Source organism: Lycium barbarum, chromosome 12 (genome assembly GCF_019175385.1).
Source record: "Lycium barbarum isolate Lr01 chromosome 12, ASM1917538v2, whole genome shotgun sequence".
Lineage (NCBI taxonomy): Eukaryota > Viridiplantae > Streptophyta > Magnoliopsida > Solanales > Solanaceae > Lycium > Lycium barbarum.
The window spans coordinates 85182191-85414828 of NC_083348.1; the positions used below are offsets into that span (position 1 = coordinate 85182191).

General features: G+C 35.4%; 16 protein-coding genes, 1 non-coding gene and 2 pseudogenes across 32 annotated transcripts; 9 read left to right on the forward strand and 10 right to left on the reverse strand.

Moving 5' to 3' along the window:
• Window positions 1-12586: 12586 nt before the first annotated feature.
• Window positions 12587-24555, forward strand: LOC132624059 (splicing factor U2af large subunit B-like). 4 transcript variants are annotated; one of them, XM_060338895.1, is made up of 18 exons: window positions 12587-12759; window positions 13907-14064; window positions 15134-15250; window positions 15581-15642; window positions 16290-16369; window positions 16484-16537; window positions 16614-16673; window positions 17445-17505; window positions 17589-17705; window positions 18673-18784; window positions 19965-20063; window positions 20150-20225; window positions 21494-21582; window positions 22233-22275; window positions 22849-22947; window positions 23059-23140; window positions 23517-23584; window positions 24161-24555. In XM_060338895.1, exons 1-18 carry the CDS (start codon window positions 12676-12678, stop codon window positions 24296-24298), a joined length of 1599 nt encoding a protein of 532 aa, XP_060194878.1. In that variant the 5' UTR covers window positions 12587-12675; the 3' UTR covers window positions 24299-24555. The 4 variants fall into 4 exon arrangements, with proteins under 4 accessions (XP_060194878.1, XP_060194879.1, XP_060194876.1 ...); XM_060338896.1 differs by having other exon boundaries at window positions 12588-12759; window positions 22236-22275; XM_060338893.1 differs by having other exon boundaries at window positions 12589-12759; window positions 22233-22299.
• Window positions 24556-26716: 2161 nt separating this feature from the next.
• On the forward strand, window positions 26717-28825 carry LOC132622975 (stem-specific protein TSJT1-like). The gene is made up of 4 exons (XM_060337664.1): window positions 26717-27062; window positions 27438-27678; window positions 28119-28239; window positions 28323-28825. The coding sequence occupies exons 1-4, from the start codon at window positions 26851-26853 to the stop codon at window positions 28514-28516; spliced, it is 768 nt and encodes a 255-aa protein (XP_060193647.1). The 5' UTR covers window positions 26717-26850; the 3' UTR covers window positions 28517-28825.
• Window positions 28826-30389: 1564 nt separating this feature from the next.
• On the forward strand, window positions 30390-32044 carry LOC132622974 (F-box protein CPR1-like; annotated as a pseudogene).
• A 12392-nt stretch (window positions 32045-44436) lies between these two features.
• LOC132622539 (F-box protein CPR1-like) lies at window positions 44437-47143 on the forward strand. The gene is made up of 2 exons (XM_060337145.1): window positions 44437-45831; window positions 46916-47143. Exon 1 carries the CDS (start codon window positions 44634-44636, stop codon window positions 45810-45812), a length of 1179 nt encoding a protein of 392 aa, XP_060193128.1. The 5' UTR covers window positions 44437-44633; the 3' UTR covers window positions 45813-45831; window positions 46916-47143.
• A 671-nt stretch (window positions 47144-47814) lies between these two features.
• Window positions 47815-51192, reverse strand: LOC132622232 (acylsugar acyltransferase 3-like). Its single transcript, XM_060336801.1, has 3 exons — window positions 51158-51192; window positions 50768-50862; window positions 47815-49339 (listed from the first exon to the last, which is right to left on the reverse strand). Exon 3 carries the CDS (start codon window positions 49316-49318, stop codon window positions 48209-48211), a length of 1110 nt encoding a protein of 369 aa, XP_060192784.1. The 5' UTR covers window positions 49319-49339; window positions 50768-50862; window positions 51158-51192; the 3' UTR covers window positions 47815-48208.
• Window positions 50998-68302, reverse strand: LOC132622230 (mediator of RNA polymerase II transcription subunit 16). 5 transcript variants are annotated; one of them, XM_060336796.1, is made up of 16 exons: window positions 67731-68293; window positions 64451-64519; window positions 64143-64231; window positions 63190-63302; window positions 62642-62743; window positions 62479-62563; window positions 60969-61565; window positions 60229-60847; window positions 59983-60062; window positions 58786-58868; window positions 57099-57335; window positions 56770-56941; window positions 56185-56657; window positions 53741-53917; window positions 52855-53232; window positions 51205-51773 (listed from the first exon to the last, which is right to left on the reverse strand). In XM_060336796.1, the coding sequence occupies exons 1-16, from the start codon at window positions 68030-68032 to the stop codon at window positions 51627-51629; spliced, it is 3723 nt and encodes a 1240-aa protein (XP_060192779.1). In that variant the 5' UTR covers window positions 68033-68293; the 3' UTR covers window positions 51205-51626. The 5 variants fall into 5 exon arrangements, with proteins under 5 accessions (XP_060192780.1, XP_060192779.1, XP_060192783.1 ...); XM_060336800.1 differs by lacking the exons at window positions 51205-51773; window positions 52855-53232; window positions 53741-53917 and adding an exon at window positions 55415-55688 and having other exon boundaries at window positions 67731-68302; XM_060336799.1 differs by lacking the exons at window positions 51205-51773; window positions 52855-53232; window positions 53741-53917 and adding an exon at window positions 55705-55938 and having other exon boundaries at window positions 67731-68302.
• Window positions 68303-88368: 20066 nt separating this feature from the next.
• Window positions 88369-95641, forward strand: LOC132622315 (cold-responsive protein kinase 1-like). Of its 5 annotated transcripts, none has more exons than XM_060336903.1 (8): window positions 88369-88526; window positions 89358-89521; window positions 90245-90357; window positions 90715-90925; window positions 91006-91240; window positions 92359-92509; window positions 93417-93719; window positions 95189-95641. In XM_060336903.1, exons 2-8 carry the CDS (start codon window positions 89449-89451, stop codon window positions 95189-95191), a joined length of 1089 nt encoding a protein of 362 aa, XP_060192886.1. In that variant the 5' UTR covers window positions 88369-88526; window positions 89358-89448; the 3' UTR covers window positions 95192-95641. The 5 variants fall into 5 exon arrangements, with proteins under 5 accessions (XP_060192886.1, XP_060192882.1, XP_060192883.1 ...); XM_060336900.1 differs by lacking the exon at window positions 95189-95641 and adding an exon at window positions 88727-88986 and having other exon boundaries at window positions 88375-88526; window positions 93417-94278; XM_060336899.1 differs by lacking the exon at window positions 95189-95641 and having other exon boundaries at window positions 93417-94278.
• Window positions 95642-95902: 261 nt separating this feature from the next.
• On the reverse strand, window positions 95903-100215 carry LOC132622317 (clathrin light chain 1-like). Its single transcript, XM_060336904.1, has 3 exons — window positions 99777-100215; window positions 96680-96833; window positions 95903-96547 (listed from the first exon to the last, which is right to left on the reverse strand). The coding sequence occupies exons 1-3, from the start codon at window positions 100157-100159 to the stop codon at window positions 96116-96118; spliced, it is 969 nt and encodes a 322-aa protein (XP_060192887.1). The 5' UTR covers window positions 100160-100215; the 3' UTR covers window positions 95903-96115.
• Window positions 100216-103185: 2970 nt separating this feature from the next.
• LOC132624965 (RNA polymerase II C-terminal domain phosphatase-like 1) lies at window positions 103186-113786 on the reverse strand. The gene is made up of 17 exons (XM_060339724.1): window positions 113034-113786; window positions 111569-112045; window positions 111104-111314; window positions 110863-111020; window positions 110703-110773; window positions 110433-110538; window positions 110198-110281; window positions 109399-109986; window positions 109233-109296; window positions 108091-108221; window positions 107937-107990; window positions 107584-107680; window positions 106184-106419; window positions 106002-106088; window positions 104533-104598; window positions 104368-104441; window positions 103186-104012 (listed from the first exon to the last, which is right to left on the reverse strand). The coding sequence occupies exons 1-17, from the start codon at window positions 113301-113303 to the stop codon at window positions 103901-103903; spliced, it is 2886 nt and encodes a 961-aa protein (XP_060195707.1). The 5' UTR covers window positions 113304-113786; the 3' UTR covers window positions 103186-103900.
• A 9707-nt stretch (window positions 113787-123493) lies between these two features.
• LOC132623079 (wings apart-like protein 2) lies at window positions 123494-134038 on the forward strand. Its single transcript, XM_060337780.1, has 13 exons — window positions 123494-124324; window positions 126290-126389; window positions 127017-127353; window positions 127970-128082; window positions 128597-128725; window positions 128824-128917; window positions 129064-129174; window positions 130043-130647; window positions 130882-131132; window positions 131600-131753; window positions 132818-132915; window positions 133001-133082; window positions 133633-134038. The coding sequence occupies exons 1-13, from the start codon at window positions 123654-123656 to the stop codon at window positions 133714-133716; spliced, it is 2829 nt and encodes a 942-aa protein (XP_060193763.1). The 5' UTR covers window positions 123494-123653; the 3' UTR covers window positions 133717-134038.
• Window positions 134039-134694: 656 nt separating this feature from the next.
• LOC132623080 (uncharacterized) lies at window positions 134695-137432 on the reverse strand. The gene is made up of 4 exons (XM_060337782.1): window positions 137004-137432; window positions 136109-136273; window positions 135774-136009; window positions 134695-135221 (listed from the first exon to the last, which is right to left on the reverse strand). The coding sequence occupies exons 1-4, from the start codon at window positions 137289-137291 to the stop codon at window positions 134969-134971; spliced, it is 942 nt and encodes a 313-aa protein (XP_060193765.1). The 5' UTR covers window positions 137292-137432; the 3' UTR covers window positions 134695-134968.
• An 18251-nt stretch (window positions 137433-155683) lies between these two features.
• On the reverse strand, window positions 155684-160675 carry LOC132623623 (uncharacterized; annotated as a pseudogene).
• Window positions 160676-180741: 20066 nt separating this feature from the next.
• On the reverse strand, window positions 180742-183710 carry LOC132623993 (uncharacterized). The gene is made up of 4 exons (XM_060338807.1): window positions 183247-183710; window positions 182186-182353; window positions 181848-182083; window positions 180742-181193 (listed from the first exon to the last, which is right to left on the reverse strand). The coding sequence occupies exons 1-4, from the start codon at window positions 183532-183534 to the stop codon at window positions 180938-180940; spliced, it is 948 nt and encodes a 315-aa protein (XP_060194790.1). The 5' UTR covers window positions 183535-183710; the 3' UTR covers window positions 180742-180937.
• Window positions 183711-184851: 1141 nt separating this feature from the next.
• On the reverse strand, window positions 184852-187908 carry LOC132623621 (uncharacterized). 2 transcript variants are annotated; one of them, XM_060338400.1, is made up of 4 exons: window positions 187368-187908; window positions 187046-187210; window positions 186224-186462; window positions 184852-185367 (listed from the first exon to the last, which is right to left on the reverse strand). In XM_060338400.1, exons 1-4 carry the CDS (start codon window positions 187653-187655, stop codon window positions 185118-185120), a joined length of 942 nt encoding a protein of 313 aa, XP_060194383.1. In that variant the 5' UTR covers window positions 187656-187908; the 3' UTR covers window positions 184852-185117. The 2 variants fall into 2 exon arrangements, with proteins under 2 accessions (XP_060194383.1, XP_060194384.1); XM_060338401.1 differs by lacking the exon at window positions 187046-187210 and having other exon boundaries at window positions 187368-187904.
• Window positions 187909-189519: 1611 nt separating this feature from the next.
• On the reverse strand, window positions 189520-197827 carry LOC132622395 (uncharacterized). Its single transcript, XM_060337005.1, has 4 exons — window positions 197403-197827; window positions 190836-191003; window positions 190520-190755; window positions 189520-190158 (listed from the first exon to the last, which is right to left on the reverse strand). Exons 1-4 carry the CDS (start codon window positions 197688-197690, stop codon window positions 189909-189911), a joined length of 942 nt encoding a protein of 313 aa, XP_060192988.1. The 5' UTR covers window positions 197691-197827; the 3' UTR covers window positions 189520-189908.
• Window positions 197828-199226: 1399 nt separating this feature from the next.
• Window positions 199227-201773, reverse strand: LOC132621070 (uncharacterized). Its single transcript, XM_060335203.1, has 4 exons — window positions 201681-201773; window positions 200197-200367; window positions 199881-200112; window positions 199227-199477 (listed from the first exon to the last, which is right to left on the reverse strand). The coding sequence occupies exons 1-4, from the start codon at window positions 201771-201773 to the stop codon at window positions 199227-199229; spliced, it is 747 nt and encodes a 248-aa protein (XP_060191186.1).
• Window positions 201774-202146: 373 nt separating this feature from the next.
• Window positions 202147-205093, forward strand: LOC132621416 (protein RTF1 homolog). 4 transcript variants are annotated; one of them, XM_060335674.1, is made up of 2 exons: window positions 202147-202299; window positions 202948-205093. In XM_060335674.1, exon 2 carries the CDS (start codon window positions 202987-202989, stop codon window positions 204943-204945), a length of 1959 nt encoding a protein of 652 aa, XP_060191657.1. In that variant the 5' UTR covers window positions 202147-202299; window positions 202948-202986; the 3' UTR covers window positions 204946-205093. The 4 variants fall into 4 exon arrangements, with proteins under 4 accessions (XP_060191657.1, XP_060191658.1, XP_060191659.1 ...); XM_060335675.1 differs by having other exon boundaries at window positions 202148-202299; window positions 202945-205093; XM_060335676.1 differs by having other exon boundaries at window positions 202194-202345.
• A 2082-nt stretch (window positions 205094-207175) lies between these two features.
• Window positions 207176-209998, forward strand: LOC132624577 (uncharacterized). Its single transcript, XM_060339338.1, has 2 exons — window positions 207176-207184; window positions 207533-209998. Exons 1-2 carry the CDS (start codon window positions 207176-207178, stop codon window positions 209996-209998), a joined length of 2475 nt encoding a protein of 824 aa, XP_060195321.1.
• Window positions 209999-226985: 16987 nt separating this feature from the next.
• On the forward strand, window positions 226986-227056 carry TRNAE-CUC (transfer RNA glutamic acid (anticodon CUC)). The gene has a single exon. It is a non-coding gene; the product is annotated as a tRNA-Glu (tRNA).
• Window positions 227057-232638: the final 5582 nt, after the last annotated feature.

The following is a 232638-nucleotide window of genomic DNA, read 5'->3' on the forward strand; positions in this document are numbered from 1 at the left end:
CGAATCAGAAATTAAGTACAAAATGCTAAAGCATTTATGGGTCAATGGTTATAAGAAATCAAGGCCACTTAAATAGACCTTTTGGCACATGTAGACTTTGTTGAAATATTTCATAATTCTTTAACAGAAGTTCTCACGTTGGAAAGACTGAAGGAGTATCCAAAGTAAAAAGTTACAATGATATCGTAAAAAAAAGTAGATATACGTACATACTTTTATTCTCTAAATGGCGAATATTTAGAATCTTACTTTATTGTCTTAATGGAAAATATCCCTATACTTTGGGATCATAAAAATACAGTTAGATATATAAATACAGCAAAGCGTGCATTAAACACATCATGCACGAGAAAAAAGAGAATAAGAAAGTAATAGACATATGTGGCTATTTTATTATCTGAAGATCTAAAACACGTTAAAAATGTTAAAACGGTGTACTTCAATTAGCATTGATGATCTGAAGATGAAAAATACTATCTGATCTCACTTATCTATTTGAAGGAATATTTAACTTTTAAAGGGTATAAAAGTCGCCCAGTATTTGAAGTATATTCTGGTCCAGCACTATATATATATGTAGGTAGATAGATGACTTATATATTAGATATGCTTAATCGATTAAATGAATAGAGAAAAATAATAATTAGATAAATGTGATAGATTAGCTCAATAAAGCAAAAACAAAGATTGGTAAGAAAATAATTAGGCTCTACTTAGGGATGGCAATGGGATGGTGCCAGTGCGGGGCGGGTTATAGCGTTTGCATGACAGATTTGAGTTTTTGCGGGGGCGGTGCGAGGCGGGTTCAAATATTTAAAAAAAATATATATATATCATGCAGGATAGGGCGGGTTCGCAAATTGGGTCCATTTAAGTAATTAAACTAAAACTGAAGCCTAAAATCTGTACGCTTCTACGCCTAAAATTCCTAAAAGACTCTACAGTTCACGAATGATGACGCTACACAGGAGAAGGAGGATCCCTTAACTAAGGTACAAGATCAGTTTGATTTCTGAGCAAATTCTCCAACATTGAGGTCAATACTCTTTTTTTTTTTGTGATATTAGTTACTCTGATTTTCTTGGATATTATACACTCTGATTTTTCTTTATCGGGTATTAGATACTCTGATTTTCTAGGAAATTTAGTCCTATTGGGTAGTACTTCATTTTCAGTAGACTTTTGATTTTTTATTAGTCTAATATGTGTTTCATATGAATTCTAAGAAAAACATCTTTTTGAGTAATCTTTTGAAGATTTCTGATACAATCTGAATTAATTCTATGCTCAGTTTGTTACCTTTTCTGTTTATATTCTTCATTTGGTACTATTTTGTGTGGTTTCTAGAAAAAATTATACTGCTGGGAAGCGTTTGATTTAAAATAAACAATGTATATTGTAATTTATGTCATTTATCTCTACTTAATGTTTCTTTTCCTAATTTTTACACAAAGGTATGGACTCTTAAGATGAACAAAATACAATGTGTTCATCTTCTAATACTATACATCAACGGCCGTCACAAGCAAATCAAGCTACTAATGAAGTTATTGAACTTGACAAAAGAAAATTTGCTTCTAACGCTTGAAATCATTTTAAGCTGATGAATATTAATGGTGCCCGATATGATTAATATAAGTATTGTGGTGCTCGTATAAAAACAACTAGAAATTGTGGGACATCCTCTTTGTTTGGACATCTTCCTAGATGCCCCAATAAGCCAGGTAAATTCGAAAACGAGGGTAGTTTAGGGGGAGATGATGATAGCCAACAACATTACTTTGATCAAGAAGTTTCACGTAGAGAACTTGCCCATGCCATCATTTTGCATGATTAACCACTATCCATTATTAATCATGTGGGATTTCGGAAGTTTGTTGCTAGTCTCCAACTGTTATTTAAAATGATGTCAAGGAACACAATCAAGAATGATATTTTGAAGATTTTTGACAATTTAAAATTAAAAAAACGTCTAAGTTGTTGGAAAAACTCCCAAGTAGAATTGCAATAACAACTTATATGTGAACTTTAGACTACAATGAAAGAGGGTTTATGACTATTACAACACATTTTGTTGATGACTCGTGGAGGCTTCAGAGTCATTTTTAAGGTTTGTCTATGTCCGACTCCACATGATAAGGATACTTTGCGTAGTGCGTTGCTCAATTGTAGTTAGAGTAGAATCTTAAGAGAAGAATATCAACAATTACAGTTTGTAATTGTATTTCAAACAATGTTATGATGAAAACTTTGTAAAAGGAATTTGTTTGTTGATGGTTGCATGTGCGTCACACCGCACACATCTTGAATGTAATTGTGCAAAAAGGCTTAAATGTAATAACAAATAGTATTAGTAACGTGCGTGACAGTGCTTTATACTAGATAGGTTTATCAAGTAGAATTGAAAGGAACGAAGACGCTGCACGATTACAACATATCTTGCACAAAAAAGTTGGAAGTATGATTGTCCTACTTGTTGGAACTCAACATCTTTAGTTTTTGAAAATAGCGATAGAGTACAAAAGAGTATTTCGGGAAAAACTTTACAATGGGTGCGACATAGTGTGTGAGGGAGTATTTTCTTACAATTATATTATGAGCCCCACCACTTTATGCTCTTTCTACTCTTCTTTTCTTCTTCCACATTTCTTTGTCATTTCTCTCCCCTCTTGCCTATTTTTTCTCATTTTTTTCATCAATTTTAAAATCATTTCTATTATATGCATATCAATTTTTTTAAAGACATTCTTCCGTTTTATTATTCAGATTTTCAATTTTTTCTTAAAAAATCAGTTAAACTTCGTACAAGTTTAAAAGAAAATAATTGGCACTCCAAAAAAAAATTAATGTAAAAACTGATAACCAAAAATGAATGTAGGATAATTTAAAAGTGAAAACACCTTAGGAAATTTATTGGAATTCCATTTTCCTTTTTCTTTTGGTATATATTATGCAAAGTTGTTACATTCTGTACTCGAAAAATTCAAAGTTCTAAGTGTCATCAAAATAGACCCTGAATTTAGTTGTGTGCAAAAATCGGTTTAACCGATAAACTGAACCAAAAAAAAAAGTTATTTGTTTAGCAATCTATTTGGTTAATGATTTTTTAATTTTTATGGACTACCAACTCGATTTCAAATTTTAAGTTCTATTTGGCAACAAACTCTATTTGCATTAATTATAAAAGAAGTTATTAGTTGTAGTTCAAAATATTACCTAATTTAATAATCTACTAATCTACTAATAATAATGATAATAATAATAATCTATATAATAATAATAATAATAATAATAATAATAATAAACTCACGTAATATACTCATGCGATATTATCAACACATAGTAGTAGTATTTGTTAATAATAATAATGAAAATAATAATGAACTCACCTAATATACTCGTACGATATTATCAACACATAGTAGTAGAGTTGTTAATAATCTATATTTATACATATAAAAGGAGAGTTGTCTAGTCTAGCTTAATATTAAGTCAAGTGGCGTAATATAAACAAGCCACTTGGCAACAAACTCTATTTGCATTAATTATAAAAGAAGTTATTAATTGTAGTTCAAAATATTACCTAATTTAATAATCTACTAATAATAATGATAATAATAATTAATAATAATAATAATAATAATAATAATAATGAACTCACGTAATATACTCATACGATATTATCAACACATAGTAGTAGTATTTGTTAATAATAATAATGAAAATAATAATGAACTCACCTAATATACTCATACGATATTATCAACGCACAGTAGTAGAGTTGTTAATAATAATAATATATATATATATATATATATATATATATATATATATATATATATATATATATATATATATATATATATATATATATATATATATATAAAAGGAGAGTAGTCTAGCTTAATATTAAGTCAAGTGGTGTAATATGAACAAGCCACTTGGCAACAAATTCTATTTCCATTAATTATAAAAGAAGTTATTAATTGTAGTTCAAAATATTACGTAATTTAACAATCTACTAATAATAATAATACAACAAATTCTGTTTGCATTAATTATAAAAGAAGTTATAAATTGTAGTTCAAAATATTACCTAATTTAATAATCTACTAATCATCATCATCATCTTCTTCTTCTTCTTCTTCTTCTTCTTCTTCTTCTTCTATATTACTACTACTACTAATAATAATAATAATAACACAAAAAAGATTATTATTATTAGAAACACGAATTTATTAATTTTAGTTTTTATTACTGTGTCAAACTAGAAACTAAAAACACGAAAAAGAATGACTGACTTCAAATCGAGGTTTCATATACTATATTCCATTTATATGTTTAACGCAATAATTTATGAATTTGTTATATTTAAGTCTGTTACAAACTTGAATAAATTGCAGATTGGTTTTTGTTCCTGGTGATAACTCGGAGAGGATAAGCCAAATTTTCACTCAACGTACATTTTCTATTTCAGACGAGTTAACTTCTAGCAATGTAGAGGTTAAGACTGTTGCGGAATTGGTTGAATGTCTTAATGTGAGTACCATTTTTTTTTTTTTTTTTTTTGTGATTTCAAATTATGAGCTCAGCAAAATCTACTACTGTATTATTTTTGTTATCTTCCTTTTTTTTTAAACGTATGAAAGGAACTTCTGGATTGCTGCCACTATCATTCAACTAGAACTTTAAAACCAGTGGTCATGCATGGGTTTCAAGAGGTGCCCTAAAAAGGTCAAGAAATTGGGAATAAGTTTTATTGCAAAAAATCTGATCGATGGTTCTGTTGTTCATAGGTTTGATCATAATCATAAATATTCTAATTGATATATTAAACTGTAAATTCGAAGTTTGTATAGCAAAAAATAATTTCACGTATAAGCTTCAAGTGCAAGTTATGGATGGCACCAGGTTTATTTCTCTGTTGCTTTGGGATCGTGAAGCAACAAAGCTCATAGGGAAGTCTACGACTCAATTAAAAGGACAACTTGACGAGGTATATTATTTGTTTTGATTTAAATCTCCGTCGTATGTTTTACAATATCACTTTTGGTTTTAGACTGTTGATGCCGCTAATTATACCGAGTGCGAGTTATGGATGGCACTGGGTTTATTTCCCTGTTCTATTCAAATCTATGAGTTGACGATTGTGTCAGTAAGAATTCTACCATAGTTTCTGTACGGTCCGATCTCTTTTATCAGGATGACGATGAAAATGAAATAATCTCTACCACTATGCTCCAACAATTCTTTTATGTTGTTGCTATTATTTGTAGGGCCAATGTAGATAAGGAGGCACTTGAAAAGCTGCAATCTCGGAGAGGTGAGTAGATTTGAGGGTTTCGGGCTTTTCTCAGAACATTCAAGATAGATGCATTTCATGAAGGCACATTTTTTTTTTTTTTGAAGAATCAATATAATTCAGTACATAATATTGCATGCCAAGAAAATCACTATACAACTGCTTCTGCTCAAAGCCATTTACGTAGGCCCGAGCCTCCACAACATCATCCTCATAATGCTATGTCACGATTTTACAGATGGGCTCATCTGGTCTTGGAAAGAAGTCCCAACATTTTTCATTTATAAGCCCCCAGCCTGGACCTGTAGCTATTTGTTTGAGTCAATTTTGAATTATTGATGAGAGAACTCATAGTACGCAGATAGATATAGACATATGTTTTTGGTCCGATACTCTATTACTCTTTCTTTTAAGAGGCATATGAGTCCGCACAGTGGCTGGCGGGAGACGCGACTTCCCTGTTTATGTTTCTTCCTTAACTATATTATGCCATTGAATACATGTGACTGAAATCAATGCTGCATCTGACGGCATTATCTTTAGTATTAGAAACACACATTTGTCTTTGGACCATTTGAATGATAGACTTGATGTGTGTTTAACAGCAGGTATTTTGAGTGCATTGATATTTTATCATTTTCAAGGAGTTAGATTTAAAATTGATTAACAACTTGATGGACTTCATGTTATTTTGTCTGAATTAGTTGTCCGCGCATCGCGCGGGTACGTATACTAGTTAATAGTAACATAAATTTCTATAATAGAATTCTTCTATCAAGGGTGTCTACTTGAACAAGAATCCATTCAAATCCAAATGATTTCTTCCTACTTTTTAGCCAAGTTAGCTCCTATAACGCTGAAGATTTTCTTCATCTTCCATATATTATGTCCAATATAACGTCTATATTCTATTGTAAAAATACATCAAGAAAAAAATTGTTTTTTTCTTTATAACTTAAAAGGTTATAATTTGCATATTTAGTGCATAGTTTGGTATCATATTTATATTCTTTTTTATACTAATAAATATACATTGTTTAATAGTATAATAATTATGTTTGTGTGTATATATGCGTTTGTGTTTATTTATGCATTCTATTTGGCACATAATCTCAGTATATTTTTGCAGAATAGGCAAAAAATACATAAGATATAGTATAGCAACACACATTAAATATTTATAAAGTAATTTTGGTATATTAATTTTTTAATCAGAAATATTTTGACTTACTCTATGTATGTGCTACATTGTATACATTCTTATCATTTGTATATAGAAGTGAAGATGTCTTCACAATATGTATATCCGAAAGTTTGTCTATATCCAATTCTCATAATGTATACATGGTGCTTCACAATTCCCATAACGTATACATAGTACTCTTCTCCATTGAATTCCCAGAATGTATACATGGTACTTTATATTATATATCAGAATGTATACATGGTACTTCGCAATATATGTGAGAATGTATACACAATACTTCATAGTATATATCAGTATGTGATGAAATATGAAAGATAGATAAAATTTTTGTTGTGATTTCATTGATCTTTGTACATGTATTTATACAAAAATTAAAGGAATCAAATTGTAACAAACCTATAAAGCTGTACTATTTCTATTTGCTAGTAGACGGTCTATGCCCGTGCTGCGCACGGACCCAACACTTTAGATTATATTGCATCTATGTGTATGTAGTTGTCTTTGAATAGTGATTATATATATATATATATATATATATATATATATTATGTTTAAAACACGATTAATATAACATTGTAGTTTGTGCTTCGTATCTAAAATTTTATTATATTAATGTTTGCTACGAATACAAAATCGGCAAATTTATTAATATTTTTTAAAAGAGAAGACTTGTTTAAAAGGAAACTATTTTCCTCTCTTTGAGATATAACAATAGCAATATTTAAGCATCAGTTGATACTTTCAATTTTAATTCGATTAATTTAAAGGTGTAAAATAATTATTATTTTTTATCAAATTTTAATTTTGATAATTCTAATTCAAATTATTAAATTAATTCTACATGTTTAAAACGAAACAAAGTAGAAATTGATTTTCTATTTAAACGAAGAAATACTATTTTTTAATTTTTGGTAAATATTCTCGGTTTAGCTCATTTTACTTGTCATGTTGTCTTTTGCATGGTGTTTTAAGAAAACGTCGATTAAAATTATAATTTGACTAATTTACCTTATTCATTATTTGATCTCCATTTGATATATTTTTTTTACGACATTAATCTCTTTTCACATTTATTAGAGTAAGAATAAAAATAAAAAAAGTAATTAAATTCTATCTTGTTTTAAAATATAAATATTTTAAGTATATTTATTTTAGTGAACATAACAAATAAATGACATGGAGGAATAGCAAATACAACACTTTAATATCTAGATTAGATCTCAGGCTAATACAAAAAAAGAAAGAAAACTGTATGGTTTGACTACTTAACTTTTTGAAGAAAAACAATTTCATTTGCTCTCACTAACGGATTGATATGCACGTGGCAATGAATCCATCATTATTGACTTAATGAGATACTTTGAAAATTACATGAATATTGTTTGATTTTTTAATATGGAGTGCACTTTTTTTTTTTTTTTTGACATTATTCATTTGCACTATTTTTATGCATATATATATATACACTATATTCAAAACACGATTAATATAACATTGTAGTTTGTACTCCGTATCTAAAACTTTAATATATTAGTGTTTACTACGAATATAAAGTCTGCATTTTTTTTTTAATATGGGGTTCACTTTTTATTTTTATTTTTTTATATTGCTTGATTTTGTTAATATGGAGTCCACTTTTTTTTTACAGTGAGTTTGGAGATGGTGGGTTCCGCTTTTTTTTTTTTTTTTTTTATTGCTCGGTGTTATTTAGTATGGGGCCACCCTTTTTTTTTAAGGGACAACGGACGACGAAGCATGGGTGTAAACCCATGCTTTATATAGTTTTTATTTTTATTTTTATTTTTATATTGCTTGGTGTTGTTTAGTATAGGGCCCACTCTTTTGGACATTATTAGTTTGCACTATTTTTATGCATATAATATATATACATATATACTATGTTCAAAACACGATTGATATAACATTGTAATTTGTGCTCCGTATCTAAAACTTTATTATATTAGTGTTTGCTACGAATACAAAGTCTGCACTTTTTTTTTTGACATTGTTTATTTTTTTAATATGAGATTCATTTTTTTAAAAAAAAATATATTGCTTGATTTTGTCAATATGAGATACTATGTTCAAAACACGATTAATATAATATTGTAGTTTGTGCTCCGTATTTAAAACTTTATTATATTAGTGTTTGCTATGAATACGCACGTGACAATGAATCCATCATTATTGACTTAATGAGATACTTTGGAAATTACATGAATATTGTTTGATTTTTTAATACGGGGTGCACTTTTTTTTTTGACATTATTAATTTGCACTATTTTTATGCATATATATATATATATATATATATATATATATATATATATATATATATATATATATATATATATATATATATATATATTAGAATTATGGGGCCCACAATTTTTTCTTTACTTTTTTTTTTTACATTGTTTATTTTTTTAATACGGGATTCGTTTTTTTTTTTTTTTTAATATATTGCTTGATTTTGTCAATATGGGATACTATGTTCAAAACACGATTAATATAACATTGTAGTTTGTGCTCCGTATTTAAAACTTTATTATATTAGTGTTTGCTACGAATACGCACGTGGCAATGAATCCATCATTATTGACTTAATGAGATACTTTGGAAATTACATGAATATTGTTTGATTTTTTAATATGGGGGACACTTTTTTTTTGACATTATTAATTTGCACTATTTTTTTAATATTAGTTGTTGTTTAATATATATGCGGCCCACAATTTATTTTTGTTCAGAACACGATTGATATACCATGTAATTTGTGCTCCGTATCTAAAACTTTATTATTTTAGTATTTGCTACGAATACAAAGTCTGCACTTTTTTTTTGACATTGTTTATTTTAATATGGGATTCACTTTTTTTTTTTTATATATATTGCTTGATTTTGTCAATATGGGATACTGCGTTCCAAACACGATTAATATAATATTGTAGTTTGTGCTCCGTATTTAAAACTTTATTATATTAGTGTTTGCTATGAATACGCACGTGGCAATGAATCCATCATTATTGACTTAATGAGATACTTTGAAAATTACATGAATATTGTTTGATTTTTAATAAGGGGTGCACTTTTTTTTTAACATTATTAATTTGCACTATTTTTATGCATATATATATATATATATATATATATATATATATATATATATATATATATATATATATATATATATATTAGAATTATGGGGCCCACAAATTTTTTTTTGACATTGTTTGTTTTTTTAATATGGGATTCACTTTTTTTTATTTTTTATATATTGCTTGATTTTGTCAATATGAGATACTATGCTCAAAACACTATTAATATAACATTATAGTTTGTGCTCCGTATTTAAAACTTTATTATATTAGTGTTTGCTACGAATACGCACGTGACAATGCATCTATCATTATTGACTTAATGAGATACTTTGGAAATTACATGAATATTGTTTGATTTTTTAATATGGGGGTACTTTTTTTTTTACATTATTAATTTGCACTATTTTTTTAATATTATTTGTTGTTTAATAAATATGGGGCCCACAATTTAAAAAAAAATTGAAACGGATATATATATATATATATATATATATATATATATATATATTTTTTTTTTTTTTAAAATTATGGGGGCTCATAATTTTTTTAAAAAAATATTAATTATTATTTAATATATATATGGAGCCCATAATGGGGCTCACAATCTTTTTTTAATTAAATTAGGACGGACGGACGAGGAGAAAGTGAGTAACAACTCACTCTTCTTAATAGCAGTAAAGTAAAGTAAAGAAAAAGCTAGGAATGAAAATGACAGGAAACAAAATTATTTACAACTGTGCTTTGGCACGGAATAAAATAAAGGCCCAACACTTGTTCCCAATTAGACGGTGTACAATGCTTCATCAGAAAAATCACGTGATGCCCAAAATGATTCCACGTGTCTTATTTTGTGAATTCAAATTTTGTTTTTCCCTCTACTTCGTGTGTATCAACAAAAGGTGTACCACCGTCTTTTTCACTGTTCCTATGTTTCCTCTTCCATCAGAAAAGGACTTTGTAGAATCCTCCACGGTAGAATCCACCATTATAGAATCCATGCCGACCGTATGTATACATGATACTTCACAATATACGTATCAGAATGTATATATGATAATTCACAATATATACCAGAATGTATATATGGTATTCTTCTTCTCAAAATGTATACACGGTACTTCACAATAATCATGATAGATTTTTTATTTTAATCGAAGAAATTTAAGAAGATGGAAGGAAAGAGAGCGAAAAAATGGATGAGATATACACTAATGGAGAGATGGAAGAAATAAGAGAGAGATTTGAGAGATTTTAGAGGGATGAATAAGACAGTGAAGGAAATTGTGGTAGAGAAAATGGGAAATAAATATGTGGGGGCTGATTTATGTGTCATGCAGTACCATTAGTACAATTAATGGCCATTTTGTGCCAACTTATTAAAGTTTGACTAGTATATGCCAATTAAGTCTTAGACTTAGCACACCATGCCAAATTCCGAATTTATGTCTAATGAGATATAAGTTCTTTCAGGGTGAAAATTATGTGGAGTATAACTTATGAGATGCTATGATGTAAAAATATAAATTTATGCTCCGTGAAGAAGTTATTTGTTATGAGGGGTAAAATTAAGGGAAAGGACATTGTGTGTTCAGTCAGCCAAACTAATCCCACATTTGATTAATATTTGGGCTTAATACCACAGGCTGTCCGGGCAACCCAAATTAATGCCAAAAAATAGCCGGCCGGCCCAACAGATCAGGCGCTTAAAAAAAAGAAGACTTTTTGTGGCAATTAAAAAAGTCGCCACTAAAGGTTAAATATCCCAAAACATGTATAATATGTGTATATTTAGTAAGAAATATCCTAAAATATGTATAATATGTGTATATTTAGTTAGTATATACAAGAATGATGCATTTTTATATACATATATTGGAATTATATATACACTTTATATACAAGAATGATACAGTTTGGTTATATACATATGCTGGAATTAATTGTACACGCTATCTACAAGAATGATGCAGTTTATATACATATGTTGGAATTAGTTATACACTTTATATACAAGAATGATACAATTTATATACATATGCTGGAATTAATCATACATTTATTATACATAAATTATAGGTTAATTATACATTTATTAGACACATATTATATAATAATGATATGATATTTTTTTTTACATATACAATAGTGATACATATTATATACCACAATGATACAGTTTCTATGATATATTTTTTATACGTATGATGTACTTTCTATACAAGACTGATACAGTTTATGTATACATGTTGGAATTATATATACACTTTCTATACAAAAATGATACATATTATATACAAAAACGATACAATTTTCTATTCTATAATACACATTATATACACAATTGATACATATTATATATAAAAATGATATATACCTTAGTGATTCATATTTTATACAATTTCTATACATTACAGATAGGTACTGATACGTATTTTTATACACAAATGATACATATTATATACAAGAATCGCCTCAGAGTTTTTTGGGATATTTCTTACTAAATATACATATATTATACATGTTTTCGGATGTTTAACCTTTGGTGGCGACTTTTTTAACTGTCACTAAAAGCCTGATTTTTCTTTAGTAGCTCAAAAGTCGCCACAAAAAGTCCTTTTTTTTTTTTTTTTTTTAAAGCACCTGGGCTTTTAGTGGCGACTTTTTAGATCGTTTGTGGCGACTTTGCGACTAAAAGTTGCCACAAAAGACTTGCTTCAGATTTTGGCAAACGAATGAAAATAATTTATGGGCTAATTTTTAAGTTTGAGAATAGATGGGCCAGCGTGTGAGATTATTTTATGGCCCGGTGGCCATTTGTGTCCTTTCCCCTAAAATTAAAGACCCACACAAAATAAGGGATAAGTGCCAATGACCCCCATCCTTAACAACAAGAACTGTGAGAGAATTCAGCCCACTAAGCAATCACTTAAATTTGGGCCTAATCTTTCAGCCCACTAAGTGGAGTACTCTGATACCCGAAGTTCAAAATCGAAATTGTCCCCAATTTTCGTTTCCATAAAAAATCAAAGAACTAGGCTAGGGTTTGGTGATCAAAGATTCAAAATATGCCTCGCTATGAAACCAAAAATGACGATCGTAGAAGATCCTCTCCGTATTCTTACAAAGATCGCAAGTTGAATCATCACGAGGTTAATTTTTTTCTTTATTTTATTTGGCCATTGTATTAATTAATTAATTCAAAATGCTCTAATTTTGCTCCACTCGAATAGTCTGATTCAATTATTACAAAAGTTAGAAACTTTACTATCTTATTTGGTTAAAGAAATGGCATCGTGTGTATAAGCTGGTAATCTTGGACGTGGAGCTAAAACAATATAATCTGTGAAACAAAGAATGCTGTTTGTCATTGCAAGCAGCAGTTTAGTTGAATAAAGATTGCTCTAAATTTGCTCGACTCGAATAATCTGATTCTATCATTACAAAATTTGAACTTGTTACCAAATTTGTAGGATGAAAAATAGTTCTGTGCAAATGGGACTTTTATAATTACTTTGCCACTCTGACTGAAATTTCCATCACATGGCTGTGGCAAAATGCTTTTGAAATTCATATTTCTAAGAACTTCAAGAAGGAAAGTTAAAACATATGAGCTTATTAATTTCATTTTCCCCTGTTTCTTGAGAAAGTAGAAAGTAGCACCTAAGGGTGTTTGTTGCATTGAAGTTGTAATGGACCTTGGTCTCGACCATGGGAGACATATGTTGACAAAAAAAGGTAGGCGATTTCTTCCAATCTGTCTAAGCTTTGGTGGAAAGAGCTGTCCGATATATGTGCCTGCAAGAAATAGAAGGTACTCGGTGGATTAGTCGAGGTGCCGCTAAGTTGATCCGGACATCACTATATTAAAAAGGTAAAAAGGATACTAAAAATTGTGGTCCCCATGTATGTAGCAAGTCCATACTTGTTCTCTGGTATGCCAATCTAAAGTTGCTAAACATATTTGGAAGTTGGAACCATGTAGAGTGGTGTTGGATATCACAGGAGTATTATGGAATTTGGAATGGCATAGTTCAGAAGTAACCATGATGTTTAATTACCGAAAAATGCTTGTTATGTTCATACAATTTGGTGGAATTTCAAGTGCTCATACTTACAAAAGGCCATCTCTTTTTTGTTTCCTTACATTGTCAACCCCAACGACGAAACTCTTGATTGGGAATTTTTATCGGAAAAACCAATTTTAGTTTGTATGTGATCCCCTGAACTCATAACCATATATTTCTCTGCTTGCTGCTTTGACCTAATCTCAGAATATTGTCTAATTGAACTTTCCAGAGCCAGTCTAATGGATCTCAGCACTATAGAGCGAGGGATAAATATTCCGGAGATCAAGATCATCACCGTGGGGACTACAAGGATAAAAGCACTAGGAGCTACAGAAGAAATGATGATAATGAGGATTACAGCCGTTCCAGGAGCAATAAATTTGACAGGTCATTTTAGAAAGAGTGTTTGTATGCATAAGCTTTTAGATCTTTCCATTCGTTTAATGGTTCTCTTTTTTGGGGGTGGTGGTGGTGGATAAAGTCTGTTCATTTAAATTGTTTGGTCATACTTCCCTCGTGGTGCATTCTGCTCTGTTCAATTTTTAAATGTTACAAGTACATGCAATGGGAAGAATTTATAATTAGTGAATTAGGTAATTCATAGGATTTGTTGTTTTTGGAAACACACAAATTAATCTAGATAGTGCTTCTGGAATCAGATAAACAGTTGGCTTCAGGAAATCAAGGCAATCCAATTGGCTCTCAGCTGGAAGTCTTTGTACAGTTGTAATTTTACTCAATGCAAGATAATTCTTTGTTTGGTTTCACCAATAAAAAGAATATTTATTTTATTGATTTCCTTAACTTTTATACAATTATTTTTATAAGTAAAGGTTTAAGAGTTCTATCAATGGGCAAATCTAGCACCAAGGCAGTTCCGGACACTAAAATAGGATGTCCCAAGTACAAAATCTGTTCAACTTTGTAACAAGCTAAATGAATCTATTGTAGTGTCCTCTTCATATGCATACGTAAATTCATTGAAAAGCTAAGTAACTAAGCATCGATGTTTGAAGATAAACAGCTGTAGCTCTTCATCTTTGATTCCTTTCTTTCTACACCACCCAACACACAGATGCAGGTGTGCTTCTCCATAATCTGCCGTAACACCCAAGGAGTTCCTTGACATTATTTGGCATCACATATTTCCCCCCAAAACGTGTTCAAAATAAGATTCCACAACTTGGAAGTGGGGAAAGTGCCAATAGAAAGAAAAAAGAAGACGCTTATCGTTTCCTATCTCTCTTTGTACTTCTCATGGCAACAACTACTTGGTTGTTTATTACTGTATTAAAGCATTAAAGAAAACACAAAGCCAAATTATTCCTGTAAACCTTTTGCCTGATGATCGATCATATATATAGCTTACATGATTGTGTTTACAAATAAAAGTAATACATTGGATAAATGATTATCACGGTTATTTGGTCATTTGGTTATTATTGTGATTTTATAGGCGCCAGGGTCATGGAGGTAGAGAGAAGGGTGAGACCCGCAAATCGCGTTCTAGGTCAAAGGACCGGTCTCATGGCAAAGCTAGATCAAGATCAAGTTCTCCTTTACCCCCAAAGAGGTTTTCTTATAATTTTTTGTTAACAATATGAATTTCCAAGTTGATAACTAATATGTTGTACTCATAGGTTTCCTTTTCACAAAATATGGCAAGATTTCTATTAGTCACATTATTATGTGGTTTCTCTTTAAAACGTTTGCAAAGTTTTGCTTATATTAAGATAATTTATGTCTTTCTCAATGCTCTATTTCATTTTTCTGTGAGGGATTCTTTTGTTTTCTTGAATATATTTTACTCAAAATCATAGAGAAAATCCTTGATTCACTCATTTGTATCCTTCGAGGCATCCACTAAATTGATTTGGCATGATCTATGTTTACTTTTCGACAGCAAGCGGACAAGTGGCTTTGATATGGCTCCACCAGTTGCAACATCTTTTTCTAGTGGGGCAGGTTAGCATTTGGAACCTCAACTGCACATATAATTATAGCTCTCTCCTCCCTAAAATGATTTCAGTCCTGTATTTAGAGATTTATGGTTATGTTCAATAGGATAAGCTTTAATTTGATTTCATGATGATAATTTCTACTTGAACTGAGAGATCATTGTTGTGTTGTTTGCTGTTGTGTTGGTTCCTTGTTTGTGATTTTGTTACATATGGCTAAGAAGGCAATATTGGACTTTATGTCCCACCATGCTATTCATGGGCGTGAGGACTGTAGATTTAATTCAAGGAGGAATCAGTGCTTCAGTTAGCTGGAACTTTTCCATCATCAACAACTGTTGTAATTTGGTAGACTCGCAATTGTTATCCGGGAACCTGCAGTGGTGGAATATAATACTTGTTTTATTATCTGAATGGTATATATCTAGGTAAGAAATAGGTGCTTTTCCCTTTTATGCGCTTTCTTCTGGTAAATAACTTCTACCATGATCCCTTTGTCTCTGAGGCTAATTTTTATTAAAAATGTTTTAGGTAATCTGTTGAATTTCAGCATTTAAATCTGTCATTTGTCAGTTGCGACACAAAATTTCTCAGATTTTACATTTTGATTTTCATCAGTGTTGATTCCCTATTGACTTAGTCCTCATTATGTAGAACAAGTTCTGGGTTCTTCCAATGCCTATCCATCAATTCCGGGAATGTTACAAAATGTTTTTCCAACTGATGCAACTCAGGTACGACTATTTTAATTTATATGATTGTTTCTTATATTTATTTGTGCTTCCTCAAATGTAAGTTTTCCCAATGGATCCATTTAATTATTTCTCTGAATAAGGCGTCTTTATCAGGTTAATGTGTTAGGTTCATTCCCTTTCCTGCCAGTCCAAGCCATGAGTCAGCAAGTAACTATATTCTTCTGAAGCTCAATTCTCTTCTGTTTTGGAGCAAGTGATTCACTTTTTTTTTTTTACCTCATAGGCTACAAGGCATGCACGACGAGTCTATGTTGGTGGACTTCCACCTCTGGCTAATGAACAGGTATGGAGATATTGGTATAATGGTCCATTTCCATCATCTTTCATCCATATTGTCCTGACTACTCCCTGAAATGGTTGTCATGACTTAATGGCACATGTTATACGTTACCATCTTGCACATTGTAGAGGCTGAATTATATTACATGGATATTAAGATTGGTAATGGTTCTTCGCGTCATGAGTTTGAACCTTGCAACAGACCAGAAGTCTGGTATTTAGAAGGGTTAGGGTGCATGCCCATTATCCATGGAGATTCGAACTGTGCGTATTATTAGAAAAAAGAACGGTGATGGCTCTTAGGGATCGTTTTATGGTAAAAAGGGCGAGAAAATGGTGAAAGCAGAGGCTCATTTTAGGGTTGGGAGGCAGGTATAGATTTTAACTGGAGGAGGAAATGTTTTGGAAAGAGCTCCCTAGCAATAGGCATATCACTTACGATGTTGATCTTTTTATAAATTAGGGCATAGCCTTGTGCTCCTGCTAATTTGGGATTGAGGGGCATGTCCCTTTGAAAATTCTCCTAGTGCTGGAATTGTCCCATTATAACAAGCTGACATTTAACTCAACTATAAGACTATAATGAGGCCAAATGTGTCCCTTACGTGTACTTGTAAGCGTGAGTCGACACTGAAATGCTCCAAGTCTCAAGTGTGGTATCCTATGTAAGAAAAATGTTCTGTATGGTAGTGTGTTAGAATAGGAATCTTGTCATATCAAATTTTGCTTCTCTTGGGATTTCTTATTTCTTCTGCTTTTGCTGCATCTGAAACAGACCATCTCCGCATTTTTTAGTCATGTTATGATTGCAGTTGGTGGAAATTCTGCTGGCCCAGGTGCGTTCAAATTTTGAAAGTGATACCTTCATACATTTCCACTGTTACACCCCTCATGAGTTTAACCTTTTTCTGAATCTCAGGTGATGCAGTTGTCAATGTGTACATTAATCATGAAAAGAAGTTTGCATTTGTGGAGATGAGAACAGTTGAAGAAGCCAGTAATGCAATGGCATTAGATGGAGTTGTTTTTGAGGCATGTTAAACTACAACCTTTTCTCTTTTATGTATTAGTTTCGGGGTTCATCTAGTATTCTCTGTTTTGGCTCAATGAGAAGTGACTTAAAGTTCTAACACTTATTATTTTTATTTTCTAATTTGAGGGTAAGGGATTCGGTGGTGGTTTGGTAGCGTGAAGAAAGAGCAAAGGAGACCCAAGGGACTTAAGATAATTTTTATATCTATGGCTGGAAAGATATGTCATAACTTATTAATTGAAAAAAACTATTCACTTTTTATTGTTCTTCTTCTTTTTTCTTTTGTTCTGTTTGTGGGGTTTTTCGTTACAATACATGAGATGGAAACACAGTTTTTCGTTATAATACATGAGATGGAAACAAAGTCCCAATTCTTCATGAATAGAACCGTATGTGTAATTCTGTATAATGAGATCCATCTATGCCCTATAGTGCTCAATCATTCGGGGATCTTCATAAATCATCTCATTGAGGTTAATTGGTGATGCTGACTGGTTTTGATAGATGATGCAACTCTCATCATGTTGTGAGTAATAGAAAGCGCTTCAAATACTCTTTATTTTCTTATTCAAATGAAAGCACTTCTAATGCTGAAAATTTCCCGCCTCTTTTTTCTGAACATGTTTAAGGAGAAAGAGTTTGGAAAACAACTTTTGACTTTAAAAGAAATTTCTTTGTTCTGCGTGATATTTCAAGAGGAATAGATTGGAAGACACTTTTTGGCTTAAACTTCACAATTTGCTTATGAGCATTAGTTCTCCATAATAGCAGTACCTGTTCCGTTGAACATATTCTCTGCAGACAAATGAAAAATCTTCAAAATATTCTTCCCCATTGACAATCACATATATAAATGAATGTACTTTGTTGTTTGCAAAACTGTGAGCCTGTGTCTCTAGTTCTTTGTTTCGCCAGGTGCATTTCTTAGTCTAACTATTTGTATTGTCTATGCTTTACTGTAAACAGGGAGTTTCCGTCAGGATTCGAAGGCCTACTGATTACAATCCTTCTTTGGCTGCTGCACTTGGTCCTGGCCATCCAAGCCCTCACCTTGACTTAACTGCTGCTGGACTCACGCCTGGGTAAGTGGAAGTTGTCTATTTTCCTTCATTGCTGTCGCTGCAGAAATTCGTGCCCTGTTTTAAGGTGGCCTAATTTTGCTTGATTGGTATTAGAAAGGTAAGTTCTATAGAACAATTATACAACAACAACATATCCAATGTAATCCCACCTATAGAACAATTATAAGGCCAACAGTATATAGGAGTGAATGTTTGGCCGCTGAAGTCCAATATATCCACAAGATGAGTGTTGCTAAGATGCATGTGCCGTCATACAAGATTGGAAATGATCATATCCGGCAGAAAATTCAAGTAGGATACATCGTGAATAAAATCAGAGAAGGTCACTTGAAATGATTTGGTCATATCGCCCGTCAACCTTCCGATGCACTGGTGTATAGGTGCAAAACCATGGTGAATAAATGTGTAAAAAGAGGACGACGTAGTCCTAAAATCACATGAACAGAAGTTGTCTTGAAAGACCTACAACCTTTTGGAATGAACTCATTTTTTGACCTTCTCACCTCTGAAACTCGATAAAGCTGGCAGCATTTCTTTCAATGCCACGCAGACCTAGAGGAAGAATATAATGGAAGAAAAAGATTTATATACACGATACCTATTTGCCGGGACTATTTTTTTATGTTAATACGTTTACTTTAGTAAGTCTTATGTTTTTTAGGAGTCTTTTAGTCCTATCGTAGATTTATATGCCAGTGGAAAGTATAAAGAACTTTTACTATGACTACTGAATATTATTATTGTTGTTGTTGAGACTGGCTTAATGTGGACATATTGTGAGATGCTCCAACTGTACGGGTTTGTTATATCTCTAAACAATGAGCACAATGTGTAACATTAATTCTTCAAACTTTTCCCTGTTAATTTTTAGTTTCTCTTCTCTCCCCCTTTTTGAGATTTTTTACGGAGGGGAAGTGGATTGGACATGGGAACATAAAGATGCACACCAAACACCTTTACACTGAGAAAATATGTGGATGCTTACATTCTCCTTGGCCTTTGAGTCTATAACAATAACAGTACTTTGTTGTCCTCTTTTTTGGGCGACTATTTTTGTGTATGATGTCTGATCTATGTTCTGACAAATAACCATATCCTTTTTCTCTTTATTTCTTCCATGCCCAGCTGTATCCTTTTTTGTTTTTGTCTTCACGTGCATATTTTTCTCATCATTTGCCAGAGCAACAGGGGGCGCGGAGGAACCTGATCGTATTTTTGTTGGTGGATTGCCATACCTTTTTACTGAAGTGCAGATAAAAGAACTGCTGGAGTCTTTTGGGTACGCAAATCTTTATTAGTTGGCAATTGTCACTAAGTTTCAGAATTTTACTGGAACTCTGATCTACTGAATGTTGTCTAGTGCAGACTTTTGCGTAGATTTGAGGTGGTTAAGGATAGAGAGACAGGAAACTCTAAAGGTTATGGTTTCTGCACATATCAGGTAATTTAGCTGATATCTAAGTTCATTCTTGCCTTAGACTTTCTAGATGTAGAAAATGTTCCAACTCTTTCCATTTCCAGATTGATTTTTCAAGCTGATTAATTAGATGTATTTCTTCTTTTTTGAGAAGGTAACGGTTAGATGTATTTCTTCTTTTTTGAGTAGGTAACAGTTAGATGTATTTCTTCTTTTGATCTTCATTTTTGTAAATATCATTCCACAATTTGACTATTAACTTGTCCTCCTCCAGCTAATCTGATCCCATGCCCTTCAGACTGAAATTTTGCTATTTTTCAAGTCTTGGCTCTATAGTTTATGTGCATCATTTTTTATTCTTGTAAAAGCAAGATCATATGCTCTGTCTCTCAATTACTTGATTGAGTTGATCCTAAGGTGTGTGATTGAGCTTGCTGGTTGATATCTAGGGTCAATAGTTTTGCTTTCAGGTGCAATTTTTTTTATTGCTTCTATTTGTTTTTGTTGATATACTTCAAGTTAATTTTTCATTACTGCATCAAGTATTGTCGATATACAACAAGGGAGTACACGGGACCAGTATCTACCTAATGCGGGATGTCCTACTTTGTCTTAACCTATAAATAACAAAGGACCTTGATTCCTTTGTTTCTCTATATGGTTTTTTACTTATACCTAATTACTCCACTGATCAGTTAATGCTATATTATGGGCTCTCATAGATACCTAGCCTGATCCTCCGTAGATGCCTCCACTTCATTTCCACATTATGGGCTCTCATAGATACCTGGCTGATCCTACAGCGATCCTCAGTTTCTTTACTGCAGCATATCATCCATTTGCTGATAGTTTACTTAATCTCTCTCCATTCTTCCTATTCTGGATTTTCTCATTATTCCTCCCATCATAGTTTACTGAAGATGTCACTGATAAGGAAAAGTTCACTGAAGATGTTGATCTGTTTAGTTACAGATTACAAACAAAGTCCTCCCAATTAGTTTAGATTTCAGAGCATTTATAGTTTCTTGTTCTCCTCGCCAGCACTTCTCTCCGTCCAGTCTCTTTCTATTTTGAAAAGTAGGGATACTGTCTCATCTTCATGCCAGTTGAGTAAAATGCTCAAAAGTTTACCAAATTTGCAGCTGTTTCACCGAGTCCACACTGAATTGTCCTCCTCTGTTTATTCTAGATCTGCTTTTCACCTCCATTAGATGAAATGCTATTGCTTCTTGGTAGTGCTGAAGAAAGTTCTACCTTGTATTGGGTAGCTGACCAACTATTACTTGCTTCAGGATCCATTAGTTACAGACATTGCTTGTGCTGCTTTGAATGGCTTAAAAATGGGTGACAAAACACTGACGGTTCGACGTGCTACCTCTAGGTATGTTTTCATCCAGCTTTAGGAAATCTAATGATTGAAGACTGGCAATATGTAAGGCCATGTAAGATTGCTTTTGGAATTTTCTCTAAATCTTGCATTACCTCTTTGTTTGTGTCTTATGGATGAAGCCATCAAGGCTTCTTTGTCGTACCTCTTTTTCTGTTTAGTATCTGAAGCAATCATTTACAGTAACAGATCAAATTTTCTAAACTGAACTCGTCTTATTGTTTACATTTGGCGTTCATCATCCTGATCTACGCTGTATATTGACAGATTATTATGTTTTCGAGGTTCATGTATAAGAGAGACCTTCCTCTGAAATGATATGTGGAAGTACATTATGAGACCCAAGAAATGTGTGTCTTGCATACCTACTTCGTCTGGCTCTGAAAGTAGAATTTGTAAACTGCCTTGAGCTTAACTATGTTAAAGCAGAAACTAAAAGCTTTTGAATGATGATTAATTTCTTTCCATACACTATGTCTTCCATATGTTATTTTGGTGAAGGGACCCGGGAACTCATGGCATGTCTTTCATGTTTTGTTGCTGGAACCACACTTGTGGTTCGGAAAGGGCTATTCTGTATTTAACCATTGCATGGTAATTTTGTTATGCTTTTTTATATGACTTTTTCCAATCATGTTTGACAGCAGTGGGCAGGTGAAATCTGAACAGGAGTGTATATTAGCCCAGGCAAGGCAGCATATAGCTATGCAGGTTGAATGTTATCTACAGTATTAACTGCCTACGACAGCAGGGGATTTGCCTTCTGGGTCGAGCTCGTCGCACCGGGCTTGCCTAGTGCGGGTTACCTCTCCTGTGTGGTTTGCGAGCTATTGCACAGGAGCTAGGTTTACCCTGTGCGCACCCGAAGGGTAGCGGCTGCGGGTTCCCATGTCATCCAAAAAAAATAAAAAATCTACAGTATTAACTTTTTGATGAAGTTATCTACTACAGTATTAACTTATCATTCTAAATACTCTCTTTTGTCCCAAATGTTTAAACATTTTCACTTTCCTGGGTTTGAGCTAAGTGAACTTTGACCAACATTTTAGAATATGTTCGTGTGCAGTTTGGTATGAGGAAATTGCAATTTATAGTTGTGAAACTTAATTTCTAAATCTTAATTCAATATAATAAATAAAGTTGATCCGATCTAACTCCTAAAATTGGTCAATTTGACCTCAATAAGCCAAAAGTGATTGGGACAGAGTGAGCATTTTTCAGTACTTTTAAATGCTAAAGGATTACATTGCTTTCCTGCAGAAAATGGCTTTTGAAGCTAGCGGTATGACTATTCCTGGTACAGAGATAGGACCTGCTGTGACTGCTGAAATTCCAACCAAGGTGTTATGCTTAACTGAGGTATTTACATGTCTGGGAAACAAGAATATCGGTTATATACTTATATTTAAAGGTAATGGTAAACATATCAAAGTAGTGCTAATGGGTTATCTTCCTCTGAATGTAATGAAGGTGATTACCCCTCAAGAATTATTTGACGACATAGAGTATGGAGAAATTTTGGAAGACATGAAAGAAGAAGGCCAAAAATTTGGTAACTGCAGCTTCTTGTTCATTAATTTATCTTTTGTCTCTTTTTTGTTTTATAATATGTTGTTTATGTTTCAAGCTGTTTCCCATATACGCAAAGAAAATGCTTCTATTCAGAAAAATGATTGAACAGGAGGAACTTTCAGATTGATTAATTATGAGGCAGTTCTAAATAACCCTGTACACAGGGAGCTTCTCTCTGATAACTTGGGAACGACTAAAGATTAAAGGGAAAAATATAACTGGAGTTTTAAGAGTTCTTCGGTTCTATGGGCAAAACATTTTTGAATATATGATAAATGATTCAATTTATTAGAATTTCCTTATTTATTGTGTGGTATTGCTAAGTCATTAACGGATTTCCTTTGGCTGAATTATAGGTGACTTGATTGATGTTGTTATTCCTCGGCCGGAACCTGATCAACAAATGATCGAGGGTCATGGGAAGGTAATACTGTTGTCATTTTTATTTCTGTCCCAGCTTTAGGAATCGACTCAATGTTGTTATCCTGGGTATTCTTGTGTCTTTGCTGTGTGCTTCGCAATACTTTTTATTGTTCAACTGAGCCATAAAACAAGTACAAATTTATTGCCATGGGAAGCCCATGGTCACTTCGTGGTTGACAATTGAGAAACTAAGGTGCTCAGTTACTTGCAGTCATCCCTTAGTCTCTTCTGTATTGTTTGGTTCTAGATTTTGAAAGTCATAGTAAATTTCTACTTGGCAATTTTGAACGAAAACTTGATGCATAAGCAAGTTTTAGGCTTTCTTTCCTCATCTGTCCTACAGATACTGGTATGAGTTTGTGTTTTTGCTGCACGAAGAATTGGAAGGACTCACAAAATATAGCATTACCGTCAGATTGATAATTTTGCCAGTAATGTGTATCTTGAAAGTTCACTAGACATTGGTGTTGCAGCCATAAAATCAAAATCAATCGTTGAGGATAATACACAACAATTATAAAAGACTTTTTTGATCTGGAATCCCCTCTCCGTAGATGGTTTATGTTTCAAATTGCAGGTATTTCTCGAGTACTCAGACACTGTCGGTTGCACTACCGCCAAGGCTGCACTTGGCGGCAGGAGATTTGGAGGGAATACCGCTGTTGCCATTTATTACCCCGAAGACAAATACTATGACAAGGATTATTCCGCTTAGGTTTCTGAAAATCTTCCCATGTTTATAGTCTTGTATAGGTGTAGTGCTTGTAATTGTCATTTAGCTGCAATCGAGGCTTTTCAATAATTTTTTTTTTCCTATCACAATTGCTACTCTAACGCACCAATGGTGGGTGCTGGGTGGTTTGGGCTGTTCGATAATAGTCTGTCTACTAGGAAAGGCTTTTCATGTTTCAAGTTCCTCGTTCAAACTACTGTAATGACCAGATTTTAATATTATTGAAGCTATTTACTGTATTTCCAGAACCTTGCAATGCTGTCTATTAAGTGCCAGTTAGGCAACACTCTAGGACTGAATGAAATAAATCATTTAGAATGGATTGACCTAAAAGATAAGAACAAAGACGAAATTTGCCCATGTGGCGATGGAAAATCCTCGTTATGATAACTGATAACCTTATAATTTCAATATACTTCTCATGGAGTTGCTAAATTTGAAGTTAATAATATACTTACCTTAAGAAATATGTTTACTTCTGAATGTTAAAAATCAGGTATTGTTAAAAGTCGTCAGTTTGACTTGTCCGAAGTGAAAAAGCCTTGGCTCTTCTCTGTAAGGATTTGTTTGCGCCATCTGTTGGTGCTATACTTGTTCGAAAGCCAGGAGCAATTACTGGCTTGAACTGATGGTAAAGAAAGAAGTTAAGAGGCTGCCAGTCAACCTACGAGCTCGGAAGAGTGTGCTACTGCTACCGCTTCCTAGCAAAGGTAAGACTCTTAGCTCGCACAGCGAAGCCTGAGCAAGCCAGAGAAGGAAAGCCAACCTAACGATAGAGAGGCCAAGGAGACCGAGTTATGACGGAGACGAATGGCTTTTCCCAGAAATCTTTATAGGGGAGGCCTTGTGGTTTCACGGAAATGGGAAGCATTTCCAAACTAAGTATGAAGCTACTTTACGTACTCCTGCCTTAAGCAGGTAAGGCTAACTACACAAGCAAGAAGACAGCACCTACGTCTTCCAATACAATAAGGAGAGGCCTCGACCTGTGGAGGATTTCGAAGCAAAATCTACTTTGTTATTTGATGGCAAGGTGAGAGATTGATGCCAACTCATGAAAAAAATCATGTTGAATGGTTCAAATATGAACATGAATTTAATTGGTAGAACACCAGATCTAATATCAGTATTATAGTCAATACTAACATATAAGCCTGAATTCAACTAGTTGATACCACCTTATTGACTCCTTTCTTCCCTTATGTTTGGTTCTTAACTAGTTTCATATTGGTTACAAGAGATTGTATTTTTTTTGGAATTTCTTCAAGTGATTTTAGATCTACCTTATTTTAGCACATTCAATTGTTATACACTCTCATCTATGGATTGGTGCATGTGGATATATATATATATATATATATATATATATTACTTTCTGTTGTCACCTTCTCTGATTTTATTCTCTTTTGTGGTAATTATACCTTATGTCGCATACAATTATTTCTAGTTGTATTTTTCAATTTTGTATGATCACAAATCAATCTAAACATTCACATTTCAATGATAGTTATTTAGTAATTAGTTAGGTTTTAAATGCCCAACATTCACTTCTATACAAGTACTAATACTAATGTTCAGATACGAAGAAGAGCAAGAGTGAAATAAATATCAAATCTCTCTCTCTTTCCATTTAACACAACATAAAACTCCAAAGACAAAAATATAAAATTAAAGGTAGATTCAAGAACGTGAAGGTATGTCAGAAGGGAGACAATAGTACAGTTTTATCCAAATGAGAACCCAAAAAGGAGGATTCGCTGACTAGGATTTGTGTCACTGTCAATTCATGGCCATGTTGTTATAGATAAGCTTTGACCAATTCTCTTATTTCTCCAAAATTAAAATTTAACTCTTTTTCTCAAATAAATCAATTTTAATCCAAGAATTGTTAGGAACTAGAATCTCAAACAGTCCATTTCATAAGATCAACATATTTCCTATGTTATTATCCACCTTAAGTTAAAAGAGAAAAAAGAAAAAGAAAAGATTTATTTAATCCAATAATTCTTATGCACTAAAATCCTTAATAATAATCAATGTTTGATTAATCAAGCGGGTTGAGAATTATAAAGTCTCAAATTTAAATTCCAACAAAGACAAAAATACTAGGTAAATTCTTTTTAAAAAATTACTCAGTAGATGATCCAGACCACGATATAAGAAAAATCAATTATCCACTTGTCCATTTGATTAGATTAACATGACTTTCCATGTCATCCACCTCTAGTAACAAGAGAGAAAAAATGTTTTTTTTTTAAAAAATTCTAGAAATTGTTATGCACTAAAATTCTATGAGACAATCTATGGTCCCACTTGGCCATTTATTAAAATTAACTTAACTTTCTCCCCATCTCAAGATTATTAATGGATAATGTTGACACCTTTGTATCCTCCAACCCCTTAGCTATAAATACTCACAAATCGCTTATCATTTCATATAATTTCTACCAAAGTATATTATCCCACTTTGTGTGCTTTTTCAATACCATTTGTTATTCCATTGATTTAGTTTGAGAAGAAAAAAAGAAAGAAAAATGTTGGCAATTTTCAAGAAAAGTGTTGTTGATCCACCAAAGGAGCTTCAAAGCCCAGCCTCTTTGCAAACATCAAACAAGGCTGCATCCCCTGAAGAGACTATGAAGAATTTCTTAGCTTCAAATTTCAATAATGGGTTTTCTATTGGATTCATGGATAAGGCATTATTGGCCTATTGCAAACCTCCACCTTCATCAAATGCTCAACAAAGGTGAATCTTTTGTTCCAACAAAAAAGTTTTTTTTTTAAAAAATTCAACTGATCTTCTTATTGAGATTTGGTTATATATATATATTTTTTTAGAATCATGGTATCCGGGCCAGCTTACGTATGCCTAAATTAATCTCACGAGATACTTTTTAACTCCCATCAGCACTAATGGGTAACTGTGTCTAGGTGGACAAATAGGAAGAAATCACCTGTGACTTCGTTGCCTTGAGATTTGGCTATATTATTTATAAAATGATCATAAAGATTCAATTTTCGCTAAATGTTGATGATTTATTCTTGAATTCTTCAAATTTTGTTATTTTACAGCTTTTTTTGTGGTAATGAGAAAAATGTATGAACTTTTTTGGTTTTCCAGGTTGTTCTGTGGGTTGAATGACATATACTGCATTTTCATGGGAAGCTTGAACAACTTATGGGCACTAAACAAACAATATGGGCTGTCAAAGGGTACCAATGAGGCCATGCTTGTGAGTGAAGCATATCGCACCCTTCGTGACAGAGGCCCATTCCCTGCTCATGAGGTCCTCAAGGGTCTTGAGGGTAGCTTTGGCTTTGTGATTTATGATCACAAGGCTGGCAATGTCTTTGTTGCCCTTGTAAGTTTTTTTCCTAATTCTAAAGTTTTTTTCCATCAATATACATTTTTTTGTGTAACGATAGTGTCCGAGCCAGCTACCGTGCACCTCTTATTTTATTATGTAGTTGTTGCCTCCAACTGCTTACCAAGGCTTAGGCAGAGGCGAAAAATTAACTTCAGCCATTTTCATCCCACTCCGTTGAATGCTCGGCCTCACCATCCCATCAACATACATTATGCATTTTTTCTTACAGTTACATTCACCAAAAGAGAGTGCATATCTCCCCTATAAATGTATGTAAACAACAGCTTCTTACTCTGATTGGATATGGGATGATGGTGATACCAGTTTTGGAAAGGAAGAAAAACACCAAAGATCAGTTTCTTTTATTCTATTAAAACATAAAGTACTTTTTTCCTTTTCATTCACTCAATATCATGAATGGTGTCTATGTATAGGGTGCCGATGAAACAGCAAAGCTGTTCTGGGGAATAGCATCTGATGGATCTGTCATGATCTCTGATAATGTGGATCATATCAAAGCAAGCTGTCTCAAATCATTTGCTCCCTTCCCAACTGGTATGTAGCTCTTTTTAAATGAGAGAAACAGATGAATTGTCCAAACAAAAATTGATTTTTGATGAGATGGATTGTTTTGGCAGGGTGCATGTACCACAGTGAAAGTGGATTGAAGAGCTTTGAGCATCCAAGTTACAAGATGAAAGCAATGCCAAGAGTGGATAGTGAAGGAGCAATGTGTGGAGCTTGCTTCAAAGTTGATGTCTACTCAAAGGTGAATAGCATGCCAAGAGTTGGAAGTTCTGCCAACTGGGCTACTTGGGGCCAGCAGGCTTAGATTCATTTTAACTAACTACCAATATATAAAGAAGAAAGAACAAAAGTGCCTTTATCTTTGTCTTCATTCCTGTTGTTATTTTCTGATTCCCAATTGTATTTCAATAAGCTTCCTGCATCTTCCATAAGGGCCTCAGCTTTGTAAATTTCACTTTGAGGTTCCAACATGTGAAGATTGCTGAGTTTCCCTTTTTGTTTGTTTGTTCAGTTTTTAAGTCTTGAAAAGTAATGAGCTTCTTTTAAGTTATTTGTAATGACAATCAAGATGCAATGGCCTTATAGTTATTTCCTTCAAAAGATTTATGCTAAACCCCTTCAAGTTTCTCTATATTGAGCCCCTCCCCTCAACCCCAAAAAATTCCCATTTCAACCACTATAAAATTATCAGAGATAGATGGCTAACTCACTAACATGAATGAACAATTTGAATTTGAAGCTTACAAGGGAGGATGCACAGAGAGCTGAACAGGTGATCTCATCTATGTCATCAGATGAGTTGGAAAGAATGGTGAGATGGGCAGCAAGGATTCAAACTGGAATACAAGTTCTCAAGATTACCAAAGATTTTGTCATGGCAAATCCTGGCATGAGCTTGGCTATTTTTGTGCCCATTTTAGCAGTCTTCCTACACCTGCTAGGCTACATCTGAGTTCTTTCCTATTCTTTTTTGAGGATGTTAGCAAAATTCATTCTTTTTGTCAGTAAATAAAATTCTATACAAAACAGCACTAGATAGTGCTGGATATGTATAATATATAGCATTACAAGAGAAACTCATACTCCTCAACTACTCTTGCTAGGACTTGAAGAGATCTATCACTTTCAGCCTCATAAACAATATATATATGCTTTCTGCAACAAGAAGCTACAGAGAAATAGCTCTGAATTTAAGCCTTGAGTTAGACTGTTGTTTGCCTTCAAAACATCTTTGGTTTCTCTCCTTCCAAATCATCTATCATAAACAAGCTGTGATACCTTCTTTTTGCTTGAGGCATCTGGTATCCGAAATTTACTACCTTGACTAATCTCGATTCGTGCTGGTATGCCCACTAAGGGAGTATAGCACTCCCTACCAAGAAGTTCTGCATTCCCAAAATCCGAACTATTACCAAGGTCCTCTCCAGACTGGCTTTCCATTTTAACCTATTTGCCATATAAATCTGCATGGAAGCATTTAAGGCAACCTCCCAATAATCCTCATCCCTATCATTGTTACATCCTTCTTGCTGCTTCTTCTTCATCTTATATACTGAATCTTCCAGAATTACTCTTCCAAACCTTTCCTTTGATTATCTTTATCAATCACACAGACAGAGCATATACAAATAAATGAAGAAAAAGAAAATTGAACCAATCCACCCATCTAAGTTGACTACATGAAATTGCAAACTTCAAGCCATTCTTGTATCTTATAGCCTCTGCAAGATTTTTAATGATTCGTCAATTTTTCCACGTCATTGTGCGTGCAGTTCACACGGCTAGACTTATTTACACATATTGTGTGAGATGTTCAATAGAAATACTTTTATTAGGATTAGAGTCTTCAATGCGTACCGACCTTAATTGAAGTGTCCAAATAAAAGATTGGAGCCAACTTTGAGGGGCACTATATATATGACCTTTCTTTTTGGTACTCTCTCATAACATAGACGTTTTAAAACTTTTCACATGAAAAAACAAATTTTGTAAGGTAAAATATTGATAGAACAGAAGATGAAAAAAGTACCCTTGTTCCATGCCATTCTCTCCGTGATAAAGACTAGAGATTAAGGGGTCCTTTGTTATGCCAGACAAGTACAAATAATCTTGGGTTACTAATTCTGAAATACGTTATATCAGGATTAGAAATAATATCGAGATAAGTTATCCCGGTGGAAAAATAGTACCAGGAATCCATGATTAGTTATCTCTGGATAAAATAATGAAAATGACAAAAATACCTCTGAGAAATTATTGTAAACAAACAGTTTCTTAGAAATTATGCAATGCATGTTATTTTTAATACAACATATCAAACAGTCAAATAATACCAAAATAACTAATCCCAATATAACCAATCTCAACATAATTAGCCCCAACATAACTTGTTTTCAAACCAAACGAACCCTAAAGTTAATATGTTGAAAAAGAAATGACCAATGTTTTAGTATGGAATATTCTTTTTTGTTTTGTTTCAACAATATGATTATTCCCAGGCAAAAAACAATATGGAACATCCTGTCTAGAATAAGCAGACAAATTTAGCCCTTCACCCAAAAACAACATAAGCGTCTTTGTCTCTCTCACTCTCTTACCCATTCTTCCATTTCATACATTCCTAAAACCCTAAACCCTACCCACAATGTCGAACATTCCACCTGAAGTTATCAGTGATATATTTTCTGGACTTCCAGTCAAGTCTTTGCTCAGATTCAGGTGCGTTTCAAAATCAATCAAAACCCTCATAGACAGCCCAACATTCATCCAAGCACACTTAAACCAACACATGCTTAAGCCCAACTCGCTTATTATCACGGCTCACCACAAGGCTAACAACCTTTTCTGTGTTGACAACTTCAGTAGTTCAACCCAACAACAACAACCAAAAGAGCTTGACCACCCACTGAAGCAACACGATGGCCCAACTCAGATGATGGGCTCTTGTCGTGGTTTGTTTGTGATATCTAACTGCATGGGTCATAATGGTGTCTGGAATCCTTCAACTAACATGTTTAGGAAATTGCATGTTTGTCATTTCGATCCTCCAAGCAAAACTCCACATGAAAGTGGTCCAGGGATGGCCCAAATGTGTGGTGGTTTTGGGTATGATAGTTCTGCTGATGATTATAAGGTGGTTGCAATAGCCCAATGGTATCATCCTGATGATCAACCTCCCTTATTTTCCGAGACAAGGATTTATAGTTTGAAGTTTGGTGGGTGGAAGAAGGTTAAGGAGACTTGTCCTCACTGGTTGCTTTTGGAAGATTATGGTGCCTTTTCTGGAGGTGCATTGCATTGGATTGTAACTAAGAAAAATCTGTCAGGTCGAGCCCGTTGATTCGTCTTAATCTTGGAAGTGAGAGGTTTGAGCAGGTGCCATTTCCTGACAATTTGGGTGAGCCAATACAATTGAATATGGCAGCATTGGGAGAATGTCTTTGCTTGCTTGCAGGTCATTTCACTAGTAGGAATGCAAATGTGTTGGATCATCTTGACATATGGATGATGAAGGACGACCAGTCTTGGATTAAGTTGTTAAAATTTGACCAGTTAGAGGGTCGTCAACATTTTACTTGTCTAAGGCCAATAGCATATTCAGTGACTGGAAAGGAAGTTCTTATGGAAATGGATAACAAAAAGTTTCTTTGGTATAGTCTTGAAAAGAAGTCCCTCAAATATGCTAAGATTAGTGGTGGATTGGACTGTTTTGAATCCTTTCTCACTTTTGAAAACCTTGCTCCCTTATATCGAAAGGATAGGAAGAAATGGATTGAGGAACGAGATGACTTGGTCTGAAGTAACTATAGAGGTAATTGAGATGCATGTTTTACCACTTTATTTTTGCTTTTCCTTGGCGATAGACACTAACATGCTATTTATTTGATCAAGTTTTCTACTAGATGAATATGGGGGGACAATAGTGTTATTCTAAATCCTGTTTCTCTTTTCACCAGTGAGGTGGGGGAACACGTTATAAAGTAAAATGTTTGAGGGACTTACAAAAAGGATCTTGCTGATATGTTACACCCTACACGAGTAGTTGAATTTAATTCTGCATTTCTTATAACTTCTAAAAAATTGGAAGTTGAGATTGTCTCATCTTAGCTGACTACTTTTTATGGTTGTCTAATCATGTCCTCCGAATTATAAAACCTTGTCATAATGTGGTCCAAGATAATTCTAAAATCAACCAACTGGTTCAGTTTCGTTGATCTTAGAAGAAAAGTAACTCAGTCTGTGACTGACTTCTTTACAAAATTACAACTTGGGATGTGTAAACTATGGCTCATTGATTGTGTTGCTGTTAGTTCTCTATTACTTCTTAGTGTCACTGACAATTCATCTATCCTATAATCTTGTGTCCGAGTTGACTTTTCATTCAAATATACATCAAATCAAAGATGTTTTTCAATAGTTAAACATTCTGGATCCTCGAAATGATTGCGTCCTTTTATATTGTATTATTTTTCGCTTTTGACATCTTAGATTTTTAAAAATTTGATCCTACAGTTAACTTTGATCGAAGCCTCTTACTTTAGAATGCCTCATATGGAAACAGAGTTTGGATGAATTAGCACTTGGGTATTTATTTAGTACATGTTGTATTGCTGCAAGTCTTACTTCCATTTTGTTGCTTGGTGATAGAAGAATTCAAATTGGAACTTTAAAGCAACACTCCTTATCAAAAAAAAAAAAAAAGAAACAACTTTGGAGAAGTTTAAAACTAGAGTATAGAGGTAAGTGAAATGGATGTTTTATCTTATATGGGGAACATGAGTATAGGTCTAATATCTAATTCTCTTTTCCTAGTGAAATAGGGGAACACATTATAAATTAAAATGTTTTTGGGGACTTGTGATCGAAGAATCTTGCTGATATGTTATATGAGTAGTCGAATTTAATGCATTTCACTGTCTGGCTTCTAAAGGTTTGGCAGTTAAGATTGCCTCGTCTTAGTTGACTACTCTTTCTGGTTGTCTAATCCTGACTTCTCAATTATAAAACCTTGACGTTCTTTTTGTCTACGATAAATATGAAAATCATCTAATTGGTTCGGTTTCTTTGACAGACCAGAAAATTACTCAGTCTATGAAAGGCTGCTTTTCAAAATTACATCTAGGAATGTAAATTTTGTCTCATGGACTGTCTTGATGTCCCTGTAGTTCTCCATTATTTCGTAGTATCACTGATAATCCATCTATCTGTGGTCTTGTTTTCAAGTTGACTTGTCATTCAAATAGACATCTAGTCAAAGACGTTTTTAAAATCATTGAATAGCTTAATAAAATGCTGAATCCTCTACATGATTGTGTAATCCCTGTATCATTTTTTCCTCATCCAACTTGCTTTATACTTTAGCAAGTGTCTTCCAGTTTTGAATTTCACGTTACATTTTAAAGTTGGGCCATTAATGGTTACGGGTGATCATCCCATCGTACATCTGATCAGAAGGCTATGGAGTCCTCCAAAGCTTCCAAAATAAAATGGTTGATTGAGTCATCGGAATATTCATTGTGTTCTAATATGTCTTGCAAAGTCCTTCGAAGTGAATGGGATAACTAATTAAACAAGTAAAAGGAGCCCTTCTTGTGGATGAAGAAGTGCGTGCTTTGGCACACTAGATATTACAGCCTAATACTTTTCATGGAGGTAGGTTTCAGGTACAATTGACGCCCCTTTCCTGCCTGCCACATCCCAACCCTCTTGTGTGGAACATTGAGTTTACTTGTTTGAACTGATTTCTTAACATTGTAATAACAGAGATATTGTTGTTCTTGCAGGGGGAGTAATTTGCAGTTTAAGAAGGGATGAAGAATAGAGAAGCCCTTTCCAATTATCTCTGGCTCTCCTTTATACATATATAGAGTTAGTGCAGTTTTTGACATTTTTCTTTTGTTAGCAAAACAAATTGTTGTTGTGGCTGGAAACTAATCTTTTGGTGTAAGTGCTATTCCGCTATCTGGTATAGACATGTGTAAAAACTACTTGATATTATGTGGTACTATTAGTATTAACTAGTAAGAAATTTGAATCTTCACCTATGTATTTAGTGTAGAAGTCATTTTGGATGCTGGAAACTTCTGGTTAACATATGACCAATATTTTGCCTGCTGGCTCTAGTGTTAATATTTGGTGATTCCTGTGAGGATTTTTTTTCGTGTTTTTGAGTTGGGGCCGTCACATTTGAAGATTTCCATATCAGCCCCAAAAGGGAGTTGGATTGAAAGATGATGCTTATAATTTTGGTGGCAAAATCTATATTTTAAACAGGTACCACTTATCAATGGTAGTTCAAAAAGACCAAACATTTGATCGTCTTTTTGTTTGTTGACCAACATACTGTCCCTCTTAGATTTGCAGGAGAGAATCACTTAGAAAACGAGGAAAAGGGAAAATTCCATGTCAGGTAGTTCTTTGCAACATAGAGATTCCTAGTTGACACGAAGATTTCAACTTTGTGGCTGTGATTATGTTCTCTAAGGCTATTGCCGAGTCATCTTGAGTTGGCTGTGATTATGTTCTCTAAGGATAATGTTTTTCTCTTGCACTCTGTTTTGAACTGTTATTAAATCTTTTAGTATTGCAGTATTGCGAGATCTGTCAATGTATGGAGAATATCATCGTTGTATTTTACTTGTGTTGATTAATTAATTCTTCATTTAGTTCACCTGGTGAGTCCTTGCCTCGGGTTTGGATGGTGAGGGGATCAGTGTTATGGCTAAATTAGTTAAAATAATAAATAGGATTAGCTGTAAGATTTAGAGCTCAAAAAGCAATTACCAAATGGGAGATTCTATTTGCCCAACCATGAAACATGGTACATGACTTCTTTCCCATTTGTTCTAAGTTAGGAGGTCCAATGTTATTGCTTCATTCAAGCAAAAGCAGAACAGTAAGCCATGTAAACGTTGACGTAGATTGTCTTAGATGCTGGCCTTCCACATTTATGAATAATTGCTATGGCAACTTCAAATCGAGTGGGATTCTGCACTTTTGAATTCATAATAACTGTATCCTTGAGTCTGCCCAAACTAGAGGATGAGAAATGGTACATTCTTGACACAGATGGTTGACATTGATCATTTAAAAAAAACCGGTACAACGTCTACCGGAGGATCATCCATTAGTGGGAAGAAAGGATTTGCATCATACTGAGCAGATGGTTTGAAATCCAACTCTCGAGTTATAGCAGCTCAATCATTAAGGAACTTAGAGATACTATATGCATCAACAATCTTATGTGATATATACCCCTTATTTCATGCCACTCTCTCAGTAGTAAAGACTAAAGACTAAAGACTAAGAGGTGGTTTGGTGTGTTGCACAAGCATAAATAGTGGATAAAATTTACCCGTTTGGCCCTAAGAATTTTTCACCTTTTTCCGGAAAATGTTTTCACTTTAATTGGAAATCAATGTTTGGCCGTGGAAATTCCAAATAAAACTTGTGGAATTTGAAAAACACCAAAAAATCTGTTTTCGCTTTTTTGACTTTTAGTAAATTCAAACAACCAAATATTCTTTACAAAAATTATAACCAAATACAACTCCAACTTCAAAATTTCAAATAAAGTGAAAAATATTTGGTTTTCATGGCCAAACGCCTACTTGTATCGTCTTATCACTTGTTTGGTTACTAATTCTGAAGTAAGTTATACCGGGATGTAATGTGGCCTTATTTTGAAATAAAATATTATGCTTGGAGCCAAAGTTTGCTTGTATGGATGAGAAATTTTTGATTATTTTTCATTTTCTTTTTCCACAACTTGGAGGCCAAGTTTGGCCCCTATAAAAGGAAAGCATTTATCTCCATTTGAAGACACACCAAAACAATTCAAGAGCTTCTCATCTCTTAGCTTTGTCTTCTTCTTCCTCCCTTTTTATTTAGAGTATTATTGTAAGAGAGTTATGTGTTGGGAAACACTTGTGTGAACCCTTCTTTGGAGTGATCTTGTGAGGTTATTCTTTTGGGATACTTTTGGGGTAATTAGAGTATTTACTCTTGTCACGACCCAGCCCTGTGGGCCGCGACTGGTGCCCTACTTGGACACCCAAACAGACATACATACCAAATCGTCATATTATAGCTTAACTCAAATTTCGTATTCATCATTTTAAACAGAACTGAAAGTAAATATTATCTTAAGCGGTCGCATGTACAAAAATATCATATCAAAGCCAAAAGGGGCGGCGGGATACACATCGCCGCACATATACACAAATACAAATATACAGGCCATTTGGCCGTATTCAAATCTGATAGGTTGGCGGAATATACGTCGCCAGATACATACACGTATACAAACAAATGGGTCGTTTTGGCCATAATAGTAAACGGGACCGCATTAAGACGCAGATCATAAACAAACGAATACACACGTGACCCATGACCCACATATATGACTACAGGCCTCTACAAATCATAACAGAATCATATGACGGGACAGGGCCCCGCCGTACCCCAAATAGTAAAATGTACAGAAACATATGCATCATAAAAGATATGTACCAACATATGAGCTCCGGATCAAAAGGAACACTCTGTAATAGCAGAATATGTGGCCTACACTGGCAGATCGCGAGCCTCTGTACCTGCGGGCATGAAACGCAGCCCCCGAAGAAAGGGGGTCAGTACGAAAGATGTACTGAGTATGTAAATCATAGAGTACAGAAATCCCAACTGCAACTGAAGTGAAAGGTACAGAGAGAAAATACCGGATCAATATATCAAAACTTGTACTGAAGACATATGTACATAATGCAAACAGAAATCATGCATAAGGCTCAGGAACGTGGTCACCACTCCGACGCTGGTGCCACAACACAGCATACTCCAGAAGGTTTCAAATCTCCGTACAACCCCGAACATAACATATCACATCATCAAATCGTATCATAAGCCATATCACAGCATAACTCCATAAACGGTACCCGGCCCTATGGCGAGGTCTCGGGAACCGTAACACATCATACTGCCGAATTTGTCATAGTGCGCACGATCACAAAACCGGCCCGGGAACCGGCGAACGATATCATAGTAGTAGGCACGAGCAGAGTAGTGCGGAAATCATATGCATATACATAATTAAATTCCAAAACTCGACAAATAGATACATATACATATATTTTGATATCAAAAAGCCCAAAGTAAGTATCGAGTCTGTCGGAATTAGTATACAAAAGATATGAGCCTTTAATTTTATAACACTTTCGAAAATGCCTCATAAACCATTTTCTGAAAGTTTAGTATCATTCACACTAGGGAGCTTTCAAACAACTTACGGAACAAATCAAACGAAGCCTTAGATTCGTAGGCGAAAGTCCCCCTTTATCTTATACAAAAATAGATTAAGTAAGACATACGAAGGAGATCTCGGGACTAGTGGGCCCACCTCGGGTCAAGTCGAGGTGACGTACGAAATTTACAAACACTAGACCTTATGGAGTCATTCATGAAAGCTTAGGGGTGATTCGGTCATATTTATGAAGATCACGAATGTTTGAACATTCTTTCCAACAAAATATCAAAGTTCTAATTCAATTATGCTGAATGGAATAGTGCAAAAAGTAAACTCGGATTTCTATGAGCAGAATATTTACCGAGGTTCAAATCCAAACCTAGTATATCTTGGACATGCCAAAAGAATGAAAGAGATAGCTTTACATACCTTTTCCGCTTCCTACCCGTCTCCAAAATCACGTCTCAAGTTCGCCAAAATCTACAATTTGGTCACGATTACCAAATGTTAATTGTAAGGCTTTAAGATTTCGATCTCAACCAATACTTGTCTACAAAAATTTGGGAAGCATCTCCCCTATACATATAACATCCCCGAGATTAAGCTCGGCCAAAATATCAACAACAACAGCCCAACAATACCAACAACATCAACAATCATCACAAAATACATTATAACATAAATAGTCTTCTTTTCTGCCTAGTTCAACAACTTCCGTTCCAACTTCACACTATCAAACTAATATCAACATTCTCCATATCCATTTACTAATTCAAGATTATTCAAACATATTTCAATAGCATTCCAAACAATATTCATGGATCCAAGTATTCCCGCCAATTCCATATTCCATCCGAAATTTCCACAAATGCGACAAAACTACTAAATCGCATTGTCTTCTTCCAAATTCAATAACAATAACAATGATTCACATTCTAGAATTCTACTTTCATAATTATATAAAAACTATATAAAAATCATATAATTTCCCATAACAACCCACAACCATTTTTAATACTAACTCGAATCGTTAAACCTTTATTTACGTCATAAACGCCACAACGACACAACTAACAAGCTAAACAAAATATAATTCACCATCCCCATACCATTATGGCTCACAGCCACACATACTTCACACCCACACACGCGCCATGCACACACACACCACAATTCCATAATTCTCATCCAATTCCCATCATTATAACATATATACTTATTCCATAACACAAAAGAATAAGTTCTTACCTTTTTCTTCAATTTTTCCACTTGCCACAAACGTCGTCCTCTCGCTTAACTAATTATACCACGTTGTAGAGCGTCTTGAACTTGTTAAGAATTCAAGAAGAACAAGATTTTTGGATCAAAGTTTAAGAACTTGGAATTTTTTTTTTGTTCTTCACTAGCTTCGGCCGAGGGGCCTCTTTGGAGGTGCTCTCAAATTTTTTTCTTCTTGAAACTTCTTAGATAAGAATGAAGACTAAGTCCCTTTTAAGTATATTTATCACATGGTTATAATAACATGGGCTTGGGCCTATTCTACCCTTCCATGGCCGGCCATCCCATAAATTGGGCCTCAATTTTTCTTTTTTTTTTTTTTGAGCTCAATAATTCATGGACCTTATTTTGTAATTCCCGAAACTAATTTCCGAAATTCCAATTTTGCCCTTGGCCTTCCTCCGTGTTTCCGCATCAATATTTTTCATGAATAACACACACTTATGAAATAAAATCAAATATAGCCCTCATTTCCTACAAAGCAAGATTGTTCCAAATTTTCCCAAATGCGCGAAAACGCGGGATATAACAACTCTAATTTTGTACTCTCTATTGTACTCTTGTTGGTATAGTGAAATTGCTCCTATCCGCTTGTGGACGTAGGTCACACTGACCAAACCACGTTAAATTTGTGCCTCATTTATTTTCTATACTTGTTGTTGTTATCAACTAACTATTGTCTTTGTTATTGTCATTATAATATTGTTTGGCTAAATTTCTCATTACCCGGGTTACCGATCCTAACAAATTGGTATCAGAGCCGGATCTAACCAGGTAAATTTCAGTAGCCAAAAATGATTGTAAAAAAAACTTTTGTTGAGAAATTTGACCGAAGTGCAAACTTCGGGATGTGGCAATTGAAGATGGAAGCTATCCTAATTCAGGACGGCTTAGATATGGCACTGGAAGGAAAAGAAAAGAACCCAGAAAGTATAACGGACCCCGAGTTTGGCGTCATAGATAAAAAGGCAAAATCAGGTATCATTTTTAAATCTCTCAAATGAGGTTTTACGTGAAGTATCCGTAGAAACCACAACCAAAAGCATGTGGGAAAAATTAAAAACCCTGTATATGAAGAGGACAGTGGAATATAGACTTTACCTGAAGCAAAAACTTTACACATTTCGTATGGTTGAAGGTACTTCTATACTCTCACATCTTGATGCATTTGATTCCATTCTTATGGATTTGAGCAATATTGATGCTGAAGTTAAAGATGAGGATCAAGTCGTGTTATTGCTTATTTCCCTTCCCCAGTCATTCAAACATATAAGAGATGCTATGCTTTATGGAAAGGATAATATCTCTTATAGAGATATCAAATCTATCTTAAAATCAAAGAACATATAGATAAAGATATTACTGGGGAAACTAGTACACCCCTTGGGGAAGGCTTGTTTGTAAGAGGTAGATCCGATAAGAAAGAATCAAGTAGTGAGAGGTCTAAATCAAGGTCAAAGTCTAAATACAGAAATGTTGTGTGCAAATATTGTCATAAGAAAGGTCATATTATTTCTGAATGCTATAAGTTGAAAAACAAAGAAAAATATAAGGAAAAGAAAAATGAGCACCAAAATACTAACACCGCTGAAGAAAGTGTAGCTGTAGATGAGACCGAGGGAATAATATTTTTAGCTACTAACAATAGCTTTAAATCTAATGATGAGTGGATTTTAGATTCAGGTTGTTCTTATCATATGTGTCCCAATAGGGATTTGTTTACCACATATGAATCTGTTGGAGGTAGAGTTGTCTTGATGGGCAACAACGCTCCATGCAAAGTTATTGGTAAAGGTACAATCCGAATCAGAATGCATGATGGTGTGGTGAGAACTCTCACTGATGTTAGATATGTTCTTGACTTAAAGAAAAATCTCATCTCATTGGGCACTCTAGAATCTCTTGGGTGCAAATACACAGGTGAAGGTGGAGTTTTAAAAATCTCTCTAGGTGCTCTTGTGATCATGAAAGCACGCAGATCTCGTACTTTGTACACTTTATTGGGATCCACTGTTACAGGTGCTGTTGCAGTTTCCACATCAAATTAACCTGATTTTGACATCACCAAATTGTGGCATATGCGATTGGGGCATATGAGTGAGAAAGGTCTTTCCATTCTCAACAAAAGAGGTCTCCTATGTGGACAAAGTACTGGAAACATGGAGTTCTGTGAACACTGTGTGTTCGGGAAGCAGAAAAGAGTCAGCTTCAAATCTCTAGCAATTCATCGAACAAAAGGTACTTTGGATTACATTCATTCAGATCTTTGGGGTCCTTTTCGTACCCCGTCAAAAGGTGGTGCCAGGTACATGCTAACTTTCATTGATGATTATTCAAGGAAAGTTTGGGTTTATTTCCTGAAAAATAAAAGTGATGTTTTCTTAAATTTCAAACAATGGAAAGTTTTGATTGAGAAGCAAACGGGAAAACAGGTCAAGCAGCTTAGAACAGATAATGGCTTGGAATTTTGTAATGATGAGTTCCACGAATTTTGCAAAAATGAAGGAATTGCTCGACATCGCACTGTGAGGATGACCCCTCAGCAAAATGGTGTTGCAGAAAGGATGAACAGAACTCTTTTGGAAAGAGCTCGTTTCTTGATTTCAAATGCTAGGTTGACAAACGCCTTTTGGGCAGAAGCTATCTCTACAGCTTGTTATATTGTCAACCGTGCTCCTTTTGCACCTTTGAACTTTAAGACTTCGGAGGAAATGTGGTCAGGTACTCTTGCTAATTATTCAAATTAAAAAAAATTGGTTGTCCCGCGTACATGCATGTGAATGAAGGAAAATTAGAGCCAAGGGCTAAAAAGTGTATTTTCTTTGGATATGCATCTTGGGTGAAAGGATATAGACTATGGTATCCTGATCCCAAGTCACCAAAATTTGTAATTAGTAGAGATGTAACTTTTGATGAATCTTCTATGTTACATCCCAGAAAAGAGTCTTCTAGCTCTTGTAATAAGAATAAAGAGCAAGGTATACATGAGCAGGTGGAGGTTGAGCTTGGCATTCCTTCTAAGCCAAGCTCATCAACTGTGGAACAAAATACAGTTGAAACTCCTGAAGTTGAGCCTGAAGTTAAACCAAATGAGTATTCCATAGCCACACACAGACCAAGGAGACAAATTCAAAAACCAGGAAGGTATGGAGATTATGTTGCATTTGCTTTTTCAGTTGCACAGGAAACTGAAGAAATTGGAGAACCATCAAAATATTCAGAAGCAGTTTCTGGTAGTGATTCAGCCAAGTGGCTGATTGCAATGAATGAAGAAGTTGAATCTCTCCAAAAGAATGGTACTTGGTCTCTTGTAAAGCCGCCATCAGGAAAGAGAATTTTTGGTTGCAAATAGGTCTTCAAGAAAAAAGATGGCATTTCAGGGGTTGAAGATGCACGGTATAAGGCACAATTAGTTGCAAAGGGCTATAGTCAGGTACAAGGAGTTGATTTTAATGATATTTTCTCACCTGTTGTTAAACATAGCTCCATTCGTGTTTTGCTTGCCTTAGTTGCCATGTATGATTTGGAGTTAGAACAGCTTGATGTTAAGACAGCTTTCGTACATGGCGAACTTGAGGAACAAATATACATGCATCAACCTGAAGGTTTTGAGATTGAAGGAAAAGAAGATCATGTTTGCTTGTTGAAGAAATCCTTATACGGATTAAAGCAGTCTCCAAGACAATGGTACAAAAGGTTTGATTCCTTTATGTTGGGTCATGATTATTCGAGGAGCATGTATGATAGTTGTGTTTACTTCCGGAAGTTAAATGATGGTTCATTTGTTTACTTATTGTTATATGTTGATGACATGCTCATTGCTGCTAAGGATTTGACAAAAATTCACAATTTGAAAAGTCAGCTGAAAAGTGAATTTGAAATGAAAGATTTAGGAGCAGCTAAGAAAATCCTTGGCATGGAGATCAAAAGAGATCGAGGAGCCAATCGGCTATTCCTGACCCAGAAGAAGTACTTGGAGAAAGTCTTGGAGAGGTTTGGCATGAAAGATGCTAAACCAGTGATTACTCCTCTTGCTGCTCATTTTAAGTTATCAGCTGCTCAATCACCGCAGTCAGAGGAAGAAGAGAGGTATATGGCACATGCACCATATTCTAGTGCAGTTGGCAATATTATGTATGCGATGGTGTGTACACGTCCAGATATTTCACAAGCAGTGAGTATGGTAAGCCGATATATGACTTGCCCTGGTAAAGCACATTGGCAGGCTGTGAAATGGATTCTCAGTTACTTAAAAGGTACTTCAAACGCTGTTTGGAGTTTGGGAGAAATACTGACTTTTTGGTTGGTTTTGTAGACTCTGATTATGCAGGTGATCTTGACAAAAGAAGATCACTGACAGGCTACGTGTTTTGCATTGGTGGTTGTGCTATCAGTTGGAAAGCTACATTACAACATGTAGTAGCTTTATCTACTACCGAAGCAGAATATATGGTCGTAATTGAGGCGATCAAAGAAGCCTTAAGGTTGAAGGGTCTATTTGCTGAACTTAGCTTACACCAAGGTGGTATTACCATTTTCTGTGATAGTCAAAGTGCCATTCACTTGACTAAAGATCATATGTATCATGAGAGGACGAAGCATATAGATATCAAGTATCACTTCATTTGGGAAACCATTGCTGAAGGAAAGGTCTCTGTTAAGAAAATCAACACCAGAGACAATCCTGCCGACCTGTTCACAAAAGCTCTTCTAGTTGGCAAGTTTAAGCTCTGCTTGAACTTGATTGACATTCATGAAGAATGATTTAGCCCATATGGGCTTTTGCGGAGAGGGTGGAGCAAAATTACTGTATCACTCAAAATTAGGCCAAGGTGGAGATTTGTAATGTGGCCTTATTTTGAAATAAAATATTATGCTTGGAGCCAAAATTTGCTTGTATGGATGAGAAATTTTTGATTATTTTTCATTTTCTTTTTCCACAACTTGGAGGCCAAGTTTGGCCCCTATAAAAGGAAAGCATTTGTCTCCATTTGAAGACACGCCAAAACAATTCAAGAGCTTCTCATCTCTTAGTTTTGTCTTCTTCTTCCTCCCTTTTTATTTAGAGTATTATTGTGCGAGAGTTATGTGTTGGGAAACACTTGTGTGAACCCTTCTTTGGAGTGATCTTGTGAGGTTATTCTCTTGGGATACTTTTGGGGTAATTAGAGTATTTACTCTAATTTTGTACTCTCTATTGTACTCTTGTTGATATAGTGAAATTGCTCCTCTCCGCTTGTGGACGTAGGTCACACTGACCGAACCACGTTAAATTTGTGCCTCATTTATTTTCTTTACTTGCTGTTGTTATCAACTAACTATTGTCTTTGTTATTGTCATTATAATATTGTTTAGATAAATTTTTCATTACCCGGATTACCGATCCTAACACAGGATTAGAAATAATACCGGGATAAGTTATCCCTGTCGGATGATGGAATAATAGTACCAGAATTAGTTATTCCTGGATAAAACAATGAAAATGACAAAAAATAATCTTGAGGTCCCTCAAACCCTTTTCTACCAAATAAGGTGAAGAGTATTTTTGTAAACAAACAACTTTTCTTAAAAAATATACAATGCATGCTTTTAATACAAAAACCCAAACAGTCAATAAGAAATAATTCCAAGATAACCAAAATAATTCCAAGATAACCAATCCAGCATAAAACAAAAGAACCCCTAAAGTTAATATGTTGAAAAAGAAATGACCAAAGTTTAGTACATGGAATATTCCGTTTTGTTTTGTTTGAACAACATGAATATTCCGAGAAAAAAAAACAATATGGAATCCTGTCTAGAATAAGGAGACAAAGTTAGCCTTTCACCCAAAAACAAAACAAGCGTCTCACTCTCTAGTACCCATTCTTCCATTTCGCTAAAACCCTAAACCCTACCCACAATGTCGGACATTCCACCTGAAGTTATCAGTCACATATTTTCTCGACTTCCAGTCAAGTCTTTGCTCAGATTCAGGTGTGTTTCCAAACCAGTCAAAGCCCTTATAGACAGCACAAACTTCATCCAAGCTCACCTAAAGCAACAAATGCTAAACCCCAACTCTCTTATTCTCAAGGCCAACAACAAAGCTCACAACATTTTCTCGGTTGACAACTTCAGTTCAACCCCGCAACAACAACCAAAAGAGCTTGACCACCCACTAAACCAACCCTTTGGTCCAACTCAGGTATTGGGTTCTTGTCGTGGTTTGCTTTTGATATCTAACAATATGAGTGAAAATGGTGTTTGGAATCCATCAACCAACATGTTTAGGAAGTTGCCTGTGTGTCACTTTAACCCTGAAAGTAAAACTCCAAAGGGACGTGGTCCGGGGTTGGCCCAAATTTGTGGTGGCTTTGGTTGTGATGTTTGTGGTGATGATTATAAGGTGGTTACGATAGGTCAATGGTATCACCCTGATGATAATCCTTCCTTAGTTTCTGCGACAATGGTTTATAGTTTGAAGTTTGGTGGGTGGAAGAAGCTTAAGGAGGATTGTCCATATTGGTTGCTTAAGGAAGATAATGGGACGTTCGCTGGAGGTGCATTGAACTGGATTGTAACTAAGGAACCATTAGTGAGGTCGAGCCCGTTGATTCTTGTTGGTCTTAACCTTGGAAGTGAGAGGTTTGAGGAGATGCCATTTCCTGAGAATTTGGGCAAGCCAATACAATTTAATTTGGCAGCTTTGGGTGAACGCCTTTGCTTGATTTCAGGTCACGTCACGAATGCGAAGGCAAATGTGTTGGATCATGTTGATGTATGGATGATGAAGGACCGGTCTTGGGTTAAGTTGTTTAAAGTTGAGCAGTTAGAGGGTCGTCAACATTTTACTTATCTGAGGCCAATAGCATATTCAGTTACTGGTAAGGAAGTTCTTATGGAAATGGATGGTAGGAAGTTTCTTTGGTATAGTCTTGAAAAGAAATCCCTCAAACATGCTAAGATTAGTGGTGGATTGGACTGTTTTGAAACCTTTGTCAGTTTTGATACCCTTGTCCCTTTATATGAAAAGCATGGGAAGAAAGGGATTGAGGAACGAGATGTCTCGGTGATAGAGGAATGCAAGTTGGAACTCTGAAGCAACATTAAAATTAGAGGTAATTGAAAGGCATGTTTTATCTTATATTACCACTTTATTGTTGCTTCTCCTTGGTAATAGATACTTACATGCTTTTTATTTGATCAAGTTTTCTACTAGATGAATATGGAGGGACAAGAGTGTTATTCTAAATCCTGTTTCTCTTTTCCCAGTGAGATGGGGGACACGTCATAAAGTGAAATGTTTTTAAAAATCATTGAATAGTTAAATATTCTGGATCTTCGACATGATTGCGCCCTTCATTATTGTATTATTTTTTTGCTTTTGTCATCTTGGATTTTTTTTAAATTTGATCCTAAAGTTAACATTGATCAAAGCCACTTACCTTAGAATGTGTGACATGGAAACAGAGTTCTGGAGGGATTAGTGGTTGGGTTTGTTTTAGTACATGTCGTATCGCTGCATAGTTTTACTTCCATTTTATTGCTTGTTGATAGAGGAATTCAAGATGGAACTATAAAGCAACTGTGGAAAAGTTTAAAATTAGTATAGAGATAAGTGAAATGGATGTTTTATCTTGTATGGGGAACAAGAGTATAGGTCTAAAACCTGATTCTCTTTTCCTAGTGAGATAGGGGAACACATTATAGATTAAAATGTTTTGGGGACTTGTGATTAAAGAATCTTGCTGATATGTTGTAGGAGTAGTCGAGTTTAATTCTGCAGTCTGGCTTCTAAAGGTTTGGAAGTTAAGATTGTCTTATCTTAGTTGACTATTTTTTCTGGTTATCTAATCCTGCCTTCTTAATAAAACCTTGTCGTATCTTTGTCCCAGACAATTTTTTTTAAAATTGTAGATTGAGTAATCGGAATATTCATCGTGTTCTAAATATGTCTTGCAAAGTCATTTGAAGTGAATGGGATAACTAATTAAACAAGTAAAAAGAGTCATTGTGGATGAAGAAATGCATGCTTTGACATGCTAGCTATTACAACCTAATGCTTTTCATGGAGGTAGGTTTCATGTACAATTAAGGCCCCTTTCCTACCTGCCACATCCCAACCCTCTTTTTTTGGAACATTTACTTGTTTGTACTGATTTCTTAGCATTGTTCATAATAGAGATATTGTTGTTCTTGCAGGGGGAGTGCGTTTCAGTTTAAGAAGGGATGCAGAATAGAGAAGCCCCTTCCATTTATCTCTGGCTATACATATATATATAGAGAGAGAGAGAGCTAGTGCAATATCTGACACTTATCTTCTGTTAGCAAAACAAATTGTTGTTGTTGCTAACTTTAATCAGTTGATGTAAGTGTTATTCCGCTATCTGGTATAGCCATGTGTAAAAACTACCTGATGATGTGGTACTATTAGTATTAGCTAGTAAGGTATTTGAATCTTCACCTATGTATCTAGTATAGCAGTCTTTTTGGCTGCTGGAAACTTCTGGTTAACATATGACCAATATTTTGCCTGCTGGTTCTAGTGTTAATATTTGGTGATTTCTGTGAGGATTTCTTTTTGTGTTTTTGAGTTGAGCCCATCACATTTAGAGATTTTCATATCAGCCCCAAAAGGGAGTTGGACTGAAAGATGATGCTTATAATTTTGGTTGCAAAACCTATAGTTAAATCAGGTACCACTTATCAATGGTAGGTCAAGAAGACCAAACATTTGATCCTTTATTGTCTTTTTGTTTGTTGACCAACATACTGTCGCTCCTAGATTTGCAGGAGAGAATCACTTAGGAAACGAGGAAAAAAAGAAAAATTCTATGTTAGATAGTAGTTCTTTTCAACGTAGAGATTCCTGGTTGACACGAAGATTCCAACTTTGTGGCTGTGATTATGTTCTCTAAGGATATTTTTTTCCTCCTTTCACTCTGTTTTGAACTAACAATTAAGTCTTTTAGTATTGCAGTATTGCGAGATCTGGCAATGTTATGGAGAATGTCATTGTTGTATTTTACTTGTGTTGTTTAATTAATTGTTCACTTAGTTCGGGTGGTGAGTCCTTACCTCGGGTTTGGAAGGTGACGGGGGTCAGTGTTATGGCTAAAATTGGATAAGTTGCAAGATGTAGAGCGCAAAAATCACTTATCAAATGGAAAATTGTTTTTTACCCAACCATGAAACATGGTACATGACTTCTTTCCCATTTGTTCTAAGTTAGAAGGTACAATTTTATTGCTTCATTCAAGCAAAAGCAAAACAGTAAGCCATATAAACGTTGATATACACATGCAACTGATTAATCGAAAAAAAAAAAAAAAAGAACAATAGTTAGGATAGGAAGATCACACATAATGGCTAGTTTGGCAAGATGGCCTTTAAACAAGAGGAACAGCAAACTCTAGGAGTTCTTTGTTACTCTGAAATATTGACATATCAGCTTCTGTCAAAGTGACTAGTGCATTTATCCCATCTCCATTTGGGTCATCCAAGAAAGTTAAGTTGTTCTTCATTGGATTTTTTGGTGGCACAAGCTAGCACACAGATAGCACACAGATAAAAATCATATTCACGTTCCATTATGTTTGCACCCTCTGGCTCTAATTTGATTTCCATAAGTGAACGTGAGGCTAGCTGATCTCGAAGATGTTGTTTAGCCTTGCGTATCTGAGCAACGAAGTGGGGCACTTGTATCTCATCTTCTGTCACTGCTATTGTGTTAAAGAAATGTACACCATTTCCAATGGTGTTTAGGGGCAATGGTGGGCGTAAATTCATTAGATGGCACGATAAAGATGGTTTAAACAAACCGGAATTATTCGCCTTTGATGCTTCCCTTCCACATTTATGAATAAGAGCTATGGCAACTTCAAATCGAGTTGGATTCTGCACTTCTGAATTCATTGAAACTGTATCTTTGAGTCTGCCTAAACTAGAGGATGAGAAATGGTACATTCTTGACACACATGGTTGATGTTGACCACGTAAAAAATCTGGTACAACGTATATCGGAGGATCATCCATTAGTGGGAAGAAAGAATTTGCATCAAACTGAGGAGATGGTTTGAAATCCGACTCTCCAGTTATAGCAGCCCAATCATTAAGGAACATAGAGATACTATATGCATCAACAATCTTATGTGATATGCATACACTGATTGATATTCCACCACAATCGAAATGACTTAATTGGACCACTAGTAGACTTCTTTCATTGAAGGAACTAAGAGTCCTCCAAGGCAAATCATGGGGGTACACTATATCAGTAGCATGGTTGAGAATTTCAGACATTGGACAACTGACTCGGACGTTTAAAAACTCAGCACCTATGTCATTGCATTCGACATAGGAACATTTATCATCCATGATTAATCTTCCAGCAAGGGGATAATAAAAGACTAATACTTTTGAAAGCGAGTTTTCAAGAATCTGGCTTATATTATTTTCCGATGGTTTGGAGTATAAGACGGCCATTGGAGCATATGCAGGAGTAGCCATGTGATCACTGAAAGAGAGATTGTGACGTCGAAGTGAAGCAGGGGTGGCAGAGGAGGGCTTGATCGTCTTTTTGGAAAGAATCGTCGATAACACCATTTTGTGAGCACAGGTCAGGTCCTTGCAAAATGCAATATTAGTTAGTTTGTCAATGTAAGGTTTAAAATCCTGCAATATAATGTGGAGGAAGAGTGTAATGGTTGACAAACAACAAAATGATTTTATAACATGACTTGCACGTTCCATGCACCCTCTCTTTTGCAGCAATAATTGTTAAACAGGTCAAATAAGTATGTTTGAATTAATAGCATGTGCAAGAAGGTTGACTTCATATATAAACGTTGTTAGATTATATAACTTGGTGAATTTTAATCTCTTTCTTCAAGTACCATCAGGAAATTTTAGATATGATACAACTCCAAGTTGACACTAAAGACTTTTTTGGTCAAGTGATGCAAATATTACAGCGTGGCTTATAATACTGCTTTCTTTTTAGATTCACTGATCTCCATTTTAGATGTTTCTGCACATATTGTGTAGTTGCAGTTTCTCAAAATTATATGATTTCTTAAACATAAGTCAACATCTAAGTTTATAAGAGGTTTTGGTTTTGGGTAGACATGACACTACAAGAAATCAAACTTTTTTGCAATTATACAGGAGATACTCAGGATTTGTGAGGTTCATGTCACTGCCTTCCCAATGCGCTAGATCAGTTTTACCAAGCAGCAAGAATTACAGATTAGGGAAAACCATTTCATTTGTCTCTGATGCTACATTTTGGTTCAAACAATCACTAAATTTTGGCTCTCTATTGCTTGTTACAAATCAGTTGTTTATTTAGGAGGGTTTCCTTCAATTTTAACTACCCCTTCATCCCTATTAATTGGCAAGTATTCCTCTGACGACTTGATTGTGCGTTGCCTTGTTCATGGTTTTTAATTAAGGAAACAGAAGAACCTACATTAGTAGCCAGAGGAAAAGAAAGCAAAGTGATCACCAAAATAGCGGTGAGCGAAGTGGAAACAGCCTAAACTATGAAAATGAGGCTGTGGGAGACAAATACAAGTGTCTGTGCTACTAGGCGAAACCATAAGGGATTCAAATTTCTTGAAGAAAAGCATTTGTTCCTCCTTCTCCAAGATAATTCATAGAACGCTATATGAATCAACTAAGTTCGGGAAAATCAAAATTTGCATAAATTATAGGTTTATCTTAGGAGATGAGATTGGATTCGCATCAGCTATCCTATGGAGAAGAATTGAATAATCAAGGAGGCCGGGAGTGCAAAGCAAAATAAACTTCTTTTTGCGGAGAAACTATCATGTCAAGGTAAGCAAGAAACTACGATTTGAACCATGTTAACTAGTCCAAATTTTTAAATGAACCTTAGCTGCTTCTTTGTTCACGTGACTGAAAATAGTGAAGAATATAATTTTAGTTTCAGTCATCATTCATACCATCTATCTTAGGTTATTCACAATACATTGCATGAACAAAATTCCAATAAAATAGCGGCTAAAGAAAAAGAAAAAAGAAAAAAAAAACCTTCTTCGCCTTTGCCTTGATAAAATTCCACCCCGTGACACTCGGAATTTTTGCCAAATAAATTGATTGAAATGGGTTTTAATCGACCGAAACATCTGAGAAAAGTTGAAAGTACTGCACTCAGAAATCGAGCATAAACAAGAGATATAGGGGCTAAGAAACTAAACCAGAAAATAATGCAATATCAGAGCTAGTCGATACTCGAGACTAACGCACAAGTACAACCCACAGGAAGAAAGTGAATCATTTATATAGGACCCTCAGGCCTCAACGCAAAACCAACCAGAGGGCAACCCCTTCACTTGATAAGCCGGTGTAATAACTATCGCAGCAAACATAGTGGCCAGAAACAACAGGGGAGAGAGAGAGAGAGATTTTAGTTTTACGTACCTAATCTGATTACTTGACGACTACTCGGAGCAAATAGATTGCCCTGATACAAACAACAAATGGGCCATTATTATACACAACTACAACCCCAGAAATGCTCTGGTTTGGGAGAACCTAATACATTCAACTCACTGGCAAAAATTACTTCTTAGTCTACATATGTGAAGATTCTTAGTTCTGACGTATATAGCTAAGGAGTATTCCCATTTCCAGAAAACTGGATTTCGATCATCTCGTCTTCTTTCCTAAGCTTTCCTTGGTATAACAGAGATAGTAAGCTCATACCACATACCAATACCCCACTTCAGGCCCAGCCTCACTATTCACACTGATCTTTAAGATATAGTACATGACCAGAGTGATGAATACACAATAGGCTGGCAGAGTTGAGGTGTTTGTCTCCATGTGCTGAACGATGACTGTTCACAAAAGTTGGGAGAACCATTGTTGGTGAACTACTCCCGATGCTCTATACAACTCGAACCCAAGTCCCACCACACATGGGACAGCCATATGCCCACCGGCTGATCCACCACACTTCCTTCTCATTTTGAGTGGTGGAAGGGTTGCCACCTGGTGAAGCAAAAGCTGAAGTCTGTCTCAGACATCTTATGCACTGCAAGAAACAGTAAACACTGTAAGTTGAGAACTAAACTGAAACTACGATCAAAATTTCTTGTTGAGCTACTCCATATCAGTGAGGTCTCGTCATTGCAGCGACAAAATATTATAGGAATACGACATGTTTACTAACCATTTGGTCTTAAATAGAAAGACACTAAATAAAATGAAATTAAAGCTAAGCGCAATTAAAACTAAATATGGATGAAGAATAGGGTTCGAGTGAAGCTTGCTTGTTTTGCTTTCCCAAAATATATAATTGGGTGGATGTTACACAGTTACTAACTGATGGCTATAGCATATTTCATCATAAAAGCCAACGACTGATCAGCAAGATGCACATGATGTGGCCTACAGACTAACTTCCATTAACTGATAAAAAATAAGTAGATCCAACACCAACATACAAGTTGATCTATGCAGCATTAAATATACACACCTATGAAATCTAAAACAAGATTATATACATATGTGTGAATCGCGCATGGTAGGTAAAAAACTGAAATATAACTACTATCATTTGGTATGCAACACTGGTTAATGAAACATTTAAATCTTTTAATCTAGCATTCTAAAATAACTTACCATAAGAAGATTTAACATTTAAAAATCATAAATAAAACTTTTAGGTAGCAAATAAAACATTTATGACATAAAAATACTTCCCAACTCAAATGCAAAATAAAGAGACAAAATTCCCTAAATATTTTGGGAAAATTAATGAAAGTAATGATATATAGACATATGGTAAACTAAAATACCAGAACACAAGAACATTAAATCAATGAGGGCTTAAGAAGAAGGAATTAAAGCAACATTCCGAATGATAACATCACCTTATAATTCCAACAAGAAAATTATGTCGACTTTGTCCAAAGTTAATCTGTGCATAATAAATGCTAGGGTTGACTTTTAATGTTCACAGGTTTGGGACACTGACCTAGTTATCTCTCTCCAATACACAATCCATTGCTTAATTATAACATTATGCCTTCATGCAAAGAGATGCCATAGAAAATGAATAACAGCAAGAAATCGAATCTAGGATAAATAGGAATCCAAATGTTTAGACAAACCTTAAACCAAACTCCTTCAAGCCCAGTCTTCCAAATAGCTGTCACAACATCTCTTCGAGATCCCATTATACCAAGATATGCACCCAGACCCACTGAAGTGTTCAACCCAAAAGCAGCATCTCGTTCAGACATCCTGCGTTTCCTGGGCCACAAACCATGAGCTCCATAATATACGTCACAATATTCTGATGAGTTGCGCTCTGTCAAATCCCCCGATGGGCTAAGCTTAGAGTTATCATCCACGCCACCCATATCTTCTGAATCAGACCAAGGTCCACCAAACATATTTCTCCTGTGCCATTCCTCAGCAGGTGGATGGAGTTCTAACTCACGCAACAGCAGCCCTGCAGCATCTGCACCTCTAGGGCGAGGCATATTCTGCAAGAAAAGGGAATGAGATGAGAAGTAGTCTTAAGAATTCTGGGGATTTCTGCCCAAGCCTACATGAGTGGTTTTATTTACTTATTTGATGTTCTTTTCCTGTTAAGGAGGCTTTAAGTACCGCAGTGGCCCATTGACTCAACAAATATAAGCGCCCAAACTTAGCCCACCCTTGTTGAGTCCATTGGGCCACTGTGGTACTTCAAACCTCCTTAACGGGAAAAAGAACACCAAACATAACTGGATGTACTCAGCCCACAGTACAAATATTTAAAAACAAATTTATTTACATTATTTTCTTTCACGTCTTATTTTCTAGTAGTACACATAATTAAAAAAGGATGACTGATGAACAGGGTATACGAGTGTCAGGAAGGAAGCTCCAAAATGATATTTAGCATTACAGCTATAAACTCGAGTTAAATGAAAAGATCCCAATAAATATTCACTCTTACATGCATTGCACACATATCTCTACAGATAGAACTAATGACGATAGAACTACCTGCATGTGAGGTCCGAGGGAAGCTTCAACTACTTCCGGCAATACAGTATAGTTCCCATCAATATAATGAAGGCGGACCTGAATGTTGCTGCTGCCAACCTGAGAAACTGGCAACGGATGTACCAAACCAGCAGTCCGGCGACAAAGATCCATTAGAATAAGAAAGAGGACCCTCACCTGCAATGATAGTTTCAAATTAATCAGTATTTCATCCACGGTGAATAAGTTCGCTACTTCAAACAGGGAAAAAAACACAGATAGACTCTTGTTTTCGTGGGGAAGGTGCAGGTGGGTGGGAGTATGTGATGAGAAAGATCTCTAGTTTTGGAAGGAAGTATGCAACTCCGGAAGATCTGCATCATCCAAAAGTACCCATAACTTTAAGCAATAGAGTGATATCTAATCTAGCAACAATTGGCACCAATGAGAAACCGAACAAGCACTAATGGTTAGGAATTAGCAATCGGCATACGAGAAAGGAGGAGACAGTTCAAGGTAAGCAACAAGCTTGGGTCCTCATGTTAAAAAAATGTCCACGCCAAATGAAACGGAGACTTTACCTTCTTGCAGGATATGTTCATCCAACCTTTTAGTATTATGGAAACATGTCACTGTTTTTGTTTTTGAACAATTAATTGCAATTAATTAAAGTAGCACCATGACAGCATAGAAGTCACTCAAAAAGCCAATTTTAAATAAGGGTAAAAATGGTTATCACATTCTTTTATACTAACTTCTTTTTTAAAAAACTGGTAACAGATTTTCTAAACAACAGTACAAAGGCTGTACTGTTGCTAAAAACCAACGCTACCATCTTCCCGGCAACCAAATAGCCATCCAAATCCATGTTTCATGACTTTATTATCTTTTGCAACAATTTTTTTTTGAACTTCCTCACAAGGTTGGGGTTCCTTTCATCAACATGAAACTTTACCTCCACGAATTGTATGGCCTTTGACTAATAAACAGTTTTGATGATAAGTATGCATATTGATGAGCCATTTCATAATTCCTCGATAACAACCAACAATCTAGCGAAAATGTCTAAATATCAATTACTATTAAATAACAGTACAAGACTACAAGGTGGAGCTCAGATATCTGTTGATTCAAAACTTTACAAAGTAAGACACTTACATTAGCCACAAAAAAAAAGGTTAAGTTGTTAGAGTGATCAACCAAACTGATAAAAAGATTCTCATTCACTAAAATAACCATTCAAAAATCAGAGGATGAGATAAAGTAAAGGGACTATAATTTTAAATTCATTTCTTCAGCTCTCGTCGCTTTCTAGCTTGCCCATGGTTGTTGCTTTCATGACTTAAGATAGTTCAAGATTTCTTGTTCAGATTCTTAGCCAGTTCTTTTGGCTTCTTACCTCAATATCCAGAACTAGCTCTTTTCCCCTTGATAAACCGATAGCATCACTAAATATTTCTCAAATATTTTCATTTAGATAATTCCTATCTGCTGCTGATCTATAGTGGTTCTTTATTCCTGTCCATTCATCTCTTCAACAGGACAGTTGAATGATCCATTTAGTGATAACATGGACATCCTGTTTGTTAGAAACTTCCTCATCTGGATAGCCTAGCTATCTCATAACAAAGAATAAGTATCCAACCAGCTTGACAGAACAGTGGAACAATCCATCTAGAGAATATAAAAGTTACCGGTTGACAGAGACCTCCCCATCTGGCTGGCTAGCTCATAACAAGCTTAAGTCAACCACCAGCTATGTCTCTCCAAATTGTCAAATTACACCTTTGACCTTTCCATGACTTCAAGTGTTTCTTTCCCCTGCATGTTCCTTATCTGATTTGAATGAACTTTGCAATCTCATTAGACAGCATATAATGGCGTTTAATGTTTGAATCTGCTCCTTCATTGATTGCAACTCTCTTCTACTCGTTGGTGCAATTCACTGAACAGTGTCCAATTATCTCTCCTGAGTAAGCTCACGTTAATTGGCTAAGCATCTGAGCAGGTCTATGCAGTTTATCGAACTAATTCATGACATAAATAGTTAACATGAGAAAATTAAGTTAATTGGGCCCTGGAGGATTGACTGGGTTCACTGCTAGCTTTTTGTTACGAGATATACGCACTTACTTGAAAAGATTGGGCTAGTAGGATAGATTCTAGTACACTTCAATAACCTGGAAGCCATCAGCATATCTCTATATGTCCTGGATTCCCTGACAATGCTTAATTGTCAACAGTGAGGAATATGTCTTAGTTTCATTTATCTGCTGCGCTCATGCACCAAACTTCGAGACTCAGATACCACTAGAAGTACTGCTATTCAAAAACCACTAATTTGGTGCTACATGGAAATTGAGAATTATTTGAAAATGGAGGAACAAAAGTATAGCAGTCCAACACAAAGAACGGGTCAGAGAAAAACAAGAGCAGCTGGTAAAGTAACAGAATATAAAGTTTACCTCCTCATATGTGTATCCTTGACCAGCATTGCCAGAACCAATCCTAGACCGTTTAGATGGACCTTCTTCAGACACCTTAGCTCCTGTCCCAACCTGACCACCCGGCGTTGGTTTTGCACCATCCTCTGCTTTGCCTGGAAGACTGGGCTGAGGTTTTTGCATTGAAGAGTCAGCATTCCTTTGAGCAGCCCCCATAAAACGCGGTAATTGAGTTCCACGGAAGAAAAAACAGAAATGCAAAAGTTGACATAGCCGATGAAGAAAATGGCAGTCCCCTATAAGTCTAACAGCCGGAGTTCCCGGGAAAGTGCCTGTGTTAATACTTATGGGCATAAATGTAGAAGGACCAGTGATGGGATTTGGGGCTGAACTAGGAACACTGTCGGCCGTACTACTAATTTTTGCTATAGCTCCTTGTACCCAAGCTTGCATCTGAGTGCTCCCAGTGGAACTTGCAGTACCACCCTGAGCACCTGAAAAGCATAGGTCCCTGGTTTAGCTCTGAGAGACGAAGTGGATTCTTGGATCCAGGAAAGAATATCCCTTAACAGAACATAACAGAGAGAAGCAAATTACACAACCCACCCTGAGAAGTCGCAGGAGATGAAGCACTTTGAGTAGGACTAGTCACCATACTCCTACTCCCACCTGTACCTGCAGTAACAGCATGACTAGCCAATGTACGGCAGAAGCTTGCATAGCGCCGTAAACGCGTAATGAAATGGGAGGCCAGATCAAGTATCGCATCAACATATGCCTGAATTAAATCATGCCAATACTTGAGAAACTCAAAACACTGAATGCACAGAAGTCTTTGATGACACATACAGAAAGGTAACGATCACCCAAGACATACTATTCATTTGTGAGACCAGTGATTCCAGAAGGCACATCGGACAAGTGTAAGAAAATACCTGGATACTTGGCACCAGTGCTGGTTCAACAGCCATCGCCTCGGGATCAATGCCAAACAGTGTCTCACTAGAAGCTTGCCATGGCTCTCGAACCAATGCTGATGGGTTTGTCAAAGCTGATTCGATCCCCTTGCCAAGCATATCTAGCAACAATCTTGCTTGCATGTCAAGCACCATAGCCCGGACTTCTTGAGCATTTGTACCTTCTAGAAGCCTGCATTTTATCCTGTCTAGACTCTGCATTATAAGGATGAGATCTATCAAAACTCACCGAAATCAAAAAACAGGAAAACTCATCATACATATGAAATTTGATGAAATAAACAAACAGGTTTAAAATTCAACTTGTATGTGTGCATTCAATGAAAGAGAAACATGACCCCATAATCTGACAGAAATACGCACGCCACATATGACGCACACGCCACACGGCAGACTATTAGACTAGTATTTAATCGAGAGAAATTAAAAAATAATTGCATTTTACATCTATCCTAAGGACCTTACTAGAACTGCATTAGGTTCAAACATCCGCTGTGTCTTCTCCAAAAGATAAACATATATAATGATAGCTAGAAATTGGAAGAAGAAAAGAAAGACTAGTCTTGATGGATCATTTTATTACATAAACTTTTGTAACATTTGAATGCTTCTATGCCTTTCCGCAAGAGCTGTATTAATTTTGATGCAATATGCAATTCCTTTTATTCAAATTCAGCATTATACATTCAAATGTTCGTTTTTCATTTATGTGATCAAAAGCACAGAAAGAATAAGTACTTTCTCACAATTAGGCATCTTCAGGCAGTGTCATCCTTTTGCTAAAGGAATCATTCTCTCACTTCACATTCTCGTTTCTCCGTTGTAACATCTCTTCTCAGTTGAAGCAATCATAATCTTGATCTTACTTCAATTTTCTGGATTTCTTTTATCCAAGTTTCATTGTTCCAAAAAGAAATTACAATGTTCAGTTACCGTCGCATGGTGTATAGGTTTTCTTTTTAGAGGTGAAGGGTTCAGGATGAGAACCACCCCCCGCCCCCCTTCCTCTTTGTTAGCACCTAATCTTTAATGATGAATAAGACTTCCACAGATTGATATAGTAACTTTATATGAGTTTTCATTATATAAACTGTGTCCAAGCTTAGTCATGACAAGCTTCCACAGGAGAAAAAGAATAAGCTTCCACAGGGAGAAAAAAGATAAGTAATTTGATCACGCTATTCATTGAATAAGCAAAAACCACATTTTTTGTATATCCAAACCTAATAAGTATAATATGTTGTGTTCAAGAAAGTGCTGTAATTCATATGTTAAAATAAGCAAATAACATCAAATAGAGGTTTCATGTCTCAAGACAGAAAAAAAAACTAAAGAAGTAATCAATATACTGCTCCATTATCTTCTCCAAAGCCTAATACACACCCCACCCCCATCCCTCCCCAACAGAGATGAATCTCCATATTGAGCAAGTGAAGACAGATTGATATCATGCAAGAGAGCAAAGCTCATACAGAGAACGGCAAGGCTTATAGAAGCATGAGGCAGAATGTGAAATGCAACATTTGATATCTTCACGTAATTGCTCTATTATCACCAGCCTCCATTCAATTCGATACACCAGAATGATAATTTCCTCATATGCAAATGATAGACTTGAAGTTGGAATTATATATATGAAACATACCGGTCCATACTGCTGTCTATGCTGAGTTGAAGGAAGGGAATGGAAATCTGCATCCAGTACAGCAATGACACTGTTCAAAGCAACTGCAATAGAAGCACACATCATTAGTGGTTGCTGGATTCTTCATGCACGCACCTGATCCATCCAGGATCATGTAAATTGCTCAAAAAGAAAAAGGCAGAGATCGACTGATTTTCATTATCAAATCCTCAATCAAGAAAAAAGCATGGCCAGGTGAAAGCTCAAACTTGAACTAAGGCCTGCAGCAGAACAGGTGACACATTATATTTGACTGAAGCACAATCTCTTCGAACACCAATGAGCATTCTTTTTTATTTTTTTTAGAAGGTAACATATCCAGTATATTCATAAAAATCATCAGCAATACATTTGTGGCGGAAGCCGGTTGCATTCCTAAAGCCACTGATTAGACTTTGTGAAGATGGAGGACTTTCGGAAGACCAAGCAAAAAAGAGGCACAGCAAGGATGTCAAGGAAGAGGAATAGCTGTCTTCAATTATTTAGAATCAAAGCAGAAGAGAAACAACAATGAAAGCAGAGCATCTAAGGACCAATGGTACTCTCCAAACTACACAAGAATTACAACAAACTAAATCTGCTATGTAGTTTCTATTTTGCAGTTCCATGAAACCCAATAAAAAAAAATTGCAGCAGAATAACCAAGGATTAGACAAAAGATTAGTGCTATGGTAGGAACATGTATGCAACTCTAAATTGACATTTCAATTCTTTAGAACTCCATATATTGCATAAGGTGGGGTTTACCTGAACCTAGAAATCAGTACAGAGACAAATTACCTCAGCAATTAGAACAGGAATGGAAATTTTAATTTCAAAGCTTTTGTGCCTTCTTAAGATTCCATATTAACACATCAACTAGCAAACAGTCATAAATCACGTCATAGACTCATTCACATTCAGATCATGAATGTTTGGAATCCATATTATGCAAGGAGACATTGCTTTTTTCTAATTCAAATTGAAGGGTGATATAAAATCGGTCTATTTCTGGCATCATATCCATAGTGAGCCCATTCATCCTCTCCGCTGACTCCAGTCTAGATATCAGAGGTCTATAATTCTATTTTAGCTCTTAATCATATATCAAGTTTAAAGTACTTTGCAAATTCATTCCAGCCGTTCAATTCTAAAGCTGCCAACAGATTAAGGTCTTACCAATACCATCCTCCGCAGCACTTTGTGTGCATCCCACAGCATCCCACCAATCAACTCCAACCAAAAGACTCCACCAAAATCTTCCAATAAAAAGAAAAGCACGTCATCTCCAGGAAGACGGTTTAATATCATAAACAAGTACTATTCTAAGTTCTAACTAGATTTAATAACAGTCTGATTGAAATGCATCAACGAGCATGCTAAATTGCTTTAAATATTTAAGTGTAGTATGCAGTGCACATGTACCTCTCAGCAATTGCACGTTCCCAATTCGCAGAGTTGGCTTTCACCTGATTACTTGGAACAGCAGGAGGAAGAACTCGAATAATCTTCAATATTGTACAATCTCTGCTGGTATCATGCCAAACAGAAGCTGAGCAGCAACTCGTTGAAGAGAAGGCCGGAGCAGCAATGGCAGATCCAACATCAATATGGTAGTTATCAACAGGGGTGAAGCTTGGACCTGAGAATACATGAACGCCGCCTCGTAGAAAAGCGACAGCTATCTCACCACCATGAGCAGAATACACAATACGGGCAAGGGTTCTAACATCACTTGGAAGATCAAAGGGATCAAAACTGACCCTCTTTCCCATCTCAACACCAGAGTCAGCCATGTTTCTTCCATTAGGAACTGGTCCGGCTCCCACTGCTTGGGGTCTCTTAAAATCATTTCCTGCTGGGATACATTTAATTACTTTACTCACCCATACTGTCTGTTTTGGTGCCTGGCCACCAAAGCTGGACGTGGGATTTCCAAATATTTGGTGGAGGACAACATCCTCCACAGATGATTCCCAACGTTGAACCCTCCATCCTGTGATTGAAGGGCCTTCATCAGGATCATAAGGCGACATGTACTGTCCTACAAAAAAAAAAAAAAAATGTAATACGTCAGTGCCAGAAAGAAAACCAGAGAAGGGGGAAACCCATACTCAGTAGACAAATTCGAAGGGCAAAAAGGGACATTAGGTCCATATTCCTACCCTCAACAATCACAACAGCTATCACAGAACCACCACGGGTCGGATCAAAAGCAACTGCAGTAACACCAGAACCCCATGTCGTGGTGGCTGTGGATTGAGCTGCAGCTTCAGGACTAACATATGCAGAAAAGTTGGAAACTGGTGAACAATGAAGAGTCACCATGTCACTGTAATGTTGTTCAGTTAGTTTTTTGCCTTGCTTAGCCTCTTGTAACAAATACTCCTGCGAGCTAAACAAATATGCAGCCAAAGGGGCGAATCCATCCCAACAAGGTGGATTAGGCGACGGTGGAACCCCATTGCTCACACTAGTCTTCGGAGTTGCTTGAAATCCATTACCAGGGCCAGGTGTCACCTCCCAGACGACAACGGTTGATGGATTGACAATGGGAACTCCAGCAACATGCATTGCTCCAGAGTCTGTTATGATAGCATCAGCAGCCATGATGCCACTAGGACCAGCTCCCAATAGCCCTTTGCTTGTGCAAAACCACTTTGATGGTGCACCCTTCTGATTAGGTGGCCATTCACACCAGTGGAGCTGAACAGATCCTGATGAGAAGACAGAGCATACACACAGAAAATTTGGCCAGCCAGCTGCAGTCCAAATTACATTATAATTACCTAAGGGAACTTTCAATTAAAATTGATATTTTGAAGAGGAGAAAAGAACACCATGAATACATGATGGCAAAAGTAGCAGGATTAGCAGCAGAACAGCAGTTAATGCAACTGTTGGTCAAAAATAAAGACTATCATTTTCGACGGATTTAGATAGCATCAACCTGCAATTTGATACAAACTAAGGCGGAAGTATAAACTGAAGCAGTTCACAAGCTCTTCAGGTTCACTTCATTTTTGGCTTGGCAGGGCTCACCTACGTTTGAACTCAAGCCAGCTCGTGCAGCAAGGCAAACTAAGTTCAAATTTTTTTGTGCCTAATAGTCGCACTTGGAGGCTAGGAATCTTTTTTGTGCCTAGTAGTTGTATCATTGCAAGGCAGGAAATTGAAGAAGTGTTACTATTGTGCAGCAACTCGCCTAAAACACGAGTGGAGATATACTGCAGCCAAAATACAGAGCTATATAGAGATAGCCAGTATACAAGGAAAATTCTACGGACAGACAATCCAAACAGTCAGTTAAGCAAAGACGGTGAAGGCGAAGAGATGGCCAGAAGTCTTAACAAGATGAAAGGGACAGTCAGGCAGAGAACAGATAGTAGTAATGGAAAAGAACTACTAATCATTACATGTCTGACAGGGCTATTTGAGCAGGAAAATGAGGGAATTTCGACCTGCAGTAAGTTAGGAGGTGAATACAGAACATATAGAAAGTATCATCCGAGGTGCATGCAGATACCCAACAAATCTCAATGCTTTTTTTTTTCTGCTATGACATCGATTTGACATGCACTAGAAATGTCTTTGAATCACTTCACATACATCCCAACTAACTACATATTTGTTGGAACATATATATAGAAAAAGAGATAGAAAGAAGGAACCTGCCTGGAGATTGTGGTTGTTGTGAAAGGAATTTCTCCTCAAACGTTGACTTAGCGGGACCACCGGTTCTTGTTGAAAGCCACCTATACTAAAGTTAGGTATAACAAAATCAAGAAATGAACCGAACGAACTATGCAAATTTCACGACATCATAACAATTACATACCGGAGAAACTCCTGATAACCACTTTGTAACAACTGCAATATCTTGACGCCATTCGTACTCTCGCTGCCAACAACTAGCATCTCTTACCAGATTAGCTGAACCCTGAGTAACCAAGAATACATGTTAAGTATTTTATAAATGTGGTGTCAAGGTCAGCTTGCTTGCACCTAGACTAATTCCACGAGGTACCTGCAACATCCCACCAACACAGGTACGGGGTAACTCTAAATCACCTAGTGTTTCTTTTGCTTTTGTTGGGATTTGAACCTGAGACCTGATGGTTCCCAACCCATTTCATTGACCCCTAGGCGACACCCTTGAGTGTGTTAAGTAAGAATTGTTTTTGAAGCAATAACACAGATATAATCATGAATGTGTACCATATGGGCAAACCCAATACTCAATTAAGCTATTGGCTACCATGTGGACATGGAAAAGGTTGGAAACCCCGCACCAAGAACTTAGATGTCACAGAAATGACTTGAAAACAGAAAGTGAAAAGGACAACAGAATGCACTATAGTACAAACTCCAGAAAAATCAGCTTACTTGAGAAGGCTGAGTCCAGATTGTTATTCTCCCATGAAAGTTAGCTATAAGCAGTGCACGTGGACACGAAGTAGGAGACCATTCAATGAATTGGACGGAATCACGAGGGGAATCTATAGAACATAAAATGTAGAAGATGAAATATCAGAAATAAACCACCAGCCGTAGATGAAAGGTAATCAATCATGCACAAGAGTTAAAAGCAAGCACCTCAGAAAAAATTTCAGTTCAGTCCAACAACAACACAATGTACCAGAATTTTTAGTGCCCATTTAATTATCTAAAAACGAAAAAACAGAAAGAAAAGATGTTCAGCTGTTTCTAAAGCCAAAGGTGGGCTTCGAGGGTGTTTTTAAACTACACTTGAACCATTTTCTAATCCAATCCAATCTTGTAAAAGTCAACTAACTCCATTTTCAATGACTAGTTCTTTATAATATGCTAGAAGGTCGAAGCTTGATTCAGGCTATGCGTGGAAACTAGAAGGATCATTTTTGTCCAAATGCAATCATACCAAATATTTATGATCATTAGACAATTCAAATGCGAACTTCATTTTGGAAACTCCAAGATATCTTAGTATGAGCACTGATTAGCAATCTAGCACACTTTCCATAGCTGATGGTGGAAAAAATAAAATTTGAAAAGAAACATTAAGAATTCTTTAATACTCTGAAGGTCCAATCCACTTCTGAAATACTCTGATTTTCCTCATATTTGCAAGAAAACCAAAGGAGGAAAAGAAAATCTCATTCATAAAAGACTGCTGGGCCTAAAGCAGAGGGCCTCGTTTTTTAGGTTCTAAACCCATTTGCAAAAGGAAGACAAGTCCTTGGCCATTATAAAAGAAACAAGGAATGAGTAAACAAAGTTGGCCCCAAAAGAACTCCAAAAGAAGGCACACAATGATATTATCCCAGTAACCAAAACACTGTCAAGTCATTCTACAATACCTGCTATAACATTGAACACGGTGCACTCAGTTGGTCGCTCTGGAATGACTATATGTATAGGGATCCAGAAAGGTAGATTTGCATTTGAACTACAAAAAAAGTTACAAGTAATAAGAATAAAATAGTACATGCAAAGATATAAAGTGATATCTCGAAAATTTGAGAATTTGACCCCATCGACTTTGACATTGAAAATTTGTACATCCTCTGCATCTTTTAGCAGAAGCACTGGACATTTCATGATATCTAAGCGCAGTAAATCACAGTGTGCTGAAATAATTAACCATGATGGAATTCAAAGCCCTAACCTTGGAATCCTTGCACATGTTTCGGACGCACAAGCTATTGCATTTAGCTTTCCACACCATGCAACAGCACTGAGAAAACAATTCAGAAACAAAAGACAACATATTTACCCATTCGAAATGAAAGCAACTGCCAGAGTAACAGAGAAAGGGGGAGGGGGGGAAGAAGATAAACATATGACTGTTGAAGAATGAGAAATAACATCAAAAGCATGCTCTTGATAGCGAAAGTATAATAAATGTGTGACAGATCATGAAAACTTTTAAGCATCGGTCTAATTTCAGCATCAATCGTATGATACAGATAATATTAATACAACTAGAGAAAACCATGTTTTGTTGTGAGGTTTTCTACTTTTTTGTATACTTTTTGTGTACGGGCACTTTTTATGTCCTCTTTTTATGAAAATTATTACTTGATCAAAACAAAACATTAACACAACTTCTAGTATCAAAAATAACTATATCAGATTGAACTTACTAATTTCAGCACATCAAATTGAATTGAACTTACTAATTTCAGCATCTATTCTATGATAAAGACCCCAGACCCCACTTGTGGGATTACACTGGTGTATGTTGTTGTATCGTGTGATAAAGACAATATCAACACAACTTCCAGTATTGAAAATAATTAGAATATCAAATTGAATTGAATTTACAAATTTCAGCATTTATTGTATGATATTGACAATATCAACACAGCTTCTAGCATTAAAAAAATTCAAAATGTAGTTTCAACAAGGTCAAGAAAAGATAACTTCAATTTGCAAAATTTAAAATTCAATTTTGGATTAACCAATGATTGAGAAATAACTACTTTGCAGCATTCAATCTCATATTTAAATGGATCAGCAACTGTACCTAAAGAGTTTTGGTTTTGGGGGGTTGTGGGGGGTGGGGGGTGTTGGATAAGGAAAGGGAAATCCCGAATTTGAAGTGCATCACTCCACACATGAGGTAATAACCCCTGTCTTTGAATCATTTTGTTGCCTGGATTTGATGATAATCTTAAGCAGCTGTATGCATTTTCTACTGCTACCAATGACTGGTTGAAGTCAATTTGCATTGCGTAATAAAATTCTTATTAATAATCATAGAATAGATCTAATTGTCAATCAAATAAAGACCAAACAAGTGAAAAAACCCCAACCCAACACCAAAAAAGATGATGAGTGAGCAGAAGAATTATTGTTCATGATTGATCTAGCAACCATAGTTAGTTGGTTCACTCATCAGGTAAACTTTCATTATGTGTTCCCTGGTTGCACCCTAAGACACTGACTTGATTGACTCTCTGTCTACTAAACAGTTCCCTGGCTGAAGAAGATATAAGAATTTTAATAAGTTTCGGATTAGGATCGGTAAACTCTTCTTTTCTTATACGTAAAGACAGCAACCGTTTTGTCACCACTCAACTTCCCCAATCGTCCAGGAATTCTTGTCTTTCACTTTCATGTTTTTTTACAAGAACCTCTATGATTAGCCACAATCACCCTTCATATTCTTGGTTTTTCCATAACAAACTAAGACACTGATACAAAAGGAAGGACGTGTTCTTTCCCTGTTCTCTGAGTCAAGAACAGTCTACACCATCATAGTAAGCATAGTCACAGCACAGGAGTTGGAAATTTCAAATGAACATTCCTATGGGCAGCCAATACACTCATTTCATAATGAACACAAGGAGATAAAAGTTCCTTTTGAAATTGGTAGCTTGCTACAAAATTTTAGACTTGCTGGAATCTTTATCAAAAAAAAAAGACACGTCCGGAAGGTTTTTGACAAAAACTATGTCTTAAACATTATACTATGGATATGCAGGGGAATGTTAAACCAGGAATCTTCACCACCTTATGCAATGTAGCAAGATAGTGACTTCGTCGACTGCGAAACACATCAGGGTTCCAAAATTGTATACTATTACGATGCCCTCAATCGGCGATCGTTCAACGGACTACTTTTGTGATGCTTGTCACATGAAGATACTCCAGTCTTATTCTCTCTAAGTTCCCTCCATTGAATGGATAAAAATTAACTCCTTTTAGGAATAAATAACAAGAAAAATAGAGGTACTTCAATATCGAAGATATTGAGAACTCCTCTGATCTCTTGTTAAAATCACTTGACCTATTGTCTTATGGAACTGCTGAGAAAGGAAAAATGAATACCTATTGAAGACATAAGACGTAACGGTAAAGAAAATTTGAAACTTCCCAGACTAGCATGCAACTACATTTGCCAGGATCTGTCCAGAAAATGAAAGAACTCTAGGAACAAAAATACTGATAGTAAAAAAAAAAAAAGCATCGAACTTTCCCTTTGTCGTTCTGTAAGACCATAATGAAATCATTTCTTCCATATTACAGTGAAAAAAAATTTCAAACATAACGATTTTTTGTCTAATTTCGTTTTGCATAGGTGAATTACTGCATATATGAACAAACTATAGGGTCCAATTCCTTTATGATACATCTGGACATTAAACTTTAGTGATGAATACAAGGGGAGCATAATGCCTTAGTAGTTTTGGTCTAGGTGAGCTGCAAATGGTTAACACTTTGATTAGCACCTAGCTATCACTGAAGCAGTGAGTTCGACCAGCTGCAACATAGAACTCCATTGAGAAACTTTCACCACTTCAACAGTTCAACTGAGACATTCCAACAAGTTTTCCATTTTCAACATAACTAACCCCTTTTAACTAAGTAAATGACTAAAGTCAACTTTTTCTGCTTTTCTCAAAGTCGATCATTTCCTTGCTTCATTACACAGTTCCAAGCTAAATTTCATATAAGAGAAGCATTCTAATCAAGTGAAAAATATTGTTATCCTGTTCTAATTAAATTCTCCAGTAGGAGCTTCGCATACTAAGCAAACTAATCCATTTTACTTTAGACAGAGTCGAGATGTATTTGTTATTGTTCTAACAAGTTTCCCTTTTTCAACATCACTAACCAATTCTAACTAAGTAATCGTAAATAAATGACTACAGTCCATTTTTTCTGCTTTTCTCAAATTCGATCATTTCATCGTTAATACAGCTAAAAACACTGTTATCCTCTTCTAATTAACTTCTCGCTTTTCTGATATTCCATCATTTCCTTGCTTTGTTAGCTTCACTACAGAGTTTCAAGCTAAATTCCATATTAAGAGAACTATTCCAATCGAGCTAAAAAGATCATGATCCTCTTGTAATTTAAATTCTCCAGTACGAGCTCCGCATCCTATTATTGTTATTGTTGTAGAATTACAAAATTCAGGATCATAAAGAAAAGATCACCTGAAATTGCGGCAAAGTTCAGGAACACTCATTTTATGAAGCAAATTAGACCTAGGTTGTTTAAGCCTGATGCAAAATACAGTAGCTGGATTAACAGAATCCTCCTCCATCGGATCATCATCGATAGACGAAACCTCCTTCTCTGTCATCGTCGCCACAATTGCAGCCGTATGATCGTCTTCTTGCGGTTCCTTATTAGAAGGTTCTAGAGAATTCGTAGTAGTAGTAGTAGTAATAACAGAAGAAGAATCTGCCTCTTCAGAGTCTTTTATAACAACAGGTGGTTGTTGTTGATTGTTCATTTGAATATAACACCCCAAAAAAGGTCCACAAAAATACCCGAATATAAAATTGTATACGTATTATAGTGAGAGAGAGAAAGTGGGTGGGCGAAAGAAAGAAAGTCTTCACAATTGAAGGCGACAGGAATCACTATGTTGTGTGTCACTGTGTGTGTGTGTGTGAGACTCAGTGTGTGAGTGTGTGTGTGGGGTTAGGGTTTGGAATTGGGGGGAATGTGAATGTGAATGTGAATGTGTGAATGTGAATATCACTACAAGTGAGATTCCATTTGTGTTACAAGAAGGTGGGGGTGTCAGCGTTTTTATTAGTGTTATCTTTTTAAGGCCAAACACGCCCAATTGCTTCGCTGCTACGGTTTCTAAAATGTTTTTGGGTTCAATTGGTTGAGTGGGGCGTTGGTGCTGCTCTAGTGATTCCTTAGTTGGCGGAATAACGAGATTTTTTTGGAGTATTATTTAGTTGGGTCAAATTTAAAAATTTTAATTAAATTATTTTGGGAATTTGGGTATTTTCGTTAAGAAACGGTATACTTAAAAACTTTAATAACGGAATGAATATTTTTAACTCAAATTTATAACGGATGATATTTTTAATCCTTTTTTCAAAGCAAAGGGATAGTTTTGACGCTTTTCCCTTAATTATAGTAAGAGACAGAGGTACTTCTCTCATAAAGGTTTGCTTTCTCCTCCTGTTTCTTATTTTACTGCATAACACTCTGTACCTTTAACCTAAGCTCTGATCATAATCCTAAACTTAGAAAATCAGATAAAGAATGTGGGAATTTGGAATTTCCCTGTTCAGTTGTAAAATGGGGGTTTACGCCCATGAACAGTGACTGTATTTCAGTATACGGGCCATATTTCAAGTCATAAACTGGTACCAAAGATTTCTGAGCATTCTGGAATTTGACATTTGGAGGCTACATTGTTAAATACGGACCGTACTTCAAAATACGACCCGTATTTCAAAACGTATTTGGAATTTGAGAAAACTTCCTTGATGAAAGTTGTAGAGCTTTGAAATAAAACTTCCTTGATGAAAGTTGTAGAGCTTTGAAATAAAACTTCCTTGATGAAAGTTGTAGAGCTTTGAAATACCTTTCCAACGGTATATTATGGGGATCAAACGGACATCCGTGCAAAGAGTTATGGCCATTTTACTGAAGAGACACAGTGCAGTCCATACGAAATACGGACCGTATTTCAAAATACGGCCAGTCTTTCAAAATACGGCTAGTATTTAACTAGGCGTAAAATTCAATTTTCTAGAACAATATATATTCGTCCATATCAGTTCAAATCATTATTTTTCATTCCTTCAAGCCCTAGAACGACCTCCTACCCTCTTCCATCATCAAGAACACCAAGGTAAGCCTACTCTAATTATTCCAAGTCAATTCTAATACATATCCTTGTAATCTAAACTAGGGTTTTCAAGAAAACTCATCTCAAAGCTCAAGAATTCAAGATTTTGAAAATCTTCTTCAAAGTTCAACTCTTTAATTCAAGTTTTGGAGCAGCATTACCAGGTATGTAGAGTTACTATCTACGTGTGGGAACATCATTGTTTCTTCCCCACGCCTCATAATCCATAAAATTATGATTCTCTACTAAAACTAGGGTTTCTATACCATGCTCATGATAACCCTAGGTCCATGCCCATGATTATATTATGTATGAATTCCATCATTGAGTTCTTAATATTTCTTTATGATTATTGAGAATCTGTCTGTAATCTATGAAAACCCATATTTTGTATTCCATGGGTTCTTGCATGCATGTTTTTGACTAAGAATGATTATTTCATGAATATCCTATATGTCTACAAGTTTTCATGCAATTAAATCATATAATTACTTTCATGCCATGATACAAGAAATATACATGCTAAATACAAGTTATTTCATGAAACCATGCTACAAGTTATCTCATGAAACCATGATACAAGCTATGTTACAAGTTACTTCGTGAAATCATGATTACAAATTATTTACAAATTATTTCACGAAAATCATGGGCTTCTTAGCCAACTATATTATGTTTATGTTTTTGAGAGTTGCACGAATTACCGAGAAGGCTCGGATAGCCTGAAACTACGTAGCCCCACCGTAGGACAAGGATCTCTCCGCCCAGTTAGGACGATACCTTAATTTTACACTGAATGGAACCATCAGGCACGTTACCACCTTATACCCTGGCAAGGTATGGGGGCTCTACTGGTCCGGCGAGGTACCAGACTCCACATATTCACGTAGTGATATCATGTTGTCGGTTTTCCACATATTCACGTGGTGATATCATGTTGTCGGTTTATGAAATGCTCTCCCAACTTATCATGTTTTACTTATGTTATATATATATATATATATATATATATATATATATATATATATATATATATATATATGTGTGTGTGTGTGTGTGTGTGTGTGTGTGTGTGTACTCATGCTCATGCTCATGCTCATGTTCATGTCCAGGTTTTCAGTTTCAGTTCTTATCATGTTATTTCATTCAGTTGTTTTACATACCAATACATTCAATGTGCTGACGTCCCCTTTTATTGCCCGGGGGCTTGCATTTCACGATGCAAGTACGTATTTACAGGACGCCGCTTCTGCTCAGTAGGATTTGCTCGTATCAGCTCATTGGTGAGCCCCATCTCATTCGGGGTTTAGTCAGTTATCTTTATTTTACTAGTCATGCATTTAAAGGTATGCTGGGGGGCCTTGCCCCAGCAAGTACGTTTTCCAGTCAAGATTCACGATTAGAGGTTTCATAGACTAGTCAGTTTAGTTATGTTAGACATGCAAGGTGTTTAGCCATCTTTGGCTCAACTCATGTTATTTCCGCATTTATGATTTAAACAAATATTTCATTAAATTATTATGACATCTCATGTTTTATAAAAGCTCATCACGTTCATGCTATATTTCCGCTCATGTATGCCTCATGATGATTCAGCAATCCATGTGATTCGCTCGGTCACATACAGTATGGCACCGAGTGCCGTGTTTCGCCCAGGCCATGGTTCGGAGCGTGACAAGAAGTATCAATGGCTTTGCTAAATCACTTTCTTTTGGTTTAAACTTGTCTTCATAAAATGGTCACTACTCTCTCAAAAGAAATTGCAAATGACACGGTCTAAATTGCACTATATAAAGATTGCATTTATATATGTTGTGCTAGACATGTCATTGGCACTCAGCCTGAGCTGCTTGCTTTTCATATTGCGGCGGATCATTTGTTCTTGACAGGGTCCTCTCTTACTGTAAAACTTTAAACTTATAAATTATAATAACTATTCTAATTGCTTTATAGTTTGCCCTCGTTCAAGTAAGTTTTGCGAAAATGATCTTGGTGTCACACATCCGAAAGAATAGAAAAATTACGTTTGTTCAATTTGTTCAGAGTTATGACCGGGCGGGGCATAATTAAGGTACTATCTTCATTCTATCTATCATGATAAATTGTTCACAAATACTAGGATTGACAAAACTAGCATATGTTGTACAATTGTTGGCAGAAGTTTGCTTGTATTTAGGATACATCTCTGGTGTACAAATGGATGAAAAGGGAGAGACTTTATTTTCTCACTTCAAGTCTTGTCTTCTTTACCTGCATGTTCAACCCAACTTGACTTTTTGTTGGATAAAGAAGCAAGATGAGCTAGGATCAATCAATGGGAAAATCCAACTGGTAGAATCGTATCCATATAGTTTGACGCCCAATTGTATATTTGACCCATTTTATAACTAAACTTTTTTGTGAACCAAATTAAGATGATCTTCAAAGTAACAGTTAAAAAACAAAGAATGTCGAATATCCATTATCAAAATGGTAAGGAAGTCAAAATCAACACTCAATATTTTTTATCATTCTTTTTCACCAAGAAAACTGTAAGATTTTTTTATTGTGATTATTTCAGGATAAGTAAATTCATAATCGTGCAATCTAATTTACCCGTGTAACTATTTTAGAGTTTATCATTGAAATATTTAGCTCTTTTTAGCTTAATTTTATTTTTAGCTAGATTTCTCCTCAAATTCCATTTTGTATCACACTCCTACAAGTTAGTTCAAGTAAAACTATGATAGTTTGCTTCAGAAATAGATAGGGTTGATGAATCTAGCTTATCAGTTATACGTTTACGTGAATCCAATAACTTTTGCCCATATTTGTATGTTTATCAAAAAGTTTACTAAATATCTATAAGTATTTAACTGTGATACTCAGTTGTTATGGTACTAAAATAACTTGAGCCACGATAAGAATACGTAAATTTCAAATTCTGAACCGTATAACAAATACGTACAGTTTGTTAAATCATACAGATTAGATCAGATTGGCGGTCCAAATTATATTTTATATCTGAAAATTGCAGTGGGAACTGATAGAGATTGGGTTGGGTAAAAGTCAATTAAGAGACTTGTTAAAGTCAAGATTAAGACCCCGTTTGTTCATAGGTACCAAAATTTTTTTTACTTTTTTTGGAATTTTGGAGTTGGAGTTGGAGTTGTGTTTGGTCATAGTTTTTGAAATTGTAGTTTTTGGTGAAATGTAGTTGTAAAAAAGTGAAAAAAGTGAAATGATTTTAAAAAACAAGTTTTTTGAGTTTTTGATATTCCGGAATACAACTTCAAGTTGTATTTAGAATTTTCATGGCCAAACAGGGGCTAAATGATTAATAAGTACAAAATTCCCAAAATGGATAAATGCAATCTAGAGCCTGTTTGGATGGGCTTATGCCTATAAGCTGCAAACAACTTATAAATTAAAAAAAATAAGTTGGGTAATCTAACTTTTTTTTTTTTGCTTATAAATTGCTTTAGATAAGCTAAGTCAAATAGGCCTAATTATTTTTTTGAGCTTATTTTAATCACAAAATGACTTTAAACTGGCTAACCAAACACTAAAAAAATCTGAAAACAGCTTATAAGCAACTTATAAGTCAATCCAAACGGGCTCCTAAATTATGGTCACCCACGGCGCTTTCCAACGGTGAATTTTTTCAATGGGTGGAGAATCATTAATGAGAAGATTCTAGATCGCTAAAGACAAAAGAATTATTGAAAACTGAAAAATAAAGGCCAAACAGATGCGAGCCATTTGGAGAGCAATATAAAATAAGATTATGAAAGGAAAAAAGTTTTTTGCTGAAATAAGACGTGTTTAGGTATAACTTTAACTTTATACGTCAGTGCTGATCTTATTGATTGTCATTTAATTTTTATTTTATTGCATTAAAATTAGGGGAAATTTCATAAATATACAATTTGCTCACTTATATTGAAAAAAATAATCCAAAACTTACATTACAAAATTTTAACCCACACTTATATACATATACACGTATATACACCCATATACAATATTATAACATATATTCATATACACCCATATACAATATTATAAAATATATCCATATACACTCATATACAATGTTATAATATATATCCATATACAACCATATACAATATTATAACATATATCTATATACACCGATATACAATATTATAACATATATCTATATACACCCATATACAATCCTATACAATGTTATACAATATTATACACCCATAATATTATACAATATTATACGCCCATATACAATATTGTACGCCCATATACAATATTATACATCCATAGACAACAACCACAACACCGCCGCCACTGCTCCATCTCTGACCAAACAACCTGGCGGAATAGATCTAGGGTTTCGGTAGCAGTAGGAGGCGGGGGAGAGAAAGGCGAACTAGATCTAGGGTTTCGCCGGCATTTTTGGCCACTGCCGCGATCTAGATCTAGGGCTTTGGGGAGGAGAGAGAGCGGGAGAGATGGATTTCCATGGCGGCGGCTGCGATGTGTAGTGGCCACCGCCGCGAGCTAGATCTAGGGTTTGGGGAGGAGAGAGAGCGAGAGAGAAGGACTTCTTCGGCGCCGGCGCCGACAGCGATGTGCAGTGGTGGGTGGCAGCACTGGAGGTAGAGAGAGGGGAGAAGAGAGAGAGAAGGCTGGGTCATTTTTTGACAAGTAATTTTTGTTTAAACTGAAGATGGGCTACTGTGGGCGAGAAACTCAAATATGGGCTAAATTTGGTAGCATTGTGTCACGCCCCAAAACCCCCCCTAGACGTGACCGGCATCCGACGTTATGAACAACATCGGAAGAACTTAAACAACACAACAATAATACTTGAACCCGCCAGGTTCAACATTCGCCTCCAACAGTTTATAAATTAAATGTAACAAATCGTGATTACATGAATTAAATCAGCGGAAGTCCTCAATATCATAAGAGTTACTCAAAACATGACAAACGCCCAAAAGTTAAACAAAAACTCAACAACTTCCCACAAGAATGTATACTATGGAGCTTCTAGGATAAAGAGGTAATAACTTTGACTCATCGGGACGCAGCCCAAAAACTAATAACAAATGAACAAGATAATAGGGTGTCCTACGAATGAACATGTGGGCTCACCAACTCAGCAGCAACAGCAAGTCCGTCCTAAGTGTCAGGAGTATCAAGAACCTGCTCTTCTCTGTTACCTAACATACCATAAAAAACAACAATGGTATGCCTGAGTACTTCGTACTCAGTGAGTGCCTCGAGGACAACAAGTACTATGAAAATAGAATACGTAATACATAAAGAAATTAGTCTTGCCAGTCAGGTGAGAGCGATATAAGAACAGTTATCCAGTTTATGTATCTCAATAATAAATATCAAAACCCATTTATAAAGCCTCTTGTCAAGATACAATTTTAAATATGCCTTCTTAACCAATTAAGATAGTCATCACCAATTCCATAAGAGAATAAGAATATCACACATGCCAATACAGACCCAAGAACCAATCACATCGAAGGGATAACCGTAGAGGTTCCCTAAACACTGCGCAATACACCGAAATATGAATTCACGGTGGCTACTCTTCCTCCCGAATAGCAAGGCCATTAATACACCCCAGGTAGCGAATCCGGAAGTGGCCACTCTTCCTCCCGAATGGCAAGACAAAAAATACACTAGGATCCATAGTGGCTACTCTTCCTCCCGAATAGCAAAGCAAACACAACAACAAGGTCCATGGCATAGAAGCCAATTCACAATTTATCTCAAAGTAGTCACACCATTAATAACATTAAAGTTCATTATGCCATATCGAAAGAATAAGTCATTCCAATCAAAGTTTTAAAAACGTATAACTTCTTTACAAAAGATTTCCATGTCCCAATTCATCAATGAAAATGTCTTTACCAACTCTTGACTAACATTAATAAACATCTCTCGTAGAGGAAAACATTCATAATGCCTTATACATATATATAGGGTTTGTTATAATCTAGGGTTAATGTGGGTTTATCCCCTCACACACATTAACCACCATTTAGACATGAATTAGGGTTCAAGTAACATGAAAAGATTACTTTTCCTCCCATTCATTAAAGAATCTTGAATAAAATTTATAATTCCAACAATAATTTCAAAAAGTGATTTTCATCCAAAAATAAGTTTTTTTTTAAAAGAGAGACATACCTTAATTTGTTAAACAAGATTTAACAATTCACTTTTCTATTGAAGAACACCCAAACCCTAGCTTGAATCACTTTGGAAGGAATTATGTTGCAAACCCTTAATTGCTCCAAAACTTGAGTTAAAGACTTGAATTTTGGAGAAGATTTCCTAAATCTTGATTCTTGAACCTTGAGATGGGTTTTCTTGAAACCCTAGATTAGGAAGAATGATTTCTTGTTTAGATTACAAGGATGTGTATTAGAATTGAGTTGGAATAATTAGAGTAGACTTACCTTGGTGTTCTAGATGATGGAAAAGAGTAGGAGCTCGTTCTAGGGTTTGAGGGAATGAAAAATAATGACTTGAACTGGTATGGACGAATATATATTTTCCTGTGAAATTGCAGTTTACGTCCAGCACAGTGTTGGCCGTATTTCAGTTTACGGGTCGTAAACTGAAATACGATCCGTATTTTGCAATACGGACTGCACTGCGTCTCTTCAGTAAAATGGTCATAACTCTTTGTACAGATGTACGTTTGACCCCCATAATATACCGTTGGAAAGGTATTTCAAAGATCTACAACTTTCATCAAGGAAGTTTTCTCAAATTCCAAATATGTTTTGAAATACGGGCCGTAAATCGAAATACGGTCCGTATTTAACCATGTGACATCAAAATGTCAAATTCCAGAATGTTCAGAAATTCTTGGTTTCAGTTTACGATCACTGTTCATGGGCGTAAACTGAAATACAGTCACTGTTCATGGGCGTAAACCACCATCTTACAACTGAACAGAGAAATTCTAACTCTCACATTCTTTATCTGATTTTCTAAGTCTAGGATCATGATCCAAGTTTAAGTTAAAGGTACGTGGTGTTACACATTGGTACCCCAATTGATACTGAGTGTAATTATCACTTAAAATTACTTGTCACGACCCAACTAGGGGCCGCGACGGGTACCCGATACTTGTACCGAGCACCCCCTATCTCGTATCATACTCTTACTACTAAGTGGGCAGTATGAACTATATCGTTATTTCTTTACTTAGTATTATCATTAATAGCACTATTGTAAACATATACTAATAAGCTTTACTAATTTAATACACATCGACAGGGACAACCAAGGTTATGAAACATCTGACTGTACATATCTGTCTACGAGCCTCTAAACAAAGTACATATATACATAAGGAGGGCCGGGTTCTGCCGTGCCCGATTATATACACAAAAATAGTACCAATGGACTGAAGCTCCGGATCAACTGGAGCACCCTCAGTGAACAGCTGGTGAAGCTCCTAGGAATTAAACCCGTCTACCGGCTGACCTGCGCGGCATGAAACGCAGCGTCCACAAGAAGGGACGTCAGTACGAATAATGTACCGAGTATGTAAGGCATGAAAAGCAGCATAATAAGGAGCATAAAGAATGAATAACAAAGTTATGAGATCATAGAGCATATATAGTAAGATAGGAGGGTAACTTGTACATATGAATGCCGCTTAGGCGGTCACCTTGCATGCTTAGCTTTCCTAAAAAAAACATCTCTTTTTCATATTCATAGAAAACAGAACATATCATATTTTTACTTCCTTTAAAAATGTCTCTTTTTCATATATCTGGAAAATAGAACATATCATGTTGCCGAGGCGTCGGCTCCGATCCATCTAGCCATATATATATATCCTGCGTCCGGGACAACATTTACCGATGTGGGATTTGCCTGAACCAATGTGGGATTTGCCTAAGGCAAGCCTTATACTCACCCCCCACTCTGGGACTCAGCGTTCTTGCTGAGGTTTGCCCCACCATTGGGTTTGCCCCACCACCGGCTCCGTTACCAACTGATCAGGTGGCCATACGTCTATAGCGCCTCACCTTTTCCCTTACCCCATATACATATATCATATACACTTGTCATATACATATATCATATACTTTCATCATATACATTTTTCTTTTTCTTTTTGTATACATGTATCATATACATTTACCACATACATATATATATATATATTATGCAAGTAGCATGCAAGCGAGCCCAAAGAAAATTATGTATTTATCGGAGTGACGTAAGGTCGATAGCCTCCGACTACATTATGGAATAACCATGGCCGCGTTGTCTCACCTTGGAGGAGCTAGTACTATAAGGCAAGACTATAAATAAAAATGGCATTAAGAGAAAACATGTAATAAAATTACGAAAACTCATAAGGCGTCAACTTTTGTTTTTGAAGTATTTAGAAAATAGAATCATACTTAAGGAATAAGGTTAAAGGTCAGGAACTAACTCCATATCCTCGTATTCATACTAGTTTCATAACTTAAGACTTTCAACACGTAACTATTATCATCATAAGAAACGTTTCATCTTCTTTATCTTTATAAGGTTCACTTATCCTTAGTGTCATAAGAAACTCTTGAACTTATGAAACTTCAACATTTGAGAGTAAGAACACTATGGAAGGTATTTAATCTTTAATATCATAGGGAGCCTTAGAATCCTAAGCTTGATGGAGTCACCTACAAAAGTTTTAGGGCATTCCGGTTCCGTTTGTGAAAGTTACATATATTCAAACTACTTTTCCAATTAAACCTAGAGTATCTAATTCAATTCTATTAAATGAATAAGGGTCAAATTCAAACTCGGATTTCTAGAAGTAGAGTGTTCCTCGAGGTTCGTATCCAAGCCTATTATGTCTAAGACATGCCAAAGAAGGGAGGGTGAAGCCTTACATACCTTTTCCGCCTTTTACGCCACTCCAAACTCAAGCTCCAAATTTGCCGAAATCTACAATTTGGTCACATTTACCAAACATTAATTAGAGCATTGTGGAAGTTGAGTCTTAAAGTAACACTTGTCTACCGAAATTTCGGCAGCATTTCCCCTGTAAATACAACGTCCCCCAAGAATCTATCTTGGCTAATTTTAATCAACAACAATCCGGGAATTCAACCCGGCCAAACTATCCACAATAACATCAACAATCATACTAATAACTTTAACGATTTATCCAAAATACATTCTAACGCCTCAATCAATATACTACTTCCTTCAAGCCTTCCCAACTCCAATAAAAACAATAACAACCTTATAATTTATATACCAACAACACCATACTAATAACATTATCTCCCATACATGCAAGAACATTATGCTTAATTTACATAAGCTTCTAAAACAAGTCTCCAACTACTACAATTTCATTAAAATCATCGAACCTCCATTTTCAACATAGCATCCACAACTACAACAACCAAACACTAGTTAAAATAATTGACACATGATCCCTACACACACATATACATGCACGGCCAACTACTACTTTTGCATGGTTACAATCAATCATCCATATTTTCATAAATTCCATCCATTTTCACATACCACATCATATACAAACATCCAAAACATATAAAGGATGATGAATTCTTACCTTGTTCCTTCAACCCTTCACTTAGCTAAAGTTGTAAACTTGCAATAAAGAGAGGGATTTTTGCCTCAACAATTATATCACGTTAAAGAGGACCCTTCAATTAGTGGGTTTGCTAGAAATAAATATTTTTTTTGATCAAAATTCTTGAGCTTCAAATTTGGAAGTTATGGCCGAATAGGCCTTAGTTTATTTTCTCCTTCTCTTTTGTTCTTGAGTTTCTTGAAACTTCTAGGAAATAATATGAATTTTAAGATGACTTAGTCATCTTTTATTTTTGACCCACTAAACTTCTAGGTGGGCTAGGCCCACTTCAAATGGGATGGCCCAAATGACCCCTATAGTTCCAAGCCCATTTTTTTTTTGTGCTTTACAATTCATGAAAAATTATTTTTCAAATTCCAAATTTGCCCTTCGCCTTCCTCCATATTTCCACGAGTCATATTGCGAATTTACCTTTTTGCCCCTAGCCTTTCTTAATAGTTTCGCTTCTAAATTCTTCATAAACAACTCATATGCCAAACAAAAATAAAAATAAGGCCTTACTTGTTATCTTCCCGCCATTATCTTGATTTATCCGATTACACAAAAACGCGGGATATGACATTACTAAATTTATTTTAATGAAAAATCATTCAATGTTACCTAAGTGGAGTCCAAAAGTAACTAAATAATTTTTTATAACAAAAATCATCTAAATTTGCCTCGATATCACGGAAAGTACTAGGAGGAAATAAAAAATACACGGTGACAGTGAACGTAATATTATTGTCATGATATTTAAGCAAAATTAAATGATTTTTTCATTGCAAAAACAAAAGTTTAATCTAATAATTTGGTAAAATAAAATAAAAATTGAGTAACCATCCTTAAAATAATCCCTCTAAGTCATCTTTTTAGGATATGTGACTGGATACAGATTTTTTCTTTGAACAACACCCTAAAACCCCTTCTCCAGAAAATAGAAATTGTGGAATAAACACAAAATTCTTATACAAACTTAAAGAACAAGAAAATGTTTTTAATAATTTTCCGGCAAGATTTAAAAAAAGAATACACAAACGAACACATTTTTGGCTCTGTTTGCAGATCATAAGATGAATATTGGATCTGATGCAATCATATTTTTGAAATCTAATAATGAAAATGATTTGCAGTAACTTAATCCAACTTCTGCTTAACTTTTGTTTTGGTATATATCAGGTTTAATTGAGTTATAGCTTCATCCTTGTCTGACTGACATAAATATGAAATTTAGATTAATTTCTTGAAAGACTTGCGTGTAAGCGTTATGTGTACTACTACATAGTATTAAGATGCTTTAACGTAGTATAACAAATATTATATATGCATTCGTCCATATAGTATAATAAAATATCTGTAGCGATTCCCAAGTGGAAATAGCCATTAGTGTTAACTAAGAGAAACTAAAGAGAAGAAGAAAGGAAAATGCAGATAAAAATTTAGGATTTCATTCAACATGTCTTGGCAAAATGGGAATACAAGGTATTTAACAAAGACCCTAAACAATCTAACTAGCCCAACACGTGGCAACTACAGTTGTGACCAGCTTTAGGGACTAAAAAGTAAATACAAAAGGACCCGAACAACATTAGACAAACTTAGGACACTAAGTACATAAAGTGAAAATAAAATAAGAATATAAAATCGATTAAACTGCTATCTTTACACCTGATCCAAACCTCTCAATTGTTACATTCCATCCCTCTTCAAAGAACCTTGTCCTCAAGGTTCATAGATTTGGAGTTCCTTGAACTCGTGTTGCCCATATAATGACATTTATAAACACTGACATATGCTCCAAAAAGCATCATTCCAGTGCAATAGCCAATCACCAGTATATGCTGAAACATATGAGGGCTCATTATCTTGCATTGTTGGACTGTTGTCACAATCCAATTAGTAGCAATTGCAGCACCATTAAAGATGTCAGGGCACCATAAATTTTGAGCAAATGATCTCCACAGTTGACCTGCTATAAAATTCAGTACAACGTGGGATACATTTACTTTTACCAAGGACTCGTCTGATATCTCAAAGTGGTCAGTAGCCATAAAAACTAGTAGCCTAAGAAGCAACATCACCATGGACTTGTCTAAATAATGAGCATCTTCAAAAGTTAAAGGTCCATCTATTTGTTTAAATGATAGAAGCTTTGTTCATTGAAAATATCTCCAAGCATCAAAGACAACAGAATCTTCGACCAAGTATCTTACTGTTTTGAAAATGAAAAGCAACTTTACAAGTCCCACCATGATAGATCTTGAGACACTATGAATTTGGAAAAATTGGTTAACATGTTCCCATGATAAATCCACCAGATTGTCCAGATTTAGAGAGTGAACAATATTAGGAGGCTGATAAGGACACTGAGAAAACGATAGTTTAAGAATCAGCAGAATATATACCACCGCCAACCAACACTGAAATAGTATCCTAATGAGAGCAATCACAATAAATATTGCAGTAACGTGCATTGACAAAGATAGCCGAGCATTGGAAACAAACACAAAGGCGTTATCACTTGTCAAACACATAAACTGATAGCCAAAACCAACATGCTCTTCATCACACCACCCAATTACTTTGGTCCAAATAAGTAATATTAACTTGGCATTTGCAAGGTTTGCTGGTAAATCTTTGAAAACACCATAAGGATAAGGCCCTTTCCCTGTATAGTAGCCTTCCATTTCCCCCTCCCCCCCCCCCCCCCCCCCCCCCCCCTAGGACAACCTGTTATAGAGACATTTGTTCATACTTTAGTTTTGGAATAAACTCCATTTTTTATAGATGACCATTTAATAGTGTTTTCTTCTTCAAAGATGTTCTCATCTTCCAACATTGATTTATCTGCTCCCCCTGCCTCGTGATTGAATACACCAATAATTAGGGACGCTACAATTTTAGCAACCTGTTCACACGACTTTCCAGGGTCCCAAAACTCAATCACTGTAATTGAACCGTAGAATAAACATTGCTCGACTTCCTTTTCCACAATTATGTTCATTGGAAGATCCATAGTTCCTGCAAATGCTCTAGCAGGAAAGACGTCTAAACATTTTGATACACTCATGCTCGCAGATAGTACTTTTAATTGATGTGCAGTATGGTTCCAATCGAACTCCTCCAACCAAACATAATTACTCCCCTCATTCCCGATTTCAAATAGCCTATTCCATACACGCTCCTTGGTAGCACGTTTTACATCAGTAACTACTTCATTGGTTTCGATAATTCTAGATGAATCATAACTAGTGTTCATGTACAAAACATGTAGTGGCTGGCCTAAGTCAAGTAAAATAGATTTTCCATACACCTCAATCGACAAAGAAAGGTTACTAACATACAAATTTGCCGCGAAAGCAACCTGGGAGAACTTTACTATCTTATTAATTCCACAGCATATCATTGCAATTCTAGAAATTGCTTTTCTGCTTAATATTTCATCAATTAACTTGCTAGATACACGAACTTCTTCATATCCGGCACATGTAGCAATCACAGTTTTGGATTCGACCAAGGGTATAACATATGGGGGATCAGTCATACCTGCCTCATTAGAATTGAGATCGATTCCTATTGGAATGGCCATGGTGAGAGACTTCAGATATGTTCCATGCTCGTCAACGCCGATAACAGAGGACTTGAAAGTGGCTATTTGTCCTTCATTAAGAGTTTTTCCTTCTGAGATGGATTCTTCATCCCTTTGAAGACTTTTATTGAACATCATGTCCACGTGATTTCTTGAGTTCTCAACATCTTTCAATTTTATTGGCCCATCCTCATCCGTCATTTCGGGTTTCTGAACATTCATATCAAATTTATTAAGACAAAATCCAAATGGAATGTGATGCTTCATTACAAACTCTTCATCTTCGATTTCCAGCGACACATCGCCAACAACGCCCTCCAATTGTTCATCCGTCACGCTGATTTCATATCTTTAAGGAAATTTATCAAACATTTGATGTACATTACCTTCAGATTGTTTAACAATCAGTGTTAGCGTTTCATCTGTTAGCGTTTCATTACCCTCACCAGCTGATTTCCAAGTATGTTGGTCTAAAATGATCTCATTTATGTGAGAACTTTTATCAAACAGTTGGTCCTCCACTGAGTTTCCTTCATTCTTATCTTCAATTTCCACCAGTACACATTTATCACAATCGTTAGAATCAACTTCTTCTGGATTTTGTTTTTCTTTATCCGCCGGTATTGCTTTCTCTGCGCCGTCTTTTCGAAGAAATGATGTTTGCTTAGAAAAGTTTATGCGTTTGTGAAAATACCTCATACCCACTTTCCCGAAGTAACTAGGGTGGTATTTATCAAAAAGGGCTCTGCATTGGTGCATTACGCCGGTGTTTTCTCTACCGCTAAAATGTTTCATGTGTTTTATGATATGGCCACGACATACACAAACATATTCCCTCATCTTCCTGTTTTTCCTGAACCTTGTAGATATTGTCTGCTGATTTCTGTGTGTAGGAGCAATAGCAGCGGGTGTCACTGACACTACCGAACCATCACCCAACTGAACGAAATAGGAATCGGGGTAGTTACTATCAACGTGATAAGCATATGGAACCTGCAACACACCATTATACTCAACACCATAAGCATATGGATTGAAACCCGAATGGTGATACGCATACAGTGGCTCGGTTGAATTTTGCTACTCAGTTTCCCATATGTGAACCTCGTATGGATTAAGTGAATTATGGAAATGGTGATTTTGGTTAACTCCATGAAGGCTGCTCGGAACAGGGAGTTTGCCAGAAATAGGTCCGATTAACTGAAGGCATCATCTGATTTTCCATTCGCTGAACTTCATAGGAATTTTGCGGTTGAGAGTATTGGAGATGATTGTAGCGATGGTACATTGCAGTGGAATTGGGGCTAAGAATCGTCGACTCTGATACCAATTGTAGCGATTCCCAAGTGGGAATAGCCATTAATGTTAACTAAGAGAAACTAAAGAGAAGAAGAAAGGAAAATGCAGATAAAAATTTAGGATTTCGTTCAACATGTCTTGGCAAAATGGGAATACAAGGTATTTAACAAAGACCTAAACAATCTAACCAGCCCAACACGTGGCAACTACAGCTGTGACCAGCTTTAGGGACTAAAAAGTAAATACAAAAGGACCCGAACGACATTAGACAAACTTAGGACACTAAGTACATAAAGTGAAAATAAAATAAGAATATAAAATCGATTAAACTGCTATCTTTACACCTGATCCAAACCTCTCAATTGTTACAATATCCAATATGTATGAAGGAGTTTGAATCTGGACTGAGTTTCCCACAAGGGGCAAAATAAGGATCTTTTTAGATGAAAGTTGATTAGGGAAGAAAAAACTTAAATTATGTTAAACCAAAGCCACAGGACTTGAATCAACTTTGTTTCCGTTGATTTGAAGAAATAGCCAACAGTTTTGACTTGATTGAGTCATAGGTTTTGGTTAGTCATTGTTCATTTATTTCTTTTCAGTTATTTAAGCATGACAACCATCATCATTACAACTGTTATTTTTTCTTATAAGGAAATATATAGACGCTATATTAGACTATAGTTCTGTCATTCATTGAAAAACAATTAAGGATAGTTTAGTAGAATTGTGAAATTGGAATAAGTTATGTACTTTATCGGTATAAAAGATTTATACAATTAAATTGCTTAAAAGGTTATTAAATGTAACTCTTTGTAACTATATTGATTGATAATCAGGAATGATGGTAAACTAGCCACCATATATTCTTTTACTAAATATAACATGTTAAACTACAATGATTATGTAAAAAAATATTTAAACTTAATCTATATTAAATCGTTTCTAAAGACCTATTCTCAAATTTCACAAGATTTTGAAAGGTGAAAATCATACTTTGTAAAGTTAGGGAAAGGCCAATCACACTTGAGACGTGTGTAGATTGGTAAAATGCCCCAATTTCAAATTAGAATCACACTATGCCCCAATTAATAATTATGCTAAAGCCTAATTGTACTTGAGGCGTGTGTAGCTTGATAAAACTTTCAGAGACGATAAATATAAGAGATTGACATAAAATAAGAAAAATTGTAAGTTGATGTGGGTCCAGTTATAAAAATAGGCTAATGTTTTGACAATTCCCCTTTGATTTTGGACGTCTTAGTTGACGTTCTAGATTGCTCAACTAATTCATTCATATGAAAATTGAGCTAGTTGTTTATTTCCATTCGGTTCATAGTTAAAAGAATATGCAAATCGCTGTCTATGTATTCAAGAATTATGAAACTCTAATTAATGAGACTTTAACTAACGATTAATAAAATAAATGAGGCGCTCTTAATTAAACAGATGCATTGAATTTTGGGCAACTTACACTTTGATTTTCTTTTTTAGGCATAACTACACTTCTAATTACATTTTGTAGTTACAGTAACGTGTATTCAAATTTGGATGTATTCAATTTGGCTGTATTCATTCGTAACAATTTTTACACTGTATTCAACTTATTGTGTTTAAATTCGGTTTTATTCAAACAATATAAATGCAAACAAATACATGGATATTCAGCTGTATTCAAAATTCATTGTATTCATTTGTATACAAAAAAAAAAATCTCTTTCGAAATACAAGCGAAAAATACATAAAGAAACACTTTATTTTACACTAGAAAAATAACGAATACACTAAAATACACTAAGATTTGAGATACAAGAAAAAAATATACTCAAATTTAAAATACAAGAAATAAAATACACTTACATCGTAAAATACATCGCCGTAGATTTTTTCATCTCCGGCAACGGGTCGTCTGGTAAGGATCCTACAAGAAACCATTTATTTCTATGTATTCAACAAAAAAAAAACAAATACATCTCAAGCAACAACAATGATAAATACTCATGTATGAGAAATACATTCAGATCTGAGCAAAATACACTTTTATCTTCCCTCCTCTTCTATGGCCATAAAGACTTCTAAATATCTTTTCCAATTTCAAACGCTTCTTCAACCATATATGTCCAAACAACTACTTAATGTGGAATAGTATGGAGCAATAGGCATTTAGGTAGCAATAAGCTGATGAAGCTCAATTTCTCATCGAAAAATAGGAAGAACATGCATAAGCCATAGTCAGATCTGGCAATGGCGAAGTCCAAATGACCGGCGGCGGCTGACCAATGGAGAAGAGAGAGTGAAAAAGGAGAGAGAGTTGAGGGAGAAGAGAGAGGGAGGGATTTGAGGAAAACGATTGATACAATGGAATAGGAGGAGATGAGTTTTGAATTAATTATCTTGTGTAATTAAAATACAATATTTAGCTATGAAATGTAATTAAACTAAAGTGTAATTACTAAATATAAATATCTTTATATGTTCTCTACATTATGTTAAATTTACTAAACTTTTGCGTCATCATTTGAATACCAAAGTCAACCTCGGCAGTCAATGAATCAATTGAGTGTTAAATGACGGGTCCTTGTTTGCTAGACTAATACCTTGTTTGATTAAATTTTCAAAATTTGTTTATTTTAAAATAAAAATGTCTTTTATTAAAAATATTTTTCGCCATAAGTATTTTCCGAAAAATACTTTGAAAGAGTGATAATGTATTTGACTAATCAGTTTGAAAAATACTTTCGTTAATATTATAACAACTACTTATACTCGATCATAATCTAAAAGTGCCTGGGGAGAGAATCTATTTTCAACTTCTAAAAACAATTTTTGTTACTAGTTGAAATGCTTATGTTTTGCCCTATAAACTTGGTCAAACACTTTAATTCTCATATAACTATTTTTTAAAAATTACTTTTGACTTCCTAAAAACTTCTTTTGACTTCCTAAAAACTTGACCAAATAGAATAATAATAAAAAAAAATCTTCATCAATGGTTGAATTTTGAATTCTTAAACTGAAGAATTGAATAATTTCTCGAGTACTTCTTATGTTTACATCAAATAACGGGCTGAGAATTAAACTTTGCTAAATATTTTAAGTCAAAACTTTTGACAGGTGTGCTACCTACTCTTAGAAGTATCATTTACCCACTCTTGACAAATTTTGGTTAGTTTGATCTAAGTACAATTTGACTAATAGTCTGTTTGGCTAAATTTTTGGGAGGCCAAAAATGTTTTTTTTTTTTTAAAAATGCTTATATTAACAACCATGGCTACATTGTTCAATTATAAATCGAAATTTTGTAAACTTATTGTAATTTCACACCACTGTTTCTTTTTAATTTTTAATTGTTTACTTTTTCTATGTAGGAGTATTTGTTGTCTACAAATAAGAAGAGTAAAGAAAGAAAACGTAATAAGGAAAGGTGTTTAGAAGGACTTTTATTTTTTCAATTTTGAAGGGAGGGGTTAATGAAAGGAGCCTAAAATCACATCGAGAAAAAATATTGATTTTTTAAATTCTTTAATGTAAAACTAGGAAAAAACAAGAATGAAATAAAAATCTATGTAGACTTTCGAGTGAGGGGTCAATGATAGAGTTACAAGTCAATAAAGAACTTTAGCAATAGAGAAGAATGGCTTAACACAGTAGTACAAATAGGAAGTTACATGAAAGTTTAATGTTTATATCAAATTATATTGACTTATTATGATTAAGGTTTAGAGGCCGTTTCGATTGGCTTATAAGTTGCTTATAAGCTGTTTTCAGCTTTTTTCAGTGTTTGACTGGCCAGCTTAAAGTCATTTTGTACTTAAAATAAGCTCAAAAAAATAATTGGGACCATTTGACTTAGTTTATCTAAAGCAACTTATAAACCAAAAAAATAAGTTAGACTACCCCAACTTATTTTTTTTAGCTTATAAGCTGCAAACAGCTTATAGGCATAAGCCTATCCAAACGGGCTCTTAATAAAAATGACAAGGGTAAAGTACAGTACGATACACAAAGCATCGGCGTTAGCAGGGTCCGGAGAAAGGCCACACTTTAAGGGTGTGATGTGATAGTTTAATCTAACGCAAACTACTTCTATGCTCGAAATACGATAAGAGAAATCGATATACAAACACTCCTTATTTTGAAAATAAAAATCCGTAAGAATAAAAATATAATCTACGTCAACTAGTTTGAAACACTATCACTAAAAAGATTAAGGTGATCATTTGAGCTTAAAAAATGGTTTCTCTTTTTAAAATTGAATAGGCCGTACGGGCCCCTTGCCTTGACTCTGAATAAGATAATGAGAATCCAAAAAAGTCAACAAAGGACATATTTGTTGTGCTTGGAATGGTGGTTGAGGAAAAAGCGTACGAGTGAAAGGGTGGGAAAAGGCAGATAAGTGGAAGGAGTCGCTTTCATTGTCAACGTTTCAAAATTTTCCTTCCTTTAACGTGACAACGCGCTGGTAAACAAATCATCCATACAGAAAGAAATAGCCAACTATGACTCTTGTAGTTTTCTTCTTCACCACCTATTCCATCAAAACTGCTTTTCCTTCTTATGTCAATTTTCCATTTTTCTTTCACACCCAAGCATATGCCATTCTTCTTTCTCACTGCTCCTCCAATTTTAAGGTAAGCAACAACTATTCTTATTTATTACTATTTACTATTCATGCAAGCTTCAAGTTAATTTTCTCTTGTAATGGAGCTAAATTCTATAGTAACCTTAAGGCATTAAGTAATCAAACTCCTTGCCTTTTGACTTTCTGTTTATTTATTATAGAAATTATCATGTAAGCAACCTTAGCTAAATACTACCAATGATTTTGCAGTGATGGAGCTGAATCTATAAGTCATCAAGCAATCAAATTCCTTGCCTTTTGACTCTGTGTTACATTTTTAATAGAAAATATGTAGACAGTCTTATTTCAGCTGCAGCCACAGAATTTTGCTTTCAACCTCATGCAATTTTACTGAGTTCCTGATACAAAATGAAAACAATTTTTGGGATCCCATATTAACTTTTGTTGAATTGAATTTTTTTATAACTGCGGTGTCCGGGCCAGCTTAATTCCACGACCACCGACAACAGGTGCTAAGAAATTCTGTCCACTAAGGTCAGGACAGATGGGAAGATATCACCTAGTTATTTTGTCTCTGTTGGGATTCGGATCTGAGACCTCATGGTTCTCAACCACTTCATTGACCATTAGGCCACACCCTTGGGTGCTTGATAATCATATTTATTTTGATTATTTCTAAAGTTCTGGACAATTGTTTACAGTACTTTTGCTATGCACGTTTGATTTATCTGCGCATGTTTTTGTGCTGCTTCTGCTGTTCTTGGAGCAGGAAGCCAGGAAATATCCATCTGAGAAAAAAATGTTCTGCTTTAATAATTAGTTTGACAAGCTGAAGAAGGAAAACTTTTTGTGAAAAAATAGTTCTTTATTTGTTTTACAGGGTATTAGTGGTGAAGGATAGCATGTAATTTACTCCTCAAGAGGCAATATCAATTGATTCAGAATATTTATCCAGCAAAACACAAATTGACATGGATTGTTGCTTCTTTGGTGCCCGGAAAAAGGGTGGTCATCTTGTTAATCATGATACAAGAGATACAGGAGGTTAGTGCCTATTTGAAACTGGGATGCTAGCTTATGAGTTGTTTTCTGGTTTTATGAATTTATTGAGGAATTGTTTGCAATTTTATGCCCTTGACATTGACACTAAGATACTCATGTTTGGACTGACCCTATTATGAACTTGCCTAGGCCCAAAATTCCAAAGTTAACTTGATTTATGTATTATTCAGAATAATGGAAGACAACATGAGAGTAGTTTTGAAAAGTTAGTTTCATTTAAATATAGGAAATATGTTCAAAAATGCCGCTTTCTCATCCATGACGCTTTTGGATCTAAAGGCGAGGTAAGATTGGACCAAACCTCAAAGGGAGGGTAAAGTGGCACCTTTTCAAATACTACACGGGCAATCCCTTTTCCCTATAATATACTATATTTTGTAAATATTTTAAACTCCATGCATAGTCAATACCGTCACATAAAAATATGTCGCAATACCATCAATTTCTTCTATGCTGCAATAATATTGATCACATTCTTTAGAGGATGGCAAATTCCATTTGGCTGTTTTCTGGGGAAGCCATAAAATTTCTATTCTAACTCTTACAGGAAGATTTGATGGCTTACATTGTGTTCGTGGTACTAATTAGGGGCCTTAAATGCTGCTGCTTAAAGTTTCTTATTATCTCATTTTATGCAGAGCACATAAGATAATTAGCCTCTATTGTGCATTTTCATATACCATAAGTATCTTTTATTTTTCGCAGGCCACTCCATTGCGAGTACAAAGAACTTTTCATTTAGTGAATTACAATTAGCAACCAACAACTTCCAACAAACTAATAAAATAGGACGAGGCGGTTTTGGCACAGTATACAAGGTACAACTCTACTCTAAGAATATGTCTTGTGCTCTTTGATGCCTGCGTTTTATGCATGGATAACTTTTTTTGTGTCTTTTGCATAGTGCTGTTTACAGTGTTACATTCTTGGATGTTAAGGTTCGTTTTAAGTTACAGGAGCAGACAGATTTCTGAAATTCTCAGGAATTCTGCATTACTGGTTTCTTATTCTGTTATTTGATTCTCATAATTATCTCCCCTCTTCAAAAGAGTTGTATAATACAGTAACTGGCTTTGCTTCTGAGATTAAGACTTTAGTAAATAACAAATTTATTTGTCTTAAATTAAAATGATATGGTTGTTGGTGTTGGTTATTAACTCCACTGCAATTTGTAGGGAACTCTAAAAAATGGAAAAGAAATCGCTGTGAAGACACTTGCGGCGGAATCAAGGCAGGGTTTGCGGGAGTTTTTGAATGAAATCGAGACAATATCAAATGTCAGACATCCAAATCTAGTTGAGATAGTTGGATGCTGTGCTGATGGAAATAACCGGATTTTGGTCTACGAATATTTAGAAAATAGGAGCCTTGATCGAGCACTGTTTGGTAATTGCAGAACTTCTGGTGAAGTAAACGATTGACTTCTGAATTGTGGAATGGCTGATAATGGTTGTTTTCCTTTGCAGGTTCCAGGACTAGTATTAACTTAGAATGGGACAAAAGAGCTACTATTTGCTTGGGTACTGCTCAAGGTCTTGCATATCTACACGAAGAACTAGTGCCACATATAGTGCACAGGGACATAAAAGCTAGTAATATTCTGCTTGACAAGGATTATACACCAAAAATTGGAGATTTTGGGCTTGCCAAACTTTTCCCAGATAGCATCACTCATATCAGCACAAAGATAGCAGGAACAACGTATGTCATTTTCTGGAACTGTAGTTGACTATCTCTATATTTTGCGTAGCTGAAATGGGACCTTTTGGCTTCATTGGGATTTGGGTTTAGGGTGTAATCAATAGTTAAAGATACCATGAGATGCTGTGGGTTTCTGTATCTGTATTTGAAATAAAAAGGAGTGGGAGACATACCAAAAAAATAAAAAGGAGTGGGAAACAGTATCTGGAAATGGACCATGAAGTAAAAAAGTAAAAATGAAGCTTTGGCAGATGACATTCATATAACTAGAGTGCTTTGTCGTTTTTTTCTTTTTTTGGGTTTATGATTGCTCCTTGTGGTGGTCACTGTTTAAACATGGGTGAAGAGTCCACATATATGTGCTTCCAGAGAACTTTAGTATATGAAACACATCTATAGATAGAATCAAACTCAGGAAAACAAACTAAGTTGTTTAGGCTCGAAAGCAATATTTGCCCCCGCTATGCCTGATGATCATTTGAAATTTCCAATTTCCTGATGATCTGCATTGAATTTAGAGATAGAACTTTTAGATTTCAAAATGAACATATTATAAGAACACAAAGAATGAGATAACTTTTCATTTAAAAAAAATAAAAATGCAATAACTTTAGTTATATATGGAAAATGTAGAAGTATTTCTGAGTAGTTATTAAAAAAAAAATGCAATAACATGCTATGCACATGTGTACGGTTAGTGATAAACAAAAGAACTAGCTGAGGAGAATTTGTTTCAAATTAGCCATGATCATTGGAGCCAGGATATTGGTTCTATTTGCAACTATCTTCTAGCACTGATGCTACTAAATAGAGCATAAAATGATTAGCCATACTTGCATAGAAGCAATTGAATGTACCTTAGATTACTTTTTTCTTCTTTAAACTTTATGGCGTTTTGCGTCTTACCTTAAAAGCGCTCAACCATCAACAGGCTATGTTGAAACTCACAACTTACTGAGAACTTGCTTTTTTCCCTACTATTGTATGCATTTTTTGTCAAGTAGGATCAATAGCAGATTCAAACAGACATGCTTTAAATTATTGAAGCACCAATGATCTCCAACAGATTTACTGGAAGCGAATTTCTGACTTCTAAACTTTTTCTCTCTTCCAAGCAGTGGCTATCTGGCACCTGAATATGTATTAGGGGGACAATTAACGATGAAGGCTGATGTTTACAGTTTTGGGGTCCTAATACTGGAAACAGTAAGTGGCAGGAGCAGCAGCAGCAGTATTTGGCAGAGCGATAAGATGTCACTTCTTGAATGGGTGGGTCAGAGTTTTCTAAGTTCCTTACTTTCCTTTGTAGGATTACATTCGTTTCCTGGTGTAGCATCAAGAGTTTGTTGCATGATTCATTTTGTATTTCCAACTAATAACCATATATTCTGGTCCGTGTTATTGAATCTCTGAACACTGCAAGGACAATTAGAGATGAGTGCATTTTATGAAGGCAAAGTGAACAGAGGTGAATCCATCTCTAATTATTGTGTGATTAAGCTTTTACTCCTCACAATACAACTGTTGAGAATTATAGAAGTCCGATAAGTTGATAAAATTCTTTTCTAAATGGAGAAAAATGATATAAAAACTACTGTTTGAGTGAAGGGAAGCTATGGAAATTTTGAGCTGCTCCAACATTGTGTTCATTAGGTAAAAAATGCTAGTACCTTGTATCTGCTGGAGCTTGTATTCACTACCAAAAGTTCATATTTATCTGGGATAAGGAGATATAAAATTCCAAATGAGCTTAGGATTATGTCATTGTTCAGAAATTGTGGGCTTTCCTTTGTGGATTGTGTTTGGTTGAGGCAGGAGGGGAGGGTTAAGGAAGGCCATAGAGAGGGATTCCTTGATCAAGTCTTTTTCTAAGAAGTTAAATGATGACTATTTGCTTTCCAATCTCTCTTTCATTGGATGGTGTTCTGATGCTACTGTTGTTTCCAAAGTTATTGACAAGCCAGTGTTTCAATTGAAGGAAGATATATCAGCAGTAAGATAAATTCCAAAATGGATTGATTTTTTCAGATCTGTTAGCTGAATCTGACAAATTTATGGCTAAATAGTTACCAACCTTCACCGCTGATTAGCTATTTGTACATGCAATTTTCTCCCTTACCTTTTCTTTCTCCATACTGTGTGATCAAAATGACCCAAGTACAAATTATTGCATCAGGCCTGGCAGCTCTATCAAGATGGAAAGATGTTGGAGTTGGTGGATGAAGAATTAGATGATTTCCCGGAAAAAGAAGTCGTCAGGTACATGAAGGTAGCTCTTTTTTGCACCCAAGCAAATGCAAACAGAAGACCAATGATGAGCCAGGTTATTGAGATGCTTTCAAGAGATATCCGACTAAATGAGAAAGAACTTACACCACCTGGTTTCTTCCAAGATTCTGGAGAAAGCATGCGATCAAAATCGAAGTTGTCTGAATGCAGTACTAGTCAACAGAGTTCTGTACCTCCCCCAATCACTCAGGTGACCCCTAGATAATCATCCTTGGTGACCCCGGCACTTGAATCATTCTTCCTGTAAGATTATTTGCAGCTTAAGGTGACGTTTGTTTGATAGTTTCTAAAATTCAGTTTGCAAACTTGTTTAGTTTGGATAACTTTTCTACTATGAAGATTTCCGATTTAGTTTTTCAATCCTTCAAAAAGTCAAAACTAGTTTTTCGAGTTTCTGAAATAGTTAGAAAGCTGAATTTGAAAATATTGAAAGAAAAAAACTTTTTTCGTGAATGTAGTTCAAGCACTTTCAAACGTTGAGTTTGCAAACTCAAATTTTAGAAAATGTCAAACAAACGCTACCTAAGTTTACAGAAGATTGACAATGCAGAATTAGTGACATAGGAAGGCATTGCCAATGTTCCTTGACAAAATTCCATAAATTCATGTGTTCTATTTTTGATAAAAAGGTTTATCCTTCAGTGCTGTAGTTTCCCCACCCTTTTTCCCCCTTTACCTTTCTGTTTCCTTTGTGACTGGTACTATAGGTGATTATGATTGCAGTTATTGAGCCCATAACTTAAATTGTATAGTTCCTTATGTACAAATTTTGTTTTGGGGGAGGTGGTTGCTATTTGGTAATTGATACTTCATTAATTTTTGATTGACAATGTAATTGCACTCAACACATTGGACATCAATTTATGTGACTTTAGTTTTTCAATCAACATGTTAATTGATATATTTAAATGTCTGATGCAACAATTCATTGATAAAACCAACAGAATATTAGAATGATCCTAATTGAAATGCTAACAATTTATAAGACACATATAAACGGGACAAGCTACCTTTCCATTTTTTTTTTTTTGGGCCAATTCTCATATCCAACTTAAGTGTAGACATGACTCCAGAAATTACACAGGATCGTATTTTCACCACTCAGAAGCAAACGTCACCACTCACTATGAATGGTAGTTTACACCATATCAAGTAATTTAATTTTATTACTCCATTAAGGTGAGAATACCTATCACATTATTATAGATAGATGATAAACACTTCCTGCATGTGTTCTCCCGAAGCGTATACTTCATTATGGATCACATATTTTAACTATTTGATAAGAATTATTGACAGGAATGTTAGCAAGTGAAAGAATACTCAATAAATAACATGTAAGATAAGGGATTCTAGCCCTTGAAGTGGTCGGTTAATAGTGACATAAAATTTGATTATCCAGTTAATTCAGACACTCGTGCGTGCTTCTGTTCCTTTTTGCCTTCTTTCTTGCCCCTTCTGGGTTTTGGGCGGGGGAATGAGAGAAAACAGTGATTTTCTCCCCCCTTTGTTTCCCGTTTATATCATAACATTTTCTATTTAGCCCGTTCCAAAAGAACTAACAGTTTTCTAAAGTTGAAAATAATTTGGCTCAAACTTCTTTCTTTACACTTAATGGGATGTTTCTATAACCACATAAATGTTATGGAATATTTACAGTGATTTTGACCTGGAGTGAAGCTTTGGCTTTCAGCAGCTATTAGACACAGATTGACGAGTTGACCTAAACGAGTTAGAAAAATTGTTGGAACGAGATTGATCACTGAAGAAATGCTAGCTCCTTCTTCAACTTCTGGCCTGGCAAACTCCGATCACTTACTTGTTATGGATGCCACCGCTCTTAGCAGGATGGAGAAGTACTCAGTCAAACAACTAACACGAAGCATTTGACAACCACAAGTTTATACATATTTATGATTATGTATAATATACGTATACTCTACCTTTCCCAGACCCCACATGATGAGATTATATTGGGCTTGTTGTTGTTGTTGAATGATTACATCAAAAGCGATTCTTTTCTTTTTCAATTTTTGTATCTATTCAATCTTTACCACATAAATTAAAACGGAAGAAATATTAAATCTTTGCTTTATTCTTCCGTTTTTATTATTTATTACTCCTATATTTTGATACATGACTACCCAGTCTTGCCCTAACCCCACCCCTACAAGAACGTACCAAAGAACGAAAATAGACGCACTATCCAATAAGACCATTGTAGTCTATAGATGGCAGGCAACTCGAAGGTAGAGGTCTATAATACACTAGGCACATATCCAAGACCACTACAGAAGCCCACGCTACAAACGGATCGGACCGACACACCACAAAATCAACTTTCAAAAAATATAAGTTTCTGTAACAAGAAAATAGTGAATTCACCTCCACTAAAGAAATTCCTAAATGGTACAATAAACAAACTCAGACATTCAATGCAACAAAATGCAGCTACTGTCTGTGAATAGAATAGTAGTAAAATGGCACAGAATATAGTAAGTGATACAAAATTCATAAACAAAACAGTATTCTGTAAAGGACAACACATTACACATAAAAGATTAATGAAATCAAGCAGAATGTCGATCATTCCACAGCAGCAGGTTCTTCTGATGTCTGAGGAACTTTGGCATCACTGGGAGATGCATCTGAAGTTGCAGTTGGTGCTGCATCTTTAGCATTCTTGGCGTCTTTTCCATCCTTCCCAGCTTTGGCATCCTTGGTGTCTTTTCCATCCTTTCCAACTTTGGCGTCCTTGGCAGGAGCGGGAGGGGGTGGTATCATATGAGGTGGTGGAGTGTGCTTAAGCTTCAACAGTATGTGGCGCATCCTTGAAAGATCGGTAGGTTTCCCAGGCTTAGGCCCTTGGACCACTGTGATGGATGGCTTCTTATCTTGATCCTTCTTTCTTCCCTTCTTCTCAATGCTGGGCACCTCCTTGGGAATGAGCTCCGCTATGGCTTTCCAATATTGCTTGTCAGCTTCTTTATGGAACTTTTCTTGAGTAGTCAAGTACATCTGTCAGAGGGGAGGTGAGGGGCAGGAAAGAACTAGTTAGAGATTCAGAAAAGCTTGTAAGCAAGAGCAGGAAGGATCAAATATAACTCCAGTTTGTAAGAGAGACTATGGTGGATATCCCTAAAGCTTCACCTTCTCTTTCTCGCGGTTAGTTGTCTTGTTGGTCTCAATATTGAGATTTCTTTTCTCATAGAATGCTTTCTTATATTCTTCACCTTCCTCAATAATTTGGTTTCTGATTTCCTTTTCCTGCTTCTCCTTCTCCTCAAGACGGATAGCATTAAGCCTGCATCCCAAACCAACAAACAAATGAAAACGGAATTTAACAACACACATATATATGAGCAAACCTCCAATATTCCTAGAAAAAATTGCACATACGAATCTTAACTTGTTCTAGTATATGCAAAGCAATAAGCCTCAAAAATGTGTCAAAACTCATGTGGCATCCTACATGTATATGACAGCTCACTATTCGTCCTCTCAACTATCAGAGTTCGAAAAAATCCGGCCAAAAAGAGTCACGTGCTGCTGTAAGGAGATTCCTTTCCTTCTTTTTTTTTTTCTCCCGAGAAAAGCAAAAAGAAACATCGTTTAGATTGTTAGAATCCCCTTGAGGATATCCTCTGCTCCAGCGACAAAGTCGTTCTTTGTTTTTTGTTCAAAACTCACCTCCTAATACAAGTCATTAAAGGGATCCAAAACGCACAGCGCAATATGCATGCTCGCATGGGACTCAGTGTACTACTACAAGACGGTTTTTTGTCCATCACTATGACAGCAATTTTTTGCCTTATTTTCCAAAAATAACCCTTTTGTGGCTCACATGAACTACATGTTTTTGGTGTAATTTTGACAGCTAGTGATAAAAAAGGACGGACAGCTTGCAGTTCCAGATACATGGAGGACTTAATATGAACATAAGAATACTTGGGAATGTTATATTGTATTTGTTGAAATACAGGATGAATTTTTTGTATAATTTACCTCTAAGCCTCTCTATCACGATATAGATGAACTGCTATGGAATACGAATGCGAGGCTGGTTCTAATCCTGCAAATAGCACCACTAGAATGCTATGCATCAGCCCATGTCAGCCCTACTTTTTTTTTTTTGATGAGGTAAAATTTTATTAGCCCTACCTGTTATAACCTAAGTTGCGCGGACTCTTCGTTTTTGATGCCGCACCCATCTCGACATGGTACGGGTGTGGGATATGTCTCGGATACAGTCAACCAACTTCAGATACTTTGATTGGCGTCCATGGATAAATTTGGGGGGAAAATTGAGATTTTGATTTCTCAGAATGAAAGATAAAATAGATTTAAGACATGGGAAATGACATGCCTTCAATATTATAGTCTTTTTGTCTCATATTCATTGCTTCATGTTTCAAGCCAAACAGAGAGAAACCAAGAGTTCTAGGGGTCATGTTCTTTATAGCTCTATTTTTATAATTTTGAATTTTCTTAGCCGAATCCCCGCACCCGTATCCATACCTGGATCCGCACCCCCGAATCTTAAGTTTTAGATTTTGCCGAATCCGACACTTTGGATCTGTACCCATATCGGATACCCGCACCCGAGTCCGAGCAACTTAGGTTATAACCCCCAATTTCTTTTTTTATCCTTTCCGCTAAATCCCTCAAACCCCAATTCCAAAAAAAATGATGAAATACCAAAAGGAAAAAAGTTAATACATAAACAATTAATCAACGAAACATGGCATGATATTTTCGATTGGCTTGAGCCTTGGGGTGCTCCCTTTCAAGGTCTCAAGTTCGAAACCCACTGGGTGCAAACAATTTCTGAGGGCCATCGGATTGGGTAAAACCCTGAATTACCCATGGTGCACTTGCGGGAAACTCCTTGCCGAGGGCCTGTGCACTCCCGGGATTAGTCGGGGCTCTAAGAGCCTCGGACACCCGGTGCTTAATCAAAAAACATGGCATGATATTTTCATAAACGAATATTCCAGAATATGCTGTCTTAGAACTAACAGTAGAAAACAAAGTTGAATCAACTTCAGATCTCAATAAACGATGAGGTTCAACCACTAATTCTGAACTCTATATAATCTCATCCAAGAACCGCGACTGGGTTCCAATTTACACATACAGCTCCTTCAATTAAATAAATTGATCTTTTCTTAAACATCACAATCCAAAAGATTGAGGAAATATTAGTTGTGATGTCAAGTAATGAAATAGTTCAGAAATATGAACAACTTTTAAGAGTGGTAACGATGAGGAAAGAGAAAATCAGGAAAATCTAAGGGAGAACAATTAATAAAGACGCGCAAACTTTTAAACCTTTTCCTAACTTACGCATATCTCATTTCAAATTTGTGCAGGTTCTCGCTCTATGCACACCGATCCATACACCAATTCTAGAGACTAGAGGAATCAGTCTAGCTCTAACAATGTCTAGTTATCTCTAAAGATACCTAATTAGTTATACCCAAAAAAACACTTACGAATGCTCTTGACACAAGCTTTACTTAATTTAGCACTAAAAACCCACTACAAACTTATTAGTTTGCTATGGCACAAAGTGGTAGTTTTGACACCATTCAATGCAACAGAAATTCAACACCAATAACGTTCTCGCAAATTTATCTCAATTGATGAGTAGCAATGATATACTCAAAAGGTAAGACCTACAAAATTGATGATTAATTACTCTCACACCCCTGAAAGCTCATAAAAATGAGCACAGAGGAAAATTAACAGATCTATAAGTATCAACAACAGATCTGCTAATTTAACCGTAATATAAAAAATTTACAATCACAGTTTGATGTCAAAAATTTCACTACAGAGTTTACAAACTTTAAAATAGAACTGATCTTATCGATAATCGGACATTTCAGTAATTAACGATAAGCAATAGATCCGTCACTATTAGTTAAAACCTTAAGGAACAGCTTAATTTCGATATATATTTTCACTACAGAGCTCACGAACTTCAAAATAGAACTGATCTTATCGATAATCAGGCATTTCACTTAACAATAAGCAATAGATCTGTCAATTTTAGTTATAATCTTAACCAACAGCTTAATTCTCTATATTTTCATTTTGCTAATATAGTAAATCAAAATAAATTCCCAAAATTAAGCAATAGATCTGTTAATTTCAGTTAAAATCTTAAGAAACACCTTAATTTGGCTATACTTTTGCATTTCAGTAACAACATTAAATCAAAATAAATTCAAAAGGAACAAACCTTCGCCATTCACGTAACGCAAAACCTTCTTCACGCATTTCATTAGGAGGAGGAAGAACAGGTCCATCAGAGCTAAAAATCCCTTCAGTATCATCACCTAGATCATAGGGTTTACCATTCCCATTAGAGATCGGAGCTCCAAATGGATCGGTTTGGTTATCCGACCCGAACCCGTATGGATCCGGACTGTCAACTGTATGAGACACGTGTTGCACCGTCACTTCTTCTTCTTCCTCCTCCTCCTCATAGTCTCCAGAGCCGCCGTGGTACGGCGGCGCGTATGAGCCGCCGTCGTAGTCGCCGTCGTCGAATGGAGTTGATGTCGCCGGCGCCGGTGATGGTGATGAGTCGCCGTCCATACTGAACGCATCAAATGAAGCCATCGTTTCTTTCTCTCTCTAGATATGTAAAATTAATGGCGTTTTACTTCTCTCTATCTATACGTATATATATATATATAGTGTAAAATGTTGATGTATGTTTCTAGTGTTTAGTTTACAGACTTTTTGTGGAGTAAAGACTGATTTTCTTTTTTTATTCAAATTTGATGAAAAGGGGGAAATTGATGAATTTTGCTATAGACAAGGGTAAATTATTCCAAGAATAAAAAAAAATCTAGATATAGTCAAGTTTAAGTAGTTGGATAGACATATTGTTGAGTAGAGAAGAATTTATTTGTGGTTATATACTATTTTACTTAAAATATAGGATAATCTTTTTATAAATATATGAAATTTATTCGATTTTACAAGGAATTGAAAGGAAAAGATAAAAATGAAATTAAGGCGTGAATTCGAAAGCGGAAATTGCTAGACTTGGATCTCGTCGAACGAGAAGTTAGAAAATAGAGATCAAATCCGGCACATCTTAAAAATTGGAGTGAGACTGTTTTTCTTTTTTCTTCATTTTTGGTCAAAATGAATTTACTATAGACAAGGGTAAATTAATGCGAGGAAAAAAAAAATTCTAGATATAATCAATTTTAAGTAGTTGGGAGCAGATACTGTTGACTAGAGAATATTTTATTTTTGGTTATATATTTTTACTTAAAATATATTATATAGTGTTAGTTTTTGACACATATATGAATTTTGTTGGATTTTATGGTTAACTTCCTACTGTTTAGTGCCCTTTTTTCTTTTTTTCTGTTTATGGAGTGAGACTATTTTTCTTTTTTCTTCATTTTTGGTCAAAGGTGAATTTACTATAAACAAGGGTGAATTATTACAAGAATAAAAAAATCTAGATATAGTCAATTTTAAGTAGTTGGGTGGAGATACTTTTGACTAGACAAGATTTTATTTGTGGTTAAATATATCCACCTTAAATATAGGGTTAGTTTTTTTATAAATATATGAATTTTGTTCGATTTTACCGGTGCTTGAATTGAAAGAAAATAATTGAAAAAGAAGGATAGTCAACTTTGCCTTTTTAATAAGGTTGAGGCACCATCTAGAAAATGGAAACAATGAGATCTAGAGTTTCTTCAAATGAGAAGTGTTCAGATGGCACAAAATCTTAAAGGTTTAATTATTTGAATACTAATTATGTAAAGGGTGAAAAATAGAAGAAAATACTGGGTTAACTTCTTTGGTTTCGGACCATTACTTATGTAAGAGAAATAAATACTGATTGCCATGAAACACTGATATATCATTAATGATAGTCACTTTGTTACAAATCTATAGATTTCACTCTTTCAATCAAGTAATGTCTTTCACCACCCATAATATAATTGAGTAACTAAGTATTTTCTATAATTGAAAAACATTATAATTGATTTATTTTGCACATTCATTAAGAGCCTCTATTAAGAATATGTTTCAAGCTACTCAGTAGATTTTTATGCATTAAATAATATGACAAATTTATCATGTAGTACGTTTTATTATGATGAAACCTTTTTTAAAATTTGTTATTAGATATTTACCTTTTTGAATATGCGGTTAGTTTTATTTTCCATTTTCATCCACCTTTCAATAAGAATGAATCTTTGACATTTTAATATAATCTTATTATTTCCCTAGAAAGCCAATCCAAAAGAAGAAAAAAGGAATTATCCATCACCTACCCTCTCCTTTCCTTTAATCTAAAAGATAAAACATTAAAGAATCTCAACTTGTATAATTTTACTTTTAACTAACTACGCTATCTCTTATTCATCAAAACTTAAAAGTTGTTATATCACAAATGTTTTTTTGTGTTTCGTGATCTTTAATTCATTCTATTTGACGATCAAAAAGTAATTATGAAACATTCTTTTGTGTCGGTAGAATCATAAAAAAATTAAGGTGATATAAAAAGAATGAGCTTAAACCAAGGAGTTAATGTATTTACAATTGAATTTAAAAGGTTTCGAAATAAGTAAGAAAGCAAAGTGACTTAACAAGTAATGTTGTAGCTATTCTATCTTCCTCTCTCTGGTTTCGTTTTTCTTTCCTTAATTTGTTTGTGCATGTTTTCAATTACTTGTTTATCTTTCTAGATCACCCCAATTCTCAATAAGCACGAAAGCGAAAGAAACAACAAGAAGACAAACGAAAAAACATAATATGAGTGAATACGAGATAATTTAATATAGAAGACAGTATATATAAACAAATTATACAATATGACGTCTCCAAATTTTTCAAGTCCTTTCCCTTTCGCCGTTATTCCACATATTTATATCCTTGCACTTCTCCCAGTTAAGGGAAGACTTCAAGGAAACGAAAAATAAAAGTTCAAGACCAACCTCCAATACTTTGTTTTTGTATGGACAATACAAAGAGACCACTCAAAACTACCTTCTTCTTTTTTTGTATTCAGTTGGGATCAAGACAAGAGATGATGAAAATTGAACACACATGTAGTAGTGCACTTCCAGCGACACTAATAGAGATTATAAAGTTTTGAACCAAAATCCAACTTTGTTTTTTTAATGACATGAAAACCCGCAGCCGCTATCCTTCGGGTGCGCACAGGGTAAACCCAGCTCCTTTGTAATAACTCGCAAACCACGTAGTAGGAGAGGTAACCCGCACTAAGCAAGCCCGATGCGACGAGCTCGACCCAGAAGGCAAATCTCCTGCTGTCGTAGGCAAGAGATTTCGAACCTGAGACCTCAAAATCCAACTTTGACCACTAATTTACTTACTTAACATGCTGAAAGAAAGATATCCGAAAAAGAAAACCGGATTAGAAGAGATCTCACTTGCTTTTAATCCAAAACAACCTTCGGTTTAAGTTCCTTTCCCAGTTCATATATTTCCTCTCCACTTTTCATCACTCATCTCCTTTTCCCCTACATATGGAATGTCTCCAGAAGTCTGAACTCACAATATTCAAAAATAAGTCTGCTTCGATTTTCTCGACTTGCTATTGTTCAAGTTTCACGTCTCTACCCCGAAGAAAATCACAACTGGGTAGATTGTGTGCAAAAAATTAAAAGTTGCATTCATCAATTATCGAAGGTTACACTGGACAGTAATTTGTACTTCGGGAGTACTAAAAACAATGCAAAAATTAGACTACAAAAAGCTAATTATAGACTACAAAAAGCTAATTATAGCCTAACAAAATTTTCCACTCATCCTATTTTTGTATCCAAACAAGGAGAGAGGAACCCCCCAAAAAAAGGTCAATCATATACTCAACTAGCTATGAAATCGTCAAAATTGAAGTATCCTCAAGAACCAATTGGACATAGCCAAACAACTTTACATTCCACCGCCATTTTGCCTATCAAAATACAGGTTTAAAAAGGGAATGCAATGCATGCAAGAACTCCCCAAGTATGTAGCTTATTGACGGCATCTCGAATAAAGAAGTGAACATCATTCCAAGCTCACAAAACCATGCGAAAATTAGCAGGACATCCACAGTTTACAGATTTGAACTGCCTGCAAATGGCAAAGATTCCACCCTACGCTCCCAAAGGGTGATTCAATTTTTCTCTATCAATCCAGAGACTTGCTTCTATTGTGGGAGCGTATACTGGATATCGTCGAGCTGGAACAGCAAGGACAGAGATTCGTAGTAAAGATCCCAATTGGCTTCATCACGGTGGCGGATATTCCCATGTATGTTACAATCTCTATGCGGTTGATGTACAAGCAGAGGTCAAGAATCTTTATATATACAGTTCATGGCATAGCGGAAGGGTTCTTCAGGAATCTACCAGAAGATGGTACTCGCGGCACACCCCGAGAATACTCAGGTCTCAATCTTTTGTTGGAAAATCCCTGCTGCAATGACCTGGATCAAAGAGCAACATTAAATGCATGTAAAGAAACAATCAGAAGCTAATATTGGTGTGGCTAAAAAACAAAGCCATGTATAACATGACTCCAAAACATAGAAAAACTTTTCACCAGAATACCTCCCTTAAACAAAAAGATCTAAGGGGATTAGGAACAGATGGCAGCAAAAAGAAAAATTTCAGAAGAATCTGACTATAACAACCACCCCCCCCCCCCCCCGAAAACCTGACAATAAACATTTCCACTTATAGGTTTGCTCTGGGTGGGGGTGGCCACAGGAAAATTCACCTTCCAAATAGAGGACATTAAATTAGTCTAGTATCAAAAGTGAAATGGCTGAAATCACTTGCCTTGGAGAACCCTGACGCTTGTTAGAAAACTGACCCAGCTCTGACTTTAAAGCAACAAGAGCCCTTTCAGCAGCCTAGAGAAACAAATGTTCAGCCCAAATTTTTTACTCAAAAGAGAAAATCAATCAAAGAAATTAAAAACGTATTCTCTAAAAACTAAGGCACCTGTGCTTTAGCATCATCCCATGTTGAACCAATTCCTTTGCCAAATACTTGTCCATCTATTTCCACCTGCAACGTGATTACCAATAGACAAAAGTAAGCAAGCAGAATGTCAGCAAGGTAAAAATAGTTACTCCATAGACATGATAACTCTGCCATCTTAAGTGCAGACTTGTCTCTTTAAACTATGAGAATCACTATTTTGCAAACAAAAATTATAAACCAAATCTCCACTGACCAACCATCAACATATGAATTTCTAATATCAAACTTGATATTTAGCAAAAAATGCTTTCCAGAAAATGTCATTTAACCTACATGAGAGAGCACCAAATGCGAAGTTTTTCTCTTGTTGCAGGACAAGAAAAGTGAATTTACAGTAACATCCTGCTACAGAGCTCTGACAGTAGAGAATGTACCAGAACAGTAAGCCACAGAGAAATATTGAAGTGGTACACAGCACAAGGTAGATAGTTTTATTTTTAGCTGGCAGCACATGGATATTTGCTTGACACAGGACAAGTTGCAAAAGCTAGGCTATTCATCATCAATAGATGCATCTATGAGAGGAGGAAATAGAGGGAAAACAGTCAAATTCAAGTGTGACACAGTTTCAAAAAAGTTTCCAAGGTCAAATGGACAATGCCAAGATCGACCAAGGAGCCTATTTAAAAGCTGGAGATTAAGACTTCTTAGTAAGGGTTCAAGGCCTAACTCCCTCTCGACCACAATGGTGGCTTTCAATATATAAAAGAAAAAAAAGGGCTGCTGGTGGGAGGCTCAGAGTATGTGGAGAAAGAGGATATAGAAAACATTACATGCTCATATTCTCTGGATGATACGGAAAGAAAGAAATAGCAGATTTTGGAGAACAAAGAAGAAGCCATCAGCAAATTTAAGTTCAATAGTTATGTTTACCAGCATCCTGGTGTAAATTTGAATAAATACAGAAAGCATGCTAGTGGGAGACTGTCTCTTGAACTTCTGCTTCACATATTCAAGCTTACACTTGATGCTGTCCTTAATTAGTAAAATATGTTCCTTAGTGATTATTAAAAAGGGGGAGACAGAAAACTAAATGCAAAGCATAAAAGATGACCCAGATCCATTACGCGAATGAAGCACAAGGTAGCAGCAAATAATGCAAAATAATAAATGGTATATCTCCTCTAAACCATGAGTCAGAAAAGATGTAAAGAATTTTCGAAAGCCATAGGAGAAATTTACATAGCCTTAAACAAAGATGTATTATTTTGCTAGCGTTCTGGTGCAACCTGGTTATTGTACAGGATGTTGATGCAACTTTAGATACAATAGAGTATCTGCAAAGTTGTAGTTATGTTCTCTCGCCCTGGCTTTGTTGCAAGCATTTATAAAATCTTTGATTACTAATCAAAAAGAAAAAAACTACAGCTAGGCATGTTGTTCAATTAATCAGCAATAGCAATGAAGAAAGGGAAGTAAATAGCAACCTGGGCATATATTTCACTTTTCTGGCCCGGAATAGCTGAGAGTTGAGGCTGAGTTTGGAATGCCAAACCAAGTCCTTCAATCGCACACTGAAGAATCAAAATAATCAATGGGATAATCCAAGACCTCAAAGAAAAACTGAGGTAAATAAGGTACAGTAAATAGCAAGTTTATAGAATCTTACAAGTTCTCTTAGGGCGCCAACTGAACCCACTGACTTCTTAAAAACCTCAAGCCTTGGATCCAACACTCTGGGGGGTTCTGATGCAAAAGAATGTGAGACACGATCCTCCCTCGGATATGATTGATACCCAAAAGAACTCATGTTGTCAATAAACCCATTATCACTTGCATTTGGAAACCTAAATCCATCACCCAGTGTGGAACTGGAATCAGGTTTGAGACGTGACAAGTATTTGTCTGTAGAAGCAACATGAAAATGTCAGAATCATCACACACTTATTTGGCAACATAACATCTGACCACGATGAACATCAAAATCCATGGTTATTGCATATGGCCTGCTAATAAAAAAACAACCCACTGCTTTGCCACTAAGCACCCAATAAGACTAGTAGAGTGCTTATTCAGCAAAAGCAAAGATAGTTCGTTAACCCCCCCCCCCCCCCCCTCCCCCCAATCCTCTCCAACCACAGTATCTTGTGGCTAATTTGTATCTATACCAAATTAGGCAACAGTTAGATAACTATGATCTCTCCAAAAAGTCAACACAAGGATTCAACAGTTAACATCAACATAATCAACATAAAAATGTCTTGAGTACAAAATGAAGCAATGTGATCACTAACTATTCTGTCAAAGAAAGAAACTTTCTCCTCTTTCTGAGTCCTCTTTCGGGGAAGGGACTGGTCACCAAAAACCACAGACATTGTTTATACAATAAAATACTGAAGCGTTATGCACATAATTAGAAGGATGACTCGTTGAAAGAAGGAAAAAGCAGCATCTATGCAAATACTGCAAAACCTCCTTTGTTTAAATTATTTAATTAGGAGGGGAAGATGATGTGAGGCCCATTACAAGTGATAAAGGTCAACACCAGCAGGATAATAAAGTATATTGGAGTAACAACCCAACGAACAACTTTTTTGTTTTTTGTTTTTTATATAGCCTAACGAAGAACTAAGTAGCAGGAAAAGTTGAACTTTACAGCAACATGAAAACATTTAGCATGACTCTTTTTATTCCCACCAGAGCTTTTCAAGCTTACTCTCAAAGTTCAAATAATTTTCACAATAGACCAAACGAAATTCACCACAGCGAAATGTCACAGTTAAGTGGCATCATTTACTAAGAAATCCTTTAGACAAACTCAAATTCAGCATAAAATGATAAATCCCAATCCTCTTAAAGACTGCACAGGGATACTCATAATTCCAAGTAATAACAGCATCAGTTCAGACTTTACTCTATCATCAGGTTGCTCAAAGTACTCTCTATAACCGTGGAAGTACATATTGGTTAGCTAATACAAGATGATGGAATCTAATCACGTAAAGCCAACTTTTGAACAAGTCAAATCATTTCCTACTGTCAATTATGACACACAACAACACAACTTACCTGCCAGATTCATAAGAGATTCCTCAGCAGCCTGTCGTTGTGCTTCCTTTCTCGTCCGGCCAAATCCTTCTCCAATTTTTTCTCCTGCAAACGACACCTATACAAGCAATAACCATGACTCAATAAGATGGTTAGAACTTAGCAACTGAAATTACAACAATACTGATGGTGAGAAATTACAAGCACAAGAAGCGTAGACATTTATGCAACTGAAAAATGGCTTTACAGAGCTCGCAAGCGAGACACAACAAGGTTCATAGAGACTTGCAGATTGGGGTCCATGCTTCATTAAGTAGAGGTGAGACATAAAGCTCATTGGAATAGTAGATAGGGGATATATGTGCTCAACATACCTCCAAGGAGAACTGCAGTTCCGGACTTGAAAGTACACCTGATTTGAATTCGACCTGCATGTATTTGCCATAAGCATTCAGAGACCTCACAAAGAGGAGGGATGAGAACTTCATGTTAGTGCTGCCAGCTGACTGGGCATAGGGGAAGAAGTACCTTTGTTCCACACTTGAATGCAATATCCTGTAAAGCTCCAGCAGGTGTTTCTAAATATGGATCATAATGTCCAGGTTCAAGGTCAAGATCCCTGTTGCTGGAAGATGACCGACCCAAGGAGATTTCCTCACCTGTGAAACTAGAATTGTCAACAACATGATTTTCTGAATAGAGATTTAGCTCGTCTCATATTTTCGTCCAATGACATCACACAGTTGCATCAACAATCTGTTATCTGCCTTTTTTTTTCAATTGTCCAGTGTTTGTTTTATTAGAAAACAAAGTGCAGTTATTTAGGTTGTACATGTTAAAAACAATATTATTAGATCAGCACTGACGATATTATCAACATCACCTATTCATGGGCATGTAGAATTTCAAGCCTGATAAACCTAAACATCGTCCGCGAGGATTCATATAATTGACCCCAACTTGCTCGGGATTGAGGCATAGTTGTTTTTCTCATAACCGTTGTATCCAGGCCAGCTTGCACGCATCACAACTAATTCCACGGAATAACAGCTACCTCCCACCCCATCATAGGTACCAGATAACTCTGCCCACCAAGGCTTGGGCGAGGCTTAGTTGTTGTATAAACCTATGCAGAAAGATGCACCCTAAAACCAAATCATATTTCCTTTCCATTAAGGAAGAAATATGGGAGGAGTTTAAGGTTAAACCAAAGTACTCAGCACGAGCCCATACTGCTTAAGTTTTGTTTCTCTGGGTGTTATAAGAGGTCAACAACAACAACAACAACAAGCCCAGTATAATCCCCCTATGTGGGGTCTGGGGAGGGTAGAGTGTACGCAGACCTAACCCCCACCTTGAAAGGTAGGGCGGCTGTTTCCGAAAGACCCTCGGGGGTGTTATAAGAGGTCATACTCCACAAATTTTGTAATCTCGTGTAGAGCAGCCACCCATTTTGTCTTTTTCTCAGCTGTTTCCACTTCTGAGTTTGACAAGGTTATTGAATTACAGAATCTGTTACTACAAAATTTCCAGTACTTGACAAGCTTTCAGATAGCAACTTGAAGGAAAAGTGAAAAACTAAGACAGTCTTCGTCCAACATATATAACAATTACAAACTGTCTAATTTAAATATTCAAAATGCTTAGGAAAGCTTTACACATGACTATACCTGGCATGGGATGAAAGCTAGGTTGTGACTGGTTAAATCTCATCCTGTCATCCCGAGGGATTACCTGGAAAAAAGAACAGAAACAAATCAAAATACAGTTCAGCCATAAGTTCCTCGTGATATATGAATTTTCAAAACTGTAGGCACTAACGAAAAGATAACTTACCTCTTTTGGCAGCCTCTGGCTCTCAAAAAGAACTCTATCAGATGGCACAGAGCTCTCCATTTTGGAAAGAAATGGCGGATGAGGAGGCCGATGTTTGTTAATATGCATAGACTCTGAATTTAAAGGAAATTCCTTGGGAGGTAAGGCTCGATTAAGTTGCCTAGGGCTCATCTCTTCCTCAACTGGAAACCAACCCTGTGGCTGCACCCGAGGTGGTACAGACACTTGTAATGGAGGAGTCCCCATAGAAAACTTTGGTTCACTTGCTACTTGATCTCTCGTGTCTTGACCATGTTGCAATATAAGTAATCTCCTCCTTGTATCAGGATCTAATTCAGATTCTGGCACCTCACCCTCTTCCCTAGCAGGAGAACTTTGCAAACTTGTGTCCTGATGACTTATTTGAGTCACTGATGATTTAATTACAGAAGTCACTTGAGGGAGATGCTGAGCAGGAAAAGACACCACTGGCCCTTGAATGGTTGGTTGTGAAATAACAGGTGGGACAGGGTGCTGGAGAGCTGGTGCAAGTCTTGGATCCAAATTTGTCATTTGAGACGGAACACTTGTTGAAGCCAACATTGTTTCCTGAAAGGTCAATACAACTAAATATTACGCTACAGCAATTGTCACAAAGAAGACAGGAGTTCCGCTACATGCTAGAAGCAAAATAAACTGTCCAAGAAAATGAATTATCAAGAGAGCAGAATAACCACATCCAGCGCTTCTGAACTTCATAAAAAATGTGGATACACATACCCAAACTGAGTATAAGTACTCAAACACAACAATATTGTACCTTTAGTCTCCTTTCGACCTCATTATCAGCCATTCCATCAAATCCAAGTGAATCTTTATTCCCATTTGCAGCTGAAGGATCATCCTGCCCAGCAAATAATATATTCTCATACAATATTCATAAATTTTTTGTTAAACGGGCGCAAAATTTTATCATCCATATTGGAGATAATCATAAAAAGCTAAGATCTGTCCTTGAAGAGAAATGGAAACTTTTAGTTATCATTCTCACGAACCTCCGAAATCAAATAGTTGCTAACATCAGGCGCAGAAGGAACTTGCTTAATTTCATCTTCATATGCAACTTCAGATATTCGCTGTAATAGGCCTTCATCAAAATCTCTGCACAAAGTCAGGCCAAGTAAGTGAAACTAATTTAGCTACAATCAGATAAAAGAAACTAACCCAGAGAGACAAAACCAAATCTAAATAAAATCAGAAAAAATAAGTTGGGACAACAAAGATTATTGGCACCAGGTAATCTCTAGGGTCTCCTAAAATCTTACTTGAAGAAACCACCTCTGACATTGCAGGCTACATTTCTGGCAACACAAAGGACAGGAACAGAATTGTTGCCCTACAGTATAATTATTCAAGTGCTTCAGAATGTTAACATACAATATAGATCAACACCTCAGGAAAACACTAAAAGAATGCGGTACATACCTCAGCTTGAGGTGCAAAATATGGAGCAAATGCAGGAACAACGTGCACTCGTGGTTGATCTTTCTCATCCCACACTTTCAAGCGATCATCAATCACCAATGCCATCTTAGGATGACAATTTCCACTTTGGAATACATTGAACAAAGATTTCCTCAAGCCTACAACATAATCACGGGAAATGAGTGATTAAAGAGAAAAAGAATGATGGCCCTGGTCAAAGCTAGGTAGTTTAGAAACTTGCCAGACTTGACACAGACAATACGATCCAAGAGTTCTTTTGAGTTAATCAAGTTTGAATCTGGATCAAGAAGCCGCCACATTTCTAAAGCATAATCTCTTTCAGCCATTGTGCATACATAAACTTCAAAGCGCTTCCGACCCCTTGCAGTCAGATAGCTTCGGAGATCCTCCCATGCAGGTCTCAATCTCACGAGAACACTGGTATCGCGGATCTGCCATGGAACATAATTTGTGATGCATAGGGAAGATAAAGCTTCAGACCATAAAACAGTTTAATGCAAAAGAAAAAGGGAAGAGAGAAATTGGCAGTCCAATCGCTGGACCCCTTTCAGTGGCAAAGGTAGGATAACAAATGACTTGGGTTGCACATCTGGTAGTCAACTAGTCATCAGTGAACCCATAGATGACACAAATTAATAATATAACGATAGCAAGGTATAGACGACAGAACACAACATACACATACCATTGGATTAATACGAGTAAGAATAATGTTTCTATCTTGCAACCTAATCAGGGGTCTGACAATAGGTTGGTGATTATCAGACAGCGCGGGGAAAACCTCAGACTGAGATTTGATCACCTTTCCATTGTCAACAACCTGATCATTTTCGGCATATTGCTTTAAAATAATTTTATCCTCCTGATAACGCTTGACCTCAGCCAGCATAGCAGAGGCACGCTGCGGATCTGACTCTGAATTTATTTTCCGCTGCAAGGCCTCTATTCTATCCTCAAATGAACGCATTGTGTTGGCAACTATGAGTGTCTCATCAAGATCAAATACAATGCCAAGACACCTGAGGTTTAGCATTGTTAGACAAGAATCATAAAGCCCTGATGCAACCTTAAATCCCCAAAAGCAAGGACACTGTCCACCAATATTTCTAGACTGCATGGCGACTAAATGAAGCTCCTCTCTTCCAAGTGACATCACTGCAGTCTGCATAAACAGAACGTAAGCAGTAATAACTTTGATAAGCAAGCAATTGATTTAAAAGGGAGACAAAGAAAAAGAGCCCAAATAAATACCACGTTTAAAAGGAAAGATGTCTCACAAAATCTAAGATACAAATGGCACGTTCGCAGAAGATGTACTTGTGAAAAGTTTCAGCATGTTTGTCTATTTGCAACAACTACAGTAGACCTTCTTTTCTTTTTTTGTTGATAAGTTACAACTACGGTAGACCTTCTACATTATATATTAACAGAAAAAACCAAAATAGACTTTTTATGTTCATCATATCCGAACACTACCACTTGTAAAAAACATCAAATACTCTTGAGTCTTAGTTTGAATATAGACCCCCTTTAGCAAAAATCTCAGTTTAATATTTACAAAATAAACACAGGAATAAAAGTAATCTCCCTAATATTCAGCAGCTCTTCAAATAGATCTCAGCTTGTCCAATAAATACTAGGACAGATTGTACCTTAAATAAAACCCTATCCATTAATCAACCTTTTTCTCAACCTTGCACTTATCCCATTTACAACAAAGCAAGTAATCCATTTAGCATTAAAGTCACTAAGTTCAGATATATGTAGTCTAGTAGAGTTCTTCAATCTTCCAGGAATAATAGTCTAAAAGTCCAAATTCTTCAAGAAACATACAAAAGGGTACAATCCAAAAAAGCATCGTTCATTGTCCACTTTATCCAGAGTCCAGTTCTCACAATTAGCATATTTTTTCTTTTTAGTATTTAGTATCAAGAATTTTCCCAGAACCCACCTGTGGGATTTACTCTGGGTATGTTAGTTGTTTAATCAAGAACTTAATTTTCTGGAATTTCAATTCATCTTCTCCTGGAAATAGATCTTTTTTGTTTCATACCAGTCTTGGAAATAATTCAATTAGGGGTTTTCTTAATTTATTTTAATTATGTCAAGTTCAAGTTCAAGTTCAATTTGGTATATGGGGTATAGTATACCTTGTTATCTCTGAGACACGTGGAATGCAAAAGAAAGAGCGGCGATGATGAGTCTTGGTTCAACAGCGTCTTTGTAGGTTCCAATTTGAAGCTTATTCCATTTCCATTTCCAGTAGTAATTGTGTGTAGCACTGCAAGTGGTGGACATCTCTCACTTGATTGCGAATAGTGAGATATTCTTATTACCTTCTCCCCCCATACGACACCGTTCAATTCCACTTCTCCCACTAATCTCTCTCCTTCATACAATACCACCACCGATTTATACATTTTTTCTTTTTTTTTTTCCTTTTCTGGAATCACAAAAAATAAAATTCAATTTTTATAGATCCTTGAAATTATGCTTAAAATCGGGGGGAAAAAAAAGGTCAGATCTTATCAAATCAATCAATCAAAACGTCATCGTTTACAAAGTTCATTCAGATTATACCAGATTTACTCAAAAAAAAAATACCTAAAAGAATGAAATTTTTAGGGTTTCTTATAGAAGATGATGGTGATGAAGATTGATCCTGTTGTTTTGTTTCAGTATAATAGAAATTAATAAGAGAAGATTAATAAAAGTATAGGGTTTTTAGATGAATTTTGTGATAGTAGTTGTAGTACGATTTTGATGTAGATGATGATGATGACGACGATGTCGTGAAACCCTAGATCTCCACAGAGAGTGAAAGGTCAATTTTGTAACACGCTCTCTTTTTCTCTCTCTATCTCTAATATCTCTTTCTCTCTTACACATACATGCTTATGCTGAGATGATGTGATATAAATAAGAGAAAAGAAGAAGGGAAAAAAAAATTACTAGCTGTTAATTGGGTTATTTATTCAATTCGGGGAAAAGAACTTACTCAGATCCTTTTGTTGAATAGAAATCACCTTAAGTGCTTCGGTTACGACTACGTCACGTATGTAATGTGAAAAAGAAGTAAGGAATTAAAACAACAAAAAGTACAGTGTACCTAAACCCTCTTTTAGAAATATGATAAATTAAGGTATCTTTCGGTTGGTTTTATTATATTTTTTGACATACTAGTTACTTGAGGATAATAAACTATCAGAGTAATATGACGACTACTAGTATCAAAGGATAAGCAAGACAACTCTCTATTATTTATGTGTCATCCACAACCTTCTAAGAAGCCACGGGTATTATAAATAATATATTCACAATTGAAAATCAGATATTAATTTAAATTATTCATTATATATCTAACTTCCTTGATGGATAAGATGATCGGTGCAGAAAGGGAGCTTCTTATCAAGAGTATACTATTTTTTATTCGGTCATTTCGCTCACAAGTGTTTGTCTTGCTAGAGAGGTTGACAAAGAAGCTCGCTATTATATGCAAAACTTTTTTGTGGACTAGATGAAAAAAGACCACTAGAAGACTTCATTAGCTTGGGAGACCTTGTGCTACCCTGAGTCAATATGAGGGATTAACTTCACTAACCTTAAAACTTGGAATAAGGCTACTATATACAAATAATTATGGAACTTGAGCCTGAAAAATGATAGACTATGGGTGAAGTGGGTTCATGCTCATAATGGGTAAATTAATAGATTTGGGAAGCTAAATGTACTGAAGTATTTTGTCTAATCCAAAAGATTCTTAAGGCTACAAAGTACATCACACAACTCGTATGCAGATGCCCGACCTTATGTCTATACAGCAGTTCTCTATCAGCAAGATGCATTATAAGCTAAAAGGTGAGTTTGGCAAAGTTGCTTAGAGAAGATTAATACGCGATAAGGCAGATGCTCCTAAATGGATCATTTTATGAGGTTGGATGCTCACAACAAATTATACACTAAGGACATGCTAGCCAAGTGGGGACTGAACAGTAACCCTTTGTGTCCTTTTTTTTGGTTAATAAGAAAACCTGCAACTGCTATTATTCAGATGGCACAAGATAAATCCTACTCCAATATGATAACCTGCAAACCACACAGAGAAGTTAAACCGCACTAGGAAAACTATGTATCCTCTTTGCAGTTTGGATCAAGAGTATGTGGTTATTCTTGAAGTGTAAAGTCTCAGATGAAATCTGGCAAAAAATATTGCAATGAAAGAGTGTACATATGCAACCTTTGATTTGGTCAGAAGAGCCATAGTGGGCAATTACTCACCTCAGGGTAGCAATACGAAGACAGGTGTATAGAATAGTCTTGAGTGCTAGTAGCTATTTTATAGGGCAAGAGAGGAATTTGAGAGTGTTTTAATATAAGTAAAGGTCATCAGTAATGTAATTGTTAGACTAATAATGCCACGACCCAAACTGGAGGGCCACGACGGGCACCTGACCATACCAGTCAAGCACCACCTGACATACATCTGTAACATCAACATAGGTAGGCCAATAGGGTCATCATATGACTCTCAATAAACTCACAAGGAATATGTATGTATCAATCTGTTCTTAAAGACTCATCTGACTGTACATCATCTGACTGTACATAACTGTCTACAAGCCTCTACTGGAAAACATAACACAACGTGGCTGGGACAGGGCCCCGCCATACCTCACGTATATATATATATATATATATATGTATATATATATATGCATACATACACACATGACTATGCTGACTCCTGGCATATTCGAAACAAATGGAGTGCATCAACCTCATCCACTGAGCTGACATCCTAATAGATGGATCACCAACCTGTATCTTAGAACCTGCGGGCATGAAACGCACCCCCCTCCCCCCAAGCAATAGGGGAGTCAGTACGAAGAAGTACCGAGTATGGAAGGCATGAAAACAGCATATACATCAGAATCATTATATTTTTTGACTTACTAGTTACGTGAGGATAAGAAATTATCAGAGTAATACTACGACTACTAGTATGAAAAGATAAGCAAGACAACTCTCTACTACCTATGTGCCATCCACAACCTCCTAAGAAGCCACGGGTATTATAAATAATATATTCACAATTGAGAATCAGATGTTAATTTAAATTATTCATTATATATCCAACTTTCTTGATGGATAAGATGATTGGTGTAGAAAGGGAGCTTCTTATCAAGAGTATACTATTTTTTATTCAGATATTTCGGTCACAAGTGTTTGTCTTGCTACAGAGGTTGACAAAGAAGCTCGCTATTATATGCAAAACTTTTTTGCGGACTAGATGAAAAAAGACCACTAGAAGACTTCATTAGCTTGGGAGACCTTGTGCTACCCTAAGTCAACATGAGGGATTAACTTCACTAACCTTGAAACTTGGAATAAGGCTACTATATACAAATAACTATGGAACCTGAGCCTGAAAAATGATAGACTATGGGTGAAGTGGGTGTATGCTCATTATGGGTAAATTAACAGATTTGGGAAGCTAAATATACTCAAGTATTTTGTCTAATCCAAAAGATTCTTAAGGCTACAAAGTACATCACACAACTCGTATGCAGATGCCCGACCTTATGTCTATACAACAGTTCTCTATCAGCAAGATGCATTATAAGCTAAAAGGTGAGTTTGGCAAAGTTGCTTAGAGAAGATTAGTATGCGATAAGGCAGATGCTCCTAAATGGATCATTTTATGAGGTTGGATGCTCACAGCAGATTATACACTAAGGACATGCTAGCCAAGTGGGGACTGAATAGTAACCCTTTGTGTCCTTTTTTTTGGTTAATAAGAAAACCTGCAGCTGCTATTATTCAGGTGGCACAAGATAAATCCTACTCCAGTATGATAACCTGCAAACCACACAAAGAAGTTAAACCGCACTAGGAAAAATATGTATCCTCTTTGCAGTTTGGATCAAGAGTATGTGGTTATTCTTGAAGTGTAAAGTATCAGATGAAATCTGGCAAAAAATATTGCAATGACAGAGGGTACATAGGCAATCTTTGATTTGGTCTGAAGAGCCAGAGTGGGCAATTACTTACCTCAGGGTAGCAATGCGAAGACAAAGGTGTATAGAATAGTCTTGAGTGTCAGTAGCTATTTTATCGGGCAAGAGAGGAATTTGAGAGTGTTTCAATGAGCATAAAGGTCATCAGTAATGTAATTGTTAGACTAATAATGTCACGACCCAAACTGGAGGGCCATAACGGGCACTTGACCATACTAGTCAAGCACCACCTGACATACATCTGTAACATCAACATAAACATAGGTGGGCCGATAAGGCCATCATATAACTCTCAATAAACTCACAAGGAACATGCATGTATCAATTTGTTCTGAAAGACTCATCGGACTGTACATAACTGTCCACAAGACTTTACTGGAAAACATAACACAACGTGGCCGGGATACATATATATATATATATATATATATATATATATATATATATATATATATATATATGCATACGACTATGCTGACTCCTGGCATCTCCGAAACAAATGGAGTGCATCAACCTCATCTGCTGAGTTGGCATCCTAATAGATGGATCACCAACTTGTATCTCAGAACCTACGAGCATAAAACGCACCCCCCAAGCAATAGGAGACTCAGTACGAATAATGTACCGAGTATGGAAGGCATGAAAACAACATATATGTGAGAATCATGAAAAGCATCTGAGATATATGAGTTAATCTGTATATCTGAATGTATATGTGTGACTATATATATAGAAATGTTTGTATAAATGAAAGTGCCTCTGAGGGTGTATGACATGCATGTTTTCTTTCAAAAATCATAAACATAGGTCATAGTATAACTGTTAGTGTTGTGGAACGTACAACCAGATCCATAATGTTAGTGTTGCGGAACGTGCAGTCCGATCCATATATCATATCAGCCTCTCTGTGGGCATCATCATCATCATCATCATCATTGTGTACCAACTGATCAGGTGGTAATGCGTAAATGACGCCTATCCCTTTCCCCATACCCCATATGCATATAATATACGCGTATATAATGCCTTCTGGTCATGGGTCAATGTGCATATGTATAAATGAATGTAATGCATAAGTAAGCTGAATAAATAGAACTCTCGGAGTGACATAAAGTCATACTACCTTCGATAAACATATTTGAGCTAACATCATCTGTATATGTAATCTCAAGACCCATGGACAGAAGGAATAATCATAAAAAGGGGTACAGGAACATCAAAGACTAGAGTACTCCTAATAATTCTAAGAGTAGAGTAATATGGAGGTCCGTTCATATCATAAGTATCATGCCAAAATGAAAGAAAAGATAGCCTTAACATACATGGATAATATACTTCTCAATCCACAATAAAGCCTAACATAATCCTCTTGTGTCTATAACAAGTGAAATGATATCGTCATCAACAAACAGTGTCGCAACTATCATACTTTGCTAATCTTATAATCTACAGAAAATTGGGCAGCACCTTCCCTGTTTATACTACACCCCAAAGACCACTAAGGGTAATCAAACAGCCCAGCAACAATAACAATAATAGCAACAATAACAACGATTCAATATAAGCTTCTCCGATTACCTTAACAACCATATTGAGCGGCAAACTCGTTTTATAAATAACGAAACATAATTTGAATCCAATTCTGGTTCTATAAATCAGTATACAACCTTCATAAAATCATACTTATGCTTACCCTATCATTTTCAGCCCAAACCATCATAAAAACAACCTTTAAAATAGTCCACACGCTAAACACTTCAATCTTCGCATTCAATCTTAAGTTTCATATGTTTCATTAATCAATTCACTTGATAAACATATAGAAATGCATAACAACAGCAACCACACCATAATCATGTTATTTTCCATATTTTGCAGCCACAACAAGTCATGTATATAGTCTTAAAACAGTCCACAAAGAGACAACACCCTTATGCCATATCAAGTTCTATTTTGTGGTTTTGCACCCAAATAACACAACTAATATAGAATTAACCTTAAGCACAACCAAGAACATACTTTACTTACCTCAAGCAGTAGATATGAATCGAAATCCACAGCTGGTTTATCTCACAACCACCCTTAATCAGACCACAACACCATAGAGCAACTTCTTGTAGTCTTCAATACTTTGGTAGAGGTTTTTAGTTGTTTGGCTTTGAATTCCCCCTTGAGCCTTTGAGAACTGTTAGAGAGGGTTAGGAGGAGTGTATGGACAATGTTGTATCGAAATATGAGAAAAAATGGTCGTCCAAATCGTTTTTAAAATGAAGTAGGTCGGCCACCGCCTAAGTGGGCCCCAAACTGTCTAACTGCGCAGTCTTGCGAAAACGCAAATATCTCTATATTCTGACGTCGTATGGACGAACGGTTTAATAAGTTGGAAATTAGACTCGTAAACATTCAATTTGATAGGTGGATCACCCCGTAACTCCAAGTATATTGGGAGAAAAACTCAATGACATTAGACCCAAATTTCAGCAAAATTTATGAACGTAACTTGCGATATTTTTCGCCGTCTTTTATTTTGCAACTTTCTTGACTTCAAAACTTAAGATACGAATGTTATATGATTCAAGTACCTTAAAATACGACCTCCTTAGTATATTAAGCACTCCTAGTGTGACCCCGAAGTTACGGGTTATAACATTCTCAAACTTGCCGGCTTTCGACGAAACTTATTCTTTTCGATTCATTTAGCATCCAACCTTCCCAACACTTACCAAACATGATTACAAACTCTCATTTACATAGGATGATCATGTAGAATCTCTTATGACCTCGACGAAAAATTTGCTTTCTCAATCTACGTCGATTAACTCATGACGAAACTCAACGGATAAAAGTACGGGGTGTAACAAATAATGCAGTAAGTATTCTTTAGGGATCATTTTAAGTCTAAATTAGCAAGTGTGCTTCAACAACTCAACTTTTACCCTTAGTCTAATTTGATGCATATGAAAAGTTTAGCTCTCTAGTTGTTTTAGTCTGCTGAAGGTTGGGATTGTGTCCAACCTCAGTAAATTTTGACTGTGTTGTACATATACTCTTGGTAATTAAATAGTTAGTTACCAAAAAAAAAAATCTCTGCATTGCAATTCACGTATTACTACTCCATGCATCATTAATTCCTATATAACATCGACGTAATTATTTCTAAACCAAACAATCTTAATGTATAATGTAGTTGTAACCTAAAAAGGGTAAATATATATAATTCATGCACAAAATGTATAGTAGAAGTTATGTTTCATTTAGATTAATAAGGAATAAATCTTCAAAAAGGAGAAGGAGCGAAAAACTACTCAAATTTGAAAAGATAAAGAAAAATATTAGGGGTTGCCTAACCTACTTTTCAATGTCATTTATTCTTTTTCGAATTAAATTGGAATCTGATAACATTAATTATTTATATTCTATAGATAATTGACGCAATTCAAGATGATATTATAGACTTTTGATGTTGCGGGTGGCTGACTTATATTGCGAATCAAATTACTGCCACATTTTCGGTGAAGGGAGGTGGGCCCCCGAATCCATTTTGCCATTAAATAAATGGAAAAGGGTAAAAAATGAACTTAAACTATGCGAATAATACAGTAATTATTTTTTAGGGATCATTTTAAGCCTAAACTAGCAAGCATGCTTCAACAACTCAACGTTTAACCCTTAGTCCAGTTCGATGCATGGGAAGTAGTTTGGATTTCTGGTTGCTTTAGTCTGCTGAAGGTTGATATTGTGTCCAACCTCAGTAAAATTTGATCGTGTTGTACATATTCTCTTGGTGATGAAATGGTTACTCACCAAAAAATATATATTAATATCTGCATTTCAATTCACATATTACTGCTCCATGCATCATTAATTCCTATATAACAACATCAACGTAATTATTTCTAAACCAAATGACCTCAATGTATAATATAGTAGTAATTTAAAAGGGTAATTATATATAAGTCATGCACAAAATGTGTAGTAGAAGTTACGTTTCATTTAGATTAACTATTCTATAGATAGTTGACACAAAGCAGGATAGTTTTATCAAAATCTGAATAAACTGAAAAGGGTAAAAACGAACTTAAACTATTCGAATAATGCTCTAAATAGTCTTTAGGGATCATTTTAAGCCTAAACTAGCAAGTGTGTTTCAACAACTCAACTTTTACCCTTAGTCTAGTTTGATGCATAGAAAGTAGTTTAGCTCTTCGTTTGTTTTAATCTGATGATGGTTGGGATTGTGTGCAACCTTCGTAAATTTTGACCGTGCTTTACAGATTCTCTTGGTAGTCATACAGCTAGCTACAAAAATAAATAAATTAATCTCTGCATTACAATTCACGTATTACTACTCCATGCATCATTAATTCCTATATAACAACATCAACATAATTGTTTCTAAACCAAACGACCTCAATGCATGTTAATATCAAGTTGATACTTCTAATGTGAAATCAGAAGCGGACCCACGATTTCACGATCATGGGCATTGCATTTAATGTATTTATTGCCACCCATAAAGACTGATAATAAAATTATATCCATTCGGGCTATAAATTTATTTAGTTCAATGTAATATATCTTTATTTTAAAATGGCTAAACTAGCCAGCAAGTTCAAAATTAAATAAGACTTTCTGTCTCGATTACATTCTATTGAGTAAAATTAGAAGGAAAAAAATAACTTCAAAATAATAAAAAATGTGTTTATACCAGTCACCTAAATTGGTGAACTAATATAGTTTGATTTTGATTGTTAGATAGTGTTGGTTTATTATTTGTATATTTTATAACTTTTGGGCGCTTAATTTACATTTTGATATAAAAATATCAAGATTATTAACAAATATTCAAAAGCAAATTAGCAACTCATCACAATTAGCATTTTGTAATAATTGGATCCCCTTATTCTAAATTAAAACAGACAAAATTGAAAGCATTTGAATAAAAAGAAGAATAAAAGTGGAGAAAGAAAAGAAAAAGAACAACTAAAGGCTTATGATAAAAAAGGAAAAACAAAAGAGTGGTATAGTCAAAATAATAATTAAAAAAAAAAGGGGACAGGAGACCAAATAAAACAAAAAAAAAAACACAAAAAATGTCAATCAAGGGTTAGAATGGCTAGGGGAGAGCATAAAAAGACTCGTCGGATTTCGAATCCTGATATCACCAAGGAAGGAATAAAATAGACGTCACAATCAGTGCACCAGTTAGCATTTTGTAACATCGGTGCCAATGATAATATGTGACTATTTATTGAACACATTTCCATGTATTTTTGGATTTTCTGTCGAAATCGAAATTTTCGGGTGCCGATGACCCCTTTACTACAATATGGGTTCGCCTCTGTATGTAATGAATATATATTTAAGAATAATTGAGACCTAAAAAGATAAAACATGATTTCAAAGTATATTTTCATTGACACTAACTAGTATGTTTGACATGAAAACAAAAGTTCTTACCAACGTGATTATGAATTGCTATTAAATATATATTTTGAGTTATGATTTTAAGATATATTTATACATATTTTCTATAAGAATTGTCACACCTTTTTTTTAGGAATGTTTAGGCAACTTACCGAATAATCTTATATTGAGTCACATTGTTTCTTTTTTCGCATACACCTAGCCATATTCAAATGGTGTTATGAAGTAGGTTCTTCCTCTCCTTACCTCTTAATTGACCCCACTTACGAGTTTTTGCTGCGGTAAGATGAACATGACATGAGTTAGGTCGTAGTGAAAATTATTATTTCATTTAAAAAATATTATTAAGTAGGCGTTTGGTCATGAAAACTAAATGTTTTTCATTTTTTTTTGGAATTTTTAAGTTGGAGTGGAGGATTGAGTTGTGTTTGGTTATAGTTTTCGTAAAGAATATTTGGTTGTATTTGAAATTTTCATGGCCAAACGCTTCATTTCCAAATAAAATTAAAACAGAATTTCGGGAAAAAATGAAAAATTCTCATGGTCAAACGAGTCCTAAATACCTTTTTAAATTTAGACAAATTATGAAACATAAAATAATTGTAAATAATATTTTATTATTTTCAAAGAAAATGTTGTCGAAATGCTTAACATATATGAATAATCTTTTCCTTAATATGATTGATCTTAACTCTGGTAAATACTTACCACATTGAATACTTACACCAACTTATTATAGTTAACTACTTTAATGAGGTGATATATTTATTAATTAATTTTAATTAGATACTACAAATCTATACATAAATATATATCATGCATATAATTTTAATCTAGATATTTTACAAATCTATAATTTGATATTTCATGATCATGACAAAGAAATGAAGAATGATGGCATGTTTGCCCAATTTCAGTTATATTGGGCTTTGTCCATCTACATCTGTGGGCTTTCAAATTTTACCAATGAGCTAACGGAAATTAACGGCAAGTTTAGTTCTGCAGTAAATATCTAACGGTCCCCACTAGGTAGGTGGTCCAAGTCTCCAAACAAAACTATACTAAAATCGTACCGTTCAAATTTCAAAATGAACGGACCAGATCCTTCAAAATTAACGCTAATATTTAATCAAAACAATAAATAAATCTTGAAAGTTACACCTAATATTCGTTTTTTCAAATCTTCGAAACATACCAACAAGGAACGCACTTTGAATAAACCCTAATTTCAATTTCCAAATCACCCCAAATTTTCAATTTTAATTACGAAAATACGTGAATATTAGTTGATCCAGTCATAGGAATTTTGAATTGCTCCATTGGAAAATGATCGTTAGAACTTACGGCCGGCGTAGTAGAAGTATGTCTCGAAGTTACTCTGAATCAGGCTTAAACGACAACGTTTCACAGGAAAATTCACAAGATATTTACAGTTTTGGGTTTTCATCTCAAGACTCAGTTCACTGGTCATCGAATTTCAATAATTCGCAAGATCCATTTGAGGTTGGGTCATCTCAAGAATTGACTATTTTGCCCTCAAGAAAAGAGGATAGAGAGGATTTTGAGGGTGGTCATGATGATGGGGTTTTATGGAAACCCAAGAAAGTAAAGATGTTTGATTGGGAGCCTTATAGTTTGAATTCATCACAAGAATCAGATGAATTTTCAATGGAATATGGCAGTCTTGAGAAATTTGATGGGGGTTTGCAAGAACCGAAAAAGGCGAAGAAGACTGGCAAGGGTAAGGAAAATGGGGTTTTGTTGAAGAAGAAGAAGAAGGTGAAATCGAAGGATTTGGGGTTGCCTTCGTTGGGTCCAACGGCGACGTTGATGGAGACTCAAGAATGTGGTGAGATGATGGAACATATGGATGAAGTGAATTTCGCGTTGGATGGTTTGAGGAAAGGGCAGCCTGTGAGGATAAGAAGGGCGAGTTTATTGTCGTTGTTATCTATATGTGGAACAGCTCTGCAGCGTCGCCTTTTAAGGGCTCACGGGTAGTTGAAATTTGGCTTTTAAATATTGCTTAGTTAGAATTTTGATGAGTGTAAATATTTTCTTGTTTTGATAAACATAAATCTTGATTTCTTGAAAGCTCAGTTATCATAGTGTTGCTTAATTTTCTTAGGTAATTTGTATATACATGTTATAGGACATACACACATAAGCATTTCCAGATACAGGAATTTGATAGCTGAGCGAAAAAATGTACAAATTATCTTTCAGTCTTATGCAAATTTTGTTTGAAAAAGGAAACTAATAGGGCAGGGGAACATGGTCAGTGATGATTCATATAGCCGAACCTAAGTTGTTTGGGACGGAGGCGTAGTAATAGTTGTTGTTGTTGTTGTTGGGGCATGGCACTAGGGCAGGGGAAGCTTGGCAGATCAGGGGTGGGAAATTCTTACTTGGTGGTGGAGGGAGATTTCATTTTTTTAAATGTAGTGTGTGATGCGTAATTATCTTCCAGTTTAATGTTTTGATATCCCAGTTCTTCCTTTATTTTAAACAACTGAGATTCTAGAACTCATAATGATCCTACCTCTCTACCCTTCTCCATTTATATAATAGACTTGGTGTACTAGGCGGAATATGAACTCGTGTTGTGCTCTTACCACACTTCCCGCGATGAACTTCCTTTTTTTGTTGAACCAGAACCTTGAGGAGATCCCTGTTCCTCCTTTTAACATCCTTAATTCATCCTGCTCGTACATAATAATTGGATGTCACTAGTGTTTATTCAATAGACTGAAACTTTAATTTTCTTCTTGAATGAGAGATTAAACACATAGAGAAGAAACAATATTAGCTGATTGCTATTCTTACAAAACAACCTCTAGAAATGTAATAAATTAATTGAATATGATGAAAGCAGTAAAAATGAAATAAAGGAAAAATATATTAATATGCAGAAAAAAGAGAGAAATTTATTTTAATGAGGTGGAACAGGGCAAGGTGGTGCAGAGCGTTGCGGGGGGATGAGGGGAGCATATTGTGTGTGGGTTGAAGTAGGTTTAGGGGAGGCTTCCACCTGCCTTGGCCCACCTGCCCCCATTGTCTTCCCTATAAATGAAGCTGCTTGAGTTGATTTATTGTGTTCAATTGGATAAAAATCTTAGCTTTTAATCAAGTGACCCAATGACAACTTCAAAAGTTCCTTAGATAATATTCTGTTCGGGAATTTAAGGTCTAGTTTTGCCAGCTTGTGTCAGAGTATGCATCCAATAGTAAGAAAAGTTGTACTAGCTGGCATCACAAGAAGAAGTGGATATGTCCAGCAAATGAGCGTCGGGAACTCATCAGTAATTTTGAAGCAGTTTTGGAGCCTGTAAAGCCAGTTTTTGACATAAAGTCGATATATAATTAGTTTTATTTACAACAACCTTGTAGTTGGTTTTTTGGGAGTTCATAGAATTAGGTACACCTAAACCCATCGTATGAGGACCTCTTTGGCTTTGTTTTGTCTATGGAGAGGATACCCGACCTAGGCTCATTATGAAGCTTTTACAATTTACATTTATAATTGGCTCTGAATGGTCCTATTGTCCCTGTGATAGTATTATGAATAAATGGCTTAGCTTGGATATGTTCAGAAATTGCCCATTAAAGTTCCATGACTGCCAGTTGATGGAGCCTTCAAATGGGTGTTCCATTTAATTGATAGTCTAGTAGGTAAATCATCAAGTCTGGAAGTACGAGCAGACTACTAATAGCTGAGATAAATAATATTTTACAACTTATAGCTGTCATTGGTAACCATATGGGGATGGCGTCTTTTTTTGAAATAATTCGACATTTTGAGGTCTAAATTTCTGATTTTCATGATTCCAATAACTTTGATTGAAGATACATATAATCAGCTTATCCTGAATATATAGCATTTTCCTTGAATTTAGTGGTCTGATTGCTAATTATTAACCCTTATTCCCCATTGGAATAACTTGCCAAGATTTTGATGTCAGGATGGCAAAAACAATTATTGATGCTGTTTTGGGACTCAGCTTTGATGACTCACCTAGCAACCTTGCTGCAGCAGCTCTATTCTACATTTTGACCAGTGATGTAAGTTGCTTCGTCTCTGTAGCAGTGTAGCCCTCCCATCTGTATGTTAGTTCTAGGTTATTGGCTTATTGCATATTCTACTTGATTTGTCAGATAGGGAAATGCTTTTTCCCTCTCTAGTTGGAACACAGTGGGAAACCCCCAATTAAGCAAGTGCGTGGCGTGCACCGATTCATTAAATTTGAAAGATTGGACAATTATGTTTTGGAAGTTTTGAAGTCTTTATTCTGTCTGCTAGATGAGTAACTTTTGCATATGTGTGATTGGAAATAGTCTCTTCTCAATTGACGTCAAGGCCTCAGTTTTATATCAGATTTATTCTGTTAACTTGTCTTCTCAGAAATGAGAACCATGGAATTGAAGAAAGAGAATCCCCCATTTTCCTTTCCTTTTTCTCTTTTTGGTGGTTTGCGAACAACCATACCATGGATGCTCCGTCATCAATTGATGTAATATTGTGTTTTAACTATTTTAAACTTCATAAAACTTTCTTCCTCCAAGTTAACTTTCCTTATAAGTTGTATCTGTATGCTAAAATTACTCTTTGATTGCTTAATTTGGTTCGTATTAAGTTATCTGGGAACTTTTCCATTCCTTCTGTTTTTGATCTTCCATTTTTTTTTCCAGGGAGGAGACGACCACCTTCTCGATTCACCCAGCTGCATTCGCTTTCTTATAAAATTGTTAAAACCAATTGCTGCTCCTGCTTCCATAGCAAAAGCTCCAACTATTGGGAGCAAACTTTTGGCGATGCGCTTAGATGCTGATGTTTCTCAGGATTGTGTAAAAGGGCTAGATTCTACTTCCTCTTCAATAACCCGCAAGGTGCAGGACGTTCTTGTTTCTTGCAAGGAAATAAAGCCAAATGATGTAAATGATGGACACAACAGACCAGAGTTAAACCCAAAATGGATTAGTCTACTGACAATGGCAAAAGCTTGCTTGTCTACTATCTCTATTGAAGGTTCGTTTGGCACTTAAATTGGTCCTTTGAGGGATAATATCTCTTTGTTCGGTCTGTCTTTTCTTCTTCTGGTACTGGAAAAGTCAAGGCTATTTACTATATATTTATCCTTTAGGATGGGTGGGTTGGTTGCAATTTTGTTATAATTATTGAAAGTTAAGCAGAGTAGCTTGCTATTCTGTAACTTTGTGAGATTGCATTTTGGTTGCTACCTATGTCTTCTCCCAAGAGATAAAAAGACAGAAAACTGAAGAGCTAAGTAGCCCTATGCTTTGTTTTTATATATTCACGACTTATATGATGCTTTCCTGGTTATTTCCTTAATTTACATTTGTGTTATTTAGTGGCCGTTTCTTTTAGATGCTCTTGCTTTTAGAACTTCAGATCTGACTCTTTTTCTGTTTCTGGAAATTCTATCATATAATGTTGTAGAATCTTGTAGTGATAAGACCCATGTCTTTTTTCCCAGTCTTACTTTAATTATGGCTTACAATTGAATCATTTTTAAGAATTCACGTGGATACTCAGGCTACCTTGACAGTGATCTGTATTTCATACCATTTTTGCATAATATAACATATTTTTCTTTTTCCTCTTTCTTTCTGAATTCACTCAGATACTTCTGGTACTATGCGGAAAAGTGGGGGCAATTTCAAAGAAAAGCTGAGAGAGCTTGGAGGACTTGATGCAGTCTTTGGGGTGGCAAGGAGTTGTCACTCTGTTTTGGAGGTGTGAGCCTGTATGTTATTTTCTGTGTTGTTATTGCCAGAGATGTCCCTCATAAATTTGTGACATGTGAAGAGCCAACAACATGCTCTGTAATTCCTCTTATATTTAAGCTCTGAGTTGGAGCGGTGACATGTCCATTTTGGATTGATAGCACATGATGACCTGTGTGCCCTATCACCCCCTTCGTATCCTTTGTTTTTGTCCAGAAGGTTCAGATTGTGATTATGCGTATATATGCATGTCGAAAAGAATTTCGATGGTTTTTGACATTTATCTAGATCTTTTGGTGTACATATGCAATATGTGTGACTTCAAGGTTGTTATTTTAGTTATCCTTTTTTCTTGTTAACTCATGTTGTTATCAATAAGTGTAAATTTAGATGGGCATTTTGATGTAAGCTGTGAGCTTTGTGAGAGTGGTTAGACAGTGAGTATTATGCTTAACAGGAGTTTTCTCGTTTGTGGAGAATGTCAATTATGTGGAGCAGCTGCCTTGACATTACTTTCTCTGCAGGGGTGGTCAAAGCAAAGCTCACAGTCTATCTTAGATTCTAAATATAATGCTGCTGTAGAAAGTCTGGTGCTACTCTTAAAATGTTTGAAGATCATGGAAAATGCGACCTTTCTTAGTATGGACAATCAGGTAACATCAATATACCTTCTGACTTTACGTTTGTAGTAGACTGCCTTTCTGTATCCTTGAATTCTTGGATGTTCAGTTCACTACTGGTTTTGTTTCAGAATCACTTACTTCAAATGAAAGGGAAGTTTGATAGTCTGAACTCCCCAAGGTCTTTCACAAAGCTAATCTTAAGTGTGATCAAGATTCTCTCAGGTACTAGCCTCTTATCTTGTCATCCAAAAAATAAAAATAAAAATTGACTCTTATGTTTTTTGTTTTCCTTTAGTCATTTTCATGTTGCCATTTTTTTTGTCCCTTGGTTTATGATGCTTCCTCTCTGTTAACTTGTTCGAATTTAGGGGCTTCCCTGCGTAGAACTTCTTTGGAAAGTTCCAATGATGGAAAAGTCTGTAACCTCTCTGATGGAACTGCTCGTGCTTCAGAATTACGTTCACTATCAGACAACAAGGGTAAGATGTTTCAACTTATCCCTGGATAAACTTTTGTTCCATATCAATGTGCTGATTGTAGCTTGCGAGGTCAAGGAGAAAATCACGGCGTTGTTCTCAGAAGCTCAAAGTTCTAGTGACAAAGAAATATCCTCTCCACATTCTTCTCCTCTTCTCTGGATTCTCTCACCCATGAATGTGGCGTGTTAAATTATAATGCAAGAAACTACTATAGTAGGAATAGATTTTGTGGTTTGATGGCTGACTTTGTTTCGCTTCATTGTTGTTATTTTTAATCGGATTTTTGATAATTTAATGATGCACCTTTATTAGATATGAACTCTTTGGCAGAGTAGACTCCACAGTGAAGGTCAATGAAGTTTATCAGGAGGATCCTGTGGAATTTGTCTTTCTAACCAGAAAAAGATATTGAAGTAGGGTAGCTTTGGTATCTCTTGTTTGTCCCCAGTATTATTGAATGCTAAGCATGAAATATCACCTGCCGCACTATTCATAAACTGCACTAAATGCTAACAGTAGGCATATCAATTCCACAATCCAACTCTTTCGCTCTTAACTTTGTCAACCATTCTAAAAGCAATTTAGTGCTACCATTTGGTAGTTCGGCGAGGAAAAACTTTATTAAATAGTGAGTGGCCCTGCACCCCATGGCTATGGAAGTTTCTCTTCAGAGTGAAGGAGTCCCATAAAAGTCTTTTCTTCCATCGGATAAATATTAGCCAACTGCCCAACTTTAATTCTAGACTTGGTGGAAGTACAGTGGAAGGAGCTACCAATCAAACAGAACATTCCTCTCTTATTTTTTTATTAGCCAATGAAACCTTAATTAGCTTCAGATGTTGAATAATTTCTCATTTTGAACTTGTAGATGGTGGTTGTCAGATTTTGTGCATTGATTCTTCTACGACATGCTATACAAGTGAAGGTTCCTGTTCCCAGAAGAACTTAAGTGAAACTCAAACTGATCAGATTGGTTCGTCCAGATCTAATTTAGATTCTGCTAGCACTTCCAGCGGTGATTCGTGGCAGCTTAAATTGAGGATTGAATCCTCCAAGTCCGGGTCATGTAGTGGAGCTTCTGAGGACTTCGGTTTTGGGGTCAACAAGAATTCATCAAGAGTGAATTTTTTGATTGGTGATAGTCAAAGAAGTAATGGAGAAAAGAGTCTTGAACTTATGGAAGAGAGTCAAGACCCTTTTGCATTTGATGATGATTTTGAACCTTCACGATGGGATTTACTTTCTACTAAGCAAAAGCCGTCGCAAACTCAAATTAGGCAGACATCACTTCTTGAACGTGATGATGAATACCAATCTCTCATTGTGCGAAGCCAGCAAGAGTCAAGTAGCCAGGAGAACAAACAAGAGGCTAGTAGCAAGGAGAACAATCAATCTGGTCAGGCCTCTTGTTCTTCAGATGCAGATGCGGAAATGTCGACCCTTCTGGCAGATTGCCTTCTCACAGCTGTTAAGGTGATTTGCCTCACTTAATTTTAATAATATATGTATGCTATAATGAAGCATGGAAGCATTTCTCTATTCTCTATGGTTCTTTCAATTGTTAATTATGGAAACACATCAATTTATGTTGGAATGATATAGTTGTACAGGTCAATGTTTGTTGGAGAACCTTTGAGTCGTTACTTGTCTTCATTCTGCAATCTCTTGATACGCAAGTCTCTTAATACATATTCAATCAAATGACAGGTCCTGATGAACTTGACAAATGAAAACCCTATGGGCTGTCAGCAAATTGCTGCCAGTGGTGGACTGGAAGCTTTGTCTGCTTTGATCGCCAGCCATTTTCCATCCTTCAGCTTGCATTTGGATTGTAATGGGTCATCAAAATCAAGTGTTGGGTCTGACAGTGATGGCCATCTCAGTGATCAAGAACTAGATTTTCTTGTTGCTATTTTGGGTTTGCTTGTCAATTTGGTGGAGAAGGATGGCTGCAATAGGTGAATATTTGTCTTTTGATTTATACTTCAAGTTGTACTCTGCAGGCTTTACATGATCAGCTTTTGCAACTATTTGGTTATTATCACTGTATTTTGGATTGCTTTCCTTGCAGTTATTGAATATTGAGAAAGTGACTGATAATTTATTGGAGTTGTTTGTAGTTTGTTCTTGATTATTGATGCTTGCATATCCTTCCTTATTTGGAAGTGGTTCCTACTCCCATGGTCCCACCTTATAGTCTACTCCCACCTTAAAAAGAAGGAAGTACATCCTGTAATCATTAATTCAACCATTTTACATTTTGTCATTTAGTAGTAGTTTGCTTATACTGGTATGCCATCATATCAATTTTGTCTGCTGAAAGTGAGTTGTTATTGCGATTTTCAAGTCTCAGATTTTCAGTTGCAGATGATAAAACACTGATGAGCAGTTGCACTTATTAAACCAACCTTTTTGCTAATGGCAGGTCTAGACTTGCAGCTGCTAGTGTTTCATTGCCTGGATCAGAAGGTTTGTTTGAGGGGGAGACCCAGACAGATGTAATCCCTCTGCTATGTGCAATCTTTCTGGCAAATCAAGGGGCTGGAGAGGCTGCTGGGGAAGGAAAAAGTTTGCAATGGGTATTTCCCCATATATTTTCTTGTTTTTTTTTTTTTTTTTTTCGGTCTAAAAGTCGAGTGCTTGTTACTGATTGCATGGCTATTTTTATGTTGTTTGGTCCTGAGTCTGCAATCGTTGGGTTATTTCATTTTGTCCTCAATTATTTATTCTCCATGTGATTCACAGAGAAGTCAATCACCTAACGGTAAAACTAGAGGGGGACTCAAAAATTGATTCCATGAGCATGCTTTATCAAATTCTACCTAATTACACCGTTTGCTGAAATAATAACTTTTTGGTTTAACTTTTAGAAGTATGGATTGAGCATTACATGTGCACGAGTTCATCCCTGGAACAACATAATGGAGAGTTTGGGGTCTCAAGGAGACTCCAGAGCTTAAGCCTTTGCACATAATTCCGTTTCGGTATTGAAACAGGATGTGATATGTATTCTTTGGCTAATTTTAAGAACTAATTTTCGCGATTACTCAGTAACTCAACTAGTCCTTTATATTCCAAGCTGGGTATAATTTGCTCACCACAAATGAAATGGTTATTAGTTTTGTATTGTTATTCCGAGGTCTAAAATGCCCATCAGACCAAGTGGTCAATAAATACATTGATGTTCAAAAATATTAATTCTATGTCTGGAGTGTCAAGTATCTTCTTTCTAGAAACATGCTCTTTAGGTATTAAGTATATTCTAGTTCTATATTCTCAAATTGAATAACTAAACTGAATTTTCATTAATCGTTTTCCACTTTCCAAATCTGCTCAGTGATGCCAGTTTTTGATTGTCAAATTCAACTTGCCTATCACATCACTAGAATTTTAGCTTCATGCGCCCTAAAAGGGACAGTGAGCTTTGCTACTTGTAGCCTGTAGCCATATAAAACCCACTTGGGCTGGGGTGGGGTTTGTTCAGTCTGTTGAATTGGTTCCTAAATGTTTTGAGAGATTTCAGCTGATTGAACATGAAAGCAAGGTTAAGCTGATCTTACCATAGACTACCACTATGCTAGATTATTTTCAGCTTTGACCATGTCGTTACTAAATTGAATGTGGTTGTCTTTGTCTTGTACAGGATGATGAAGAGGCTGTATTACAGGGAGAGAAAGAGGCTGAAAAAATGATTATTGAAGCTTATTCAGCTCTCCTTCTTGCCTTCCTTTCAACTGAGAGGTTAGTTATGTCTTTGGAATTACTTTTTTCTCTGTTATCTCTCACTTAAATGGTTTCTTATGTTCAAAATCTTTCTTTGCATCAGCAAGAGCATACGGCAGGCAATTGCTGGTTACTTACCAGATCATAAATTGTCCGTTCTTGTACCCGTGCTGGAGAGATTTGTGGTATGTGATGTTGTACTGTTCTTTGAGTTGATAGCATATGACAGTAGAAATTTTATAATTCTCTCCCAACTTTTAAAAGTTGCATTCAATTTTCTCCATTAGGACCCAAGGGCTTGGATTCATGATTTAATCTTTCATTAACCTGGCTAGCAAACTAACTGAGACAGGGTGCTTGTTAAATTGAAATTACCGTGGCTTAATGATAAATGAAGTGGGTGAGAACCATGGGAGATCAGGTTTCAAATTTTAGTAGGGACAAAAAGCACTAGGTGATTTCTTCCCATCTACCTAGGCCTTGAGTTACCCTGTACTTGTGTTGGTGGGAGGTAGTAGTACTAGGTGGATTGTGTAGGTGCGTGCAAGGTGGTTCGGACACCACCATTATCACAAAAAAAAGGAAGTGGGTTGACTAAACTGCAGAAACTCAGTTTCAAATACCTAACCGATTCTAACAGTCCGTCTAACTGATTGCTACAAGAAAATCTGTAACATTGACGCTGCTTTCCTACTGATTTTTATATGTATATGTTAATTTGTATCGCTTATCCAGGAATTCCACATGACGCTGAACATGATTTCACCGGAGACTCACTCGACAGTGCTTGAAGTAATAGAATCTTGTAGAGTTCAGTGAGAGCACGAGACCTCGATCGCTTCCTTTTCCTTCGGCATCTTTTCCTCGAAGATGGTAACAATGAGACTTTGTACAGCTTACTACCCTTCTCTGCAGCATTGGTGGTCATCCATTGGTGCATTACAAATCCTATCTCAGGTTTTGTGAGTCGTGGCCCTTGTTTGACTATGATTTCTCTAGTCTTTAGAGATTTTTTTTTCTTCCTATTTTTCAGCCGATTATCACCACGTGGTGTGTGGGCTGAGATGCTTGTACATGAAGAACGATTATGAATGTGAAACAAGATTGTAATTTGTAGTAATTTTTAGTGAAGATTTCTCTATCTGGCGACTTGTTATGCACTTATATTTTCTTTGTTACTAGTTAAACGTGGAAACTTTTATACATACCTATCTTAATGAGAAGTTGAGAACGGTTGTTATGGCTAAGCTTACAGTAAACATTTCACAAACAATCAACTCAAGTTGTAATTTTACCTTGTTAAGATCGTGATGCTGTTTGTTTGGCACGCTGCTAAAAGTTTTTAGTAAAAACACTTCAGTCTGTTCTTTTTTTGGCTGTCCAGCAAACTTATATTTGAAAAAAATCTGTTGAGAGGGTTCTCTAAAAGTTGTTCAGATGGACTATGAGTACTGCACTTTATTTCTTCTCTCGTTTTATTTTTGTTATTTTCTTCGACTGATTGGACTGCGTGCTAATATGAAGAGCACTCGTTTATAATATGAAAAAATAAGAAATTTTAACTAGGGTATGTATAACAGGGGAAAATCATTTGATCAAATATGAGATTGGCACGAACCTTTGGAGAGGTTAAAAAAAAAGAAAAAAAAAAAAAAAAAAAAAAAGAGGAAGCTAAAGTCGTTGCGTTTGCTGCTTTACCATGATGGTTTCACAGTAAATGAAATTCCTTAAATGTGGCAAGCATTCACATGACAATTCAAATAGTTTAAAATGGCACTTGTATTTCAAAATAATAGCTCCAGGCACTTAACATTCATAATATTAACAGAAGAAAAGAGAGAAGGAACATGGCTGTTTCAAGCCTCGTTTTTCATAATTTCACACATTACTTTAGACTAGACAGGTGTATTCAGGATGCATCGTAGATATTGCAGGGTCGCTGCAGTCTCCAGCAAAATATTACATGTAGAACACAACTAGGACTTGATACAGCATCCCAGTAGAAGGAAAGACAACAACAATAACAACAACGATTCGATCCCAAGCAAGTTGAGGTCGGCTATATGAATACTTATTTCTTACTATTCTTAGTAAGGAAGTCTAGCACGAGTTGATTAACCTCGTCGGGTAGTTGTTCTTGAACAAAATGGTTTCCTTCTGGCAGAGAGGCTATCTCCAGATTAGGTACTGAACTTTTGAGTCCTGCACTACTAATGTAATCTTCGGTTCCTGGAAATTTGAGGAAATAATCCTTCTCTCCCATAATAAACAGTGCTGGAACGTGAACTGTTGGATCTGTTATGTTGAGCTGTTCAGCGAGTGACCTATTACATGATGAAATTCATAAACAACCAAAAAAAGAAAAAAAGAAAAAAAGAAAGAATATATCAGGAAAGTGTTCAGTAGTTAATCAACCGGCAAAACAATTTCTGGAACATTTTTTCTTTTATAACAGTGGTCCGAGTCAGCTTGTAGACACCTTAACCATCTTACAAAGTACAAGCATTTTCTCACAAGTACAAATACAAGGATAACTCTCAGGTCCGTTATCCACCAAGTTTCAAATCGTGCACCATTATTTCTCGGAAATTTCTCGGTTATTAAAAACACAAGTGTGTATCTCCTGACCATGACCATGAATGACTATAACAATTGTGTTGGTGTAACGTACGAGTGTGAGAGGAGAAAGCAGTAAAAGGGGACTTTCCAGTTCAAATATAACCTATATCGCTTGGACCCTCCAAAAATGATGCCGCACCAGTGTCGAATCCTCCAAAGATACATAGCTTTTAGAGGATTCAACATACGCGTGGCCGTACTTTTGAAGACTCCGAGCAACATACAATACACATACAGTAGATGTTTGTGCATGATACCTATAAGGAACCTGCAAAGCAGTTTGGAATCCAGAGTTCTCATACAAAGCACCATATGCAGCCAGGTCTTCCTCAGAGAACCAAGGGGGCAGAGGAGTTGACGGTTGCACAATGTCCATGATTTCCTGATCTTCATTGGCTATCGGTATTTCACTTCTGGAGAAAAGAATGTATACATTCCTCACTACTGTTTTTGCGTCAAGGCGGCCAAAATCAGCTTCAGCTCTCCCGGGCTCCTGCAAAGAATTAAAATATAAATCTCCAAGATTGCAGAGGAACTATAAAATGATAATCATGACAAAAGCAAATTAGAGATCAAAAATGTATTAACGTACCCCAAATCTCGAAATGTAGAAGCCTTCAGGGAGGCCTTTCCACTGGAGAGGTTGTGGAGGCAAATATGGCACTCCCATACTAATAAATCCAGAGACTCTCTCCTCATAGAGAGTGACAAAACGCGAAATGACAATAGATCCAAAGTCTTTACCAACAAGAAAAACCTACATTATTGGGAAGACACAGAGGTGAGAAAGATACAGATGCACCAACACCAACAGAGAGACAGAATAAGAACAAGGATATAATATTTAACTTATAACAACTAAAATTTAAATATATACAGCAAAAGTTATTTGGTTGAGCTATAAAAAACAAGCTCTGAAGTGGTTTAGCCAACAACTATTCATGCATTTCACATTATGAGCTTAGACCACCTAAGTTAGGTTCTGATCAAATCACAAAATCTCCTGATAGTTGCCCAACAGTAACTTTAGAATAACAAGATAGGGCAATGACTATAGTTTTATAAAATCTTGAGATAATTCTCTCTGAACCATTTATTTTTTAGAACACTTCAGTAACTTAAACATTCTTTTTATTAAGAACAATATTATCTGGACTAGCTTAGGCATACCTCGACTAGTACTTAAAGCATTCTAATGATACCCTGAGTTATTTCTATTTCTGAATTTAAATTCTAATGCCTCCGACACTGTGTGTGGCCAAGTAAAAAGGTCATTTGCTAAGTGTCTTTGATGCAAGGTGCATAGCAATTAGTACCCTCTCTCATCTTATGACATCCATCAGGAGAAAAAAAAGGGGACAATGAAATAACTTCGTCCTTAGAACAAAGCTATGACCAACTAAGTTAGTCCAAATTACAATCCAAAAAAAAAAAAAAAAAAACTTCTTTGGCTACAGTCTCAAAATTTAAGAAAAAAAAATACATACCTTAGAGATATTAAGAGCATCAAGAAGTGCAAGGATGTCATTGGTAAGATCAAGAAAGGTGGTTTTCTCGGGTTGGGGTGGCTGATCCGATAACCCGTATCCTCTGAAATCGGGTGCAATAGCTCTGTAACCAGCTTTGGCCACAGCTATCATTTGGTGCCTCCAAGAATACCATATTTCAGGGAAGCCATGTAAGAACACTACAACTGGGGAATTTCCACTTCCAATTTCAGCTACATGAATTTTTAGCCCGTTCACTTCAACATGTTTGTGCTCTATTTGTTCCATTTTTGGAAACTGTTGAATATGATTTTGCCTTTTTGCTCTATTTGTAAGAAGATGATGAAATGTGTTTGATTTTATAATTACTTCATATGAAGGTCAGAGAAGACAGAGTGATTTTTTAATTAAAGTACTTACTTAGTACTAGTACTAATTATGCATCGTAGTATATACAAAATTATTCTACTCAAATTTGTCCCTTACCCTCTGTTTAGATGGTTGTTTCCCGTGGTTCATTAATGTACAGTATGATATGGTACAATATGGTGTTGTATTGTATTGTACTGTATTAATGAACATCATGTTTGAATAGACTGTATCATTTGTTGTGATTTAATAACATTTGTATTGTTTGGTTTGATTGTATGGTACTGTATAATAACTTGTAGGTTTGCTAAAATACCCTTAACTCTTAATTAGAAATTAGTTTATATATATTAATAAAACTCAGGTAAAGAATAAAATAGAAACTTTAAAAAATAAGTAGGTAGTGGATGAGGGTGGTGGAGGGGTGAATGGTGTGAGGTGGGTGGTTGTGGTATGAGGGTGGGGGTGGAATTGGGTGGTGGTGAGGGGTAATGGAGGGGTGGGTGGTTGTAGGATAAGGGTGGGCGTAGTGGGTGGTAAGGTTGGGGTGAGTTGTGGGATGGGGTTGAGCGGTGGTGAGGGGTAGTGGGTGGTGGTTCGGGTGGGTGGCAGAGGAGTGGGGTAGTTGGGGGTGGGAGTAGGTGGTAGGGTGGGGGTAGTGTGGGATGGATGGTGGAGGGTGGGGCAGGGATGGGGTGGGATGGATGGTGGAGGGTGGGGCACGGGTGGGGTGGGGGTCGGTAGGGTGAGATTGGGGTGGGGTATAATGGAGAAATGAAATATGTAATCACGGAAAAATCACCAAATCCGTGGTTACAAAAATTAGGACTTTTCATAATTATATAACCATGAAATGAACCACGGATTTATAACATCATATCACATAATTTTAAAAACAATAAAAACAAATATAATTTCATAAAAAATCATACATTAATGAACCACGAGAAACCACCCTCCAAACGGGGGTTAGTGAAAGCGTGAAGCAGGAGCAATGATGAAAATTTGCACTAAAAATAAAAAAATATAAAAAAAGAAAGCGTGAAGCAGATGGAATGGTTCTTGGTAAGAAAAATGCAAAGACTACCGACAAATTCCATATAATTATTCGTGTCCTGCTATACATAATTTAATATGGCTGTTATTATTAGCTAGACTTCCAAGCATAAATAAAGATACTTAATAAACTCGTACTCTCTCTGTCCAATTTAAAAGTCCGTCGATCTTTCTTAAATTTTGTGTATGGTCTAACATTAATTAACTCAAAATTAAATGGCAGAAATAATAATAAAAAAAGGTTAAATATACGTCTCGTTATATTTTGATCCAAATATATTCCTACTGTTATATTATTGGCTCAAATATATCCTTCATCCGTTAAAATTGTCTCCCTTAGACATCCTACGTGAGAGTGACATTTGCTGAGATGAATGCCATGTGTCGTTGCCACCTCATCACCTCCTAACTCATTTTACTCTTCTGCTCTTGCACCACTAAAATTTCCACTCCCTTCACTACTATTGCCACCATTACCGCGATAAAAAGGACCACAATTTTAAGGTACCGATCTAAGAATTTTGTTTTCGTTTCCTTTCACACTGTTCCAATATCTGCAAATAAAGAAGTTTCAATAACCTAGCAATGGATATCAATTTGTAAATGCTCGGATTGAGGTATTGACTAACAAGAATTACAAGGAAGTACTTTAACTTAATTGATTTCAAAACCGAAAATTCGAACAGAGGTACAGTAGTGCAATTCCGGGTCCGAATTAAATCTGTGAGTGTGCAAACTGCTCTAAATCTTCTTGAAGCTCTTTAGTTTTTCCTAATTTCAATAGTAAGTCCTTTTTTTCTAAAGCCTTAATTATATGGTGGAAGGGGTGGAAATTTTAATTGTGAAAAAGGGGAAAGGATTAAAAATATCCCGAATTTTCAAGTATTGTTCATTCGTACCCTTCGTTATACTATTCGGCTAATTATGCCCCTACCGTTATACTTGGTACTGATTTACCCCTAATTTAGATGGAGTAACACCGATCAACCTCGTAATAAAATAACACATTTCCAATTTTAATTAAAACCCACACTTCATTTGACCCACTACCTGACCCAATTACCCCTAAGCTTATTCAACTCATAAATAACCAACCAAACACATAACAAATGTGGAACCCACACCAAACCCCTCATCATCAAGCGCCACCATCCTCCGCCGCTCACCGCCGACGATTCTGCAAAGAATCGTCATTACTTTGTGCTTGAAACCCTCTATCCAAAAAATCCTCTTCTTCTTTACTACTCTATCCCATATCAATTCGTATCAAGAAAACAAAAATCGAATTAAACTATAATGGGGAATCTATCAGTTCTGGTAGAATTCACGTAGTATAAAATGAGAAAAGAAAACCCTTTCTCCAGAGCATTAATACAAACCAAGAAGAAGAAAAAAGGTTGAGATTTGTAATGAATCAATTAATTGTAGATAGTGAAGAAATCAAGAAAATAGCTAGTGAGATTTAGAACACAAAAAGAAGCACTGGGGTTTTGGAAATGAGATATTAAAGATTTCTTAGCAGCTCCGAGCGTATCTTCGTCTCTGACGTTGGAGATATTTCGCCCTTCCGTTGCTCTGTATCTTCCATATTTTAGCTCTCAACCCAATTAGTCATTTCCTTAGTCTTTTTCAAATCTTTCAACACACAAACATTTAAGCACAGTTGTAAAATTGTATTCGTCAAGCTTAAAAACCCAAAGTACTGGAATTAACACACTGCTCGAATCAACCCATTTAACGGTGCTCAAAATCTTTATTTCTGGTACTAATGAATGCTCCATCATAAACCTTGGCTCCAAAAATTCCAGAGCTTTGGCTCATCCATTAAAGAACTCGAAAGGTTAAGTAAAGGTTTAATGGTAAAGCACCTAGTGAAGAGATGATGAGGGGTTTGGTGTGGGTCCCACATTTGTTATGTTTTTTGGTTGGTTGTTTATGAGTTGAATAAGTTTAGAAGAAATTGGGTCGGATAGTGGGTCAAATGAAGGGTGGGTTTTAATTAAAAATGGGAATGGATTATTTTATTATGAGGCTGACACGTGTCACTCCATCTAATTTAAGGGTAAATCAACACCAAAGTATAACAGTAGGAGCATAATTAGTCGAATAGTATAACGGTAGGGGCATAATTAGCCGAATAGTATAACGAAGGGTACAAATAAACAATATTTGAAAGTTTAGGGGGTATTTTGGACCCTTTTTCAGGAGTAAAATGGGTTAAAGGTGATGAGGTGGCAATACCACATGACACACCTCATCAAATGCCACTACCACGTAGGATAGGATGTCCAAGGTGGACAACTTTAACGGAGAAAGGGTATATTTGAGCCAATAGTAAAATGACAGAGATATATTTGGACCCAAATTATAACAAGGGGTATATTTGGCCCTTTTCCAAAAGTACAAGCGTATATTTGGCCATTTTCCGTATAATAATTGTATATTACCATTGATTTTCTTTCTTGGTAGCACCGTGAATCGCGTTATCTAATTTCTTAAATTTTTTGTTCAACTAAATACGTCACTTAAAATGAAACAGAGAAAATAGTAGTATGTTCAGTTATTTTACCTTAATAGCTAATAAGTGTCATTAACATACAATTTTTAGCTATGGAAAATAATTAATGCAAACTATAGCTACTAAATATAATTACCTACTACTAATTAGCCACGCAACGTATATTTCCCAATAATCAATAAAATGATTTTCTCTCACATTTTTTTTTATGATTGCAGTTATTTATTTTTTGCTATCAAAATTTTTTTTGAACAGATTTTTGGTCTCTTTATCTTCAATATCACGGGGACGGCAATGGGTTGGCATGAATGACCTTGTCACATGACCTATGTGTGGGATGAATCAATTATGTGGGACAGTGTAGTGGCATTGTCAAGTGGGCAAGGCAGGCATGTGAGCCATGGCATGGCATGGGCGCCGGCCAGTGTCAAGGCATTGACACAATAGCTTGTGGCATGTGCTAAGGCTGGACCAAGTGCGGGCGCGGCAAGGCAGACTGATGGCAAGGGCTGGCTAAGACAAAGACAAGGCAAGGCAAGGCGAAAACAAAGTAATGGCACGAGGGAAATAAAAGTTGGCATGCAAAAGGGAAAACTTAACCAAGGCACGGCCGATGGCACAGACAGTGGCACGACAATGGCATGGCAGTACGTGTGTGCTGTATGAGAAAAAGGCGGGCATGTGCACAAGGCATGCCACACACAAGAAAGGGTGCGAAAATGGGCGAAGGCGCCAAGGCTTGGCGCCAAAATAGCCTTGGGCGAGCAGGGAAACTGGCCAGCACACGCACATGCCGCGCACATGGAGCGGTTGAGCGGTTCCATTTTTATTACTGCTTGTTGTAGTGTTTCTTTATCCTTGGGGCATGTTGCCACACGAAATTAGTCATGCCTATGCAGCTGGGGATGTCAACTGCCCATTAGTATTGATTGGTCTTGAGCCCGCCAAGTGTCGACGACTCATTGGTTGTAAGCTAAAGGCTGTCACATGTGCCTATAAATGTGCAGCCTTGGCCTTAGAAGAAAATCAGTGAGAATAGAGTAGAAGACTTGTAAATTCTACTAAGTAACACTAGAAAGAAACGTGAGGGTTTCAAGAGAGTGTTCAAGCCAACAATCAACCTGTGATTGTGCCTAAGTCGAAGTTGAAGTTGAGTTTTGGCCGACTTGTGGCTAAGAAGAGTGAGGGTTCTTCGTGTTGTTTTCTGATTAATACAAAGTGTAACACCTCGTACCTTCAAACTAAGCTATGTTCATGATTCATGACTTAGAAAATCAGATGGGGAGTGTTAGAATTAAATTCGTTTCAGTTCAGTGAATTAACAGTTTTACGCCTAGGTAATACATACAGTATAATATTATTTGGGTGGTACATTGTACCGTAGCTAGAATCCACAAATTACAGTGGGGTTTTTACGGACCACACAATTTATATGGCCCGTACCTTGCACCGTACAAATAAGTACGTACCGTGCTTTGGGTCCATATCGAGGCATGGAAAAATCGCATGTTCTGGAATTTGAGAATCGAAGTACGATTAGTTTATACGGACTGTACATTTATGTACGAGCCATAATTGTGCCCGTACAATTGCCGACGCAGGGAACGGTATAAATACGCGTTGTCAGTCTTTTATTCTATTTTTCATCGTTTCAAGCCCTAGCACGAAGGTTCTCTCCTCCTATTACTCTAACACCAAGGTAGGTCTATTCCAAGCCTTTCAAGTGAATTCTAACACATCCATGAATTTTAAATAGAAATTCATTGTTTCTAAAAACCCTAGGCAAGGATTCAAGGTTGAAGCTTTTAGGATTCTTCTCTAAGTTCAGACCATTATTACATGTTTTGGAGCGATTAAGGTATGTAGGGTTTCTATCCACGTGTGGGAACATCATTGTTCTTCTTCACGCCACGTTCATCCATGAAAACACGAAGTTCCATAAATCTAGGGTTTCTATTTCAATTCATGATAACCTTAAGTTACATGTACCATGCTATACCATGTGTTGACACCCAATTTTGTCCCTCCTTTATTTAATTTAACCGGGTTTCTAAATTTACTGACAAGTTAAATACTTTATTTTTTTACTATTTTTATTACTACTACTAGTATCACTAATTTTATTTTTTAACATTATGAGTATTACTTTATCACAAATTTTAAATGGTTCGCCATCGTTTCATTTTCGGGTTTGAAACCGTTAAATTAATTACAAGACAACACTTTATAAAATCTTTTTTTTTTACCTATTAATTATTAATTGTCTTCACATAATATATATTGTACTAGTTGTCAAATTAGAAGCCCAAAAAATAATATTTTCGGACCAACATTTGAGCCCATTTCATTACCCAATCCCAACCAGCCTATTTTTAATCCATTAATTCGGACCAACTAAAACTACCCGGCCCATCAGTTGGCAGCCCAACTGAAACAGCCCACAAATGAGCAGCCCACCTTATTTTCGGTTAAGACCTAATATTTTGAGCAGCCACACCCCTGTTTTCTCCCTCATTTTCCTCTCTCAAGAAAGATTCACATTTTTTACAATAATGGCAGCTTCTAAGTTATCCATTTTTTCGTGCACTGCTCTTTATTTTTTTTTTAAAACAAAAGCCAAGCCTCTTTCTCTCTCCTCACGCTCCTCTCCACTTCCCCTTGTTCCCCACGCCGCTCCTCTCTCTCATACGCTGCTCTTCATCCTCACTCTATAAATAAAAAAGAATGATTCAGTTGAAAGGGGGATTGATTGAGTATTTTGGAGGGACACATACCATCTTCCACACTCGATTTTTCCTTTTCCGGTGAACTTTAGCCGTGACCAACAATTACTCTATTTTCATTTTTTCGTTTTGAAACTTTAGTTACTTTAATCGGGTTCGAGTTCGTTCGAGTTCGAGCATAGATTCGACGACGTCGACGCCCCGTTCACTGCACCGCAAAAAGGTCGGTAAACCGTCCTTTCTTCTTCCATTCTAGTTTTTTGATACATTTATGATTCTCCGTATACTGTGAATCGTCGTTAGTTTCTTTCCAGCGTCGTTTATTTTTGTACTATGAAAAGAGATATCCGACATGTTTATTCTAAATCTTTGGTGTTTTGAGTATGAGTCTACGTTTGGTGTTTGCTGCTTCATTAGGAGTATTTTGTTAGTTGCTGTCCGTATGGAAATGATTTTATTAGGAGTCATATTTTTTTTTTTTTTTTTAAGCATTTGACTCTTATAGAGAATGCCTTTATTTGAAGTTGATGTACGAACAAGTGCCAATCAATATACTTAATGTCTTTGATGGAATGTACAGTCCTCTGTTTCACCATAATGTTAAAATATTGAACGTCATATATTAGTTCCCATCTTAATGTATTAATATATTCATTGTTTTGTTAGAAGATTTTAGGATGATTCTTTTAGTTACAGTCCTTTTGGTGGAAGAGTTAGACCAAAGTGGAAAGTCAAGTCTATCAAAAGCCTAAACCTCTTTCATGTTTTTTTTTCCCTTTACTGTTAAATATGATATACTATTTGGAGTATGCATAACCAGGCTTGTTTTGTTAAATGTTTAGGAATCATGTTTAATAAGGTTTGCCTGGTTACATATTCTTTAGCTGCTATGGTTGTAAATCGTCTTCGTATTTGGCTTTGAGTGTTTTGTTCGAATAACCCTTATGAGTCTGCCGCTAATCTTTATTTATTTTTTTCTCTTTGCATGTACACTTTGGGAGCGAATGGAGTCACAAATCACGACTCTCTCAAAATAGAGTTTCAAAAAAAAAAGGAAACTTGGCATTAATACATTACCCGTGCATGGAGTCGACACATGTCCTTATTCCTTAATCTTATCCTACAACAAGAAAGCGATGAAATTCGCTTGAAGCCCGCCCATGGCGATTCCTTTTAAAATTTTCAACTTTTTCACTCTTTTTTTTATTTTGTTTGAATGTGTGTTGAATGATTTCTTTGGATGCGTGTTTGATATTTTGGATACCTGATATAATGACTTAAGCTTAGCATGCAACTACCCTTTAAATGTAGAATTGAATCAATCGAGTTTGCTAAAAAATTAAGCCCAACTTCAAAACCATCCACATAACATATTTTTTCTTCAAAACATAAAAAAATTTGCATAAATGTAGTTTATTTTGAGAGATAAAAAAGGAAAACTAAATTAATGGATAACTCTTTCATTTTAGTTCCTTTCCAACGCTTGAAATACATATCTATTTAAAACAACTTTCGCACAATATACATTAAACTAATAGTCTTTCTATGAAATTTTTAAAATTTATTTAATGTTAATCTTACATTAACTCTTTTTAATTTGTGAGTCGGCATAACTCACTTTTTCCCAAATACATATAAACATCACATGTTCCGCATCTTTTAGTTTATTTCAATTAAACTCTTGTATGCAATTACTATTTTCTGTCAATTTTACTTTAAACAACTTTATCAATACTCACAAAAAATCATTTTTTCTTTCGATAATATTACATTTACACCTAGCCTAATTAAATTTTAGTCTGGTCGGTTAACCATTGTTAATGGGTCTTAAAGGATGCCTAATACCTTCCCTTTAGACTAATTGAACCCTTACCTAGAATCTTAAGTTTCGCAGATCTTAACAGAGCTAACTTTAAAAATAACTTTAATAAACTTTAGGTGTCCTAATTCACCGTAAATAATTAGGTGGCGACTCCTTAAACAAAACAAACAAAAACAGGAATTTCCAATATGTCGTACTTCTATTTAACCTCCGCGGGTAAAAATGGGGTGTGACAGCTTGGCGACTCTGCTGGGGATATCTACCTAGGTTCTAACCATAACAGACTTAGTTTAAATAGGCTTTGTGTGCTTATTTTAATTACTTTATTTGTTTGTTAACTGTTTTTACATGCTATTAATTGTTTGTTTGATATAAACTGTTTGTTTGATATAAACTGCTTATGTGTTACTTGCTTTGATAAAACTGTCATTCCGTTCATATTTCCTCCACTTCTGGAAAACTCACACATATTCACACACTTAAAACGGCTTCGCGGTTCGCGCCCGTTCACTACTAAATTACCCCTTTAGTTGGATTGATCTTGTGGATTTAGTCGATCAGCGGTGCAGTCGACGGCCACAGACTTTCCACTCCCAAGTTGTCCGCTTGGGGGAACCTTGTGTCGTAAGAAGCCAACTCTTAGTCAGCCTAAGATAGAGCTAAACCAACACACTTTATTAAGAGCATACGTTTCATGACCTAGGAGGTTTAATACCCTTGGTGTATTAAATCCATTAGATGACTTACCCAAACGTCCGAGTGGGTTCACGACCCCGAGTGACACCAATCATACCTTATATGCATGTTTGAAGGATAACTGTGCCTAAATATTGACTATTTGCTCTAATTGATTAAACTTTAGGAAGTAAGGAATGACTAACGTTTCTATGACAGGTACACATTTGCATCGGAGTACAACAAATGACGAAGATCAAGGGCATCACAAATGAAGCTAGAAGTTAGGCATAGAAATTTTATTTACCTTATTTAGATTAGGAAACACTTTATGTTGTATTCATTTGACATGTAATAAATATTACATTATTTTTTACTTTTGAGAAATAGAATCTGTTTAATTAATCAAAGCAACGGGATGACATATTATGGCACATTTTATCCTTTAAACAACGTTAGGCCCACCTCTGGCGCAAAGAGGTCACATGCATATTAGGACGTGCTAGTTGTTTTGATATAATCGTTTACATTTGTTTGACAACTTGTTTGACTCTACTTGATAAATTATTCGCTACATGCCTTACTCGACTTTACGTGACCATGACTTTACCTAGATATGTTCATGAGATTAACATCGTTTATACTGTATGTCTATTTTATCTTATTCCCGAACAGAGAGTTGATTCGTGTTGACGCTCGATGGTCGACCATCCTCACATCACGAGGTCAAAGACGTCATCGTTACCTGAACGTAGTTGGGCTGTCCAAGGAAATGAAATTACTATGTCTGATCCGGCTGCATCTGTTCCAACTGGTGTAGAAAACCTCGTGATCGCTAGCGATCCGCCTGAAACTTCCGAACATGGAACTGCTATTCAACGGGATGAACATATCGCCCGCCTGACTCAAGAAATTGAGAATCTACGTGGAGAACTAAATCGGGTTAGGGACTTGACCAATTTATCCATCACACTCCAAAATTCACCTTCTGAACCTAGCAATACTGCACCAGAACCACCTCGTTTCCCATCACTCGAATCCCCAGTTCCTGAGCATTTTCCTCCCCAAAACAATGCACCTACTAACAACAACTTGCCTCCGATCACCCCCGCAAATCCACCAAATCCAACATCCGTCTATACTCCCCCACAAAGTCAACCAACCACTTACACTAGCTATACTCCTCCACAAAATCAACCACCCACCTACACTACCTATGCTACTCATAATCCACCACCCGTCAACCCACCAAGTCAATCGCTAGTTCATACTCCCTATGTTCCTTTACCCACCAACACTAATCCACTACCCACGACCACTCCTCTAAACCCACCAAATCAACCACCTATAAACACCAATTATAACACACCACCTCTTGTCCAAAACACCCCCATCGTCCAGACTTATCCAACCCAGCATATGCACGGGGCACACTTTGTCACCCCAAATGCACAATATGTTCCTCCGGTATATGCCACAGAAACACAAACCTTTACCAACCCAGTAACGGTCAGGTTCCAACCCGAGGTAGATCAATACGAAGAAATGGAAAGGGATGCAAAGGCAGGGGCAGATAACATACTGCTAAAAGAAATCCACAGTCTCAAAGAAGCAATGAGGAACCTTCAAGTTGCTAGAGGAACTAAGAGTGTAGAATATGAGGATCTCTGTGTCCAACCTGACGTCGATTTACCCGTAGGCTACAAACCGCCAAAATTTGATACATTCAATGGAACAGGCGACCCTCATACACACTTAAGGGCTTATTGTGACAAACTGGTTGGAGTGGGCAGAGACCAGAGCATAAGGATGAAGCTCTTCATAAGAAGCTTATCTGGCGAAGCACTTACTTGGTATACACAACAGGATGTTCGTAAATGGCGTGGTTGGAGTGACATGGCGCAAGACTTTATGGACAGATTCAGTATTAACACCGATATCACACCAGATAGAGTTTACATGACTAAGTTAACCAGGAAGTCAACTGAGACGTTCCGCGAATATGCGTTACGTTGGAGGTCAGAAGCAGCCAGGGTTCAACCTCCGATGAATGATAGGGAAATGACTGCTACCTTCATTGAATGCCAGGCTGGCATATTTTACGAGAAAATGATAGGTATGATGGGACAAAAATTCACAGAAGTTGTTCGAATGGGAGAAGCACTGGAAGAAGGAATCAAATCGGGGAAAATTCAGGATCTTATTGCTTTACAAGCAATGAACAAAGCTATACAATCTGGTTCTATCAACGGGATTAAAAAGAAGAAGGAAGATGTCGCTGCAGTCATGAACGCTCAAGGACATGAGCCGAGCCAAGCCATTCCATACTTTAACCACCCACAACAAACTTTCCACCCTTACCACTACCCTGAACCCTACCAAGCTCCACTACCTCCTTACCCCGTTTACAACACCCAAGCAAACTACTACCAACCCCGAGCACCTCCGCATCAAAACCCACGCCCGTATCAACCCAACCAAGCTCCAACTTACCAAAATCGACCACATACTATACCTAGAGCCCGTCCAAACCCTGACACCAAAAACACCCGTAATTACACTCAGATCGCTGAACCCTTGGCTCAATTGTTCGAAAGAATGAAAGCAGCAGGCATAATACAACCGATTGAAGGAAAAATTCCCGAGCCTATCCCAAAATGGTTTGATGGTTCCAAAAGCTGCGCATACCACTCTGGAGTTGTTGGGCACGCCACTGAAGATTGCTATGGGCTTAAAAACAAAATCGAAGCCCTGATTAAGGAAGGAGTAATTCAGCTCGCTGAAGCTAAGCCCAATGTGGTCAACAATCCTTTGCCTGCTCACGGAAATGCCAAGATTTAGAGGAGTCCAGTGCGGAAAGAGTCAGATCAACAACTTTGTCGCTCTCGTGGGAACAATCCAATACAACTACTCGCAACACCAAGGCACTGACAATATGGGGCGCCGAACCAGGAAAGACTCTGAAGAATTGGACTTGTACTCCGTCCTCGATCCGTCGGGAGCCTTGGTAGCATGAACATGAATTAAAAGACCGGAGACACAGCATCAAGTCCCCGAAGGCAACCGGAGACACATCATCAAGTTCCCGAAAACAACCGGTGACATAGCATCAAGTCTCCGAAGACAACCGGAGACATCATTCGGCTATACAGCCTCACATGCATAAGCCAGACGACTACATTACAACTTTACCCTCTACTTTATCATTTACTTTAATAACTTTACCCTGAACTTTACAGGAATTATCATGAGCCTCCGAAGACAACCGGAGACATCGTCCACTTTACAACTTTATCCTGGACTTTACGGGAATCATCATTGAATCTCTGAAGACAACCGGAGAGATACCATCAAGTCCCCGAAGACAACCGGAGACATCACATGGCTATACGGCCTCATACGCATAAGCCAGACGGCTACACTTTGACTTTACTCCCTACTTTGTCATTCACTTTACCAACTTTAACAACTTTACCCTGAACTTTACAGGAATTATCATTGAGCCTCCGAAGACAACCGGAGACATCATCCACTTTACAACTTTATCTTGGACTTTACGGGAGTCATCATCAAATCTCTGAAGACAACCGGAGAGATACCATCAAGTCCCCGAAGACAACCGGAGACATTATTCGGCTATACAGCCTCATATGAATTATCATTGAGCCTCCGAAGACAACCGGAGACATCATACACTTTACGACTTTACCCCGGACTGTACAAGAGTCTGCATTAAATCTCCGAAGACAACCGGAGACATCGCATGGCTACACGGCCTCACCTGCATAAGCCAAACAATATCATTTATCGTCGAGTCCCGGAAGACAGCCGGAGACCTTATCACTATCATCTTCAAATGCAACTAGAGATATTATCACATCCTCAGCATACGCATCACGCATTCATTCAAGTCCCTGAAGACAACCAGAGACAACACTGGCCATACGACTTCATTTTCATTCCCACACTCATATTTATTATCATTTTACACTCTTTATAATTTTACACTCTCAACGTTATTACTAATTTTGACATGAATTTCAGTTTTGGCAGAAAATACAACCTGCAGGGACGCAACACAACGTGGAACTTTATCTTACGCAGTGAACTGGGGAAAATTTGCTGAAGAGGAATACCAAACTCACAAGCAAAGGTCGCGGATCTACTCTCGAACTCGATTCCGCCTATGTCCACAAACACGTGATACATAGGTTAATATCCCTTTCACATCTCCCGCTAAAACTCTACTGAATCAACTCTTTTCACAATCTCATATTCCTTTATATATCCCCAGCGTTTCCATAACTCAACACTGGGGCATCTTTGAAGAATTTACACCATGTCTAGTAGAGTCCTACTTATGCGTGTGTTGTGCACCCCATTTATAATTAGGAGGCTATACGCATATGTTACATTCTTGAACGTTCGCGTCACCTGTCTACGATCCCCATAAGATTATGAATCCACAAAAAACTTCCGAACTACACATGGCCTGATTCTCGTACAGCCCGAGATATGTAGGCGACTCAAAACTGAGGTTCGGCCATAATTTTCCATAATTCCTTCTGTCCTCATAATATTTTTCGCCAATTCTCCTAAACAGTACTTTCCTACAAATTCATATTTGTTGGTCGGAACAAAATTGGCTACTACGTCAACTTCTTCGCCCGAAGATTCTTACATCATCTCCGGTCGAAGAGGGGCATCTGTTGACACCCAATTTTGTCCCTCCTTTATTTAATTTAACCGGGTTTCTAAATTTACTGACAAGTTAAATACTTTATTTTTTTACTATTTTTATTACTACTACTAGTATCACTAATTTTATTTTTTAACATTATGAGTATTACTTTATCACAAATTTTAAATGGTTCGCCATCGTTTCATTTTCGGGTTTGAAACCGTTAAATTAATTACAAGACAACACTTTATAAAATCTTTTTTTTTTACCTATCAATTATTAATTGTCTTCACATAATATATATTGTACTAGTTGTCAAATTAGAAGCCCAAAAAATAATATTTTCGGACCAACATTTGAGCCCATTTCATTACCCAATCCCAACCAGCCTATTTTTAATCCATTAATTCGGACCAACTAAAACTACCCGGCCCATCAGTTGGCAGCCCAACTGAAACAGCCCACAAATGAGCAGCCCACCTTATTTTCGGTTAAGACCTAATATTTTGAGCAGCCACACCCCTGTTTTCTCCCTCATTTTCCTCTCTCAAGAAAGATTCACATTTTTTACAATAATGGCAGCTTCTAAGTTATCCATTTTTTCGTGCACTGCTCTTTATTTTTTTTTTAAAACAAAAGCCAAGCCTCTTTCTCTCTCCTCACGCTCCTCTCCACTTCCCCTTGTTCCCCACGCCGCTCCTCTCTCTCATACGCTGCTCTTCATCCTCACTCTATAAATAAAAAAGAATGATTCAGTTGAAAGGGGGATTGATTGAGTATTTTGGAGGGACACATACCATCTTCCACACTCGATTTTTCCTTTTCCGGTGAACTTTAGCCGTGACCAACAATTACTCTATTTTCATTTTTTCGTTTTGAAACTTTAGTTACTTTAATCGGGTTCGAGTTCGTTCGAGTTCGAGCATAGATTCGACGACGTCGACGCCCCGTTCACTGCACCGCAAAAAGGTCGGTAAACCGTCCTTTCTTCTTCCATTCTAGTTTTTTGATACATTTATGATTCTCCGTATACTGTGAATCGTCGTTAGTTTCTTTCCAGCGTCGTTTATTTTTGTACTATGAAAAGAGATATCCGACATGTTTATTCTAAATCTTTGGTGTTTTGAGTATGAGTCTACGTTTGGTGTTTGCTGCTTCATTAGGAGTATTTTGTTAGTTGCTGTCCGTATGGAAATGATTTTATTAGGAGTCATATTTTTTTTTTTTTTTTTAAGCATTTGACTCTTATAGAGAATGCCTTTATTTGAAGTTGATGTACGAACAAGTGCCAATCAATATACTTAATGTCTTTGATGGAATGTACAGTCCTCTGTTTCACCATAATGTTAAAATATTGAACGTCATATATTAGTTCCCATCTTAATGTATTAATATATTCATTGTTTTGTTAGAAGATTTTAGGATGATTCTTTTAGTTACAGTCCTTTTGGTGGAAGAGTTAGACCAAAGTGGAAAGTCAAGTCTATCAAAAGCCTAAACCTCTTTCATGTTTTTTTTTCCCTTTACTGTTAAATATGATATACTATTTGGAGTATGCATAACCAGGCTTGTTTTGTTAAATGTTTAGGAATCATGTTTAATAAGGTTTGCCTGGTTACATATTCTTTAGCTGCTATGGTTGTAAATCGTCTTCGTATTTGGCTTTGAGTGTTTTGTTCGAATAACCCTTATGAGTCTGCCGCTAATCTTTATTTATTTTTTTCTCTTTGCATGTACACTTTGGGAGCGAATGGAGTCACAAATCACGACTCTCTCAAAATAGAGTTTCAAAAAAAAAAGGAAACTTGGCATTAATACATTACCCGTGCATGGAGTCGACACATGTCCTTATTCCTTAATCTTATCCTACAACAAGAAAGCGATGAAATTCGCTTGAAGCCCGCCCATGGCGATTCCTTTTAAAATTTTCAACTTTTTCACTCTTTTTTTTATTTTGTTTGAATGTGTGTTGAATGATTTCTTTGGATGCGTGTTTGATATTTTGGATACCTGATATAATGACTTAAGCTTAGCATGCAACTACCCTTTAAATGTAGAATTGAATCAATCGAGTTTGCTAAAAAATTAAGCCCAACTTCAAAACCATCCACATAACATATTTTTTCTTCAAAACATAAAAAAATTTGCATAAATGTTAGTTTATTTTGAGAGATAAAAAAGGAAAACTAAATTAATGGATAACTCTTTCATTTTAGTTCCTTTCCAACGCTTGAAATACATATCTATTTAAAACAACTTTCGCACAATATACATTAAACTAATAGTCTTTCTATGAAATTTTTAAAATTTATTTAATGTTAATCTTACATTAACTCTTTTTAATTTGTGAGTCGGCATAACTCACTTTTTCCCAAATACATATAAACATCACATGTTCCGCATCTTTTAGTTTATTTCAATTAAACTCTTGTATGCAATTACTATTTTCTGTCAATTTTACTTTAAACAACTTTATCAATACTCACAAAAAATCATTTTTTCTTTCGATAATATTACATTTACACCTAGCCTAATTAAATTTTAGTCTGGTCGGTTAACCATTGTTAATGGGTCTTAAAGGATGCCTAATACCTTCCCTTTAGACTAATTGAACCCTTACCTAGAATCTTAAGTTTCGCAGATCTTAACAGAGCTAACTTTAAAAATAACTTTAATAAACTTTAGGTGTCCTAATTCACCGTAAATAATTAGGTGGCGACTCCTTAAACAAAACAAACAAAAACAGGAATTTCCAATATGTCGTACTTCTATTTAACCTCCGCGGGTAAAAATGGGGTGTGACACCATGTTTGTATTACTAGTTCCTTATTGTATTCTTGATATTCCATTTTTGGTTATTGGGAATCCGTTCGCAATCCGTGAATACCCATGTTTTGCATTCCATGGGTTCTTAAATGCAAGATATGAACTATTATGCTTATTTTCATGAAAATCTACATGCTTTCCATATTTTCATACAAGTTATACCATATACTTATATTCATGCTATATTATACTCACTAATCATGTGTACAAATCATATCTACAAGTCATGTTTACAAGTCATGCTTACAAGTCATGTTATACAAACCATGGGCTCAGATGCCACCTATATCCATTTTCATGTTTTTGGGAGTAGCATAAGTTTACAGAGAAGGCTCAGATAGCCTGAAACTACGTATTGCAACGTAAGGTAAGGGTCGATTTACCCACATTAGGACGACACCTTCAGACAATTGAATTGGATCCTTTCATGTCATGCTTATGTCTCATACCCCGGCAAGGTATGGGGTTGCTTTACTGGTCAGGCCAGGTACCAGACTCCACCGTACCCACGTGGTGATTCCACATTGTTGGTTATACTACGACTCTCCTACAAGATACATATATACATATGTACTTAAAACATTTTTACTTATGTTATATATACATTCACGTCAGATAATGCTCATATTCATGTTCAACTTACAGTTTCAGTTCTCATTATTTCATGTGCCATGATTATTTCATTCAGTTGCTTTACATACCAATACAATTCAAATGTACTGATGTCCCCTTTTATTGTCCGGGGGCCTGCATTTCATGATGCAGATATTACTGTACGAGACGACGGATCTGCTCATTAGGACATTGCTTGTATTAGCTTTTGGTGAGCCCCATCTCATTCGGGGTTTTGTCTTTACTTCTATTTATGTCAGTTATGCAGTTAAGGTATGCCGGGGCCCTTGTCCTGGTAAACAGTTTAGCAGTCAGACTCATGTCAGAGGTTTCATAGACTAGTCAGTTATGTCATGTCAGATGTTCAGTTGAGTTAGCCTCGTTGGCTACATTACTATATTTCCGCATTAGTCTCGTTGGCTACATTACTATGTTTCCGCATTCATGATATAATATTATTTTCATACTTATGATTATTGAACTCCAAGTTTTACAAGTCATGCATGTTTAACTTATATTCCACGTCAGTTCATGTCTCATGTTGACTCAGCAAGCTATGTGGTTCGCTCAGTCACATGCAGGAAGACACTGAGTGTTGTGTTACGTCCAGGCCATGGTTCGGGGCGGCATAAACTCGGGCGTGGAAAAACACCTCTGTGACACTACCCTTCTCTGTAGCATTGGTGGTCATCCATTGGTGCATTACAAATCCTATCTCAGGTTTTGTGAGTCATGGCCTTTGTTTGTTTATGATTTCTCTAATCTTTAGATGATAATTTTAGAACAGTTGTAAATTTGTAATGGCTAACCATTTAGTAAACAATATTTCACAAACAATCACCTCAAGTTGTAGTTTTATCTTTTAAAGTATGTTCTTCTGGAAAAAAAACTGGCTTGCGGTCTTGTCTATGTGAACTTCTTGAAGAAAATCTGTAAAGTTCGTGAGGTGGTTTGGTTGTCACACTGTTAAAAGTTTTCAGTAGAAGATTGGACTGCGCGCTAGTTTTAAAAGGACTCGTTTATCGCATGAGCTAAGAAATTTTGACTAGTGTATTATGCATAACGAATAATAATTTGATTGATATGAAGTTGGCACGAATCTCTGGAAGAGAGAAAAAAAAAAAAGTAAAAGTTTCTTATATTTGCTGCTTTACCATGTTGGTTTCACAGTGAAATAGAATTCCTTAATGTTTTAAACATACCACATGATAATTTGAATAATTTATTTTGGCACCTGTATTTCAAAATAATAGCCCCAGGCACTCAACATTCATAATATTAACAGAACAAAAGAGAGATGGAACATGGCTCTTCCAAGCCATGTTTTCCATTGTTTCACACATAACTTAGACTAGACAGAGTTGTATCCAAGATACATAGTAGAAATTGCAGGGTAACTGCAGTCTGCAGCAAAATATTAGTACATGTAAAACACAACTAGGACTTGATACAACAACAACAACGACGACAACGCTTCAATTCCAAGCAAGTTGGGCTTGGCTATATGAATACTTATTCCTTACAATTCTTAGTAAGGAAGTCGAGCACGAGTTGATTAACCTTGTCGGGCAGTTGTTCATTAACAAAATGGGTTCCTACAGGCAGACTGTGAATCTCCATATTAGGCACTAAACTTTTGAGTCCTCCATCAATGTAAGCTTCGACACCATGAAATTTTAGGAAATAATCCTTCTCTCCCTTAATAAACAGTGCTGGAACGTAAACTGTTGGATCATTTATGACGAGTTGTTCAGAAAGTGACCTATTACATGATGAAATTCATAAGCCAGCAAGCAAAAAAAAAATAAAAAAAAAAGAGAGAGAGAGAGAATATATTAGGAAAGTGTTCAGAAGTTAATCAACCAGGGAAAGTATTCTTATAATTTTTCTTTTCTTCTATAACGGTGGTCCGAATCAGCTCGCAGACACCAGTGGCGAATCCAAGATTTTCATCCAGGGTATTCGGAAAACAAAAGAAGCTAAATATACACTGTAATTTTTTGCCGAGGGTGTTCAAAAGTTAATATATGCACATAAATACAGAAAATTTACCCTATATCTACATTGTAATTTTTTGCCGAGGGTGTTCGGGTGAACACCCTCACTTACACGTAGATCCGCCCCTGGCAGACACCTCGAGTATTTCACAAGGTACATGCAGTCTCTCACCATATAGGTACAGGCCTACAGCGTAACTCTCATGTTTGATTCCTATAACTTGAATTTCCTTGTAGTTTCATAAATGTTAACACAATGGAATTAATTATTTCTAAGTCTGCCTCTCTTGGTGGAGGGAAGTGGTCCTTATTCACCGATTTTCAAACCGTGCGCCTTTAAGTTTGCGTCTCCTGACCAGGGCCGTGAATGACTAGCAATTGTGTTGGTGTAATGTATGTATTAGGTTAAGCCAGTCCAAAGTTACACTTAAGATGGCATGATATCGTTCACTTTCAGCCAAACCTGCACGGTTTTCTCCAAAAGTATCGATCACTACACTTTACATATAACTTTCCAATCTTTATGTGGGGTTTTATTCGGACACCCGATAGTATGATTGTGAGAGGAGAAAGCATTGGAAGGGGACTTCTCGGTTCAAATAAAACATATAGCAGTAGATGTTTGTTATACCTATAGGGAACCTGCAAAGCAGTTTCGAATCCAGAGTTTCTATACAAAGCACCATATGCAGCTAGGTCTTCCTCAGTGAACCAAGGTGGTAGTGGGGTACCAGGTTGCACAATGTCCATGACTTCCTGATCTTCGTTGGCTATTGGTATTTCACTTCTGGAGAACATAATGTATACATTTCTCACTACTGTTTGGGCATCAAAGCGACCAAAATCAGCTTCAGCTCTCCCAGGCTCCTGCAAAGGATTAAGATATACATCTCCAAGATTGAAGAGGAACTACAAATGATAATCATGACGAAAGCAAATCAGATTAAAGAAAAAAAAAAAAAGCTTTAAAGTACGTACCCTCCATCTCGAAACATAGAGGCCTTCAGGGAGACCTTTGTTAAACTGGAATAATTGTGGATGCAAATATGGGATTCCCATAACAACAAATCCAGAGGCTCTCTCCTCATGCAGAACGACAAAACGGGAAAGGACAAATGATCCAGCGTCTTTACCAACAAGAAAAACCTACATTATTGGGTAGACACATAGATGAGAGAGTAGGAAACAGGGATATAATTTTCAGCTTATAACAACTGAGTTACACATTTGGCTGCTCGGCAAAAATATATTTACAATCGCTAGTCAATATACATCATATCAGTACACTAATTATATATGCATCTGTCTACTATTTTTTGTTCAAATCACAAAATCTCCTGATAGATGCTCAAGAGCCACTGCTTTGTTCTCCATTTGATATAAAAATTGTGATTTCTTCATTTTTGTCTGAACTGAAGCTCGGATTTCTATTTCAAGACTGCAGGTAGGGGTCTTCACGGTTTGGTTAAAATCCGAAAACCAAATCCAACCCGATTGAATAAACTGATATTTACTTGGGTTAGGTTTGGTTTGGTTTTGAATTTTTAAAAAACGATAATATTTGATTTGGTTTTGATTTTACTAAAAGTAAACCGAAGAAAAAATCGAATTGAACCGACAAATTTTATACATAATTTTTATAATTATATATATACAATAGATTAATTTTTATAAATAGTTTTAAATAATTTATATAATTTTTAAGCAAAAGTTTATTTTATCTCTAATAGGCTAATGGACTTTATACCTTAAGCCGATTTTAAAAAAGAAATCCATGAATTCAAAGTTATTTATTCGAAGAAACAACTATATGAGATTTACCTAGATTTATTTTTTGTATCTCTTACAAACTTTATTCACTTAATTTAAATCATATATCCTAAGACATGTTCTCCATCATGCAAGAAACTATAGCTACCACAATAAAAGGGTAATAATGGATTACAAGTTGGAAAATGATAGAAAGATCTCTCCTAATTGTAGGAAAAAAACATGAAAGAGAGAAATACCGTTAATTTTCTTAAAAATCAAAAAATCGACCCAAACCGACTACAACCAAACCAATGGATATGTATTATACTAGATAAATTCTAAGCCCATGCAAGCACGGGCCCAACACGAAAAATGAGTTTAGTAATAAAATTGTGAACGTATTATTATATAAACACAATTACAATTCAATCAATTTAAATAGCATTTGTTATAGCCCTTTCTTTTTAGGTACAAACAAATGGGTTGAGGGCTAGTTTTGGCAAGCTCCCTGCCTTAACGATCGGAGTGAAGGGTTCGAATCCATTAGTAACATGATTTATTTTTCTTATTCCCCCTCTTCAGATGTAATCGAATTTTTTTAATAAAAGTACAGACCAACTCTATCTTAATCCTTTTTAATGAAATATGTGCACACACTTAGTGTTTTTTTGTTCAATTTAAATCCTCCTCCTTTTAATTTCTTTTGTTAATTTTCTCTAAGCTTAACTTTATTATTTTATGAACTTACTATGATTAGTACGGATACCTCCTATACTATGAAAATTCTACGCATGCACCCCATGTAGGTCATATATGTAATTAAGCATATTAAAATATAATTATTAAAATGTAAATTATAAAAAAGAAGCTTTTATATATTTATTTTATGAAACTTAATGAAGAGGTTATTTTTTTTAATACCTTTAATCTCGAATTTGATTAAAATAGAGGATAAACATTTTTGAAACATATATATTTCAAAACTTATTAATAAGAAATGTAAGGAATTTACTTAAAGAATCATACCAACTATCAATAATAATTTACTACGCTTTCAATATGTAATTTATTTGTGTCTTTACTAATAGACTTAAAAAATTTAAAAAGTTTATTAACACATTATTTATTGAAGAAAATAATGAAAAAGAAAATCTTGAAGAGATTAGAACAAAGCAGAAAGAAAAAGTGATGCTCTTAAAAGTCAACTATGCCCTCATAGGCATGTCGACGATCCGAGTGGTAAACCCACTCTTATATATAGTTAAAATTTGGTTTAGTTTTAATAATTTTAAAACCGATTAGATTGGTTTGGTTTTGATTTTAACCCAAAACCAACCCAAACCGACCCATGAACACCCCTAACTGCAAGTTTTGAACAACTATTATTCAGATCACTTCAGTAACTTAAACATTCTCCTTTTAATAACAGTGGTGTCTAAATTAACTTATACACACCTCGTATATTTAAAGCATTATTAAAGTAGGATCTTTAATTACTCCACGTCTAATCAAATCAGAATCCCTATATCATTTTCAAGCTATAACCAACTAACATTAGTCCAAATTACAATCCAAAAAACAAAAATACTTCTTTTTCTCAAAATATAAGAAAATGAATATACCTTAGAGATGCTAAGAGCATCAAGAAGTGCAAGGATGTCATTTGTAAAATCATTAAAGTTGGCTTTCTTGGGGTGGGATTAGGCCTGTTAACCGGTTTGAACTGGACCGGACCGGTAACCGGTTAACAAACCGTCCGGTTTCCGATTCAAAAATCGGAATCGGCCACCGGTTCCGGTTTATCGTTAAATTACCGAAACTGGACCGGTCCGGTTCAAAAGTGTCAAAACCTCTTTTTTGTTTATATATATATATATATATATATATATAATAGTATTTATTAGTATATTGTAGGTATATTTACATATGTTATATTTATTATAAGTAAGGTTTATATATTTACTGACTAACAGCAATACAACATATACGTATATATATATATATATATATATATATATATATATATATATATATATATATATATATATATATATATATTAAGTTATATGCTTAAGTTATACTACATATACCTAAATTATACTAAGAATATACTTATATATATCAATATACTTAGGTTATATAACTTATATATATATATACATATATATACTTATATATTATAACTTAAGTTATTTATAGCTTAATTTTTTTCTAAGTTTATAAATTCGTATTTTATAAATTAAGTATATTTATATTATAAGTATATTTAATTCGACTGGTTTTACCGATACGGTCCGGTTCCGGTTCCAAAAAAATAGAAACCGGATCGGTAGTTAATATACGGTTAACCGGTTCAATCGGTTCCGGTTTTACCGGTCCGATTACCGGTTTGAACCAGTTAACCCGAACCGGTTGACGGGTTTAGGTGGGATGGCTTATCCGATAACCCTTATCCTCTGAAATCGGGTGCAATGGCTCTGTAACCAGCTTTAGCTACAGCTATCATCTGATACCTCCAAGAATACCATATTTCAGGGAAGCCATGCAAGAACATCACAACTGGGGAATTCCCTCTTCCAATTTCAGCTATGTGAAGCTTTAGCCCGTTCACTGTAACGAAATTGTGCTCTATTTGTTCCATTTTTCAAAGTGTGAGAAATTTTTTGCCCTTTTGCTCTATTTGTAAGATGATGATGAAACATTGAAATGTGTTTGGGATTTTATAGCTACTTCATGAATTCAGGTGAAGGTCATTTTTTTGTGTACTAATTATGCATCATATTACATATAAAATATTGCTAGTCAAATTTGTCCCTTTAAAATCTGAAGAGACGGAGTGATTCTTGCTAAGCAAAATAGCATCTTTGCACACCATTGACAGAGAAATATTCGCGGCAATTTTCCCGCTATACATAATTTTTAAGTAGACAATATTAGGTGTTTGTAGCGAGTTTTGAATTGTATTTTTTATATATATCATATTACATTAAAAGTGGAAAGCTTTCAAATTAAAAGTTAGACTACAAAAATGTCCTTCTCCAAAAAAATCTTTTAAAAAATTATTAAAGCAATAGTTTTACTATATTAAACCGGATGATATGAGGCTCTAAACTTTGCCCATTATTTTAAGAACTTTTTGTTGGAAAACTTAATTAACAATACAGGATCACTAGTAAATTATTAGACAATGCTATGAATTCTTGGAAGAACAGTAAGGGCACTTACCTTGATCTATTGTAAGAATCAATAGAATAGTCATGATCTTCTAAGTCTTGTTACTTTCTTTGTGACACTTTTCTCAATGGGGCAGAGACGAAAAGAATTAGTAACAGACCCAGGGAGCGCAACCAATATATAATGGTGAGGGACCTCTTCGGAAGAGACATAACTCTTCAAATGTAACCTTTCAGAAGAGGTGCAACTCTTTAGTTATGAACCCATTAATTATAACTGAAAAATTAATTAGGTTTCTACGCATATAAAATCCATACCTTATAACATAAGATTTATATATAGCCCATAAAAATAACACTTTATTAGATCAGAAAAATGGGCGTCTTTAATTGATAGCAATCTATGTACAATTATATTAAATATGTGAGTTCACTAAATAGAGAATTTCTAACAATCTCCCACTTGGACCACATATATTTCTGAAAAATTGTACATAACCAAAAACTTTATAGTGCGCACAATTTGCTATCTCTAAGCAATCTGGTCTGTTAATCGTACTAATATGGGATCAAAGCGGTTTTCGTAACATATATTCGTCACTAAACCCATCAATGGTCACAATATGAGCAAAATCAATGACACAGATCAAGTATGGATGCGTAGCATGGAAATTACATGTAAAATTGATCTCAGTCATGCCTATTTCCAACTGGTCCTACTTTATGACTTAAATAGTCCATAAACCATTTTCTTACACTTTATGCAAAACTGCAGTAGAAAGTCAATAACTTTATTTTCAGAGTTCTCAATTAATGCTTGAACATAAAATTCTCAAAACTTTAATCTATACAGAAAATATTCTTAAACATGTCAAAAACATAGATAAAACAACAAACTCCCACTGAAATGACTCTTCCTAGAGTCTAACGACATCCATATAAGCTACAAGCTCATAAAAAAAAAAAACACTTTAGATTGCAACCTTTCATGAGCGGATCCGCAATGATGGAGTTTGTACTAATATGCTCTTTTGACACAAGAAAACTCTAAACTCTTCCCTTCACACAATTAGAAATTTAATGTGCATATGCCTTAGTTTCGACAAATCTCAGATATACATATTCCAAACACATATATATCCTAATAGGGCTCGTCTCAAGATACCTAACACAACATTATTATTTAGTCTTTGGACATAAATAATAATTTGTAAGTGGTACTCTTATACATAGTTCATAAATATCGACTACCAAAACGGCCTAGTAATGTGTCATTCTTTTAACCAACACATTACAAACATGATATTACTAAATGTATCACATATTCATGACAATCCATAATCTGGCCAAAATAATCTTCCTTTGGGATAATTATTTCGCACAGACAAAACATGCTTAATGTTCAAAATAAATAAATATTATCTGATAGAGGTTACTTTGGCAACATATTAGATTAATCTATTCGAGTTGAATCAAGAAGCACACATGGTATAATTTCATTCCCAGTACAAATAACTATTTTTTTTATGCGCAGCGAAAAATTGGCAAAAAAGACATTTTCAAAAGGCAACTGGGAAAATGTAGATGATCTCCAAAAGGCAACTAGGAAAATGTAGACGTTTGCTTTATGAAAAACTTAATCCAAAAAATTCGAAAAAGCACAAAAAATCTACATAAAAACTCTATCGAATAATGCGACAAAACTTCAATGTCACTTTTGTGCTATAAGACAAATATTGAACTTGACCCTTAAATTCCAACATCACTTTTGGGCAGAAGTTTGCAAATCACGTGAAACTTACTAACTATAGAACTGAAACAATTTAAATACAAAAAAAAAAACCCTTCGAACTTTACCGTATCTTTGGGCGACCGGAAAAATTCGTTCTTAATATTTAAATGTCTCATTCTACCCCAATCAATTCCCTCATATTAACCGTACCTTTGGGCGACCGGCTAATTTCCTAATGAATTGATTGCAACATTAATACCATACATTTATAAGGTTAACACATCTTGACTATCAAATTTAAGATGCTTCGGCTTCTCTCAAATTTGTAGATATGTAACCAGTGGTATTAATTAATGATATTGTTTGACTTTAGTCCTTTAATTCAATGTCATTCCAAATGAAATTCATCACAATCTAAAACCGTATGGTTTTGAAATCCGTTGGGAAATACCTAAACCTTAGATTTAATGAAAAATTCCTTGACATTGACACTAAATTGTCCTTCCTTTTATTTTTCTTAGCCCTTAATCTCAAACAAACCGTCAAATAAAAATTAATAATTTAAACCAACACTTTAAAATTGCATAAACTGAAAACAAATATGCAACTTGATATGCACAAATGAGGACCATTTGTAATTTATTGCATATATTGCATAACATAGGAATCAAATTACAAAAATTGTAATTTATTTCAAATTGGACAATACAATACTTTAACAATGATATAATTTCCTTAATATCTTGACCAAAACTTTTGAAAGACCCAAAAATTTTCAAATAGGCGAGTAGCTTAATTCTCGGTCCTAAGAAACTGAAATTAATAATTATACCAAAAAAAATAATAATTCAAATTGCAACAATGCAAACTGTGGGATTTTCCAATATTCTGCCACACCCTAATCAAAACATCCTTTTTTAAAAAAAAAAAGTTTTTTTAAAAGAAGACAGGAATTGAAACTGCCAAAGAGTTTAGGCAAAATCCAATCAAAATATGAGAGATGGAAAAATTATTGATAGCATTAAACCTTTGCCACCGTTTCGCCCAATAGAATTAAACGGCAAACTTTGCTTAAGTCTTTCTTTTCAATCAAGAAACAATTGTATTAAAAAGAAGAAGAGGTAAGAAGTGTCGAAGGATTCTACCACAAGAATTCACGTTTTTCTTTCTTCTGCAAAATCAACAATATTATCCAATTTCCAGTCTCATCTATTGCATTGGTTTTTTTAGTTTGTTCCAAAAATAATTGTTTTGACATTTAAAAATAATTTCTTTTAAACTTTTCATTTATGCTTAATGATATTTATAGCTATACAAATATTAATATCTTATTTCTTACAGAGCCTGTGCGAGCACGGACCCAACATATATTTATAATTTTATTTTTATGCAATTATAAAAAGAATTGATATATTCTACAACATTTCTTGAAAGTCACGTATGTAAAGATAGAAATTTTAGGAGCACGGGTTCAATAATTTGTGCCATGATGTTATTTCTTTGTTTCAGTTTATATGACTTTATTTAAGAAAAAGGCTAATAGATACTTTTTAAACTACGCGTTAATTAAATATGAACCAAAATTTCAAAACTTATTGAATTTTTAACTACTTCTAAATACGGAAACGTCATTTGAACTACTATTCCCTAGGCTAAACAGTGAAACTTTTTATACATATGGTGATTATGTATATTGTGCCATATAACATGGGCATAGATGCAGAATAAGATTTCTATCCTTTTTTTTTTACTTAACCTATCACAAGTATGTACTAATAAATTATTTTGGCTATTGTGGTGCTCCGTATATATAATTAGAAACTTAAGATATTCGAAAATGCCTTTTGAGAATGTAATACCCATCTTAGTTTCTTTTTAGGGTATTAAATAGTACTGCAATAAACATCCGAGTAATTTATTTTATCAGTTGTAACAATATTCAATTAATTTGATCAGTTGGTGAGGTGAGATATCTCCCATGAAACTACAAAATGTAATAAGTTGTAATAGTAACTTTTAAAAAATAAAACTTGATAATAATATATTAAGAACTACTTTTGAAAAAGTAATCCTTACCTGTACTTTCTTTGTCTATTGAATATTAGTACTACAGGAGTACTAAAAAAGCTATGGAGATTGGAGGGAGAGATAAGTAAGAGACTGTCACATTAAAGTTTAATGGGGGCCACTTTTTTTGGACAGTCATTCAAAAAGTGGTATAGAAATCTAATTGAATGAATCCACCATTATTGACTTAATGGGGAATACTTTGGGAAGTACATGGATATTACTTGATTTTTTAATATGAGATTTATGTTTTTTTTATATATATATTGCTTTATTTTTTAATATGAGATCCACTTTTTTTTATATATTAATTAATTTTTTAATGTGGGGTTCATGATTTTTTTTTATATTGCTTGATTTATTAATATGAAATCCATTTTTTTTTACATGATGCGACTTTAACGTGCAATTATAAAAAGAATTGATATATTCTCCAAACTCATGCTTCTGTTATGTAGAAAAATATTTCTAGTCAAATCTCTCCCTTTAAAATCTGAACAGACCGAGTGTGAGTGATTCTTGCTAAGCAGAAAAGCATCTTTGCACACCATCGACAAAGAAATATTCGCGGCAATTTTCCTGCTATACATATTTTTTAAGTAGACAATATTAGGTATTAGTAGCGAGTTTTGAGTTTTACTTTTTATATAAATATTTAATAAATTTCTTAATATAAATGTAAATTTTGAAATAAAGGTATTGAGTTCGGCTAAACCGTAGATAACCTTTTAGCTCCATCCCTAATTATTAGCTAGGCTTCCAAGTATGAAGATAAACAGTACTACATCAGTCCCATCTTACTTATTGCATTTATCTTTTTAACTAGTATTCGTATCCGCGCGATGCGCGGACAAAATTAAAGAATATTAATCATATTAAAATGTGATTTATGAGATACTTTTCACCTTTCGAGAGTCAATTTAATTAAACTTTGAAGCTAAATTGGAATAGATTAACTCAATATTTGAAAATTAATATTTTATTTGAAAACTACACAAAAAATAAGTTTTAACTTTTACCATATCAATTTGGTAAAAAAAATATATCTCAAGATGATAATCAAAATTTATGCAGTTTGAATGTTGGGAAGCGAAAAGCATACATAAATTGAGATAGAGGAAGTATAAACTTTTGTATCCAAATCAAGCATTCACCAAACTTACAAACTATCAACACTATGAATAATTCAAATCATTCGCGACAAATAATTTTCTTGTTCAAAACATACGTTGTGAATTCAAAGTTCAACCTCCATTAACTCTTATTTTGAATTAGTGATATCCTTGAGAAAACTTCTCATCAACATTCTTGATCTACTCCTACTCTACTAAAACCTAGTGTTGAAAGGATAAAAAAGAAAAAGATCAAGAAAGTCAATCACCTTTATATCATAATCATGCAAAACAACATAAATCAAGAAACTACACATGTAATACAGATTATAAACACTGAAAATTTTAAGCAATGAAAAGCAAAAGCAAGGAGGATGTTTGGAGAGTTGGTTGATGGCATAAATAGAACGACTCCAGAAATTTATAACCCTCTTTTTACGTAATAATTTGCACAAAAATAAATATACCATAATTATGTATCATTATTGATTGATATTCTATTATTTCATACCTTATTTATGTGTCCGCTTCATCGTTTTTGTAACTTCCACTCTGTTACACCTCAGATTTTCGCACGTTAAAGTCGCATCATGAGTTAGTCGACGTAAGTTCAAAAGGAAATTATGTTGAGGATAAAAGGGATTGATTTTTATTAATAAAAATGGTTACAAGAGTCTATAAATAATATTAGTAAGTGACGGAAGATTTGGAGGGTGAATGAATCAAAGAAGCATGAGTCTCGTCAAAAGTCGGCAAGTTGGGAATACGTAACTTGTACTTTTGGGTGAGATTAGGAGTGCTACACATGCTAAGCAAGTAATGATATGAAGTATTTGAATTGTATAATGGTCTCTTGTTAAGTTTGGAAGTCAAACGAGTTGTAATACGAAAGTCGACAAAGGGCGTCGCAAGTTAAGTTTGTAAATTTCACTGAAATTTGGATGTGTTACGGGGTGATCCACCTATCAAATCGAAGGTCTATGAGTCTAGTTTCCAGCGGATTTTACCGTTCATCAATACAACATCGGAGTAGAGAGATATTCGCATTTCCGTCCAAGGATGTAAACTGTCACAAGACAGAAAAGCCCAAGGTCAGTGGCAACATAACTTTACTTATATAAAAACACCACAAATCAGATTGGAACCTCATTTCTCTTCAAAGAACAAACCCTAAACACTCCCTATACTCTCAAAAACATTTCTCCATCTATCATAAGCAAATCCAAAGGGTAATCAAGTAACTTTTAACGTAAGGAATCACGTAGTAATCGTAGAATCGTCGTTTCTTCGTTGTTTCGCTTTTCGAAAGAAATCTTCAACTTGAAGAAATCTCTGTTTTGGATTGATTCTGGGAATCTAAAGTATGTTTTATCCTCTTAATCATCTCCTTATGATTATCCAAGTATTTAATCTAAGAAATTTGGAGGAAATCCCATGTATATGAACCATATGAACTAGTATGGATGAAATTGATTGGTTGAGCTGATTTATGTGGTTTAAATGTATTTTCTTGGAGCTGTGAAGGTATGGATGGATTGATAAGGAAGAGTAGGAGTAAAGGAGCAGAAAAATGGTAGTCTTGAATGAAGAAATTGAACTACAAATGATCCTACGAACTTACGCCCGCAAGTTGTTCGATGAAATGCCTCAATGAGTATTTCCATAAGCTATGAACTTGGAATTGATCCCATATTGGTCATATGATGTAGGTGATCTCTCGTAAGTCATTCAAGGACTCGGGAAACATATATAACTCCATCGACGAGGTATGTAGGGCTTTCTATTCTCTTTGTGGCATGACTAGATTTCAAATGACCTTTCATTGAAAAATTTGTTCCGTTAACTTGGATCGATCGCGTTCCATGATAATTGAGCTGACACATACTTCATCTATGACTTGTACCAAATTATGGTCCACATTTCCTTTTGGCTATCAATTAAAAGACTTTCCGTTCAACTTGTGTCGATTATGTCCCAAAATGATTAAGCTTACCCTTTTCTCATGAATAACTTGTATTGAAGTACCTTTCACATTTCGTACCCCTCTTGTTTATCGAATGAAGAATGATATTAGTTATGGTACTCTTCACATCAAAGTTGAGTTGATTGTACTTCCTTTAATTGAGTCAATCCTTATCTTCTTATCTATTGCTCCAAGGTGAAGAACCTCTCGTTGGCACACTCTTTCCGATAAAAGTTGTGTCGATCATATTTCATAAGATTTTGGCTAACTTTGGCTTCGTGAATAATTCATAACAAGATGTTTTCTTGTACTTTTACTTCTTTGACCTAATGATCAAATAATGATAAACGTAGCGACAATAATCATAGTCGGAGGATAACGACGATAGGTCACCCCGACTCTTTCCATGATATTTCTTCTGAGGTTAGTCTTTCATTACACTTATATATATGTATTTATTTTCATTACCGAGCCGCGCTATAGTCGGCCGGGTAGGCACTTATATGTGCACCTAGACATGTTTCTTTCTTTACCGAGCCGTGTTGTAGGCGGCCGGGTAGGCACGTAGCTGTGCACCTAGATGTATTTCTTTCTTTACCGAGCCGTGTTGTAGGCGGCCGGATAGGCACGTAGCTGTGCATTGCCACTGATCAGTTGGGCGGAGATGATGTTATGATGATGAGCTCACCCCACAGAGGGATTTATTATTGTTATATGATATGATATATGCCTCTACAGTGAGGAATGATTTTACGGGTATGCATTTACATTTATGTCATGATTATGGTCGCCCTCAGTGGCCTCGTTCAGAGTTTCAGGTTGTCTCTACATCTTTTTCCAAGTTATCTGTCACACCCCGTTTTAACCCGGGTTGATTTAGAAGTATGACATATTGGTGATCCCTATTTGTTTTTTTTAAGGAGTCGCCACCTAATTAATTTAACGGTGAATTAGGACACCTAAATATTAACTAAGGTAAAGTTAAAACTAAACCTCCGTTAATGGTCTAACAACCAATGTGATTCTAGGTAAGGGCTTTATATTATTCTAAAGGAAAGGGATTAGGCATCCTTTAGAATCCGTTAACGTACGGTTATCCGACCAAACTTAGGTTAATTAATTTAGATTAAATGTAATGCTTAAATCTTAAGAAAATAGGTTGCAAATATTATTAAGGTTTGAAAGGAAAACATAGTGTTGTTACTTAAACTGACTTGAAGAAATACATAGTAGTCCACTCAAAAATAAAACTTATAAATGTTGTTGAGTTTAAAATAATAATTTTATTGAAAAAATGAGAGTTGCAAAATATAATGATTTGTATATAAGTAGAAGCTTTTAAGAGAAAACCTAGCCAATTTAACTTGAAATAAAATGACATTATATCAATATGGTAGTGTAGGAAATCTGGACTTGTAAATAGAATTCAAAAAAAGTGAGTCATTTCTTATTAATTGTGCTTAGTTAAAAATATGCATGATTGATTCAAACTTGAAGAGCATAAAATATACTTATAATTGCGTATTAGTGACGTTTTGAAACGTTTATGATAAAAATGTGATTCCCTTTACTTAAAATATATAGTCATGCCATTTTGCAAATCAATTATTCCAAATAAGATAAAAGCATGAAAAGAAGAGAATAACTTATGGAATTAATTGTTAGTTTCTCTTAAATTAGCTACCCATTGCTAAACCTACTAATTAATTAGGATTTATCTAAACTAATAAAACAAAACAAACAAAGAGTTAGTTGCATAATACAAATTAAATGCACAAAATAAATAGAGGAGGAGATAATTTAAATGGGTTCAGCCCATTTTATAAGAAGGGCTGCTGCAATCGGGCATGGGCTCAGCCCATTTTAAAGGATGGCTGATCTGCTACTGTTGGGCCTCGGCCCAGCAGAGATTTTATACACTGCTGCGGATGGACTGGACGCGGAAAAGATTTCGTTGGGCTTTTAGCCCAACACCGGATGTGGGAGAAGAACGAGTCCCTCGGACTCATATATGATGATCATGCATAAAACGAAAGAGAACGATTAGTACATAATCAACGGATGAGGTTAAAACATGTAAAATATAACTCAAAACAAATCAATAGATTATGTATATACTATGTATATTTTGGTATATCTTATGCATATACATTCATAAGGATGTGTTCATTTTTTTTTAAAGTATAGTGATCTGTTCATTTTTAGCAAGAAATAGCACCAGCAAGCAGAACCAAGTGGCAGCCTTAGGTAGCAGCAATGAACAGCAGCAAAGTAGCATAAAGTGCAACAGGGAAGTGCCACAAAGTGAGTTTCAACAGCCATAAGAGTAACTGAGCAGCAGCCCATAACAATTGAGCATCAACCAACAATAGTTAAACAATGTCTAGCCAAAGACATGGCCCCAGATGTAGGTTTGGTTTCAAACAATAAGCTTCTTTTGCCTTCAAAGTGATATATAGCAGTAATTCAACCAGATAAACAGCAAACCATCGGTGGTATGTTGTGGTAAACAACAATAGTAACAGGCAGCCACATATAGGAACAACCATATGCCTTTATCAAGTGTGGTATATGTTCATTTTTTTTAAAAAACAACTTAAACCACAAACATGGCTGTAGCTCGATCACATAATGTGAGAGTCAGCTCAAGGTGCCAATCTGATTGTTCTTTTTAAGGGTAAAGCAATGATGACTAATGATCGAACACAACAAATAATTCTAATAAAAGTCACAGGGAAAAAGGGAATATTAACATATAACTGGATATTCAGTATTATGCAGCCAACACAGAATTCCAAAACAGGCATGCATGCTTATCCAAACAAACATAGTGCCTTTGACAGACCATGTCAATCTCATTTACTCATTCAATAACACACAAAGGATGCCAGAAAAAACTATTTGAACCACCACATATGAGTACATAGTTTCAGAGAAAAATAAAAGAATTAAGGTCAGGCTGAAATCATGCTTTAATTGATATCACCTAAAGTAGGCACTTAGTGAACATGAACAAATTTCAATTCCTATCAAACCTATTGCTGATTTTATTTTCCATTGATTAACATATCCTACTTGCTAAGAGGTTGCCTAGACTCATTTTAAGAAAAAAACATATCGATCATTATGAATAGCCTTTAATACCAGAATCTTTCCAAATATATATCAGGAGCAGATCTATTTTTTTAGGTTCTGAAGTCAAACGACACACATAATTAATGGGCAAGTTATCCTATGCCTCAAACACATAGTTATCCTACTGATTCATACTTCTTTGATTAAGTTATATTCACCCATATTCAAACAATTAGGGGCCAAGCAGGAATATTAAGAGGAAAGGACAACTACATGATTTCCATTATATACTGATATTTATCATTTAATGGAAAGAAAACAGAGGAGAAAACAGGCTCTATTATACAAGCTAGACACTTAGCCTTAGGCAACAGAGTTTCAGAGATCGAGTTAGGTTTAACATGCGAATTTTAAGCTAACTTCATGTATGATTTCTCCTTATTCTGCTTATGTAATATGCAGACATGAATTGAGTAGGAATAATTGAACATCTCAACTAAATGTAAGTGGTATACACGATTACATGATACGCAAATCAAACATGGCAAATTAGGAATGAGCAAACATGCTTTAAAAGTTAATATAAACTTCAACAAAGCAATGGCAGGCACTTGATTAGTTTAAGGACTTATGCCACTTTAAACACAGAAGGAGAACTTTGTCATAACATGTTTGATATCGGCTTAGGTATATTTATTGGACTTTCTATTAACAGTCTCAAGATCTAAGTCCAAAAACATGCTCATCAGATTATCAAATAACTAGTTTAACATTTTTTAACCAAACAATATGCAATAGCCTCTAATATGATGTTAAGCCAAATTCAGCATACTCAGGTCCCACTTTAAACTAACTCTTAAATATACGTAATGACACTATATATCGTTATCACAAATGGCATTTTAAGCTTACTTCAAATTAGACCAGGATCTCTCTTAATCATATTACACTCTATCAGTCTAAGTCAACAAATGGTCAAATAGGCTTTATACCAATCTCAGATAATTCATCACTCATTTAACTGAACATTTGATTCAACTAATCATGTTTTGGTAAAAACACCAGCAGACAGGCCTATTCATGTACTAAACACACACATGCAATTCGGACTACACAAACTTATCTTTAGCACAAGCTAAATTTAAACAAGACAAACTGCAACTAGACATAATTTTAAAACTGAGTTAACACAAGCAGGGTCTAGTTCCACGTAATAAAGACTAAGCCCACAAACACAAATTAAAACTAACTTAGAGGGACTAAAACAGGAAGCTAACACTCATAAACATAACTACATAGGATTTAAACATGATCAAATATAACTAAACTGGATTCAAATGGGCTTAAAACTAGCGACCAATAAACATGCTAGGCAAGAATAGTAATTAACATATGCAAGCAACGACTAATCTAGCAATTAACACTACTACACTAAACAATCTAGCACATATAAGCAGAAAATAGCTAATAAATGCTAAAATAAATAAAAGGGAGGAAGATTACCTTTTTTGAGTGCAGCGAAGTGGGGCGAAGGTTTCGATATCTACCTCGAGGACTACTAAATCCGAGCTTGCGATGCTCGAATTCACAGCAACAAACAAAGCAGACGAAAATCAGAAAACAAATGCTCTAATATTTTGACTCGATATTTTGAATTATCATAACCACTACAAAATTTGATATTTTTGAAACTTAGGGTGACTTAGAACTCTTTATTTCAGAGGGTTTCAGATGATTCCCCCAAAAAAAACCCCCCTTCGACGAACATAGAAATCATTATTTATAGGGGAAATCTAGGGTTTGCTTGTGAAGAAGAGAGAGAGGAGCGTGGGGGACAAAGGAAAAGTGGGGAACTGAGAGAAGTGGGAGCGGGTGTAGGCGGCGGTGGTGGGGAACAGGAACGAGTGAGGGGGAGCGGAGAAGAGGGAAGAAAGGGAAGGAGAGAGAGAGAGAGAGAGAGAGAGAGAGAGAGAGCGAAGGAGGCGGCGATGAGGGTGGAAGGGGAAAGAAAGAGAAGGAGAGGGTTTTAGGGTAAAAGAATAAGGAAATGGGCCGGGTCAGACGAATTTTGTTGGGCTGGACGGGTGAAGAGGGTGTTTGGGCCATTAATTTGGCTGGTCTTATCCGAATTTTAGGCCCTTTTCCTCCCTTAATTAATTTATGGGCTTCCAACTTAATAATTAGTACAAAATATATTATGTGAAGACGAATAATAATTAGTGTATATAAAGTAAAGATTAATTTAATGAGTGTGAATCCTAAAATGAAACGGTGACGAACATTTAAAATTTATGATAAAGTAATGCTTGTAATGTTAAAAATAAAAGTAGCGATATTAATAGTAGTAGTAATAATAATAATAATAATAGTAGTAGTAGTAATAACAATAATAATAATAATAATAGTAATAATAATAATAATAATAATAATAATAATAATAATAATTGATAAATGATGATGAGGATAGCCGGTAACTGTAATAATGAAATGCCAGTATTGATAAGAGGCTAATAATTATAGTAAAATATAATATATATATTTTTTATTTTCCCAAAAATATTAGAAGCGCAAATAGGTATTTCGGAGGAGAGGCGGGACAAAATTGGGTGTCAACATTATCTGTATCTCATATGCTTATGTTATGTTTATGCTTACTCCTTACATACTCGATACATATTTCGTACTGATGCATTTTGTGCGCTGTGATCATGCCTACAGGTACGGTAGATGGATTGTTGTACCTTTCTCAGTAGGATACCAAAGTTCAGTAGGGATGTTCGCACTCCATTCTCCGGAGTTGCAGGTCAGAGTCATTAAATAGGATGCATATATATATATATATATATATATATATATATATATATATATATAGAGAGAGAGAGAGAGAGAGAGAGAGTATGACTATGGGTACGTCGGGGCCACTGTCCTGACGAGTTGATGCATATTAGTGCTCTTAGAGGCTTACAGACTATCAGTCAGTGTACAGGTATTGTGTTTGGCCTTGCCAGCCTTCCGACTAGTTGTCTTTCTTAGTTGTGGCATTGTTGGCCCTTGTAATGCATATATGTGTTGTTGGGCCTTTTCTGCTTGCAGGTTGTTATGATATACTTCTTACTATCTTATTCAGCGGCCTCGTCGGCCTATGATTCACGTTACAGAGTTTAGATATCACAGTTGGTTCGCTCGGCCCTTCGGGTGCCGACCACACCCCCAAGGTTGGGGTGTGACACACTCAAATCCTTCTTAATGAAGTTCTCCTTAAATCTCTCTTAATTTTATGTAGTTGATTACTTAATTATCTCCACAAATTTCGGGAAGATTTTTTGGACTCATATAAGGCATCAATTGTTTTTTCTAATTAGTGATTTTTTAAAATTATTTATTTAAATAAGATATAGCAGATTAATAAGATAGAATGCAAAATTAAAAAAATATATAAATAGAGAAAAGCCGAAAAAGGAGATAATTTTTTAACCATTTTTCCACAGAAATATATGGCTAACTACTTACAACAACAACAACAACCCAGTGAAATCTCACATCTTGGGGTCTGGGGAGGGTAGAATGTACGCAGACCTTACTCCTACCAAGGTAGGATGGCTGTTTCCGAGATATGGCTAACTACTTCAAATTCAGAATTTGAATTAAACATTTTAGAATTTATAATCAGTTACCTAAATTTTAGGGGGTATAATCAATTTTAAATTTTTATTGCATTATAAATTCATTACAAAGATAACCCAATCTTCGGGGGAAAAAAATTCTAATATTCCTTATATGATGATATTTGAATTGCCCATGTTTTAACTTTAAATTCAAATTCAAATTTTTTATTTCAGTTCAAATATTTGTATTTGAATATTTTCTCTACATAGAAAGAGAAATATAGAAAAGGAAATCGATATTTATTTATAAAATTTAGTTCATCAGAGCCATAAAACTTGTCAATTTGATTCTGTTATTACCCTAGCTTGAAAGAAAATCTTCTTCTTAAAAGGAAGTACCCAAAAAACTTTGATGTGTTCCATTTTTTTACTTTTAGGAAGGATAGTCATTTGATTAGTTTAAAAAAGGTAACTGTCTTTCGATTTAATTCAAATCCTTTTTTTTTTATTTATTTTAATTTTAAATTATTTTACATCTATATATAGTATGAACTTGGTTTAAAATTCAAAGTAGCATCATATTTTTTTCCTGCTAATTATGCTAATATTGATTCGTTCTATTATTAATAAGAAAGGTGATAAAATCTAATTGTTGATATCTCAATTTCGTTTAGACTTATCATTTTCTATATTCCTAATAGATTACTTAGACGGTAACATTTTAAAGTGAAAATATTTAAACAAATGAATTTCATCATGATTTTTTGATACATTTTAATTTTGATATTGCATTCAATTTAATCATACGGGTGCTCTTCATATGGGCTTGAATTTATCTTAATTGCAAAAAGTAATAAAGGATAATATTATATCTTACCATTTAAAGGAGCATAGTTGACTATAAATTAGAATCCAAGAATATCAATTAATAATTTTCTCCAATCAATACACCAAATTAGGTGAGTTCATTTAATAATGTCAATTAATTACTTTTTAGAATTGATACAAATAGAATTTGTTGTCAAGTGACTTGTTCATATTACGCTACTTGGCTTAATATTAACCTAGACATATATATATATATATATATATATATATATATATATATATATATATATATATATATATATATATATATTATAATAATAATAATAATATTAACAGCTCTACTACTATGTGTTGATAATATCGTATGAGTATATTACGTGAGTTCATTATTATTATTATTATTATTAGTAGTAGTAGTAGTAATAGTAGTAGATTATTAAATTAGGTAATATTTTGAACTACAATTAATAACTTCTTTAATAATTAATGCAAATAGAATTTGTTGCCAAGTGGCTTGTTCATATTACGCCACTTGACTTAATATTAAGCTAGACTATTCTCCTTTTATATATATATATATAGAGAGAGAGAGAGAGATTTGTACCAAAATGAATAGCTATTTGATAAATTTAGAAATAATTGCTTTTAAGCTTTTCATTTACGCTAAATGATATTTATAGTTACACAAATATTAATATCATATCTAATCTTTTTATCATACATTTTAAAAATCTTTATTTTTCCTTTTATTTTTATGTTTAGGCAAGCACCGTCACACGGGATGGAAGGAATAGCAATAGAGTATCATGTTCCCATCCTCTATTTTTATAGGGAAATGGTCAAATTTGTTCTTCTACTATGTGAAAAAAAGATCAAATTTAACCCTGTCGTTATCTAAATGGTTTAAATATACCCCTTCTCCGTTAAGTCCATTTAAGGTGGACTTCCAATGCCAAGTGGCATTGATACTAGGTGAGTTGGAGATCACATGGCATGCCATGTCAATCGCCAATCCATTTTACTCCATCCCCTTCCCTTCTTCTCTCACCACTAGCATCTTCTCCCCTCAACCACCATTGCTACCATCAGCACCATCATGACCACCACCATTTCCACCGGTCACCACCTCCACATGCTTAAAATCTTTCACTGTAATAATGTCCGACGAGAAGACATTACTTCTGTAGTAATTGTGCAATACCAATAAATTTACCATAACTTCTTATTTGGTACTTTATCCAAGTCTTCATCTTCATAAGTCAATGAGCAACTGAATTGATTCATGTGCACCAAACCATCAAGTTCTTTAAGAGGTCCAAATCAGTTGCATCTACTAACAATAACCTTTTGAATATAGGTAATCCTAACACCTAATATTTTACAAAACTAAATGGGTAACCAAAATAGAATCTGCGCTATCTTAGTGTTTTTTTTTTTTCAGAATAAAAAAAGTTGTGGTCCGGTCACAAATTCACGTAACATAAGATAGCAGCTATGTTTTTGTATACTGAGCTATCATAAATGTGTCTCAATGTCTTCTCATGGCTATAATGCCTATAGAGTTGGTAAGCAGGTGAAGGTGGTGATCGATGGAAACAGTGGTGGTCATGGTGGTGTTGATGGTAGTAATTGTAGTTGAGGGGAGAAGATGCTAGTGGTGGAAGAAGAAAGAAAGGGGATGGGGTAAAATGGGTTGGGCGGGTGACATGGTATGCCACGTGGTCTTCACCTCACTAAGTGTCAATGTCACGTGGCATTGGAAGTCTCCTTGGGATAGACTTTACTGAGGAGGGGTATATTTGAACCATTTAGATAACGTGAAATTTTCTTGAACAAATAATATAACAGAGAATAAATTTGATCCTTTTTTCGCATAGTAAAATCTGACCTTTTCCCATTTTTTATTTGTTGATTAAAGCCCAACCGGCCGATTCTTTTTGGAGGTGAGCATGACATAATATGCTGAAGTCATAATATATCTGCCATCTCAATTGAAGTCAAGTCTCAAAAAAATAAAGGATATCATCAAAGAATCATAGATTAAGTTGGTTAATTGCTGGCCTACCTAACTTCAACATGTTCCTTTCGTGAATTCTGATCAATCATATAAGTAGAATCCATGTGACCGACTGGTTTAGAATAAGCACACTACAATAAAATATGCTTTCAGCGGCAATTAATAACAACAACAACAACAACAACAACAATCCAGTGAAATCCCACAACGTGGGGTCTGGGGAGGGTAGAGTGTACGCAGACCTTACTCCTACCAAGGTAGGACGGCTGTTTCCGGGAGACCCTCAGCTCAATAAACACATAAAAAGAGGTCAGATAAGGCTAAGAGATTCAAAGCGATATGAAAATGAAGTAACGCAAGCGAAACAGATAACATAGAATAATCAAAGCACAGAAAACAACAGATAATAGCATACATCAGAGCACAAGAAATTATACTATGATAATGCGACTACTAATAAGACAGGATAATGAGACTATCTACTAGCCTTCTACCCTAATGTGGGTCCTCCAAATCCTTCTATCTAAGGTCATGTCCTCGGTAAGCTGTAACTGCGCCATGTCGTGTCTAATTACCTCTCCCCAATACTTCTTTGGCCTACCCCTACCTCGTCTGAAACCATCCATGGCCAACCTCTCACACCTCCGCACTGGGGCATCCATGTCTCTCCTTTTCACATGCCCAAACCATCTCAATCTCGCTTCTCGCATCTTGTCTTCCACCGAGGCCACTCCTACCTTGTCCCGAATATCCTCATTCCTAATCCTGTCACTGCTGGTGTGGCCACACATCCTTCAGCGGCAATTAATAAGCGACAATAATTTAATTGCCGCTAATTATATTCTAGAATCAATTATTACCGACAATACCAAACTTTAGCCCTAACAATAAATGTCGCTAAAGGCTTTAGCGACTTTGGATCTAATGGCATTAACCAATTGTTGGTAAATGTTTTTGTGACAATAACTATTGCCGCTAAAGAATTTTTCATTATCCCATTTAAAAACCAATTTGTGTTGGACTAATTAATTTAAAAAACATATTTGAGTAGTAATTAATGTTTGACCAAACTTTTAAAAATTACTTCTAAGGTCATGTTTGGAAGTCATCCATGTAATTGGAATTGAGTGTAATTACACAGTTTGGCATGTTTGTCAGGCCAAATAATTACATGTCCAGCATGTAATTGGTGTAATTGAGAGGGGGTTAATTACATTCTCCAATTCTCAAGGGGGGTGTCGAGAATTGGGTGTCATTACACCCTGTTTATTTCTATTATTTCAGTTTCTTTTTTATTTTTACATTCAAAATATTTTTTATTATTTTTTTCATTTTCTTTCTTCGCTTTTTCAAACCTTTACTTCTTGTGATTCCATGTAATTGCTCGTACTTAAAAAAAAAAAAATCTTATTTTCTTCATTCAGCGTAACTACGTTATCATTCTAGTTTTTGACATTACACTTCCTAATATTAGAAGAACGAGCCATTGACAAACTTGACATCTAATGAGTGATGTTATTAAAGTAGAATTTCGTTCTTGAATGAGGTTATAGACTTATATATGTTTTCACTTCCTTTTGAATTATATTTACTTAAGCTATGTTGTAACTTACTTTATGTTATGTTGAAATTTGACATAAAAGTATCATGTTAAACTTTTTGATTTTTTTGAAATTTTGAATTTAGGCTATATTTTCGATTTTAATTTATTTGCTTTAGTATTATTCATTTATTGTTTTACATTGCATGTTGTTCATTTTCCAATTACAATAAATAGATTATTTTTTTGTCAAACATTTGAATAATGTTATGACATTATATGTATGAATATTAATGTTTTTGTCTAACATCCAGCCCATAATGTTCCAAAATGTGTGCTTCTAATTTTTATGATTAATTAAATAAAAAAATTATTAATTTGAAAAATATATACAATTACCTTTACCATCTTATTTACAAAAAATATGTGATTATTAATTAATATATTTAAAGAAATAATGTGTATCTAATACCTAATTTAATAAATCATTTATAAAGGCACATATTTGTCAAGTATTACTTTTGATTTTTAAATTAATCTAACCTTGTAATGCACATGTACAACCAAACAATATGCTTGTAATTACACTGTAATTACGTTATGACAAACAAACATTGCATCGTAATCACTATACAGTGTTATTACTAGGTTGTGTGTTGTGTAATTATTATCCTAGTAATTACACCAATTCCAATTATCAGGTGGCTTTCTAAACAAGACCTAAGTGTATTTTTCTTGAAAGTGTTTTTCAAGAAAGTACCTTTTTTTGGGGTGTGTGTGTGTTTGGGTGGGGGGTTGTTTCTGAAAAAGATTTTCTGCTACTCCCCAAAATCACTTATTTTGTTTCAAAAGCTTGGCTAAAGACCACACTTTTAAAAAATAAGCACTTTTGACCTCACAGAAGCTTGGCCAAATAGGCTATAAGTTAATTAAATTCATATGTATATCTATTTTCTAACTAATCAGGTTATCTTATTTTGTACCGGGTTTGATTCTCAGGTCACTTAACTAATACTCCAGTTATTATCTTAGAAAATTACCTTTTTTGTCAAAGGAAATGGAAATCGAAAGGGAAAGGAAAGATGACTTTATGAGATAATAATTATTAGTTCACCGTCTTAGAAATCAACTCTTTTGTGCAAAATAAAAAATACGTCGGGCACACTCTCTTGTTAACCGTAAAGTTCGTAAGGTTGTGTGTTTGGCACACTATAAAACTGTTACAGCAGTTTTTTCTTCTCCTCTCGTTTTACTTTTTTTTTTCCCCCTACTGATTGGACTGCGTGCAATTTTAAAAGGACTCTTTTGTAACATGAACCAAGAAATTTTAACTAGTGTTTCATGAAGACGGGGGTTTGATTAATATGAATTTCTCTGGAGGAAAAAAAAAAAAAAAGAACTACTAATTCTTAATTTTGCTGCTTTATCATGTTGGTTTCACGGCGAAATAAAATTCTTTAATGTTATAAACATTCCACATAACAATTTAAATTGCTCCAATAAGTAATTTATATTGGCACTTCTGTTTCAAAATAATAGTCCTGGCTTTCAACATTCATAATATAACAGAACAAGAAAGAGAGGTGGAACATGGCTTTCATAACATGGTATTTTCTTCTTTTACTTCATGCTTTTATAGGAATTGCAGGGTCACGGCATCAAAATATTACATGTAGAACACAACTAGGACTTACTGAAGCATACTATTCTTAGTAGTTGGAACAACAACAACAACGCCTTATTCGAACTTCTATTCTTAGTAGACGGAGCAACAACAACAACAACGAGGCCTTACTGAAGCTTACTATTCTTAGTAAGGAATTCAAGCACGAGTTGATTAACCTTGTCGGGTAGTTGTTCTTGAACAAAATGGTTTCCTTCTGGCAGAGAGGCTATCTCCAGATCAGGTACTGAATATTTCAGTCCTCCACTACTAATGTATTCTTGCATTCCTGGAAATTTAAGGAAATAATCCTTCTCACCCATAATAAACAGTGCTGGAACATGAACTGTTGGATCTGTAATGTTGACTTGTTCATGCAGTGACCTATTGCATGATGAAATTCATAATCATCCAACAAAAGAATAGAGAAAAAGAATATATCAGGAAAGTGTTCTAGCTAAGAAACCAGCCAAAATATAAGTCAGCTTTTTGGATAAAGGTGGTCAAGTCAGCTTGCACACACCTTGACTATTTCAAAAAGGTACATGCATTCTCTTACCAGTACACCCTACAGGTACAGATAGTCGCAGAGCCTAGATTTTCACTAAGAGGAGTCAAAATATAAAGAAGTAAACACACGACGAAACCAAGAGAATTCAACATATAGTATATATTAGTAATATTATAATTTTTTAACCTATTTACGCAGTGCAATTTTCCAACGAAGGGATCTCAATTGACACCCCTTGGAGAGGAGTGGCTCTGCCACTGGGTACAGAGCAACTCTCATGTGCTATTCCTATAACTTGAGTTTGTTTTTAGTTTCATGAATGTTAACACATAGTGGAAGTAGTTATTTCTCAAGCCTGCCTCTCCCAGTAGAGGGACGGGCCTATTATTCACTAATTTTCAAATCGTGCAGTACTGCCTGCCCCTCGAGGATTCCTCGGTTATAAAAAAGTCCGAGTTTGAGAGAAGAGAAAGTTGTGAAAGGGGACTTTCCAGTTCAAAAAAACATATAGTAGATGTTTGTGATACCTATAAGGAACCTGCAAAGCAGTTTGGAATCCAGAGTTCTCATACAAAGCTCCATATGCAGCCAGGTCTTCCTCAGAGAACCACGGGGGCAGAGGAGTTGAAGGTTGCACAATGTCCATAATTTCCTGATTTTCATTGGCTATTGGTAATTCACTTCTGGAGAAAAGAATGTATACATTCCTCACTACTGTTTTAGCGTCAAGGCGACTAAAATCGGCTTCAGCCCTCCCAGGCTCCTGCAAAGGATTAAAATAGATGTCTCCAAGATTGAAGAGGAACTATAAATGATAATCATGAAGAAAACAAAGTAGAGATCAAAAATGTATTAACGTACATACCCCAAATCTAGAAATATAGAAGCCTTCAGGGATGCCTTGTTTAAACTCGAGAGGTTGTGGGGGCAAAAATGGCACTCCCATAACAACAAATCCGGAGACTCTCACCTCATAGAGAGTGACAAAACGCGAAATGACAATAGAACCAAAGTCTTTACCGATGAGAAAAACCTACATATTGGCAAACACAGAGATGAGAATAGGACAGGGATATAATCTTCAACTTATAACAACTAAAATTTTCATGTATACAGCAAAGTTATTTGGTTGAGCGATAAGGAACTAGCTCTGATATCTTGTAGCCAACAAGTCAACATCTACCCATGCATTTCACATTATGAGCGTAGACCACCTTAAGTCAGATTCTGTTCAAACCACAAAATCCTGATAGTTGCTCAAGAGTCGAACAGCCTCTGTACCTACAAGGGGTAAGGTCTGCGTACACTCTACCCTTCCGAGACCCCAATTGTGGGATTACACTAGGCATGTTATTGTTGTTGTTGCTCAAAAGTCACTGCTATAATTTTTGATTTCTTCATTTTTGTCAAAACTGAAGCTGGTATGTCAAATTCAACAACATTGCTAGTTTAAATACTACATGAAACCTCTTTAAATCCTCTCCTCTCGAGTTATATAGTACATAACATCGAGGTAGGGTCGAAGAAACGTAATACTCCACTTCTAATAACTTCAGAATTCGGCCCCGTTAGTAACCGAATACGCCAGGTTATTCTTATGGTAACTAGGGAAAAGGAGTTGACCTATATTTATATAGAGCGTCTACCCTGCTAGGGTTGCAATTGTTAGCTTCCACATGACGGCTGTTATTTCGATCCCAACATACCCATCACAAGCCAATAGTTGATGAGCCTTACTTATTCCACACCTTAATAAAGTAGGATCTTCTTTTATATACTCCTATTCAAATCAGGTCCCTTATATTTTATTTACAACTTCAAACCACTAATTCATTTTCGGGCAATAACCAACTAATGTTAGTCCAAATTACAATCTGAAAAAAAAAATGACTTTTTTTTGTTCAAAACATAAGAAGATGAATATACCTTAGAGATATTAAGAGCATCAAGAAGTGCAAGGGTGTCATTTGTAAAATCAAGAAAGGTGGTTTTCTCGGGTTGGGGTGGCTGATCCGATAACCCGTATCCTCTGAAATCGGGTGCAATAGCTCTGTAACCAGCTTTGGCCACAGCTATCATTTGGTACCTCCAAGAATACCATATTTCAGGGAAACCATGCAAGAACACTACAACTGGGGAATTTCCACTTCCAATTTCAGCTACATGAATTTTTAGCCCGTTCACTTCAACATATTTGTGCTCTATTTGTTCCATTTTTGGAAAGTGTTGAATATGATTTTGCCTTTTTGCTCTATTTTGTAAGAAGATGATGAAATGCGTTTGGGATTTTATAATTACTTCATGTGAAGGTCAGAGAGAAGACAGAGTGATTTTTTAAAGTACTTACTTAGTACTTGTACTAATTATGCATCGTAGTATATACAAAATTATTCTAGTCAAATTTGTCCCTTAGTGAAAGCGTGAAGCAGATGGAATGATTCTTGGTGAGAAAAAAAAAAGCATCTTTGCAAAACACTATCGACAAATTCCATATAATTATTCGCGGCAATTTTCCTGCTATACATAATTTATTATGGCTGTCATTATTAGCTAGACTTCCAAGCATATAAAGATAATGACTAGTACTCTCTCTGTCCAATTTTAAAAATCCGTCAATATTTCTTAAAATTTTGTATTCATTCTAACATTTACACAAAACGACATGGCAGAAATAATAATTGTATATTACCGTTTGATTTTCTTTCTAGGTAGCACCATGTTTCCCGTTGTCTAATTTTCTTAAATTTTGTGTTTAAGCAAATACGTTACTTAAAATGAAATGGAGGAAATAGTAGTACTATATTACCATTGATTACTATATTACCATTGATTTTCTTTCTTTGTAGCATCATGTTTCTCATTATCTAATATATTTTTTAAAACTCTATATTCAACCAAACACCATTACATGAAATAGGACGGGAGAAATAATAGTACTAATATATTACCATTGATTTTCTTTTTTGGTGGCATAGTGTTACCTATTATCTCCTCTTTTTTTTTCTTCTCTTGATTAAAGTCCTACCAACCGAATTTTATTTGAGGTCAGGTGAGTATGACAGAATATTCTGTAGGTTATCGTATCTGTCATCTTCTTAGAAGTCATCCAAATATATATATATATATATATATATATATATATATATATATATATATATATATATATATATATATATATATATATATATATATTACTTCAGGATGTCATCAAAGAATCATACGTTAAGTTAAATACTGGCCTGCCTAACTTCAACATGTTACGTTTGTGAATTGTGATCATCATACAAGTAGAATCCACATGACTAACTGGTTTAGAATAAGCACCAAGTGCAAGTGAATATTTCATTTATTTCATTATCCTCTCTAAGACTAGTTCAATTCATATGTGTCTATTTGCAATAATAAGTTATCTAATTTTGTATTAACTTAAATACGTTTAGCCGTCTAGGTTTCCACTTGTTTTGTTTGTAATGTAATCAATTGGAAGCCATTGATACATACACAACCAATAATTCTGGTACTAAACCACGGTGTTCGAAGTTAAACCAAACTAGAGTTGGTTTCATGATCATTGATTTTGTCAAATTTGCTAAATACTGTGCTTTGTCTTTGGCACTCTTCGAACTTGTACATTGTCCCTGATCCAATATTCATAATATAACCGAAACAAGAAAGCAGGAGAGGAGCTAGGCGTTGGCAAGAGGGTTCAATTGCTTCTCTTTATTCTCTACGATGCAACTATCGGTAACTACTTGCACTTCCATCAAACAATAACAATAACAATCCCTCATTGTAACTTAATTACTATACTTAGCAAGGAAGCCGAGCACGAGTTGATTAACTTCCTCAGGTAATTGTTCTTGAACAAAATGAGTTCCTTCTGGCAGAAAAACCATCTGTGAATTTGGTACTAAACTTTTCAGTATTCCTCCACTTGTATACTCTTCCATTCCTGGAAATTTGAGGAAACACTCGTCCTCACCCACAATAAACAGTGCTGGGACATTAACTCTTGGATCTGTAATGTTGACTTCTTCATGGAGTGCCCTATTGCAGGATGTAAATCATAGACAATTAAAAAAAAAAAAAAGAGAAAAAGAATATATCAGGAAACTATTCAATACAGCAAAGCAGTTCCTACAACATTCTTTTTCCCGGATTAGTAAGGTAGTCTGAGTCGGCTTGCTCGCACCTCGGCCATTTTATCTTATACTTGCATTCTTTACCAGTACAGATATATAGTGACGTAGCTAGAAATTCTAACAAGGAGATTCAGAATAACATAAGAATGTCATACCAAAGATTTAAGCCTATGAGTTTGAACCACATCGGTGAGTAAACTAAAATCTTCCTTATGTTAAGGGGATACAACAATATATATTTGCATTTAAAAATTTGATTTTTATCCTATTTACACAATATAATTTTCTAACGGAGGAGATTCAATTGAACTTGCATCCACCAAGCACCGATCATGTATGCAGGGGCGGATCTATCGTATTGTTTAAGCAAACCAATTTATCCAAAAACCAATAAACTAACCTTTTTAAGAATTCAGAACACATAAACTCAAAATTCTAACTCTACCTCTACGGGTAGGCGTAACTCTCATTAGCAATAGCAATTCCTATAACTTGAATTTGCTTGTTTCATGAATATTAACACAGTATGTATGTGTTTAGTATGAGAAACACCATTTTCTGGAAAATGACTTACTTTCAGAGGGGGGGGGGGGGGGGGGGGGGGGGTTTGTTGGTGTTTGGAGAGTGAAAAATATTTTTTGAGACAAAACAATTACTGAAGATTGATAGTAATACTGCAAACCAGGTAGTGTTTTAATACAATTTTCGATTTATGATATGAAGGTAGATAGTAGAGATAAACCATAGATGTTTTGTGATACCTATAGGGAACCTGCAAAGCAGTTTGGAATCCAGAGTTCTCATACAAAGCTCCATATATAGCTAGGTCTTCCTCACTGAACCAAGGGGGCAGAGGGGTTGAAGGTTGCACCAAATCCATGATTTCCTGGTTTTCACTGGCTATTGGTACTAATTCAGTTCCGGAGAAAAGAATATATACATTCTTCACTACTGTTTTGGCGTCAAAGCGACCAAAATCAGCTTCAGCTCTCCCAGGCTCCTGCAAACAATTAAAATAAGTATCTCCAAGATTTATCAAGAGAGAGAGCTAGCTATAATTGATAACATAGGTGTGTTTGGTATAAAAAAATATATTCTCCACGGACATTTAAATAGATATTATATAGCTAGAATTGATAATATGGGTGTGTTTGATTGGAAGGAAAAAGTTTCCTGAAAAAAAATGGTGTACTATTTTTTTTTTTTATGTTTAGTAAGTAAACAGAACATGTAATCCCAAAAACAGTTATATATAATTTAGACAAACACTGTGTAGCATGTAGGTGCGGAGGGGGCAAAAGGGGAGGGGGTGGGGTGCGGGGGATGAGGACTGATGGAGCGAGGGGTGGGAGGCGGGGTAGGGAGGAAACAATCAGCATGGAATGCTAGCTAATTATGAAACTAATTGTTTCTACTTCCAATAAGAAAGTCATTTTCATCATTTTTAAGAAACTTGTTTTCCTAATAAAATATTTTACAGAACATTTTAACCAAACAAACATGAAAATTTTAAAAAATATTTTCCACCATACCAAACACACCCTATACAACTCAGAAAATAATTAACCAAGAACCATACATACCCTCCATCTCGCAAGATGGGATCCTTCAGGGAGGCCTTGAAGGTTGAGAGTCAGTGGAGAATAAAATGGCACCCCCATAGTAATAAATCCAGAGACTCTCTCCCCATGAAAAACAACAAAACGGGAAAGAACAAAAATTCCAAAGTCTTTAGCAACAAGAAAAGCCTACATTATCATTATAAGCAAAATGATTAACAACAAGAATAACAACTAAGCCTGAAGTTGAGATCAACTATATGAATCCTCACATCTTCATTCTAAGGAAAATGATTATTCAAAGTAATGCTTTATTTAAGAAGATGAATATATATATATGGAGTACCTTAGAGATGCTAAGAACATCAAGAAGTGCAAGGAGGTCACTGATCAGATCAAGAAAGGTGGTTTTTTTGGGTTGGGGTGGTTGATCTGATAACCCGTATCCTCTGAAATCGGGTGCAATAGCTCTGTAACCAGCTTTGGCCACAGCTATCATTTGGTACCTCCAAGAATACCATATTCCAGGGAACCCATGCAAGAACACTACAACTGGGGAATGCCCACTTCCGGTTTCAGCTATATGAAGCTTTAGCCCATTCACTTCAATGTACTTGTGCTCTATCTCTTCCATCTTATTAATTTCTCTTAAAAAAAATCCCCCTTAGGAAAGAAACGGATGAAATACATGTGTGTGGGATTATTTTATCCTTTCAAGAATTCATGTGATGCTCAGAGAAGACAGCTGGCATGATTCCTGATGCTATAGCAGAAAAGCATCTCCGCGAATCACTATCGACAAATAAATACTTACAATAATTCGTGGTGATCTAAGTGTGTATAGAAAATGCTTTCAGGTGCAGTAGCAGAGCAAGATTCCTATCAAGAGAATTCAAAGAGACTAAATATTACTACTATATATAGAGCCCGTTTGGATGAGCTTATGTCAGCTTATAAGCTAAAAAAAAATTAAGTTGGTAGTTTAACTTATTTTTTTTGGCTTATAAGCTGTTTTAGATAAGCTAAGTCAAACGGGCCCAATTATTTTTTTGAACTTATTTTAAGCACAAATGACTTTAAGTTGGCCAGTCAAACACTCAAAAAAGCTGAAAACAGCTTATAAGTCAATCCAAACGGGCTCATAAACGCAGATCTTGAATTTTTAGTCGTTTTCACAGGGGTAGGATAGTAATTTTGTTGGATTTTTGATGCAATGAAGTGGCTACACATGGCTGCTGAAGTTTTTCTACACATATGGCAGTGGGTCCCAATAACGAATTTGTTTGTCCTCTTCCCTCCTTCACGGTGAAATCTTAAAAAAGCATACCAGCTTCGAGCAAAGAAGTGGGTCCCAATATCCCTTTTTTTTTCTATTAAAAACCCACTGCCCTAAAAAAAATGGCTTGAAACCCATTAGAAAAATCACATACGTAACTTCTCATTTAATTTTAATTGTGTTACCTTAATTTACTATAAGTTTTTAAAATTTAATACATTGATAGCCTTTTGAAGTTATCACTAAATTTCATTTAAACATTTGAATTACAACTTATTCCAATTGAATATGTGATAACGTCAAATTTTGAAAAATACTTTTGTGCGCGTTTTCAAATGTCAATATGTCTCCTCCTTTAATTATATACATAATCTCAACAGATCATAATGTTGTGTTTAATAAAGGAGATGTCATATTTTATGTAGTTAATTACTTAACAGATACTAGCACTCTGCAAAAGTTTTTTAAAAATTTGAATCGAAAGTGTTTAATAGGATCACTTTATAAGGTGATGTGCTCAATTGGAACAGGTTATAATTCGGATGTCTAAATGAAGTTTACTTACAAATATAATGAACTATTGATATATTGAGTCGGAAGTGATGCTTACGGCCATTTTGTGCAAGTGATCTTGCCAATTTGGCTAATGGGTGCATGTACACCAATCATTTAATATTCGCTTCGTCTCAATTTATGTATAACACTGTTTGACTATGGATAAAGTTTAGAAGAAATTAAGACTTTTAAATTTTGATGTCTAAAATATTTGTATGACTACAAATTATTTTATTAAGGGCAAAGAAAATGTTTATATAAAAAATTAAAGTTAAATTTGGGCCCGAACTTAGCACGGGCCTAGAGCCACTAGTATACTCTATATAAGAAGTAATTTAAATCATGTATATGTAGTATAAATTTTCGGCGAAAGAGATTCGGATGAACCGTTGCATTCTTAGCTCTTCTCATGCTATGGTACTTGGTTGGTGAAGGAAAAATATCTTTCAAAAGGGTACATATTAAAGATGAATAACATTATCAAGTTGAAAGTTGACTTCCGCACAGAAGTGAGGAAAGTTATAAATTGGGATACTGAGAATATAACTCTTTTCAAATTCCATATTCCATCATTTTTATCATCGAAGACACAAAACTTTCATCTGTTTATTTTTTCCTGTCTTTAAAATATGTTTCTACCAAGTCAAATTATTAGGAAACAACTATAAACAAAATAGAATTCTTGAATATGCAGACAGAATATCCTGTTGTAGTTTTACATTTATTCATCCCTTTTCAGCTTTACCAGGAGAGTAGACTGGACAAATTACACTATAAAGTGTTGTGGCAGTTTACATACTTTAATTACTTATCCAGACACCAACGATATTGAAGATGTAGACTAAGACCTCTAGGGTCACTGGCTTACTGCATTACAATAATACATGTAAAAAACAAGGACTTGATAGAACATCAAAGATGGAGTGACTCATGATCACTTCCTAAATAGATGCAACAAACTTACAAACCTAACTGTTAAAAGCTTTTCATCAAAGCCTTACTGATGATTATTCAAGATTGGCTATTCCTAGTCATCAAAGCCTTACTGATGATTATTCAAGATTGGCTATTCCTAGTAAGGAAGTCGAGCATGAGTCGATTGACCTCGTCAGGTAATTGTTCTTGAACAAAATGGGTTCCTTCTGGCAAGTTAACCATCTGCAGATTACGGACTAAACTTTTGAGTCCTCCACTTATGTAGTCTTCAACCCCCGGAAATTTTAGGAAATAATCCTTCTCGCCGGCAATAAATAGTGCCGGAACATGAACTCTTGGATCTGTAATGTTGGCTTGTTCACGCAGTGACCTGTTGCATGATGAAATTCATTAACAACCAGAAAAAAAGAAAATGGAAAAAGATGACATCAGGACGCGGCGATCAGTAGCCAACCAACCAACCATCGAATAAATTCCTATAACTTGAATTTGCTGTCATTTCATGAATGTTAAACACACAGTGGAAAGAGGTTAGGGCTTCAGCTTAATTAGTACTGTTTACTTTTTTAAGTCTGCTTATCGTCACCAGGTCCGCAAATGACATCAAAGAAAAATCCCATGTTGTTAGCTATATATAATATAACAACTATCTGTGATGCATGAGCGTGGGATAGAGAAAAATCTGTCAAAAGAGACTTTCCGGCTCAAACAAACAGAGAGATTTGTGATACCTATAGGGGACCTGCAAAGCAGTTTGGAATCCAGATTTCTCATACAAAGCTCCATATGCATCCAAGTCTTCCTCAGAGAACCAAGGTGGTAGTGGGGTTGAAGGCTGCACAATGTCCATTATTTCCTGATTTTCATTGGCTATCGGTATTTCACTTCTGGAGAAAAGAATGTATACATTCCGTACTACTCTTTTGGCGTCAAGGCGACCAAAATCAGCTTCAGCTCTCCCAGGCTCCTGCAAAGAAAATTTCTTAGAGATCGAGGAGAGATAGGATTGATATCATAGAGAATGTAAACCAGAGAGCGAAAACATACCCTCCATCGTGAAATATAGAAGCCTTCGGGGAGGTCTTCAGTGTACTTGGGAGATCGTGGGGGCAAGAACGGCACTCCCATGTTAATAATTCCGGAGACTCTCTCCCCATGGAGAAGAACAAAAAGGGAAAGGACAGCAGATCCGAAGTCTTTGCCAATGAGAAAAGCCTACATTTTTGGGCAGACACAAAGATAAACAGAGAGAAAGAGAGTGTACAAGGAAACATTACAGAGATAGAGTGTACAAGGAAACATGGAGATACTTAAACACCAACATATATCAAGTTCTTATTTCACCTAAATTTACCGAGAACATGGAAAAAGATCTCTTTGGTTGAGATATAACAATGCAAGCTCTACCTTAAGAATGACTATAGTTTTGTACAAACTCAGGATGCAAATTAACAAAACACCACATAAGAATGACTAAAGTTTTGCATAAACTTAAGATGATGTAGCAACCAACTAGAGTAATACTGCAAATAGATTCACTAAAATCCTAGTGTATTTGATTATTAAAGCTAAAGAAGGCTAGATGTCTGTGTATGCTTACTCAAGCACTTTAAACATATTCGTCCTACTTCACATACAACAGTTTGCAATAGCCAATTTAAGTTCCCTGTAATAAGGATAGCACGTCATTCCTTGAATCGTAAATTCTTCGATACTTAACTGATGTATATTTGATGTATATTCACTGTATATCAGTGTATATCGGTTGTTTATGGGATAGTAATGGGATATCAACAACAAGGATAGACAATTCTAGGGTTCTAATCGAAGAATTGTAACTAGCAATTCAGGGAATAATCCGAGAGGAAGCTAAAATAGAAATATAGAGAGAGAAAGAGTTAATCTTGTATATTCATGAATGATTGACTGAAAATGTAGTTACAAGTACTTATAGATTCATGTGAATGCTTAACTCCTAATCTACAAAGCAACAGCTGTCAATAACCACTTCTCACAATTGGACAGCCTGTGCTAACAACTAACAATAGGAGTTGTAACTAACTTTTGAATTCTAACTAACTTTCAAACCTCCTAACTAACTACTGGACACTGCTATGACTTTTGTTTATCTGATTCCTTGTCATCAAATCATCATAACAACACTAAGACCTCCATTTAATAATTTGTAACATTGTAACAATAGCCCCCACAAAACTACAGACTTGTCCTCAAGTCTGAAAAGAAGGAAATCTGTGTTGTAACTCAGAGACAAATTCCCAAGTAGCATCAGCTGCATCTAAGTCTGACCACTTCACTAGAACTTGAGCCACAGCCTTATTACCTCTTTTGACAAGTCTTCTATCAAGGATAGCTTCAGGATTAGGACAATAAGGACTAGAAAGTTGAACAACAGGAGGATGAGTAAATGTAGAGGGAATTTCATGGCATTTCTTCAGTTGTGAGACATGAATTGTAGGATGAATGAGCACCTCAGGAGGAAACAACAACTTGTAGGCTACAGCCCCCACCTTAGCTTCAACCATATAGGGCCCAAAATACTTAGCAGCTAGCTTGTTGTAGGGTCTGACAGCAGCAGAAACCTGCCTATAAGGCTGGATTTTCAAATAAACCCAATCACCAACTTCAAAATATCTATCGGACCTGTGCTTGTCAGCCAGATCTTTCATCCTCTGTTGAGCTCTTGAAATATGAAACTTCAAGAGAAGTATAATAGCTTCCCTAGCAGTCAAGGATCTGTCCACCATCTCACAAGATGACTCCCCAGCCAAATAAGGAAGGTGAATAGGAGGCTTTTGACCATACAAAACCTCATAGGGAGTGCACCTTATAGCTGTGTGATATGTGGTATTATACCACCATTCAGCTAAAGGTAAATACTTGGACCAATCAGTAGGACAATCAGAGCAAAAACACCTCAAGTAAGTTTCAAGTGTCCTATTCAAAACCTCAGTCTGACCATCAGTCTGAGGGTGATAAGCAGTAGACCTATGCAGTTGGACACCTTGCAACGTGAACAATTCTTGCCAAAAAGTACTGAGGAATATGGGATCCCTATCACTAGTAATAGTAGCAGGCAACCCATGCAGTTTAAAGACATGATCAAGAAAGGATTGTGCCACAGACTGAGCTGTATATGGGTGATGCAAGCATATAAAGTGACCATACTTACTCAACCTGTCAACTACAACCAGAATGACATCCTTGCCTTTAGACTTAGGTAAGCCTTCAATAAAATCCATGCAGATATCAGTCCACACCCCATCAGGTATAGGTAGAGGTTGCAGCAAACCTGGATAAGCAGCCACATCATATTTGTGTCTTTGGCACACATCACATCTCTGAATGAAATCTCTGATGTCAGCAGCAAGAGACTTCCAATAAAAAAGAGATTGAACCCTTCTGATAGTAGCATCCATTCCAGAGTGCCCACCTTGTGTAGAATTATGCCATAGCCCAATAATAGTCTGCTTTAACTGTGAATCATTGCCCACAACAAGTCTGCCCTTCCACCTAAGTTGTTCATTGGACCAGGTGAAGGACTTAAAAGGTTGAGCTTGTAGCTTGATAATTAAGTCCTGCAACACTGAGTCATTTGTCCAAGTTGCTTGAATTTTCTCAAATAGGGAATCATGAGGCACTAGTAGTGAGATTGCCAATAACTCAGAATCAGGTCTTCTTGACAAGGCATCAGCAGCTTTGTTTTCTGCCCCCTTCTTATATTCAATGGAGAAATCAAATGCCATGAGTTTAGAAATACCAGCGACCTGGAAATCAGTGTGAATATGTTGTTCTAACAAGTGCTTTAGTGCCTTCTGATCAGTTTTGACAGTAAATGGTCTTCCTAGCAAGTAATGGGACCATTTGGTGACAGCAAATATGAGAGCCAACAACTCCCTATCATAGACTGACATGGCTTGATGCCTTGGTGCCAAGGATTTACTAATATAGGCAATTGGATGCCCTTGTTGCATCAACACAGCACCAATACCTTTACCACTTGCATCAGTTTCCACCACAAAAGGTTTAGAGTAGTCTGGCATAGCTAGAACAGGTGCAGAAATCAGTGCTAATTTCAGCTTTTCAAATGCTAAAGTGGCTTCCTCAGACCATTTGAACCCTTCCTTCTTGAGGAGATCATGTAAGGGTCTGCATATAAAACCAAAACCTTGAATGAATCTCCTATAATAACCAGCAAGACCTATAAATCCTCTGAGTTGCTTAATATTGCTAGGAATGGGCCAGTTTTCAACTGCAGCAATCTTCTTTGGATCTGTGGAAACACCTTCTTTACTAATGAAATGGCCCAGATATTCAACCTTAGGCACTCCGAAGGCACACTTGGACATCTTGGCATACAGTTGATACCTTTGCATCAAGTCAAAAACCACCTTGACATGCCCAACATGGTCACTTAGGCTCTTGCTGTAGATTAGGATATCATCAAAGAAGACCAAGACTGTCTTCCTCAATAGTGGTCTAAAAACTGAATTCATCAAGCTTTGAAATGATGAGGGTGCATTGGTCAGGCCAAAGGGCATGACTAGGAACTCATAATGCCCCTCATGAGTTTTAAAAGCTGTCTTATGAATGTCATCCTCATGCATTCTTAACTGGTGATAACCAGCTCTTAAATCAATTTTTGAGAACACAACTGCACCACCTAATTCATCCAGTAGATCTTCAATTATTGGTATTGGAAACTTATCTTTTATAGTAAGCTGATTTAACTCTCTGTAATCTACACATAATCTCCAGCTACCATCTTTTTTCCCGACCAACACAACAGGTGAAGCATAAGGACTTGTACTATGCTGTATAACACCTTGATCCAGCATCTCTTGAACAAGTTTTTCAATGATATCCTTCTTAATGCCAGGGTATCTATAAGGCCTCTTACTGACAGGATTAGCAGATTCCATAAGAGGTATTCTATGATCAAATGAGCCTCTATGGGGTGGAAGAGTAGTAGGGGGTTCAAAGATGCTAGCATATTGCTTAATTAGGACGGCTATAGCAGGTGTTAGAGATTCACCTTGAGTAGCTTGTATATTATGACACTGCAGATCATCCTCCAATCCAGAAATCAGTGATAGCATAAAGAATTGAGTGTCTTCTCCTTCTATGAGGTTGAGTGACTTAGCTTTGGTTGATTTGACTGAAGTACTTGCCCCCCTTAGAACATGCTTCTTACCCTGGTACATAAACTCTATGGTTCTATTTCTAAAGTCAAAGAGGATCCTACCAAGGGTGTTTAACCACTGGACTCCCAAGACAATATCAACATTACCCAAGGGCAACAATAAGAAATCTGAACTGAATGTTGTACCCTGTAACAACCATTGCATATTTCTACAAACTGAAGTTGTTTGGACCCTCCTTCCATCTGCTACACTTACTGATTGTTCCACAATAGAACTAGGCTTGCATCCTAGCTTCTTAGCTACTTCTTGATCAATAAAATTGTGGGTACTTCCGGTGTCTATTAAAACCTGCAAAGGTTTCTTCTCATGGTAGCCAGTTACCCTTATAGTTTGATATCCCATGACACCTGTAAAGGCCTGAAGTGAAATGGTCATGAACTCATCAACTTCTTCTGTGTACTCAGTTAGTGATTCTTCTATCCCACCTTCCTTAATCTGTTCCTCCTCCACTATATCCACTAGGAATATCTGCTTATTAGTATTACATTTATGCCCAGGGACATATTTTTCATCACAGAAAAAACAAAGTCCCTTAGCTCTTTTCTCATCCATCTCTGCAGGGGTTAACCTTCTTCCAGGAATTTTGTTGGTTTTTGAAGAATTTGGTTCAAAGGGCCTTTTGAAAGTATTTGGTGATTTTTGGAAGGTGTTTGGTCTGTAGTGACTTGGGGTAGGTAGGAGTGCAGGTTTAGTGACAGTTTTCAATCCCCATGTTTTGGCCTGAGCTTCAAACATCTCTTCTTGCAACCTTGCAATTTTGTAAGCTTGCATCAAAGTTCTAGGAGCTTGTATCTTAACAGCTTTATTCAGTTCAGGTTTAAGGCCTCCTAAGAAGCAACTTAGAGTGTTTTCATTTGACAAATTAACAACAGTTAACAATCTATCAAATTCAGCCTGATACTCTTTAACACTACCAGTTTGAGTTAAGTTCTTCAAGGACTCCATATGGTCTTCAAACTCCTCTCCAAACCTTTCATTTAAGGCCAATACATACTCAGTCCAAGTAGGATCTACTCTAGATTTCATAAATGATCTATGCCAAGCAATAGCCTCCCCTTCTAAGTGAATAGAAGTTACCTTTACTCTTTGATCAAAGGGGACTTCATCCATAGCAAAAAACTGATCCACCTTATAAAGCCAAGTTCTCAGATCCTGACCAGAAAATTTGGGAAATTCTAGTCTAGAGAATCTAGTAAAGAAGTTACCACTGTGAGCATGAACTTCTTTGGTTCTTCCTTCTGGTACAACATCCACAGAGCAATTCCTATCAACAGATGAAGATTCTGCTCTTCTCATTTCTTGTTCCTTGCCCCTTCCATTCATGTGGTTGATACAGCTCTCATTTCCATCATCTCCTTATCAGCTGCTACATTGCGTTCATTCATATTGTTCATTCCCTCCATTAATTTTTGTAATTGTTCTTGGATCTGAGTCCATTTATCACCCATTTCTTCACCAGCTTGGTCTTGATTCTTGCTTCTTGTCACAATTTCGTTACTTCTGGTCATTATTTGCAGCCGAGAATCTTTTGCTCTGATACCAATTGATGTATATTTGATGTATATTCACTGTATATCGGTGTATATCGGTTGTTTATGGGATAGTAATGGGATATCAACAACAAGGATAGACAATTCTAGGGTTCTAATCGAAGAATTGTAACTAGCAATTCAGGGAATAATCCGAGAGGAAGCTAAAATAGAAATATAGAGAGAGAAAGAGTTAATCTTGTATATTCATGAATGATTGACTGAAAATGTAGTTACAAGTACTTATAGATTCATGTGAATGCTTAACTCCTAATCTACAAAGCAACAGCTGTCAATAACCACTTCTCACAATTGGACAGCCTGTACTAACAACTAACAATAGGAGTTGTAACTAACTTTTGAATTCTAACTAACTTTCAAACCTCCTAACTAACTACTGGACACTGCTATGACTTTTGTTTATCTGATTCCTTGTCATCAAATCATCATAACAACACTAAGACCTCCATTTAATAATCTGTAACATTGTAACAACTTAACATCTTCAAGCACTCTTATAATCCCCTAACTTAAGATTTCTACTTTTTTTATTCTTTTAAGTTCTAACTCTTCCAATAGCACCAGAGCTAAGCGTGGCTAAGGGGAAAAGGCCATATGCTATGTGCCTTGGTGCAAGTAACATAGCACAGTTTTCATTCCTTACTATTTCAAACTCCATCCCCGAAAGAATGACACCTATCACTGTTTGAGGAGTCCATCAATTTTCCCTTTTTTGCTTTCAAGCTTCTTTAAAAGCATTTTTAACTGCAAAACTTCTTAATTTAACTGTTAAGAACTTTAAACTTAATACAATAAGAAAATAACTTGTCTATCTCAAAATTCAAGAAGATGAATGAATATACCTTAGAGATGCTAAGAGCATCAAGAAGTGCAAGGAGGTCATTGACAAGATCAAGGTAGGTAGTTTTATCGGGTTGGGGTGGTTGATCCGACAACCCGTATCCTCTGAAATCGGGTGCAGTAGCTCTGTAACCAGCTTTGGCTACAGCTATCATTTGGTACCTCCAAGAATACCATATTTCAGGGAAACCATGCAAGAATACCACAACTGGGGAATTCCCACTTCCAGTTTCAGCTATATGAATTTTTAGTCCATTCACTTCAACGTATTTGTGCTCTATTGCTTCCATCTTTCTCTTTTTAACTTTGAGTATGTTGAGACTTGAGAATGGAGAGAAGACTGACCGACATTGTTTTCTTTGGAAATGTCGGACAGTTATCCGCTTTGTTTGGAAGAATTGGAAATTGCTGAATTGGGAATAAGGGAGGGGGAAAAACCAAAAACCAAAAAAAGGTATAACATTTGTCGGAAATTATGAAATTATTTACTCCCCTCATCCCTTTTTCACTTGTCATATTGGACAAATGGACCTGACACACATACGGATCAATAAATAAAATGATAATTTTATTATATAATTTTTAATTATATAAATTATTTAAATAATTCAAATCAATTAAACATATTTTAATTATTTTTTTAAATTTTCAACCCAATAATTAACATTATAAAACTAAAATAGATATAAAATAATCTATCTATTAATTTTTTTAAATTGATCAAGTAAAAATACACATTTATTTTTAATATACCTTAAAATGGACGGCGGAAGTATTTAATAGGGATAGGGAATATGACCAAATTAACTTTGGGACTAGAGTCCGTTATGACTTATGGTAGTCATAATATATCTCAAAGCAAGGCGTTTGGAGTTAAGAATTCGACCGGAAAGGACTCGAACGCCGGATAGAAAAAAGACATAAGCCCATTGCACTAAATAGTCAATTAATTTATTTTTTCGCTTAACCAAGATGCTAAAATGAATATACGTCAGGGGTTTGATCTATATCGCCCCTTCTAATCATATCAACACATTGTTAAAAAGATATTTTTTTGAACGATTTCTTCAAAATCTTTCTAGTCATCTATTTTAATTTATATAAAGATACTCTTTGTTATGTGAATTTGCACCCTGTATGTTGTTACTTGTAGAAGTTACCAACTATACCAGTATAATCACAAGAATATAATCTGTAATGTCGAAATTTTATGTCATTTCTTTTTTTTCCCTGAAAAAAAAAACAAGTCCAACAGAATCACTCAATAATAACTTATTTTAAATAGGAAAGAATGGATCGCATAGTAGAAACAAGGAAAAGAAATGTATTTGATCTGTGTACTGGATTTATCTCTTCTAATAAGAGAAGTATAAAAGGGAAAAAGAACTCATATGTCACAAGGAAGAAGAAGAAAGAACAAAGAGAAATATGAAGCCACAATTCTCTAATGACAAAACAAAAGCCTAGCCTTGAGATGAGATGATAGTGGAATGCTTCTTCAAATTGGACAAAAACTAAGCTAACTTTATTACACAGTGCACTGAAAGTCCATGTGCTCGGACTCTTCAAAAATATCGTCGGGTGTGTGTCAAATCCTTCAAAAGCTATATATTTTTAGAGGATCCGACCACGGGTGCGACAACATTTATGGAGGGTCTGAGCAACACAGCTGATAGGATGGTTTAACAGATGCCACTGATACAGGACTTTCTTGTCCAATTGCAGGATGTTACAATTGACACGAGAGTTCAAATCGAAATATTTGAGATCTCATGAGCAAACGCACAGCTTTGCAGCTCCAAAATTCAAGAAGTTGAACATCTAGATTAAGAATGACTTTTGAGAAACTTGAGTATTAGCTCATTGACTTGGTCTGGTAATTGCTCTTGAACAAAGTGGGAACCTTCTGGCAAGTACACTATCTCCAAATTGGTCGCGAAGTATTTCACCCGTCCACTTCTTATATAGTCCTGAATTCCTGGAAATTTCAAGGTATAGTCCTTTTCCCCCATGATTAGCAGTGCTGGAACCTCAATTATTTGGTTTGATATGTTAAACTCTTCATTCAGCGACCTGTGATATAGTAAAGGCAGAGGTTCATTTCAAATACTTAAAGATGGCACAGTGGAAAGAACTGAGACATGCTTTGTTTAAGGCTTATCTGCAATAAGTTCTCCCTTATCTTCCTACATGATGAATCTTCCTGATCTAGTATATGCATTAGTAACTTATTTGGCTAAGCTTCTAAAATGTGTTTATTCTGAAAAGTGCTATTCGTCGTAAGTGTTTTCAGAAAAAACTACTTTTTGAGAGTAGTTGTTTGTATTTGACTAATCAATTCTTTTTTCCACTTCAGAAAAAAACAACTTTGGCTATTGTTCAAAAGCACTTACTTTTTTCCTAAAAGCATGGCCAAGCACCTCAACTCTCTAAAATAAGTAATTGGTTCCCAAAAGCTTAGCCATAAATCTCTTCCCTATAAGGAACCTGCAATGCAGTTCGGAATCCAGATTTCTCATAGAGAGCACCATAGGCTGAAAGGTCTTCGTCAGAGAACCAAGGGGGTAGAGGGGTTGATGAATCCACTAAATCCATTATCTCCTGATTAAGTGCTGCTATTTGTATGTCATTTCTGGAGAAGAGGATGTATATGTTGCGTAAAACTGTTTTAAAATCAAATCTGCCAAAATCAGCTTCGGCCCTTCCTGGTTCCTGACGAAAAAATAAGTTAATTGCGAAAACTACAAATATACAGTATCCGTTTTGAGCAAAAAGATGTCAAAGGACATTATATACCTGCCATCTCGAAATATACAAGCCTTCTGGAAGGGCCTCGACAAATTTCCGAGGACCTAAAGGTGTAAAAGGGGACCCACTGTGACGACTCCTGTGACTCGTACGTTCAGGGTGTAAAAGAACCAATATCTGAGCCAGCTCAGCACCAAAATCTTTAGCAACTAGAGTTACCTGTCAATATAAGTTGTTGGATTGGGTCTCTAAATGGTATAATGTCCATTACAAGGAATAAGTTAATAACGATATGAGGAGTTTTTTAATAACGATATGAGGAGTTTTTGTTGTTTGATATAAGATATAACGAATCAAAGGTTTCTGTCTTAAAATTTCCCACTTTTGGCATTCTTCCTTATGATGATCCAAGAAACGTTCAAAGGACATTTATGCAGACAGAGAGTGGACAATTTAGCAAATGAGACCAGCGAAACAAATTCACTATCTGGGTTCTATGTATCAAGATTAATAAGTTACTTCCTAGATCTATCCCATTTTTATTTTTTGGATTGTCCAAATTGTTGTCTACTTTTACTTTCTCAGCCCGGAACTCTCTCAGCCCGGAAACTAAGTTCAATAGGATGTCTGCCTATCCATCTATTGTTATTTTAGCAGATGTTCTATATGTATACCTTTTTCTTTCAGGAATTATATGATCAGCTTGTCTGCATATCATTCCAGCGAGATAATGATCATAAGAGTCTAGCATTATGAAACCCATTTTTACTCTTCTTAATGCAACTTTATTCTACTTTAATACATTATAAAAAGTCAAAATATGACCCTACATGTTTCTCAAAAAAATAATAAAATTCATACTTTCAGTAATATCTTAATAATCGTATTAAAAACAAATGCGATGGATGAAGGTGCAGAATGATCAATGTTAAGCTCCAATTTAGGCAAAATATTTGTCGTATTAATCCCCAGCAGTGGTGTAGCCACATAGAGTGAAGGTTAGTCAGTTGAACACCTTTCATCAAAAGTTTATTTTACGTATATAGAAAATTGTAATGTGTATATAGGTCCAAAATAACTTCTTCTACATATATATATTAGACCATAAACATCCTAAGTGAATTCCGTTTCGCCACTGATCCTTAGCCTAAAAGTATGAAACTTATCAAATGCCATCTAAAATGAAAAGTATATAATATTTACTTTAGTATCAGTTTAACCAAATTACAAGAAAAAACCAACATCATTAAGTCAAGTAGGGCAGCCCGGTGCATTAAGCTCCCGCTATGCGCGGGGTCCAAGGAAGGGCCGGACCACAAGGGTCTTGGACGCAGGCTTTCCTACATTTTTGCAAGAGGTCGTTTCCACGAACACGTGACCTCCTGGTCACATGACAACAACTTTAACAGTTTCGTCAAGGCTCACCTTCAACATCATTAAGTCAATTATGATAAGAAAAAATAATGATAATCAAGTGTAATGTGGATCTCAAATCAAATACTATATAGTAATAGAACTATAGAAGTACTCACTTTAGAAATGCCAAGAGCATCAAGGAGAGCAATCAAGTCATTGATGAAATCAGAGAATGTGGTATTCTCGGGTTCGGGTGGTGGGTCGGACATTCAAGTTTAATTTTTTCGTCATATTAGTTTTTGTAACACTTTTAGGGGTTGTTTGTCTTGGAATGAGTTATGCAGGTACTAAATACTGTATAAATAATACCATGTTTGATAGTTGGTTAGGAGCTAAGTTATTCATGTATAAAATTAATATGGGTGTTTAGTTTGCAATTATATATTATTATATGCAGGACAGAAGGTGTAATAACTAATGCATGAATAACTAAACCCTGCATAGATAAATCCTATGTAAAATAATACATAGATGATAGATCTATAACTCTAACCAGCTACTAAATGTACAAATATGTTTTACTGGTAAGTTACTATATTTTACTACAAATTTAAAAAGATTTTATTTGGGACTATTGAAATTGAACAACTTTAGGCTTAGCCCAAGCCCAATTTCATCTAATTGAAAAACAAACAAATGACCCTGCATTAGAATCTTACTGCCTAACCAAGTAGAACTACCAACCGCCCTAATTTGCATTCTCTCTCAGGCGATCTCCTCTTCAACAATCAAATTGTATGTCTTATGTCTCTCAATTGCTTCATATTGCAGTTATTTAGTGGTAAATTTTTGTCTTAATTGAACAAAATTTGTAGTTTTTGAATGATTGGTGGAGTTGAATGGATCTGAATCAGTACTTAGCTGTTTATTTGTTCATCACCATATTTTATTTCCTTGTTCTCTTGTATTACATATATCCAGCCTTAGGGTTTTCATTGGGTGCTTTTGACTAGTACTCTTAGGACCCGTTTGGTCATGAGAATTATACATTTTTTTTTTTCACTTTATTTGAAAAATCAGCATTTGGTCATGAAAATTCCAAAAACAACTTGAATTTGTAACAATCAAATATTTTTTGCAGAAACTATAACCAAACACAACTGCAACTTCAAAAATCTCAACAACAACAACAAAAACATACCCAGTGAAATCCCACTAAGTGGGGTCTTGAATTTCAAAAATTTCCAAATAAAGTGAAAAATATTTGGTTTCTATGTCCAAACGCCTACTTAGATTTCCTTGTTTGGCTTTGTAAAGGGTTTGTTTTTCTCCTTTCGGTTTATTGTCAAACTGCTAGTTATTGTGTTTATTGCTCTCATTTTGGATAAAGTGTCAAATATATCGTAATTGTTGATTATTTTTTTTGCGTGGTTTTTGAAGTAGTTGTTATTCTCCAAAGTGGCTGAGTGGGAATAGAAGACGATGGAAGAAGAGTTAACGGATTTGCTTTTGGAGGCTGCTGGTAGAACGAATACCGGTGGAAGGAATCGTCCACCTTCATCATCTAGAAGACATCACAAGAGTTCATATTCCGACGATGGAAGTGATTCAAGGGACGATGACTCTGATGATGATCGTGGCTATTCGGGTCGAAAACCTTCTGGTTCACAAGTTCCTCTCAAGAAGAGATTGGACCATCCGGAAAGAGATGATGATCATAGCAGTCATGGAGAAGGTGATGATGGAGATGGTTATGGTGATGGGCGCGATAGTGATGATGATTCTATTGGAAGTGATCTTTATAAGGATGATGAAGACCGGCAAAAACTTGCTCAGATGACGGAACTGGATAGAGAAATGATATTGACTGAGCGTGCAGCGAAGAAATCTGATAGGAGTCTGCATGACAAAATTATTAAGGATAGGAACCCGCCCAGGAAACAAAGTTCACCGCCTTCACATTCTCGTGTTGGCATGCGCTCATCAACAAGAGCTTTGGATAGGGCAGCTGATAGAGATGATGCATTGAATGAGATACGAGCAAAACAAGCAAAACGAGCGAGACAGCAGGATCCGGAGAGTCAATGGAAACTTAGAGATGCAGATCGAAGAGGTTCTGGAAGCAGGGGTTATTCGCCAATCAAACGTAGAAGCTTTACAGCTGCAACCCTAGGTAGTAGTCCTACCAGGGGAGAAAGTGATTCACATAGTAATGAGGGAGATTCATCAGCTGATGATGGAATGGATGACAGTGATGATGACAAGGAATCACCGGAGTCACAGTTGCCAACGTTTGAGGATATAAAAGAAATCTCCATTCGCCGATCAAAACTGGCAAAATGGTTTATGGAGCCCTTCTTTGATGAGTTAATTGTGGGTTGCTTCGTAAGAGTTGGCATTGGGAGGTCAAGGTCTGGTCCTATCTATAGGCTTTGTATGGTCCGCAATGTTGATTCTTCAGATCCTAATCGACAGTACAAGCTAGAAAATAAAACCACATCAAAATATCTAAATGTTGTTTGGGGCAATGAAAGCTCTGCTGCTAGGTGGCAGATGGCTATGGTTTCAGACTCGGCTCCTCTGAGGGATGAGTTTGATCAGTGGGTAAGGGAAGTAGAACGAAGTGGTGGTCGTATGCCCAGTAAACAGGATGTGTTGGAAAAAAAAGAGGCCATACAGAAATCTAGCACATTTGTTTACTCTGCTGACACTGTAAAGCAGATGTTGCAGCAGAAAAAGTCTGCAACATGGAGGCCACTTAATATTGCTGCTGAGAAGGATCGTTTAAGAAGGGAGATGGAAGTGGCCAAAATGAAGAATGATGAAGCAGAGGCGGAGAGGATTAAGGCAAGACTGGAGGAACTGGAGGCTAGCAGGAAAGTTCAAGAGAAAGATGACAAGGCCAAAAGGCTGGCTGAGATGAACCGGAAGAACAGGGTCGAGAATTTCAAAAATGCATCAGAAGTCAGACCAAAGAATCAATTGTTAAAGGCTGGTGAGGCTGGGTATGATCCTTTCTCTAGAAGGTGGACTAGGTCTACGAATTATTTTTCAAAAAATGCTAATGAAGCAGTAGAAGGTGCATCAAATGGTGAACCTGCTGCTGCATTGACAGCTACTGAAGCTGGTGGAACTGCTGAGGGGGGAATGGCAGCTACAGCAGCAGCCTTGCAGGCTGCAGCGGGCGCTGGAAAGTTGGTGGACACAAATGCTCCGGTAGATCAAGGAACAGAATCAAACACACTGCATGATTTCGATCTGCCTATCTCGTTGACTGTGCTTCAGAAGTTTGGAGGGGCTCAAGGAGGCCAAGCAGGATTTATGGCTCGAAAACAGAGGATAGAAGCAACTGTTGGATGTAGAGTTCCTGAGAATGACGGGAGAAGGCATGTACTAACTTTGAGTGTTAGTGATTACAAGAGAAGGAGAGGGCTCCTTTGAGATGTACTGCTGTTAACTCTGATCTGTTTCGTCCAAGTATGAGCTGTTCTATGCTTTTTGTTGTTAAGCCAAATGGGGTGTCCTTCCTTTGGATTGTTATTACTGGGAATTCATTTACAAACTGTGAAACTAAAGTGGGTATGTTGTTGTTTTTTTTTTTTTTTTTTTAAACTAAAGTGCACTAAACTGTTATGTCAAGTATTTTGAACTGAAATTGCTCTTGGATTTATGCTTTATTGCAAAGACCTTCTGGTAGTTACCAGGGGTCTTCTGAGCTTTTCTGAGACCATCACTCTTTATCTTTCAAAATTTTCGACCTTTACCTCCCATACGCCAACAAAAGGCCTCGGAGGTTCTTTGATTTTTTTGTGATATCATACTTTCTCTTATAGTATTTTCATCATAGCTTTTATTCTTGTATTTGTCAAACTTGTTTTTGAAATTGCTCTTCTTGAGCCGAGGATCTATTAGTGACAACCTCTCTACCCCTCACAAGGTGGGGTAAGGTTTGCATACACCTTACCTTCCTCAAACCCCATGATGTTGTATAGTTTCTAGCGAAAATTAAAACCTGCCCTAAGATTTGAAGGGAAAAAACACAACGTAGTACCAACACCATCTTGGAACTTTTACGTGAAGGAGAATAATTTGTGGTCAATTTTTGGCTAGTGGAGAGAGGACTTGGACACTGAGATTCTTTACATAATCAATGCATGATTGGAATTGGAATCAGCATCAAAGTCTGAAGAAATTTACTAAGGATGCGTTGGAGTGAACACTTGTTTAATTCTTCTCTAGTTTACCCACAAAAGCAAAAGAAAATTGCTCTTGTATGCTTTGGTGACTTTGTTTTCCTGATTGTGCATTTCCCAAAAATGGCAATCAATTTGGACCGTTCAGGGTGTGCTCCGGTATGGAGATGTCCCATTTTCTCATGTTTCGGTTGGTCAAAATTTTCTGGAAATATTTTTTATAGGAAAAGAAATTCCTCATTTAACGAGGAAAACGACTTTTCTAGTAGAGGTAGGAATAACAAGTTTCACAAGTAATATTCCATATTGATCGAGTCCTCCCACCCTCTAACATACCCCATCTTCACCCACCTCGATAGCCCCCATCCCCACCACCCCACACCCGTACTATCTCCAATAATATTTGTTTAGATTAGACACAAATACTTTTTGTTTAAGTGCCACACACCAAAAAAAAAAATCATTTATTTTTCTGAAAAACATTTTTCAATAAAATATTTTCCTTCATTACCGAACACACCCTGAGAGTCGAAAAGGATATCAAATTTCCTTGTGGCTAATCACAGGTAACAATGATTGAACATGGACAAGTGAATGGCACTTGTTTCAAATTTTGCTTCGCCTTCCAAGGAAGTTGCAGAAAAACCTTACATTTATGCACCAAATTATGAAAATTTATTATGGTAAGATATAAATTAAAATAAATTATACATCAATTAATCATGATGATGTGATAAAAATGTAGGTAGAAAATATAAAATATTTATTTATCAATTTGATACTTATAAACTTTGAGCTTGAGTAAAGATCTTCCGCACACGGAGTGGCCTGTGGCCTACCCAAGAAGCAGAGAAGCAATGGGGTCAGTACCCCAGACTAAACATCAAGTACACAGCCTTTAAATGGCTAAGTTTACCTTGTGGCGAATTTTTCTGGTGAAATTTTCAGGGTAATTTCTTATAAATTGCATTATTGATGCTCTATTGCATTATTGATGCCCCTAACAACAAATTATAGAGAGATTATGAACCCATCGGGAGACACATGTAGTCAGGGGCGGAGCTACCTGGTCCCGAGGGGTGTCAAGCGACACCCCTTCGCCGGAAAATTACGTTGTATAGATATGTGAAATTCTGGTTTTATACATATATGTATTACTATTGACACCTCTTGTAATAAGTTGAGGGCTTGGCCGAGTGGTTAAGAGGTGTCAAAGGTTTAGGCTAACAAGGTTGCGCGTTCGATCCCAGATCGTGACATGCTTATTTTTTTTTACTTCAGTCATTGCTGAAAGTGAAACGACGACGTGGACTATATTTTTAATATAAAAAACGTGACTACTAAAAGTCAGTAAAGCTGTAAGGGATTAAACAAATCCCCAATTCTAGAAAACAAAAGTGGATTGAATTAGGGATTAAACAGATCCCCAATTTCTACTCGTGCCTATACCTCTCTTCCGTCAATCGCTCGTCGTCGTCATGGCAATGGTAAGTTAGTCTTCACCCTTTATTTCTTGTTGTCTTTTTCTTTCTCCTCTCTTCAAATTTTCCTTTTTTTTTTTTACGTTATTTTTGTTTTGCACTAATTAATTTCCATGGTGAGTGATGTTGTAATGGGTTAAAAAAGCTTAATTTAATGTGTTGTACTAGTGTACTACAATTCTACAAAGTGGATTTCCGTTTCTGTTTTGTTTAATCTGAAACCCAAAAAAAAAAAAAAAACATTCATTCAATCTTAGTTTGTTACTCTTGTTTGGGTTAGATTTGTCTATTTTAGCTGATTATTACTATATTGCTACTTTTCTACTTCTAAGTAATTTTTATTCTATAATTCAGTCTCAAAAGTCACTGAAGAAGTATTTTTCCAAAGTACCAAAATCAAATTTGGCCTCTCATAATCAACCTAATCGGGAAGAAAATGTCAATCAATCGGAAGTACCATTGCATTCTTCTCAAAGACAAGAAACTAATTTGGAGAATGCCAATCAATCGGAAGTACCATTGCATTCGTCTCAAAGACAAGAAATTGATTTAGATTCTTTAGAGTACGATCCGGCGAAAAGAACTCAAATCTTGGACTATCATCCAAACGATCGTGATGTAATTAGGAGAGCATACATTCGACAAGGTCCTTGTCAACCTGAGAATCATATCTTTCCTCCAACAGATTTTTATGGAGATATGCGCCGTTTTAATCCTAAATGGTTTCAGAAATATCCTGATTGGTTGGAGTATAGCGTAAGTAACGATGCAGCATATTGTTTGTATTGTTATTTTTTTAAAGACAGTAACATTCATCAAGGTGGAGGTGATATATTTTCGACCATTGGGTTTAAGAGTTGGAATAAAAAGAAAAGTTTGTGGATACACATTGGTAAGCCAAATAGCATTCATAACCAGGCAAAAAAAAGATGTGAAGATCTAAGTCGACAACAACAGTCTATTAAATCTGCATTTGGGAGGGGGCAATCTGATCAATTTAAGCATGAGTACTGGCTTCGCTTAACTGCTTCAATTGATGTAGTAAGACTTCTTGTGAATCAAGGATTTGCATTTCGGGGTCATGATGAGTCTAAATCATCACTTAATAGGGGTAATTTTCTTGAAATTCTCTCATGGTATGCGAAACACTGTGATAAAATTCATGATTATGTATTGGAACATGCTCCTCAGAATGACCGAATGACCTCTCCAATGATTCAAAAAGATATTGTGACTGCATGTAAGATAGAGACCATCAAAGCTATCATTGAGGAATTAAATGGTGACTACTTTGCCTTATTAGTTGATGAATCTTTTGATGTGTCACGTAAGGAGCAAATGGTTGTGGTTTTACGATATGTTGATCGAAAGGGATTTGTGATGGAGCGATTGATTGATATTGTACATGTTCAAGATACTAGTGCTTTATCTCTAAAGAGTGCAATTGTCAATTTACTTTCTCAACATTCATTGAGTCTATCTTATGTGCGCGGGCAATGTTACGATGGGGCAAGCAATATGCAAGGTGAGATAAAAGGCCTTAAAAAGTTGATTAGGCAAGAAAGTTTCTCAGCACATTCTATTCATTGTTTTGCTCATCAACTTCAACTAACTCTTGTTGCGGTTTCTAAAAAATGTATTCAAGTGGGGGAACTTGTATTATTAGTTTCAAATGTTTTGAATGTGTTGGGAGCTTCTTTTAAGCGTATGGATGAATTTCGAGAATCTCAAAAAGAAAGAATTCAAGAGGCATTAGATATGGGTGAACTTACAACAGGTAGAGGCTTGCATCAAGAACTTGGTCTTATAAGAGCCGGTGATACTCGTTGGGGATCTCACTACAAATCCTTTTGTAATTTTATTCGTATGTTTGGCTCTATTACTGATGTTCTTGATGCACTTGTTGTTGATGCATATTCTCCAGATGAAAGTGCTAAGGCAACAGGATATCTTGAAGCTTGTCAAACATTTAAGATTGCTTTTATGTTGCATTTGATGAGAGATATCTTAGGAATCACAGATGAGCTTAATAAATCATTACAAAATAAAGAACAGGATATTGCAAATGCTATGCTGCTCGTTGAAGTAGCAAAGAGAAGGTTGCAATCATTGAGGGAGGATGCCTGGGATGAGCTTATTGATAAAGTATCGACATTTTGTATCAAGTATAACATTTTGATACCTAATTTTGATGAGCCTTATGTTAACTCTGGAAGATTACGGCGTAAACCTGCTGATCATACGGTCTTACATCATTATCGTTATGATGTGTTCTATAAAATTATTGATTGGCAACTTCAAGAACTCAATGATCGTTTTAACGAGGTGACTACTGATTTGCTTCATGGAGTTGCTTGTTTGAATCCAGTTGACTCATTTTCTAGTTTTAACATCAAGAAGATAATGAGAATGGCTGAATTATATCCTGATGATTTTGATGAATTTAGTAGGGGTGCTCTTGAGAATCAGCTTGCGACATACATTATTGATGTCCGTGATATTGATGAAAGGTTCGCCAATCTGAATGGTATTTGTGATCTCTCAAGAAAACTAGTTCAAACGAAGAAGCACTTAAACTTTCCTCTTGTATTCCGCTTAGTGAAATTTTCTTTGCTTCTACCAGTTGCCACTGCATCCGTTGAAAGAGAGTTTTCGGCAATGAAGTTTATTAAGAATGACCTGCGGAATCGGATGAATGACAGACTTTTGAGCGGCTGCTTAGTTCCTTATGTAGAAAAAGATGTATTTATTAATATTTCTAATGATGCTATTGTAAAAACATTTCAAGAGATGAAACCTCGTCGAGTACAGTTGCGATAATGCAATTACATTCTGCTTTCATTAACATAATTTATTTTGTTGGCTTTTTCGCGTGTTTACTTCTTTATATTTTGACACCCCTTAATAAAATTTCTGGCTCCGCCACTGCATGTAGTTGATAACATCTTTCACTTAGACACCTCAACTAAATCTTGTACCTATCGAGCACGCAAACTACATCGAATTTGTTCCAGTTAGACACTTTTTTGACAATCAGCTAATATTACAAAATGTGTGTAATACACTCGCGGGTGATGTTACACCTCGGAAAAGTCCTCGTACATGTACAAGGAATAGAACGAAAAGGGTATGAGTGTGGGGTGTTTTACTAAGCAAGGGGTGATGATTCGTGAATTTTTTGGAAATGAAAAGGTTATGGAATTTTATTCAGCACAGTGGTCGTGAAGTGGTATACGGCCCGTAAAGTGATTTACGGACCGTAAACCACCATCGTCCTCCAGCCTTTCAAGTTTCAACTTTCTGTTAAGTGGTGAAATGCTTAAATACGACTTGGAATACGGCCCGTAAACCTCGATCGTAAACTGCAATATTCTTCAGCCAACTTCTCTGTTTTGGACATGCTTAAATACGACTTGGAATACGGCCCGTAAACCGGTTTACGGACCGTAAACCTCGATCGTAAACTGCAATATTCTTCAGCCAACTTCTCTGTTTTGGACATGCTTAAATACGACCAGGGAGGACGGCTCGTAAACCAGTTTACGGCTCGTAAACTGTGGTTTACGACCACTGTTCACCTCGACTGGAATTCATTAAAGACCAGATTTTGAATTAATAAAAGGGACCAAGGCTTCATTTTATTTCATTATGCATCTACACCATTCAAGAACACTCTAGAAGCTCTCCAAATATTCATCCACAAAATTCAAGAGATCAAAGGGGAACCAAGATCATCAACATCTAATTCATGAAAGCAAGTGCATGAGACTCTATTGGAAGTCATCTTCTTCAAGAAATCTCAAAAGGGTTGAAATAGGGTTTTGGTATAAAAAGAGTATTGTTGCTCAAGGCTTGTTCCACCATCATCCAAGGTATGTTTCATGACTATACCATATGGTTCAAGGTATTGGAAGGCTTAGATACTTGAAATGTATAAGAACATAGAAAATGGGCCTTGTATGGGTAAATAGTGGCACAATTGAATAGTAGTTGAATGGAGTCATGAATGTTGATAAGCTACGGTTGTGAATATGTTATAAATAACGTCTAGACCATGAAATAAGTATTATATTCGAGAAAACGTGATAAAGAGCTATAACCATGAATGTGGAGAAATTGGAGGAAAATGGTAGATTTTTCTCAAAGTGTATCAGTGATGATTGTTGAAAGTAATATTGGGAGTGTCGTTACGAATGTATGAGAGTGGAAATGAAACATGGGGAAAGTATTAGAAATGAAGGGAGTGCTACCCAATTTTCCTTAGAAATGGTAGTCCGTTCTTGTAATTACTTAGCTAACGACGACATGAATTCTCTTGAAGGTATATACACGCGCAATAGAGGAAGTACGAGCAAGCGATAAGAATAGTAAACGTCAAAGGTATGTGAGGCTATTCCCTTTCTTTCAAAGGCATGATCCCTAGCTTACGATTTCATAAATGCTCCCATCTTTTCCTTGCTATCAAAGGTTAAAAAGTCTAAGATTCCGAAGCATGATTTCCTTCTTGATATTCCATAAATGTTTTCCAAGTACTCCTATTTTCCAAAACCAAAGGTTGTGATTATGTGAGTTCTTATGATAACGACGAAGGATATATTTTTTTTTCAATGACAACGATGATGTCAAAAGTGAGAGTATCATTATGATGACCATGATGAGAGCAAATCTTATGTTTAAAAGTTTCAAGTTTATGATTTCAATGACTATATGAGGATGTCGAGCTAATTACTGATTTTCTCAATTTATTCATGGGTGGTGACTTTATTTCTAAATCTTCCAAAGTATATGAATGGATGCCTTATGAAGTTCATGATTTTATTCTATGCTTTCTTTTAATGCTATTCTTCATTGATAGTCTCGCCTTATAATAATTGTTCCTTCAAGGTGAGACAAAGCGACGATGATTACTCCATAACATAATCGGAGGCTTTCGACCTTACGTCACTCCGACGTTCTTACAGCTTTTCCTTGGGCTCTCAAGCATGCTATGTATATTATGTATGTATATATATGATATGAAAATATTTTCAGGGGAAATGGGGAAAGGTGAGGCGCTGTAGACGCATAGCCACCTGGTCAGCTGGCATATCATGATTTCATCCTGGACGCGGGATATATGGGTTATGGATCGGGCCGTACGTTCCTCGGCACTAACTTATTATATTTATGGATCGGGTCGTACGTTCCTTGGCACTAACATATGATGACATATGGATCGGGCTGCGCGTTCCACAGCAATTTACTATATGATGCTTTATGAGTATGCATGCATGGATCCGCCTTAAGAGGCAAGCAGTTATCGATTATCTCCTTGTTCTTACTTTACTTTACTTTCTTATTCTTACTTTATTTCTTGATGTATGCCTCTCATACTCAGTACAATGTTCATACTGACATCCTTTTCTTTGGATGCTATGTTCATGCCCACAGGTAGACGGGAAAGCGGCCCAGACTGATAGGAGTCACTAGCCGAGCTGAAGAGCACTCCATCTTCCGGAGGTGCTAATTGGTCGTTCCTTTTGTGTATATATTTGTATGTCACTCAATAGAGGCTCATAGATGCTCGATGTGGGTTGTGTGGTTCCACAACATGGGTAGTACGCATGTGTATAAGTATATTGAAATATGTTTTTGTATCAACGCGTTATATTTTTGTAATGAAAAGCAAATCCTCTTTTTAAAGTTAACCGGAAATAGATGAATGATTGTTAAATGAGTTAGGTAAATGATAGTACGAGCGGTGCTCGGTGGTTAGTCCCGGGTACCCGTCGCGGCCCCTAGCCGGGTCGTGACAGGTGACATGACATTATGACTAATTAAAAGAGGACATGTGACATTTGGGAGAAAAATAATAATTTAAAACTAAATTATAAGAAAAAACTATTTTTTAAAAAAAGTAAAAAAAAAAAACACATTTGCTAAACCCCACATCGATCTCCCTCCCCCAACCCCCTTTCGTCTTCTCCCCACACTCGATTTTCAAAATTCCACTGGAACTCAATTGAAGAAGAAAAAGAGAACTAAAAGAACTAGATTAGAAAATGAAATAGAAGGGTGGACCAGAAAATGAACCAGTTCGAATGTAAAAAATCAAAAGAAACTAAAAAGAAAAGAAGAGGACAACAAAATGAAGCAGACGTGAGAGGGAATGGTGACTGTTAGTGGGGAAGAGAGATTTAATTGGTGTTTTTAAGGTGGAGAAGCTGCAATGTGGGCTAATTTAAACGGGAAAAATTACATAAAGAAAACAATAGAATTTGAAGACAAAGGACGGGGAAGTCGGCTAATTTAAATAGAGGTGGGTCACCGGAAAAGAAGACGAAAAGGGGGTGGAGTGACATTTTTTTATTTTTTTTGGCTGGAATTCTTTTTTTTTTTTAACATAAAATTCATTTTTTATTTTTTGAATTTATACAAAAAGCTACGTGTTCTCAGAGAATGGTGGCGGTCTTCATTTTTTCCGATGAACAAGACAGCAATGGTAGAAGCTTTATTAATGATAGATTATTAAGTGGAGAAGAAAGAGAAAAAGAATAAAGAAGAAAAAGTGAAGAAGATGAAGAAATAAAAAAGATAAAAAACCAAAAATCTGTTTTTTGGGCTTTCCACAGAATAATGGAACAATTCCTTATATTTATAGAGATTGGGGACATAATTCATACGGATATAGTGAGTCTTGCTTGAGTTGCTTTAATGGCAGTCTTCTTTTTCCCTTTCATCGTAGTGTGGGGAAAAAGTGGACTCTAAGGGTCCTACTAATTGAGTTAAGGAAGCAAACTGTATCAATATCAATTACTTTCTAGATCATTTTGCAACACGTTTTGAACAAAAAAAAATTGAAATTTCATTGGACTCGACTGGAGTAATGTATTATAGGAGTCATCGTCTTTCAATCAAAAAGCTATTCCCATGTTTGTAGTTTGAAAGGAAGAAGATCCCGGGAAATTTACTCGAACCTAATTCTTCCGAATTTTCTATTCCAATAAACGGCCTCTTACTAGGTGACACTGAGGAGGGTCAGACCGCCTTTTTGTGTGTGAAAGTCACACAATTTGCCATATCAACGAAAAGTGTCTAAATGGCACAGTCATACCCTATTTCAGATGTCAATGGTACAAGATTTAGTTGAGGTGTGTAAGTGAAAAATGTTGTCAACCACAAGTATCTCTTGATGGGTTCAGCCTTTTGAAAACTAACAAAAGCTTTTTTCTAAAACATATTATACATACATACATACATACATACATATCCTAGTTGTCATACATACATACATAATCTAACTGTCATACATGTTTGAAATATGTTTTGACATACATTGACGTGCACAATACACATATATACACACAAAGATACAATCACATACACGATTAAATGTCGTTGTATGTACTTGCATCTATGTCGTATGTACATACTTATATAGACAATGATACATAGGACATATAGTAAACATACGTCAAACGTACACAATATGTATTATTTGTTTGTTACATGTATGTCATATGTATGCCATTGTATTTATAATGATACACGTGATATCTACACATGATAAAATGGCATATATACGAGATACAAGATACACACACAAAACATACATAGATATGTCACTTGTATGTCACTTGCACTTAGGGTTAGGCGTTCGGTCGGTTCGGTTCGGTTTCACAAATTCGGTTCGATTTTTCGATTTTCGGTTTGTAAAAAATGGGAACCGAAACCGAATCGAAATAAATTCGGTTCAATTCGGTTTTTGCAATTTCGGTTCGGTTTATTCCGTCGGCTTCTTCGGTTTAGATATGTATGACATAGTTAAGCATCAAGCTGATACTTCATCATTCCAGAAAATTCTAATAGAGCTCGATGTGAGACATTAGAAGTGTTGACTGCATAAAAATCACTTCATCAGCCAAAATACAAATTAATGTGGTGGCAGAAATTTCCCCACATTTCACTTAAGCTCTCTATTACTAGTATTTCTTGTTTATCAGCCAACATCTTCTCTACAATCCAAGAGATATGACAGAGGGAATGGAGATTATAAGTAGTTCCTACTTGTCAAACTTTGTTGTATCACATCTTCCTACCACTAACCAAGAAGAGTTTTTTATTCACAATTAGCAATGTTAGTATTACTAAGATAACACCCATTGTCACAAGAAAATATGCTAATGGGTGTTGACACCCAATTTTGTCCCGCCTCTCTTCCAAAATACCTATTTATGCTCCTAACATTTTGTGGAAAATTAAAAATATATATATATATTGTATTTACTATGATTATTAGCCTTTTATCAAAATCGGGGCTTCATTATTATATTTCAGTTACTTATTATTATTATTATTATTATTAATATTATTATTATTATTATTATTATTATTATTCAAATTTTTATCATTTCAGTATTTTACCAGCTTACGCACACGCATCGCATTTATCTTTGCATAATTAAATAATAGTATTTTATTTTACTGTGAATTTTTAAAAAATATTATTGCACGACTATTATAACATCATATAATTTTATTACCCGAGTTCTAATAATTACACATTTTGGTATTATGTGATATTATGTCATTCTCAGTACATCGTTAATCAAAATGAGTCTCTTATTTAAATATTGGAAGACAAACTGTTCCTTACACGCAGTCCGTATTTCGACTTACCGAATCCCAAATTAAAGTCCGATTAACTCCTAATATCTTTTGGACTAGCCCATATCTTTTATCTCAATTTTTAAACCCAGACTATGTTTTTAATTTTAGCCCATTCTCAATACTCAGTCCAAAAATGGACCCAGTCCAAAAAATACCGGGTCCGACCCGCATCAGCTCCAACATAAGGGAAACCCCTAGGGTTTCCCTTTATTCTTTTACTCCTTACGCCGCCTCCCCCCCCTTTTTTTCTCTCCTTTCTCTTCTCGCCTTCATCATCTCATCACCCCCACCACCGCCGTTTGCCCGCCGCTCCTCTTCCCTTTTCCCCACCACCGCCGCCTACACCCCACTCCCACGCTCCTCGTCCCCACCTCGCCGACGACCCCCACACCGCTACCCCACCACGCTCCTCTTCCTTTTTCCCCCGCTCCTCTCCCCCTGTTTTTTCTTCAACTCAAAAGAACTCCCAAATCCCCATAAATAGTAGGGGGTTAGAATCGCAAAAAAGGACGGAAGAATCACGGTTCCTGAACCCCAAAACCCCCCTATTTTGTAGTTTTTTTTGTTGTTGTTTGGAGCGGCAAAAATCCCCTAAAAGGAGGAGGTTTTAGAACCCCCAAAAAATTGCCTTACTAAAACGAGTTCTTGAACCCCAAAAATCCCTGAAAATCCCTTGCAAACTGAGAGATCTTGAACCCGAAGATCACTGAAAAAGAATCTTGAAACCTCGAAATTTCCTAAAAATATATATATTAAGTTTTCAGTAGTCATAAGAAATTCTAAACGTCGAGTCAAGAACATTAAATCAATTTTCTATATTTTGCTTGCCTCTGTGTCGCTTTTAATCCGAGCATCGCAAACTCGGATTTAACGAGTGTTCGAGTGTAGATCCGAGAACCCCCGCACCTCAGATCGCTGCACTCAAAAAAGGTAAACTTCATGCCCCTTTTCATTTTCTGGTTCTTGTGTCTAGTGTGTTTTTTGTGTTTAATTAGCTGTTTAGTTCAACTGTCGTTAGGATGTGCTCAAATGCTTATATGACGTAGTTTGTTGTTTCATTTGGTTGTTTGTTGTTATTTTACTTTCGTTCTGTTTTAGTTTAGTTTAAGACATGTTTGGATGTTCTTGATTAATGTTTAATTTGCGTTATACTTATAGCATGCCTGTTAGGTTTAAATCTTGTTTATGCTTAATCTTGATAGTTTTCTTTTAACCTGTTTTGGCTTCATGCTTGGACAACCGAATGAATAATTTAAATGTGGGATTGATTGGACATTGTTGTTTGCTTATAAGCTCATTTTTTAATTTGGATTAGGCAATTACTATTTGGCTAAGTGTATGTTAGTTAAACATTGGTCTGTTTTCTTTGCCACTCAACTTGATCTTTGATTAATCATATTTACACCTTTATAATTAGGCAAACATGTATGTATATGTGTGTGTGCGCTATTTGAGTATGTTGAAGCCCATGACAGTGTTGTTTTCCTTTGTTTAAAATGGTTCCTCTGAAAATTGAAGCATTTTGGTGCCCTGTTACTTTGCTCGATATATACCCTTGCCATCGGACAAGTTTCTGGCTGTGCGTGTTCATCTTTAGTTTGGTTTAACTTCCAATTGAATAGTTGGTTATGTGTTAGCTTATTTGACTTGAGAAACTGTGCCAATGTAAGGTTTAATTGATGACTAATATGTGGTATCATGTTAATGGATTAGCTTAAGTACAACAGGAAAGTATAAGCGTGAGGTCTGAGTGGTAACTATTTTGGATCTGCTAAATACTGATCTGTGTGTACAAAGCTTAAACTAAACTGAAGGGAGTGCATCTCTTATATGTTTTGCTGACTAGAGGGTGAATAACTTATCTCAAGCATGTAGATTTGGTGATCAAATGTAGACTTAATTGGTTCAAAACTCAGTTTGGTGGAAATGCTCATTATGCCGATGTACTCATGAGTTGATTAATTGGTTTTAATCCATTAGAATAGCCTAGTGTTTGCGAATAATTATCTTACCTGGTTCAAACATAGACATTGCATAGAATTTGTCCCATATTGAGTTAATAAATCCTAGTTCTTTAATGAGCATTCTATCTTATCATGTTTATTTGAAATCTGGTAAATCCTCGTTTATATGCTTGCCTTATCCTATATAAAAAAATGAATTCGCTGTTTGAATACTTGCTTGAAAATCTGAGGATGATATGAACCCCTTTTCTATGAATTAAATGTGGTTGAGTGTTTTTCTTTTCTGTTTATGACTTTATCTAGGTCCCTTTAGGTCGTTATTGTGCTCCAAATCGAGTATTTGAACTCTTGGAAGTGGACTGACATGAATATTAAAGAACCTGTTGAACCAAACCTGTTTTATCCTCTTTTCAATTCTAATTCTGTTTTATTGCGATATCTTGTTCGAGCTTGGCTTATGTTTCGCTTGTTAAGGGTCTGTTTGGTTGTTGTAGGGTTCTTTCTTTATGCATTCAAATATGCTTAGATACTTTAAACCAGTCTATGTTAAGGGATTCCATAGTTTGGTGTCCTTTTCCTGAAACTCGTTAAAGTATTTTCCAATTTGTTTCTGTTTTGCTAAAGGGGAGAAACCCGGAGGCAGTTTCCACCCCATTTACATGTCAAATGAGATATTTTTTTTATCTGATGAACAATGCGTGTTGAAATTGCTGTTTATGAGTTTGAGAATGAAGTCTAGTAGGGAATTTCGCAAATGTTTAGTATAGTCAGTTTGAAGTATACGCTTAGTTGGTTTAAATCAAGTCAATATGAATATTCTATGATTACAAACTATTCAACCCATGTTTAGGAGGAAAATGATAGAACTGTTGGCATGGATTAACTATGACTAGTATTATTTTGTACTATGGCCGACATATGAAGAACTTGTTGGTGGGATCTGCTTTTAATTGCCAAAATCGGTCAAGTGCATGGTTAATTTTGCTAAGTTTTGGACAATACATCTTATGTGTTGCTTATGGTGATATTATAAGTTAAATACTGCTCTGCTTCGTTTTTGGTTAAAGTTTTGTTCTTGATTTATAAGATATGTAAAGAGTATGATCAATTATCTGGTCTAAGAAACATGTCTCACGCCCTATTTATGGCCTAGTCAAACCAGTGACAAGAGTCCGTGTAATGAATGACTGTTATCTTGTTCAAATGATCATAAATCTGATTTGATGTTAAATGCTGGATATGTGAACTGATTGTGCTGAATAAATGGCAAAACTGCTTATGCATTAAAGTATGTCTATTCCTTAAGTGTTTGATCAAGATCAGAATTTTTGAGATGGGGAACATGTAGTCCTTCATGGTCTAACCTTGGTTTCTGAAAACATGTAGAAGGATTATCCTTTTCCTTGTCTCTGAACTATTTTTAAAAAAAAATGATGAAAATAAAGTGATTTGGGTCCGCATGGTTGGGACAATAGGTGCAAGTGTTGTGTGTTTGTTTGTTTGGAGTTTTTCTGAGAATTCCTTCAGGGCTATAGGCTTATGGAGTTAAGAATCTAATTTGGCTATTTCCTTGGAAGTAATAAGATTTGGTATAAGCATTTTCCTTTTGCATTTAGTGAACAAATTTTTTTTTCTCTCCTAGTGGCAGAAGACCAACTATGTTTGCATAATTTCACCTTGAATATTGGTAGAAACTGTTAGCATGAGGCTTAAAAGGATAAAACATATATCTTGATTGGAAGCTTTCCAATATTAACCCTTTATGCATCCTTATGAATGTGTATATACGAAGTATACTCAAATATATATAATATACACAATCCACTGGTCTGTCTTGAACTTGCATTATATATTCTAGCTTTGTTTGTTAATCACATACTAATCATTTTCCTTTCATTTCATGCATGACCATCGCGTACGAGTCCGAGCAACTCGTCTTCATCCGCCTTCAACGATAGGCTAAAGCCCAGCGAAACTCTCTTATCGAGTCAGCCCCCATCAGTCCTGTCCGTAGCAAAGAAAAAATAGAAAACAAAATTCTTGGCCAAAGCCCAATGAACGGAACAGTCCGCAGCAGCAACATATAAAATTTATTGGGCCAAATCCTAATAGCATGAATAGTGCGCAGCAGTTGGGCCTGGAAAATGGGCCAGATCCATTCAATTTTCTTCCCCTCTACTTTATTTTATTGTTGTATATTTTTTATTTGCTTTGTATGACTAACCTTATCTTATTTTATTTTCTTAACCTAGATGAATCCTAATGAATTAGTAGGTTTAGCTCTAGTATAATGGGTAGTAAATTTAAGAGAGATATTAACATTAGTTCCATAAGTTTCATTTCCTTTTATGTTAAAATTATTCATAGTATTTATTATTTGGAATAATTGATTTGCAAAATGGCATGACTATATATTTTAAGTAAAAGGGAATCATATTTTTATCCTAAACATTTCAAAACGTCACTAATATGCAAGTATAAACTCAAGTATATTTTATAAATAACTCTTCAAGTTTGAATCAATCACGCATATTTTTAGCTAAGCATAGTTAATAAGAATTAATAAAAACGAAAAAGAAAAACTCACTTCCTCTTGAATCCTATTCATAAGCCTAGATTTTTCTACATTGCTATATTCATATAATATAATTCAAAATTGTTAAAACTCTTCTCAAAAGCTATTATTTATGGGCAAATTATCATATTTCTTATAAGTCTCATCTTTGAATAGCATTTATTATATTTTCATTTAAAGTCTTAGCAATATTTATCAGTCCTATTTTAAAAAAAAATGGCATTTTAAGTTTTCTTTTATATTATATTTTCTGTAAAGCTTATTTCCACTAATACTATTTTCCATTTTTAAATTTAAACATTATATTTTACTCTCAATTAATTAACCTAAGTTGGCCGGATAACCGTAATTTAACGGATTCTAAAGGATGCCTAACCCCTTCCCTTTAGGATAATATAGAGCCCTTACCTAGAATCACACTGGTTAAGCAGACTATTAACGGAGGTTTAGTTTTAACTTTGCCTTAGTTAACATCTAGGTGTCCTAATTCACCGTTAAATTAATTAGGTGGCGACTCCTTAAAATAAATAAAAAGAAATAGGAATCACCAATACGTCTTAGGTGGTGTTCTAAGATACATTATTGAGGAAATTTATTAAAAATCTACAAGGAATTGTACAAGGAATATATAATATATGTTTCAAGAAAAAAGTGGCTTGTTAAAATTCGGTTTTTCGGTTTAACCGAATTAAATTTTGCATAAACCGAAAATCGAACCGAATTGTTGAAATCTTATAAATTTAAACCGAACCAGACCGAATAAACCAAAAAACCGAAATTAAATTCGGTTTCGGTTCGGTCGGTTTTTTCGGTTTGAACCATATTATGCCCAGCCCTACTTGCAATGTTTTAAAAGGCAATTTTGGGGCGAGCCTCATTGGTCGTATTAACCGGGGCAATTCGTGGGGGCGAAAGTACTGTGAGGCGTAAACCCATCGGTCTGGGCGTACTCTTAGGCATTGGATAAGTTTTTGTTTTGGGGCATACGCCAGCAAACCTCTACAACAACAACAACATACATAGTGTAATCCCACAAGTAGGGTCTGGGGAGGGTAGAGTGTATGCAAACCTTACCCCTATCTTGGGAGGGAGAGAGGTTATTTCCAAAAGACCCTCGGCTCAAGAGAACGCATGACAAAGAAGAGACAAGAATTAACAAAAGTAAAGCAGCCATGGCAAAATAATAGGTAAGCATTATGGAGAAAAGTGATAGTAACTACAGCAAACTAATACGATAATCAAAGTAGAGAACAGATAGTAATAAAAATCGAAGGACAAAACACTAAAAAAAAAATATATATTACCCCTATTAGTATGTGAGGGTACACGAGACAACGCTAGTATGTGGGGATACACAAGACAACACTTTTGTAACACCTCGTGCATTCGGGCTAAGATTTGACTCGTAAAACGGGAGTATAATGAAGCCAATTTGAGTAGTGTAGAAACGGTGTTTGAAACCCAATCAAGACATAAGAAGAGTACTTGGGCAAAGTAAAGACGGTAGCTACTCTACAGAGCGTGTTTTCAAGTGAGTATGCACCATGTCTCACTTAAAATGAGTATACAAAAAAATATATACGGAATTTGGGAAAACCTACTTCTTGAAAGTTGTAGATATTTGAAATACCTTTCCAACGGTAAATTATGGAGGTCAAACAGACATCTGTACAAAAATTTATGCCAATTTTACTAAAATAGTGTTCTGCCGATTTACGGCAGAATTTACGGGCCGTAAATTTGTCCAAAAATTTCAGCAAACTGCTACGGATTTACGGTAGGATTTACAGTCCGTAAATCTGATTTACGGGAGTAAAATGGGACTAAAGTGAGCGTAAAACAGGTCCAACAGCAACTTTAAAACTTCGTTTTAAGGTTTTTTCACTTCATTCATCACATCCCCAAGCCCTAGAACGACCATTCTCTCTTCTCCTCATCCTCATACATCAAGTTAAGTCCCTCCCATGTATTCCCAAGTGAATTTCAATGGTTATACATGAATTTTAAGCGAAATCCTATGTTAACAACTTAGGGTTTTCAAGAAAACCCATCTCAAGGTTCAAGATTCAAGATTTTGGAATTTTCTCCAAAGATTCAGACTTTTCTCAAGTTTTTGGAGCGATTAAGGTATGTAGAGTTTCTATCTACGTGTGGGAACATTATTGTTCTTCCTCACGCCACGTTCTTCCATGAAAGTATGAGATTATACGAAAACTAGGGTTCTAGATATGTTCATGATAACCCTAAGTCTATATACTATGATATACCATGTTTATATGAATAGTTCGTTATCGTATTCTCGATATTCCATTTTGGTTATTGAGAATCTGTCCGTAATTCATGAAAACCCATACTTTGCATTCCATGGGTTCTTACATGTAAGTTATTAATTACTATGTTTATTTTCATGAACTTCTACATGTTTTCCATATTTCCATACAAGTTATATTATATATTATCTTCATGTTTTAATACAAGCAAGAATCATGTTTCCAAGAAAGTTATATAATTCATGGGCTTCGTAGCCAATTATATCATGTTCATATTTTTTGGAGTTGCACTAATTACCGAGAAGGCTTCAAACAGCCTGAAACTACGTTAGCCACCGTAGGATAAGGATCGCTCCTCCCAGTAAGACGATTCCTTAATATTGATTGGATCATTTCATGTCATATTGCATCTTATACCCAGGCAAGGTATGAGAGGCTTTGCTAGTAGGGCGCAAGTACCAGACTTCATGTTGTCGGTTATATTTATGCTCTCCCTACTTAAAATGGTTTTACTCATGTCATATCTATGTATATTCATGTTCATGACCAGGTTTCAGTTTCAGTTTCACTTTTTATCATGTTATTTCATTCAGTCACTTTACATATCTGTACATTCAATGTGCTGACGTTCCCTTTTATTGCTCGGGGGCCTGCATTTCACGATGCAGGTACGGATTTACATGACGACGCATCTGCTCAGTAGGATTATTCACGTATCAGCTTATTGGTGACCCCATCTCCTTCGGGGTTTAGTCATTCATCTATTTCCTTATGTTAGTCATGCATTAAAGGTATACTGGGGGCCTTGTCCCAACAAGTATATTTTACTATCCAGACTCATGATAGAGGTTTCATAGACTAGCCAGTTATGTTATGTCAGATATTCAGAGTTGTTTAGCCATCTTTGGCTCGATTCATGGTATTTCCGCATTCATGTTTTAAACGAGTATTTTATTAATTATTATGACTTCATGTGTTTTCATAAAGCCCATCATGTTTCATGTTATATTCCGCTCATGTATGTCTCATGATGATTCAGCAAGCCATGTGGTTCGCTCGGTCACATGCAGAAGGCACCGAGTGCCGTGTTTCGCCCAGGCCATGGTTCGAGGCGTGACAACTTTAGTACCTACTAATCTTTTACTCTAATATGCGACCTCCACAACCTCCTATCTAAGGTCATGCCCTTGGTATTCATTAACTGCGCCATGTCCTGTATAATCACTTTTTCCCAATACTTCTTCGACCTCTACCTCTCCTGAAACCATCCGTAGACAACCTCTTGCACCTCCGCACCGAGACCTTCGTGCATCTTGTTTGTACATGCTCAAACCATTTCAACCTCGCATCCCGCATCTTGTCCTCCACAGAGGCCACTCCCACCTTGTCCCAGATAACTTCATTTCTAATCCTATCATTCCTACTATGCCCACACATCCATCGCAGCATCCTCATTTTCGCAACATTTATATTCTGGACTTGAGATTTCTTGGCTGGTAAACACTCCGCCTCATACAAGGTCTGACCACCACTCTGTAGAACTTGCCTTTAAGTTTTTGTGGCACATTTTTATCACACAAGACTCTGGAGGCGAACTCCTTTTTCATCCACCCTGCCCCAATACAGTGTGCGACATCATCGTCTATCTCCCCATTTCCTTGGATAATGGACCCAAGATACCACAAAATACAAATTCAGCTCGTTATTAATTTCTAAGAAGTTAAAAAAAAACTTTTAAAAAAATCTTAGCCTTAATTTTTATTCTTTATCTTTCACCCGGTAAAGGGGAAAAATGATCAATGTGCAAACTACAAAGCAAAAACGTATCATTTGTTGATGCTTCTGATGGTAGGGAATTCTTTGCTTTTCTTAATTTTTCAAGTCTATAAATTTCTACCCAACTTTTTAAAGAAAGTCTTAGGGTTATTAGTTTTTTTAATTAAGTCGTTCTGATTAATTGTTTATTCTGGTTAACATTTTGAGATCAAGCAGTTCTATGTACATTTCCACTTTATATTTTCTTGAATTTTCTATAATTTCTATGTAATTTTATCTTATTATTTTTTACTTTTTTATTTTAATTTACAAAATGTTTAAAATTAAATAGTCACAGGGCTTACACCCTACGCCTTGAGGTTTACGACTCGCCTCGCGCTCACATCTTTTAAAACACTGATCACTTTATTTGATGTATATGTTAATGTATGTACAGTGATACACGTGACATCGATGATTTACGTTCATCAATACATCCGACATACAAGTATTCCACTAACATCACCACCAAAAAAAGAAGGAAGAGAGTTTCATCGGAGAAAAACTTGTCCAAAATATTGCCTGAGCAAGTTTGAACGTTATTGTTGTAGGGCGGAGGGCTGCTAGCCTTGGAAGAATCGGATAAAAAAATGAGAGAGGCGCAAAGCTTTCCGTTCCAAAATGGTAAGGTCAAAATCTGTCACAGCTGATAAAACTGAAAATGGCACTGAAAGGGAAAGCGGGAGAGATGGACTACTGGAGCGGCGCTAAAGAGAGATTTAGGGTTTGGTTTGGGCCTATTCAGAATTTAAAAGTTAATGTTGTTATGTTTTATAAACTATTGTTATGTCAGGTAATAATTTCCAAGTATTACAAAATGGGTAATTAGTAAACTTAAGTCGTTATATCACGTAATTTTTGCAAATGTTTTGTCCCTGAATTAATGGCTTATTTTTAACTCTTTCCCTTTCCTGTCACTTCAGCCCATTGATACTAACATTTGGAGAATGAAATAGGAAAGTAACTTGTTCAATTTATTATGTTATGAGCAATCATTTGCAAAATTTAGAAATTATTAGTTACCTTTTGTTTTCTCTTTCCCTTCTATTTTTAATCACCTCTAGGGTACTTCGACATTTAACAGAGTAGGTAAATATAAGTTAAACCTCGAATTTTCATAGAGACGACATAAGTTGGAGTGATAATGATAAACAAAAATGAGTCGGATAGACATGAATTTAATTCATGCATCACCAAGCTAATTTATCATCAAACGAATATGTTATCCATTTAAAATGATCTTTTTACCGAACATCTTAGTTAAATAAAATTTTCTATATGCATGTAATGAGACATCTTCCCTACTTTCCTTGTCCTTCAAATCATCAAAATAGAATCACGTAAATTGTTTCTTTCTTCTAATTTTATTAATGGATCACTAGGGTCCAATAGTACCACAATTTTAATATACATTGTAGGTCAAAGATTGAACAAACCATGGAAATAAATGTAGCAACATATTGCCTTTCAGGCAGTTAAATCATAAACATTATGTTACCTTATTAGTCAAATCATAAGGTATTTTGTTTCGTGTGTCTTCGAGATGAATGTCAATTAATCGTGTCTGATGAGTTTTGTTTGGTGGAGTATTAATTAATCAATAATGTCACTACACATCCATGATCTTATTGTACCTAAACCCCTCAATTTGCTCAAAATTAAAATCAACTATATAGGTGTTAGCTATGAGTAGTAGTTGTAATTTTTGTGTCTAGAAGAGTTGGATTTGATTTTCAAGTCAAAGCTAACCTAATATCGAAATATATAGCTACTAATTACTTTATATAGATTATTACAATTTCTTTCATTCAGTTGCATGTCACACTTGCAAATAAAGTCTCAAGTTCGAATAAGAGACCTCTTCGTAGGAAGAGATCGATTCACCCTTCTTAATAAGTGTATCAATGTCAATAGAGACAATTAGTGAGCTAGTGAATTGCAAATATCAGATGCAATAATAATAATAATAATAATAATAATAATAATAATAATAATAATAATAATAATAATAATAATAATAATAATTAAAAAAAAAAACATGTTTCTTGGTTTTGTTTCAGTGGGGGCGATTTACTTAATTCTCTTTTTTTTTTCTTGTGTGTACGTGTAGATCGTGGTTAATCATGCTTCTGTGTTTTAGCACACGCAACACTATTTCTCCACTCTCTATTTGTAACTCTTTTCTGACCTATATATACATAATACTTGTATAATGTAATTTTATGATTCAATAACGCCGATATAAATTAATATTTTAGACCGCAAAGTCTTACCCTCAATATATTTTTGGCTCAAGGATATCCCTCCTTCTCACCTTTTAGTATTCTTGAACCAAAAATAAAGATTGACGGTATTTTTAGACCAAAAGATAAAAGGAGAGTATTTGTGAAGCATTGTTTAAACGTTAGAGTTATTAGTGGTCCTTTTCCAATTAAGGAATAATATCACTCCACATCCATGATTTCATTTTGTGCCTAAACCTCTCAATTGCTGAAATTACAAATTAAGATTGTAGGTGTAATTGAGGCAAGCAAGCGCATCTGGTGTAGTGGTATCATAGTACCCTCTCACGGTACTGACCAGGGTTCGATTCCCTGGATGCGCAGTTTATTTTCTTTTCGGAAACATCTTTTTTAACTTTTCTCAAGGTAGGAGTAAAATCCTTTCTTTAACGCAAACTTTCGAAATAGCTACCAATTTTAGTTAGAAAATTGCAATTTCTTTCATTCTGGCATAGCAAACAAGGTTTCGAATTCGTGTTAGGGGTAGGAGGCAGTTTACCACTACATGTTTCTTGTTTTTTTCATAATACGGTTATTTCTCAATTTCGACCCTCATATTACTACAACATTTGGCCTTGAGCCCATGTTATTGCAGTTGCATATTATGTTACCATGATTCAGACATAGATATAAAATTGGAAGACTGCCATTTGAAATTTGTTATGTACAGAAGGATCAACTAGGACTGTTGCTCATGTGTTGCCTTTTTTTTCTTCTTCCTACGAAATATGTTGAAATTAGTCACCTTAGAGAATTAAAGTCGATGATAAATTGACATTGGTAAAACAAATACAAATTTGATATGTTGAGACGTAATTATCAGAGTTGTTTTTGGTCACTGTTGGTCATGACACGAGTAAGTAGTAGCTAAAACATAGAACTATTATCGAATAAAGTTTTAATTCCTAGCAGAGACACAATTCTTTTTGTGATTTTTTAAAATCTTTTTGAGTTTAATTGAAAAAAATTATTTGACACGTGTTTGGTGGAAAGCAACATAGATAGCCATAAACAAAATACAAAATAAGACTTATATATACCAATAAACTACTATTCAATTCTCTTTTTCCTTTTCTTTTATATGGGTAAATCGTGGTTGATCATGTTCCTGTGTAAAGTGTTTGAGAATACACAACACTATTTCTCCAGTCTCTATTTGTGACTCGTCTGCCTATATTTTAGTCTCTTTTTTCATTTTTTACAGTTATGATTCAACAATGGAGTTATAAAACTACGTAGTAAATTTGTCCTCTTCACGAGGTAATACAAAATATTAATGAATATATCATTTATCTATAAACCAGAATCATTGATATTAATTCTCACATGCAATATTATAAAAATAGTTAAACGCGCGCAACTGGTAACTAGTTACATAAAAACAAGGAAAAATTACATTATAAGTTAAGCTTTTAGAATTAGGCACATAAATAACATAATTTTTAAAGTTCTTCAAAAATAACACATTTTATACTTTAAACAAAATATTATACGAAAAAGAATCCTCTAAATTAGGGATTCAATAATATTTACTAATTCTTATTATCATTTATCTCCTTACTTTATGGGGATAACCCCATCTTTAGTATATCATTTATTTCTCTTGTTTAACAGATAAATATCTATTTCTCTGACTTCTCTTTCTTATACACTCCTCAATTGCTACTATATCTTCTTATTCATTTCAACTTTTTCATATTGACTGTTGAGAGTTTTCAAGGATTAAGGCAAGGCTAATGGTAGGAAAAGAAAAATAGATTGACTTCATCAAAATATTTATTAAAAAAAATTAAAAACATATTTATTAAAAAAAAGATCCCGCAAATACATTTCAAAACATATTTGAAAGACAGTTATTATATGAGGTATAACTGCATATATAAAATATTATTTGAAGCACATAAAATTATACGAGGTATAAAAATTTATCGTACAAGGTATAATAAAATTATGCGTGGTATATGAAATGTATACTAGGTTTAATAAAATGTATACAATGTATAATAAAATTATACAAGGTATATAAAATTTATTATACAAGGTATAATAATATGTATATAGGATATAAAAGACAGTGACAGCAAAATTCACATATTAGTGATATATATTTGTATAAGTTTAATTCTGATTAATTTTAATTTCAAAATATTACTTAACATAGGTTTCCTTATACATAGCAAGTTGCTTTAGCAAAAAAGTAGGAACGTATGGAGGTTTCCTTATACATAGGTAGTTGCTTTACTATAGAATTCTTAATTAAACTGCTATAAAATGTTTACTGCATTTACCTGTTAATAATCTGTAAATATTTTTATATTCTTGTCTACTTATGTTTTTTCCCCTAAAAACAACTACATTATTCAAAATTAAGAAAAAAAAATCATTTAAAACATATATTCTAGTAATTAGCATATGACTTGATGCAGACGACACTATATATCTTACTACTGCCATACAATTAAGTAGTTTTTATTCCTCGTCCATTTTCATACACGTAAATGTGAAGAATGTGAGTAGCTCTAGTTCAAGTAGGTTCACTTACAAGTTACAATAATTTTACATAATGGTGTTATGGTGAAGCGTGAAAGAGAGATTGATACAGTTATTTGTCACCAAAAGATGTTTAATACTACTTTATTAAGTATAAATGCTTAATAATTATTACACAAATTAAAGGTCTAACCGAAGATTTAACAAAATGTTTAACTTAGACTCATATACACTCCATCTAAACAATGAAAATCAATACATCATGCATCTAAGGATTTAAGTCATATGCCTAAAGGGTAATGCGTTTATCATTAAAGACTTCACCCATGCGGGATTATATTTTGTGGAATAGACATTAAAAAAAAGGGAAGGGGAAAAGAACAAAATTATTAGAGACTTTAATAATTTGTATAATAACTTACACACAATGAGTTAGTACGTTAGTTATTATGTTGAAGACGTTAACTAAGGGAACGGAAAAAATCATATTAATAGAGACTTTAGTAATTTATATAATAACTTATACACAATGAATTAGTAGGTTAGGTACTTTCTATAAAAGACCTTAACTAAGGGAAGGGGGAAAACTATGTAGTTATAGACTTTAATAATTTATATGATGACTTGTACACAATGAATTAGTATGTTAGTTACTTTCTACAAAAGATCTTTACTAAGGCAAGGGAAAAAACCATATTATTAGAGACTTTAATAATCTATATAATAACTTATACACAGTAAATTAGTACGTGAGTTACTTTCTTTAAGAAAAATACTTAAGGGAAGGGGGGAAATCATATTATTAGAGACTTTTTGACATTTTCTAAGTAGAATCAATAGGCCAAAAAAATGAGAAAAAGGATTAATGAGATCCTTGACTTTAGATAGTGCCAAATTACCTTTTCATAAATTAGTTTTATATTAATAATATAGATAGATTCCTACTTCTCTATTATTATAATCAGATTAAAAGAAATCAATCAAATCGGAAATGAATTGAATCAAACCTGTGTAAGGTATTATGATATTAAGAGATTTAATTCGCGAAAAGATCTTTAATTATTGAATATTCGAAATTTAGTGATTAACTAGATTAATTTTAATTTATGTTCAGTAGACTCACTAAAAAGGCAAAGAGCTTTACATTGATTTAAAAAAAAAAAAAAATCTAGAATTCAAATTCAAGACCTCTAAGACTCTAACTAATTATGAATGAATTGATATGAGATGTCTTGATCTACCCAATTAGACAAGAAAGTTTTTCTGATGGTACGCCTGTAGGGACCTTTGGTATTTTCAATTTTGATGATTGTATTTCAGACTGAACACAACATCCTTATGCACTCATTTCACATGTTAAGGCGTACCTAGTGTATTTGGCACAATATATTTCGGAGAAAACTAGCTAGCTTTGAATTCAAGTGGCATTTCACCTCTAACCACAGCTTGTTCGCTGATTCTTCGACATCAATCGTTTCAGATTTCCAATAGCAGTCTATATATATATATATATCATAATACAAGAATGGTTACATACACATATTGTTAAGAAAATATTATAATATTGATACTAAACAAAAATTAGAAGGGGTCAGAAAAGACTTATCTCTTGTAACATCTGATTTAATTCTTGTAAGCACTGTATTTGGACAATCTGGTAGACTCAAAGATATTAAAATAATTTTTTCGAAATCAAATTTGGATTAGTCTCACGTATGTTTCGCACGCGGGGGGAGGGGGTTTGGGGGTGAATAAGCCAGTTTTGGCTTTCAAGCCCATTCTCTATGTGCGTGAGGTCATTTCCTTTTGCTAATTCTTGACAAACCTAATAAAGAACAATTCGATATAAGGAGAAAACAATGTTTTCTAATCAATGAGTGACTTTTACCCTTCACATAAGAAAAAAGAAAAAAAAAAAAGGGAATATATATATATATATATATATATATATATATATATATACTAGGTTCATTTGGCTCGTACTGAGCCCCGACCCAAACTACATTAAAATTTATATTTACAATCTTTTTTTGGGGTTTTTTTTTCTACTCTTGCTTTTCTTTTTTTTATAACATTATATTAGTTGTAAAAGTAGTTCGACACTTTCTCAATATTTCTAATATATTGAATCATATAGAAGTTTTTGTAAGTTAGAAAACAAAGTTTTTTTGAGTATATCTAGACTTCCTTTTTATTTCCAAACAAATGCATGCACTTTCCAAAGTTGCTTAAAATTTGCCAAAATGTACAATGACAAATAATATAAAGGGTAATCTAATAGTCGACTCAGTCCATATTAGCTTGGGCGCACCCCTTAAGAAATCACTTATCCTTAGAAAGTAAGAAGCATTTTTACTAAATCATCTTAATTAAAGAGCGCCCATTTAATATGATTTTTTTGTTGTGTAAAAATTCACTTATCTAAATAATGATAAATTTGATATATAAAACTATTAATATCTTCTTAATTATATATAAAATATTTATTTGGACTAAATATAAAAGTTAAAAGTACCATATAAAAAAAATTCAAAAAAAGTATTATAAATATTAATATACACCAATTTTAGGGACCCACATATAAATGGACAAGAAAATAGAGTGAAAAATGAGAATAGGCTAAGAAAGTCAAAAGGAAAGCCTACCAGTACTTAGAATCAAACTAAGTGACTACAAAATCTTTAGATTCCCCTTATTATAAGTAGTAATATATATATATATATAAAAAAAGAGAAAAATGACCAACAAGAATTTCTTTCTTTTTTGCATTACGACAAAAGGTTTAATACCAACAAATATTGTCACGGATATGATTAATACTAGATACCAGAGCCCGTGCCAGCACGGGTCCAACATATATTTATAATTTTATTCAATATATATTTATAATTTTATTTTCATGCAATTATAAAAAGAATTGATATATTCTACAACATTTCTTAAAAGTTATGTATGTAAAGATAGAAATTTTGGGAGCATGGGTTCAATAATTTGTGCCATGATGTTATTTTTTTATTTCAGTTTGTATGACTTTATTTAAGAAAAAGGCTAATAGACACTTTTTAAACTACGCGTTAATCAAATTTGAACCAGAATTTCAAAACTTATTGAATTTTTAACTACTTCAAATACGGAAACGTCATTTGAACTACCATTTCCCTAGGCTAAAACGTGAAATTTTTTATACATATGGTGATTATGTATATTGTGTCATATAATATGGGCATAGATGCGGTATAAGATTTCTATCTTTTTTTTTTTTTTTACTTAACCTGTCATAAGTATGTACTAATAAATTATTTTGGCTATTATGGTGCTCCGTATATAATTAGAAACTTAAGACATTGGAAAATGTCTTTTGAGAATGTAATACCCATCTTAGTTTCTTTTTAGGATATTAAAAAGTATTGCCATA

Coding starts and splice junctions, on each gene's coding strand:
- LOC132622315 (XM_060336899.1), top strand. CDS start 89,449: ATGGATTGTTGCTTCTTTGGTGCCCGGAAAAAGGGTGGTCATCTTGTT. Junction 90,926..91,005: donor CCTTGATCGAGCACTGTTTG/GTAATTGCAGAA, acceptor TTTCCTTTGCAG/GTTCCAGGACTAGTATTAAC. Junction 91,241..92,358: donor ACAAAGATAGCAGGAACAAC/GTATGTCATTTT, acceptor TCTTCCAAGCAG/TGGCTATCTGGCACCTGAAT.
- LOC132621070 (XM_060335203.1), bottom strand. CDS start 201,773: ATGTCCGACCCACCACCCGAACCCGAGAATACCACATTCTCTGATTTC. Junction 200,113..200,196: donor TGTATATTTCGAGATGGCAG/GTATATAATGTC, acceptor TTTTTTCGTCAG/GAACCAGGAAGGGCCGAAGC. Junction 199,478..199,880: donor AACTGCATTGCAGGTTCCTT/ATAGGGAAGAGA, acceptor CTTTACTATATC/ACAGGTCGCTGAATGAAGAG.
- LOC132622539 (XM_060337145.1), top strand. CDS start 44,634: ATGTCGGACATTCCACCTGAAGTTATCAGTCACATATTTTCTCGACTT.
- LOC132622975 (XM_060337664.1), top strand. CDS start 26,851: ATGTTGGCAATTTTCAAGAAAAGTGTTGTTGATCCACCAAAGGAGCTT. Junction 27,063..27,437: donor TCATCAAATGCTCAACAAAG/GTGAATCTTTTG, acceptor TTGGTTTTCCAG/GTTGTTCTGTGGGTTGAATG. Junction 28,240..28,322: donor ATTTGCTCCCTTCCCAACTG/GTATGTAGCTCT, acceptor TTGTTTTGGCAG/GGTGCATGTACCACAGTGAA.
- LOC132623621 (XM_060338400.1), bottom strand. CDS start 187,655: ATGGAAGAGATAGAGCACAAGTACATTGAAGTGAATGGGCTAAAGCTT. Junction 187,211..187,367: donor ATGTTCTTAGCATCTCTAAG/GTACTCCATATA, acceptor ATGATAATGTAG/GCTTTTCTTGTTGCTAAAGA. Junction 185,368..186,223: donor GCTTTGCAGGTTCCCTATAG/GTATCACAAAAC, acceptor ATCCTGCAATAG/GGCACTCCATGAAGAAGTCA.
- LOC132622317 (XM_060336904.1), bottom strand. CDS start 100,159: ATGGCTTCATTTGATGCGTTCAGTATGGACGGCGACTCATCACCATCA. Junction 96,834..99,776: donor GCGTTACGTGAATGGCGAAG/GTTTGTTCCTTT, acceptor TTTGGGATGCAG/GCTTAATGCTATCCGTCTTG. Junction 96,548..96,679: donor CTAACCGCGAGAAAGAGAAG/GTGAAGCTTTAG, acceptor CCCCTCTGACAG/ATGTACTTGACTACTCAAGA.
- LOC132624965 (XM_060339724.1), bottom strand. CDS start 113,303: ATGTATAAATCGGTGGTGGTATTGTATGAAGGAGAGAGATTAGTGGGA. Junction 109,297..109,398: donor GCCAGAGGCTGCCAAAAGAG/GTAAGTTATCTT, acceptor TCTTTTTTCCAG/GTAATCCCTCGGGATGACAG. Junction 108,222..109,232: donor TAGCTTTCATCCCATGCCAG/GTATAGTCATGT, acceptor CTAGTTTCACAG/GTGAGGAAATCTCCTTGGGT.
- LOC132623080 (XM_060337782.1), bottom strand. CDS start 137,291: ATGGAACAAATAGAGCACAAACATGTTGAAGTGAACGGGCTAAAAATT. Junction 136,274..137,003: donor ATGCTCTTAATATCTCTAAG/GTATGTATTTTT, acceptor CCAATAATGTAG/GTTTTTCTTGTTGGTAAAGA. Junction 136,010..136,108: donor TCTACATTTCGAGATTTGGG/GTACGTTAATAC, acceptor AATTCTTTGCAG/GAGCCCGGGAGAGCTGAAGC.
- LOC132623079 (XM_060337780.1), top strand. CDS start 123,654: ATGATCGTTAGAACTTACGGCCGGCGTAGTAGAAGTATGTCTCGAAGT. Junction 126,390..127,016: donor TCTACATTTTGACCAGTGAT/GTAAGTTGCTTC, acceptor TTTTTTTTCCAG/GGAGGAGACGACCACCTTCT. Junction 128,918..129,063: donor TGTGATCAAGATTCTCTCAG/GTACTAGCCTCT, acceptor GTTCGAATTTAG/GGGCTTCCCTGCGTAGAACT.
- LOC132622395 (XM_060337005.1), bottom strand. CDS start 197,690: ATGGAAGCAATAGAGCACAAATACGTTGAAGTGAATGGACTAAAAATT. Junction 191,004..197,402: donor ATGCTCTTAGCATCTCTAAG/GTATATTCATTC, acceptor CCAAAAATGTAG/GCTTTTCTCATTGGCAAAGA. Junction 190,756..190,835: donor TCTATATTTCACGATGGAGG/GTATGTTTTCGC, acceptor TTTTCTTTGCAG/GAGCCTGGGAGAGCTGAAGC.
- LOC132622232 (XM_060336801.1), bottom strand. CDS start 49,318: ATGGTGTTATCGACGATTCTTTCCAAAAAGACGATCAAGCCCTCCTCT.
- LOC132624059 (XM_060338893.1), top strand. CDS start 12,676: ATGCCTCGCTATGAAACCAAAAATGACGATCGTAGAAGATCCTCTCCG. Junction 18,785..19,964: donor GCTGCTGGACTCACGCCTGG/GTAAGTGGAAGT, acceptor ATCATTTGCCAG/AGCAACAGGGGGCGCGGAGG. Junction 20,064..20,149: donor GAACTGCTGGAGTCTTTTGG/GTACGCAAATCT, acceptor TGTCTAGTGCAG/ACTTTTGCGTAGATTTGAGG.
- LOC132621416 (XM_060335674.1), top strand. CDS start 202,987: ATGGAAGAAGAGTTAACGGATTTGCTTTTGGAGGCTGCTGGTAGAACG.
- LOC132623993 (XM_060338807.1), bottom strand. CDS start 183,534: ATGGAACAAATAGAGCACAAATATGTTGAAGTGAACGGGCTAAAAATT. Junction 182,354..183,246: donor ATGCTCTTAATATCTCTAAG/GTATATTCATCT, acceptor GCCAATATGTAG/GTTTTTCTCATCGGTAAAGA. Junction 182,084..182,185: donor TCTATATTTCTAGATTTGGG/GTATGTACGTTA, acceptor AATCCTTTGCAG/GAGCCTGGGAGGGCTGAAGC.
- LOC132622230 (XM_060336796.1), bottom strand. CDS start 68,032: ATGAACAATCAACAACAACCACCTGTTGTTATAAAAGACTCTGAAGAG. Junction 60,063..60,228: donor GAACGTGCAATTGCTGAGAG/GTACATGTGCAC, acceptor TTTTATTGGAAG/ATTTTGGTGGAGTCTTTTGG. Junction 53,918..56,184: donor AAGGATACACATATGAGGAG/GTAAACTTTATA, acceptor CTATCATTGCAG/GTGAGGGTCCTCTTTCTTAT.